Source organism: Dermacentor variabilis, chromosome 1 (genome assembly GCF_050947875.1).
Source record: "Dermacentor variabilis isolate Ectoservices chromosome 1, ASM5094787v1, whole genome shotgun sequence".
In the NCBI taxonomy this organism is placed as follows: domain Eukaryota; kingdom Metazoa; phylum Arthropoda; class Arachnida; order Ixodida; family Ixodidae; genus Dermacentor; species Dermacentor variabilis.
In genome coordinates, this window is record NC_134568.1 from 161401405 (window position 1) to 161689762 (window position 288358).

Consider the following 288358-nt stretch of genomic DNA (forward strand, 5'->3'; position numbering starts at 1 on the left):
CCGTGACATGTAGCCTCGATTTTCGACCAGCCACCGCAAGCTAAGTAAGGGAAGTGGACCAATCTCAGGAGCCGGCATCAGCCTTTTCATCCGGTTATCTATGTTCAGTGCGCTGGCTCGGCCCCATCAAAACCCTCCCCACTTGAGCGTGCTCCTCGCCTCCTGGCAGCCAATTACAAACAAAAAACCGCTCAATGTAGGCAATATTATTCGTTTTGAAATAAAAGAATAGTGACCTGTTATAAAATAAAAGAGTGTTTGATTGCGCTGTTGAGGCAACGCTGCGGGTCACCGCCAGACGCTTGCGTCGGCGGTTGTGCAAATTTGACGTCACGAGATTGGAATAAAAACATGGGCCTTATAAAGTAACACTATTTCAATGTGTTTTTATTCCAATCTCCTGAAGTCAAATGTGCGTAAACGCCGACGCAAGCATCGGGCGGTGACCCGCAAGGTTGTCTGAAAACACCAATGAAACGCTCTCCTCATTTATAGGAGGTAACTTTTGTTTGCTTTAAAAACGAATAGCATCGCCTACACAGAGCAGCTTGTATTATCTAATTGTCTGACAAGAGGCGAGGAGCACGCTAAAGTGGAGAGGGATTCGATGGGGCCGAGCCACTGCACTGAAAATCGATAACTGGATGAAGAGGGTGGTGCCGGCTTCGGCGATAGGTCCGCTTTCCCTTAGCTTGCGGTGGCTGGTCGAAAGTCGAGGCGGCGTGCAACGGAAGGTTAAAAATGCCGCTAAAACGCATCCTCAGCGAAGAAGAGTTGACAAAGCGAGGTTGTAAATGTGCCGAGAGTGCTCGAAAACGTTACACTACCACACAAAAAGTTTTATTGTACGCAAAGAAACCCAAGCTCTCCGGCAGGTGCGACCTGCCCGTGCCTGAGCGATCCGCGGCAGCCATCTTCGATTCCTTTCGGAACGGGGTAGCCTGCGGCTATTCAGAAAAGAAAATTAGTTTTGTTTGGCATATTAATGCATCTTTAACACGTACACATCAGTTTGACGCGGTGAGGTTTCGCCGTTTTGTGACGTCGCGTGACAGGCAGGTGAAGTGGGTGCAGCCTGAAAACTTTTGACCAATAGCCGAGGGCTAATGGCGAAAAGGTGTCGAATCAGAAATAACTATTTTTCTTTTGTTGAGTCCGATCATGCATAATCAGTGTGTACACGTCATATCAAATGGGGAGCTATCGCGGTTTTCGTGACATGACAGACAGGCGAAGTGGGGGTGGTCCAAAAAGTTTTTGACCAATCACGGAGGGCTGATTGCAGAATTGGAATAGCTTTACGTTATTGCGCGCCATATGGAAATAGTTTTACGTTCCCCTCATCGCGTTCCTGGTTAGTTTTCATTTTTCTTTTGTTATCGAAACAGAGATAACTAGAAAGGTGCTACAGACGGCACTGACATTTGCGAATGAAGAAATCCTTCAATGCGTGACTTTGGTCGGATCCACGGGAGTGTACGGATGTCCTGGCCAATGTTGCCTGCGGCACACAGTTTGCTTGACAATCATTTACGTGGGTTTTAAAACGGACTTTCTGATTTAGAGGAAACGTATCTATTAGTGCGTGACCGCGGCACAATTCCAAAGTAGCAAACATTTGACGTATACAGAAGCTTCCGGCGCTTCCATATAGCTTCAGCATAGGTTAATTGAACGGCTGAGGCATTCCGCGGCTGCAGACATGATCGCGGATTTGGCTAGGAAGATAATTACAGCAACTATATTGGGCAGAGAAAACAGGGCTTCACGAGACAAGGGCTGCTACGCACATTTGCTCCTGCGTCTGGCAGTGCCAGCAATCGTGACGGTGATGACCGAGTGAAAGTGATGTGGGGCCTATGGACGCTGTTGTAATTTCGATGTCAAAAAAGCGGAAATGCAGACGATGCCGAAAACAACGAAGTGGAAAATGAAACCACGTGACAGGGAGTTCATGTCCGTTTGTGACAATGAACTGCTTGCTTGAAAGCTGTCATGAAAGTCTAATTCTACGTCAGTACGAAGGCCTTAATCCTCATACTGACGTGCAATGCACGGATAGACAGCAAACAGGTGTTGCAGTTCTGGCAGCGATGGGTATAAGGTCCTTGTTTTCTTTATTAGAATACGTACCGTGGTAGTCTTGGCACAACGCGCAGCGGTGACGCAGTGGATTTTATGGTTATGGCTTTTTGCTATTGAATACGAGGTCACGGATTTGATCAGCTGCATTGCGGGACTACAAAAGAGGAACATCGAGGTCAAAGAACGTAGTTTCATTTCGATAAAGTTTATGGTTATTGCAGAGAGAAGTTATTTGGCACGATGAAAGCATGTCAAGAACAGAAGTGCGGTAAACATTCGCAAAAAATAATTAAGCCTGAACATAATGAGATAGCTCATTACACGCACCTAACTTTCAGTTTGTGACCTAGAAATATTAATTCGACTAAATTTTGGTTGAGGTGAGAAAAACACTTTCGATATCCACAACCAATCTCACCGGTATAGGCCCTCCCGAACTGTGTCTTCACTGGGGAACACGTATGCGCCGCCAGCTGTTTTTCTGGCACGCATACGCACTGTGGATATCGTCCAGCGAATGTGTGGTGTGTCATTTGCCACCAGTGCAAATATATTGTAAATGGCGTATGTTCGGCACTTTACCACTTCTAATCTTGTGGGGCTCGGTATATGATCGCGGGTAGGCGAACACGGCACAAATGCGACCTTTTTAATGAGAAAGCCTTATATGCCCCATGAAGTGAAAAATCCGGCCTCCGTCCGGTGTTATCTTATGAAGGTAGCAAAACCCGCGTGACCAAGTGATGACGTCACATTCCCAGCGCTTGGCCTGCTGCGGCTCGCACTGTGAAATCCCACGGTGAACAGTCACGGCGTGGACGGACACCGTCGCCCACACCCCTAAAAATTGACTTGACGCACGTTAAAAACCGACTAGACCCACTTCCGAAATTGACTTGGACCGCCCCCCCCCCCCCAACAAAAAATAATTTCCGTGGCCTACTCCTAAAACTGAATGCTTAATTTAGGTCAGAACATCGTCAAAAAGGGACTTTTTGGCAAACTCGGAAGTGATGTTCTGGAAAAATACTTAATTTGATTGTCTAACATTATTTTTAGCAGAGACTATAATTCGAGTGCATGACCAAGGGAAAAGTATCACGCGGAAGAGTCATACGGCTCTCGCATTCAATGCACGTAAGGAGACTTAAGTGCTCCGGTAACTATTGCAGTGGTAGATTGTGGCTAAGTTAAGCTCATGCTCTTTTACGCGGAGGCAGAATAATCCCACAGTAATTTCTTCCTTGCTGCTTCACACCAGAACGAAAACGGCGCTTGACCAGGCCCGCGGACAATCACAGCAGATTACAGCCTGCAAACTGGACATTTCTTGACATATGTCTCCTACACTATGGTTGGCGCGGAACTTCGATGATTCACTTTCTTGCATAATTCGGTAATCTGATCTGCAGTACTTACTAAAAATTGAATCAGCGCCGTACACAATATATGATCCGGTCCTGAAGACGACCTCGAATCAGTCATGGTTCACGTTCATCGCACAAATATATTATCGTAAAACGTAGTTGCAGAAAAATCAACATTAGAACAGCGTAATCGGGTATACTTTACTGCCCTTTACCACGCATAAAAAACATGTGCTCATATTTTGTGTATAAAGTCTTCATAAGCGAGGCAAGAATTAAATTGTGGCCCGCACGTGTTTTGCAGTGAAGACACAGTTCAGTAGTGCCTACTCGAATTATAACTTCTAGATCATAAGCTGAAAGGCTTGTACAAATAATGAGCTATCTCATGCATTTTTATCGAAAGGGCCTGAATGCTTAATTTAGGTCAGAACATCGTCAAAAAGGGACTTTTTGGCAAACTCGGAAGTAATGTTCTGGAAAAATACTTAATTTGATTGTCTAACATTATTTTTAGCAGGGACTATAACTATTGGAAAAAGCAGTAAAAAATCATTGTGGCTAAAACATTTACGATGTTCATGGAAAGATTTAATAGAAACGCACAATTTTTTGCTTTTGCGTCGAACCAATTAAACGCGGACAATTCATAAATGTGTTCACCTATGACGCCAAGCGACAGAACCACGCCTGTAGAATATGTTGAAATGTGATTTGTCATTGTACCCAGTGTCACACATGAGTTTAAAGAAATTACCTCCAACCAATATTTGGTTCTTCCGGAAAAATTTAAACAGGGCTCGCACCACCAATTTTTTTTTCGTGAGAAATACTTTGGCTGAAATCTCATTCACACATAGCCAATTGGCTCAATTTTTTGTAAGATAATCGGCGATGGCCACATTTAGGATCTTGGACGTTTCGCGTCGAATCAGCCAAAAAGCTCTTATATGCTTTGAAGCAAAAATTAACTAGAACGTCCATGTAGTTCGTCCCACACTTTGGGAAATGTCATCTCGAAACCGGTGTGATCTTGGAGATTTATTGGAGATTTATTTAGAGTGGATACATATTGCAGACTGACGGCTGCAATTCGCAAATTGTAATATGTGCCACAAAGTAATTAATTAGGAAACTAATTAATGACTGTTTCTTAATTAATTGAATAAATATTTCGATTTCTCGTGCTAGTAATGTCCGCCTCTTCGAATAATCCAGCTCAAGGACAAGAATTATGCCGTCTCCCACAGACAATCTTTAAAAATCTCGGAAAATTTACAAAACACATTCACGCAGAAACTCCTCTGGTAATTGTTAAGTATGCGTAAGCAGTGTACCACTTGCTCATCTCCAGGCAGCCCGGCCCGGTGTCATTATGAATGTTATGAAACTTGATCCGGCCAGTACAAACGACAGTGCTGCATCGACGCGAACTGGTGTGGAAGGCGGCACAAATTGAATCGATGACGCAAGCAAACTGCTACAGGTGGCAGCTACAGGTGCACAAATGACGTTCCGATCATTATAAGCCGTTATCGATCTTTATCGCCTGATCCATCCACGTTGAAACATTACGAACGGTGATCAAAGTACTCTGGCGGCGGCTGCGTATGCACGACCACGCGGACCGTATCTGGAAGGCGATCTGCGATGCAGACAGGCAGTGCCGGCTGCTGATAGCTCCGCGCTGTGTTTTCGCCGCTTCGCGTTGGAGGGAGACGCGCAGGCCCATATCTTGAAAGCGATCTGCGAAGGAGGCAAGGTGCGGCGTGTGCTGAGAGCTTCGTGAGCGCTGTGTTTGTTCTCGCCGCTTCGTTCGCGTTGAAGTGACAGGCAGCACGAAGGTAAAGTCGCTCGCTTCTGCAGGCTTTATCTTGAAAGTGATCGTCTTACGTGACGGACGGACGGAGGGATTTTCTTGTTGGGCAAGCATAGAAATGCTTACGCATTTAAAATTGAGGAGCCATTTCACTGTGTGAAGGTTGATCACCAGTGAAGCTGTAGCACGTCGCACAGGGTTACACAAGGGTACATGTATTAATTTTCATCATTTGGTAACAGTAGTGACGATAGCTTTGTGATTACTGTGATATACACTGATTGGTGCGGTTACAACCTTATACAGACTTTTGCCCACCTAAATACGACAGTGTTGAGTAGTTGAGTGACTTGAATTGGTGTGGACCGTAACGTGGGACTTCAGACCAATCTCTTCTAGCACAGACTAAGTGAACCATTCCTTGTCTGGTTATGAAATGTCCACAATGAAGCCTCCAACGGTGATCACAGGGGTACAGTCACCACGGTTAACCGATGCGAAGTGCGTATTCATGAACTTCTCGATATCACACTTGCATGTGCCTGGAGATATATACACAGGTATAGGGAATCGCTGGATCAACTTTTCGAATTGTACACGAGGTTCTATGTTATGAATTAGAAAATAGCAAATAGAGAGAAATAACAGCTACTAAAGCTGCATTAGTGCAGCCGTATATTTCGCTGAGGAGACCACAAGTTGCAGATTTTGATAGAGCGCTGCTGCGCCTCTTGAAGGCCACGGAATTGTGCGAACGCTTCTGGCAGTGTCGAGAACGCTTGCGTGTAGAGTAGTGCGTGCACCAAATCGCCTGTCAGTTCTTCCCCTTCTCTTACTCCAAGTTATTCAGCCATGAGAGAGTATTGTGATGGACTTCATCGCGTTTTCTTCCCTCATCCGCTTTCTCTTGATTCTTGATACGTTGCTCTCACTGTTTTTAATACAGAGACTAGCAAGGGGTTTCGAAAGAGGGGATCGCATGACAGGCTGACATGTGGTCCTCTCTTTCGAAATTGACGTGTTTGGGGATACTTGTATTTTCATAGCAAGAACTAATTTATTTTGTAATCACCTCATATATATTCGTGACTTCTAACCCGCGCAGCTAACATACGTCTCTACTGTTAAAATCAGCAGATAATAGAGAGGTTACATGCAACAACCTGCTGCAGAGATAATAGGCCGCAGAACATGTATGCTCTTGTGAGAAAAATTGTAACAATATTTGTAATGTTGCTAAGTCTTCAAATTAAGCTTTTAGTGACTAGGAACGCAAGTGGATGAGAGGGGGGGGGGAGAGCCCAACAACTTCGTTCCTCCAGGGGGAATCACATTTTTCGGTCGCTGGCATTCGTTCCCAGCTGCACAAGTTCAATTTGGTCGTCTCCATGCTATCCTCAGCCACCACATAGCCAAGGTTAACGACATCTTGTCCGCCCCGCTCTGCGCTTCGCCATATGACGACTTCAAAACTGCGCTGCTCCAGCACACCACTCCGTCGTGACGCAGTCGTCTACAGCAGCTGCTTTCTGTAGAAGAAATCGGAGGCTGTCAGCCTCAGCAATCTTTTCGGCGCTTGCGTTCGCTGCGGGGCCAACCACGGCTACCATAGACGACTCACTTCTGCGTGGTTTGTTGCTGCAGCGTGATAAGATCTCGACCGGGTGAGGTGGGTCTTCACCGCAAGAATCAGGAAACGGCGATGAAGCCGGGCATCGTGACGATGAAAAAAGTAGAAAAGATTGCATTTACTTCATTGGTTGTGACTCTTATCCGAGTCTTGAGTGGTTCTGATTTAATACGGGGGCCAGGACGGTTTTAAATAACCTCTCTTTCCCTCGTTGAGGGAATCGACTGGCCAGTCACAAACGCCGCATCGTTCACCATCTCTGTGGCCCCTCACTGGTCTCCACTGTGCTGCTCGTGGTGCGCGTGTCTTCTACGTGCTGCTCGTTGTGCTCCCGTCTTCTATGCGCTGCTCGTTGTGTTCCTGTCTTCTATGCGCTGCTCGTTGTGCTTCAACGGGGCGCACCTGTCCCCAGCGTGGCAGAAAAGGAGGCAACCGCCTGTCGTCGACACTTTCCCCCTGGAGTTCTCGACGAGGGCTCTTTCACCGATAAGTGGCTACTTCGTGACGGTCAGGAGGGCGACGGTCAGGAGGGCGACGTTGCTGTCTTGAAGCGAAGTGAATGATGAGGCGTTAACATCAACCGTGACAGATGCGGTTGCTGGTGGAGCATCACCCAGTCGCCAGATGTGGTAGTCGATTGCTTCTTGGAATACTTAGGTCGTTCAATACAAGCGCCTGCCAAAGAGCGTGCAGATTGTCCTTTCTGCTGCCGGTAACGTTATCGAACCTGCCAGACCTCCTTACTTTGACCGACAATGTGATGGAAATCACTACATCGTCAGTCTCGTCTCTGCCCTACTCCAATGACCCCATTACGGCGAGCTCCCAGTCGACGTCGGCCTGTCCCACCTCTCCATCACCGCTGGCCAACCTCTGTGACCACCTTGGGCCAATCATCTGTGTCGCAGAACGTTAGCGCCTTTCACCTTCTTAAGGCCAAACAACACGTACGTTTGCCGGCGCGCAACACCTCATGCCGGCACGCCTTGCGTTTGCCGCGCCTCGAGGGGAATGGTGGTTTTGCACCTACATGAGACGCGTGCCAGAGCGTGCCCGCTTGGCTTACTCATAGACGTTTTGACATACATTGTCTTTTTTTTCAAGTTTCAAGTTTCAAGTTTATTTTCTCCAAAGTTAGTACAAATTGCGTGCAAACACTGTATGGCCCCTTAGCCAGAGGCTAGTAGCGGGGCCATTTACAAATATATAATTGGTAGTAAGCTTGTCTGTGACACATAAATGCACAGTATAAATATTGCTACGGTACAGTGTTTACAATGACGACGAGGCGAGCAGTGAGAAGACGACGACGATTAGAGGCTAGCGCGGGCTGTTGCCTCTTGGCCAAGTGCGGCGTATTCCCTTGTAAATATACTTGTATATAGCTTTTTGTCTGCGTTCTCCTACGTAACATATCTGGTGGAGGTGGACGTTCCCTGCACCTCGTCACGGAGCTTCGCAGTGGACGGTACGTCGAGCCTTCCTTCATGGCTACCGGCGACGACAACTCGACTCCGCCGGCTCCGACACCTGCTGCCACTTCGACGACCTACATCACTCTCCCCGCTCCCCGTGATGCTGGCGTATTCTCCGGCAAAGATGGGGAAGACGTCGATGACTGGATCAGCCTGTACGAACACGTCAGCCGCAATAACCGGTGGGACCCTACTATCATGCTCGCCAGTGTAGTCTTTTACCTCGGTGGCACACCTCGAGTTTGGTTTCGGACGCGCAAAGGTGAGCTCACCAGTTGGGATTCGCTTAAGCAAAAGCTCCGAGACTTGTTCGGCAACCCATACGGTCACCAACTTGCCGCGCAGAAGGCATTATCCGGCCGCGTGCAGACGTCAATGGAGCCCTACGTCATGTACATTCAGGACGTCTTGGCTCTGTGCCGCAAAGTTGACGCACTCATGACTGAGGCCGACAAGGTCTCCCACATCCTCACAGGCATTGCCGATGACGCCTTCGACTTGCTCGTTTTTAACAACGTGGCGATGGTGGATGCAGGTATAAAAGAGTGCCGCCGCCTGGAACTCGCTAAAAGCCGACGTATTGACCAGCAGTTTGCCCGTCTGCCCAACATCCCAGCGACATCTTCCTGTGCCGACGCTCCTCGTCCCACCAACACTGGCGATGTTACCCGGATCGTCCGGCGTGAGATCGAGGCCGCCTATCCGGCTGCCTTCGACTCCAGCCCTTCCAACGCACCTGCAATCACGGTTTCCCTGATCCAGGCAGTTGCCCGCCAGGAATTCGCAAACATGGGTCTTCACACCAATTCTCGGCCCATCGCCCTGATAACCACCCGACTTCATCGATTCCGCCCCGTCCGGCATCTTATTACCCACCACGTTTCCGCAACCCATCTGAATGGAGCACTGCTGACGACAAGCCCATTTGTTTTCACTGTCGTCGAATCGGGCACATTTCTCGGCACTGTCGCAGTCGCTGGAGTTCCCCTACCCGGTCTGCTTATACTGACTACTCTCGCCCCTCAGGTGGCCCTTCTCGTCCCTATGTCGCACGCTCCGATAATGCCGCCACTGATTCTCCTGCGCCGAACCGCCACTATTCTCGTTCGCCTTCGCCCCAACGACGACAATCTCGCTCTCCCCTGCCCCGTCGCTCTTTTTCGCCGACTCCCTTTGGACGCCGCTTCCAGCCGGAAAACAAGACGATGCAGCGCCTCGAGGTGACGCTGCATTGCTCCCTACGCCGCCAAATCCTCTACTGACGTTGCCCACTCATCTGAACCTTCTTGACGTGCAAGTCTACGGTGTTTCTGTTTCTGCTCTCATAGACACTGGGGCGCATTTGTCGGTAATGAGCGCTGACCTTCGCAACCGCCTGAAGAAAATAATCACGCCTGCCACGACGCCTGTTCTCCGTGTCGCCGATGGCGGAACAGCCCCTGTAATTGGTATGTGCGCTGCCCGCGTCTCCTTCGCCGATCGCTCCACTATCGTGCTATTCACAGTCATTGCCCACTGTCCCCACGACATCATCCTCGGCTTAGACTTCCTCTCCGCACATTCTGCTCTCATCGATTGTTCCGCCAGTACTCTCCGCCTTGACCTGCCCGTCCTGGATCCCGCTGAACGACACCCCAGTCGCCTCAGTTCCGCCGACTTCGTTCGCTTGCCACCTTCGGCACTGATTTACGTTGACTTAGTGTCATCCCCACCAGTGCCCGATGGTCACTACATCGCGGCTCCTATGCAAGACGTCCTACTTACTTACGGGATCACAGTACCTCATACGGTTTTATCTATCACGGCGAATTGCGTCTGCCTGCTAGTGGTCAATTTTGGCTTGACGACACAAATGCTGCCACGCGGGATGTCTCTGGCCCAGCTTTGCTCATTCGAGGATCACTCAGCGGCATCTATAGCAGTAGACGACAATTCAGCTGATCCTCCTCTACCATCGCAGTCGGCAACTTGTAGCATCGCCGACTTACAGAAAATGATTGCGCCCGACATGCCGTCCGAGCACGCTCGTGAGATCTACCGTGTTCTGTTTTCCTACCACGATATTTTTTACTTTAACAATCGTCCTGTGGCCCTAACTAGAGCTGTTAAATATCGCATTAATGCCGGCGATGACCCTCCTATTCATCGCCGCCCGTATCGAGTGTCACCGGCTGAGCGTCAGGTTATTCACGCAGAAGTTCGGAAAATGCTTGCCAAGAACATTATTGAGCCGTCATGTAGTCCATGGGCGTTACCTGTTGTACTGGTAAAAAATAAGGATGGCTCATGGCGCTTTTGCGTGGATTATCGGCACCTTAACAGGGTTACCAAAAAGGATGTGTATCCCCTACCTCGGATTGATGACGCCTTTGACTGCCTCCACGGTGCTCGCTACTTCTCCTCTATTGACCTTGGCTCCGGCTACTGGCAGATCTCCGTGGACGATCTCGACCACGAGAAGACTGCTTTTGTAACACCAGACGGTCTTTATCAATTCAAAGTGATGCCGTTCGGTCTATGTAACGCTCCTGCCACTTTTGAATGCATGATGGACTCCCTTCTTCACGGTTTCAAATGGTTGACGTGCCTGTGATACTTGGACGATGTTATAGTATTCTCCCCAACGTTCGCTACGCACCTCGAGCACCTCTCAGCGGTCCTGGATGTTTTTCGTCGAGCCGGTCTGCAACTCAACGCATCGAAGTGCCAATTCGGCCGTCGCCAGATTACCGTCCTTGGGCATCTCGTTGACGCGAACGGAGTGCAACCGGACCCAGGCAAGATCCATGCTGTTACGCACTTCCCTGTTCTGAAGTGTGTCAAGGATGTGCGCAGCTTCATCGGCCTTTGTTCGTACTTCCGCCGTTTCGTGAACAATTTTGCGGCCATAGCACGACCACTAACCAAGCTTTTGAAAAAGGACGCCCCTTTCCAGTGGGGCGACAACGAGGCCTCTGCATTCTCGCATCTAATCGACCTTCTCACAACACCTCCCGTTCTGGCCCATTTCGATACTTCTGCACCTACCGAAGTCCGTACTGATGCCAGCGGTTACGGAATCGGCGCAGTACTGGCCCAACGCCAGCGTGGCAACGACCGTGTTATCGCTTACGCCAGCAGGCTCCTCTCACCCTCGGAGCGCAACTATTCCATCACTGAGCGTGAGTGTCTGGCCCTAGTTTGGGCGGTTGCGAAGTTCCGCCCATACTTATATGCCGATCCTTTTCCGTTGTCACAGACCATCACGCGCTTTGCTGGTTATGCTCACTGAAAGATCCTGCAGGAAGACTTGGTCGCTGGGCCTTACGCCTCCAAGAATAATCGTATACTGTCACCTACAAATCTGGCCGACTACACAAGGACGCTTTCTGCCTGTCTCGCTACCCCGTAGACGAGCCTGACGACGCCGATAGTAGTACCGCCAACGGCATTTTCTCTGTGTCTGCCTTCGCTAACATCGCCGATGAGCAGTACCGAGACCTATCGCTACGAGCACTCATCGAGCGTCTGCGCTCTACACCTACCGACGCATCCGTTCGCCGATATGTTCTTTAGGGCGGCATTCTGTACCGAAGGAACTTCCTCCCTGACGGATCTGATCTTCTTCTTGTCGTGCCAAAACATCTACGAGAGACTGTGCTCTTTGAGAAGCATGACGCACCCACTGCAGGACATCTTGGGGTAACCCGCACATACGACCGCGTCCGCCGCCACTTCTATTGGCCTGGTCTCGCTCTCTCCATCCGACGCTATGTTGCTGCCTGCGATCCCTGCCAGCGTCGGAAAACACCGCAGGTGCTACCTGCCGGTCATCTTCAGCCGATCACCATCCCTGTGGAACCGTTCTTTCGTGTTGGATTAGACCTCCTCGGTCCCTTTCCCACGTCATCCTCTGGGAACAAATGGGTAGCCGTCGCAACTGATTACGCCACCCGATATGCTATCACGCGGGCTCTCCCTACCAGTTGCGCCACTGACGTCGCGGACTTTCTCTTGCGTGACATTATCTTACTTCATGGCGCCCCGCGACAGCTGCTTACTGACCGTGGTCGTAACTTCCTCTCGAAAGTTATCGCCGACATTGTGCGTTCCTGCTCCACTCAACAAAAGCTACCTCATACATCTCAAACCAATGGCCTGACAGAGCAGTTAAACCGTACTCTTACAGATATGCTCTCCAACTACGTTACCAAGGAGCACCACGACTGGGACATTGCCCTTCCTTACCTTACATTTGCGTACAATTCATCCTGGCACGACACCACCGGATTTTTCCATTTTAACTACTCTACGGTTGCGAACCGACCTTGCCCCTTGACACGGCACTTCCTCCTGCTGCGATCTCAAGCGAGTATGCGCGCGACGCCATCGCCTTTGCCGACCATGCACGCCAGCTTGCCCGTGCTCGACTGACGGCCTCGCTAACCACTCCGCAGCGTCAGTACAACGCCCGCCATCGTGACGTACAGTTTTCGCCTGGTGCGCTCGTGCTCCTGTTGTTGCCTTCTCGTGACGTCGGACTTTCAGAAAAGCTCCTCTCGCGATACACAGGGCCCTACCACGTGCTGCGCCAGGTGACGCCTGTGACGTACGAAATTGCTCCTGTGAGCTCAACCTCGTCCTCTACTCTGGCCTCTAGTGATGTCGTGCACGTCAGTAGGCTCAAGGCCAACTACACTGCTTCCGAGTCCGACCTTTCGGACTCGGAAGCAGTGTCCGCCGTCCCGGAGCGTAAAGGTCGCCGTCACGGACCGTAAAGGTCGCCGTCCCGGATCGTAAAGGTCGCGCCATCCCGGAGCGACCTTTAGTCGCTCCGGGACGGCGCTTTTGCCGCCGGGGGTAGTGCTACGGAACAGTGTTTACAATGACGAAGAGGCGAGCAGTGAGAAGACGACGACGACAATAAGAGGCTAGCGCGGGCTGCTGCCTCTTGGCCAAGTGCGGCGTATTCCTTTGTAAATATACTTGTAGATAGCTTTTTGTCTGCGTCTTCCTACGTAACAATATAACGAACACATGGAGCATATAGAAAAACAGTATAAATTGAAAGGAACACTTGGTTAGTACGAAAAAAAACCTCGTTTGCTACTTAGCATAAAACATATTTGTAAACAAGTACATACTGTTGGTCGCGTTCATGGGATGAACATATTCAGACAGGTTCCGCGGACATTTACTGAAGATAGTATTTTTTAACCATTGTGATACATTTTTGTAGCACAAGTGTCTTTCTGGTACATATACCCGCGCTTTCGTAATTTGTTATTGACAGTGCTTCGAAATGCTGAAATATTGATAAACAAATTTGTGTTATTTTTATAGTCGTTAGAACGACGCAAGACCTAAAGAAAACGCACATTCTCGCATTGCATAAATCTGCCTCACTGAGTGTTGATTGTACCATGCCGTAGCTGCACAGCTATGCTCGTGGAAACGGGAGGCAGTCAAGCACAAGTATCTTTATGGAACGTATATCCGTACTTGCGCCGTGCTTGGACGCGTACTATCGCATGCGTAGGAGCACCCGCGTGAGCTTTCGCCCTCCGGCAAGCGTACTCATAGTTTGAATGGTACGCGCCTCGACGGCTCACCAGAATTTCTCGGCGCACACCTTCCTCCCGAGCACGCTCCCCGTCTGAACTCGGTTTGTGCTGGTACCATAGTCGCTTCGGAGAGACTGCGCGCTACTGTACGCTCCTCTGCTTGTACTAGGAAAACTGTCCGGCCTACTTCCAGAGGGACAAGTGGTCCGGCCCAAGGTCGTGCGACCGTGCCAAGGGTCAGCAGTTCCTCGTTTAATTGGGCGATGACGTAAGTATGGTCCCGACGGAACCCTCCGATCGTAAAAGGCCGCCAACCGTCAGCAAGTCAGTCGATATAAGGCCCGCGAATTCCTTCCTACACATCGCAATCGCTCACCCTGAATCTGGGCTTACGCCGAGCTTCCCGCTCGGTTTCCCTTGTTGCCGACGTCCGCCGTGCCATTATCGTTACTAAATTCCTGACAAATCATGGCCTGCTGGTCAATGTCAAGGGCGGACGGCTGCTCAACAGCACCACTCATATGCCCGTCGCAGTCTCAGCCCCTGCCAATGTGCTTCTGGTCGAGCGACTGACTACTGTTCCCAGCAGTCATTTCGCCGCTATGCTTTAAGAATTTCAGAGCCATACTCGATAACTTGATTGGACGCAACCTGTATGGTACGACGTCATCCACCATATCGTAAGAAGCGGTTGTCCTGCACACTTGCGTCCACGTCATCTGGTGCTAGAAAAACTCAAGATCGATCGAGAAGAGTTCGAGCGTATGCTCGAGATCGGCATTGTAGGACCATCTAAGCGACTGGGCATCTACACTGCGCATAGTTCGCAAGAAGACTGGGGACTGGCGACCTTGCGGCGTCTACCACAGATTTAACAGAATCACCACTTCCCGAAAGGTCTCCTCTCTGAAACATTCAAAATTTGACATTAGTCCTTCACGGTGCGACGATTTTCTCGAAGATCGACCTGTTCCGTGCCTACCACCAGCTGCCTGAAGCGGAAGATAACATTTCGATGACCACCTTAACTACCCCATTTGGTCTCTTCGAATTCGTTCGGATGACTTTCGGTATTCGCAATGCCGCCAGTTGTTCTAAATATTTATAGACTCGGTCATTCGAGGGCTACTTTTCGTATTTGCTTACGTGGACGACCTGCTCATTGCCAGCTCCTCTACTAACGAGAGCATAGAGCACCTCAGAATGCAGTTCTCTCGGCTTTCAAGCCATGGGGTCGTGATAAATGCGTTGAAAAGTCAGGTTGGAGAGCAGCTACTCGACCTCCTGAGTCATCTGGTCGATGCGTCTGGTATAAATCTGTTACCAGCTAAAGTTCGTGTTATCAAAAAACTTCCTCTCCCCATGTCCGTCACCAAGTTGCGTCAAATTCTAGGTTTCATAAATTTCTACCGCCATTTCATCCTAATATGCGCTCAAATAGTCGCTCCTCTTGACGCCATGCTCTTAAAAAAAGATGATTCGACATCGCAGTTGACTGAAGATGCCCCGAGGCCTTCACTCAAGTGAAGATCACGCTCGCCAAGGCCGCACTGCTTGTACACCTCAAGCTTGACGCGCCAAATCCTTCATGACTGACGCATCGAGAGTGCAGTACACTAATGGAGCATAGAATGGATGGAAACAACTTTATTTTAAATCCGGCAGTTTAACCACCCGGGCTCAGGACTGCCATGAGGGGACTTCGAGGCCTTGCCTCGTCGCCGCTTCTCGGGTCTGCTGGACTGCCCCCTCTTGTGTCTTGAGGTTGGAGCTGCACAGAGCGGCGGCCCACTTCGACGCAAGAGCCTCCGGAGCTATTGTCATTTTATTTGATTTAACAGGGCCCTACCACAACATCTGTGAGAGCGTCGCTGGAAGCCCCTCGCCCATTAATAGGAAAACAGACTGAAGCCGGCACAAACATGGTATTACGTCTTTTGGCAGGAGCTCCTTGCTAGCTACCTCGTTGTAAAGAAACTTCAACACTTCGTCGTGAGTCGGCACTTTGTGTTTCTGACTGACCCCAAACCACTCGTCTATGCGGACAACTGGTCAGCATCTAGCTACACTCCGATATAAATATGCCAGCTTTCTTTCATCGTGGAGTTTATAACCGATTTCTAGCACGTCAAGGTTACAGAAGACGTTCGTACTGGTGGTGGTGGTACCGGTGGACTGAGTCACGTGGACGCCATTGTCAGTCTCTGCAATGCCGCACTTCACTTGGAAGCAGAATGTTTAGCTCACCGGCAATGCGATGACTCGGAGATTGACCTCCTCCCTCAGTCGTGAACGTCACTGCGACAAGACCACCTTGTTTTTCCCAGCGATTTCACCACAATCTGTGACTTATCTACCGGCTCATTTTGACCACTTATGCCTCTTCACCTGCGTCCTCGGCTTTTCGAAGCTGTTCCCAAACAGTCTCATCACGGCAATTAGGCTGCGCAGAGACTTCTTTCTAGCCGCTTTGTCTGGCATCAACTTAATACTTAAGCACGGGACAGCAGGTGCGTTCATGTCTACCGTGCCAGTTATCTAAGGTCCGCCATCACTCGACCCTCCGTCAAAGACCTTCCTTTCATCTTCCACCTGACGCTGAATGCGACAAGGTTAATTAGGACATTGTCGGCCTACTTCTTCCCTGCAAAGGTCATCGCTACCTCCTTATATGCATCGACTACACGATGGTCAAAAGCTACGCCAATCCCGGACATTTCAGTGCCTACCAGCGCGGCCGCTTCCTTGTCCACTTGGGTTTCCCTCGTCGGCTGTCCATCTACCATAGTAATAGACCGAGGTGGCTGAGTTGAGGCCAGCCTCTCCATCGAACTGCTCCATCGTCTTAGCACCACGCGACTCCATACCGCCTACCGCCCACAGCCCAGCGGCTTCGTCGAGCGTTTCCACAGTCACTTGCCAGAAATGGAATCCAATACTGCAAGTTCAAAAGAACATTTTTTACAAAAGCCGACGCTTCAAACTTGGCAAGAAAATATGCCTATCAAGAAAAAGACCGCATCTGGAATCTGCCGCTTCACCAAGATAACTTCCTGCGTTACAGTGACCCAGAAATGAGACCGAAAATTCCACGACCACTTCCTCGACACTTAGAGACATTGTACCATCGTCTTCGACTGAACGTGGCATACACGAACAATTATCTGTACCGCATAGGGCTTACCACTAACCCATACTGTGATAACTGTCGCAACTTAGAGACAATGGAGCACATATTAGTAGAATGCTCCGCGTACCGCGACGAGAGGCAATTTTTTGAGCAACAAACGGACATGATTTGCCACGAACTGTTAACATTACCGAGCATCTTAGGTCCGATGCCCGGCCCTTCAAATTAGCGACGTGTTTTGGATTTATTGTTCAAATACTTGTCAGAAATTGGTCTAATAGGAAAGCTTTAAAGATTGCACACTTCATATACAAAAGCCTAAATTTGCCCGCCATGTCACCTGTACATATTAGTATCAGGTCCACTCGGTCATTTCATATTTATTTTTATCCTCTTTTTTTCGCACTCTCTTCTGGAATCATTTAATCCCCTTCCCCATCCCTATACAGAGTAGCATGCCAGCGGTTATATACGCGCCGGCAAAATTCTCTGTTTTTCTAATAAAGAGCCCTCTCTCTCAGCCCCTCCACAGTCATTTGAAAACTGCGCTCACGGCTCAAGAATCGCCTTCAAAGTGGTTTCACCACCTTCCCCTCATCCTTTTTGACCTGTGGATGCCGTTGAAGGCTGACTTGGGATGCTCGAGTGCCGAGCTTGTGCCGATGTGCGGGCTCGGGCTGCGTGCGTTTGCTCTGGGGTTCGCCGGCGCTCCTGGCACCTGTCGACGCAACCAGAACAAACCTGGTTTGCTAGGGCCCGACGTTTTATCTATACGCTTCGCTCCATCCAAGACCCCACGGAACCAGCACACAACCTGTAAAGTTTAAGAACTTTTCTGTGCCAAGAGGCGAAACAACGCATTGAAATCCGTGACGTTACACTGACGTATCGGCGCTGAGGTTTCGGTGCGCTAATCAAGGAAACATAATTGTCGCCTTAATTGCCTCCGTATACCCAGCAGTCCTGTCGCAGCACTTCTATAGAGCCTCGAAATAAACATGGGCAATTAATTACCAAAACTGACATAGTTTCTTACGCGCACCCGATTTACCCAGACACTCTTAACTTTGCTCACGCATCACCCTTGTCACCCACCAGATTGCCCCCAATTTACAGTATACTGCGACGTTTCGTTCCTCAAATAGGTGAGCGCTTGCAGTTACTCGTCCGTGTTACGCGTCTCTCATTTACGGGTTTACGTTTACGTTTATACGCATCTGCATACACGCTCACGTTTTCGAACGCTTCTAGCCGCAACAGCAACTCATCTGCAAAATATAAGAGGTTCGTGCACCTGTGCTCTCACAAACACCGAAAAATATAGATGACACTTAATACAAGAAAAGTCGATAGTACGTAAGTGGGCCGTTCAGCGGGCCACGGTCGTTGCCGAGGATCTTGAAAGATTTTCCTCGGGCGATGGACCCTTGGCAGCCTAGCCCCGGGCACCAACATCAACAACCGTTGGACAAATAAAGTTTATTCCTATCCTATCCTAAGAAAGCACATTCGAATCGACTTTCAGTAACAGGAACCTGTCCGGCATTTTGTGCTGATTCTTTCACCGCTGACTGATGCGCGCCTATTGTACTCTTCTACGACGGACTTACGGTGCCGTCGGTATAGATACCCTCCGAGATCCATGACTGAGTGCGCGCGCACGTGTGTTCGCAGGTGGACGCCAGGACGGGCGCGCAGTACACCTTCGGCGAGCTGCACGATGCTTCTCTGCGGGTGGCCGCCGGTCTGCGGCAGCTGGGCCTGCGCACAGGCGACGTCGTCTGCTTCCACGCCGCCAACGGGGCCGACCTCGTGATCGCCATGTGTGGAACGTTCTTCGCGGGCGGCACGGCCGCCATGGCAAAGACTAACCTGACCGAAAGTTCGTGGTCTCTCTCTCCTTTTCTGACTTGCCCCAATGTTCCGCGTGAGAGGCCCTGCGCGGCGCTTTTCGACTAAAGGGATCCTACAGGAAAAGATCAAGAATCAAGAAAAATCAGGACGGAATATTACACGCCGCAGCCTGCAATAGCAAAATAATAGGCAACTCTAACCGAGAGAAGAGATGTAGTACGCCGAATTAAGGTGAGGTAAAAGGGGTGGATGATTGAGGAATGCATTGTGACCTTCGGATTGCCAAAGCACTTCCTTATGGTGTAACAGATCATGGAAACAACTGGCCGAAGCTAGTTAATTGCTCATCGTGCAAAACACAAAAGAAATACTCTGCATTGGAAAAAACAAGACTCTCTAGAAGCGTTTATGAACGTTCCCTTTAGAAAAGGAAAAGCAACGGTCACTGTCGCGTTTAGGACGAATTCAAATGAGACAGTTCGATTCTTCTGGGGTCGTTATCTTCCTGCCAAAAATAAAAGAAAAAGCTGCAAGGATGTTACTATTTCGTCCGAATGTTGGTCAATTGCCCATAACAGGTACGCACCATCAGAAAAGAGAAACGAAGCCAGCGTTCAGACAGCGCGCTTATTTTAGATAAATTTTATTCATAGGAAAGACAGAGAGGATATTATACGCAGCGTTCGGCTCAGCATCGCTTAGAGGGTATTAGTTCAGCGAAGTGAGCCACAGCTTTACGGAAGAAAGGGAATCGGAAAACCGGAGTGTCGGCAGGACATGAGAGCTGCAAGTGTCGCCGTGGGTTCGTACCTACATCGTGAACTCGTAGATGACACCAATAAATCATCTATAGCGTCACGGCGTCCTTGCCCTCATTGCTTTCTGAATGGCTTCCAGGTCAATTCCCCTACGTGAATCCCCTCGTTTGTTAACTGCGGGATATCTAGCTAAGGAGAATGACAAACTTTAGGCACATGGCTGCGTTGTTGACAGTGGAGTCTGCATTAGAGAGAGCCTCAGAGATCACTCAAAGACTTGGTGCTAGCTGTAATCGGCTGATATCTATCTGCTCGTAGTAGCGACAGCCTGCTCGTGCATCGATCACGTCTCGCGCCGTGTTCCTCTGTTTAGTTTTTGAATTTTAAGCACAATCTTCGCTGCTGCCAGGCTGCTTTCTAATTTGCAAATTTACCATGAGGGGTTACTCAGCATTTCTGGCGCGCGTAGGTTAACTACTGTAACGGACTTATCTGAAAACGTTATGGACACACAGTGTGCTTGTGTGATAGAAACGGAGTACGCAGTTTCACGCTCGCACACGTGTGCGAATACGTACATAGTCGAACAATTAAATGCATACTTGCATTGCCTATACATGCATAGGTTACGCACGCACGCGCGCTCACCTGTTTTGATTGACTGGCGCATGTTCGCCGGCCACTGAAGACAGCTGTCGTGTCGGCATTCTGAAACACGTGCCAGAGACTTGCAGCTAACTTTAGTCGCTGCTCTATTGAGTAGAAGCCATGATCTTTGGTGTTAATTAAGGCGAAGTTAATTTGGCACTCGACCCCACGACCGAACCCGAAGAAATGAGCGAACCGGACGCTTATTTCCAATTGCTAGCAGGTACAGCGGGGCGTGGTACTTGCGGAGACGACGGATGTTTGCGCGCATGCGCGAGTAAGAGCGGGTGCGAGAGCAAATGTGGGGACTTTTGGTCCTTGAATATACGACTCTGCCTAGGAACTACGGAGGAGTTTCTTAGCGCGTGTCGTAGCGTTTGTCCCTAGGCGTGCCGACAGAAGTCGCGGGTCGCGGTAGTGCTGAACTTAGCATCGCAAGTTGGCGGTTGGGCGCAATTATATTTATTAAATCATGTTTTTTACTAATTAAAACAACGTGTAATTATTTCGCATAATTGGCGGCGTCTCCAGGACACCAAAGCGGCAACGGGGACATCAAAGCTAGCACCCGGACTGGTCCCTAGGTTGGGTCTCGCAGAGGCCTGCACGTGCCAGGGGAGTATAAGATCGTCTGTCCGCTATCGCGGACAGCCACTTTTTTACGTGACCACCCTTTGGCACGCTTCGGCCTCCTCGGCCCCAACCCACGGGCCGCCCTGCTTCCAGATTTCATCTTCCCGCTACCGCTTGGGTGCCCTGGAGATTCTGTGCCGCCTGCTTCACTATAACCTCAGGTACTCTCCTGATGCCTCCGTTGGCCGGTTACATCTGCCCTCCTGGAGCAGTGCTTGAATAAAATGCAATCTAGCATCGCGACTAAAAAAGCGACCCGCCACTTATACAACACCGATCAGAACCTTGCCCCTTCAGACACAGCGATTGCCAAATGGGGCGTCCGTGCCCACTCCCTCACCGCGCGGGCAGCCAGCGGCGGAGCGTAAACAAACTCGACCGCACTTCGCAATGCCAGCATGCCTAGGGGACAAACGCATACAACACGCGTTAAGAAACCTCCTCCGTTGTGCCTAGGCAGACTCACATATTCAAGGAGCAAAGCCCCCAGATTTTCTCTCTCGCACCCGCTCATACTCGCGCCTGCGCAGAAACGTCGAGCGCCGTGAAAAGTGCCACGCCCCGCTGTACCTACTAGCAATTGTAAAAAAGCGAACCGGCCTCTCCAAGTTGGATTCCAATTGACATCGTGAAGGTCGAGAGTCGAACGCAATATGTTGTGGTAATTAAGGTCAAGTGAATTAAGGCATGGTTAATTAAGATAATGTTAGTTAAGACACTTGAACCAACGATCTTTGGTGAGAGTCGAACGCGCTCGGAGATATGGGCGAACTGGCCAAATCTACAAGTTAGATTCCAATTGATATCGTGAAGGTAGAGAGTCGAACGCACGACCTTTTTTGTTAATTAAGGCTGTCGAACCCACGACCCAACATGTAGATATGGGAGAATCAATCTCTCCAAGCTGGTTTCTAATTGACGTTGTGAAGGTCGAGAGTCGAACCGACGACCTTTGATGGGGCACTTCAAATTCCACCATGGCAAGGAAAATCGCGATAGAGCACTGACCGGCAAGTTCCAAAGGTTTAACAAACATGGCCTACAGACCATTACCAATGCATATAGTGAACTGGCAAGTCAAGTACCCATAGTAGTGGCATGAGTCAACGTGCGATCTCTGCCAACACATCGACAAGACATACGCATGACATCAACCTTATGCAGGAACACATTCTGTACTTGACAGAACGGGGATGGGATCAGCAGGTCCCAGAAAGTTGTCTGGGTATCGCTACGTGTGTGGCGCACAGCGTCATGACAACAGTGCAGCAGGCGTAGCCATCTACGTTAACGACACAGTACATGCAAGGCTTGTGGATCTGAACGTTCAACTCTACAACGGTGAAATCTGGACAGTACGATTGTCGACGGGTTTAATTGTCGTCTGCACTTACTTGGCACCAAATTTGTCAGAAAAAGCAGCAGGCACCTTCACAACCCAAAACATGCCACCCGACGTTCTTCACCGCCCAATGATTATGGTCGGTAATTTCAACCAAGACGCTCAGACAAATGCACCATTTCTCAAGCGCATGGAAACGGTTCGAGGTCTGAACCATGCCACGCCAAAACAAGTCTCGTCAACGATTCGCGAAACGTCCATCGACTTGGTATTCCACAATGAACATTCCATAAAGAAAATGAAGTTTGTCGGATGGTACTTTACTGATCACAAGACCATTGTAATGTCCGTGTATCCAGAACTACCACCGCGGCGCCCAAGTGACGGAGTTTGGTTAGAAGATATATGTTTTCAGGTGAACCTGCATATCTGTCTTAATGGTCTTCATAGACTTGCCACCTTCGTTCTAACGTCCCAGAAATCACACAGAAGAAGTAATACTTTCTAGGCCACCGAGAAAGAGAACAAGTAAAGAGAAAGACTAGTAAAGAAAAAAGAAGTAATAGGAATTGACAATGCATTCAAATGAGAATGTCAAAGTAATTCAATGAACATCTCGGGAGCGCGCAGGCTTTGGCCTTCATACTCTCTCTCTCTCTCATATTATTTAGTGTATACTTAAGTGACTATTAACATTTTTTATTCCCTGCAAGACCATCGTACTGTCGGTTGGCTGTCTTGCAAATGCGTTCCTATTTTTGCCTTACTTTTCTTTTCAGGGGAGATTCGTTACCAGTTTCAGGACAGTCGTCCGAAGTTTGTCATCACTGACCTATGCGACGCAGGGAGGGCGGTGAAGGCTTACGAAAATATCACATCAGTAGAGGTAAAGTTCTGTACAAATGTATCAGTTCTTGCTTTTTTAAAATACTGTATAGTTCGGAATGGCATTACTACTTGTCCATTGTGCTCGTATCACTGAAAAAAAAAGTGTATAAGTGTGCTTCTAAGGTAGACTTACACCGACAGTGTTCCTCACCCTACTGAAAGCTTGTACGTCTATCCTGGGCACAAATCGTCATACGTTTCCTTAGACCATCAGCATTATCTGTACTCGCACCAGCGCTGCTAGACAGCCCTGGTAAAGAGAGAGATTATGGGTTCCATTCCTGTGGAGCGTCGGCCGCATTCCGATGGAAATGAAATGCAAGAGCCGTCATGTATTTGAATTTAGGTGCATATTAAGGAAAGACTGGTGATGCACATTATTCCGCATCCTTCCACTAAGGCATACTTCATATCCCTTATTTAATATTCGGGATGTCGGTTTACATCATTTGTTTAATGTGTTTCCAGGATTGTTTGCAAAATAAAGGGCCCCGGCTTCTCCACAGCTTTAAATTTATCAATGAATGAAAGGGTAACGTGAGATGAAATGAAATTTTACAGCAATTCAAAGCTTAGAGGACACACGCGAAATGGTCATTTGCGTAAAAAAAACGTCACAACAAAAGATAGCAATATAGCTGCGAGGAAAAGGCAAACAGAAACATAGCTTTCATCGCATGAAATTCAACGCGGTCTACCGGAACTAGTTTAATTTAAAATTCAGTCGACGGACTCGCAGATGTGGTCAGTGTGCTTAACGTTACCGAAGACTTGCCGTACGTTCTATGCAAGTGCTACCGTTACTCGTCAGAATGACAGTCTCTGAAAGCCACACTTGACTCGAGCTTGCAGCTTCCGGAGCTTCAGGTGGTGCTGCAGCTCTACATACCCCCCCCCCCCTTCCATTCTTTAAACACACACATATGTATACACACAATGAACGTTAAACTGTAGTGGTTATAATTAGACGTTTCCTACCCAGTGCCGGGGGAGGGGATTACTGCCTGATGTGTTTCCGTAGCCTTACAACCGAAACAGCTAGCCGAATGGTATAGCTTCTACGTGCGGAGAAAGCGGCATAAAAATGCAGCTAAATAGTACGTGCCTCAAAGCCTGTGTTGTTTGTACAGAAGTACTCATGACACATGCCAAAGCGGAGCACCTTAGGAAAGAACGATTTGGAAGTTTTGACTCTCGTAACAAAGCTCACAGAAATGTCCACGGCTTACGTAAACAGGCTGCTCGAGTAATGCGAGTTTTACGACCGTTTCACAGAAAGCTATAACCTGTTGTGATGGCTGCATGTGGGACTTAAGTATTTTCGAGGGCAATCAAGACCCTCAAGATGTCAACGTGCTTTTTGCTGGTTGCACTTCAATGACATCCAGTCTCTCCTATCTGATAAAGAAAAAGGTAACTTTGCTACCAATATTTGCATCCGCTAATGAGATGCCCTTGTTTTCAGGCTGTCATAGTTACCACGGGCTCTTACGAAGGGACGCTGAGCCTCTCGCAACTTGTTAAAACTTCTCTCGATAACACTGATTCTCCTGCGGATGTCGGTCCGGATTCCGTGTTGGCGATAATATATTCAAGCGGGTCTACCGGATTACCAAAGGGTGTACAACTCACACACCGCAACATCATTGCCCAGGTGCTATCATATGGGTAAGACATTCATATTTCTTTCTCTTTTGTTTTATTGTACGAATGACTCGGAGGTTTGTTATCTACTTCGTGTTCGCTGCTTTACGATGAAGTTCAATTTACGCCTTTTTGTGGTTAACGACAGCCCAATATTGGAAGGAGGGGGCGTAGCTGCGAATACAGCAGACTTCACATCTGCATTAGGAATTCATTATACGATATTGACCTATTTTTGACGGGTACTCAATAGTGCACATCGAAACACTCGTGTGCTCTATTAAGAGCGGTAGTACCCAATTACAACTGAATAGCAGACATGGAGCCCCATAATGTAAAACTATTACAATCTGTTTTTATTCCAATTTCCTGACGTCGAATTTACGTAACCACTGACGCAAGGATCGGGCGGTAACCCGCAGTGTTTGAAAAGCCAAATCAAACACGCTTCTCATTTGTAAGATGTGACTTTCTTTTGCTTTCAAAGCGAGAAGCTTTGCCTACATTGAGCAGTTTTTCTTATCTAATTGGTTGAGAAGAGGCGAAGAGCGCGCTCAAGAAAATAGAGTTTCGACGGGGTCGAACCAGCGCAGTGAAAGTAGATAGCCGGATGAGGAGGGTGGCGCCGGCATCTATGATTGGTCCGCTTACCCTTACTTAGCTTGCGGTGGGGGTAGAATATCGCGGCGGCGCGCAGCGGAAGGGTAAACATGCCGTTAAAACGGATCCTTGTCAAAGTAGAGTTGACAGAGCGATGTCGTACACGGGCCGAAAGGTCTCGATAACCTTATACTGCCCCGCAACATCTTTTATTATACGCAAAAACATTCATGATCCCCGGCAGCTCTGAGTAGCCAGTGCCACAGCGATCGGCGGGCAGCCATCTTCTATTCTTCTTGGAACGGGCCATCTCCGGCTATTCAGAAAAACTTTCAGTTTTGTTCGGCATATTGATGCGTCTTTAACGCGTACACGTCACTTAATTAAATTATGGGGTTTTACGTGCTAAAACAACTTTCTGATTATGAGGCACACCGTAGTGAAGGACTCCGGAAATTTCGACCCCCTGGGGTTCTTTAACGTGCACCTAAATCTAAGTACACGGGTGTTTTCGCATTTCGCCTCCATCGAAATGCGGCCGCTATGGCCGGGATTCGTTCCCGCGACCTCGTGCTCAGCAGCCCAACACCATAGCCACTGAGGAACCACGGCGGGTTACACGTCACTTGGAGCTGGGGATCTTTTGTGGTTTTGTGACGTCGCGTGAAAGACATGCAAAGTGGGCGTATCCCGAGAGCGTTTTACCAACAGGAATTGATCAAAGGACGCCTTTTTCGCTAATGGTGAAAAAGGGGTCGAATAAGAAATTATTATTTTACTTTCGTTTGGTCTAATCATGTATAATCGGTGTGCACATATCATATCAGATGGGGCGTTTTCGTGGTTTTCGTGACGTCGCGTGACAGACAGGAGCAGTGGGTGGTGGTTCGAAAATTTTTCAACAATCGTGGAGAGCTTATTGCAGAATTGGAATAGAAAGGTTTGGAATAGCTTTAAGTCATAGCGCCTATGTATATGTTTAATACCACCAGATGTCTTTCTAGTATACTTACATTTCTTAAAGACTACTTGCTTAAACATACATAATTAGTTAGGGACGTCTATGCAGTGCCTGCAGTTGCTTGATGCAGTCTAATATTCCTTATCGCCTAACAACTAGGCTGACAGAAGAAGTAGGGCTGATCTGAAGTGAAGGCGCGACAACGACAGTGGACGAAGGGGGAACACACACACATACACAAAACACATCAAAAAGTAAGGTTGGTTCCTAATTACTTGTACATCCAAGCAATATAAATAATTGAGAGCAAGTATTAAACTAAGGAGAGACAAGGATATTAGCCATATCGTACTTAAGGTAGGCCACTGTGCACTAGAGGAAGGGAATAATGAATATAAAAATAAAGAACAGAAAAGACACAAGATTAATCTCACATGTTGCTATCAAAATGTTTCGAGACTGGCTCTGTTATGAAGAAAGTAATTTGTTCATGCGCATTCAAACACTGTCACATTTGAAATAGTCCCCTTGCGCAACAATACAACGCTCCCAGCATTCCTGCCACTTTGAGAATATGTCCTGGTCATCTTCTTTCCGGAAGAAGCGGAGCACCCTTCTGCGATTCGAGCTTGATTAAGACACTCGTGCCAAAATTGCAGTTTTTGAGCTAGGTTTTTAATCTTTGGAAAACCAAATAAGCGGGAGCCAATTCAGACGAATAGGGTAGAACCCGTATTTCCGGCAAAACACTCGCGTGTGCGAGGTGAACAGGCTACACTGCCGTCGTCCAGTATCCGGCTCCTCGTGCGTCCTTGAACAGACCGTTTTAACGCGACAGCGTTAAGGAGCTCGTGTCGCAGAAAAGCCGGTGTCGGCGTCCGCGGCGTTGGCCGTGAGCGATAAATCCCGGCAGGCACTTCATGAATAAAAAACAACTTGCAAGATGGGCTGGGTGGGAATCGAACCAGGGTCTCCGGAGTGTGAGACGGAGACGCTACCACTCAGCCACGAATTCCATGCTTCAAAGCGGCACAAAAGCGCCTCTAGTGAATGCGGTGTTGCCTTAGAAACGAGCCGTAGAAAGTTATGCTGCGGTGTATATCGGTAATTATGGACATGTAACTTACAGAAGTCGCAGTTACACGAGTAGCGAAGTGCGTTTCCGCTACATTTCTTCTGCGCTTTCCGCACACACAGAGCCATCTTGCGGCAAACACAGAAGACCCCCTCCTCTGAATGTACGGCGCTGCCCCGACAGGTGGCGCGCCACGCATGCATTGGAGTTGTGCGGGGACTGGTGCGAGGCGCGTCGCCGCCCGGACTCCCTCTCCCCTGACGACGTTTCGCCTTGCTCCATCACGGGTTGCAGAATCAAGCGTCCTTCCTTTCTTTAGATCACTATCTGTCTATCTCTCTGCCCGTGCCGATCACGACGTTTGGCTGGCGTGCATCGTTTCCCCCTCCGAGACACCGAGTTCTTTTGTTTGTTCCGCTTGCTCAGGCGCACGTTTCGTTGCGCGCCGAACGCTGCGTTGCTCGACGCTCACAGCGTCCGATGCGGGGCGCCTCGTAAGTGATTGCTGCGCCGTAGCCCATTGTCTGACACCCCTTGGCGGGTCGATGAGAATGCTGTCGCGTTCCACTCTTGAAGGCGAAGCTTAAGCGTCCTCCAATTTTTTTTTCCAAACGGCCTCCCTCAGACGCCCTAAAACTTGGCAGTAAAACTTGCTGTTCATAGTCTGTCCATTCGGGATGAATTCCTGATGCACAATACAGTGAATACCGTGAATCCTGAAAAAAAAAACACAATGAACATGCACTTTGTTGTGCCACGAACATGCCTAGCCCTTTTTTGGCGGTGGAGACGTTGAGCTTTTCCGCTGCGACGACTGTTGCTTCGTCTGAGTCGTATTCGTACAACTAAGATTCGTCGCTGTAGGGACGATTCTTAGTTGTACGAATTCGACATCGAGGGTCATCCCTATAGTGATGACCCTCGATGTGAAAGACAGTGTAATTCGAAGGGATTTGCTGCCGCTTCATTACCTTCTCTTCCAAAAATTAAAAACCTACCTCGAAGATCGCCATTCTGACAAGATTTATTAAATCAAGCTCGAATCGCGGAGGGTGCCCGACACATTGCGAACGAGAGACTTCCAGGACGTATTTGCAAGTTGGCAGGAACACTGGCAGCGCTGTATTGCTGCGCAAGGGGACCATTTTAAAGGTGACAGTATTTGAATAATAATAATAATAATAATAATAATAATAATAATAATAATAATAATAATAATAATAATAATAATAATAATAATAATAATAATAATAATAATAATAATAATAACCAGCTTAATTTTATGGCCAATGCAAGACGAACGCCTCTCCCAGCGATCTCCAATTACCTGTGTCTTGCACTAGTTGATTCCGACTTGCGCCTGCAAATTTCCTAATTTCATCACGCCACGTAATGTTCTGCCGTCCTCGACTGCGCTTCCTTTCCCTTGGTACCCATTCTGTAACTCTTGGCTCGCCGATTCTCTACCCTACGCATTACATGGCATTCCGACCCCCATTTCTTTCTCTTAATGTCAACTAGAATCTGGGCTATTCCAGTTGGCTCCCTTATCCACACCACTCTCTTCCTGTCTCTTAAAGTTACGCCTAACATTTTTCCTTTCATCGTACTTTACTCTGTCTTTAATTTGTTGTCAAGTTCCTTTATCAGCCTCCAACTTTCTGCTCCATATGCTAGCACCGGTAGAATGCAATGATTGTACACATTACGCTTTAACAATAGTGGTAAGCTTCCATACAGGATCTGGGAATGCCTGCCCCTATTTCAGATAAACGTACTCATGTACAGACTCTGGAGGCCGACCGACAATCATGAATTCTTGTTTATTTGCCAGACTATTGAACAGTAGCTTTGTTTTCCGCATATTAATCTCCATCAATCTTGCCCTTTCTCGGTTAAGGTCCTCCATCATTTGTTGCAACTCGTCCCCAGTGTTGCTGAACAGGACAATGTCAGCTGCAAACCGAAGGTTGCTGAGATATTCGCCGTTGATCATCACTACTAAGCTTTCCCAGTTTAATAGCTTGAAAACTTCATCTAAGGATGCAGCGAGATGAATGCATTGGAGAGATTGTGTCTCCTTGCCTGTCAACTTTCTTGATAGGTAATTTTTTTACTTTTCATGTGGAGAACCAAGGTAGCTGTGGAATCTTTGTAGATATTTCCCATGATATTCGCGTATGCCTCCTGCATTCCCTGATTACGCAATACCTCCATGACTGCTGGTATCTCTACTTAATCAAATGCCTTTTCGTAATCTATGAAAGACATATATTTATGCTGATTGCTACGACCTGATATGATTGATATGATTGATACGATCTCTCCAATGCTATTCCCAGCGTATTTACAGGAGGTATTCAGAGACCTGGATTGGGAAGAATTGGGGATAAGAGTTAATGGAGAATACCTTAGTAACTTGCGATTTGCTGATGATATTGCCTTGCTTAGTAACTCAGGGGACCAGTTGCAATGCATGCTCACTGACCTGGAGAGGCAAAGCAGAAAGGTGGGTCTAAAAATTAATCTGCATTAAACTAAAGTAATGTTTAATAGTGTCGGGAAGAGAACAGCAGTTTACGATAAGTAGCGAGGCACTGGAAGTGGTAAGGGAATACATCTACTTAGGGCAGGTAGTGACCGCGGATCCGGATCATGAGACGGAAATAATCAGAAGAATAAGAATGGGCTGGAGTGCGTTTGGCAGGCATTGTAAGATCATGAACAGCAGGTAGCCATTATCCCTCAAGAGAAAACTGTATAACAGCTGTGTCTTACCAGTACTCACGTACGGGGCAGAAACCTGGAGGCTTACGAAAAGGGTTCTGCTGAAATTGAGGGCGACGCAACGAGCTATGGAAAGAAGAATGACAGGTGTGACGTTAAGGGATAAGAAAAGAGCAGATTGGGTGAGGGAACAAACGCGAGTTAATAACGTCTTAGTTGAAATCAAGAAAAAGAAATGGGGGGGACATGGGCAGGACATGTAATGAGAAGGGAAGATAACCGATCGTCATTAAGGGTTACGGACTGGATTTCAAGGGAAGGGAAGCGTAGCAGGGGGCGGCAGAAAGTTAGGTGGGTGGATGAGATTAAGAAGTTTGCAGGGACAACATGGCCACAATTAGTACATGACCGGGGTTGTTGAAGAAGTATGGGAGAAGCCTTTGCCCTGCAGTGGGCGTAACCAGGCTGCTGCTGCTGCTGTTGATGATGATGATGCTGATTGTACTCCGGAGATTTCTTAATTACCTGATTGATGACATGGATGTGATCCATTGTAGAATATTCCTTTCTGAAGCCAGCCTGTTCTGATGGTGGATTGAAGCCAACTGTTGTCCTGATTCTAGTGGAAGTTACCTTGGTGAATATTTTGTACAATACTGAAAGCAAGCTAATGGGCCTATAATTTTTCAGTCCCTTTTTATGGATTAGCATAATGTTGGCATTCTTCTAGCTGTCTAGTACACTTGAAGTCGTGACGCATTGCGTATAAAGGGCCGCAACCGTTTCAACTAAATATTTACTCCATCTTTGATTAAATCGACTGTTATTCTATCTTGTCCTGCCCCTTTTCCGTGCGATATGTCTTGCAAGGCTATTCTAACCACATCGCTAGCTATATAAGGAGCATCTTTATCTTGTTCATCAGTACTCGGAATGAAGGTAGCGTGGGTACTCTGGGTACTGTAAAGGTCAGTAAAAATTCATCTGCTGGTGATTTTACTACCTCATCGAAATTAGCGGTGACATTACCTTGCTTATCTTTCACTGCATCCATCTTGCTTTGTCCTATGCGAAGTTTTCTTCACACTGATTTCATGCTGCAACCATTTTTTATTGCTTCCTCAATCTTTCCCACGTTTTAATTTCGAATATCCCTTACTTTCTTATTGTGGTCAGTTTTGATAGTTCCCCGAATTCTATCTGATCTCTTGATTTAGACGTTTTCGTGCTTTGTCGTTTCTTTATTAGATCCCTTGTTGCTTGGAAGAGCTTACCTACTTGTTGCCTTTGTGGTTTACCTACCATTTCAATTGCTGCTTCTGAAGTCAGGCTAGTTACGGTTTCATTCATTACATCCATGTTATCTTCATCTTCCTGTCCTAAAGCAGCATATTTGTTTGCGAGCACCAACCGGAATTCCTCTGCTTTTCCCCTTGTTGCGTTTAGGTAGGCCTGTTTCTTCTTGACTAACTTGACTCTTTCTCTCTTCAAATTGAGAGAAATCCTAAACTTCACGAACCTATCGTCACTGCCATTTTCCTCACCTAACACTTCTACATCCTGCACTGGGGGGCATCGGTAGAGAGTATCAATTCTATTTCATTTTGTTTCTCCATAAGGGCTTTTTCAGGTCTACTTTCTGTTACTTCGCTTCTTGAGGAAGGTATTCATTATTTAGAGCCTATTCCTTTGCGCGAATTCTACCAACATCTCTCTTCTAGTGTTCCTAGAATCGATGCCGTAGTTGCCAATGGCTTCTATCCCAGCCTGCTTTTCCTCCACTTTCGCAATGAAGTCACCCATGACTACAGTATACTGAGTTTTCACCTTTCTCATTGCTGATTCCACAGCTTCATAAAAGTGATCTATTCCTTCATTGTCATGAGTGGAGGTTGGAGCGTAGGCTTGTGCTACCTTTAATCTATATATTCTATTTAGTTTTCTTATGACGACTGCTACCCTCTCTTTAATGCTGTAGAATTCATCAATGTTGCCGGCTATGTCCTTATGGATTAGATATCCTATCCTGTATTCTCTCTTGTCTGAAAGACCTCTGTAGCAGAGGACGTGGCCGTTAGTCAGCACTGTACAAGAATCACCAGTTTTTCGAACTTCACGAAGGCCAATAATATCTCAGGCAATACCTGACAATTCTTCAAAGAGCCCTGCTGAGCTAGCCTCAATCGAAAGGCTTCGCGTGTTAAACGTTGCAAGGATCCAGAGATTCTTAGCATCCTCTGCCACGACGCGGGTCTGACCGCCGCCTTGGTCAGGTGCTTTGTGGCCGCTGGGGACTGAGGGCCATGGGTTAATTGCCGGTGTCATGAGGGAGATAACGGCCGAATACTGCACCAAGCAGGCCACTCCCTGTTTTGGAGAGGGAGTGTCTTTTGTAGAAGCTTAGTGAGCCTTAGTATAGTATAGTATAGAGTTAGAATAGCCCCACTGGCTATCGGCATTTTTGCCGGTGTCAAGCCCCACTCCAGGCCTGGAGATTTAGTGTACTGGAGGTGAGTTGGAACTCACCACCTTCAGAGTAGAAGTCCGATGCTCTGGGGAAAAAAACCCCGAGGATTGCAACATCTGACTATAGCAACCGAGCAACCGAGATAGCTCACTCAGATAACCCTGTAGGCGGCGAGGCCACCTTATGGAGAAGACCAGCCCACAGGGTCCTACATGTACGAACGTTCTATGCCGCATAAAAATAGGGAGAAACGAGGGTTCAGTGATTATTTTCAGTGCTTATAACTGGACCAGGAACGTAAAAATATTGTCAGACATGGCACTTACCATTGTTAGGATCGGCCTGCAGGGGTGCTGCTCTGCAAAACTATCTCAGCCCGCGGCAGGTGCTTCGATCGACCCGCGGTGGTGGTGCCCTTCAGAGAACCGGCGAAGACGACAGCGCTAACCGACCATGAACTTCCTTCGGAAAACTGGAGACTACGGCAGCGTTAATCCACCATGCGCCTTCTTCGCAGAGTCGACGACGGCAGCAGGGCTGGCCCCGTTTGGCGGACCGTGAATTGTTGGTTGATTTGCCGTGGCCTTCATGGTCTCTTTGCAGCAAGAAGAGCGTCTCTAACAAAAGCTTTGTGGTACGTCTTTCCTCGGGTCCCAGGATTCGTCACAGTCTGCTGACACTCGTGGTGACTACCGGAAAAAGCTAGCTCTGGAATTAAGAGGCGCCGGCTGGGGCAAACGTGACCACTTGGCTACGAGGACCCGCTCAACTCGGGTTCTGGGAAACCAAAGTGCGTTTGTGAGTGTGTGAGCCCTCCCCCTCAAAGGCGGGTCGACTACGCCCCAACGACTGTGGACGGTCTGATTGGACTAAGGTTGGACAGCAGTTTTCCCTCCCCTAGGGATCTAGGGAGGACAGAGACTTTTTAGGCAGCAGTTTTTCGGCTGCTAGCGGGGTGTGCTCGTGTTCGAGAAGCAGTCTGCTTGGAGCTGTGTGCTCGTGTGCTGTAGTCTTCGTCTTGCGTGCTCCATTTGGGAGTCACGCTAGACTGTCGAAATGTATCTCATGTTTTAATGTAAATATGTAAATAAATCCTGTACACCTAGTTCCTAACGAAGAGCCTGGTCCTCCCTACAACCCCGAACACAACTCCTGACACCATCATAACCCCTCCCATTTCCACGAAATACAAATCTGTTGTAACCTACAGCTATGTCGGGACAATGGGAACCCTATCTGATAGCGGCCGTATCACACGTCCTAAAACTTGAATACCACATTTTATGTTTTTCAAAAGCTATGTTTGAACGAACTCATGTAACGGCGCACATAGATTTTTCATAGCGTTCCACCCACAATCTCGGTGGCATTTGCAGTTCTGCCAGGGCAACGGGCTAAATTCTGTCCCTTTCGTTACACATACTCATAACGCTCTAGAGCGTTATGACCTTCCGTTATGAACTTCCAACCTTCCGATTAGAAGCAGTGTGTTCTAGCTCTGCTCCACGCCACTTGTGCACATAAATAAATCACTTTCTTCGAAAGAAAGCCTGTCTCGAAAGGTTTTGATACCACCTCGTACGAGGAGGCGCGTTATAGCAGTAAAAAACTGTCACACTAGCCTAACGCACTCGAAAAGATCGCCACGTGCTTTGGCAAATAATACACGCACGAATTTATGCAGCGCAGAACACGCCTCCCTTGCGGCATGACGTCAGGTGGTGTTCTCCACTTGCTGTGTGCGAAACGGTCACCACCATTATTCAGCGAGCATATAGAGCGTATACAGATCTGTGGAGTTTCTCCTTGCTTTCTTCAGTTTTTCCGCAGTATCACCTTGGGCTGAGTTGCTCAGAATGGGGACAGCAGAGTTTTGTGCAGTTCATTATCACCGGTGATATTGACGACACGAGTTAAAGGCGCCCTGTAATACTCATTAAAAATCTTGCAACCTGCCTTGGGTATTGAAGGGCACATTCTCGTGAATTACTTTTCCCCTCAAACATATTTGCAAACTGCATGCTTTGTGACAGGACTTCAAAAATAGATATGGAAAAGAAAAGAAGGAGATAACAAGAGAAGGAAAATCAGCTGTACTGACATATAGTGCACATGATATGCTTATGTCTAAGGAATGAGACCAAGTGTTTGGTAGCAAGCTCAAAGTTTCGACTAATTTCTGCGCCTTATTTACACAGGTACCTGGACGTATCGATTTTTCAAAAGGAGGACATATTTCTTGGTTCAGCATCACTTATGCATGTCGGCGGCTTTTCGCTCACTATGTGTCATCTCGGCCATGGCTGTCAGGTCGTCATGGTCCACTCTCCGGATTTTAACATCATTCTGCCTGCGATAGAAAAGTACAAGGCAAGTAATCATTTTTCTAACATAATATCCGCGTGATCTGGAAATGCTGCAGATAAGATATTTGCGCAAACAAAACGAGCATCAAACTTACCTCTTCATTGTCTCGTCTACTCGCATATGCTATTTGACTTTCGAGGAAGAAAACAATAGGCAGGCTAGACGAGCAAACTATAATTAAGGCTCCGATATTAGAATCTGTGACAAAACAAATGCCCCATTAGAGAAAGTACGTTGGCCGCGACAGAAACAGGAAAGAAAAACATGAACTGAAGAGTGGACTAGGGCACATGTAGCAGATATGTACTCATAAGTTCAGCAGTGACATCAAATGATTTTAATGAAGATCAAAGAAAACTAAAATGAACGATAGATTAGAAGAGAGAGAGAAAATAATGCAGAGAAAGGCAGGGAGGTTAACCAGAGGTAGTTCCGGTTGGCTACCCTGCGCAGGGGGAAGGGTTAAGGGGGATAAAAAGAGAAACAGAGTGGAAGGGGGAGATAGAAAGAAAGGGAGAGAAACACGAACAAAGCGCGTACACTACTGAGCGGTAGGGGGCGGCATTCTTAGAGTCTTAATAGCGCGAGTAAGGCCTTCCACGCGGATGTTCTTTCGGAGCATTGGCCTAAAGCTTTTAGTTCTGAAAGTGGACGATCGTCCAACTGGTCCAGTACTCTGCACATCACTTGTCTCTCAGCACTGTATCGCGGGCAGACACAGATAATGTGTGCGAACGTCTCGTCGATGTTACATGTGTCGCATGTGGGGCTGTTGGCCATTCCTATGAGGAAAGCATATGAGTTTGTAAAGGAAACGCCTAGCCACAGACGGTAGAAACATGTTCTGTTCATGTCGTGGTAATTCAGCAGGGAGGTGCATCCGTATGTCCGGAGACAACGAACGCAACCGACACATGGTGAAAACATTCGAGTCCCACAAAAGGCAAAGTACACTCACGGGACACCAATCGCAGCTCAGCCGGAACGTCTGTTCGCGAAAGCGGAATGAAGATGCGTTGACCACTTTCATGTGCAGATCGGGCGGCTTCGTCGGCGTGGTCATTCCCGCTGATGTTACAATGTCCTGGAAGCCACATAAAGATTATGTTGTGTCCCTTGCCATGGCTTTGATGATATATGTGCCGAATTTCTGAGGCCAGTTGTTCATTGGGTCCGTGGCGCGTTGGGATTCGTATGCACTGAAGGGCTGCCTTGGAGTCACTAAAGACTGTCCATTGCTGCGGTGGCTTCTGCTTAATGAAATCAAGTGCAGCAGGGAGCGCCGCGGGTTCTGCGCCCGTCGATGCGGTCACACATGAAGTTCTTAATTTGATCTCCCCAGATTGTGCCGGCATGATGACTGCAGCAGCAGAGCAGTTGAGTTTTACTGAACCATCTGTTTATACATGTTGCCGGAATCTGTGCACGTTGTGAATGTGCTCCAAAGTTGCTTGTTTCAAAGCTTGCAATGGCGCTCCAGCTTTCTTTATGATTCCTGGAATTGTCAGTTGCACTTGTGGCTGGTGCAGACACCATAATGGATCTGACAATCGTGTAGCGGGCGTAAATTCTGATGGCAAGTAGGACTGATGTCTTACAATAGTTTTAGCAAAAGTTGAAAGTGGCCTTTTTGCTGGCAAGCAAGCAAGATGGCGTGAGGGAATCCGAGTCAGGTGTCGGATGTGCGCTCTCAGGACATCTGTATCAATGTAGACTGTCAAAGGAGCGTCTCTGGCTATGGCCACTGTCGCAATCGATGACGTAATTTTGGGAAGACCGAGACAAGTCCTGAGTGGTTGGGCTTGGACGCTCTGGAGTTTGCGAATACTCGTAGTGCAAGTATTTCCTAGTGCAGGTAAGCTGGTACCGCAGGAAGCCCAAAAACAATGCATTATATAGTTGCAACATTGACGGTACTGTTGCGCCCCCAGGACTTCCCGCCGAGAAACGCAAGATGGTCCACAATGGCGGCCAAACGCTTTGTCATGTACGAGATGTGAGGGCTCCAAGACAAGTCTCTATCAATGATGACGCAAAGAAATTGGTGCGTTCGTCTATATCATATAATTTGGTCATTAATCCGCAAAGCATACGGGGCCATCGCTTTGCTAGTAAAAGCAACGAGTGCACATTTCTCAGCGGAAAGCTCCAGGCCTTGTCTTCTTAGGTATGTTGACACAGCCGTTGAGGCTTTCTGAAGTCGTGCGCGGACTTGTACACGTGGCACGCTTGAAGCCCCATATGCAAATGTCGTCTGCATATACGGAGAGCTGAACGGTTTGCGGTAACGAATCAGGGAGACCAACGAGCACCAGGTTGAAAAGGGTAGGGCTGAGTACTCCACCTTGCGGTACACCACGAATGGTACAGCTAGATGGCGTTGGTCCGTCTTCAGTCAAAAAAAGAAAGATCTTCCATTCAAATAGTTGCATATCCAGCGAAAGGTGCGTCCACCAATCCCTAGAGCTTCTAAGGCGTCCAGAATTGCATCATGATCTACATTGCCGTACGCACCTTTAATATCAAGGAATAGGGCCGCAGTGATTCATTTCATATGTTTCTGGTGTTGTACGTATGTTACCAGGTCGATAACGCTATCTATTGACGAGCGGCCACGTCGAAAACCAGCCATTAATTCTGGATAGATGTAAAATTCCAATTACCATTCTAACCGTGTAAGGATCATTCTCTCCATTACCTTGCCGACACAGCTGGCCAGTGCTATTGGCCGGTAAGATGACAATTCCAACGGGGATTTGCCAGCATTGAGGAGTGGAACAAGTATTAGAAGGTGGTTGCGAGAACATGTGCAGTGTTCACGATAAAATGCAAATGAACTCATTTCGTTGCGGTGATATGTAGGAGAGTGCGAGCGTGTAAGGCGTAATAGTCCATCTCGTTCTTTTTCTGGCCTATTAGAAAGACTATGATGGTCCCCTTCCGTCCCTTTTCATTTCTTTCACGCTTTTATTTTTGTCACTCTCTTCTTTCCGTCTTTACTTGCGATTTGCCTTCCCCTAGTGCAAGGCAGCAAACCGGAGGTTTTAACTCTGGTTAACCTTCCTGCCTTTCTCTCATTTGCATCTCTCTCTCTCTTTCTCGTTCTTTTTGTGTCCGTGTTCTGTACGCCCGCCTTGCTCAGCTTTCTGTCGTTGTCAGGAAAATATATCTACGTACGCACACACACGCCCACATACGAACACGCCTGCGCGTTCACGATCCATGCCGCTATGAATCGATGCACAACTGTGCATGACAGCTGCAGACATCGCTCCGCGACATATTTCTCCATGCGCCCGTCGGATTGTATAAACTGCGGCGTAGAATTAACTGAAAGCTGCTCTTTATGTATACAAGTATGCCTTCGGTGTGTATGAGTGCACGGTGTATTTAACATGCACCACGAACAGCCCCCAGCAGACTTATCTACAGCGCGGAAAATGATGTGCTGCAGAGTGCGTTTGCGCTGTTTGTCGAATGTAGGTGATTCGAGACAACCAAGACTACGAGCCTCTCTCTAAGCTTTCCTTGAACGACAGGCCACCAGTAGCATCACTTTCCTTCTTGCAGCCAATATGCAAATGCTTTTAGCCATGTGGGCAAGAGATGGGATAAGCCACGTCATCGCTTTGCAGCTTTTGCCTGGCGTCTTTAGTTACGAAGCCGTTTCTCCTTCAGGAATCGTAATTGTTTTCTTTCTAGCCGCCGCCTTTCTCCGGATTCAACTTCCTTATTTTTAAAATAAATCTGCTTTGTCTCAGTTCGAATACGCGCCCACATTCGCCAGCTTTTTTCCTCTGGAGAAGCGCGGTTATTATACATGTTAAGGGCACACGAGAAAGTTAAGCTCAAGAAGCAAGATAAGAATGTTACTCGAACCTTGCTTCCTTTTCTTTATTTCTTACGCAGGCGACATCGATACTGCTGTACCCAACGTTCGCCCAAAGGCTAAGCGTGTATCCGCTTCTAAGCCAGTCGGACACTAGGAGCCTTAGAAAAGTGATGATTGCTGGAAACACTGTAACCAGCACGCTACTGCAAAGCATAACCAGGAAGCTCCGACTGAAAGGAGTCATACAAGGTACCCTGCAAAGATTTTTTTGTATTTAAAGTAGTAATGCTTAAACTAACACGATCATGCAAACAGCAAGAGTGCGTAGTTATAACAAGATTCGCGAAAAAAAAAATACAGCCGATGGAAAGTGCGACGTTTCTCACGTAATCTCCAGCACTCAGTACATAACCCGTGAAATGCGCTCACGGCTGAGAGAGAGGAAAAATAAGTAAATCGTGCGCGCCTTTACTTGATCTGGAACTCAAAGGGTTTACGCATAAACGGTATATAATAATAGCCGGCGTGGTAGCTCAGTGGCTATGGTGTTGCGTTTCTGACCACGAGTTCACGAGTTCGATCCCGGCAGCGGCGGTGGCATTCAGATGGAGGCGGAATGTAAAAAAAAACGCTGGTGTACCTTGCATTGGGTGCCCGTTTAGGAACTACAGGTGGACAAAATTAATCCAGAGCCGTGGGTAAAGTAGGCGTACTGCTTATTCCTGAAGCAAATAATAAACTAAGATGGGGCGGAATTCACTAAGCGAACTTACGAACAAATTTACGCATAAGAAAAGTCTTACGAAAAAAGCGTATTCACAAAGCTAAAACTGTTCGTAAGATCAGCAAGCTTGCGATGCCCGCAGCTGAAAAGACGATTGTTGTATTCGAAAAAAGGCGTGTAACGGTAGCACCGGTGCGAACTTCAGTACTGGCGCCAATACTAAAAGTAAGTCGATTCAGGAAGCTTAAACAGCCGTCGCAGCTACCGACGCGAAAAGGAATTTCTACGATAGGGGGTATACGGCAGCAGTCTTAAGAACATAATTATGCCATCTGCGCCGCTTGGGCTGACGCGGGTAAGCGTTGGAACGCGCGGCTGCGGTCGATTGGCCGTGAGGTCCCAACTGAGAGTCGAGGATGGCGCGTGCTTATATCTTTATGGTGCGCTCTCGTTTATCGTCTCAAAGTGCATTAATCAGTTTAGTGCATAATTGTATTGGTCGTGCGCTGCTGTAGAACGCAGTAACATTAATGCTGTGCTGCGAACTTGTGCCTTGTCTGATAGGCTGTGTTTCGCAATGCGCGCAATAGCCTGGCTTTTCATATTCGTCATGACACTCTATTCTGTAGCAGCAAATAGAAGTGTGGTGTCCGTTCCTGCCATCTGTCAAGTTTGTCGTTGATGTGTTTGGAGCACTTCTATGTTTTTTTTCTGTGTTGAGCTTTACCTCGCTCATAAGGCTGCGGATGATTATTTTTCCAGACGCTTTTGAGGACCTAATTTTCCATGCGAGGTGAAACGAGGAAAAAACGCCTAAACGACTATTGATAAAAACTTGTTGATGCTGGAGAAATCGATGTGGTCTTCCATGCGGTTAGCCTCAGCCTTCTATTATATTATTGCTCACAGTTTCAATTCAGCACAAAGTCGAAGCGACGTAGTGTTAGTGCCCACGGTGCTGCTCATCCTGTAGCATACGGTGTAAGCGAACGCATACGTACGACGGACGGAAATCCTGGCCATGAAATGAAGCGGGACGTCAATACGATGACATATAAAACATAAATGGCAAATAAAATCGCGGAGCACCATTGATGCGAAAATCATGTCGACTACTTAAACAAGCGTGATGCTGTGAAATAAAATACACCTCCTTAACGAAGCGAATGAGCGTCCCATGAGTCCTCTTGTAACCAATCTTGTTAACGAAAAGAGTACAAGGGCTCTTCTCTGTGGATAACAATTTTTGCGCGAACAAATTCTGTCAGAATGGTCTATACCTCTCGATTCTAATGGGTTGCAAAGTTACATGCCACCATGAAGCGTCGTGTATAATGTCAGCAGGGTGTGGTCGAAAGCGGCCTGCAATCCAATCAGTAGAATGTTACGTGACGCCAACCGTTCATTGCTCCAAACTGTTAACATGCGTTCGGTGCAAAAAAATTATACCCTATAGTGTACCACCTGATATCGCGGCACTTGCATGCACAAGACAATAACAGGCAACAGGCCCTGGGAAGATCTAACGACAAAAGCTACAGTTGACGACAGCCGACATCGTCTTATGATTGGCTGGTGATGCTTATTCTAAACCCCAAACTAGCACCAGTCCTGGGCGAAATGACGTCACTGACGTCTTTTAGTCGCTTGGTGCAACGTTCTTTCTATTTTTTCCTCCTCTCACATAAGAAAGAATTTATACGCGTTTGTGAATTCAGCGCAAGAATTTCCTTGCAGCCGGCGACGGTCTTACGGTGCTCCACGCCTGCTGCGCAGTAGTGAACTCAGCATGATGGCATGAAAAAGCTAGCCTGAGGAGCCTGGTATCGCGAAGTGAACAATGCGAAGCGCACACGACGCTGAGCCTGGTCACTAAAATGCGTCGCATCAGCAAGCTCACAATTTGCGCCGCTCGAATTATGTTGTCTTGTGCGCTCTCACGGCGGCGCACAGTTCGATCACTTAATTCAGTGCGTTTGGACGAAGCTACGAGATTTGTGCGTAATTAGCGGTGTAATTGCATAGAGTATGGATTGTGCTGAAGAACTGAGTGAACTTCTCACCAAGGGCCGTGGTGCTTGCAGCCATTCGGCTGACACTTCGAAAATTCTTTCGATTATGTGGAACTGCCATATTTACGTTCAGCTACTGTGCACCTATCTGCAACACATCAGACTCGCTTCGACTCTGCCTCAGTGATAGTTCAGGCTTCAGATGTTCTAATTAACTACAAGAAAACTGTAAATATACTTATCCGAAATGGCGTCATCCAGGAGACACAATCTCTGCAATTATGTTCATTGCATGCTTAGAAGTATGATGCTATTAGATTGGGAAGGATCAGGAGTGAGGATCAACGGACAATATCTGAACAAGCTTCAGCTTGCTGATGACATTGTCCTGTTCAGAAACGCTGGGTACACATTGCAAAAATTGAAGGAGGACCTTAACCAAGAAAGTGTAAGAGTAGATTGAAGAATAATATGCAGAAGATAAAGGTAATGTTGAACAACTTGTCAAACGAACATGAATTCACGATCTGAAGTAAATCTCTTGAATCTGCGCAGGCGTACGCTTATCTAGGTCAGTTAGTCACTGGAGACCCTGATCATGAGACGTAATTTACACAGGAATGAGAACGGGTCGGAACGCATATGGCCTGCATTATCAACTCATAACCGGGAGCTCACCGCTGTGGTTGAAAATAAAAAGGTTGCAATCATTGCATTCTGCCAGTACTAAGAGAGAGAGGGTAAGCACTGAGTGCACGTGGGATGATGCACAGGGATTGGGAGAACCTGGGAGGGGTCATCATCCTGCAGCGGACATAAATATACGCTGATGACATATTACAATATCCAAAATACGTCCAAAATTTTAGCGCACTGTTGCTCTAAAACCGCATTTCGCTTTGTACTGCGAGGCAGCATTTGCACGTTTACAGAATAGTGTCTGTTGCTAGAGGCGGGGTTAGCCTGGCAGGCTTGGCAGGCAACTGTTCCACCCGAGCGTTTCTTTCTGGGCCAAGTATGTCACCATGTGCCCATGAGTTCCTTTTCTCACAGAAATGTAAAAAGAATGCATGACACTTGCACTGACATTCTTCTGACGGCGGTGCGGTGAACGGGCGAGCGCGGTTGCGCTGGTCAGCGTTGTAGCAGATGCCCGAAAAAGGAACCTGTCGGAAAGGGCTGTGCAGTGATTTGCGGTGAGAATATAGCCTCAACTACAGATGCATGATGTGCGATCTTGCTGTCAGTTGACCGCGATTCTTTAATTCCTTGTCGTTGAATCCGAGCTTTGCTTCCTCCTTGCTCTCATACGGCGCCGTAAGTTAAATGCTCTTCTACTTCGATTGCACCTTTATCTTAGCTCAAGAACTTTTTGACTAAGAAATTGCGTAGGAACGGCACAGCTTAGTGAATTCTGCCCATGATTCTTAGCCACGCAAAGTCCTTGAAGAGTATTTCTTTTTCTTAAAATCACAGTTACCAGGTAAATTCTGAAGTCTGAATACACATCTCCCAGCACAGACCTCGGTGAAAGGCCGAGTTAAAAAGAGGCAGAAGAGCGCTCTAAGAAAAGTTTACACCCTTTGAGTCGTATCTTGCCACACAACAATAAACGTCATCGGTCTTGCCCGCATTTCCTTTCTTTAACGCTGTGAGCCCGGCACTTCCCAGTAACGAACGGCATGCGCGCTATCAGCATGACATAGCATTGTCGATGGGAAAGTAGCGGGCACGGCGTTTTCAAGATAGGAAACTCATGCAAGGCAGATGACGATTATCGTTGTGTGGCAGATGAAAACCCAAAGAGTGTAAACTTTTTTTAGAGTGAGGCTTTAAACAAACTAAAAGCCTGTCTACGCTGAGTTTGGAGGGAAAAAATAGAAATTGACTATGCTGAACCCCAGGCACGAGCTCCAGAAAGGCGATGTTCAATACCCACCATTTGGTTATCGACATCTCTTTAACCTTCTAGAAAAAAGATGCACTGTTTTAATTAAATGCTGCACAAACTCTCCAATTGTCTGTTTTCAAAGCGCCTGACCACTTGATGCCGAATGTGAACCGTACCTTCAGGACATAAATAAGCAGTTTGTCTGGTCCATAACAAGGACTATATATGAGACAACAAGTCCTTAAGCTAATTCGGCCAGTGTCCTTTTTTCCTGCAGCCTACGGTATGACTGAGTTGACGGGATGCTTTACGTTTTCCCTACCGCAACTCGATGACTTCAAGAGCGTCGGGAAACCTGCTCCATTCGTAGAAATGAAGGTGAGTGAATCATCTGATTCAGTGAAGTTCATGTATATCTGCGGCGTACCGCTATGTGTGCTGTTCCATTATTCTTTAAATTTTGTGGTGATATCTAGATGCACGATCGACGTTGTCATGCTCAATTGCAAGACGCACCCATAGAATCACTTGAGTGTTCGTTACGACGCTTCTCATGTTTTCTAGAATTATCGCGATAACCAGACAATTCTAGTGTGTCATGACATGTCTAAATCACGGCACAGTGCCCATAGAAGGTCGCAATTTCAACGTCCCGTTTGTGGGCGGACGTTTTCAATCCAAATCTTGTAGAGGCGGTAATGTGAAGCCAAGAAACGATGCTCATTGACTTGCCGGTATCTCTTTGATGGTTTACTAGGTTTCAGCCCGCTAACGTGACGTAAAAGCTCAGGGCTGTCGAGCCCTTGCTGGTTTGCAACATCCCAATTCCCCATTTATTGAGTTTCAGGGACTTCAGAAAACTCACCGTTCAGAGGGCCGCCTTTGTCTACCACCTCCGCTAATTATATGTCCGTTGTCATAATATGCCTGCGCCTATTCTTGTGTATGAACTGCACGGACGTACCGTGCACAAAAAATTACCGTTACAACGTGTGTAATTTAAAAAGAATATATTATTTTTTAAATTTCTGTGCTTGGTGTGTGCGTTATGTTGGATCGTTGTAGATAATCATTTCTTATGGCAAGTTAATTTTGATTCTTCTCTGCAAGGTATTCCTCCTCATCTGTGGCACCCTAATCAGCTAATTTCTCATTCTGAGGCGGGGGCGTGAAGACATGCCTCAGAATTACAAAACTCGTAGCGCATCGCACGAGTTCGAAACCGCAACGCAGCTGATAACAGCTGCGCTGTCGCTGCTGTCTGGCGAAAAGAAGTGATAACGGCGCGACGAATTGCATCGCGGCAACTTCGCTCGCACATCCCCGCCTCAGATTGCGAAAGAATACGTGCTAATTCATGGGAAAATCAAGCAAAATGAACTCACTCAAGACGACTGGCCTTAAGTGACCCATAAAACTTCATGCGCAAAATTTAAGAAAATAAATAATGAATTTAGTTCATTATACCCGTTGTAATAATAATTTACCGTTCCTAGCGTGTCCGAAAAGGAGCACAGGACACCTGTGGAAGCCGCAGTGACTAAATTATGGGTTTTACTGTCCCAAAAGTTCACGGTGGGTTATAAGGCACGCCGTATAGTGGAGGACTCCGGATTCATTTTGGCCACCTGGGATCTTGAACGTGCACCCAAAGCTAGGTACAACGCGATTGTTTTTGCATTCAGTCCCCATCTGAGTGACGCCTCCGCGGCCGGCAAACAAACCCACCACCTCGTGCTCAGCTGCGGAACACCATAGCCACTGAGCGCACCGCGGCCAGGTAAATACAGTGACTGAAATCGCAACACTCTGTTAGATTCGGCCTCACGGAAGTCCATATTCTAAGAACATTTACACGCCGGTGTAGCAGTTCAAGTCAGGTGCACAATGATTTTATTTTCGTTAAATATAGGCATGCGCACGTTCACATGAGCATAGGACCTCTCTAAGAGCAGCTTCTTATACGTGAAATGGCTGTTTCCACCAATAATATATGAAGAAAAATGTTTGCGAGATGCTTCATTTTGCATTACAGAAAAACAGCTTGACTCGAACTTCCACAGATGCCGAATCGTAATCTTCACGAAGCACGGCGTTATAACGAAATTCTTACTCAATAACTGTGTGACGTATAGAGTGTTTGCGGGCGGCATGTGGAGGTAGGATGGAGCTCGTTAAGGAGGGCTGAGAAAACGAACTCGCGGAACAGTAGTACTTCTTCACAGGTTTTTTTTTTCTGGTGCAGCTACCCGCTGTCTTTGCAAATTTGCGGAGCCACGTGACATCCGCATCACAAATAAACTGCAAATGTCAAAGTAAAGGTTATGTTATAATAAATTACCGAGACACGTTGGCGCAGAGACCGTAACCCCTGTTGTTTTAGATTATTTATTTAGATGGAGGGATTATTTGTAGATAGACGATTATTTAAAATTTAGAGAGATCACAAACAAAGAGCAGTTCCTCATTAAGCCTGATTCCACTGCACAAAGAAATCGTGAACTTACTTAAATACCTTATGTCTACGTAAAGTATGTCTTCGTAATAACGCTTGCCATCATGATTGTCCGTTGTGCAAGTGTGCCATATTATTAACTTTGACTTGTTTTCGTTTACTCCGCTGCACAGGTAGTAGACACGCATTCTCAAAAGAATCTTGGACCTCTTGAAAAAGGGGAAATATTTGTGAAGAGTCCTGGTTCTTTCAAGGGTTATCTTGGGCGACCGGAGGAAACGGCTCGCGTCTATGAAGACGGCTTCATTCGCACAGGTATGAGACACTTTTTTTAAAATCTGCGAGTGTGTGCTCCTACGTGCGTCTGCGTGGATAAATATCGAGGGAAAGAAAAAAAAATTCAGTCTAGAAACAGCTAGTGTGAGGCTATGGCGGCATCGAGTTGAGATACGCGTGAAAACTTATCACAAGGGCTACTTTTTCTAGCAATGGTGAATGTGTTGTGCATGTTGACCAGAACTAGAACGACGGCTATTGTAGTAAATTCCGGGGTGAGATTTGCAGTTTGTGCGTGGTAGTTCTTGCGCCCCGTGTTCCGCATAAGTGCACTTTTCGCTAGGTTTTTAATCCAGCGGAAATACAGCCCGTGGTCGACCACCTGTTTTTTTCTGCGAATTTATCTCGCTTTCTTGAGATCATGTTATTGCTAACAGAGACGGTTTCCCGTCTTGAACCCCGCTCTCCGCCTTTTTTCTTCTTCTTCTGTTGAGTTGCGCACTATTTCTAGGAGGGGTCACTCATTCTTTATCGGCGATGGAACTGGAGTCATTAGTGAAGCTAGACAAGCCGCGATAGCCACTCTCAGGACACTCGTAACGGGGAGTGTGAGTTAAACACAAGATGAAGTCGAGAGCGTCGCGGCGTTCTTCTCTTCCAGTAGGGGAACTGCGAATGCAACGCGGGCGCCCTCACTCCATTCGCTTCGCGCCTACTCTTTCCTTTATATGGTTGGTTCACTACAGCAGGTGACCACGACGCGAATCGCTTGAAGCACATCACACAAAGAAGCGAGGTGCCACTTGTATCAGTGACCAGCGCTGGATTGGGGGGGGGCGCCCGGCTAAGGGGGCTGCAGCCCAGGGCCCCATCTCGGACAGTAGGAGAAGGGGGCCCATTTATTCTAACCTGCTTAGTATATGGAACCATGGGCAACGGAACTACGAGCCACATGTATGAAGCGAGAAAACCAGAACGAGCAGACGGGGTCCCCCGCCTAATGTAACCGCATGCGTTTAGCCTGATCATTTGGGGAGAGCTTGTCGAGCTGCAAAAACAGGAATCCCTCGCCACCCCGGCGCGGTCCTCTTCCTTACGAAGCGAGGTGCATTTGCTTCTAAGAGTTTTCGTGGTTTCCTGTTAGTCCGTCTGTCCAGTGCTGTCTAGAGAGGAGGGGCAAGGGGGAAACACCTAAAACATGTAATGTGGGATGAGCACCTAAATCTCCCTTGCCCCTCGTCACCACCACGCCACCCTCCACCTCTAAAATAGTTCCGCCGCTGTCCTTCTCATAAAAAGGATGTGCTGCAGTACCCAACAGTGCCTCCCATTCGACTTTTCTTTACCGTGATGATAATTTGGGCGGAGGAGCATGAGTCCGATAACAGATGATGATGAGTCTGATGGCAGAGTATAGGCAGGAAAGGAAAGAAGAAGTCACACGTGCTTTTGTCCGCGTGCCGTGGGGCATGGAATGTTCACTGTTCGGGTTAGAGTTGTGGAAGAGTGAAGGGGGAAGTTGGAGAGCTGGACACAAACCAGCGTTGTCCTGTCTGTTTCTACTTCTTGTGCTCGCGTCCTTACTTGCTGGAAACCATTATATGGACACAAAGGTCTGTTTTCAGGGCCCATTCCTGCCTAGTGGCTGCGCACTCTCGCGCGCGCTCGACGGAAAAAGTAGGTCAGACTGGCCGCAGAACTTTACAGAAAGAAGTAGAAAAAGATGACTCAGAAGCGACGGAGGGCGCGTAAATTCGCCCGCGGTAGGAGTCGCCCTCTCCCCTTCGTTCTCGCGCTCGGCGTTGACGGGGCGAAAGAAAAATCGAGAACCTCCCAGAACAGACGATTGCTCCTAGCCAATAGGAAGACGAGACCGTAACGGGAGAAGGAGTGAGTTTGTACGGAGAAGGAGGGAATTTGTACAAGGAAGTCTATGCGTATGTGAACGCCTGCTTTGGCGCTAGTGACAGACAGACGCGGCGCGCGTCTATAAAAGGAAATTGATCGCGGGCTGCGATTCAGCTCCGAGCCGCCGGTTAAGCTTGCATAAGCCCACCCTCTGAGAAGCTCCCGCGGGACGCACCACTCTCGGCCAGCCACGGACCATCCAGGCTGCGTGCGCCAGTCATCGGGATGGCCGCCGTTGGACACCTGCCGACTGACGAAGTGCCCGGTGAACAATTAGCATCCATTCATGCGAAAATGCTCGGTCGGAAGCATCAAAGTGGTGCGTCTAAACGAAAGGCGAAGTTAGAAACAGAAGAGCGTGAAAAAAAAACCGACCAAAGATGACAAAGTACCTACTGAATGCAGCTTTCGCGGAGCACTATGATCGCTCTACCTAGAGTCCGTGTCAAACTCCCAATAGTACCAACTATGCTTCTGTGGAGGACTTGCCAACTCCATCACCACGGTTTCCTGGAAAGAAACAAGGTTTGACTCATCTTGGTTGTCTGGATCCTGTGAAAACGGGGCCAACCTCGTTCGTCCATATTTCTGAGCAACCGACGCTAACCGAGCCCTGTGCTGTTCCTGAGTCAGCAATGTCTATGCCCTTGCCACAGACCTACAGGTGTCCGGTCCGCCACGCCCGATTTCGACTACTGCTGATAAACACGTGCTAAACCTCCCCGATGAGCCTCCTTCTACTGACGAGCGCCAGGAAATAACACTCCAAGAAGTGACTCACTTGTTTCCTGTTCGCTTGGCTTCAAATAATCATGTTCCCACCCACAAAGTGTGCCTCGAGAGGACGAATGTCACGGCTTCTCGTTGCGGCAACAGAGAAGTACAGACATCCCCGCAGCGAGAGGCACGTTGCGAGATTCTCCGTAGTGACCCTGCTATGTGGCCGGACGTTATTACTGACAGCTTTTGGAGCGTATGCCTTGAGAAATGGCCATTGTATTTTCAAAATCGGGCAGAAAATTTTCCGTCTTCCGAAAGGCAATACAAAACTCAGAAACGCTATATGTCACCTCATCTTTTCGTGCGAAAGGCTGTAAATGGGGAGGCATACGAGTGACACTGCTTAATGTACTCGTAGTCCAAAGGTTCCGTTTACTGTTTCATGTGCAAACTATTTTAGATTTCAAGCAACCCCAGTGCTTTCACCACGTACGGCATTTCTGATTGGAAAAGAGCAGAAAAGGTTTGCGCACATGAAAATAGCGTCGAACACCGGAACTACGTGGCAGCATGGCTTGCCCACTCTAACTCGAGCAGCACAATTGACAAGGAGCTTGTTAAACATCTTGTCACTGAGACCGCTTACTGGACAGAGGTGTTGAAGCGGGTAGTCGTTGTAGTTAAGCTTTTAGCTGAGCGCAACCTAGCGCTTAGGGGCAGTGAGGAGATTTTTGGTTCATCGAGAAATGGCAATTATATGGGAGTGCATGAGGCAATTTCCAAGTTTGATCCCTTTCTAGAGGAGCGCATCAAACGCAACGGCAACGAAGGAAAAGGTCACCCATCGTATCTGTCAAAAACAATTTGTGATGAATTTATCGAGCATATGACAAAGGCTGTCAAGGAAAGTCTCGTTGAGGAAGTGAAACGCACAAAATCTCTTTAATTGTTGATTCGACTGCAGACCTTACTCACGTTGATCAGCTGTCAGTTGTTTTACGATAGTATTTAAATGGGAAAGCGTACGAACGCTTTCTTGGATTTGTTCCAATTGAATCGCATACTGGCTTGTATCTTTTCGATACCGTGATGTCCCTCTTGACGACCAATGGCATCTCAATCGATGACTATAGTGGCCATGCTTATGATAATGCGAGTAATATGTCAGGAAAATACAAAGGACTGCAAGCTCAAATAAAACACCTGAACGAATTGACAGTCTACGTCCCGTGTGCTGGTCATTCAATGAACTTAGTTGGCGCGTGTAGCGTTGACAGTTGCCTTGAGGCAGTCAAATTTTTCACCGTAATTCAGAGACTGTATGTGTTCTTTGCTGCCTCACCTAAGCGATGGAGGCATCTTTTGGACAGCATGGGCGGAACTGGGCAGCAGCTTGTTTTGAAAAGTCTCTCTGAGACCAGGTGGTCAAGACGCGCTGAATCATGTAAGGCCATTCTGAAAAATTTCAATGCAGTCTTGTGTTGCCTTGAAGCTATATCAAAGAACGAGGAAGAAAACGGTGACAGTAGGAACGAAGCGCACTCCCTCTTCAAGAAAATGACAAAACTAGAAAATGCATTCATGGCGATTTTCTGAAGTGAAATCTTGGAGCGCTTTCACAAAACGAGCGTAGCACTTTAGAGACCAGGCCTAGACATTTCAACTGCTGTAGACCTGCTGAGCTCTCTAGAAGGCTTCGTTGATTCTTTGCGACCCCTCTTTGATGCCTTCGAAGAGAGATGATGATGATGGTGAATATAGTGTTTTGTGGCGCAAGGGCCAAGTATGATCAAAGAGCGCCAAGCCAATACAAGAATAGAGAGCACGCACGCTAAGTACCAATAAACGTTATCAGGATGAGAGCAAACGCATCGTTTTGAGTAAGCACCCGGACGGAAAAAGCGATAGTGCGCTACAAGGTAGAAAAATGTTGATTGCAGAGACTTACAATGTTATACTTGACAGTCTAGGCTCTGCTTTGCGAGTGCGAAAGGCTGCCTACACTGAACTCTGCGAGAGGTTCGGATTCTTAAAATTGCTGACAGAAGTTGGGAGCGACGCCTCTCTGGCACAGCAGGCTGAGAAGTTGGTGAAAACCTACAAAAATTATTTGGAGCCAGCATTTTGCGCTGAAATCGTTCAGTTTTCGAACTTTCTGCACAACTCTGTGTGCCAGGACACGAGTCCTCTGGGAATAATGAAGTTGCTACACAAAAGAAAGCTTATTGATGTGTTTCCGAACCATTCTATTGCTTTGCGAATGTACTTAAGCATACACGTGACAAACTGTGAGACCGAACGATCATTTTCCAAGTTGTCGCTGTTAAAAAATCGCCTTCGTTCGAGCCTCCTTGACGGCCAGGTGAACTCGCTTGCTATCATGTCCATTGAAAGTGACCTCCTCCGCGTTCTATCCTTCGAACAGACTACATCTGATTTCGCCAAAGCGAAGGCGCGAAAGATGCCATTTTAAAAGAGGACTGTTTGCGCTATGCATGAATAGTTCCAATAAGTTCGTTTTGTCGCCTCCCAGCCTCCACGTGGCCAATGAAATGCTGAGCAGTGTAATTTAAGATATGCAAATCTTCGTTGTTCGTCTCTTGTTTGCTCTTGTTGTGATATTTAGCGTGCTTATGAAGAACTACATTTTTCTTGTTTTTGATAATGCAGTGTTTATTTGGTGTCGTCCTTGCTTGTCTTACGTCTAACGAAAATATTTTAAAATAATTTTTTTGTATTTACAGTTGGTCCTTTTCATCTGTATTCTAGTGCATTATTATGGTGCTTGTGTTGCCTAAAGCATTGTAATATCTATTGCATATTTACAGAGTAACGTGTGTAATGATTACTGCAGTATGATGCTTGAATTTAAATAAAGAATGTTTTGGATACAATCATGCGTCTCCTCACGGGATTAAACTTCGCTATGCAAACAAAGCCTAGCTTCAAAAGGATCGACATCTGAGCTGTGTTGTCTTTTATACGTTCTTGTTCATTTTGAGTGCATTAAACTTTTTCTTAAAGCCCAGCTTTTGGTGACAACAGAATGCAGATTGATCACAAAGTGAACATATGTGTTGGTGTTTACAACAGCACGCGTTTCAAGCAAATTTATTGTTTTCCTTATAATAATAAGAATAATAATAATCCCGTTGATCGCACTTCGTTCTTTTTAATTTGGTGGAATTAAAATGAAACATGGCATATTTCTAGCAGCGTAGCAGGCGACAGGGGAGGGGGGTTAGTATAGGGAAAGGGGGCCTGCATGCACATTAGCCCAGGGCCCCCATTTTTCTTAATCCGGCCTTGTCAGTGACCTGTACGTACTGCTATTCAAAGCTGAAATGACTTTTCTGACGATAGTTATCATACCCACGCGGTTTAATTAATAAGAGACTACCGTTGGGTGGGCGTATACCTACTCTATATACTTACAAATGTGTAGCCGTCACCCCCGTGAGTGTAGTTTGACTCTTATTATTGAGCTATGTTCATTGGCAGTGATTGCCTTGAGAGAACACAATCGGCTCATGAATCGGCTTTCTTCACATCGTCTGGATATGGTAGACGTGATCGCGTACATTTCTGGATGCATGTCTATTGGAGGTCACATTTTGTGCCTGCTACGAAATGACTACTACATTTACGGTGCTTTCACGACTTTAAGGTATGGATAACTATTTTGGGGATTACAAAAAAATAAAATAAAAAATAAAGCGGCCTCGGTAGCTCTGACGCAAGCAACTTAGTAATTTATTGTACGACGCGTACAGCAGCCCGCAGCATACGCTTACACAGACGGCCCGCACTAGATTTGTGTTCGCAGTACTCATACCGGTAAAGTCTGTCGATATCAACTTGAAGACGGTAGTAGCGGTGGTGGGGGGGGGGGGTTGTTTTAGTTGCCAGCGGGTTTAGCCTTGCGACCGAGGCTGGAAACTGATTCGCCTTTGCTTTACTTTCAATGTAACAGGGACAGGTGGTCAAACTTACAACAAACCAGTGTCCCTTAGGAATACAAGACGCATTATTGAAGCTTCCTTGCAGGCTAGCATGAACCATTCTGGACTCAGCACGGGCTGTACGCAAGCACGCGGAAGTTCTCAAAGTTCTAAGATTTTGTATTGGTGTCTTTTACAGCAAGACCGTTAGCCTCTAGTCGGTCGGGATTTTTCTGTCTGTTCTCACCAGAAATAATAAATAAATAAATAAATAAATAAATAAATAAATAAATAAATAAATAAATAAAAAATTATAAAAATAAGAAGTAAACGGCAGCTGGAAGTCCTTGTCTTTGAGTTTCCGCGTAATATAATTATGTTTTCTCGTATATTCAGATTACAGTCCGATGTTATGTCCGCAGATTGTGTGCAAATCGTATTTTACAAATTTCTGACGCATTTTGCTTTCAGAAATTGAATTAGCTCAATAACGCACTTGCGCTAGGCAAGAATGAGAATGTATGCTGTGCTAATGGTACCGCCACCTAGCGGCCGCGGCCGCTCAGACAGACCTCAAACGGCAGCTGGAAAAGGGCTTTGCCTTTCAGTTTACGCGTAACAGATTTATGTTTTCTCGTATATTCGAATAACAGTCGGAAGCTACCATGCCTGCAGCTTGTGTGTAAGTCGTACTTTACGCATTTTCTGACGCCACTTACTGTTAAACATTCATTTAGTTCAATAATGCACTTGCGCTTGACGGACGGCCTAGAAGGATGAAGATGTATGCTGCCCTTCCGCACACGTGCGTGCGCGCTTGACACATGTAGCTAGCGGTGGCGGTGCTTGTGTGACGTCAGCCACAGCTTCGCTGTAGATCGACTTTCACAGGGTGGAATGGACGGCGATTTTTTTAGCATGTTCGAGCATGACTGATGAAAGTTTTTGATGTCTCCGGCCTCGATGCATGAGAACATAACGAGTGAAAAGGCACGCCCTGTGTTAAATTGCCACGCTGGCATATATACAGACCTTGGTTTTATCCAATATATAGTAAGGCTTCCTCTCGGAGAAACTGCTCAGTCACGCAGGGGCACCAGGCCTCATCTAGCGAAATTCACAGCAACCGAAAGTGGGAACAGAAGTGGGAACTTAAAGTAGGGCAGCAGTATGACTTTGCACTGTGCCATGTGTGGATGTTCGGCTTTTCTAGACCAGACTGTTATAATCAGGAGCTATAGAGATCAGACTGCTCCAGAAGTTTTCCAGTTGTGTCAGTTCTGTGTCGCTCTAGAGGAAAGAGCGGAATTATCTGCAACAGTGATACAGTGCACCAGCTTCTCAAATGTGTCTCTTTCCTTTCTCCTGCCTCTTTCTTTCCTATTCGTAGAGTTCTTACACATGCGCTGCCTTCTTCGTGATTCGGTTTTTACACCACGTTTACCACCTGCTTTAACGTTTTATTCCCCGAGGAAGCGTTTATAGCGTTTCATGCCGCTGTTTTCCTTTTATAGAATTTTTGCATCGTTATTTTATCCTTTTGACGATCTCCCTTTTTTGAGCTATAATCTATTTTTGTGGCCGTGTTTTTGTTTTATATTGATGTCATGGCGTTGTTTTATATGTGGGCGTATTTTTTATCTGAGTGTGCGACTCGAGCTATGCCTTGATGGGCAATGGCGTTAGTCCACTATCTAGATAGGGAATGTTTTCTGCCGCATGCGCTGTGGCTATGAATGGTGAATGTTTATATAGGGGTTTTCGTGCGCAATAAATTCAGTTGGAAGTAGCGCTCTGTATGTACTCATTTTTTTCACTGTCCTTGTTTATTTGCGCTTTAGCTGCTTTAAAATGGGAATGGATGTCCGCCTTCGTCGCTTGATTATTCTTTGGGGCTGATTTTTTGGAGCTTGTTAGCAAGCTGCGTATGCAAGATCACCAGCTTCACCATTTCTCGCAATACTTACAAATGAGAGAGGCAATCCACGGAAACTTGAACGTGGAACCTTTGCTGTTGAGTTCATTCCCAAACGCGAGCAATTTTCGTAGGTACTTGTTGGATGCTAGGCCGCATCATGGTTATTGCAATGCAAGCTTCGGGTGCGTAAGAGGCACTTCGCGTTGGCCAGACAAAGCCTTTATTTTATCTGAAGCTGCAGTTATAGCCGCTCCCTCCACGACCATCGACGGGGCCAGACGAAGCAGCTTCAACGAGGTCTGCAGAACGTAGCAACGCAGCGTGCATGGCTCGGCACTCGAGAACGGGTGAGGTATATCCAGATAGAATGGAGTGGTTTGGGCGGAGCCGATGGCACACTGAACTTGTGGATGATACAGAATATTTGTCTATTCGACACTCCACCTCGAATCAATGGATGTGTTGACGAATTTTGTGAACATTCCTTTTGAAGTGCGGTCCTGTCTGATGCCACGAAGTTCCGTCTTTCAGCTTTCTGCTGCGTATGTTTTCAATCCTTATATCGTCCCTGGTTCGTTCAAAGGATCCATGGGATCATGAGGTATTTTGTGGCCCTAAAAAGCTATTATTTCACAAAGAGTGGACAGAGTTTCAACAAATACCATGATTACTTACCATGAAGGCGGGAAAATACTGATTAGAAAGGTGTCCGGTAAGGAGACACATTCTCTTTAATGCTATTAACTGCATGCTTGGACGAAACATTCAAGCTGTTAAACTACTGGGAAGGATTTAGTGTGACGATCAACAGAGAGCCGTTCAACAATCTGCGATTGGCAGATGACATTGTTCTGTGCCGCAACAATGAAGTAGTTTTACAGCAATATATTGAAGATCTTAACTGGAAAAGCCTAACGGTATGTTTCAGGGTAAACGTGAAGAATGTTAAGGAAATGTTCAATAGTCTGGAGAGAACAAGAATTCCTTGATTGACAGTCAGCCTGTGGAAGTTATGGAGGATTGCATTTATCTCGACCAAATAGTTGCAGGAGAATAGGATTACGAGAAGGAAATTTCCAGTTGAATAAGAATGGGTAGGATGGCAGGCACTCCAATGTCATGACTGCTTACCATTATTCTCGAGAAACAAAAATGTACAAGCATTGTGTGCTGTCATTACCAACCCTTGAGGCAGAAACGTGTAGGATAACAAAGCTTGGGAACAAGGTATGGGCCGCACAACGAGCAATGGGACGAAAAATGTAAGGCTATATGCTTGAAGAGGCAGAAGGTGGCGCAATGAATTAGAGAGCGAACAGTTGTAGCTGATATTCTAGTTGGCATTAAGACGAGGAACTGCAGTGGGGAACCTCATGTAATGCGTATAGCAGATAACCAGTGGTCTATTGGAGTTACAGAATGGGTGCCAAGGGAAGATAAACGCAATTGAGGGCGGCAAAGAATTAAGTGGTGCGACCAGATTAGGAAATTTTGAGGCTAGAACGGTCTCGGTTGCCACACGAAAGGAGTGATTGGAGGTCGTTTGCAGGGAGCCTCCGTTCTGCGGTGGACAAAAAGTGGGCTGCTGCTGCTGATGATTATGAAGAAAGTAATGTTCTTTTTATCATGCTTCAATCAATATGACCGAGATAAGCAAAGTTGGCAGTCCACTGCGCAACATCAGCGAGCAACGGCAAACTATTGTCACAAGATGCGACGACAAAGAAAATAGAATGCGTCGGTGCAGCCTTCTCTTATGTGGACTTGATGACGAGTATAGGGAAGACTGGGCAGCTTCAGAATCCAAAATAATTAGGTTTTGTTCAGATAAACTTGGCGTACAAACAACCAGCATACAATTTGAACGTGTGCACAGGTTGGGTAAGTTCGCCGAGGACAAACGCAGACTAATAATAGCAAAGCTAAGCTTCTTTAAAGATAAACAGGTCATCCTAGTATCTGCGCCCAAACTTAAGGGATCTGCATTCTCGATTCGAGAAGACTTTTCGCCATCGACGCGGCTTGCTAGGAGGAAGTTGGTTGAATTTGCCAAAACGCAAAACAAAGCATTCAAGCTATCAATAGAATAATACTTACATGTATGACCACGCAACTGACAAAGTCACTTCATCTCTAAGATAGCTACGAAACGGTACTTGTAGACACGTGCCGCAAATAACTCAATCAATTACATCAGTACAGTCGATATCCTTATCTTTCACTAAAATTCGAAGCCTACTCCCAAAGCGCGATCTGGTGTGTTCTTTTATCGAAGACAGTCATTCCGATATTATCGTTTTGACAGAGACTTGGCTACGACCCGATATAACCAAAACCGAAATTTTTATGATTGCCTTGTGTACAACGTATATAGGCATGACCGCACCGAAAAAAAGGGGAGGTGGTCTCTTCATAGCTGTTAATTGAAATATTTCATCGTGTATCATAGACACTAACTCCGCATTGGAAATTATCTGGGTTGCATGCTCATCCCCATCTGTCAAATTAATAATTGGTTCTTGCTATCGTCCTCCTGATTATTACCAATCATTTGTAGAAGAATTACGTTACAGTATTGACAATGCAACAAAACAATATTCTGCTGAGAATATCTACATACTCGGCGATTTACCTTTCCGAACATTGATTGGCCGCAGCTATCATCCCCTTGTCACAAGTAGGCAGAATTCATTAACTTAACCTTAGATTTCAACTTATTTCAAGTTGTCAGAGAGCCCACTAGAGGAACTAATGTTTTAGACCTGATATTAACTAACGCTCCTGAAACCGTCCGCCCAATTGCTTGTCTAGATGGTTTTAGTGACCGTAAACTGCTTCAGTTACAAATTAAGGTGCACTTAAAACTAACGGGAGTCACGGTTAAACAGATTCACGATTATAATAAGGCTAACTGCGCTAAAATGAATACTGACCTGGATGCGTTCTTTAGTGACACCTTCTTGACGTCCTTCCCAAGTCGTAACATTGATGATAACTGGGTACTATTTAAAAACGCCATTTCAGTTTTAATTGTCAAGTGCGTTCCTCTAGTCACAATCATCATCATCATCATCATCATCATCATCATCATCATCAGCCTAGTTACGCCCACTGCAGGGCAAAGGCCTCTCCCATACTTCTCCAACTACCCCGGTCATGTACTAATTGTGGCCATGTTGTCCCTGCAAACGTCTTAATGTCATCCGCCCACCTAACTTTCTGCCGCCCCCTGCTACGCATCCCTTCCCTTGGAATCCAGTCCGTAACCCTTAGTGACCATCGGTTATCTTCCCTCCTCATTACATGTCCGGCCCATGCCCATTTCTTTTTCTTGATTTCAACTAAGATGTCGTTTACCCGCGTTTGTTGCCTCACCCAATCTGCTCTTTTTTTATCCCTTAATGTCACACCCATCATTCTTCTTTCCATAGCTCGTTGCGTCGTCCTCAATTTCAGCAGAACCCTTTTCGTAAGTCTCCAGGTTTCTGCCCCATATGTGAGTACTGGTAACACACAGCTGTTATACACTTTCCTTTTGAGGGATAGTGGCATCCTGCTGTTCATGATTTGAGAATGCCTGCCAAACGCACCCCAGCCCATTCTTATTCTTCTGGTTATTTCAGTCTCATGATCCGGATCCGTGGTCACTACCTGCCCTAAGTAGATGTAGTCCCTTACCCCTTCCAGTGCTTCGCTACCTATCGTAAACTGCTGTTCTCTTCCGAGCCTGTTAAACATTACTTTAGTTTTCTGCAGATTAATTTTCAGACCCACCCTTCTGCTTTGCCTCTCCAGGTCAGTGAGCATGCATTGCAATTGGTCTCCTGAGTTACTAAGCAAGGCAATATCATCAGCGAATCGCAAGTTGCTAAGGTATTCTCCATCAACTTTTATCCCCAATTCTTCCCACTCCAGGCCTCTGAATACCTCCTGTAAACATGCTGTGAATAGCATTGGAGATATCGTATCTCCCTGTCTGACGCCTTTCTTTATAGGGATTTTGTTGCTTTCTTTGTGGAGGACTACGGTGGCTGTGGAGCTGCTATAGATATCTTCCAGTATCTTTACATATGGCTCATCTACACCCTGATTCCGTAATGCCTCCATTACTGCTGAGGTTTCGACTGAATCAAACGCTTTCTCGTAATCAATGAAAGCTATATATAACGGTTGGTTATATTCTGCACATTTCTCTATCACTTGATTGATAGTGTGAATATGGTCTATTGTTGAGTAGCCTTTACGGAATCCTGCCTGGTCCTTTGGTTGACAGAAGTCTAAGGTGTTCCTGATTCTATTTGCGATTACCTTAGTAAATACTTTGTAGGCAACGGACAGTAAGCTGATCGGTCTATAATTTTTCAAGTCTTTGGCGTCGCCTTTCTTATGGATTAGGATTATGTTAGCGTTCTTCCAAGATTCCGGTACGATCGAGGTTATGAGGCATTGCGTATACAGGGTGGCCAGTTTCTCTAGAACAATCTGACCACCATCCTTCAACAAATCTGCTGTTACCTGATCCTCCCCAGCTGCCTTCCCCCTTTGCATAGCTCCTAAGGCTTTCTTTACTTCTTCTGGCGTTACCTGTGGGGTTTCGAATTCCTCTAGGCTATTCTCTCTTCCACTATCGTCGTGGGTGCCACTGGTACTATATAAATCTCTATAGAACTCCTCAGCCACTTGAACTATCTCATCCATATTAGTAACGATATTGCCGGCTTTGTCTCTTAACGCACACATCTGATTCTTGCCTATTCCTAGTTTCTTCTTCACTGTTTTTAGGCTTCCTCCGTTCCTGAGAGCCTGTTCAATTCTATCCATATTATAGTTCCTGATGTCCGCTGTCTTACGCTTGTTGATTAACTTAGAAAGTTCTGCCAGTTCTATTCTAGCTGTAGGGTTAGAGGCTTTCATACATTGGCGTTTCTTGATCAGATCTTTCGTCTCCTGCGATAGCTTACTGGTTTCCTGTCTAACGGAGTTACCACCGACTTCTATTGCGCACTCCTTAATGGTTCCCATGAGATAGTCGTTCATTGCTTCAACACTAAGGTCCTCTTCCTGAGTTAAAGCCGAATACCTGTTCTGTAGCTTGATCCGGAATTCCTCTAGTTTCCCTCTTACCGCTAACTCATTGATTGGCTTCTTGTGTACCAGTTTCTTCCGTTCCCTCCTCAAGTCTAGGCTAATTCGAGTTCTTACCATCCTATGGTCACTGCAGCGTACCTTGCCGAGTACGTCTACATCTTGTATGATGCCAGGGTTCGCGCAGAGTATGAAGTCGATTTCATTTCTAGTCTCACCATTCGGGCTCCTCCACGTCCACTTTCGACTAACCCGCTTGCGGAAAAAGGTGTTCATTATCCGCATATTATTCTGTTCTGCAAACTCTACTAATAATTCTCCTCTGCTATTCCTAGAGCCTATGCCATATTCCCCCACTGACTTGTCTCCAGCCTGCTTCTTGCCTACCCTGGCATTGAAGTCGCCCATCAGTATAGTGTATTTTGTTTTGACTTTACCCATCGCCGATTCCACGTCTTCATAAAAGCTTTCGACTTCCTGGTCATCATGACTGCATGTAGGGGCATAGACTTGTACCACCTTCAATTTGTACCTCTTATTAAGTTTCACAACAAGACCTGCCACCCTCTCGTTAATGCTATAGAATTCCTGTATGTTCCCAGCTATTTCCTTATTAATCAGGAATCCGACTCCTAGTTCTCGTCTCTCCGCTAAGCCCCTGTAACACAGTACATGCCCGCTTTTTAGCACTGTATATGCTTCTTTTGTCCTCCTAACCTCACTGAGCCCTATTATATCCCATTTACTACCCTCTAATTCCTCCAATAACACTGCTAGACTCGCCTCACTAGATAGCGTTCTAACGTTAAACGTTGCCAGGTTCAGATTCCAATGGCGGCCTGTCCGGAGCCAGGTATTCTTAGCACCCTCTGCAGCGTTACAGATCTGACCGCCGCCGTGGTCAGTTGCTTCGCGGCTGCTGGGGACTGAGGGCCGGGGTTTGATTGTTGTATTCATATAGGAGGTTGTGGCCAAGTACTGCACCAGGGTGGCCAATCCTGCTCTGGTGAGAGAGTGCGTTACCGGTTCTGGTCACCGGGATCAGGCCGCACTCCAGGCCTGTTTGTGCAATTTTCTCAACACACGGTTTTTTTTTTTGTATTTCCCGGTGGAGAATTGCGCGGCACCGGGATTTGAATCACGGTCCTCTTGCACTGGAGACGGATACTCTACCGTCCCCGCAGGAGTTAAATTAAAAATTGAATTATGGTGTTTTGCGTGACAAAACCACTTTCTGATTATGCACGCCGTAGTGGAGGACTCCGAAAATTTCGACCACCTGGGGTTCTTTAACGTGCACCTAATTCTAAGTACACGGGTGTTTTCGCATTTCGCCCCCATCGAAATGCGGCCGCCGTGGCCGGGGTCCGATCCCGCGACCTCGTGCTCAGCAGTCTAACACCATGACCACTGAGCAACCACGGCGGGTCCCGCAGGAGTTGTACGCCTCATTTAACCTACAGTGGTGCCCTATTTGATCAGTCAAGGTGGACCAATCTGAGCTCGGTTATACCGCATGGATGGCACTCGGCTAGAGAACCTGGTATTTATGACCTGCACATGTGTGGCCACACATAATTGAGGATATATATATTTTTTTTAGGAGGGTTTCCGTACAGTGATAAAAGGAAGGAAAATACATTAAAAGAAAAAGAAAAAAAAAGGAAGAAAAAAGGAACATAACATGTGATTTGAACTCGTGATCCTTCAATGTTGCCCGGAAAGGTAGCTCAGTCGGTTGGTTCGTCAAGCCAACGGTTACTTTCAAGCGCCAAAGCTCCTGCTCCGAGCCTCATACTTATGTGGAAAGGGACTGATGTTGTCCGCGGCAGTCGATTTTTGCAAAAGCCAATATAGGCTGCTCGACACTATCTCGCGCGTTTTTATAGCGAAGTACATCAGAACCGACTCGTCGTTCCACAACAACCATTTCCTGAGTGATCGCCAGATATATGCCGAATAACTTCCTGTCATTCAATAAGAATGTCTCTCTTTCATGCAGCCTACCAATTCGCGCTGTTTCGGTTTAGACAAAACAATTTATCATTCGAGGCGCACTTGCCAAGTTTTCCTCCAGTTAAAACTGCCTGCGATGCCTATAGTGCAGCTCTTATCTCGCTCAACATACACAGTTCTATATATGTGCATCCGGTGCAATGCTTTCCGCTGTATCAGCAATTTCAATGTCATGGCCGATCATGTAAGCAAAAGTAGCTGTTTACTATTTACAATATCCAGAATTGATCAAACGTGAAGTTGTCACCGGCATTCTGAGTGGTTGGAAGGCATAATTTCTTTGAAAAATGGCCGCCAGAGGAGCAGCGTGAACTCGAGCGGCTTTATACACTAGGAAAACTGCCTTAAAATATTTAGACTTGAGAGGAAGCTTCGTTAACAAACTATAACACGGCAATCAGCACTCGTATACGACGAGAGAAATTATTGAGATGTGGGAAATTCCCTTGAAATAAATCTGGTTTGCGAGACAAATGCTTGTATGTATTGAATCTCTTAAAAGATGAGGGGGGAAATATGCGCTCACCGAGAGGGCATCTTCAGCACGAGACCACCGCGAGGCACCTTACTGAGATGTAGAGAGCTTCGCGGCCGGAACGAAATCTCCCCTCTCCGTCGGCCCAGGGTGGAAAACGCGCTTTCCGATCGCTCAAGGTTGCGCGGATATAACGAATGATAAATCTAAGCCTTCGTTTAATAAATATATTCGTACTCTACGTAATAGAAAAAAAACACTTATACAAACGTGCTAAGAAATCACGCAATTCTAATTTATGGACTGATTATAAAAAGTGTTTAAAGAAGTACTGCGCTGAAGTAACCTCGGCTAAGGACAAGTACTACTCCCGCGACCTACCTTCATTACTAGCTTCTGACCCTAGAAAATTTTGGCGAGCAATTTCTCCAGACAGCACTATCCATCACATATCGCTACAAAATGATGGCCAAATCGAGCTGTCAGATCAAGAGAGCGCACATGAATTCAATGGGTTCGAGCAGCTCTGGGCCGTCCAGCGAGCCCACGATGCGGCCAGGGAGTTACAACTCCCGGTCCCAACGTGGGAGTAGCCCGCTCGATGGGACCTTGCGCCCCGTAGCACGCAGGACTTTCATTAAAGTTATTCCATCCATCCATCCATCCATCCATCCATCCATCCACCCACCCACCCACCCACCCACCCACCCACCCACCCACCCACCCACCCACCCACCCACCCACCCACCCACCCATCCATCCATCCATCCATCCATCCATCCATCCATCCATCCATCCATCCATCCATCCATCCATCCATCCATCCATCCATCCATCCATCCATCCATCCATCCATCCATCCATCCATCCATCCATCCATCCATCATCCATCCATCCATCCATCCATCCATCCATCCATCCATCCATCCATCCATCCATCCATCCATCCATCCATCCATCCATCCATCCATCCATCCATCCATCCATCCATCCATCCATCCATCCATCCATCCATCCATCCATCCATCCATCCATCCATCCATCCATCCATCCATCCATCCATCCATCCATCCATCCATCCATCCATCCATCCATCCATCCATCCATCCATCCATCCATCCATCCATCCATCCATCCATCCATCCATCCATCCATCCATCCATCATCCATCCATCCATCCATCCATCCATCCATCCATCCATCCATCCATCCATCCATCCATCCATCCATCCATCCATCCATCCATCCATCCATCCATCCATCCATCCATCCATCCATCCATCCATCCATCCATCCATCCATCCATCCATCCATCCATCCATCCATCCATCCATCCATCCATCCATCCATCCATCCATCCATCCATCCATCCATCCATCCATCCATCCATCCATCCATCCATCCATCCATCCATCCATCCATCCATCCATCCATCCATCCATCCATCCATCCATCCATCCATCCATCCATCCATCCATCCATCCATCCATCCATCCATCCATCCATCCATCCATCCATCCATCCATCCATCCATCCATCCATCCATCCATCCATCCATCCATCCATCCATCCATCCATCCATCCATCCATCCATCCATCCATCCATCCATCCATCCATCCATCCATCCATCCATCCATCCATCCATCCATCCATCCATCCATCCATCCATCCATCCATCCATCCATCCATCCATCCATCCATCCATCCATCCATCCATCCATCCATCCATCCATCCATCCATCCATCCATCCATCCATCCATCCATCCATCCATCCATCCATCCATCCATCCATCCATCCATCCATCCATCCATCCATCCATCCATCCATCCATCCATCCATCCATCCATCCATCCATCCATCCATCCATCCATCCATCCATCCATCCATCCATCCATCCATCCATCCATCCATCCATCCATCCATCCATCCATCCATCCATCCATCCATCCATCCATCCATCCATCCATCCATCCATCCATCCATCCATCCATCCATCCATCCATCCATCCATCCATCCATCCATCCATCCATCCATCCATCCATCCATCCATCCATCCATCCATCCATCCATCCATCCATCCATCCATCCATCCATCCATCATCCATCCATCCATCCATCCATCCATCCATCCATCCATCCATCCATCCATCCATCCATCCATCCATCCATCCATCCATCCATCCATCCATCCATCCATCCATCCATCCATCCATCCATCCATCCATCCATCCATCCATCCATCCATCCATCCATCCATCCATCCATCCATCCATCCATCCATCCATCCATCCATCCATCCATCCATCCATCCATCCATCCATCCATCCATCCATCCATCCATCCATCCATCCATCCATCCATCCATCCATCCATCCATCCATCCATCCATCCATCCATCCATCCATCCATCCATCCATCCATCCATCCATCCATCCATCCATCCATCCATCCATCCATCCATCCATCCATCCATCCATCCATCCATCCATCCATCCATCCATCCATCCATCCATCCATCCATCCATCCATCCATCCATCCATCCATCCATCCATCCATCCATCCATCCATCCATCCATCCATCCATCCATCCATCCATCCATCCATCCATCCATCCATCCATCCATCCATCCATCCATCCATCCATCCATCCATCCATCCATCCATCCATCCATCCATCCATCCATCCATCCATCCATCCATCCATCCATCCATCCATCCATCCATCCATCCATCCATCCATCCATCCATCCATCCATCCATCCATCCATCCATCCATCCATCCATCCATCCATCCATCCATCCATCCATCCATCCATCCATCCATCCATCCATCCATCCATCCATCCATCCATCCATCCATCCATCCATCCATCCATCCATCCATCCATCCATCCATCCATCCATCCATCCATCCATCCATCCATCCATCCATCCATCCATCCATCCATCCATCCATCCATCCATCCATCCATCCATCCATCCATCCATCCATCCATCCATCCATCCATCCATCCATCCATCCATCCATCCATCCATCCATCCATCCATCCATCCATCCATCCATCCATCATCCATCCATCCATCCATCCATCCATCCATCCATCCATCCATCCATCCATCCATCCATCCATCCATCCATCCATCCATCCATCCATCCATCCATCCATCCATCCATCATCCATCCATCCATCCATCCATCCATCCATCATCCATCCATCCATCCATCCATCATCCATCCATCCATCCATCCATCCATCCATCCATCCATCCATCCATCCATCCATCCATCCATCCATCCATCCATCCATCCATCCATCCATCCATCCATCCATCCATCCATCCATCCATCCATCCATCCATCCATCCATCCATCCATCCATCCATCCATCCATCCATCCATCCATCCATCCATCCATCCATCCATCCATCCATCCATCCATCCATCCATCCATCCATCCATCCATCCATCCATCCATCCATCCATCATCCATCCATCCATCCATCCATCCATCCATCCATCCATCCATCCATCCATCCATCCATCCATCCATCCATCCATCCATCCATCCATCCATCCATCCATCCATCCATCCATCCATCCATCCATCCATCCATCCATCCATCCATCCATCCATCCATCCATCCATCCATCCATCCATCCATCCATCCATCCATCCATCCATCCATCCATCCATCCATCCATCCATCCATCCATCCATCCATCCATCCATCCATCCATCCATCCATCCATCCATCCATCCATCCATCCATCCATCCATCCATCCATCCATCCATCCATCCATCCATCCATCCATCCATCCATCCATCCATCCATCCATCCATCCCATCCCATCCCATCCCATCCCATCCCATCCCATCCATCCATCCATCCATCCATCCATCCATCCATCCATCCATCCATCCATCCATCCATCCATCCATCCTTCCATCCATCCATACATCCATCCATCCATCCATCCATCCATCCCATCCCATCCCATCCCATCCCATCCCATCCATCCATCCATCCATCCATCCATCCATCCATCCTTCCATCCATCCATCCATCCATCCATCCATCCATCCATCCATCTATTGCATCTGTGCTTACTGCTGAAGATCATTCCAAAGTGCCCATTATTTCTGATGATGAATTTTGATACATGAAGCCCATTGACATCACAATTCAAGGAATTACATGCCTCATTACAAACCTTAAAGTATCTTCCTGCTGGTCACGATAACATATGTTCTAAAATCTTGAAGAATACATTGTTTATCTCTAGTAAAATATTATAGCACATTTTCACATGTGCACATGTTTATCAACAGGACATCTTCCACTTGATAGGACAGTTGGAAAAGTAATTCCAGTGTTTAAAAGCGGTAACAGAAATATGGCGGATGACTACCGGCCTATCTCGCTCACTTGCATATGTTGCAAAATGCTTGAACATACTATTGCACCGAATATATATAACCACTTCGAGTTTAATAACTTCTTTTTTAATAATCAGCATGGATTCTAAAAATCTTTCTCGTGTGATACGCAGTTACTGGAATTCACCAGTGTCTTGCACTTTAACATGAATAATAACCTTCAAACTGATTGCATCTTCCTTGACTACTCAAAAGCATTTGATCGCGTTGCTCACTGCCGCCTCATTGCTAAGCTATCTTCTCTTAGACTGTACTCACTAACGCTATCTTGGCTTCGTAACTTTCTATCTTTTCGCAAGCAGTTCACAGTCGTCAATAATTTTGCTTCTCTTCCTGATGTCACATCCGGTGTTCCGCAGGGCAGCGTGCTAGGTCCTTTGCTTTCTTTAATGTATATTAATGACCTACCTTCTAATATTTCCTCTTGCATGCGACTATTTGCTGATGACTGCATTGTATACCGCACTATTGAAAGTCATGATGACCATTTGATCCCCCAAAAGGACCTTAACCTCGTTTATGCCTGGTGTGATAGCTAGCTTATGACGTTTAACTCGAATAAGTGCAAAACGATTTCCTTTACTCGCAAACAGTCACTTTCTAACTTCACGTATTCTATAAACAACGTTTCACTGCCCCGTGCGGTGTCATATAAGTACTTTAGCTTGCATCTTACATTCTCCCTTTCATGGAAATTTCATATCATCAACATATGTGCTAAAGCATCACAAACACTGGGTTACTTACGTCGAAATTTCCTTCAGTGCTCAGCTCATACACGCAAATTGGCATTTTTAACCTTCGTCCGCCCACAGCTTGAATTTGCTTCGTCCATCCGGTCGCCTCATCAAGAGTATTTAATTTCAATGCTGGAAGCCGTATACAAAATAGAGCCGCTCGATTCATTTCATGTAACTATAACCACCATTACAGTATAACAAAAATTAAGCTAGGATTTCCGCACCAGACGTTAAGTATTCGTCGTTCTGTTGCTCTTTTATACTTAATACACAAAAATATTCACATCGTAACGCCAGCCCCACTGCCACTTCAAGAACCATTATGTACATCCGGGCGCCTTCATAATCACCTCAGCATCAAACGCACATTTAGTAAAACGCTTTCAATTCTTCGGCTTTGCTACAAGCCATCGCACTTTGGAACGATCTTCTAGATGCCATTGTTTCAATCACTAACCGCGAACTTTGCCGCGAGCACTTGTATGCACATTTTACCAACTGAGTCTGTATAATGATGCATACTTTTGTGCTGCTTACTGTTACTTTTCTTTGTTCTTGTTCATCTCATACTTTGTTGTATAATCCCCCATCACTCAATGCTCCAACCGGAGCCTGGTATGTGCCTTTAACTAACTAACTAACTAACTAACTAACTAACTAACTAACTAACTAACTAACTAACTAACTAACTAACTAACTAACTAACTAACTAACTAACTAACTAACTAAATGCATTTTTCTAAGGGGAGGGCGATTGCTTAAAGTTTCGAATACGAATTGAATACTCCACTAGCTATTCATACTTGTATTCGAAAATGAATGAATTGGTATTTTCGAATATGAAAGCTAACGAAATATTTCGCAGTAACCGACTGCTGAAGTTCGGTTACTGTTCTCTGCCTGGCTAAAACAAAATACCGCCAGTTCATAAAGGAAACAAGTGGTAAAGTTTTTGGAGCCATATGCAAAAACAAAATGGGTAATCATAGTACCTTGCTGGTGAAGCAGCGCACAAACACGGACACAGTGGAGACAAGCAGGAATAGACGACACTCGCTGCTAGTGTCGTCTATTCCTGCTTGTCTCCACTGTGTCCGTGTTTGTGCGCTGCTTCACCAGCAAGGTACTATGATCACTCACCAACTAGCCCAACTTTCCACGTTACAAAATGGGTAATGCAAGCTTTGTTTTTGATTTCGCGGCAGGAGCCATCGTTACAACCTTTGATTTTGGCTAGTGGTTTGTAATTTTGTCTTTCTTGTAGTCTATTCATTTAGCAGCTTTATCCTTTACGCTACGACCAGTGATGTTTCCCTTGCAACGGACCCTTTACGTGTTTATAGGGCAGATAGGACCTTTAGCAGCTTTTCTTTTTCTCTTTCCACAATTGCATATATATATATATATATATATATATATATATATATATATATATATATATATATATATATATATATATATATATATTTGCAAGTTAAAGCTTTATTTTTCTTAACATAATCATGGTTACACAGATGTCTGGACCAATAGCCAGGGAAGGCTAGTTTGCGGTCCAGTGACAAATTATACAAGACAGGTCAGGCGCAGATTTTAATAGCACAGTATTCCGAAACAAGTCATGAGTTAAACAGACAAGAAACATTCTGAAAATACACGTACATAACGAATTCAAGTAAGTTAGATTCTGGTTATCAAGAAAAAAGAATTACCAACGCTGCTTGAAATTATGTGCGGTTTTAACTTCTAGGGGTAAAATATTCCAACATTTTGTGCCACTGAATTCAATTAACCTTTCGCCGCATACATTGTAACACTTTGGTAAGTTGAAGGTACCTTTTAAAGCATGTCTAGTACTGCGAGTTGGAAATGAAAAGACGTTTCGAGGAATAGGAAAGTTAGTGCATAAAATATTATTAACTGAAATTGAGATCTTGTGATTACACAATGCATTAAGGGATAACACATGTTGTGTTTGGAAAACATCATTAAATGTACCACTGGTATTATCTGAAGCGCTAATTATCTTCAGGGCCCTTTTCTGTAGTTTTTGTAAAGGTTGTAAGTATGCCATGTAAGTCACGGCCCATGATTCTAAACAATAACTAATATGGCTATGGCAAAACGCAAAGTAAAGGGATTTGAGGATTATTTCAATGACTATTTATTTGGCCGTTTTTTAAAAGCTGCTCTACGGCAGCCATATATTATTGGAAAGTTTGCTTGCAAATAGGCTATAAAGATGCTGAGATATGTTCGTGCAGTTCTTTAAATTAAAATTAGTGCTATTGCTTTTAAACGTATTCCTAATTGTTCGTGAGTAGTTGGCTATCTTTTCCTGACTAGTCAGTACACGCGTGGCACCTAACTATGCGAAAATAAATATTGATGCTTTAAATATATGCGTCTGCGTTTGTCTACTCGATATTCGATTTGATATTCGACTCGTATTCGAAAGAGTTGTTATTAGCCCACCTCTCGTTTTGCCTACTTTTACGGATCCTCCTCAGCCATCCTCTAGTCTCTTACAACATTCCTTGGCGACAAAATTCACCGCACAGGTATGGTTGAATGTGGACTCATTCAAGGCGGTACTGTTGAGATTTATTATACTGGATGTGCTATACTGTGTACCACAATACAGGGGAAATTGGAGATCGCTTGGAGAGGCCTCCGTCCTGCAGTGGACATAACGCTCGACTGAGGAAAGATGATGATACTGTGTTCTGAAGATAGGCGTACCTCACCGGTGCAGGCGACACGGGTTTCTACGCGCCAGACGGCCGTTTCTTCGTGTGTGGCCGGCTGAAGGAGCTCATCAAGTGCATGGACCAGCAGGTGGCACCCGCCGAAATCGAGGAGCTGCTGGCGGCGGACGCTAGCGTGCGACACGTGGTCGTGGCCGGCGTGCCGCACCCTGAGTACGGCGAGGCTCCGCGCGCCTTCGTCGTGCTCGACCGCCTCCCGGGGGACGGCAAGGAGGAGAGCGAGACCGCTGCCAGGCTACAGGCGCTCGTTGCCGGTGGGTGCCTTCTATCAATGCGCGTTGGCTGCGACGACGTGAAGCTGGTCGCCCCAATAGATGGGCGCGAATGAGCGCATTCACTGAGTTCATTCGCCTAAGAAACATTCTACCCAGAAAAGTTCCAACTATTTTCCGGAAGTCTCAATACTACTACTACTACTACTACTACTACTACTACTACTACTACTACTACTACTACTACTACTACTACTACTACTGCTACCACTACTACTAATAATAATAATAAAGAAAGGGCTGGGGAGTTCAGGTATGAATCGTGCGTTCGCTCCCTCTAAAGAAAATAAGAGAAAAATGAAATTATATGCTTTTGAGTATCACGAGGTGAAGCAGTTTTTTTCTAACACCTCCTTTTGTACCGCTACAGACAAATGTAATACTCTTAGTAATTGGATTAACCCAGCCTCTCCATGGAAGCTGCTAGCTGGCCTCTTAGCTTTGTCGCGAACGCTCTAGGAACTCTGTAACTGACATGAGTTTTCTCATTGTTCTGTAGAAGTATCGGAGGGGAGGGGGTGGGGGAGTTTTACCAAGAGGATTCTCTAAACGTATTAAGGAGGCGGAGGGTCACAATTATTGGTTGCGCAGCAATTGAGTTAAGGAACTAAAATAAACAGTGAAAAAAAACTAGTCGAAGTGATAAGAATGGTGATTACCTGTCATATAGTCTTGCCAGCGCTCTCTCGATTCACGGACCTTTCAGTGTACGCTCTCGGATTTTTCTCACCACGTCCTCGTTTCCGATGAAGTGCGTTCAGTGACCGTTCGTGTGGTATGACATATCGCTACACTTGCACAAGAGGAGCGTGCACGTGGAAATTGCTTATATCTTGGACCTGCCGCATCTACTCACCAAGCGCTTCTCGTCCCACTCTTTTCAGACCAGCTGTCTTTCCACAAGCACTTGCACGGTGGTGTGGAGTTCCTGGAGAGCATTCCGCACACGGATTCCGGCAAAGACTTACGCAGAGCGCTGCAGCAGTCATACATGGAGAAGCTCAAGCATATCCAGACGCGCTAAAATCGGAAAAGACGTCCTAGTGCCGTCCTATCGAATGCAGGGTGTCTGTGGAGGCAACCGATAGGGGCGGAAGCTTATTGTGGCTTGTCTCCAATGCTTTGTTCGTGTGGCGAGGTGGTATGGTAGTTGATTATTTAACGCAACATAAGTGCTATCTTTGGTGGCATTCACCCAATATTATTAAAATGTCAAAATTTAGTTACGAAGTTGCGAGGCACTACGTATGTCTTTTGTTTTCATTTTCTTTCAGAATCGGCCACCTTTTATTATGCCTGTACCCGTTTTGCATGGTCCTCTGTATCACTGATGCTAAGCAGGCGGTGTGACGTTTACAGGAGACACCGAAGCACCTCCCTGCACGCCTTGTTTTGTGTTTAAATGACATTCTGTAAACAAAAGATCAGAATCTAGTCTGAAGTTGACCCATCGTGTATACGGTGCGCAAAATCACTTTGGACTTTAATAAAATGCATTGTGCAAGATATTCTCGCATGTTCACCTTCTCGACGAGGTTGGCATGGCTCCTAGGATAATGGAGGACGGGCGTATAACATTGACACGAGAAACGAGGGCGACCTACCTGGTGAGGCCCTTCCCGCGGAACGTACATCCGCAGCATAACGAGGGTAGACGTAAAGCCCGTGCACGAGCCATATTGAAGAAAGTTAGAGATGACAGAGACTCCGCGGTCTTTGTCGATGCGGCGCAGTACGAGAACAGGAGAGTGTTCGCGTTGTCGGTTGTAGACGGACAGGGGATGCTTCGCTCCTCGGCCTCGGTCAGAGCGGCCACCGCGAGTATAGCAGAGCAAACTGCGGTTGCGCTGGCCTTGAGTGACGCAGAGCGTTCCTACATTTACACCGACTCGAGAGACGCAATCAGAGCTTTCGAGTCGGGTAACCTCGCACTAGAAGCGGCCTCTATTTTAGAGAAAAGGGCTTGCCCCGCTTTTCATTATATCACATGGTTCCCCGCACACGTGGGGACGAACGTTCTCGAGGGATTCCCAAACCTCAACGAGCTTGCCCACGACCGTGCGCGAGAACTCACGCGCCACGACGGTCTGGAGGCTCCGGAGGGGCAGGAAGGGACTCAGCAGAACGATCCACTCCTCTCATTTAATGAAATCACTAAACATTACCAACTTAGTCAGGGAATTTATCCTCTGCCTCACCCGAAGCTCAGTAGAGGTCAGTCAGCTACACTTAGAATGCTGCAGGCGGGATCTTTCCCGTCGCGGGGATTCCTCAGTAGGATGTACTCGGATGGGGACCCTAGTTGTCCCGACTGCACTGAAACCTCTTGCTCAATGGCTCACATGCTCTGGCGATGTCCCGCGTTGCCTAACGACTTCCTCTCCAGCGAAGCCGAATGGGAGGAGGCCACCAGAAGCACGGTACTCCGAAAGCAAGTCCAGGCTAACCAGAGCGCCCAGGAAAGAGCGGAGCGTCACGGCGTTCTGTCCTTTACGTGGGCGCGGCCAGCGGCTACAATGGCCTCCCGTTAGGAGGTCCTGAAAGTAGCTCCTCAGGATTAAATAAAGTTCGTTGTCTGTCTGTCTGACTGTCTGTTCACCTTGGGGTTGCAGATCATCCGTACGAAAGGACCGTGGGGTTTTTGAGTAATTGCAATATAATAATAATAATAATAATAATAATAATAATAATAATAATAATAATAATAATAATAATAATAATAATAATAATAATAATAATAATAATAATAATAATAATAATAATAATAATAATAATAATAATAATAATCAGCCTGGTTACGCCCACTGCAGGGCAATGGCCTCTCCCATACTACTCCAACTACCCCGGTCATGTACGAATTGTGGCCGTGTTGTCCCTGCAAACTTCTTAATCTCATCCGCCCACCTAACTTTCTGCCGCCCCCTGCTACGCTTCCCTTCCCTTGGAATCCAGTCCGTAACCCTTAATGACCATCGGTTGTCTTCCTTCCTCATTAAATGACCTGCTCATGCCCCCCATTTATTTTTCTTGATTTCAACTAACATGTCATTAACTCGCGCTTGTTCCCTCACCCAATCTGCTCTTTTCTTATCCCTTAACGTTACACCCATCATTCTTCTTTCCATAGCTCGTTGCGTCGTCCTCAATTTAAGTAGAACCCTTTTCGTAAGTCTCCAGGTTTCTGTCCCATATGTGAGTACTTGCAATATATACGTTCAATATATATACTATATATATAATATATATACTATAATATATTATTATAATATATATACTATACGTGCAATACTTGCAATATATCTGCGTGAGTAATTGTAATATATGAATTCGTAATTGCATTTTCTCAAGCCATAGCGCTTGTTAAAAGTTATTTCGTGCTAAACAGCAAAAGAAAAAAAAAGAATCGTGGGGTAAATTGTATCAGGACCCAGGACACGTGAAACGTCTTGTGCGTGCCACAGAGTGTGCATGTCCACTAGGCTACAGAAATGACGTTAGCAAATACAAGACTTATAATTATCCCAGCATTATAAAGCTTACATGCTTAACTTATTCTCCAGCTATAGTGGCTATCTCACGGTTTGATTTTTTTTTGTGCTCGCTTGTGGCCCGTTTGTTTTGCAGACGGAAGTCTGGGCACTATAGTCTACCTAAACAACGTCCCCTACTGGCGGTGAGCAAAACGAGAACAAAGGGGAAGCGCGAGCCAACGTTTCGACAAGCGGACTTGTCTTTTTCAACCCGCCGTGGTTGCTCAGTGGCTATGGTGTTGGGCTGCTGAGCACGAGGTCGCGGGATCGAATCCCGGCCACGGCGGCCGCATTTCGATGGGGGCGAAATGCGAAAACACCCGTGTGCTTAGATTTAGGTGCACGTTAAAGAACTCCAGGTGGTCAAAATTTCCGGAGTCCTCCACTACGGCGTGCCTCATAATCAGAAAGTGGTTTTGGCACGTAAAACCCCAAATATTATTATTATAGTCTTTTTCAAGGCGACATGCCCGTCTTCCCCCCCGTCTCCCCGACTGGCGGCACCCGAGGCAGCGCTACGCCGCTCGAGCCCGCCGAGCACGTGACGCCGTGCCAGGCATACACGTCGTACACATTTGCCGTTGCTCTATCGGTCGTGTTTATGAAATTCTTTCACCGTCGTTCTTATCGTTGGACTGAAACGTGGCCAGTCGCTCTGAGAATAACGGATCGCTTGTCTTGTCCTACCTTTCGGTGCGGACCTCCTACCGCAAGCTCGCCGAGGCAAGAAAGCGTCATTTCGACTGTGTTTAAGTATTATCCGGAGATAGGCTAAGAGCATTTATAATAACCCTAGTCTTCAAAACCATCACAAAGCTTTTTATGACACTTCGTCTGCTTCGAAGAACCGCAAACGAAATGCGCAAACAGACGCAGCCAGCCTCGACGCTCCCTATTCGTCCGCGGCTCCACTTTAATGTGCATTGCGATTTTTTTTTATTCCAGGCAGTTATACCTACTGTTAAGATCTTATACAGGGTGTCCCAGCTAACTTTAACCAAAGTTTAAAAATATGCGAATGCCACGTAGGTGGACCTAATCAAGGTAATGTTTGCCGTCGCTCGGAGATGCTCAAATTATTTTTTTCATTTCGCCTAATTAGATAATTAGTTTTAATGAATTCATCAACTTATGAAATATTATAATCAGATGAAAAGTGTCAATGAGAAAATTGTAGAGAGACACGCAAAACTCCCGATGCAGCTTTCTGTTCCTCAACACGTGCAACGTAAAAGTGTTTTTGCGAGCGTGAAAGAAGCCCGTGAATACACGCAAAGTGCCTCCTCGAGTGGTCAGTGGCACGGCAATTTCGCGTGTATTCGCGGTCTTCCACCCCCCATTAACTCCACCTCCACATCGCCCATTAACTTGTACTTACAGTCACCAAACATAACGAAGCTGCCTCCTTTAGTTCAGTGAGGATATCAGGTGAAACTAGTATACCACGCATGAAAAAGTAAGAAGAAAAAGGATGAGGGTTCAATAATTATTCGTAACACTTCTAAATACGCCATAAAGGTTAAAAATACGCGACACATTGCACTTAAGATGCTGCCTATTCCTTCAAAGTATAAAATATTTGAAACGCAGAGTTCTCTTGGGACTTTGGGAAACTTAGCTGATAGCAGTAGCGTGATGCTTTCGAACAATTGCTGACAAATATTTTAACGCTGTGTTTGATTAACACGCATTTACCATAGCACATAAGCTTGGCGTATTGTTCCCCTTATGGTCGTGAAATTTGACCTCAGTTGTAGTTGTAATTATGCCAGCGCAGCCGTCTAAGTCTTACACCGCTCGTAAAACAGACTAATAACGCTATGGACCACTTGAATATGTATTCTACTGGAAAATTAGCATTTGACCCACTATCTGGAACATTTCCTATACCTTACCCATGCCGTGCCCTGAATTTTCCCTAGATATAAACAAGATGCCTTGTTTAGCTCACCGAGGACACTGGGGAAACAAACTACGAATGTCATAATAGCCCCTTCAGTATAAGTATACAAGTTTTTGAACGTGACTTACTTTTGCCATTACTGTGCAATTTTTGGAAGGAATACACAACGAACAATAAGCTTCGAGTAAATTGGACATTTGGCTATTTTAAAGCGTACCCATTTCTGTCCCCAGTAAAATGTATCGCTTCAGACGACCGCTTTCATGAAGGTACTACCGTCTTTACTGGGACGCTTGAAGTGTGGCGTTTCGGTAGTAATCGTGAAAGATTATTGTCTCCCTTTTTGTTATACTCGTGCCCAATAAATAACCTGTTCATGTAGTTAGAGCGGGTGATTCAATATATTTAACGAAGAAACGTAGCATGATCGACTGTACAATAAATGAACATTTAATTACTATGTAATTATGATGGGTCATTATAAAATGCTCAGACTAATTCTCCCACCTTGACTTGTTTTCTATATGGTGTCTCCAGCACCTTGGGATAAAATCGTGTAAATTTCACGCATTTATAGACAGTCAATCGTAATTTGCGACTGAAGTTATTTCTCGAAAATACACGACAGAACGAGGGTTTAGTAATTATCTGCGACACTTGCATTTAAAGCAGGGAAGTGAAAGTTTCGCAACGCATGGCGCTTTAAAATTTCCTATATTCACGGAATGTCAAGTCCGTATTTCGTGCCGTTGTTTTCAGAGTCTCGGAAACATTTCGATTAGTGGAAGTATGGCACACTGGAATACTTCAATGAGTAACTTTCCACAAAGGCTGCAATGAATTTGCACAGAATAAGAATACATCGCTCGCCACTCAGAACAATAATGTTTCGTACTTTGAATAAGTATGAACACCATGCTCCACATTTTTTACCGAGGATTCCAGGGGCCAGCAACCAAATGACGTGAATAATGCATAAAAATTAGGATAAAGCTATGAGTCAGTTACTGTTTTTAGAGCACATAAACAACCTACACAGCGCAATTTTTGATACACATCTCCAAAACGTGGCCCTCATATTTTTTTAAATATATGTGCTGTGTTTGCTCCTGCCGGGAAACAAGTAATAGCCTAGATCTTATTTAGAAACAGCCTGAAAATGAAATCGTCAGTCAGAACCGACACATGTCTTCAGAAAAAATTCAACTCAGTGTTCTATTGGTATTGAAATGGCTCTGCGAGGACGACCAAGGTCATTTTCAAGAGCACACCTACAATATGTCGTGATTACACAATGCAATTCGACAGTTATACCTGTAAGAGGTTTGATTATATTTCTGAAGGTGATAACGTGATGTACTGCAACGCTGCAACGGGCAGAGATGAAATAGTTCCAGCATTTGATAGTCTAACGTTGTCAGACTCCAAGGTACTCCGGTCGTAGGGCGCGGATGATTACAATACTTCATCCGGACATCTCCTTCACTCGTAGATTAAATGTAACAAGCTGATTGTGTTTTAGGATACGAATATAGCGGTCCCAAAATATTCAATGCCCTTCCACTTTGTGAAGAAGGATGACAATTGAAGCTGTGTATATTGGCCCCTTAGTGGGGAACTGCATCTCCGCCACGGGTAGGCCTGGTATTGCACTATATTCGTGATCGGCCCACGTATGAGGAGTGCTTAACGCCTGCGTCACCTCCGCCGCGGGTCGGGCAGGCATTTCACTATGTTCGGGATCGGCCCAAGAATTGGGAGTGCGTAACGCATGCGTCACCTCCGCTGCGGGTCGGCTCGGTATTGCACTAGCTTCGGGATCGGTCCACGTACGGGGAGTACTTAACGCCATGCTTCACATGGGCCGCGAATCGGCCCGGCATTGCACTATTAATTAAATAATTAATTACGACGATGAACGCGGGAGCAGTGGCACAAGCGCGTTCGTGCGGTAGCGCCGAGGGGGCGCCAGCGAGCCAGATGTGTAAGAAGACGACGACGCTGGAGCTAATCCTGATGATGATAGTTTTGTGTCTACACACGGACACGATCCTGGGGGAACTAGCCCTTAACAGCTTCGCTGTAAATATCTATGGGCACTTTGCGGAGCTAAACTGCGATAGGCGAAAGCGTATCTATGACTGCCTCTGTTGCTGTTGTCTGAACTGTTCTGCGAACGAACGCCGCCGTGGCCGCGAGCATGGGATAAAATCACAGCGGCTGCAAGGTTTGTCGCCGATGTGTGCGCACCCCCCCGCGCATGTCCGCGCTCTCCCACGCGCCCACTCGCACAGCGCTACTGGCATAGCGCCTGCTCTCCTTGGTCCCCTCGCCGGTGATCACCGCTTTCCTGCGTCCACCACGGACTGCGCCCGGACATTCATGGGCCACTAAAGGCTTACGCCTCAAAAATGGGCATGTTGCATATTGCGCAACCTGACAGTTTGTTAGGGTGGGAACTGCCCAGCGCCAGGTATTGTTCGCAAAGCGGGCGTGTACGGCGAGTCCAGCGCGTCGTCCGCTACAGGACATCCTGACAAGACACAAAAGACAATCGTCGTTGTCCAAGCAGGGATATGCGTAGCAAAAAAAAGCATTGCCTATGTGGTCACTCTACTAAGAAAGTTTAGCTTCAGCTTTAGTTTTATTGCACTTTCTAGCGTGCAGCCGAAATTGCCAGTACCCACTTTCAAAAATGGGGGGGAGGGGGAGCAAATGATATACTTTGCCCGCTCCCACTTTTTACAATGGGGGAGGGCAAGGGCCCTCCTTACCCCCTTGCCCCGGGTAGATACGCCTATGGTGAGCTACTCGGCGCGTTCGGCGCGCCGGCAGCGTCCAAGCCAGTAACGTCTGGCGCACCGCGGATGGCTGTTCGACCGAGACGAGACTTGTAATGAGGTTCTGTCTATGACAGGAAACTATCGCGTGCATATGAATCAGTGCACAGTATGGCGTGGTGCGGTGCGGTGTGCCGTTGCGAACACGCGCTACACCCATTTTAAGATTGTGGGTATCATCTCCAACCAATCTGCTTTGCCGGTAGCGATTTCATGCTTACATCTACTCTCGATTGCGGGAGCCAGCATTTTTTTGTACCATTTGACAAGACACCGCGTTTCTGTGCGTTGTATGCGTGGTTCCAATGGATGTATGCACTGTACGCTCCACTTTAATGAGTGCTTGTAGCCTCTGCATTACGAGAGAGATGATTCATTGCATCTTTTTTGCTTGCTTAGGGGGTATGAGCCATTGCAAATGATGATTGTTTTTGTACCACTGGACCTGACGACTCGTTTTTTAGAGGCCACAGGATGTATGAGCCACTTAAGGCTTTCCCCTTAAAATGCCCGAGTAGAGCAAGACCGAGTACTGGGCTGCTACAGACACTTCCTTCGAGCAGGATCTTAAACTAGCAACAGAATGGCTGACGTCACCACATCATTTTTTTAGTTTTGTTTTAGGTGGCGAGAATGTTATATAAGCTTTTAGGATGAGGAATGATTGGTTTTGAGCATTCTCCAGATGAATAATCGAAGCTACGAGGCTACGGCAGGGTCCGTGCTCACCTATAGCGACATTAGCAAATGTCGATTGTCGCCAGAGGCTGTGTATGTAGACACTTGTACAATTTCCATTAAAATTTGCCGAGCAAGAAACGAGGTCACTTGATATGATATATGATATCGTAAGAAATGCGTCAAGTAGGACTTGAGGAGCACTAAGCCGAAGGAGCACACGAACAATACCAGAATAGACAGTTTATTCACACAAGCACATTCATCAAGGTTGATAAAAAAGACGCGAGGGGGAACAAGCAACATGAGAAACAAAAGAAAGGAAAAACATCACAGAAGTGTATAATGCCAGCCATGCCCAGGCAAAAAGAAATGCTTCGCATGAGCAGGAAAAATCAAATTCCGTATGCCTCAAAAGCTCAAAAGAGCCAAACAAGCATGGCGCATTGGATTCGCCTTGGTGTCGCATTCACCAAGCGTTATAGACACCTCATAGGTCGCAGTAACGCTAACCGGAATTGTGAACACTGTCAGTTGTCAGAAACACTTGATCATATATTCTGTGTTTGTCCCGCGTACGCGCAACAACGATAGAAAATGGTATTTTCTATCGCACACTACGGCAACAGGCCGCTTTCAGACGAGATTCTTTTGAGTCCTTGGCCTGATTCAAACAGCGCAGCCTTGATTACAGGTGGTGAAGCTATAGCATTTCTACAAGCCACTGGGTTAGACACACAGTTGTAGATATGCCACAATGTTGGGAACTTGTATAAACCGTTTGATTGAGGGAGCCGTCATATTGAGATCACAGCGCCGTCTATCGTCCAACGCCATGCTGGTATGTAGGATCGCGCCAACGTGTTTAAGTATATTGAAACACTTTGGGATCGCGCTAGAGTGCAGCACGAACGTGCTGTTGACGAGTGGCAAGTTTTCACGTTTTCGTGAAAGGTGTCAACAAGTTTCTGTTACTAAGCTTTTAGCTTAGAAATAGCCGCATCATCGAACGGCGACTGGCCTAGAGACGCTGCCACAGCTCTGCCCGCGATCGAAATAGGAGGCTAGCCAAGTCTGAACATTGTCAATACGTAACATACCTGCAACGTGTTATTATTCTATATGTAGCCTTGAACTCTAAGGTATCACTCATGGGACAACAATCAGAGGTGTCTCCGTGTACCATGTGGCGTGCCCCACCAGCATACTACATCCCAATACCGGTAACTAGCGTTCGCCCTCCTAAAATTTTCGTGGTAAAGTTTTGTACGCATTGTTTACCTGGCAACCTGGAGTGGCTTTGGAAATTAACCTGACCGGAAGGGCCGTCAACATAGATAAAGCAGCCTAATGATAGTGGCCGTGAATATGCCACAATCAACCAGACGCACGCGATGCGTTGAAAGAAAATACGCACTCTCCTGTGTCAAGTGGTGCCTGTGCAAGGGCAGCTCGCCGATTCGTGAGAGGTGAAAAACGAACAACTACTCTTTGCAACCGGAACTTTATTTTCTGAAGTAATACAGCGCACGATGCGCGGCATCGGCTAGACAACTTGCCAGCGAGAATCGGATTCACAGGAGAACTCATGTGAATTAAAGGTAGCCGGTACACGTTGGAGAACGAAAACGAACACACCTTTATTTGCTTAGTCGACACGTACTGTTCTCGTGATATGTACTAGGCCAACTTCCACCAGCACTTTAGTTACCAAGCATGATAATGTTAGAAGACATTCGAACAGAACAACTTTAATGTGCGTGCACGAAGAAAAAGCTGATTTGGGCAGTTCGCACTAGCTGACCGACTAGAATAAGCCAGACGAATACGACAGACGAAACGGGAGAAGCCCGTTTCCGTCTGCTCCTTGTGCCATCAAACTGTGCCATCCTTGTGCCATCAAACTGTGCACAAGACACACCCTTTCTTATATGTATGGCTAGCTTTCCATTTCTAGCCTGTCGCTAAAAGATGCGCTGAGGCTTTCTTAGTTGCACGTTTAGGCAGCTTCAAGAGTTGTACAACATACTCGTTTCTGAAAGAAACGGACATTGCGTACACTGCATAACTGTTGCTAGCAGTAATTTGTTTACAATGTCTTATTTTGCATTCGAGGTTACTTGGTTACTGGCAAGCCCGAGAAACAAAATCCATCTTCGAGTAATTTAAGCCTACGTGCCTTCGAAATCGGAGTTTTTCAGAGAAATCTGAATTCGGAAAAGTTTTATCGGCGAGTGTTTTTCGGAGTTTTTCTGATTTATCCGAAAACGCAGAACCCTACCAATTTCACACACAGTAAGAACAATAACAGTAAGACGGTATGGGACTTGTTTATTAAGAAGAATACCATACAAATATGCACTACATGACAACCAATGATGCTAACATAAAATTGTAAAATTTCTTTCGCGGCATCATCATTGTCCCTGAAGCTTACAGTATGTTTGATAGCAGCACGAGTATAAGCTGAAAAGGATTACGTTAAAATGAACCTTGAGTTGACTTTTAGCAGCTTGCTTTAAAAGATGCCTTCGAACCAGCTTCGTGTCGGAGTAGATGAGGCTGTACGTTCATCCATGAAGAAATCGTAAAACCTTTAGAAAGCTCCGTGGCAACTGCATGCGAGAAGGAAACATGATCCAATATTAATATGGCCCATGGGTGATCTGCATAAGCAACGTGCAGCAGCTGGCACTACGCTCGTCAAACTATCAAGCAGGTAGCATGAGTTCTCCCACCACTCAAAGATTAAGCACTGCGCTCTTTCAATATCCCTAAGTGCTGCAAAGAAATATAGGAGAAACTCCGTGAGTACTCATGGTCAGAAAAACTGCCTCCACAACCATGCTTGACACCACCGTGTAGAGAACTCTGCCATAAACTTAAAACTTTTTGCAGATGACTGCATTCTTTACAAGCCAATTAAAAGTGGGAAGGATCAAGAGTGTTTGCAGAACAACGTAAATTATCTCTATTGGTGCAACACCTGGTCAATTAAATCAAAAACTAGAATATCAGTCTTTATGCGAATCTTAAATAAAATTAGTCCATTTATGTATAGTCATACGTTAAATAATAATACCTTGATCGAAGTCGACAATCTTAAATACTTGGGAATCAAGATTACAAATCGACTATCACGGGGCAGCCACATTGACGACATTTGTTCATATGCTTCTAGAAAACGAGGATTTCTTAGACATAAACTAAAGAACACGCCATCCCAGATCAAACTTCTTGCATATAATACTTTATTCGACCCCGTATAGAGTACGTATGCGTGGCCTGGGACCCGCATTTTAAAAAGGATATTTAAAAACTAGAAACGGTTCCGAGGAGAGTAGTAAGATACATCTACAACGCCTATCACAAGCTTGATTCGCCTTCATCACTTATGGCAAGTAACGACATCCCAGTTCTGGCACAGCGCAGAGCTATCGCCAGGCTCAAGTTTATTTCCTTGCTCGACACTCGGCAGTTTAATATCAATCCTGGTGAATACCTTTCTCCCAGTTTTTGCCGGAAGACCAGACATAGTCGCAATCACGACCTGACACCATACTTTGTGTGTATTAACCCTTTCGAAGACTCGTTTTTCCCGCGAACCATCAGCGAAAGGAACAAACTGCCTCCAAATGTTTTTTCAGAAAGTGGCCTTCCTGGCTGCGAAAATCACATGTATAAATATGGGTAAACTTCATTGTTGACGAAGCCATACTTTCGTCTATATTTTAACAACTCATGAACTAACTTGATTTTTTTTGTTTGTGGGCATAAAAATGATTTTACAGAGCTGTGCAATGTTCGTCCCCTACGCATTTTTAATCCTGTTTGCTTGTCTCAGTGATAATGCGTGCTATATACTTTTTATAACTTGAGTTTCATTCACAATGTTGCTTTTTTCATCCCCCCCTTCTTGGTCATCGGACTACAGTATGTACTAAACAAAATAATATAAAATACCGGTGGTGTAAAACCCCGAACAGACTACAAAGACGATTTGTTCTACAAGAGCTTGAAGCCAGCTTGAGGGCCGTAATCAGCAAGTACTTCAGGGAAGATACAATGTACTGAAAGGGTAAGGATCTTGGTGTCAAAAACTGTCCAAACAAAGCGTGACACTACATGCTAATTTTTCTTTCTTTTTTAACTTTTGAATACTAATCGAATACTGCACGCTAACTATTCGCATTAGTATTCGAAAAGGTACTATTCGGATTCGAAACTATTATCGAAACTAATATTTCGTAACAACCGAATGTGAAAATCTGGTAATTGTTTTCAACCTGCTAAACAAAGTATAGAAAATTATCTGAAGTAACGATGGAAGTTTCCGAAGTAATGTGCGGAAACAATATGGGTAATGCAAGCTTTTTTTGTCGGTTTCAGGGCGGCAGTCCACAGACAACCCGTGATTTTGACCAATAGTTTGTCATTTAGTGTTCTCGGCAGTCAAGTCATGTAGCAGTGTTATCTTTCATGCTACAAACTGATATTTTCCTTGCAACGGGCCGTTTTACATGTGTCTACGGCACACAAGCCGTTCCCCAGCTTTGTTTTTATTTTTCTAGAACTGCTGATCTTTTTATTGGGATAACAATTATTGGACAGTCCAGGCGCATTTATACCGTCGGCGCCACCGTGAAGTTTCGTATCAAGTCCGTGGGCGCTAAAATTGTCGCCACGCGCCGTTATGCTCTACGCGTATGTTCGAGTGAAAGCGTGCGAGGATGAGCGGGCGATCGCGGCTCAATCTCGCCCACACAACGGCGGAAAGCGGAGAGGAAGCATGCCGGTTTCCGTCGCGCGCAAAACTTCAGGAGGAGGGGAGGTAGGGACAGAGCGTTCTACTCCAGGCAGCCCAGGCCACCATGCTTGTCCGGTCGGGCAGCTGTATCTTGAAAGGCATCTGTGACGGGCACAGAGTCCATGTTGCGCTGTTTTCAAGGCATAGTTCGCCTTGATGAGAGCGGCTACACGAAGGTCAATTCGCTCGCTGCTGCTGCAGCGAGTTTCCGCGGTCATCGTGTGATGTGTTCATGTTGGCTTGTACGGAGCGACACCATGCTTGTTAATTTAGTTACACTCGCGGACAACTTTCTGTGGCTATGAAGGGAAAGCTATGCAGGCAAAGCGCGCACAAGTAAGAGCGCTTCTGAAAAGAGTCCCGCGTCTTAATCCATGTTCGTTTAGGCTGGCGAAGACAAACAAACACCTTATTAGCAATAGTTAAATAAGACAGAACACACCACTGAGTGTAAAGGTTTACTTATTTTGAGGCTTTTCCCTTCCGTGTCTGGGGAAACGCGCAACCGTTGCACGTGGAAGCTGCGTCGATTCACCGACTGTTCCGAGCAACCAAAAGCACTGTCAAACGGTGCTGGACCACTTGGCCCAGTAAGACACGCAGTGAGTGTCGTCTTTTCTTGTGTGTCTCCACCGTGTACGTGTCACTGCGCTGCTTCACGAGCAAGGTATGGTGAAGAACACATATGCAGCAGCCACACTTCCGTAGCTTCCCCTTCATAGCAGCACAAAGTTGTCCGCGAGTATGGTATGCCTACGTTTACAAGTTTTTACGGCCGATTAAACTGCTGTCCTTACTTCGTATAGCTGTGCACTAATTTGATATCGCAATCGATGCTTCGCCTTTCGATGGGAATTGGTGGTGGTGGCAACAACTTTATTGAAAATCCGGCAAATTCGTGGCCTGGGCCTAGGCCGCCCCCGAGGAGGTCCGGAGATCCTGTTTCCTCGCCGCCTCACGGGCTTGCTGGATGGCCCATAGTTGATCTTGGAGGTTTGAGCTGCGCAACGCGGCCGTCCATCGCGCTGCAGCTTCATCTGGGGAAACTGCATTTTCTCTGCATATAACCTCACATTCCCAGAGAAGGTGTCTAAGAGATGCGTGAGCCCTGCCGCATAGTTTGCAGTTATCGTCTGAATAGATGTCTGGATATATTCTCCTGAGATCGACGGTGTTGGGGAAGGTCTTGGTTTGTAACTGCCTCCAGTCTACCGCTTAGGCCCTGTCGATTTCGTGGTTAGGGGTGTTACGTTTCGCCTACGACGCGCGGTATAGCCGGCGCGGATGCAACGGACGCCGGGGCTTCGTTAAAAGCGGCAGACATTTTGGCCCGTTCGGCGCCGCCGCTACGCCTCCCTGCCAAGCGCGTCCAGGCATGTTCCAATGCCACGTGTCTTCATGTGCGTGTGTGAGTGTATGTGCATATTGGTGCCCACGCTTGTCGAAGCGCGGCAGCCGGGGAAAGGAGCTCCCAACAACTGTGAAGCGAGGGGGTCCGAGCGGCGCCGACACGACGGCTGCTCCACCTTCTCTTCCCATTGTGCCCGAGTGGCGCCGACACGACGGCTGCGCCACCTTATCCCTTTGTGCCCGAGCGGCACAGTCACGTGCTCGTCTATAGAGGGGTTCCTTCTTGCCCTCAACTGCGAGAGTATAAAAGCAGCTGCCCCCGGACGCCAAGAAGGGGCTCCGATTTCTTCTGCTGAGTAAAGTGCACTCCCGTCTCTCTACTTCGGTCAACCTGACCGCCAACTCTTTGCGATGTTAGAATAAACAAGTTGTTTTGTTGTTACCAGTCGACTCATGCTTTGCCGGGACCTTCGGATGCTTCCAGTTGTACCCCAGGCCACCAGGCCAACGCTACCCTTGGGGCTTGCGACCCAGGTGCAACAACGGGCGTCAGCGCCGAGTTCCCAACAACTCGTGCCAGCGGCGCGATTACAACAACTGTCTGCCAGCGGTGAGATCGCGACAACGGAGGCCAGCAGCGAAGATATGCGGTTGACTGTATGCTGAGCAGCTCATTGACGATCCGGGAGCAGTGCAACGAGCCCTGTGTGATGACTGGTTGCCTGCAGCGGAACGACTGCGCTGAATTCTTGGCTACGAGGTTTGGTGAGTGCGGGACTTTCTTCTTCTGAGCTTTGCCAGGCTTTTGTTAGTGTCAGAAACAGAGCTGGTAATTGTGGTTGTCGTTGCTGCCGGGTTAGTTTGCGGCAAGACAATATTAGGCAGTAGAGAAAGCAGCATTCAGAGCAGCCATGGATTTGAAGTCGTTGCGCAAACCGAAATTGCTGGAGCTTGCAAGAGAGTTGGGTCTGGATGTCTCGGACAAACTCAGAAAACCAGAACTGCTAAAGGCTATTCTTGAGTTAGAGGCTGAGGATGACGAGCTGTCGGAATGCCTTGAGACTATTGAGGAGAGGTCAAAAAGACAGGAGCGCGAACTTAAAGAGCAGAAAGAGAAAGAAGAGCGTGAACGTAAAGAACAGAAAGAGCGAGAGCAACAAGAGCGCGACCGTCAACACGCTTTGGAAATGAAGAGTCTCGAGATAGAGATCGAACGCGCTCGTAATGGAAGTCAGGCACACGGTGCAGGAGAACGCGTATTGTTCAAAATGACTGACCTGATGCGGCCGTTTAAGCTTGGAGAGGACATTGGTTTGTTCCTGGTTAACTATGACCGAACGTGCGAGAAGCAGGGGTTCTCTCGGGAAACGTGGCCACAGCGCTTGCTCACTTTGTTACCCGGCGAGGCGGCCGACGTAGTCGCTCGCTTGGATAGAGAGGAGGCAGAGGATTTCGACAAAGTGAAATCGAGTCTGCTAAAAAAGTACAGGCTGTCAGCGGAGGCGTTCCGTCGGAAGTTTCGGGAAAGTGAGAAAGGCAAGAATGAGTCATATACAGAGTTTGCCTACAAGCTTATGTCAAACATGCAAGAGTGGCTCAAAGAAGAGAAAGCGTTCGGTGACCACGATAAAGTTCTGCAGTGTTTCGGGCTAGAACAGTTTTATAGTCGGTTACCTGAGAACGTGCGGTACTGGGTCTTGGATAGGCCAGATGTTTGTACGGTGGCTAAAGCCGCTGAGCTAGCCGAGGAGTTTGTGACGCGTCGGGCTCGCGGAGCTAAGGACGGTCAAAAGGGTGAATTTGGCTCGAAGTTTGAGAGGCCGAAGTTCACACCCATGAGAGCAAAGGGGAACACACGTAGTGCGGATGCGAGTGAAAGCAGTGCGACCGAACCTAAGGAGACGGCGGCAGCCGAAGCCGAACGCAGAAAGCGGTTCGAGACGAGGCAAGCGCGCGTTTGTTATACGTGCCAGAAGCCGGGTCACTTTTCGGCGCAGTGTCCGGAAACAACACCAAAAGTTGTGTTTTTGTCATTATGCAGCACTGACGAGAACATGAAGCTTCTCGAGCCTTACATGCGAGACCTCCTCGTGAACGGGAAAGAGTGCCGAGTGCTTCGCGATTCCGCAGCTACAATGGATGTAGTTCACCCCTCTTACGTAGAACCCCATATGTTCACGGGCGAGTGCGCATGGATCAAGCAAGCCGTGGAAGCTCATAGCGTGTGTCTGCCGGTAGCAAAAGTGCTTATTGAAGGACCTTTCGGAGCGCTTGAGACGGAGGCGGCAGTGTCATCTATGCTGCCCCCCCCCAGTACCCGTACCTATTTTCGAACAGGTCCGATCACCTCCTGCGCGAGAAGGGGCTTTTGTTTGGTGAGGCTAGCGTTCAGGCCTTAACCAGATCGAAGGTTCGGGAGCTCGCTGCAAAGGCGGTAGTTGCGGGGCCGACGTTATCGAACAATGAAAAAGGGTCAGAGGCGCAGCAAGCTGATATTCAGAGCACGCCCGAACTGAATAAAATTGAGTCTGTAACGTTAAAGGCACCAGATACTGGAGAGGAAAATCCCGATGCGGGAAAGTTAGAAGAGCTATCTGCAGATTTGCTCATCGCGCCTACGTCAGACGGACTTGATAGGTTGCTAAAAGTCAGCCGGTCGGCGTTGATAGCCGAGCAAAAGAAGGATGGCAGCCTAGAAAACATACGCTGCATTGTCAAGGAAGGTATCGCCAAGAAAAATGCTCGCTTTGTGGAAAGAGGTGGAGTCCTGTACCGGAAGTATCTAGACCGCAGAGGAGTGGAGTTCGATCAGCTGATCGTGCCTCAATGCTATCGTCAGGATCTGTTGCGCTTGTCGCACGGGGGTTCGTGGTCCGGACACCTAGGAGTTAAGAAAACTAAGGACCGTCTCTTGCAAGAGTACTATTGGCCAGGGTGTTTTCGGGACGCAGACCATTTCGTGAGGACATGTGACACCTGTCAGCGGGTGGGCAAACCAGGGGACAAATCGAGGGCGCCGTTGAGATTGGTACCTATCATTACGGAGCCTTTTAGACGGCTCGTTATTGATACAGTGGGACCTCTGCCAGTAACAGCCACAGGGTACAGACACATTTTGACTGTGATCTGCCCAGCGACAAAGTTCCCTGAAGCAGTGCCGCTTAAAGAACTCAGCTCAGTTGAGATAGTCAATGCACTACTGTCCATATTTGCGCGAGTTGGTTTTCCTGCGGAAATCCAATCAGATCAGGGCACAGTGTTTACTAGCGCTTTGATGACAACTTTTCTCGAAAGGTGTGGGGTAAAGCTGTTACACAGCTCAGTGTACCACCCACAGTCGAATTCCGTTGAAAAGCTCCACTCCGTCATGAAGTGCGTGTTGAGAGCCTTGTGTTTTGAACATCAAACTGACTGGGAGCTGTGTCTGCCTGGGGTGATGTTTGCATTACGGACCGCGCCGCATGCAGCTACGGGGTTTTCGCCAGCTGAGCTGGTGTACGGTCGCTCGCTTCGGTCTCCGCTTCGCATGCTTCGAGAATCGTGGGAAGGGAGGGGCGACGACCCAGTCGTGGTGGAGTACGTGCTTAAGCTCCTCGAACGCTTAAGAAGGGCACAGGAGTTGTCTGGTGAAGCAATGGCAAAGGCCCAGCAGAGGGCCAAGGTTTATTATGATCGGACCGCCAGGGCCCGTCGTTTTGAGGTGGGCGATGAGGTCATGATATTGCGCACATCGCTAAACAACAAACTAGACGTGCAGTGGGAGGGCCCAGCACGAATTGTTCAGAAACTGTCGGACGTTAACTACGTGGTGAGTCTGCCAGGAAAGCGGAAAGCACAGCAAGTTTACCACTGTAATCTGCTCAAACCTTATAGACAAAGGGAAGCAGTGGTGTGCATGATGGTAAACGTTCCTGAAGAGCTTCCGGTCGAGCTTCCGGGACTAGGCTCAGTGACGAACAGGGAAGACACCGGTCAAGTCATTAGTGACTTAGTCAGTGGAGCATCGCTGTCGCCTGAGCAGAAAACCGAACTACACCAGCTCTTACAAGAGTTTCAAGGTCTCTTCTCTGAGAGGCCTGGTAGGACTTCTGTACTTACTCATGATATAGAACTTACCTCCCCAGAGCCAGTACGATCCAAGGCGTATCGGGTGTCACCCCGCCAGAGCGATATTATGGAGGCTGAGGTAAAGAAAATGCTACAGCTCGGTGTTATTGAGGCAGGTGAGAGTGATTATACCTCCCCTTTGATTTTAGTTGAGGTACCGGGCAAGGAACCTCGTCCTTGCGTCGACTACCGCAGGCTTAATTCCATCACTAAGGATCAAATTTATCCGATCCCTAACATCGAGGAGCGCCTTGAGAAAGTTAGTAGCGCTCAGTTTATTTCCACCCTAGATCTTGTCAGGGGTTATTGGCAGGTTCCACTTACAGAAGAGGCTAGTAGGTATGCGGCGTTCATTTCACCAATGGGAACATTCCGTCCTAAAGTGTTGAGTTTTGGTTTGAAGAACGCGCCATACTGTTTTTCAAGCCTCATGGATAAAGTGTTGCGGGGACAGCAAGAATTCGCTTTACCGTATTTAGACGACGTAGCGATATTCTCCGCATCCTGGTCTGAGCATATGGCACACTTGCGGGCAGTGCTAACCCGCCTGCGCGAAGCGGGATTGACAGTCAAGGCTCCCAAGTGCCAGTTAGCACAGGCCGAGGTTGTCTACCTCGGTCACGTGATTGGTCAGGGTCGTCGCCGCCCCTCTGAAATAAAGGTGGCCGCTGTGCGAGACTTCCCGCAACCGCGCACGAAGACCGATATTCGGTCGTTCTTAGGTGTCGCCGGCTACTATCAGAGGTACATCCCCAGGTACTCTGATATCGTGGCCCCCCTGACGGATGCTCTAAGAAAGACAGAGCCGCAAACAGTCGTCTGGGACGAGACAAAGGAAAGAGCTTTTAGCGCCCTAAAGAGTGCCCTAACAAGCCAGCCTGTGCTACGATCGCCAGACTACACAAAAGGGTTCGTTGTTCAGTGCGATGCTAGTGAGCGAGGCATGGGCGTTGTACTGTGCCAACGGGAAAATGGAGAAGTAGAACACCCCGTCCTGTATGGTAGTCGTAAGCTGACCAGTCGTGAGCAGGCGTATAGCGCCACCGAGAAAGAGTGTGCGTGTCTCGTGTGGGCCGTTCAGAAATTGTCATGCTATCTAGCCGGCTCGAGGTTTTTCATTGAGACGGATCACTGCCCTCTCCAATGGCTGCAGACCATCTCTCCCAAAAATGGCCGCCTCCTGCGCTGGAGCCTCGCTTTGCAACAATATTCCTTTGAGGTGCGTTACAAAAAGGGGAGTCTCAACGGTAACGCCGATGGCTTAAGGCGAAGCCCCTAACGTAGGAATCAGCCTCAAAATTGTTTGTTACTGATGTTTTTCTTCCTGAGGCAGGATTTTTAACATATTGCTTTTGTTTAGTGTTTCAAAGTGATGACATGCTTTCTAGTGCGATTTTCCAATTTGTGGACGCGTTCTGAGTGCTGCTAGACTACTGTAAGGAACTAGGCAGTGGTAAAAAAAAGGGGAAAGAGCCTGGCAGGGCTTAGTGAGGGTTGTGCCGTGCTTGCTGACTGAGCGGTTGAGTTTCAGCGTAGTTCTAACGCTTGCCGGGAACGAGAACAAAAATGTGAACTCTCCCGAAGTCACTTTGCGGTGTCGTGTGCGAACCTGAACGAGTGAACGAGGCCTTCTCTGTGCGCTGCGCTCAAGAAACGTCGAGGGACGCCCGACTTCGGTTATGAGCATCATCGAGCGACATCCCTCCGGACAGCGGATGCAGTCCCCTGACCATCGGGATCTCCTTGCCCCGGCGGGGCGGTCTGTTACGTTTCGCCTACGACGCGCGGTATAGCCGGCGCGGATGCAACGGACGCCGGGGCTTCGTTCAAAGCGGCAGACATTTTGGCCCGTTCGGCACCGCCGCTACGCCTCCCTGCCAAGCGCGTCCAGGCATGTTCCAATGCCACGTGTCTTCATGTGCGTGTGTGAGTGTATGTGCATATTTGTGCCCACGCTTGTCGAAGCGCGGCAGCCGGGGAGAGGAGCTCCCAACAACTGTGAAGCGAGGGGGTCCGAGCGGCGCCGACACGACGGCTGCTCCACCTTCTCTTCCCATTGTGCCCGAGTGGCGCCGACACGACGGCTGCGCCACCTTATCCCTTTGTGCCCGAGCGGCACAGTCACGTGCTCGTCTATAGAGGGGTTCCTTCTTGCCCTCAACTGCGAGAGTATAAAAGCAGCTGCCCCCGGACGCCAAGAAGGGGCTCCGATTTCTTCTGTTGAGTAAAGTGCACTCCCGTCTCTCTACTTCGGTCAACCTGACCGCCAACTCTTTGCGATGTTAGAATAAACAAGTTGTTTTGTTGTTACCAGTCGACTCATGCTTTGCCGGGACCTTCGGATGCTTCCAGTTGTACCCCAGGCCGCCAGGCCAACGCTACCCTTGGGGCTTGCGACCCAGGTGCAACAACGGGCGTCAGCGCCGAGTTCCCAACAACTCGTGCCAGCGGCGCGATTACAACAGGGGCGGATAAACACGCCTGGAGTTTTGATAACATTTTGTAATATCACAGTACCTGGCCATTCTGTCCCTCTCTGTCCACGCCTCCGTTGGATTTCCAATCCCAAGAGAGGATCCTTCTACACGGGCGCGGAACGTGAGATCTCGCGCTACGCGGTGGGCCTTCTCGTTGAGGTTCAGTACGGGGGTGTCGGGGGACGTGTGAGCCGGGAACCATATGTGTCGTTCCTCGGAGGTGACATAGTTCGCGTTGGCTTTCAGTATAGCCTCATCCTTCGGCCAAATTCTGCCTTGTGCATAGTTTCTGCCTGCCATCTGCGAGTCACTGAGTACATATCAGCAACTGGGGTTAACGATGGCTAGGGCTATCGCCACCTCTTCCGCTACCTCGGGTATTTTTGCCGTGTGTACTACACGAACTAGCCAATTGTTTGTGGGTCTTGAAGACTGCCACTACGAAAGCACGTCGATCCTCGTATTCTGCAGCGTCTACGAACAGCGATTCCTTGTCCCTACCGAAGGCTTGCAGTAAAGCCTTCGCTCTACTCTCTCTTCGACCCTGATTGAATTCGAGGTTCATGTTCTTGGGTAGATTAGCCACCTGGAGCTTTTCCCTGATCGCGCTTGGAATGGATGTCTTGTCGTCGTACTGCTTGTGATAAGTTATCCTGAGTTTGTCCAGGATGCTTCTGCCCGTTCATGCCTTCGCTAGTCTCTCGAGTTGCGAGATTTGGTGTGCCTTTAACTCTTCGAGAGTGTTGTGAACGCCCAGCTGTAGCAGAAGTTCCGTGCTTGTGCTGCCTGGAAGGCCCAGTGCCGTCTTGTGTGTTCTTCTAATGAGGGTGTTCAGTTTGGCATATTCGACGACTTACCCGTTTTGGTAGGCGGCCACATAGGTGAAGTGGCTAATAACGAAGGAGTGTATGAGTCTGACGACGCTGGCCTCCCTCATACCCTGGTGTCTGTTGGTGATTATTCTGATGAGCCTCATCGTGTTCGTGTCCTTATTCTTCAAATGCCTTACCGCTTCTCCGTTGGCGCCGTTGGATTCTATGACGATTCCGAGCACCTTAATATGCTTCACCCTGGGCATTTCTTGGAGGGTCTTCCCCTAAGCGCCAGGCGGTAGAGGAGGAGTTCCAATTTTTGTGGCGAGCAGACGAGACCGGTTCCGACGAGGTACTCTTCCACCACCGAGACCGCGGTCTGTAACCGCTGTTCGATTTTTCCGTGGCTTCTCTCCCACACCCAGATCGTAATGTCGTCCGCGTATATTGTGTGATGCATTTCCTCAATGGCGTTGAGGCGCTCGAGGAGGCCGATCATAATGAGATTAAAGAGCATCAGCGAGATCACCTAGCCTTGCGAGTTGCCGACGCTGCCCCTGTTCCTATCTTCGGATGCGAGTTGGCCTTAAGCAGATTTTCCTGTTTGTGAGGAAATCCTGAACATAGCTGTAAGCTTTGTTTCCTAGATTGAGTGCGGCAATGCTGCGTATTATGGCTGCGTGAGCTGCGTTGTCGAAGGCTTTCTTGAGGCCTAATCCTAGAATGGCTCTGGTACCTCTTCGCTTGTTGTCGAGCATCTGGTATTTGATTTGCAACATTGCATCCTGCGTGGAGAGATGAGCTCGAAACCCGAGCATGGTGTCCACATACGCTTCGAAGTCGTCCAAGTATGCGTTGATCCGGGTGAGGAAGGCGTTCTGCATCAACTTGCGACGCACGACGTAAGAGATATTATATTGGTCGAAGGTTGGCTGAGATCTGGGGGTTACCCTGGTTTGGGGATGAGCTCTTTTTGTTCTTTTCCACTGGTCGGGGATGAATCCTCGGGTCCGGCAATCGTTAATGTACTTGGTCAGTTTGAAGATGGTTCCGTTGTCCAACTTACGAAGGGTCATTAGTTACGCCGTCCGGTCCCGGGGCCGACATGCTGTTGAGCTTTTGCAAAGCAGCCCAGATTTCCGCCTCACCAAAGTCTCTGTCCAGATGGAAGTCGGGCTTTTCCTTGTATTCCCCGTGTTGAATAGTCGGGTTCTGCGATGCGTATCTGTCGCAGAGTTCGGAAAGGATTTCTTCCTGGTCCTTGACGTATGTGTGTATTATCTCGCGCATCGTTACCCTATGTACTGCCTTGGTCTTGATCGGGTCTAGCAGATGTCGGAGCAGGTGCCATGTTATTAAAACTTCTTTCTGGGCGAGTTGGTGCATACTTGACATAAATATTGCAACAGCGACGAAATTGTAACTTTGACTGCCGGCACGTTCGTGCATCGATGCGCAATGTCATTTTCCCCGATTGTATCACTCCCTTCCCCTTTCACTTCTGCCTTTCCCCTTATATAAGGTATCCGTCTTCCGTCAATAAAATTTAATTGAATGTCAGCTCTTGTGTCTCGTCCTTGTTACTTTGTGGTTGCATGTGTTTGCGTTGTTACAATTTTTATGTCAAGGCGCCATATGTGACCGGTGCCTATCCGCCTGTCCATCACGTTGCAGATCTCATCCCACTGCTGTTTACTAAGAGTTCTGCAGTGCTCTTCTATTTGTTCTATTTCTTCTATTTGGAGCACACGTCCATGCGGTGCAGTGTCTGCCACATTGTTGGAACAGGTCGACTTGTTTTCTGTACAACGCGTACCTGATGCGTTTCCTCAACTTCCTATTGTGTCTGTTTCTGCCACCTGGCTTGAAGTCATCGTTTGGCCTCCCACATGTGCACCAGCCGGCGGTCGATCTTCTCGACGGGAAGTTTAGGCGTCACGGTCTTTGTTACTTCGTTGACGTCAGCCATTACTTTCCCGGCCTATTGTTGAATGTCTGACATGGGCGAGTGCGTCATTCCGGCTCGATTCTTACGCAACAGGCACCAGTCCGTCCATTTGAAGGTTTTATTGGCTTCGACCTTTAAATTCTCCAATAATTTCGTTTCAAGAATTCTGTGGTCACTACAAAGGTCTTCGAACGTGTTATTCCAAGTGGCTCCTCTCGTGTTCTTCACTAACGTTAAATTGGGCGTGGTGTCTCTTGTCAGCCCGGTTCCCATTCTGGTGGGGGAGCTGGGGTCTGTGCCGAATGTCAGGCCTGTCTCCTGTATGTCCTGCCATAAAGCCTTGCCTTTAGCTTTCGTATAGGCGTGGCCCCACGCTCAGTGCGGGACGTTAAAATCTCCCCCGATTAGCAGGGGATGGGAGCCCGGAAAGTCGGTGGTCCTTCTAAAAAAAGTTAGGAAGCGCTGTCGTGTGTACGGGGGGTTGCTGTATAGTTTGAGGATAAACGTGCTGGATTGGCTCTTGCCTTTGGTAATAATTTCTACGAATACTTGTTCAATCTTCGCTACCTCAATGTCGTGACGAACGACCACTAAGCCTTTCCTGACCAAGGTAATCACCAAGCGGTTCTCCCCGGATGGGGGAACCGCTTGGTGATTACGCTTGTTCTTTGAGTACATTTTGCATTTCCGTTAATTTCTGCCCAAGGTCTGCCAGTTGCGATCCAGTTTGGCTGCTAACGGCCGGAGCCCTTCTCTTAAGTGGTGGAGGGTTGTCGTCCTCCTCCATGCGATTATTAGGGGTTACTGCAGCAGCACCTGCACTAAAAGTACTCAGACGGAGGAATATCTCCACCCTTCGACTATTCTTAAGATCCTGAATTTCTCTCGTGAGGTGTGAGATTAATTCTCTCAGCTGTGCAGTTTCCCGTCTCATTTGTGCTATTTTCTTAGAAGCTGCAGTCTTCTCAGGTCCGCCGCGGCGTGACGAGCCTTTGACCGCGTCTGCCCAGCTCACCTTGTTGGTGGCCTCTTCTACCGCCGTGTCGCCTCCGCTGCGTCGGGACCGCGAACGCCTACGGCTCCTAGATCTGGTTCGGGCCGGTACGAGTGTGAGGCTCCATGATCTGGACTTTCTGGTTCTCGAGCGGGCCCTCGAGCGCGAACGGGGCCTGGTCTCCCGGGAAGGGCGTCCGACTGATTGCCTCGTAGCCTCCGATGCTAGGAATTCTTCCTGTTGTCGTTGTCTTTCCCAACGTCGTCTCTTGACTATGTATGGCGTCTTGAAGCGAGCCTTGCAATTCTTATCGGACGTTAAGTGCTCACCCCTGCAAAGTTGGCAAAGGGGGTTGCACTAGTGGTTGAGACCTGGGTTGGCCGTGCCGCAGCCTCTACAGATGCGGTCCTGCGGACTGGAGCACACGTCCATGCGGTGCAGAGTCTGCCACATTGGTGGAACAGGTCGACTTGTTTTCTGTACAACGCGTACCTGATGAGTGCGCCTCCGTAGCGGACGAAGGAGGGAACTTCCAGTTTGTAAAACAGCACGATAACCGTGGTGGTATTGCTGAGTCGTTTCGCAGCGATTTCCACAAGATTTTTGAGGGTAGCGACAGGGTCGGTGATGTCCCCGGGGTGAATCTTCGAGAGGTATACGCCTGATGACTCCTTTGGAAGTTAAGTCAGGTGCCGATTCATATGCGTTGGTATCATAGGCCTGGCCGTTGACTACGAGGCGCTCGACTCTTTGGTATCGGTCTGTGTTGGCTTCACTGGGGATACTCACTACAATAATGTTCTGCTTACGTTGAGGCACACGCTGTCCTCTTCCCTGTGCTCCCCGGGTATGCCAGCAGCTTGGTAGACCCACGAGGCTACTCGGGCCGCTCCTAATTCGCCAATCTTGAGCCCTCCCTTTCGGCGGATGATCTTGAAATCGCCCTTCGGTAGATACGGCATGCGGCTGGCGTTGATTAACTGCTGTTTCAGCTCCTGCTCGCGCGTCTGCTTCCTTCCGCCGGTGGCGAGGTGGGCGCCGAAACTGATGATGATGATGTGTGGTGTTTTGTGGCGCAAGGGCCAGGTATGGCCAAAGAGCGCCATGTCTGTGCTAATGGGTTTGCAGTGTACTTATGATTACTATGAAGTTGGTGTGACGTGGCTGTAAAGGGGCCTTAAAATATACGCTCTAAAGTGCGTAAAATCTGTATAATAAAATTATGGCGATGACGTATGACTTGTACTATGAACATTTAGATGCATTTAAAAGAATGATACGATAGGTAAAATAAAGCAGATTATAAGAAATACCAGAGCACTACTGCCTCCTTAGAGCCCTTGAAACACAAGGGCCTGGAGGCATGTGCTATGCAAAACAATTATTGCAGTGGCATCCTCTGGAGGGAGGAGGCGCTACGAATGCATGGGACTAATAACATGTAAGACCACATCTCTGAGGAGACCTAAGACTGTCTGTATTAAAAAGCGGTTCTGGACCAAGAAGCATTGCAGGATGTAGAGGAATGTGCTGTCGGTATGCTAATGAAAAATGTCTCTTGCTCTCAGATTCGGCTTCCCGACACTCCAGGAGGACGTGGAGTACGTTTAGCCTCTCCCCGCATCTACCACAGGTTGGAGGCTCACTTCCGGTGAGTAGAAAATTATGGGTGCCAAACGTGTGTCCTATTCTGAGACGACAGAATAGGACATCTGTACGGCGTGATTTTGTATTCGAGGGCCAGAATCCTAACTGTGGCTTTATCAGGTGGAGCTTATTATCCGTTTCCGCGTCCCACATGTGTTGCCAGTGATCTCGCAGCCTCCTTCGCAAGAAAGGCCTCAGATCTGTGACAGGCACCTGAGCAGTAGGGTTAATAGCTTGCGATGCGATTGACGTGGCCATTTCGTCCGCCAGAACGTTACCCTCAATGCTCCTATGGCCAGGAACCCGGCATATAATGATACGCTGGTTAGATCTGTACGCTATACACAAGACGGAATATAGTTCATTAAGTACTGGATTTTTGTTTGTATAGAGTGACATCAGGGCCTTCACGACACTTAGGGAGTCTGTATATATCGCTGACTTTTGGAGTTTTGATTTTCTTATATGCTTCACAGCAGACAGTAATGCGTAGGCCTCGGCCGTAAATATACTTGTTTCCGGATGTAGTACATCGGATTCTGAGAAGGATGGGCCGACGGCCGCGTACGACACCCCGGCATTAGACTTCGAAGCGTCTGTGTAGAACTCTGCGCAGGAGTGCTTGTGCTGGAGTTCTAGGAAATGAGTTCGTATTTCTATCTCTGGTGCGTGTTTTGTTACTTCTAAAAAGGATATGTCACATTCTATGACATGCCACTCCCAAGGCGGTAACAACTTGGTTGGATGCATTAGGCGAAGCTCGAGGAGTGGGACACGCATTTGATCACTAAGCTCCCTCACTCGAAGCGAGAAAGGCTTTCTTACAGAGGGGCGATTATGGAAAAGTGTAGTGCAGGTTATATCGTTAACAGTGTTAAAACATGGATGTTTATGGTTGGATTGTATTTTTAGGAAATATGTAAGGCTGATGTAAGTTCTCTGTAGATGAAGGGACCATTCATTTGATTCCGCGTATAAGCTTTCAATCGGGCTCGTTCTGAAAGCGCCAGTGGCTAACCGGATACCTAGATGGTGAACAGGATCTAGCATCTTTAGCGTGCTCGGGGCGGCAGAGTTATATACTACAGCACCATAATCCAATCGAGACCGAATTAGGCTCTTGTATAGGTTCATTAAACACTTCCTGTCACTACCCCATGTAGTCGGGATAGAAGTTTTATTAAGTTGATTGTTTTTCGAGATTTTTCTTTCAGATATCTAATGTGTGGGATGAAAGTGAGTCTGTAGTCAAGTAAAATACCCAGGAATTTCTCCTCTTTGTTGACAGGTATTTGGTGTCCACACAGTTCTAAGGAAGGATCCGGAAACAAGCCTCTCTTTCTTGTAAAAAGAACACAAGAGCTTTTGTGGGGGTTGATTTTAAATCCGTTTTTGTCTGCCCACTTGGAAATCTTGTTCAAGCCCTGCTGCACCTGTCTCTCGCATACTGAGGGGTTACAGGATTTGAAGCCGATTTGAATGTTGTCAACGTTGACAGAATAAAGAATGGCAGGTGGTAGGGAAGCACGAAGCGTGTTCATCTTCACGATGAAGAGCGTACAACTCAGCACGCATCCCTGTGGTACACCTGTTTCTTGTGTGAAAGGTCGCGACAATACGTTGCCGATTTTCACTCGGAAGATGCGATTCAACAAATAGCTTTCAATTATTTTCAGCATATTGCCACAGATGCCCATTTCCGACAAGTCTCGCAGGATGCCGTAGCGCCATGCTGTGTCATGTGCCCTCTCCATGTCAAGGAATATTGACATGAAAAACTGCTTATGTAGAAATGCGTCCCGAATATATCCTTCAATGCGTACAAGGTGATCTGTTGTCGACCGGCCTTCTCTGAAGCCACACTGATAGGGATCAAGTATATTGTTGAGTTCAAGGAAATGCGTGAGTCTGCAATTAATCATTTTTTTCAAAAACCTTACACAGGCAGCTTGTAAGAGCTATCGGGCGATATCTTGCCGCCATGGGTGAGTCTTCCCTCTGCTTCAAAACAGGGACCACAATTGCTTCTTTCCATGCAGTTGGAAAGTATCCCGCAGCCCAAATAGTGTTGAAAATTGTGAGTAGTGTAACTTGGGTGACATTGTGTAGGTTTTTGATCATTTCATACATGATTCTGTCAGAACCCGGTGCGGAGCTCTTGCATGATCTCAAGGCAGCTCTGAACTCGGCAATACCAAAAGGACAGTTGTATGGTTCATTCTTTTGACATTTTCTTATGAGTGGCTTACATTCCTCTATTTGTTTGTATTTGAGAAAGGATTCTGAATAATTTTTTGGACTTGACACGCTCTCAAAGTGCTCGCCAAGGGAGTCTGCCTGATCTTGCAGTGTGTCGCCCTGTGTATTTAACAGAGGGAGTGAGTACGTTGGTAGACCCCTAATTCTATTTACCCTGTTCCAGACTTCACCCGCCGTGGTGGCTCAGTGGCTATGGTGTTGGGCTGCTGAGCACGAGGTCGCGGGATCGAATCCCGGCCACGGCGGCCGCATTTCGATGGGGGCGAAATGCGAAAACACCCGTGTGCTTAGATTTAGGTGCACGTTAAAGAACCCCAGGTGGTCAAAATTTCCGGAGTCCTCCACTACGGCGTGCCTCATAATCAGAAAGTGGTTTTGGCACGTAAAACCCCAAATATTATTATTATTACTGTTCCAGACTTTGGTCTCATCTGTAAACGAGTTAATACTCGATAAAAAGTTCTGCCAACTTTCTCTTCTGGCCTGCCTGCGGGTTCTCCTGCCTTGAGATTTTACTTTCTTAAAGTTGATAAGATTCTCTGCAGTGGGGGAAGCGCGTAGCAGCCCCCACGCTTTGTTCTGTTTCTTACGAGAAATCCTACATTCGTCGTTCCACCACGGGACACACCGTCTGCATGCCAAGCCACTTCCTTCAGATATGCATTTAGATGCGGTATCTATTATGAACGCTTTAAAATACTCCACAGCCGCATCAATTTCTAAACAAGACATATCAGCCCATGAGATGGTAGTGAGAGTTCGAAATTTCTCCCAGTAGGCTGTATCTATCTTCCACCTAGGAGCTTGTGGAGGAAATTCATTTTCTTTAGATGTTCTTAGCAATAAGGGGAAGTGATCGCTCCCGTAAGGATTGCTCGTAACTTCCCATTCGAGTTCGGGCAGTATAGAGGCGGAAACTATACTAAGATCTATTGACGAAAAGGTTCTGTTCGCAAGAGAGTAATATGTGGGTTCTTTCTTATTTAGAAGGCACGCTCCAGAAGAGAAAGGAACTGTTCAACGAGACGACCTAGCGCATCGATACGAGAGTCTCCCCACAAGGTGCTGTGTGCATTGAAATCGCCAAGAACAACATAAGGTTCTGGCAATTCATCTATGAAGGACTGAAATTCATGTTTGCTTAGTTTGTAGTGTGGGGGTATATAAATCGAGCAAATAGTGATAAGTTTGTTTAGCAAAACAATTCGAACCGCCACTGCTTCAAGGGCCGTTCGTAGCTGTAAATGTTGACATGTTATGCTCTTTTGGATTACAATTGCAACACCTCTCGATGATGCGATTGCGTCATCGCGATCTTTGCGAAAAGTAACATGCTGTCGGAGAAAGTTTGTGTGTTGCAATTTTAGGTGTGTTTCCTGTAGACACAGCACTTTTGGATTGTGTTTGTGTGTAATCTCTTGCAGGTCATCAAAGTTCCTAAGAAAACCTCTGACATTCCATGGAATGATTTGTGTATCCATGTTGAAAGTAAATAAGTGCTGTGTGTACGGAAAGGGAGGTGATGCCTTAGGTTACAGAGCTCTTTCGAGGCCCTGTAACGGGGGTTCTGCCCTTTCTGGAGCGTTCGAGGGAGCCTCGCCGGTCCTTAGGCGTTTGGTGCGCCCTGAGGACAGATGTAGTGTCCATTGCCTCTTATGAGGCGCCGGACACGTGCTCTTGGGAGCGAGAAGTTACAAGAGAGAGTCCTGCCTTGGAGGGCAAGATCCCTGCGCCCACCAGCCCGGAGGTCGATGGGGCACCCTGCGGGATTTGGCTGCGCCAGCTGTTGCCAGCGCTGGAGGGGGCCGGGGATGTTGGGACAGCCTCAGCAGCACCTACCTTCGGGGTCGATGGTCCCCTCTGCTGTGTTGACGGAGCAGCGCTAGCTGCAACCGCCGCGGGGGCAGATGGCGTAACTGCCGACTCACTGCCTGTGGGTCTGACAGCCGCCGGAGGCCGTTGTGACGCTGCCCCCTTACGCGCCACATCGGCAAAGCTGCTCTTAGACAGGTATGACACCCGCCTACGTGCCTCTTTGAAAGATATGTTTTCTTTGACTTTGATTGTCACAATCTCTTTTTCTCTTTTCCAGGACGGGCAGGACCGCGAGTATGCGGCATGCTCGCCCTCACAGTTGACACAATGTGGAGTGTTCTGGCACGTTTCGGAAGAATGTTCTTTGTCACTGCACTTGGCACATGTCAGCCGGCCTCGACAGTTCTGTGAACTGTGGCCGAACCTTTGGCACTTAAAGCATCTAAGAGGATTGGGCACGTATGGCCTGACACGAAGTTTGATATAACCGGCCTCGGTGGACTCGGGGAGGACACTTGAACCGAAAGTGAGTGTCAGGTGTTTAGTCTTGATCTCTTTACGATCTCGCCTCATCTTAATTCGCTTAACATTTATGACATTCTGTTCACTGAAGCCCTCCAAGAGTTCAGCTTCAGTGAGCTCTAGCATGTCATCGTCCGAGACAACGCCGCGGGTGGTGTTCATGGTACGGTGCGGAGTTACTGTTATTTGGGTCTTCCCAAATTAGACAAGTTTCGGCAGTTTCTCGTACTGCTTCTTATCGTGGAGCTCCAAGAGAAGATCACCACTTGTCATTCTCGACGCCGTATATCCTGTTCCAAAAACTTCAGTTACAGACTTTGAAACAAGGAACGGTGAAATGTTATGCACTAGTTTGTCTGGGTTTTCTGAGTGAATCACATGATATCTAGGAAACTACTATTACTACTACTATTACTTGGGTCTACTATTAGGAAACTACTATTACTTGGGTCTTCCCAAATGATGCTAGTTTCGGCAGTTTGTCATATTTCTTCTGATCGCGGAGCTCCAAGAGGAGCTCACCGCTTGCCATCCGCGAAGCCTTATATCCTGGACCAAAAAATTCACTCAAAGACTTTGAAACAAGGAATGGTGAAATGGTTCGCACTGGTTTGTCTGAGTGAATTACGTGAAAACAAGGGAAGTTGTGGACTTGTCGTCCGAAAAACTGAAAGATCTTCGGTGCGCCCTCGTTTGTGAGGGCGATCAGGGAGTTTAGGAAAAGCGTTTTCCATAAGTACAGTAGGGTTTTCGGCCGCTATGCCGACCACCCACCATGGAGCCCAACAGGGGGACGCGACAGGAGTTCCTGCTAGAGAAACCCTGCCAACGCCAGCCGTACATCGCTGATATAACCAAATACAGCATAACCAAGGCTGGCTAGCTACACAAGGTTAACCCTTGCCGCCGGGAAACTAGGAAGTGAGGTGAAGTGATGAGAGGACAGGAAACATGAAAAAGGCGAGAGAGAAAGATGAAGATTAGAGAGGAGGACAGGAAAAGGCCACTGCCGATGTCCCCCGGGTGGGTCAGTCCGGGGGTGCCGTCTACATGAAGCAGAGGCCAAAGAGGTGTGTTGCCTCCGCCGGGGGGCCTTAAAGGTCCGAACACCCGGCATCGGCTCAACCTCCAGGATCCCCCTTTCCCCGGACACGGCTAAGCCGCGCACGGCTACACGCAGGAGGGTCCAACCCTCGTGTGCTCGGGTACGTGGTGTCGCCACACACCAAACGCCTGCTGACGCAGACGCCCCTGCGGGGGGGCGCCGAAACTGCTCGTATCGGATCTCTTCATGGTCTGCTTTTTCGATCCGACGGTAATCCAGCCCGTGCCGGCCTCGAATTATTCTTGGGAAATATTGTCCCCTTGCACGAGTACCTACATTTCTTCGGTCTACGAGCGAGCGTGCGCGCGCCACATGTACTCTTTTTTTGCAGGTGCGCCTATAGGCCTAGGCTCGCGGTAGCCACCGCCGCGGTTGCCGGTGTGGCACAGAAGAAAATTTGGCGTAGAAATTAGAAAAATGGGATTCCCACTTTGAAGTTGGTATAAGCAGAATACTGGTAACTTGCTGCGTAAGATGTCAGCAAAAATCGGTGATTTTTGGTGATTTCCCTGCAAAATCCTTGAACGAAGACGGAGCCGACGGGATCTCCATCTGCTTTCTTCGGCCACCTCTTCCGGGCGAAATTACGACTTTTTTTTTTAACAACCCGTTATTTGGAGTTCTTGCATAGCTACTTTGGAAAGTTTAGCTTGAAAGCCTCTTTGCAACCAAGCTCTAAAGATGTTGGGATGCTATTCGTGCAGTTTTTAATGATAGTTAGTTATGCTGTTTATAAATTATGATTTGTCCACGATAGCTGTCTTTTCTGCACTAGCCGGTACAGACATGGTATCTATAGTTACACCGAAGTAAATAGTCCTGCTGTAAATATATGCATCTGCGTTTGACTATTCGATAGTGGATACTTATTATTCGAATTCGATTCAGATTCGAGAATCTAACCCGAATCTAACCAAAACTAAACCAGTTTGCACAGCTCTGATCGTACGTTAATACCAACCAACTTTGCTAGAGCTTTACCGATAGCGATGAGTTTACCCGAATCAATCCCTCATGTGACGTCATGGTGACAGCATCGCCTCCCTGCACGAGCTATACTGCCGCTAAAACTATCTGAAGTTAATTTTTAACGTCTTAACAAATGAAAACAAAAATTACAAGGATAAATTAATACTTACAAAAACACATGCAGAAAACTGTTCAGTTAAATTGCGCTGACTTTGTGGTTCTTGTTGGAATCCCTCAGTACTCTCCGAAGATTCTTTCCAGTATCAGATTTCGGAATGCTCGTCACAAACTCGATGCCTCCGTGAAGGTGTTTGTGAAAAGCCGTTTGGTCTGGAAGGCAGAAAAAAAATTAAGGCTATTTTTCTGAACCGAACCAGGTGACCGCAGACACTGAGGCTATTGAGTGCTACAGGAGCTATAAAAGCAATAACAAAGAGGTGTGCAAGACGCACTTGGTCAACGATGTCCCCAGTGTGCGCAACTAGCACGGAGATGTCTTTCCTAGCTTCTTCTGGCGGTGCAACCTAACTTGGCCGTTGAGCACATTGCCGCCTATACAGCATTTTCGCACGCCGGATTCACGTCGGGTTGTCGTGAAACACCGGTAAACCAAATGCCACCCTGTGACTTTGAAATGGGAATTTTAAACGGAAACCTTAAGGTGCCCGTGTTGCCAGCAGCTGAGAGTGCGCTAAAGGTCACAAAGGTTTCTGAATAAGTTTTGACGAGTTCGTGAATTTGTGCGTGTCTGAATATTTCAACCATTTCCAGGCAGACGCGGGCTGCCACAAGTGAAAGAGAGCGTATGCTGGCTTACGCTGCCTGAAGCCATGCCAGTCCATGCTACTAACATTGAGAACTAATCTCAAGAAGGCTGCAGAGATGACGTGTGCTGCCGAAGTGAGGTGAAGGGAAGCTAAGGTGTACAACACAATTCGCTTCCCCTGAAGGAGGCAGCTAGCGGGGCAGAAATCCCTTTCCGCTCAGCCTACAGTCGACTAGTTGGGCCCCGCCTGGTTGGGTTATAACGTTGTTTCTGTTTCATCCTTATACGGGAAGTACGTGCTAGACCATGTGATAAAGCGCATATGCGATTAAAAAATAAAAGGCACAAAATTGCACATTTTTGGTCATATGTTACCTCAGATACCTTGAAAGTAGCAGGTCCGTCATCTTTAGTTTATAAAGCGACGCTCTCTTTGCGATTTCTGCGCTCTGCGACTCTCAGCGCCAGCAGCTCGCTTCTAGCGCCTCTACCTGCCCGAGACATAAAATACTACTCCGGTTCGCTCTTCGATGAAAGGGAGCACGTCAAGGCATCCTATTGAAATGACGACTTCAGCGCCAAATCTTGAAGCTGCCGCAGCTCCTCTTCGGTCACAGTGGAGCGACAGGCATTAACAGAAGGCGCTATTATCTTTGTGAAGCCTTTCATGCCTTTCAACGCACTTAATTTGGGTTCGCGCTGACATATCAGGCTGAGTTGGCAGAGCGAGTTTACTTCATCCTGGAAGTGTTTCCTAGGTTATATCTCCGGTCCAGGACGAATTTTGCCTCACATACGAAGCTTAAATTTAGCACAGCCGAATTAGCTTCCTTGGCAACATCTGGTTGCCCACAAATTAACTTAATTTATTACATCCTCAAAATAAGCTCTTTTCAATGAACTTCATTAGTGACAATCATTCAACGATATTTATGGAGATTAATGGCAAGAAAATCTCACGCTACACAAACAGAAAAAGCGAGTGCGACGTTGCCATACTGCAGTATTTGTTTCTGGATAGGCGAAGAGCCACTGAGCCTACCAGCAACCAGCTTTGCGAGCTCATTCTTGAGCGTTTCGGTAGCCGCGTCGTCCTGGAAGAGCACGACGAATGCTCGTGCGGCTTCTCCATAGTCGCGGTGAGGAACACCGGTCACGGCCGCCTCCTTGACGGCCTCATGCTGCAGGAGTAAGTCCTCAAGTTCCGCTGGTGCCACCTGCTGGTCCATGCACTTGATCAGCTCCTTTATGCGGTCCACGACGAATAGTTTGCCGCCCTCGGTGTAGTAGCCAATATCACCTGCACGCAGGGTGAGCATTTACCACATGCTAAATATTTGGCACGCCGGAACATGCTTTTCGAACGAGACAATTCTCCACCGCATGAAGTGTTTTATTCATAAGAAAAACTCTGGGAACTGACGTCATTTCCGCCCTCACGCCTGCTTTAGCATCGAACGTATTTGCGCCTATGTGGCTGAACAGTACAAATGACATGACACGAACAAATACGCGTATGCTTGCGCCTCCTTGTCATATCAGGTAGTGGAAAGAGCGACAAGCAACAAATGAGATTTTGTCCGCTGTCGAACAGATTTTTGTCGGTCGCTGCGTCTCATTTTTGTCATTAGTGTGGTGTCATCACGTATTTTGAGAACGCTCTTGTTGCCAGCATCCTCAAATATACCATGGGAACATCAGCTCTGGCAGCGAGTATTTTGAAAAAGAAGAAAAGGAAAGGAAAAAAAGGAAGGTGAAAAATAAGAATCCGGCAGAGTTCGCGGGAAGCCGCATGTAAAATTGGCCTCCAAGAATTCCGATATTCGGCTCCGACGCGCCGCTGAACGGTTCAGTAGCTTCTTTGAGACTTCCGTTGCAGAGCGTAACAATCGAGCTTTTCTACGACTGCGACCGTCGATTTGAGACTAAGTCGTCTCAAATCCTCTGCGACTATAGCCGGTGTGAAGAATGTGCCTGCAGGTTTACTATGGTGTGCGGATGATTATTTGATGCTACTGGGGCAAGGGCCAGGTGTAGCCAAAGAGCACCAAGGCAATGCTAATTATCTGTCAATGGTGCACGAACTGTAAATTTTGAAGCGTAGATGTAACACTGCTGCATAGAGTCCTCAAAGATGGGAATTGCGTAGAATATATGTGCATTGAACTATGAGAACTAGATGCGAGGTATGAGACGTGCTATGGTCATAAAAGGTATTCAATAAGGGGATGATAATCAAAAGATGTGGTTGTCAGCAGCACTAATGCCTCAGTAGGACACTTGAACGCTAGGGCATAGAAGCACGGGCTCTACAAAAGCGTATTATCTTAGCAGCAGCCTCCAGTGAGAGGATGGGCCATGAAATTAGTGGGTGTACAACATGCTGTACACCAACATCGTTTACAAAAGCTAAGACTGATTTACAGTCAAAGAGTGGGTCATTACCTGAGAACATTGGTGCATGTCGTGGGACTTGTTGACGGCATGATAAGCGACAGTGCTTTTTTTTCTGTGAACCTCAAATGCACGACATTCCAGCAACACGTGAAGGACAGTTAATGTCATTCCGTATTTATCACGGATAGGTGGCTAGTAACCAGTCAACACGCATGTGTCTGTGCCATACGTGTGGCCTATTCTAAGGGTGTGTTCCAATTCTGGCCATCATCGGAGACAGTCTACGTGGACAGCTAAGGAGAATGCTGAGAGCACTTCGGAGGTCATGTAATGGAACGCGTTTCTAGCCGTCTCGAAGGCGTACGGGAGGGATGTGTACGAAACGAATTACGCTTCGCGAGTATGAGAGACGCTTCTGCGACGTGACGCCACCTCGCGGCAATAAGAAAAAGTTGAGAAAAGTATATAAAATTTCTGTATTTTAAGTCTTTGTGCATGTAAACCTATGAAAACCACTGGTAGCTTACATTAAGAGCATAGGATAGCGTGTCTACCTTTTCTTGTGCGCAGACAACCTTACTGTCGTCTTTACAAGCGTTCTGTTCAGCCGCCATCTTGTTTGGACAGGAAAGTAGCCTGCATCGTTTTTGACTGATGCCGCCATCGCGAAGCTGTCTACTTCGACGTCTTCGTGAGAAGTTAGTTAGTTAGGTAAATGGGGGTTTTGTGGCGCAAAAGCGGCTAAGGCTATGCTGCGCCAAACACGAGGTGTTCTAACATACAGTTTATAAAGGAAAAGACTATGTTAATAATCTAAATTTTATGTGAAAATCCAGTGTCGTCTAGAAATTTACGGACGTCACATAATGGGACTAGCGGATCATCACCTAAAATTAGAGCAGGGTGTAACGGTATGTGTAATTGATATAATTTGTGCAAAAGTGTTCGTCTGTGTGTTTCAATCGGCGTACATGTGAGTAATATGTGTATAACTGTTAGTGGCTGTTGACATTTCTCGCATGTCGGTGTGTCTTCTTTCGTAAGTAAGTAATTGTGTGTGAGGTGTGTGCCCAATGCGTAGTCGGCATAAAACTACTTCGATGAACCGCTCCTGATGATAGCAAGACTTCCACTCCCCAACTATGGGTTTCGTGAGATGTAACTTGTTGTCGGCACAACGGTCCCATTCGCGTTGCCATTTTACCGTTAAGGCTTTTCTAATTGCGCGGATGCTATCTTTATATAGGAGTATTGTGTTTGTAATGTCTTTGTGTGCTGGGCCATCAATGCATATCTATCAGCTGCTTCGTTACCCGGTATCCCAACATGGCTTGGGACCCAGCAGAAACGAATTGACCTCCCGTATTCGTTAAAAGCCACCATGTTTAAAATGTCTCCAATCAGGGGTTCACACTCAGATTTCAGATGTAGTGCCTTCAGTGTGCTTAAAGAATCTGTGTATATGACTGCATTTGTGTGTTTATCAGCGATAATTTTTTGAACAACCCATATAGCGAAAACTTCGGCCGTGAAAACGGAGGCGTGTTGTGGCGATCGAATACTTTTTTCCCAATTTTCCGTTATGACCCCCATACCCACGTGTTCTTTCGTTTTGGAGCCATCAGTGTAATATTGCACGCTATTTTGATATTTGTCTTGAAGTTCACGGAATTCTTCTGTAATGTGTTCGCGTGGGGTGTCTTTCTTCTTTAAATGTGTCAATGTCCAGTCACCTAACGGTTCAAAATCGTATCACGGGGGCAAACGCTGTGGCTTTCTGGCAACCTCGAGGACTTCGCAAGGAATGTCATAATCGTGGACGTATTCCTCATATCGTAGGACAAGCGGTTTGATCATGTTCGGTTTATTTGTATAGTGTGGGCGTGAGTTGCATTGTCTGAGGATGTTGTAGCATATGTGTTGTGGTGATGACTGAATTCTTAGTACGTAGGAAAAAGTGAGTAATACTCTGCGCTGCTGTAAGGAGGGTTCACTACACTCAACATATAAACTTTGAATAGGTGAAGTTTTGTAGGCACCACTTGCCAGTCGCAGTCCAAGTTTACGTACTCGATCAAGTCGTTGGATGTAGGACTGTCTGGCTGAGCCGTAAACAATAGAGCCGTAGTCTAAACGGCTGCGAACAAGAGAGCGGTAAATACGTAAAAGACGTTCGGTCGGGACCCCAGTGCTTATGAGATAAAAATTTCAGGATATTCAATGCTGTATTTGCCTTAATCCTTAGTGTTTTATTAAATTGTGGGGTTTTACGTGTCAAAACATCTTTCTGATTAAGAGGCACGCCATAGTGGAGGACTCCGGAAATTTCGACCACCTGGGGTTCTTTAACGTGCACCGAAATCTAAGCACATGGGTGTTTTCGCATTTCGCCCCCATCAAAATGCGGCCGCCGTGGCCGGGATTCGATCCCGCGACCTCGTGCTCAGCAGCCCAATACCATAGCCATTGAGCAACCACGGCGGGTAATCTTTAGTGTTTTAATGTGGGGTAGGAAGCTAAGTTTTTTGTCAAAGATTACTCCCAAGAATTTATGTTCTTGTTTTACCGGCAGCGCGACATCATTCAATTTTATATCAGGGTCTAAGTACAACCCTCGTTCTTGCGAAAAAAAAAGCACTGTAACAGTTTTCTGAGTAAAGAAGCGGAAGCCATTTTTCTCAGCCCACTCCATTAGTTTGTTTATTGTTTTATGGACCTGTCTTTCACATGTTCGTAAGCTTGAGGCGCGGCATGCTATTTGCAGATCATCGACATATATGGAGTGCATAACGGAGGTGGGGATAACTTTGTTGACAGAGTTAATTTTTACTATAAAGAGTGCTGTGCTAAGTACGCAACCTTGTGGCACGCCATTTTTCTTGATAAATGTGCGCGAGAGCACAGTGCCTAGACGGATTTGGAATGTTCTGTTGGACATAAAATCAGCGAGACAGTTTAGCATTTTGCCACGGATTCCTAACGCGGCGAGGTCACGTAAGATTCCAAATCTCCACGTGGTGTCGTACGCTTTTTCTAGGTCGAAGAACACTGCCAAGCAGTGCTGTTTTTGTAAAAATGCTTCACGTATTTTGTGTTCAAGTCGGACGAGGTGGTATGTCGTTGAACACCCTTTTTTATAGCCGCACTGGTGAAAATTGATGGAGTTCCGTGTATCAAGCGTGAAAGTTTATCTCGCATTTACGAGACTTTCGTACGATTTCGCCAAACAGCTTGTGAGGGCAATGGGTCGAAAGCTGCTTGGGGATGTGGGAGATTTACCTGTTTTTAAAAAACGCACAACTATTGCGTTTTTCCAACTTTTTGGCATGCTTCCAGATTCAAATACCTTGTTAAAAAATTTAAGGAGAGCATCTACGGATGCTGGGGACAGGTGTGCAAGCATGGAATAATGGATCCGGTCAGGACCTACTGCAGTTTTCTTGCCAGCACAGAGAACCCGGTTAAGCTCTTGCAACGTAAATGGAGCGTTGTATTCGTCCCTTGACATACACGCAGTTGGTAGCTTCTCTTTTTCTACCGACAGTTTGTATATTAAGAACCTGTTTGAATAATTAGCCGAGCTAGAGATGTTATAGAAATGCTCCCCAAGTATATTCGCTTGTTCTTGTGTTGTCTGAGTGCCTGAAGGTTTAAGTATGGGTATCGTGTATGGTGAGTAGTCCCCCTTAAACTTCCTGACCTGGTCCCACACCCTTTTGGATGTAACGGTGCTATTAATTGTAGATACATATTTTTGCCAGGAACATTTTTCTGCCTGTCTCCGGATATATCGAGCTTTCGCTTTGGCTTGTTTAAAATTTAGAAGGTTGTTATGTGTTGGGTACCTGCGTAAGGTTCACCAGGCCTTATTTTGCTGCTTTTTTGCTACGGTGCATTCATGTGTCCACCAAGGATTAAGCTTTTTCCGAACAACGCCAGAAGATTGCGGAATGGCCTTTTCGGCTGCAGAAATAATACAGTTAGTAAATTTTTCATTTATTTCGTCAATGCTTAAGTCTGTTAAAGTAAGCTCCTCCAGCCTGGCAGTTTCTGTGAAAACAGACCAGTCTGCCATTTGTAGTTTCCAATGGCGCGGTTTGTGCGATATAATGGGTAGCGTTGATTTGAGGTTGACTATAGCAGGTAGATGATCACTGCCATATGATGTCTTCAGTACGTCCCATTTAAAATCCGTAAAAATGTAGGGAGAGCAAAATGCTAAATCAATGCAGCTAGAAGTACGTGAACTCGGTGAAAAATGAGTTGGCGCACCTGAATTTAAAAGACAGATGTTATTAGTCAAAATAAAATCTTCGATAAGTTGTCCTCTTTGGTCATTCTTATCGCTGCCCCAAAGAGTGCAGTGAGCATTAAAATCACCAACTAAAACAAAAGGCTCCGGCAGCTGGTCAATTAAATCTTCCAAATCTCGAGTTGTGAAATGGCTATGGGGAGGAATGTATAATGAACAAATGGTTACAGTCTTAAATGACAAAACGGTGAGAGCTACTGCCTCGTACGGAGTATTTAATAAAACGTTCCGTGTGGGAATGCCGCTTTAAACGACAATAGCGACACCTCCTGATAGACGACTGGAGTGCTCGCGGTCTTTTCTTACGACAGTAAAACCTTTAAGAAAATATGTATGTTTGGGTCCTAGATTCGTTTCTTGGAGGCAGAATGCCACTGGTGATAACTTATTTATAATATATTTGATGTCACCTAGATTATGGATTAGGCCTCTGCAATTCCAATGAATGATAAAAGCCATCTTATTGGAATTGAGGAAAAAATTACTTATGTGTGTGAGCTTACAAATTGTAGGTGACATGTATTTAAAATCTGATTACTTTATGAAGGGCTGTAACCGTTCAGGTTACCTTTCCCTTTCTCACCGGAGTTATAATATGTTTGTCCTTCTGTGAGCGCTCCAAGGAGCGCCGGTCTTTTGGCGTCAATGACGCCGGGCTTTTAGGATCGGCCTCCATTGCCTTTTCCGAGGCACTGGACGATCGAGAGCCAGGCGCCGAGATGCGCGTCTCGGAGCCGTGGGGTACGGTTCAACTTCGGGCCCTGCGGCAGTGTGGTCTGCTGGCCCGTCTTCGTTTCTGATGGAGCAGCACTGGCTGCAGCCACCATGGGGTCGGTTGGGGTTTCTACAGGGGTACCGGACGTGGACCCTGTAGATTCCTGAAACCGGTGTGGCGCTGCCCCCTGCCGCGTCACACTGGCATAGCTTACTTGAGGTAAGTGCGCTAGCCTTTTCCTCGCTTCATAAAATGAAATCTTTTCCTTTACAGTTATTGCAATTATTTCTTTCTCTCTTTTCCAGCAAGGGTAGCTCCGCGAGTAAGCTGGATGATCGCCCTTGCAATTGACACATTGTGCGGGAGCATTGCAGTTGTCAGATGGATGGTCGTTGGCACTACACTTCGCGCATGTTTCCTCTGCATGATTGTGATGCATGTCCGAACTTCTGGCACTTGAAGCACCGCCTTGGGTTCGGTATGTATGGTCGGACATTGATTTTCAGGTAGCCCTTGTCGAGTGAGCTTGGCACAGTACTGGAACCAAATGTGAGTACTACGTATTTTGTGGGGATCTGTTGGTCGTTTCGTCGGAGTGTTATCCTTTGTACCTTGATTACATTTTGTTCCTGGAATCCCTCAAGGAGCTCTTCGTCACTGAGGTTCAAAAAATCTTCTGGTATTACTCCTCTGCTGGTATTGAGCGAGCGATGGGGGGAAATTGTGACATTAATGTCACCGATACTTGTGAGTTCACTGGTTTTTTCGATTTGTTCTTTCTTTGTTACTTCGAGGAGGAGGTCTCCGCTTGCCATTTTTGATGCTTTGTAGCCTGATACAATTGTGTTTGATAGGCATTTCGATACTAAGGAAGGTGATAGTCTTCTCATAGTTGTGTTGCCTTCACTATGAAGGACATGGAATTTTGGGAAGGTGTCATGATTTGGTTTCAATGCGAACTGAAATGTTGCTTCGGTGCGCCCTCGTTTTTGAGGGCGATCTTCGAGGGAGGGGAAAGCGTTTGCCATTAAACATTGGAAAATTCGGCGGCAATGGTAGCCACCCACCACCGAGCACAACTAGGGGACGCTATTAGGTTGGGAATGATACCTGCAGACGCCAGCCATGCATCGCCGCTATAACCTAATATATATATTACCCAAGACTGGATATATTACACGCGGTTAACCCTTGCCGCCAGGAAATACGGAAGTAATAAGAAGTGAAGAGAAGACAGGAAAGATGGAAAAGTGGGAGAGAAAGACGAAGATTGGAGAGGAGGACAGGAAAAGGCGACTGCCGATTTCCTCCAGGTGTGTCAGTCTGGAGGTGCCGTCTATATGAAGCCGAGGCCGAAGAGGCGTGTTGCCTCCGCCGGGGGGCTTTAAAGGTCCGAACACCCAGCATCGGCTCAACCCCCAGGATCCCCCTTTCCCCAGACACGGCTAAGCCGCGCACGGCTACACGCGGGAGGGGCCAACCCTCGTGTGCTCGGGTACGTGGTGTCGCAACACACCAAACGCCTGCTGACGCAGACGCCCCTGCGGGGTCTTCGTGAGAAGTGGAACGAGACTTAATATGGCCGCCGTTTGCTTAGCAGTCTACTTTGACATCTACGGCGAGTATTGCAACATAGCCATTGTCTACAGATGATGACCTTAGTTCGCCGTATTTTGGATATGGGCGGCCCGTTTCCGAACTGTGGGTCGATAACATGCATGCAACTTATTAGATATTTCACTGTCCTATGAGCGTTGCCAATAGTTCCTAAGGTTTTTCGTAGTAATGTTTTAAGTCTTTGGCAGAGACAGCTATAGAGGAGTTACTATTGTGGTGGTTTCATCAGCGAGCATATTGCTCTTGGTGCCTCTGTATCCATGGACACAGCTCAATGCAACATGTTGATTGGACAAGTATGTTGAACGCAGGAGTGAGTAAAGGTCATTTAGTGCCAGATTTTAATTTTCTTTGAAATGAACTTAAGCATCTTACCACACGTAAAGTGTGAGTTTATATAATGACTTTTTGTATCTTTGTTTTCCTAATAGGTTAAACAGCCGCCCATATTGCGTATGCCTCAGCCGTAAAGATGCTCGTTTCAAGGTGCAGAACATCGAATTAGGAGAAAGATGGTCCGAGTGTTGCATAAGACACACCAGCTTGTAATCTTGATGCGTTAGTACAGTACTCCGGGCATGAGTACTTCAGCTGAAGTTTTAGAAAGTGCATCTTAATATGTGTTTCTGGGGCGTGCTTAGTTACCTCAATAAACGATGTGTCACATTGTATGAGCTGCCACTGCCACGGTGGTAACAACTTCGCTGGAGGCATGCGACGTTGTTCAAGGAGTGGGACACCCACGACTTTGCTGACGCTCCGCACACGTAACGAGAAAGGCTCTCTCGCTGCAGATACATTCTGAAAGAGCGTGGCACTGGTCATGTGGTGCATGGGTGAATAGGACGTATGTTCAGAGTTGGCATTTACTCTTAGAAAATATGTGAAGCTGGAGTCCTTTGTAGATGGAGTGACCGCTCGTTTGCTTCTACGTAGAGGCTTGCCACAGGACTTGCCAGATTGATGCCAGGTTGCACGACCTAAATCCCACCTGTACGTCGCCTACGTATACCGAATAATACATAGTGCGCGGCATAGATGAATGCAAGGAATTCATCTTTACAATGAAAAACGTACAACTAAGTACTCCACCTGCGGTACCCCGGTTTCCTGGATAAACGGTCTGGGTAGAGGAACACCAATTCTAACTCGGAAAGTACCAATTAGAGACGTACCTTTCTATAACACTAAACATGCTTCTCCCAATACCCATGTTTGACAGGTCCCGCAATAGTCCGAAGCCCCACGTCGTGTCGTATGCCTTTCCTATGTCGAGAAATACGGACACGAAAAACTGCTTATGGACAAAAGCGTTACGAATATTTTCCTCAATGCGTATTACATGGTCGTTTGTTGACTGGCCTTCTCTATAGGATAGAGCAGTTTGTTTGATTCGAGAGAATGCAAGCGCCGGCAGTTCATTATTTTTTTTTCAAATAGATTATGCAGGCAACTTGTGAGCGCTATTTGGCGATAACTTGTCACTAAAGAAGGGTCCTGCCCCTGCCTCAGAACCGCAACGGTGATAGCTCTTTCCATGCAGGTGGAATGGACCCAGCAGCCCATATTCTATTAAAAAGCGTGAACAGAGTTCTTTGGGCGTCTGCGTGAAAGTTTTTGACCATATTATACGTTAGTATGTTAGGTCCCGGATCAGAGGTCTGACATTTAAGGAGGCTCTCATCTCGGCAATGGTAAAAGAGCGATTTTAGGGCACGACCTGTCTGCACTTACGATCTAAGGAGATGAGTTCTATTTGTTCTTTGTGTTTAAGGAACGACTGACTAATTCATAGAGCTAGAGACGTGCGCGAAGTGCTCCCGGAGAGCGTTAGCCTCGTCTTCCAAGCTACTTCCTTCGTCATTTACCAGGGTCAAAGAGTGGGTTGATTATCCGTTTGACCTTCTGAGTCCATTCCACACTTCTGTTTTATGTGTATAGTAATAAATTCTTGAGAGAAACTTCTCTCAGCTGGCCTCTTCACTTGTCGTCAAGTCCTTCCCCCCTGGGAATTATTCCGTTGTGAATCTGATGAAATTTTCCGGGTTAGGGTATCGATGCAGTCGGAACCATGCCTTATTTTGTCTCTTTCGCGCACCTCCGCAGTCTTCATTCCAGCAAGGAACAACTGACTTACATGAATGGCTCTTTGTGTGTAGAATGAATATTTCTGCAGCATCAGTTATAAAAGCGGTAAAATATGGCCAGTCGTCATCTATGTTAAATCGCGTATAAAATCCCGTGATAAACATGAAAACTCCTTAAAGTTATCCCAATCGACAGAGGCCAGCTTCCATCGAATAGAATGTGGAGGAGAGTCATGCTGCCTTTATCAGGTTCAGTATTATAGGAAAATGATCGCTCCGAGAAGGATTGCGATAACATTCCATACTATGTACGAAAAACTTGAAGATACAAGCGATAAATTGATATATGAGTATGTATTATTATAGAGATTGTAATAGGTTGGTTCTTTCTTATTAAAAAGACATGAGCCGGTGCTAGTAAGAAAGTTTTCAATGAGGCGACCTCTCGCGTCACAACAGGAGTCTCCCCAAAGAAGGTGCAGAGCTTTGAAATCTCCGACTAGTACGTAGGGCTCTGGAAGCTAGTAAATGAGGCCATAGAAACCTGCTCTGCTGAGTTTGCATTTAGGACTAATATATAAAGAGCAGACTGACCAGTCTATCAAAAAGAATTGCCCACACTAATACTACCTGCAGAGACGTCTGTAGGGTTAAATGATGGCAAGCTGCAGACTTGTCCATAATTATTGCTACCTCGCTGGATGAGGTAGGATCAGCCTCGTCACGGTCTTTGCGAAATATGGCATGTTGCCGGAGAAAGTTTTGGTGTACAGGCTTTAAATGTGTTTCTTGAACACACAACACTTTGGAATATATTTGTGTAACAGTTCTTTAAGGTCATCACGATTGCGGATAAGACCTCTCACATTCCCCTGTAGAAATTGTGTGTCAATTTTGTGAAAGCTTTATGCTGTGGGTTCAAGAAATGAGAACGAAACTTATCTCCCGAGCCCTTTCCGGGCTCTGATGCGGGGTATCTGTCTTTGGCGCCGTACTGAGACTCACGCCTTTCCTTCGGCGCTATCTGCGCCGTCTGGATAGGAGTGGTATCCATCGCCTCTGGTGGAATGCTGGACACCCGCTCATTAGAGCGGTGTGTTTGTCTTGAAGGCCTCGTCTCAAGAGACGAAAACCTGGATGCCACCAGCTCAGAGGTTGATAGCTCCTTTTTCTGGGGTGGCGGAGCAGCGCTGGCTGCAGCTACCGAGGGGGTGGATTGCGTCACCAAAGGCTTACATGCGCATGGGCCTCAAAGCCGCCGGGCGCCCTTCTAGCGCTGCCTCCTGACGCGCCACTTCGGCAAAGTTGCTCTTTAGTAGGTAGGAAACCCGCCTTAGTGCTTCCTTAAAGCAACTGTTTTCTTTCCGTTTGATCGTTACGATCTCTTCTTTCTTCCCGGATGGGCAGGACCGCGAGTATGCGGCATGTTTGCCATACCAATTGACACAGTGTGGAGCGTTTTCAGATGTTTTGGATGAATATTCTCGGGAGCTACATTTAGCACATGTATGTTGGCCTCTGCAGTTCTGTGAACTGTGGCAGAATCGCTGGCACTGGAAGCACCACAAAGGATTTGGGAAATATGACCTAACCCGGATCTTGACGTACTTGCCTCAATATTTTCGGACAGTACACTTGAACCAAAAGTAAGGAGCAGATGCTTGGTTTTGATCTCATTCCCCCACGCCTAATCTTAATTCTTTTAACATTGACGAAATTCCGTCAGCTCCAGCCTTCTAATAATTCAGTTTCAGTCAGTTCCGTCAAGTCCTCATCGGAGACAACCGCACGGGCGGTGTAAAAAAATTATGGAGTTTTACGTGCCAAAATAGCTTTCTAATTATGAGGCACGCCGCAGTGGAGGACTCCAGAAATTTCGACCACCTGGGGTTCTTTAATGTGCACCTAAATCTAAGTACACGGGTGTTTTCGCATTTCGCCCCTATTGAAATGCGGCCGCCGTGGCCGGGATTCGATCCCGCGACCTCCTGATCAGCAGCCCAACACCATAGCCACTGAGCAAACACGGCGGGTTACCACGGGTGGTGTTCATGGTACGGTGCGGTGATACTGTCACTGGGAGGTCCCCGAATGACACCAGGTTAGGGAGCTTGTCATGTTTCCTATCTCGGAGTTCCAAAAGGAGATCAGCGCTTATCTTCGTTACCTTATAGCCTGCACCAATAGCTTCAATCAGACATTTTGAAACTAGGAATGGTGAGAACATCCTCAATCTTTCCTGGTTGATCGGAATAGATAACGTGAAACAGCGGAAAGTTTCACATTTGGTTGCTGAAAACAGAAAAACTTCTTCGGTGCGCCCTCGTTTCTCAAGGCGATCAGAACTGTCCATAAGTGTAATTACAAATTTGGCAGTACCGCCAGCCATCTACAGTGGAGCCCAAAAAGTGGACGCCGCAGAACTTCTAGTAAGCAGACCCTGCGAACACCAACTGTACTTTGCTGCTACAAAAAATAATGTACAACCAAGGTTAACCCTTGCTGCCTGGAAAAACTTAAAAGAAGCAGAAGAGAAGTAAGGAAAGATTCAAAATAAGAGAAAGAAGAAGATTGCAGAGGACGAGAGGAAAAGGCAACTACCGATTTCCCCCGGGTGGGTCAGTCCGGCGGTCTACGTGAAGCGGAGGCCAAAGAAGTGTGTTGCCTTCGCCGGGGGGGGGGGGCGCAAAGGCCCAAACTCTCCTCATCGGCTCAGCACCCAGGACCCTTTTCTTCCGAGACACAGCTAAGCCGCGCACGGTTAAGTGCGGGAGGCTCCCAGCCTCGTGTGCTCGGATCTATGTGCCGCAAGACACTAAGCGCTTCCTGATGCAGACGCGCCTGCGGGGGACTACGATGTAATTCGCATGTCATTTCTAATGCGTTCTTGAGTCATTTTCGGAGGTGCGCCGCCAGCTATAAGGAACAGCAGACGCTCTACTCACACGTTCTGTGCGTCTTTACGCCTCCAGAACGCCTTCATGTTCTGGCTCTCCGTGAGCAGAAGTGGATGCCGCAATAACAATATTTTTTTATCGGCATTGTTCAATTGACTATCATGGTTACAGCGATATCTCAGGAACCTCCACCTTTTTTGTCCCCCTTACCAGTGCGGAGTAGCCGACCAGGATCAGCAGGGTTAACCTCCCTGCTTTTCCCTTATCTCTCCCGCGCTTTCTGTCTCATGGCACCAAGTAGCCTGGAAACATTGCTGAATATAATACCACTGCGTGGTCAATTGGTTTGCAAGTCTGCGCTAAAATAAAATCGAGCAAGTCGGTTGATATTTTTCGAGCGCATTCACCCACCAGTACCAAAGCCCTCTTGGACTGACCTGCAAGCTTTTGCACATATGCAGCTCAGCAAAATAGACAGAACTCTTAGACAGAATCACAAAACAATATTTTGCTCGAAGCTCACTCAGGCAGAGGTTCACCAAAATTATACTACTTATTATTGGACTCAGTTTAGTTTTACTTCCTACATGTAATTCTACTGAACAATAACAACTCGCGCGTAACCACGACGACCGGAATTCGAGTCCACAAACTGACGCTTACGCTCTTTTCGGGTTTATGTAAAGCCGCTAATCATAATGTCACAGTAAATTGCACCAAACCTGGAGAAATTCATGCGTTCAAAAAATAAAAAATAAAAAGATACATGAAACAGAACCTGTTTGAATGAAGCCGTCATCGTCGTACAGGTTCCTTGTCGCCTCTGGCTTGTTGAGGTAACCGAGACAACAATATGGGCCCTTCACGCAGATTTCGCCGTGCTCGCGAGGTCCAAGCTTATCGCGAGTTTCCACGTCTACGACCTAAGATCGAATGACCAGTATGAGATGAATTGGCCAGCGGGTGACGCTATAACAAACAAACAAACAAACAAACAAACAAACAAACAAACAAACAAACAAACAAACAAACAAACAAACAAACAAACACCGACAACAAAAAAGCACAGATTCACGGAAGTTAAAGCTTAAAAAAATTACATTATGGGGTTTTACGTGCCAAAACCACGATCTGATTATGAGGTACGCCGTAGTGGGGTACTCCGGAAATTTGTACCACCTGGGGCTCATTAACGAGCACCTAAATCTAAGTACACGTGTGTTTCCGCCCCCACCGAAATGCGGCCGCCGTAGCCTTGATGCGTATTTACAATTGCTATTAGGTACAGCGGAGCGTGGTACTTGCGGAGAAGCCGGACGTTTGCGTGCATGCGCGAGTAAAAGCGGGTGCGAGAGAGGAAATGTGGTTACTTTTGCTCCTTGAATATATGACTCTGCCCAGGCACTACGGAGGAGTTTCTTAGCGCGTGTTGGTATGCGTCTGTCCCTATAGGCGTGCCGGCAGAAGTCGCGGGGAGTGGTAGTGCTGAACATAGCGGCGCAAGTTGGCGGCTGGAAGTAACTATATTTATTCAATCGTGTTTTTTACGAATTGAAAGAACATGTCATTATTTCGCATTATTGGCTGCGCCTCCTGGACACCAAAGCGGCAACGGGAACACCAAAGCTAGAACCCGGACTGTTCCGTGGGTTGGGACTCGCCGAGGCCTGCGCGTGCCATGGGTGTATACGATCGGCTGTCCGCTATACCTTGCCCCTTCAGACACAGCGATCGCCCACTGCCTCACCGCGCGGGCAGCCTGCGGCGAAGCCACCACACTCCGCAATGCCGGCATGTCTAGTGGACAAACGCATACAACACGCGCTAGGAAACCTCCTCCGTAGTGCCTAGGCCGAGTCACATATTCACGGTGCGAAGGCCGCCAGATTTTCTCTCGCACCCGCTCTTCCTCCCGCCTGCGCAGAAACGTCGAGCACTGCGAGAAACGCCACGCCCCGGGATTCGATCCCGCGACCACTTGCTTAGCAGCCCAACACCATAGCCACTAAGCAACGACGTGAGCCAGACGTGAGCGTTGAATAGAAAGCAGCCAGTGCGTGCGTGCGTGTGCACACGCAGGCTCTTTTAATTTCGACCACCCGGGGCTCTTGAACATGCACCCAAAGTCTGCACTCGCACTACCTGCACTAGAATGCAGCAGCTGCAACCTCATATATAACAGGAACTGTTTATAATTATTGATTTTGCAACTCAAGGTTAGCTTTCCGGCACCGTAAAATGTACTCCTTGCCACTGACCGAGGTCCCGACCTGTTACACAGCACTGTTAGCACTCTCGAGTACAGCAGCGACAAAGAAAAAACTGTAGTGTGGCCAACGACCTCAGGACGACCGCGCAATGTGCGATAGTCAAGGCCTTCGCGGGTAGCGTTCACGCAAACTTACACGTCCAGCTCGCTAGATGCTGACAAGAAAGATGCGCAGATCGTCAGTGCAATTCTGCAGAGGCGAGAACCAAGGCTGAAATAATTTCTAACTTACCTTTATGTGCGCCATTGGAAAGGGCTCTCCAACGCTCTCGTAGTCATCTATGCCGGCTGGGGTAACCGTGACGCCACCACACGTTTCACTCATGCCGAAAACTTTACAGAGAAAAAAAATAACAGACAAATTATCTTACCAATGAGGAACCACTATGCTCCACTCACATTAAACTTGAAGGGGACGGAACATTAGTTGTGATTAAAAAGAAAGGCTTAGGAGACAGACAGCTCCGTTGGAAAGTCTTATGAAAAAATCGATAACGTAGTCTCAATAAAGATGAGTTCCCAATGGTTTTACGATATTGTACACATTCTTTTACACAGAAATTAACTGATATTAAATGTGCGATGCTAAGGTAACAAACGCGGCATGTGTTTCACAGAAACTACTACGTAAACTTCGACTTGCCTACTTTGTACATTTCATTCATCCACAGGATAGTTGACTGTGGATCCGTTGTAGACTGCATATTTCTCCGATGTTTTGGAATTATTACACAATGTACCACATGATCTCTTACTGTTTAAATTGTGACATATATTTGTCTTGTTGAAAAAGTTCCCATTAAATGCATGGAGTTTGTTAGAATTAGCTAAGGAAACAATAATGAAAAAAAAAGTCAAATCTCAATACGCACAACACACGCACAAGGCACAAGCACACAAATAGTGCCACTATACAGCGGTTCGTATCGACAGCCTGATCCAGTACTGTTTGCAGCTCGTCACGCCATTTCCCTAGCGCTGTCAGGAGCTCCTGAAGCTATGTTCTCAGCCCACGTGCTACTTTACAGCGAAGCTGTACACCTGTACCCCCAAGTGCATTTGTCGTGTCCGCGGGCAACAACTCAACCAATAAAACCGGGAGGCGCGCGCCGCGTCCGCCACTGGGTTTCTTGAAGCACCACCAGATGGCGCTTGCCTTGGCGCACAGGCCGAGAGCCGATTGGTGGAATAAAAGTAGGGAAACGACAAAAAATGGAGACGTGCAAAAGCACAGTTCGCAATAGGGGATCAGAAAATTTGGTTGTGGAAGTTCATAGTGTTTTTTTTATTGTTTAACATAGGTAGGACATTAGACAGTATAATAGCAAGAGCTTGGTGGCGCAACCCACCGCCACGTTCCAAAGGGGACGCTCATAACCATCCATCCACCCATCCATCCATCCATCCATCCTCGGCAGCGGCGGCGTTGGTCATGCCGGTGACCGAAAAAAAAAGAACCAGGAGGCTCGCCTTCCCGCACAGCGTTTGCCGCACACATTTCCCGGTAAAGTCTACGACTGCACAAGCTTCCCAGCAAGCGCAGTATAAGCAGCAGAGAGCGACGTGACTACACTTTCATATGTAAAAGAACAACCTGCCTAGCAACTTGTTTCATTTGTGTTCTGAATTGTTATGGAAAACCCACGCACAGTTACGATTCTCGAAGACCTGAGTGAACACGATGAGCGGCGACGGGGACAGCAACGCCCGCATGCACAAGGGTGTCAAACTCAAGCTAGCTAGGACGCAGCGGTTCTTGGCCAAAGAAAGCCACACACAAGAAAGCCACACACACATTCGGCTCCAGCCGAATATCACCTACGGATTCTGTACCTCACTTATGCCTGCTTTATAAAAATTTATATCATGACGTACTCCGCGACTTGCTTCTTTCTAGCGAATGATTAAAACCGTAGGTCGGTATTCCCAAAAATATTTTTACGCAAGAACTGTGAGTAAGAACATATGACAGCCAATAGCCATGTTGAACGTCGGGACAATGGTTTTATGTATAGAACAATTTCTTACGGCACAAATCCATTCGGTCCTTCTTTTTTTCCACTTACACTTAACCCGTGAAACGGCCTTACCAAGTCATTGGTTTACATTATTGATAACAAGTTGTTTATATCACGTTTAACTTCCAACTTTAGCGGCGGAGGATAATCTAGCCTTCATACTTGCGCTTTCGTGCCGTGAACGTTGCTATTTTTCCCTTATTTTTTTTCTCTTGCCATCTTACAAAAATTTCTCACACGTTATTGACCATATTATATTCTATCGTTCATGTGTTCATTTCCTGCTTGTGATTAATGTTGGTACCACTGCCATTTGTATCACTCGCTGTGGGTCCTGAGGGTAAAGCAAGTAAATCAACGAGCCGGATATCGTTCACGCGGCCATTAATCATTTGCATCAGGTGGTCTTTTTTGTGTGTTTATGGATATTTTATTGCGCATACTGATCCAGTTCTAAGAAAAATAAGCCAGTTGTGGGAGAATTTTCATTCAACACTGTGCACCTCAAGTCCAGATGCTGTCGAGCTTGGTGTGACTTTTAGAACTGCGTTTGTCCTATGCTCCAGCGAACGTCCGACTTTGACATCGAGTTTCGCTGTCGTTCTCGGAAGCCAATGTAAGGTAGTTCTTGAGTGAAGTTAATGATTGCAACAGGTGAGCAAAAGCTACAGCTTCGTGCGATGTTAAGGTAAGGTATCACCAGAGAAGCAAAGATTATTTGTTTTGAATTACTTAACTAGTTCGCTAATCGCTTGGAGATGGCTTTGACACTAATGCCTACCACTTTTTATTGAAGAACGTCTCTGTGTATTACGTAATAGTTCTGCGGAAGCTCGCAAGGTGTAGAGAATTAAGGAAAAATGAAAACCGTATGGGTTTCCTTTGTAGCAATTGCTACGATTGGGTGGATGTCTCATTTCCCCGTAATTAGCTTCTCTGTGTAAAATGGCAACATTTCATGCTTTTTAAGGAAAGGAAACACTACTGCATTTTTTACGAGCCAGAAGGAGAACAATAATATTACCCGTGGAAACGTACCACGAGTCGAGCTGCAAATCAGTGTCGAAAGAAATCTTGTTTATGTAAGTAGTTTCGCTCATTTTCAGGACATTGCATGTCTATAGCAAGCAAATGAATAGAAGAAAATATTGCGACGAAGGTGTGCATTCTGTTTTTGACATAAAAGTATTTTAGGGCTGAAAAAAAGAAGATTTTCATTTATCTTGGAAACTGAAGCCAACCCAAACTGAACTACGGTGATACGTTAAACCAACTTGATTTTCAAGAGTACCGGCCATTGATAAGAGGAAACAAGCTGCACAAGAGTACCGGCCATTGAGAAATAAGGAAACAAGCTGCATACAAAGGCCGCCATTCCTGGAACGAACTATTAATAAGTGCGCGCTGTTTAAAGCCTTTTACAGCAATGCAAACTGCTTTTAACATGGACACAACTCACTTCAGAAACGATGTTGGCAGTTAGGCAGTATAACAGTGAACTAGCAACAGAGCGGCGAGTGCCCTAATTGAACCTACCATGGCGGAAAGCTTTCAACTTGAACTTATCAATAATGCCTTGCGCCACTATGGCCGGAGTGGTCGAGCCGCCGATTAGCAACTTGCTCATGCTGCTCACGTCGTAGTTGTCGATGCACTTGCACTGCACTAACTTCTGCGCAAATGTCGGGAACTGCAGCATCACTGTAGCCTGTAAGTGAACAAAAAAAAAAGAAAAAGAAAGAAAGGCTCTTAAATACACAGCTGAAGAATCCCCATGGCACCATTTCGGAAAGGCTACTTGACTCCAATGGATTCGGAATAAAACCGCGGGACACAGGATGAGCGAATAAAGGGCACAAGACAGAGCGCTGTCTTGTGCTCTGTTTCTGTTTTATTCCAATAATGAACCAACCAGCCCTTTTGAACACACTGCTAACTTCCAATGGATTCGTTGACGGACATGCATGATCAACTGTCTCTGCGCAGCCTTCCTCTGTTGCTCCCCCACCCCTTCCCTCGTGTAGAGGAGCAGGCTAGAGGCGCTTCACTCAGGCTGACCTCTCCACCTTTCTATCATTAAAGTTCTCGATACGTGGCTCGATTCGGGTTCTATCCGTACTTTTTCGATGTGAGTTAAATATCATATACCGGGGCCGCTTGGTTTATCGTTCACAAACGCCTATATCTACCCCATCGGAATTACTAAGTGCTGTGTCAAAGCGACGCTTTCTTTAAATACTCTCCCGGGTCTGGTGTGGCTGCTGCTGAATTGTTCGGTGTCTCGGCCGATATATTTGTGGATATTTATACGAAGGTTATAACTGCGCCGATTACAAGTACCCGCATACGGGCATATATAGATATTTAGACTATGCAGAATTAACAAAATCGCCTTTGGCAGATAACACAATTCTAATCCATGAACTGGATTACTTCAAGAGGTGGACATTATTTCCACCCAAAAAAAAAACCTAATGTGAAGCAGACTAATTAACAAATGTATTCCTAATTATGTTATCTACTTATTAGATTGCCACAAATATGGAAATTTCAGAATTACATCCAGTAAGTTTGCAAGACATATGCACTTGGAACGAATTCTGAGAATGGCACCGGTTTCGAGATCTCTGCAGTCAATGTTGCAATAAAAAAGTGCTGTGGTACCACTTACCTTTTTTTTAAAGGAAGCGCCTTCTTGTGCATCGAAGTAGAAAACTTAATGGAGCGCCAACGTATTTCGTCGTAATCTTTGGGGATTAATATTAAACACCCTGATAATGCGTTCCTAGTGGATACGCCTTGCGAACTCTCCTGCTACAATTGGTGAAGTGTAACATGCGCCATAAAATCATTAGTTAAAGTTATTTAGCACAATTTTCATTAGTCGATTACGCATTTTGATTTCTCATGCAATTGATGTCCGCCTCTGCGAGTAATCCCGTTCAAGGATTAGAAGTCTGCTGTCTGACACAGGCAATTTTTAGGAATTATGTATGGTCTACAAATTATGAAGAAACAACTATGTTTGCTATACACGAATGCGTTTAGCATGTCTTGGGAGGTGTTTATTTGTGGCACTGTGTTGCACTATCTGTTATGGGCGGCTTTTCCTTTACTATCATGCCTTATCCGTACGCGGAAGTTACCCGGTACTACGGGCGCCACTTCCTCAAGAACCAGCAAGTTCGGAACCCCGTGCAGCGTCTGCGACCTCCTCTTGTCGCAGACGCTGCGACCAGAGGTGCTGCGTCTATAGCTGTCACAAGGAAAGAACGCGAGAACGCTTCCCTTACCACGGGTACCACCATGCGGTTTTTATCGCTGTTAGACTGCGCTATCCCTGGAAAGAGCCCTAGAAACAATTAGACATAAGAAAATCGCGGTTATTTCACAAAGAAAGCTGAACGCGTTAAAACACCCTGCAGAACGCCTGTATGCTGTTCGACAAAGCAGTGCCAATAAGCGCCAAATCTGTTCTGCGTAATAATAATGATAAAAAACCTGCATAAAATCTGAACATATAATGTCCGCTCATTGGCCGACATTAGATTTTCCTTCCTAAGTGCTGCTTCCCATTGGCTCGCCGCCTTCGTTAATGATATGTCCGACATCACGGTTGGCTGACATCCGCTCTTGCAGCTTTACCGCACGAGCTTTCTTTCTGTGAATACGGGCCCGTATTCATTGATTTACTCGATTTTATTTAGAGTAGTCATTTGGCATGTACCACTGGGTGCGCGTCCATTCTTGGTTAGTCCTCCAGAATGAGTTTGTGCCACTTTGACACGAAACGCATAGAATTCTTAAATGCACCTATATGTGACACTTGCGAGACGGAAGAGCTAACCACAATACACCATCCGATATGGACATGTTCTGGCTTATCCTCACTGCAAAGGATCTGCTTTGTTGGGCTACAGAGTTCAGTCATAACACCGAACGACTGAATCCTTCCAAGAGGGGGCCCTGAACACTGCAAAGATTTGTACGACAGTTTGCTCTTCTGCCAATAAGAAGAGAAACAATTAACCTAATCTACGTACCTTGCCGGAAAAACCACTCGGGTCGCCTTTTAATATCTGCACATTTTTTCAATTAATAAACGTATTTACTTATTTACACTAGAAGCATAGCCCGGGAAGGACGATCTACAAAGAATAGACAGGACAAGCGCTAACTTTCAACAGCGTTTATTGCGGAAGAGGAGCATATATACGCAACTGATTCTGCTAAGGGAAAGAAGGATATAAAAGCTTAACAAGAACGCCACATGCCGTCATGCCATGAATTCAAGCTCTGTAGTTGATAGTGCCACAGACGGCCTGCTTACGCATAGATCACCTGCCCGTGCTACCTCAGATGCTTCCTTGATTTCTCTTGTCAGGTCTTTGCGGTGCCGGTACAAAATGACCGTCTTATCGAGCAAGGGATGGCAAGGTGGTTGTGCAACACACTTTTTACAATGGGCCGCCAGATGACCGTCTGAAAATATTGCCCAGTTCATTACTGTGCTCTTGGAGGCGCACATTAAAACATTTGCCCGTTTGGCCAATGTAGTTCCTTCCACGCCAGAGTGGAAGGTCTTTATGTTTCTCTCCCTTGATATGTGTCGTGCTTCTCTGCGCATATGTACCTTATCGCCATTCTTCCTTCGACAAGCACCATACATCGCCTTCGTCCTCGTGACATTGCTGCGTATACGCCTCCCGCTGTACGTGCGCTAGGTTCGGTGTTTGCGTTTAGGCAAGCTTTTTAACGGTGTAGTGCATAGAACTTTGCACGAGCTTGCGCACGTCATCGTTCGAATCACCGTTAGTTGTGTAGGATTTAATACATACCGCTTCACATTGATTCTAGCATACGCGTTGGATTAGCATAATCTTTTTATTAGTGTACCACTTTAGCCACCAACCTTGTGCTTTTCGATGGCCTTTAGGACAGACTCAGGGTCAGAGGGCCCCATGACGATTACAGTGGCGCCAACCTCGAAACAACTGCCGTAGAGCCAGAGGCCGGATACGTGAGTGAAAGGGGCAGTGCCAAGCATCCTGTCATTGGCAGCGATAAGGCGCACTCCTTCGTCTCTGAAAAAGAAATTGAAACACCATATGGCACCATGCCCTTTCGTATTGCATTACTGTGTTGTATTGGCCGTCTGCACTACAGTTTCTTTCGATGGCGCTGTTGATGACAGTGGCAGCGCGCACATTCTCCGCTGTGCACAGACTGCAAATATGTGGGCGACGCGGAGCACTTCGTTCGTCCCTGCATGTCGGTGCATCAGCAACCCGAGTAGCTGAGGACTGCCACGTACATGTGTATAACATCTAGTGTCCGCGTAAGTATCAAGGATAATAAGAAAACAGGCTTCGCGCCTTCTGCTTGCATTTATGCGCTACTCTCAGTAGATTAGCTCGTCGCGGCACATGTTGTTACACGAAATGAGGCTCTCCGCCAGAGAAATCACTGGCACCAAATACATGACGAACACTGCCTGAATCAATAAAATTACCACCGTGATCATTATTTCGTCATAATTTGGACAGAAATAACTTTAGCTTCTAACTGCTAAACTTATGTGAGCAGTGCACACAAGGACGGCGCTGCTAGTTGAGCACGCGCCAAGCTTCTCGGAGAAAAATTCTGGTTTCCTTTTGTCGGAGGGATGGTTCAGGTATTGTGTATCCTTTTGCGTAGCAGTCTCCGCGTGCCATCTGGACCAACCCGCCGTAGCAGGATACACCTACGCGCACTTACGCCTAGCGCGATCTTCACATGCCGCGTTTACGTGACACGCGTGATCGTATAGCACTGTATTCGTACCGACGTTGTCTATCCGAAATACTGATTGGGTGAAATTAAGCGGACGGGATCGTTAGTGTAGACTGCGTGCAATATACGAAGGGACATAGCCCTCTTAATTGCCAACTGTATCCTCTTCGCTCAAGGAAGGACCGTCCTAATCACCTCCGGGCTCACACGTTCAGCTACGAAATGACATGTACCATGGACTAGTCCGACCTGTGGGACCGGCACTTCGAAAGACCTTTTAACTTTTCTGCGGGGAGTTGTTCTCAACGAGATACTTTAATTTTGCATGTTTTGTAATGCATGTGCACAGCCGGTCTGAAGCACGTGACCAGACGCCAGACGTGCGCTCCAGACCAGCCGTGGTGTGCGTGTGCGCGCGTGTGCGTGCGCATGTGTGGTCATATGTCCGTTGTATCATTTCATTTACTATCGCATTCACCCGGAGTTGAAGAGTAGCATGTTAAGTGAACCACCAGGCAAATTGCTATAGTTTTAATTAAAAATGCTCCTCTCTTTCTCTCTGTTGGTCATCTCCCTAATAGGCCGGTAGTTTTTTCCCTAATTCCGTTCCTAATATCGAGCCAACAAGCCCAAACTTCTGTTCTAGTTTTCTCCCATTTTCCCCCAAATACTAGAGCTTGGACTGGTTGCTTGACAAAGCTGAAAAAACGAAAAAGAAACCGTCATGATAATAAAACTTACAAATGACATGCAAACTATGTAAGTCATTACTCATGCATAATTACGAAATAACAACGGCGTGTAAAGTTTTTTGTCGTTAAGAAACAATATGTGTAAGTCAAAAGTTTCAGTGGCTTATAACGCACGCTTCAGAACACTCGGCAAGGATTTAAACTACGGTCACTTGAATTCCAAGGACGTGCTCGTTCCACGTTCAAGAAATTTGCCCCATTCCCAATTTTCCCCAGTTTTTACAGATTGTATATCCCTGTATGTTTACAGCGTCTGTACAGTGTCTCGCACATGCCATAAAGTGTTTTCACTGTTTATAATGCAGCATTACATTAAATAACAGGCACTTTTGGAAAGCGGTAATATTTCTCTTGCTTTCACACGCACACACGGGAAGAAAGAGAAGAGAGAGGTACATCCAGCCAGAAATAAAATGATTCTTGTTGAGGCAGCGGTTGCATCCTGTGCTCCAACTGATATTCCAAACAACAGGACACAAGGAGCACCTAGATTTCCCCTTGTGCCTTTTAATTCTCTTCTAGATCATAGCACAGTGGAGGTCGCCATCCCGGCAGTTTTGAGGCCATCAGGTGGCACACGAGGGTTTATTGGCCAGTTACCGACTATTGAGATCACGTACTACGTGACGCCCACGGTTAACCGAATGTTGACAGTTCAACGGGTTCGATCACGTAGTTGACGGGGGATGCGCATTCGACGTTCTATTTATCGGTGCTTTTTGCTTTGGCAATAGAATGTGCAATCTCATGCAGTATTCATGTACTCATGTGACCCTGTCGTGTGTTCAAGCGTATTTCTTTCTTATTTTATTATTTGTTTCTACACAATGATTTGTTGTTATGCTTCTTTTACTAGTATTTATGACAATAGCAGCTGATTTAAGACCGTAAATGCACACATACCTGACTTCTGTAAACTGTTCGGTTTATTTATGTTGGCGTGCTGTATTTGTTATGCGCCTTGCCTGCCAGTATTCGGGGGTGCAGACCTCGTCAAACCTGATGAATGGTTTTTTGTCTGTACCCACCAAGTGTCTTTGATACTGAAATAAAATGATTGATTGATTGATTGATTGATTGATGATACGGTAGGGCCCTTGATATTTGGGCAGTAGTTTTGAAGAGAGACCAGGGGCAGCGGAAGGAACCTAGAGCCACACAAGCGCTCCAGGAAGGAAGGTGGGCGCAGAACTGGTGCCACCGCGAGTGCTCTTCTGACGCTTTTAGTCATTGGAGATCGCGGCATTCTTGAGTATGTCTGGCTGTGGCAGAAATGGACGCACATTCAGATGCATCCGGCCGGTATGGTGGAATTGTGTCGATGGTGTGCGACGGGTGCCGGCCATACAGTAAGAAAAAAGGTGAAAAGCTGGCGGTGTTCTGAGTAGCGGTGTTATACGAGCAGGTTACGAAGGGCAGAATGACGCCCCAATTTGTGTGGTCGGAGCTGACGTACATTGCAAGCATGTCGCCGAGCGTACGGCAGGGGCGTTTGGTAAGGGCACTGGTTTGAGGATGGTACGCCACAGTTGTGCGATGAACAACGTGGCACCCTTCAAGAATGGATTCAACTACTTCGGACACGAAGACACGTTCACGATCACTCAGAAGTTCCTGAGGTGGCCCATGATGCAGACTGAATCGACAAAGCAGGAAGGAGGCAACATTGCGCGCTGTAGCTGCCGGAAGGGCGGCAGTTTCGGCATATCGTGTGAGGTGGTCAACTGCCTCAATGACCCAGCGGTTTCCAGATGATCTCAGGGGAAGGGGCCCATACAAATCTATGAAGATGCGCCCAAACGGTCAAGTAGGGCAAGGTAAAGGTTGCAGAACGGCTGGAGAGAGGCGGGATGAATACTTCTTGTGCTGACAATCGGGGCAAGAGTGAACGAACTTCTGAACGCAGCTGTACATTCCTCGCTAGTAGTACCGCTGTAGAAGGCGCTGGTAAGTTGTGAAAACTCCCGAGTGTGCACATTGTGGATCGGCGTGGAAAGCTGCGCATATTTTGGAACGCAGACTGCCAGGTACTACTAACAACCCCTGGCGCCTGTCAGGGTTAAAATTGCGTCGGGTATTTTGATCCGACCGCTGGTACGATCTGTTGGGAACTCGGCGCTGACGCCCGTGGTTGTACCTGGGTCGCAAGCCCCAAGGGTAGCGTTGGCCTGGCGGCCTGGGGTACAACTGCAAGCATCCGAAGGTCCCGGCAAAGCATGAGTCGACTGGTAACAACGAAACAACTTGTTTATTTTAACATCGCAAAGAGTTGGCGGTCAGGTTTGACCGAAGTAGAGAGACGGGAGAGCACTTCACTCAACGGAAGAAATCGGAGCCCTCCTCTGGCGTCCGGGGGCAGCTGTTTTTATACTCTCGCAGTTGAGGGCAAGAAGGAACCCCTCAAAAGACGAGCACGTGAATGTACAATGGGCTAATGGTGACGCACACTGTCGTAGCGATGCCGTAGCACCATGTCGTGGCGCTGCGCACGATCTCGTAGCACCTGGTCGTGGCGCTGCGCAGCACACTGTCGTGGCGCTGCGCAGCATACTGTCGTGGCGCTGCGCAGCACACTGTCGTGGCGCTGCCGGTCGGACACAATGACTGTAACGAGAAGATGGTCCCTGCTTTGGCATCGCCTGTTTCGGGCACAATGACTGGAACGAGATCCCTGCTTTGGCATCGCCTGTTTCGGGCCCAATAACTGGAAGGAGATCCCTGCTTTGGCCTCGCCTGTTTCGGGCACAATGACTGGAACGAAATCCCTAGGCGGTCGCATCGCCGCAGACGCGCCTGGAAACACCTGGCGATGAGTGTTGCGGTGACGACGATCGGGCCAAAATGTCCGCCGCCCCGCCGCCGTCGCGCCGGCAAAACCACGTGTCGCAGGCGAAACGCAACAGACCGCCCCGCCGGGGAAAGGAGATCCCGATGGACAGGGGACTGCATCCGCTGTCCGGAGGGATGTCGCTCGATGATGCTCATAACCGAAGTCGGGCGTCCCTTGACGTTTCTTGAGCGCAGCGCACAGAGAAGGCCTCGTTCTCTCGTTCAGGTTCGCACGGGACACTGCAAAGTGACTTCGGGAGAGTTCACATTTTTGTTCTCGTTCCCGGCAAGCGTTAGAACTACGCTGAAAACTCAACCGCTCAGTCAGCAAGCACGGCACAACCCTCACTAAGCCCTGCCAGGCTCTTTCCCCTTTTTATACCACTGCCTAGTTCCTTACAGTAGTCTAGCATCACTCAGAACGCGTCCACAAATTGAAAAATTGCACTAGAAAGCATATCATCACTTTGAAACACTAAACAAAAGCAATATGTTAAAAAAAATCCTGCCTCAGGAAGAAAAACATCAGTAACAAACAATTTTGAGGCTGATTCCTACGTTAGGGGCTTCGACTTAAGCCATCGGCGTTACCGTTGAGACTCCCCTTTTTGTAACGCACCTCAAAGGAATATTGTTGTAAAGCGAGGCTCCAGCGCAGGAGGCGGCCATTTTTGGGAGAGATGGTCTGCAGCCATTGGAGAGGGCAGTGATCTGTCTCAATGATAAACCTCGAGCCGGCTAGATAGCATGACAATTTCTGAACGGCCCACACGAGACATGCACACTCTTTCTCGGTGGCGCTATACGCCTGCTCACGACTGGTCAGCTTACGACTAGCATACAGGACGGGGTGTTCTACTTCTCCATTTTCCCGTTGGCACAGTACAACGCCCATGCCTCGCTCACTAGCATCGCACTGAACAATGAACCCTTTTGTATAGTCTGGCGATCGTAGCACAGGCTGGCTTGTTAGGGCACTCTTTAGGGCGCTAAAAGCTCTTTCCTTTGTCTCGTCCCAGACGACTGTTTGAGGCTCTGTCTTTCTTAGAGCATCCGTCAGGGGAGCCGCGATATCAGAGTACCTAGGGATGTACCTCTGATAGTAGCCGGCGACACCTAAGAACGACCGAATATCGGTCTTTGTGCGCGGTTGCGGAAAGTCTCGCACAGCGGCCACTTTTATTTCAGAGGGGCGGCGACGACCCTGACCAATCACGTGACCGAGGTAGACAACCTCGGCCTGTGCTAATTGGCACTTAGGAGCCTTTACTGTCAAGCCTGCTTCGCGCAGGCGGGTTAGCACTGCCCGCAAGTGTGTCATATGCTCAGACCAGGATGCGGAGAATATCGCTACGTCGTCTAGATACGGTAAAGCGAATTCTTGCTGTCCCCGCAACACTTTATCCATGAGACTTGAAAAACAGTATGGCGCGTTCTTCAAACCAAAACTCAACACTTTAGGACGGAATGTTCCCATTGGTGAAATGAACGCCGCATACCTACTAGCCTCTTCTGTAAGTGGAACCTGCCAATAACCCCTGACAAGATCTAGGGTGGAAATAAACTGAGCGCTACTAACTTTCTCAAGGCGCTCCTCGATGTTAGGGATCGGATAAATTTGATCCTTAGTGATGGAATTAAGCCTGCGGTAGTCGACGCAAGGACGAGGTTCCTTGCCCGGTACCTCAACTAAAATCAAAGGGGAGGTATAATCACTCTCACCTGCCTCAATAACACCGAGCTGTAGCATTTTCTTTACCTCAGCCTCCATAATATCGCTCTGGCGGGGTGACACCCGATACGCCTTGGATCGTACTGGCTCTGTGGAGGTAAGTTCTATATCATGAGTAAGTACAGAAGTCCTACCAGGCCTCTCAGAGAACAGACCTTGAAACTCTTGTAATAGCTGGTGTAGTTCGGTTTTCTGCTCAGGCGACAGCGGTGCTTTACTGATAAGGTCACTAATGACTTGACCGGTGTCTTCCCTGTTCGTCACTGAGCCTAGTCCCGGAAGCTCGACCGGAAGCTCTTCAGGAACGTTTACCATCATGCACACCACTGCTTCCCTTTGTCTATAAGGTTTGAGCAGATTACAGTGGTAAACTTGCTGTGCTTTCCGCTTTCCTGGCAGACTTACCACGTAGTTAACGTCCGACAGTTTCTGAACAATTCGCGCTGGGCCCTCCCACTGCACGTCTAGTTTGTTGTTTAGCGATGTGCGCAATATCATGACCTCATCGCCAACCTCAAAACGACGGGCCCTGGCTGTCCGATCATAATAAACCTTGGCCCTCTGCTGGGCCTTTGTCATTGCTTCACCTGACAACTCCTGTGCCCTTCTTAAGCGTTCGAGGAGCTTAAGCACGTACTCCACCACGACTGGGTCGTCGCCCCTACCTTCCCATGATTCTCGAAGCATGCGAAGCGGAGATCGAAGCGAGCGACCGTACACCAGTTCAGCTGGCGAAAACCCCGTAGCCGCATGCGGCGCGGTCCTTAAAGCAAACATCACCCCAGGCAGACACAGCTCCCAGTCAGTTTGATGTTCCAAACACAAGGCTCTCAACACGCGCTTCATGACGGAGTGGAGCTTCTCAACGGAATTCGACTGTGGGTGGTACACTGAGCTGTGTAGCAGCTTTACCCCACACCTTTCGAGAAAAGTTGTCGTCAAAGCGCTAGTAAACACTGTGCCCTGATCTGATTGAATTTCTGCAGGAAAACCAACTCGCGCAAATATGGACAGTAGTGCATTAACTATCTCAACTGAGCTGAGTTCTTTAAGCGGCACTGCTTCAGGGAACTTTGTCGCTGGGCAGATCACAGTCAAAATGTGTCTGTACCCCGTGGCTGTTACCGGCAGAGGTCCCACTGTATCAATAACGAGCCGTCTAAAAGGCTCCGTAATGATAGGTACCAATTTCAACGGCGCCCTCGATTTGTCCCCTGGTTTGCCCACCCGCTGACAAGTGTCACATGTCCTCACGAAATGGTCTGCGTCCCGAAAACACCCTGGCCAATAGTACTCTTGCAAGAGACGGTCCTTAGTTTTCTTAACTCCTAGGTGTCCGGACCACGAACCCCCATGTGACAAGCGCAACAGATCCTGACGATAGCATTGAGGCACGACCAGCTGATCGAACTCCACTCCTCGGCGGTCTAGATACTTCCGGTACAGGACTCCACCTCTTTCCACAAAACGCGCAGTTTTCCTGGCGATACCTTCTTTGACATTGCAGCGCACGTTTTCCAGGCTGCCATCCTTTTTTTGCTCGGCTATCAAAGCCGTCCGGCTGACTTTTAGCAACCTATCAAGTCCGTCTGACGTAGGCGCGATGAGCAAATCAGTAGATAGCTCTTCTAACTTTCCCGCGTCGGGATTTTCCTCTCCAGTATCTGGCGCCTTCAACGCTACAGACTCAATTCTATTCTGTTCGGGCGTGCTCTGAATATCAGCTTGCTGCGCCTCTGACCCTTTTTCGTTGTTTGATAACGTCGGCCCCGCAACTACCGCCTTTGCAGCGAGCTCCCGAACCTTCGATCTGGTTAAGGCCTGAACACTAGCTTCACCAAACAAAAGCCCCTTCTCGCGCAGGAGGTGATCGGACCTGTTTGAAAATAGGTACGGGTACTGGGGTGGCAGCATAGATGACACTGCCGCCTCCGTCTCAAGCGCTCCGAAAGGTCCTTCAATAAGCACTTTTGCTACCGGCAGACACACGCTATGAGCTTCCACGGCTTGCTTGATCCACGCGCACTCGCCCGTGAACATATGGGGTTCTACGTAAGACGGGTGAACTACATCCATCGTAGCTGCGGAATCGCGAAGCACTCGGCACTCTTTCCCGTTTACGAGGAGGTCTCGCATGTAAGGCTCGAGAAGCTTCATGTTCTCGTCCGTGCTGCCTATTGAAAAAAACACAACTTTTGGTGTTGTTTCCGGACACTGCGCCGAAAAGTGACCCGGCTTCTGGCACGTATAACAAACGCCCGCTCGCCTCATCTCGAACCGCTTTCTGCGTTCGGCTTCGGCTGCCGTCTCTTTACGTTTGGTCGGATTGCTTTCACTCGCATCCTCACTACGCGTGTCCCCCTTAAATCTCATGGGCGTGAACCTTGGCCTCTCAGACTTGGAGCCAAATTCACCCTTTTGACCGTCCTTAGCTCCGCGAGCTCGACGCGTCACAAACTCCTCGGCTAGCTCAGCGGCTCTAGCCACCGTACTCACGTCTGGCCTATCCAAGACCCAGTATCGCACGTTCTCCGGTAACCGACTATAAAACTGTTCTAGCCCGAAACACTGCAGAACTTTATCGTGGTCACCAAACGCTTTCTCTTCTTTGAGCCACTCCTGCATGTTCGACATAAGCCTATACGCAAACTCTGTATATGACTCACTTTTGCCTTTCTCATTTTCCCGAAACTTCCGACGGAACGCTTCCGCAGACAGCCGGTACTTTTTTAGCAGACTCGATTTTACTTTGTCGAAATCCTCTGCTTCCTCTCTATCCAAGCGAGCGACTACGTCGGCCGCCTCGCCGGGTAACAAAGTGAGCAAGCGCTGTGGCCACGTTTCCCGAGAGAACCCCTGCTTCTCGCACGTTCGCTCAAAGTTAACCAGGAACAAACCAATGTCCTCTCCAAGCTTACACGGCCGCATCAGGTCAGTCATTTTGAACAATACGCGTTCTCCTGCACCGTGTGCCTGACTTCCATTACGAGCGCGTTCCATCTCTACCTCGAGACGCTTCATTTCCAAAGCGTGTTCGCGCTCTTCTTTTTCTTTCTGCTCTTTAAGTTCGCGCTCCTGTCTTTTTGACCTCTCCTCAATAGTCTCAAGGCATTCCGACAGCTCGTCATCCTCAGCCTCTAACTCAAGAATAGCCTTTAGCAGTTCAGGTTTTCTGAGTTTGTCCGAGACATCCAGACCCAACTCTCTTGCAAGCTCCAACAATTTCGGTTTGCGCAACGACTTCAAATCCATGGCTGCTCTGAATGCTGCTTTCTCTACTGCTTACTATTGTCTTGCCGCAAACTAACCCGGCAGCAACGACAACCACAATTACCAGCTCTGTTTCTAACACTAACAAAAGCCTGGCAAAGCTCAGAAGAAGAAAGTCCCGCACTCACCAAACCTCGCAGGCAGGAATTCCGCGCAGTCGTTCCGCTGCAGGCAACCAGTCGTCACACAGGGCTCGTTGCACTGCTCCCGGATCGTCGTTGAGCTGCTCAGCATACTGTCAACTGCATCTCTTTGCTGCTGGCCTCCGTTGTCGTGATCTCGCCGCTGGCAGACAGTTGTTTGAAGTCGTAGGCGATCTCACCGCTGGCAACCAGATATTTTGATCCGACTGCTGGTACGATCTGTTGGGAACTCGGCGCTGACGCCCGTGGTTGTACCTGGGTCGCAAGCCCCAAGGGTAGCGTTGGCCTGGCGGCCTGGGGTACAACTGCAAGCATCCGAAGGTCCCGGCAAAGCATGAGTCGACTGGTAACAACGAAACAACTTGTTTATTTTAACATCGCAAAGAGTTGGCGGTCAGGTTTGACCGAAGTAGAGAGACGGGAGAGCACTTCACTCAACGGAAGAAATCGGAGCCCTCCTCTGGCGTCCGGGGGCAGCTGTTTTTATACTCTCGCAGTTGAGGGCAAGAAGGAACCCCTCAAAAGACGAGCACGTGAATGTACAATGGGCTAATGGTGACGCACACTGTCGTAGCGATGCCGTAGCACCATGTCGTGGCGCTGCGCACGATCTCGTAGCACCTGGTCGTGGCGCTGCGCAGCACACTGTCGTGGCGCTGCCGGTCGGACACAATGACTGTAACGAGAAGATGGTCCCTGCTTTGGCATCGCCTGTTTCGGGCACAATGACTGGAACGAGATCCCTGCTTTGGCATCGCCTGTTTCGGGCCCAATAACTGGAAGGAGATCCCTGCTTTGGCCTCGCCTGTTTCGGGCACAATGACTGGAACGAAATCCCTAGGCGGTCGCATCGCCGCAGACGCGCCTGGAAACACCTGGCGATGAGTGTTGCGGTGACGACGATCGGGCCAAAATGTCCGCCGCCCCGCCGCCGTCGCGCCGGCAAAACCACGTGTCGCAGGCGAAACGCAACACGGGGAAGCCGTTCGTCGCGAATGGCGAAATGGTGAGCTCGACGACGCAACGTGCGAGTGGTTGGTTGTGCTGATGAACCAGAAAGCAAGCGTAATATATAAGGGAGGCAATCCAATGGCCCTTGCGCTACCCAGACGTGACGGCGGTAAGATCGAACGAAAAAACGGCAAAATGGCATAGTGAGCAGCAGGCATTGTAGTTAGGCAAGGGAGAGCGCCAGAAGGCTTTGGCGTCATAATGCTGGCGTCAGCTGCGGTAGAGCAAGCGGATATCGTAGTCCTGCAGGTGAAGTGCCCATCGGGCAAGACGGCATAAGGGATCTTTCAAGGACGACAGCCAGCATAGGGCATGGTGGTCCATGACATCGAATGGACGGTCATTCAAATAAGGCCGGAACTTAGTAAGAGCCTAGATGACAGCCAGGCATACTTTTTTTGTCTAATCAGTCTCCGCTTTCGTAAACGTATGACTTGTATAAACCACGACATATTAATGAAACCCTTGTTTTCGCTGGGCAAGAACGTACAGGGCCGATGCCAGCACCGCCGGCATCTGTGCACACCTCGACAGGGGCTGTAAGGTCATAATGGAGCAAAATTGGCGGACACGTTATCAAATGACAGAGTTTTGTGAAGGCCTGGTCGCATTCGGACGACTACGAAATGAGGGGCCCGTTGCTTCTAAATAGCTTCATCAGGGGCGATATGATGGCGGCGAAATTGTGAATGAAGCACCTGAAGGGGACCACAGACCGATGAAAGTGCGCACTTCTTTGAAGGACGTTGGCTTAAGGAATTCGATGACGGACCGAAGTTTGGCTCGATCGAGGAGAATTCCATCCTTGGATACGACGTAACCTGGAATTATCAGCTGCCGAGCCGCAAATTCACAATTCTTTAAGTTTAGTTGTGGACCAGCGGTTGTTAAACACGTCAGTGGAGCAGTTGAACACTGGAAAACACTGGAGCAGTTGAAGATGGTGGTGAAATCACAAGCAAAAAAAATAATGGGGTTTAACGTGCCAAAACCACTTTGATTATGAGGCACGCAGTAGTGGAGGACTCCGGAAATTTGACCACCATGGGTTCCTTAACGTGCACCTAAATCTAAGTACACGGGTATTTTCGCATTTCGCCCCCACCGAAATGCTGCCGCCGTGGCCGGGATTCGATCCCGCGACCTCGTGCTCAGCAGCCCAACACCAAAATCAGAAGCAAAAACAAGAACGTCGTGAAGATACCACAAGCATGTGTACTACTTCAAACCGCGCAGAAATGTGTCCATCATGCGCTCAAGAGTTGCGGGCGCATTACAAATTTCAAAAGCCAGTACGTTAAATTCGTATAAGCCGTCGGATGGGACAAAAGCTGTCTTCGGCCGGCCGTCGTCTGCCATGGGTACTTGGCACTACTCTGACGTAATAGTTCTGTGGAAACCCACAAGGAGGAGGCAAGTAATTAATAAAGGGAAAATGAGACATCCACCCAATCGTAGCAGTTGCTACAAAGGAAACCCATAGGGGTTCCTCGATAGAAAAGCTTCGCAGTTGAAGAAAATTTCGTCCTGGTCAGGGACTCGAACCCGGGACCACCGCTTTCCAAGGGCAGCCGCTCTACCATCTCAGCTAACCATGCGGCTAGCAGACGGTAGGGCGAAGTCGAACTCGTCAACAACTCTGAAGCAAGGGCAAGAATTTGACGTCGTCGACTTTGTTGATAACACGACGTTCGAGGAACCCGTATGGGTTTCATTTGTAACAACTGTTACGATTTGGTGGATGTCTCATTTTTCCTTTATTAATTGGTAATACCCTGAGCGCAAATCTAGGGATGAAAAGAGTTCTGCGCCTTGTAGACTGTCAAACGCGTCGTCTATGCACGGGAGAGGGCAGACGTCCCAGCGAGTGATCTTGAGGCACGGGTGGTCGACAAAGAACCGAACAGAACCATCTTTTTTCGTAACAAAGACAGGGGATGCCCATGGACTGTTTGAAGGTCGTATCACTTCGCTGCGAAGCATGTCGTCGACTTGTTGGTTAATTACACAACGTTCTGCAGAAGATACACGATACGGACGTTGCCGCAATGGCGGTGGCGAGCCAGTGTCGACTTTAAGGGTAACAGTTGATGTCCGGCTCAGGGAACATTGCCCTACATTGAAAGATGGGAATTGTTCGCAGAGGCACAAAAGCTGAGACTGGTGGACTGGTGTAAGGTCATCGGCAATAGGAAAACCGAACACATCAATGGGCAACAAGTCACACGTAGAAACAGCACTGCGTGCACTGGAACTAGCACAGTAATTGTCATCGGACATGCACATAACTTGCAAGTCTTCGATCGCTTCTACATGTCCAAGACATTCCCCTGGGAGCAGTATCACAGGGTATGGGAACGGGTTGCAATCAAAACTGGTGCGGGAGCCCTGTGTGATGTCCACTGTCGCAAAAGGTAGCAGCAGACTTTTGCAAGTGAGAAAGCGGTCAGATGGAGACAGTAGTCCAACAAAGTCGGAGATTCCGCTGCAGTAGATGGGCACAACCGCTGACGCGTTCGGAGGAAGCGGGTGTCGGCTTGGAGTAGTAGTTTCCTGGAAAGCGAAGAATCGTCAGTGAGCGGCAAATATAATATTGGCGAGATTTGTGTTTCGGCTTGAGCGTAATGGATAACGGCATTATGGCGAGAGAGAAAATCCCAGCTGAGGATAACGTCATGCGAGCACGAGCAAAGGATGATGAATTCTATGGCATATAGAACGTCGTCAATGTCGACGCGAGCCTCGCAAGCCGCTAAGGGGTGAATACGCTGAGCACTGGCTGTGCGGAGGGACAGCCCAGAAAGGGGCGTCGTGACTTTCCGAAGTCAGTTGCAAAGCTTAGCGTCCATAACACCTACGGCGTCTCCTGTGCCCACGAGTGCATATGCGTGAACACTACCAACAAACACTACGATTACGTTCGAGGGACTGCGTTGAGGACTTTCACATTTTGACGGAGTAGCAGCCTTTGCCTCTTGGACTGCGACGATTAGTTTTCTTCCTCTCTAGGTACGGGGCAAGGTCGCATTGGCTACAGTGAGCGACGGCGTGGAGACCATGAACGGCGGGTAGCGGGCGCAATATCGGTGACATAGCCGAAGGGGAGTCGTAACATGGACCGTTGCACTGGCTTGTCACAGGTGGTGCGGCGCTAGGCGGCTGCACACGATTACAATAACGTGCGACGTGACCGGCACATCCACATGTAAAGCTTATGGGCCGGTTGTCGGGAGTACGCCACCGGTTTGCTTTTTACAAGTGACCTAGCTTCAATTTACTGACAACATGCACGAGTTTGGAGTCACACCCATGTCACAGGAGGCGTTGTACGGGGCGGCTGCTGATATGCGTGCATGGCGGGCTACAATCGGAGCCTTGCCACGACGTCGGCATAACGGAGAGGCATACTTGGAGAAAGTGGTCGGGTCCTCGCGACGAGTTCAGCGTAGCTGAGTGGTGCAGCCGCAGCGATCTTTCGGGGTGGCGCAGCGACTTCAGCGGGATGGAGTAGAAGGCGTTTGCTGGGATGCGTCTTCAGGCATGGTTGAGTGCAGTGTACGGGATCATATTTCCAGGATTGACGTTGTGGGCCGAAGCACTCTCCGCCCCTTGTAAAGGTGCTTATTAGTCACCAGCGTTTGGGCGGGCCGTCACAGCAGGGCACGGTTTCTCAGCGCGAGCGGGGTTGGAGAGACCCACTAGAAAGCGCTGGAGAGCATGGCGCACTATAGCGTACCTCTTCTTCGCTGCAAGGGTTTTGAGTTCAAGGACTTTACTTTAACGCAATAAAATCAACAGTTGAAAATGCCACGTTCGCACTCATTTAAAACGCTGCGCAAGTACTCCTTCATTAGGGACTACAGTCGAACGTCTCTTCGACAAACGCCTCTACAGCGAAATGACCTGTGTAACGAAGGATTAGTTAGGTCCTGGTCGAATTATTGTGAGCAATGAGCCCCGGGTAGCTTTGCCGCCACTGTCCTCCACAGGCATCACCGAGGTGCGCTCTGCGCAAGCGCTAACAGCAGCACTAGCGAGGCACTTGACGAAAGTGCCGATGTCAGAAGTGTATTATTTCTGCACTGCTCCGGAAATCACTCAACTCGTACGATGCCTATTGTAACGCATTAGCGGATGCGATGCCTGATGAATACGTCACTGTTAATGACGGCATGATGTAATCGCAACTCACGAGCGACGACATCTTGAAAGTCATCCAGGGTGGAAAGGACGCGAATGTCAACGACGGCTACAGTGATGAAGATCCTGTACACAACGAAAGAATGTTTACGGCAATGGGAGGCGATAGCGACAACCGATGATTTCAGCTTTTTAGTTTGCGTAGCTCCTGAGTATCACCGCGGAGTATCATGCTGTGAACCTTGGTGCCATAAAGTTAGCTGGAGTTGCACATTCTGTCAGAAGTGCGCTCAAAGAAAATTTGCGGCTTGCCTCACTTAGCCTTTACTGAATTCATCTTAAGCAAATGTTTTCTGTTGTTGAAGGCGCCTATAGACTGCTCTATTTTGAGCAGTACAGCACGCGAAGGTGGGAACTGTATACGACGACGTGACCTGTATAACGCACTTCGTTATCAAGCTGTTTGACTGTATTCACAAATCGCGACCTCATCCAGACGTTTGAAAAATGGTAATATATGTTGCGAAGAACTTTTTATAGGTGACCTAGCTTCAATTTACTGACAACATTCACGAGTTTGAAGTTGGTTGAGCTTTTTTCGTATGTTGGCCTCACGTTAAATACTTCTTTAAGAGCCATCCATTACTTGTTTAATCTTTTTTACTTTTCCTTCGATAGGCCTACATTCTTTTTTACCGCACAATTTCAATCAGTAAATAGCGCCTCATTGCATTTAGACATGCTGTGCAGCAGCAGGAAGCAAGTATTTATTGATAGCTTTCCTCTTGACTCCCGAACTGATCCTCCTACACCTGGGCCATGAAGGATGCCGTATAGTGAATGGATCTACGTAAACTCTAACCATGATGTTTTTTAAAGCTTACACTAAAATAAAAAAATAGTTTTTTTCAGCCCAATTGGTATGCGAACGCTACGGCTGGTTCCAGTGCCACAACCGTACGATCAACAGCACACTGTTTTGAACTCTACAGACCACTGCGGCTGGTAAAGTTGTGATTGTGTGTTAGTGATAGTTCAATTCGGCTTTTGTGGCATACCTTAGTTTCTGTGGAGCCAGGTTAGCATCCGCCGTTTTAGAGCGCAGCTCTTAGGCGCCCGTTCCTGCGCTGAGCATCGGCGTCGTCGTAACCGAGCGAACGAACACAGCGAAGGATGGAAGAGCGAACGCAGAGCGCAGCAGGGGGGGAAAGATGTGAGGAGGAAATCAGAGGAGGAGTGTGCAGCGGAACCATGAGGCGGAAGTAGAGGAGCAGGGTATGGCGAAAGCGTGAGAAGAAAAGCGTAGCGCGGTGACGATGGCTACGAGATGGCGCCAGAGTAGCGCGCGTCGTCTGGGAGGTCTGGGCACGGCGGCTGCTGTGAACCGCACCACGCGTCACCCGCGCGCTGCCTCCAGCGACCTCCTGGTTAGCGAGGCCGTCACGACACACATCGCTCCGTTTGCAACGTACCGCACGAGAGAGATTGTCCGCGCAAACCAATATAAAGCGAAATGAAAACACGTATAGAGCCGGGCTCAAGTTTATCATTAGGGAGTATCTTAATCGTCGGCGATGTTTTTAGGCAGAAAAGATATTTATTTTATTTATTTCAGAATACTGCAGGCCTTTGTTTGGCCCAAGCAGGAACTATATACAGAAACTATAGCAGGAACATTCTCCGCACCAACCGGGAATTTACTTAAGTATAGCTGTATGTGCTTGTCACCTAAATTACTGCTATTTAGCACGGGGTACATAAGATGAGTCCATCCTAAGGAAATTGTTATTACCGCAGAAATATTGCTATGTGCTAGTCTCCAGTACAACTTACACACGGAACGCTTATTTGTTAAGTTAAATATTCCTAAATTAAATGAGAAATACAAAACCAGACTTTTCTGTTAATTCCACTTTGAGAATAAACAGGCGCGTAACTGCACACCAGGAGATAGCTTACTTAAAAGATGTGTCCGCGATCTCCGAGCAGTGGAACGTATCATTATCGAGAACAAACTATGGATTTCAAATCCGTCATTTCACTCTGACAAGGCTTCTTAAGGGGGTTGCGGGATTGAAAATTAACTTTCGAGCCGTTGCACGGATATATGTGTAAATATTTATAGGTTTATGTATCTTGTCTTAAGTAAATATTCTAAATTTCTTCGACACAGATCAAATAGAAAAGAATTTCTGGCTGTCATAAGGACCAATAAGGCATGTCACTTAAGGAAAACTCATTTCATAAATAATGAAGACACACTGCTTTTGTTAGAAATCTACTGGGTTCTAGTGCAGGATAAGGCCAGTCGCGTGTTTTTCGTTACTTTTCCGTAACAATATCATTTTGAGGATACGTTAAATTTTTTTTCGTAGCCAATATATGTCAGATGTGTTATAATTTTTTGTGTTAATAAAAGTTAGAAATATAAAAAGTACCTAGTCTTCTTCCTGACAAACTTTTAGCCCAGAAACTACTTTGAAAGCAGGTCTTATTAATCCAAAAAGTGCAAACTGAGAAAAATCAGGTCAAAGATATCACACCCCGCTATCCTATCCAAATATCAAAAATTTAAATTGAAGTGCCCTGCTGATAGATTTGATCCTCCTCTTCAATTCAAACTTGCTCTGCGGCAATAATCATACTCTCATCTTCGCTTTTTTTTCGCATTTAGAGCCGTTTAGCGCGCTTGTCTGCAATCGTACACAACAGCGCCGCAGCCAGAATAATGCCTTCCCTTTTTTTAGTTTTTACTTTGCGGTATGCTGTACTCTCGATAGGTCTGCTATGATTAGAATACGCGAAAAGCAAATTTTATAACGTGGGTATCTATTCTGTGTTTGGTTTCTTGCCCACTCTGCGGCCGCATCTTCAATACAGCGTTCATGGGCCTGTCATCGTCACGAAAAGATTTCATTTTCTTTCTTTCCACGGCGCAGATTGCAACCGAAATTAAGCAAGCCTCATCACATCCGCAAGCGGAAAGGATCGCTTACCCAGACGCAAGGAGCTGAGCGATGAAATTTCGGTGCGACACCATGACACCTTTTGGCAGCCCCGTCGTGCCGCTCGAATACATGATGGCCAGCACACCTCTTGGGTCAATGCCAGCAGCTGAATAGCCACTAGGTGATCCCTTGAGCTCCGAGAAGCGGATCATGCCTTCGCACTGACCTAACGTTACCAGCGTCTGCACAATGGTTAAGACACAAAGGCAAAGTGTCGGGAAATTGTTGAAGGGAAGTGTTAATTCACCAGCAAATTTCTGTAAGAGCAAGCACGCAAGGCCATGAAGCTTAATTAGTCGAATTAGTTGATAAATCCGCGTATGGTTGATTCTGGCGCTGAACAAAAATGTAGGTTAACAAGTGACTACAACATTTTTGCAAAGAACCTTTCCCGTTTATGACAGCTACTTCGTTTTACACTGAGAACTTCAGTAAGACATCCACCCCTTCAAATTTCCTATGATTTACTATACTAGAATACCGGAGCAAATTGCTATAACAAATTTTCATAGTGAGTTGGGCTTCATATACACAAAATTGACACCAAGAGCTTTCTTTCTTTTTAAATTTCGGAATGAAGCGTTATGTTTTAAAGGATGTGCTCTTGAGACTAAAATGGTTTCGACCTATTTACAGTTTATTACGTCGCTTGTTCAGCTCACAAACCTGTGCAGCGCTGAAGCAAAACCAACGAACATACTGCGGCGAGCAGATTACAGAAAATGTAGACTAAACAGTTTTGACTACGCGTAAAGCGTGCCTTTCATCTTAACAAAAGGAAGAAAAAAGAAAAACCTTGACTGTAGGCACATCTTCACAAGCAGCCTTTGTCTTTTCCGCATTTGCGTCATCACAAAATACGAGTCTGGGGCCCGAGTCCGCGAACTGGTACTGCACTTCGCCTGTATAGAGAAGAAAAAAATACCAAAAGAAAATGTATTGGTAAAATTGTGCCGCACAGTACCGTGCCGACGTATTCAAATATTATCAATACTACTACAAGGCAACATGTAGACGGTCACAGTTTTTTCTGCATCCTTTGAGCTTGCTTCTGTTCTTTATTTGCCGATTTTTCAGCCTCTAAATGGTAATTGGCTATTTTTCATTTCCTTTTCTTTTTTCCCTTTTTTCGTGTGCGCGGGTGTCTCGCGTATGTTTGGTTTTGCAGGATAGTCAGAGCGCCCTTTCGCGCCACGTGCAACCGTGTGGGGCGCTTAGTCTTTATAACCTTTAAATAGAGGTTGGGAAGTGTCAAGACTATTAGATATTAGTGGTTTTAGTGTGTGCGCGTGCGTGTGCGCGTATTGGTATGGAATGTTGCTTTGGTAGGACAGTGAGAGCGTGGCCGCGTGTTTGAACACGTACGAACACATGTCATATTTCAAGTACGTGCGACATTTATTGCTTCTAAAACATTGGTGATAATTAATTTGCGGGATTTTAAGGATTTAGATTTTATGCGTATCGGCCTTTCCTAGAAGGCACGTGCTTGAAAGCTGCGGTGCTTGCCTTAGAGAAAGCTAAGTGCAACACATGGCAAGAAAGACGATAAAGCGTGCAGTGTACGGGGGGTCCCTCAAGGTTGACGAGGTGACGAATGAGAATGGAGACGAAATTGAGACAATCGGCAGAGACCGATGCCGATACTATGCTACAGAAAATGGAGGACTTCCAGGATGAGCTTGTGAAAGAGGTCGAAGAGTTAAAAAATGAGCTAAATATGGTGCGTAATGCACGGAATACGGAGGTAAAAGACTTCAAGCAACCGAGGAAAAGATGAACAGGGCCGCTATCGTGAACGAATATGGTCGTGACAATGGAACGCAGGCTTACGACCTTAGGCAGGGAGTGTCAGTAAAGCATGTGGAAAGCGTGCAACGTGGGAAGTAGGTAGTTGGAAAAAGCTGCACCTTTCTTGAGGTGGCCACGAAGGAAAAGCACGAATGCAAGGGTCAATGCCCCTTGTAATGTCCGAATAATGCGGAAAAAGATAAAGGGAAGCAGGAAGAGGCTTCGCAGTAGGAGAAAGTGAAAGGGTGATTATCGGTGCGCGACTCAAACAGGGATAGGTACTCAGAAGCAATTGTGGGGAGGGTGAAAGGTGACAAAACACTGGCGGTAGTGACGTTTTCAGGACGTACATTAGGCGCTGTCATGGAGAGAGCAAAAACAAAGCTCGCGGAAAATGCCCACGTACGCAGCCTTGTCGTAGTAGCAGGTGGGCTAAATGACGTCCTAAACAGAAACGGGACCGGACTAGCCCACCGCTTGGCGAAGGGGGTCGGTGACTTGTCGAGCTGTCCCCTCAGGTGTAGATCATGGCGTGCGCGGTGCCGGAGGTGCTTGTACGTGACAGTAACGACAAAGGGCCGTAGTGGCTGCTAATGAAGCTACATGGACAATGAGCCGAGAGAAACTCAAAAGGGTGCTTAACTGAGCTAGTTGGTTCATTCTTCGAGGATTGTAGCAGCATAACTTATGGAACACGGACACATAAAGAAAGGTTTAGAGGTTGTAGAAGTAAACAGGGAAGTGGGAAGGTGTGGTGGTTTACAACGAGGCGGCATCCACTTCAATCGCACACTTGGAGGAGAAGTGGGCTAGTGACTTGCTGGTCGCGCGGTCACTTTTGTAGGAGGCCCACGGGTGGTCAGGAAGCCAATGTAGGTAGGTAAGAATGAAGAAAGTCCCTTAAAGGAACCTCAGAATAGCATCGCCGTCAATAACAGAAAAATGAGGAAAACAAGAAAGAGCTCGCCGTGCAATAGGCTGCATAAACATGCAGGGCGGCAGAAGAAAGGAAAGGTGGGCAGAGTTTGAGGAGCAGTTAAATAGGCGTATATGCGGTCACAGAAACACACCTTAGAGACTCGGAAGAGCTGCCAGTGTTTGAAAATTATGTTTGGGAAGGGTGCAACAGAAATAAATTCAAAAGAAAGCGAGGGGAAGTCGGGATGCTGATCCATCAGGGAGCTAAATGAAAAAGAATAAATTTAAAGTGTCATGAGCATCTTTGGTTATCCAGTACATTGAGTGGAAGGAAAACTTGTCTGGGCGTAATGTATTTGTAGACTGGAAATAATTGCAGAGAGAACAATCAAGACTTAGTGAAATGCTTAAATGCTGATATAAAGGGTTTCAGGAATGATGCAGAAATTATCCTATTAGGTGACATTAACGCCCACATACAGGATCTAGATGTCTATAACGACAACAACGGAAAGTAAATGCTAGATATTTGTGAGCATCATAATTTCGCTATCGTGAATACAGAGCCTAATACAAGACCACGCGGGAAGTGGGAAATCAGCAATCGACCATTCACTACTGTCTGATAACAGAAGAAATTCATGATAAGCTGAGCGCAATGGTCATTGACGAGGAAGGGCATAGCAGCATAGGTAGTGACCATAAACGCATCATTTTGAAAATGGGATATGTAGTTGGGAAAGAGAGCAAGGAGCACAAAATGGTCAGCCGAAATTTGAACGCTGAGCAAATAACAAATATAGCCACTAGAATCGAGGAAGAACTTGGCAAATGGCCAAATAAAGAGTGGGCATATAGTGAGCTTCTAAGTGTCATAACGACAGAAATACGGAAAGAGAAACAACATGTTCGTTGGAAAGGAAAAAAAGAAACCGAAAAGCTGGTGGAACAGGGACATACGCGGTCGCCGAACGACAGAAAGCATCCCAAAAGCAAAGGCAGGCAAAGCAGGCGCGGTTGCCGCAGGATGAAGTAGCCAGTAAATGGGAAATATACCGGGAGAAAAAGCCTAAGGTTCAAATACTGGTGCAAGCAAAATTAAAAGGTGAAAGTGAACGTTGATTGTCAGAAATACGTGAGAAAAAGAAGGCCGCACCTAGAATATTTTGGAACCACAAACTAATTAGGCAGGATGCCTGGCACAATACAACATATCCTAGACGAAGACGGAAACAAACTGGAAGGGGACGCGGCATTAACAACCGAATCTTTCCAAGGCAATGACAAGTTGTATTTGAGGAAAAAAAAAGAGCATGATAGAGAACCAGCTGGTGCTGACACATTTCAACTGGAAGAAAGCCGAAGAGAAAATTCCTAAGTGCATAGCCACAGGGCTGGACGAGGTTCCCGTTAGGCTGTTTAATGAAATAGGACCAACAAGTAAGGAAGCTCTGTTGAAAACAGTAGAAAAACTTTAAAAGATAGATGAATACCAGACAGTTGGCGACAAAGTAGAATTAATTTAATTTATAAAGGTAAAGGAGAGAAAGAAAGAATTCACTCGAACAGACCGTTGACCATTACATCGGTAATATGCAGGTTAGCAATGCAGGCAATTAAATTAAAGCTGCAAGCATGGGCAGAGAATAATGGAATTTCGGGAGAACTTTAGAACGGCTTCAGAATAGTTAGGCGTCTGGAGGATAACTTATTCGTCCTTACCCATTGTATTGAAATATCCAGAGTAGAAAGGAAACCGTTGTATCTGGCCTTTTTAGACATTACAAGCGCGTATGACAACGTAGACCGCGACATTTTGTGGGATATTCTAGAAGGGGAAGGCTTGGGCGACGATTGTATAGAGCTTTTGAGAGAAATTTTCCTAGAAAATGCAGTTGGCGTTGAATGGGAAGGGATGAAGAGCGAGGAGAAAGTCAATATCAACAAGGGACTGAGCCAGGGATGCCCTTTATCCCCATTGCTGTTTATGATGTACATGGTTAGGATGGAAAGGGTGCTAGAGGGAAGTAATGTGTTTATTTCATACAAACAGGTGGGTACAGCAGTAGAGCAGCAGCTTCCAGGTTTGTTTTTGCGAACCGCATTGTGTTGCTGGCTAACAAAGTGACATGCAACGTCTGGCTAATATCAATGGACAGGAAGACGAGCATTTAGGTCTGAAATTAAGCGTTAAAAAATCACATATTATGATATTTAATAAAAACAGTGAACAGACAGTGGCTATACAGTGCCAGGAAATACCTCGGGTAACAGAATATCAATACCTTGGTATATGGATAAACGAAGGCAACACATATATGGAAACACAGGAAAAAACAATAACAGTGAAGGGAAAGAGAAATGGCAGCCATAATGAAGCACAGTGCCCTATGGGGATACAATAAGTACGAGGTCCTCCGAGGTATGTGGAAAGGTGCAATGGTTCCAGGACTTACTTTTGGAAATGCGGTTGTTTGCTTTCAATCAGGGGTACAATCAGGACTCGATGGGAACCAAAGGTCAGTGGGACGCCTCGCATTGGGCGCTCACGGGAATACTACAAATGAAGCTGTGCAGGGTGATATGGCCTGGACTTGTTTTGAAGTGAGGGAAGCTCGTAGTAAAATTGAGTATGAAGAATGACTGAGGAATATGGAAGCAAGTAAATGGGCTGGGAGAGCGTTGAGGTATCTGCACACGAATAACATTGATTCACAGTGGAGGAAAAGAACTAGGAAGCTTACCAGCAAGTATGCGGCTTGTAGGGTGGGCAACACAGCAAGAAGGAACGTCAAGCGGAAAGTCAGACAGGCTGAGATAATCTCATAGCTGGCGGCAATGTGAAAGACACCTACTGTGCGTAACTACTTAAGAGGAAAAACGAAATCAGGAAGGAAACAATTGATGATAACTCAAAAGGAAGCTCTTTACTTCTCGAAGCGAGATCAGGATGCCTTAGGACACGCACTTATAAAGCGAGATACAACAAGGAAAAAGCATGTACTTGCTGCGGCAAAGTTCGGGAAACGATGGAGCATGTTTTATTAGAATGTGAAGATATCTGCCCAGTGGTAGATTTAGGCACTTCTGGCCTTCCTGAAGCCCTTGGGTTCCGCGAGAGCAGGGGGAAAGCAAACATGTCCGCAATAGGGATTAGTAAGAGGCGATTGGAAAATTGGTGGAAGAAAAGTAGGGAAACGATAAACAATGGAGGCGTACAAAAATTGTTCACAATAGGGGTTTAGAAAGTTTGGATATGGGAATTCATCGAGGTTTTTTTTTCTTTTGTAACATACGTAGGACATTAGGCAATATAACAAGAGCTTGGTGGCGCCACCCACCACCCCGTTCCAAAGGGGACGCTTATAGCATCTATCCAACCATGCTTGGCGGAGCAGCTCAGTCGAACACCCGGCAAACGCGGCGCGGTCGGTGTGCTCCCGCCGTGCTCATGCGAATGCCGACGCGTTAGCGGTGGCGCAGGCGTTCGCCGAGCGTCGCGTTTTCGCGAGCGAAGAACGCGCCATGCAGTTATGTTACAGCTTAAAGGGCTCCTCACCAGCCCCTATAGCAAAGTTTGGTTATACGCTGGAAATTTTTTCAAATCGGCTCAATGATAGCCGAGATAGAAATATTTCAGTGCCGCGAACCCATGATTTCCAGAGGCGAGCTCCACTACCAAGCGAGACTCTCCACTTCTAGACTCCATGTCTAGACTATACAAGCTAAATTCATTCCCTGCGTTCTCCCATACCGGACCTCGAGGATCGCGTGACGCATACGGCTCAGGCCCTGCATTCATTTTTATTTTACAGCGAAAGCTTCATATGACTAACCTTCCGTAGTTTTTTCGGCGTGCGGCCACAGAAACGGACTTAGCGATTTCTAACAAACCCATACAGAATGGGTTTCATTGCTTGCTTTGTGTGTGATCACGCACGGGTGCCGTGCGGCTGCGCAGATGTCAAAATGCGGAACAGATTAGAACGCTCGCCGTGAAAAATAGCGTAACGTCAAGGTTAACGCAGTATATAAGCAGGAAAGGTATCGGCGCTGAAAACAGCTGCGTTATCGATGGGGCGGACGCGTATAGTTCGCACACCCCAACAAGAACATGGGTACGAGGAGCGCCAGAGGGAACAACAATGAGAATGTAAACGACGCCGGCGCGAAACGACCACCGACGAAGAACGTTCCCGCGATACTGAACGAAAACTACAATCGCGAGCCCGGACAACCATTCCACTCTGTGAAGATGGAATGGCAGCGAGAGCACTTTGCTTTTCCTTTGAGAGCTTTGACTGTCGTCAGCTTTCCCTGCCATTCCATCTTCACAGAGTGGAATGGCGGCTCGGCGCTCTTTCGCTGGCGGCTTCACGCGCGAACTGTTGCGATTGTCTCGTTTTTCACGCAGCACACGATCTTGCGCGCAGTGCACGAGGATACCTGACTAGCGGTACAAATCAGTGCTACCCAAATATTGAGGCAGACACAAGCGGATCACAGAGCATGATCCCGCGCTGGAACACGGTAGAAAATGACAGTTTTGGTGTCTCCGCGCGCTACTGCACGACGTGGGAACAAGCAGACGAAACGGTAGTGCATCTCTTTCTGCGGTGCGAGGTAAAACAAAAATATGCAGACATTCGGTTTGTGTATTTTATTATTTCTGTAAGCTTTGATTTGTCTTTCAAGCAACATATTACACAAATAACATGTGTTGCCTTGAATAATTCTCGAAATCTTGTGTCACCACGAGCGAAGTCAAAGTGCAAACACGTGTACGTAGGTGGCTAGCACGTCTACGTCATCCTCCGGCTTGGAGCGTGGCGGCCGCGAGGAGAAGAGAACACGGCGTTCGGTTTCAAATTTCAGGTCTTTCCGCAGCTCGTGGCGATGTAATACTTTGCAGACGCGATCGTTATCGTGCAACATATGCTCTGCGCGTGTCAGCTCAAAATGGCCAGACCTGGTGAGGGGCCCTTTAAAGCTGTTGGAACGTGCGCACCAACACAGAGCGGCGAGCGGTGAAAAATGATCATTGTAAAAGCAAGTGGTGAAGCGTTTTACTGCAGTATCTACAAGTAGGGTACGAAGAGCTCGGCGAACGTACGTCCTTGCCAATTCAAGGGATCTGGCAGCTGAATGCACCCGATGTGAAACATCAGATGAAGGGACTTATGCCTTCTGTACTGCAACACGCACGCCACCCGTCTCAGCACCGCAGCGTCCAAGATACAGAGTGTATACGGTATTAATAGGCAAGGAATTTAGAGTACTCGTTTCGAGAACGCGTGTTTAACGAGTACATTTATATTTGGCGCTCTTGAAAGATTACACTGGACTACACAGTCGTCAGTTGCGATTTCTGTTGAAGGCCATATACAATAAATGATCTACGTCTGCTACTCTCAGCCAGTGTGATTTGTTCAAGATAAAGCACTCGTGAAGTCCACTGAGTTACATACTGAGATTACTGGAGGGAACTTTGTCGGCTAGTGAAAGCGTTCGCCGTGAGCACGGCCATTCATCGAGCGTGGGATATATGGACTCTATAATAACGTTCTGGAATGGAACTTTGTCATGACCTGCTCGTTATATATCAATGGTATATCTATTGCAGCAACGCTTAACCTTTTTCGAAACGTACAGAGAAATACGTTAGAATATCGCGTGTTTACACTCGGCGTAGGTTTCCGTTGACATAAGTACACTTAGAATTATCGATGCACTCGACCCAAAGTACCATAATTTATTCATGCGCCGAACATTCTGTGCTCACTTTTGTGAACGTCAACGTTTACCTGCTCGGGCCCTAACAAACCAAGAAGGTCGATGCATTCTGAACAATGTAATACCAAAGTATATAGGAAAACCCACGCAGCTGTATTCGTTATTCCCAAGGCGGCTGAATAATCACCACGCCAGATTTATTTAGTCAACTCTGTATGGTCAAGACACACGAAGTTAGGCACGGGCGTCGATTATGATCATTGAACCCATTATTTACCAGCCTTTAATTGCTTGAGTCGAAAACCAAACATTCATTTTTACGGAGTTCAGTCTTACTTGCTATCACCTCTCGAAAAAAGTGGTGGAAGTGTCATTTTCACAACAGTGGCGTAACTGTCTAGCCAGATTTTCAGCCTAGCGTTTTAAATGGTTACATTCCTGGATATCACGGTCAGCGAAGAGAATGATTGTTGTATTCGATATGCTACTGCAATAAAAGGCGCGTATATGGGAAACGGAAACTACACTGACAAGTACGCTCTGAACGTGAACTAACATTATAGTTAGAACGAAACTGATTTTTCTGTTGAAATACTCATAAAACGTAGAAAAGCCTAATTCAGCGTGAAGATGTTCTATTTAAGAATGTAGCCCAATTATACGTAAAAAAGATATGAATTATGTATCAAAGAAAAAAAAGGAAATAAGAACAAATATTAGTTCTTTATTTGTCCAAGCACCAAGCACCGCTTGGAGTGTTTGCTGATCAGAGTGAGAAGATAATTTCAACAATTAAAAAGAGTTAAGAGCGCGCTGTAAAAGCAGACTCCCCCACCCCTTCTTGTCGCAGAAATACAGTTCTGGCTATGTGACAAAGGCGGATAATGCCTTAGTTATATCGTTTGCACACAGGTGGAAAAAAAAGAAAGAAGACCGCACTAACGCTTTGTCAAGTTGCCCTTGGCGAAGACCACACGGCCACCAGCGAGAACAGTGCCGTAAAAGGCGGCGATCACGTCGGCGTTGACGCCACTGTGGATTCCCGCCAATTCTCCCGCCTGGAAGCCCAGCTTTCGCAGACCAGCCGCAACGCGCCGACACGTGTCCTCCAGCTGCCGGTACGACTGCGTCTCTCCCGTGGCGTCGTCCACCTGCGCATGTTTAGAAGGCTGGACCCTGGTTCCGGTGGAACAACGACGTCCTCCTCTGTGCTGCAAGGTGGCTATGATGGACGGCCTCCTTTCGCCATCATTAGTGTGCTTTTACTAAAATCAATCAATCCGCAATATTAATTTCGCCGCTTGGTAAAATCCAGCCCATTAGCTTCTCATTGTTTGGCGAGAGCATTCGTCAGATAATGACGCAATAAAAGCTCGAACAGAAAAAAAACATGCTAAAGCATGAAAGAAGTCCTATGTATGGGAAAATTGTGGAACCTTGGCAAGACTTCGCAGCAGACGTGATTCTCCAAGGCCCGACAGCCTCGCGACGGTTGCCCGTAACGAAAGGTCCGGCAGCTCTCTTGCGAGCGCAGTTTGCGCACTCGATTCACTTCGCACCGCATTCGTTATGTCCATGTCGAGCAACAGGTTTAAGAACTACATGACTTCGTGGGAGATTTTATTATTTCACGCGTAAGCCTGTGAACGTAGCATACGCTACATACAGGAATACTAGCGAACACTAGTGTTCCTGTATATGCTCCCGCAGGGAGCAGAGTTGCGAATAACTTTTCCAGCCCCACACGCACCGCTATTGGCCGAGCGCTACCACGTGGTGCAAAATGACGTCAAATGTTCAACTGCGCCGCTGGAAAGGCAACATTACGGGCGCGTCGCCGACTCGTTTCCGTCCGTTTCATCAACACTGCAATCAGCGGACCGTCGAGCGTGCGTTGCACAAATCGGCTTCGGGTTGCAGGTGCGGTATTCGACGACATTAACTGGAGGAATTTGGTGAAATTATACGAAACACATCATATTGAGGCTTGTATCCCAGTATGACGGGGTGCAGCGCACCAAACTGCACGAACCGCACGGAAGGTGGCAAAGCTTTTTACGCGGTGGCATGCGGACGGACAGACGTGCGCCGGAGACGATGGCTACTGCAGGTGGGCCGACGCTGGCCGGCTCCAAAAGCGACCAGGATGACATTATATCCCCCACTGTTTTCACAAGTTGTACAGCACCCCGTACCAGGCGGACCCATCCGTTGAACTTTGTTGCCCTTAAACCATCCCTGGATTGTTTTAGATTTTCCTTCATCCCCCACACCATCGAATCTTGGAATAACCTTGAAGCGCCCTCCCGTGAATTGCCTCTTGTTCGACTTGTTCTTCAACTACCCAATTATGTATGTTAATCTTTCTTTGTTTTCAACAATTATGTACCTATTCTTGCTACGTCTTGCGTACGCAAGATAGCAGTATATGTAAATAAATAAATAAATAAATAAATAAATAAATAAATAAATAAATAAATAAATGCGAGGTGCATTGGCCTTGTTTACAGAGGTGAGTTCGGCTTGTTTACACTAATCCCCGCATTCATAAATGCATCTTAACTTGAAACCCATGCTTGACTTGATTTAAATGACGCCTGTCGTGAACGCCCGAAAGGAAACGCAATGAGCGTCTTGGGCACGTGCACGCGAGGCGTCAGTTATATTAAGTCAAGCACGGGCTTCAAGTTAAGATACATTTCTGAATACGGGGGTAAATCCGCATTTATCTCGAGTAACACCCCTGGTAATGATGAAATGGGTACGCCTGGCATGAAAAGTTGTTAACTTGTACGATTTTTGGTGTATGTATATGTGCAGCGCGACACAGACGCTGAACAAAGAATGTACGACACGTCTTCGTCGCGCTGCACATATACGCCAAGAATGTTAACTTACCAACTCAGCCAATTTGCTGCGTTGCTTGTACGATTGTTCTGACTATGCGAGTCTACAACAGTGTGCTCAAAGCAGAGCAAATACTATAGCACATACAATTCGCCGGCTGCACCCGGGTTTTTCTCTCCTTTGTTTCTTTTTTAATTTCTTGTCGGCGTTCCGATTTCTTATGTAACATTGATTGATGTGCTAGTGTTCATTGTTTTGTAGTGTTTGTAGTGTTTGTAGTGTAGTGCTAGTGTTTGTGTTTTGTAAGCGAAAACATCGTGCGCTCTCGCTTATGAGACAGGTTTCATGGCTTCAGCATTTACCGCCCCCAATATCTTGCTTGTTCGATTGGCCTTAGTGGACGTGAGAGTTGTAAAATTATTTTTGTAGGTTTAATAAGCGCTGTGTGATAGTAAATTAACCTGAGTAGTATGAAGAGATAAAGAAAAATGTGTTGGCATATTACAGTCTGCAATGTGTTAATAATTACTTTGCAAGTTCGCCATCTTACGTGATTAGTAAAATAAAAATAATTTGTTACTCTCAATAGCTTGCCTTTCCAGTGGCGCCCCAAAGCTCCAAGAACCAGCACTCTTCCCTGCTACCACCAGCCATTGCGGATCCATTCCCTTGTACGAAATAAGTTTGATTAGAAGCTCGTGCATTTTGAATCTTTTTCCACTTGCAGATTTAGTGCTACGAAGCTGTTTGGTTTGCCGTATGACTGAATCGTAAAAATAAGCTTTGCATAAAATGTGTGCATGTGAAAATTTGAAATGCGTTTAAATCTACGTGTCTGCACCGCATATACCGAAAACGTGCAGCTGCAGTGAACGACGGTTAGGGATGAATGGCGGTCACGGTTAACCGTCACTGCCATAACTGCACGCACGGTAGTTCGCTTGGCGACGATCATTAATCGGCACGTTTCGGCAGCCAAAATGCGCTCACATAATTATCCACCTTGGGCGTGTGAAGCTTTCTTTAAACACACTTTAAAACATTTCTTGCCTTCCGGCCTCGGTGAGAAAACTTCATGTGCAGGCTGGAAAACATTGCAGCGCTTTTTGTTGCAAGGTAATGCGCGTTTGTCGCGAACTTTTGAGCTTTTCAAGCCATGGGTGTAGACAGGATTTCATTTCGGGGATCGAGGGAGGTCCTACCCTATATATGTGCATATATATGTGCATACAGACTAATCATTTCGGGAGGTTGGTACCCTACCCCACTTCGGCTACGCCAATGGTTCGAGTGTAGCCTGCATTAAAAAGTATCATCTTGTTCAGCGCTTGCGAACAACTGCCGCATGTAGCTCGCGACCAGCAGACAAAAAAGCAAACGGAACACCGTGCGGCATTTGCCTCCTCCGCGTGCTAGGTGTGGCTACACTGCAGAGCTGGAACATAACGCGCACCTATGCGCAACTCCGCTCCCTGCAGAGCGAGCCCATGACGCGCGCGACACCTCTAGCCATCTCGAACAAACTGCAACAGCGCTGAAGGTGTCACCTCCACTCAGATGGCGCCACATAACCCACGTTCAACGTTTCCTCAGATTGTTGAAGATGGCGTTATCGACTCCGCGCGCATAGTGTTACTGTATATATGACATATAGCAAATAGAGAAACTCTGCGCGCGCATATAGGCACCTTTAAGCGCTCGCCGGCGACTTATTTCGGGCAGAGCGATTACGTAAAGAGGTCTGCTCCGAAAGGAGATGGTTATCGATGTGAAAATAAACCGATATCGACGACTAAACCGTGTATGAGGATTTCTTGCCATTTATTTTTACGTGAGGGTCGCAACTTCGTCATAAACACAATGTCGACTTGCCATTTTTTTTTTTTTGCATTGTCCAAGTACCACAATACGGCTGTGTGTTTGGTTAAACGGGAACGCGTATAGCTTGTATATGTTTAAACATAGCGATGGCACGCGATAAATTAAATAAACGAACGTATTCAGAAGAGCCATATTGGTTATATGCTTTTGGTTGATCAACAAATTACGGAAGATCAATACACTAAGTCACATCAAATGACCGCGTATTAAATGACGCTCTCGAAGATTGTGAAGCATACCCAAAACTTGCGGAGAAAAAATATTTACATCCAACGTACATGTTGAAAATTTTGTGAAGTGAAGCTTCGGTGGAGCGGTGAATTTAATGTTATACAGATAAATGTGGTGCGTACAAATAATAATAATAATAATAATAATAATAATAATAATAATAATAATAATAATAATAATAATAATAATAATAATAATAATAATAATTTATTTTCACATACTGCAGCCCCTACTGGGGCCATAGCAGGAGTGGATAATACAATACAAAAAAGAAATACAACAGGCAACAAAGAAGGAAAGCTAAGCGCAATGTTGAGGGAGAACAGACAAGAATTCGTTTACTGGGAGAGAACGGTTGGTTCCTGGTAGCGAATTCAAAGTTTAAATTGTTTGAGGGAAAAAGCTATAATTACAAGTATTAGTGCGCGCAAAAAAGGGTATATTGTTAAGCGCGTGATGTAGTCCACTAGAAGAGATTTTTGCAAAGGTGATATATTCATTACTGGAGAGGCGACAAGACGAATGAATAATGCCGCGAAATTTTTTTAAAGAATTAACGTGTCGCTGTTCTGCGAGAGTCGTTAGGTTGGGTGAGGGCATGACCGACGATGGTGAGAACTGGTGGTCATAATGTCGGTAGCTAAATCTAATGACTTTCCTTTGGACGGCCTCAACTCTGTCTATTTCGTACTGCTTGTAGGGATTCCAAACGATACTACCATACTCAAGTATATGGCAAACAATCGTTTTATATAACAGTAATTTAGTGCCGCGCAGAGAATTAGACAGCATGAGAAGTAAATAATCGAGTTTTTATAGAGCTTTAGTCGTAATGGAATCAATGTGCTTTGACCAGGACATGTTAGTGGTGAAAATGAGACCAAGATATTTATATTCAGAAACGCGTTCAATTAAATTATCAATAAATTCGTAGCTGAGAAAGAACGGGCTAGCTTTATTTGAGAAGGACACAACGATAGTCTTACGAAAGTTAATATTTATTTGCCATGTTTCACACCATTTGGAAAATCTGACGAATGATTCAGTGAGGCGAACATGATCAGAGGGAGATGAAATGATGTCATATAATACGCAGTCGTCTGCATACATCCGGATTTTAGATGATATCTAACGTGGTAAACCATTAATATATTTTAAGAAAAGAAGAGGACCGAGGACCTATCCTTGAGGGACGCCTGATGACACATCCACCACTGAGAAATTGATCGAGTTAAAGCTTACGAATTGAGAGCAGTGAGAAAAAAAAAACATCCAGTTCACTAATTGAGGGTTGTTAAGAATGGCATTTAGTTTGGACAGTAGTTTTAAGTGAAGTACGGTATCGAAAGCTTTGGAAAAATGTGAATATGGCGTCAATTTCAAATCCCTTATCCAGGTTAGAAGCTATGTCATGCGTGAACTCGACAAGTTGTGTTATTGTGCTAAATTCAAGAAATTCCATAATGTGTTTGCATATTATATGCTGTAGTATTTTGCATGAATATGGTGTTAAATATATTAGCCGATAGTTAGAAAGTAGTTGCTTACTACCCGACTTATGTAACGGAAGCACCTTAGCCATCTTCCTTGATGAAGGTACTATTTCGGAAGTTAGCGATTTATTGAAGATAAGAGTAAGGTAGCGTGACGTCCATAAGGCATATCGAAGGACAAACAAATTCTGGATTCCACCAGCCCCTTCACTTGAACCGAAGGTGATTATTAGATGCTTGGTTTGGATTTCTTTGCCATCCCGCCTCATCTTAATTCTTTTGACATTGATAACATTCTGTTCCCTGAAGCCCTCCAAGAGTTCAGCCTCGGTGAGCTCCAGTAAGTCATTGTCCGAGACAACGCCGCGATGTGTTCATCGTACGGTGCGGCGTTACTATTACTTGGGTCTTCCCAAATGATGCTAATTTCGGCAGTTTGTCATATTTCTTCTGATCGCGGAGCTCCAAGAGGAGCTCCCCGCTTGCCATCCGCGAAGCCTTATATCCTGGACCAAAAAATTCACTCAAAGACTTTGAAACAAGGAATGGTGAAATGGTTCGCACTGGTTTGTCTGAGTGAATTACGTGAAAACAAGGGAAGTTGTGGACTAGGAGTCCGAAAAACTGAAAGACATCTTCGGTGCGCCCTCGTTTCTGAGGGAGATCAGGGAGTTTAGAAACAGCGTTTTCCATAAGTATAAATGTGGTTTTCGCCCGCAATGCCGACCACCCACCAAGGAGCCGAACAGGGGATCTGACAGAAGTTCCTGCAAGAGAAACTCTGCCAACGCCAGCCGTACATCACTGCTATAACCAAATACAGCATAACCAAAGCTGGCTAGCCACACAAGGTTAGCCCTTGCCGCCGCGAAGTTCGGAAGTGAAGAGCAGTGAAGAAACGATAGGAAAGATGAAAAAAGGCGAGAGAGAAAGACGAAGATCGGCGAGGAGGACAGGAAAAGGCGTCTGCCGATTTCCCCAAGGTGGGTCAGTCTGGAGGTGCCGCCTATGTGACGCGGAGGCCAAAGAGGTGTGTTGCCTCCGCTGGGGAGCCTTAAAGGTCCGAACACCCGGCATCGGCTCAACCCCCAGGATCCCCTTTCCCCAGACACGGCTAAGCCGTGCACGGCTACACGTGGAGGTTCCGACCCTCATGTGCTCGGGTACGTGGTGTCGCCACACACTAAACGCCTGCTGACACAGATGCCCCTGCGGGGACAAATTACCTATGACTCGACATTATGTATACAAGTCTTATTCCTAATTCCGTGCTTGATTACGCAGAACGTAGGTGAACTCACTGGCACTGTTTTGCGGGTCAAAATTCTATGTGATGTAAGCTGCAGCAACAGTAACACATATCCAATTGATTAAAAAGGTGGTAGCTGAAATATGAAAAATTTAGGAAAAACCAAAGGAGCCGTTAAATAACTTCCGCTATTCCATTAAGAGGTCTGGGTGCTTTAGAAGCACCAGTTAGCCAGCATTATGCGCGCAAGTTTCATGTCGTGACTTGATGTTTTATTAGGTAGAACAGAAGCGGACTCACTGACACCACTTTGCCAGTAAATATTCCGTGCTATGTACACAACATCTTCGGAAAGACACATCAACGAAGAAAACAAGGCAGCAAAGAAAGATACGCTGAAGAAAAACGTACGGGGTCGCGCGCTATTCTCACGACAATGCCATCGGATTTAAAGCAAAAAATTATGCAGATTCCACACACTAAGAATCTACGTTCCGCGAAGCACTTTGCAGAAAGCTGGCTATTCAGCATCGTTTGGGTCTCTACAAAGCGCTACCAGTTGAACCTACGTGTTTCTCTAGTGCTAGAAATTGTGTGCGTGTGCGTGCGTGCGTGCGTGCGCGTGACACACACGCCCCCCCCCCCCCCCCCACACACACACACCAACACGCACACATAGGGACGCACGCGGTTTTTACGCTGGTTGTTGTTGATGTTGAGTTTAATGGCGCACAAGCAACTAAGGCCATCATGCGCCAATCGCAAGGTATAATGCAGGAAAAAGCTGGGTAACCTCAAAAGGCCCTTTTCTGATAGAGGACCCCGAGGAATCCAACAAATTAAATAAACACCTCAGCATTCTTCTCAGACATGATAAGGCGGATGAGGTGTGTCAGTGGATGTGAAAGAGAACAAGGTCAGGCTTTACAATTTTTCAGGAAAACCGGTTTTGTTTAAAAGGCTAAATACATGAATTGTCCCAACCAGTGCATCTTCACTTAAAATCAATGAAGGATGAAAAGGAATGCGTTCGCTGTAAAATGGCGTAAAACATTTTTTCTCAATGTCTCAAGTTGTCTGCAGGAGAGTAAAATGTGGTTTACTGTAAGTTCGTCTCCGCATTTGTCACAAACAAGCTTGTCTCTTTATGCCAGGAAGTAATTATGGGTAAGGTGTGTGTGTCCAATGCGGAGGCGACATAAGACAACTTCAATAAAACGTTCTTGGTGTGAACATGACTTCCACTCTTCTATGATGGGTTTTACAAGGCGTAGCTTATTGTTCGTTTGATTGTTCCATGTGGACTGCCATTTTTCTTTCAGTTTATGACACCAATTTCATGCAATCTCTGTAAGGAATTCTTATGTTTTTGATTTCCTTATTTCGAGCTTTCGCTGCGCTCTAGTCTGCTTTCTCATTTACACAGATTCCTACGTGGCTCGGCACCCAACAAAATTTGATTTTTTGTCCCCGCCTCGTGGCTCTTGTTTTGTTGTGTAGAATGTCGCCGATTATTGGCAGAACTGCATTCCTAGGCTGAAGTGCTTTAAGAATGCTTAGTGAGTCTGTATAAATGATGCTATTTTCAATGTTTTCATTTATTATTCTTTCCACAGCCATGGAAATTGCATGACTCTCTGCAGTGAGAATCGATGCACATTGCGGCAGCCGTACTATTTTTTCCGAGCTATTCTGTATCACAGCACATCCCACGTAGTTTGCAGCTTTGGAACCATCGGTATAAAATGCTGTATATTCCACATTTTTATTTTAGTGCTAAATATTCTTGTAATATATGTTCCTGCGGCGTTAGTTTTTTCTGAAATCGTGTTAATGAGAAGTCACAAATAGAGGGCAGGTAGTACCATGGTGGCAGTGGATCGGGTTTCTGGGCAATATTAGGCAATATGTCCGTTACATCTAACTCTTGTAATTTCTCTTCAAAACGGAGAAGGAGTGGTCTGATAGCCTGGGGTTTGTTTGTGAATAATATTCTAGATGGGCGTTTGTTAACTATTGGGTAACATATATGTTTTGGCAAGGAACGGATATTTAGAACATACGAGCATGTCAGCATGCTTCTGTCGGCAAGTGGAGGTTCGTTAGTTTCTACATACAAACTGGTTATGGGCGACGTCCTGTAGGCACCAGTTGACAAGCGTAAACCTAAATTGTGTACTGGGTCCAATCGTTTCAAATATGATGATCTGGCAGAGCCATACACTATACACCCATAGTCCAAGGAGGGCCGTATGACGGAGCGGTATATTTGTAGAAGGCATGCCCTATCAGAGCTCCAGCGTTTCCGTGAAAGGACTTTAAGTATGTTGAGTGCTCTGGAGGCCTTGTTTTTCAAAGCGTTTATGTGAGGTAGGAAAGTGAGCTCTTTGTCAAAAGTAATGCCAAGGAATTTGTGCTCGTTTTTTACTGGGAGTTCGGTTTCATTAAGGTGTAGGGTGGGATCAGGCTGTAAATCTCGTTTCGGCGAGAACATAACAGCAAATGTTTTCTGTGGGGAAAACTGGAATCCATCTTTTTCTGCCCATGTTGATAGTTTGTTTATTATTAACTGTACTTGCCTCTCGCATGTTGCTACGTTTGATGATGTGCAAGCAATCTGGAGATCATCAACTTAAACTGAATACATAATGGATTTCGGAATTATTTGTGCTAGAGAGTTCATTTTTACAATAAAGAGGGTAGTGCTTAAGATACACCCTTGTGGTACCCCATTTTCCTGACTGAACTTCCTTGAGAGGGTTGAACCGAGGCGCACATGGAAGGAACGGTTGGACAAAAAGTCATGCAGGCAGTTTAACATCCTGCCGCGAATGTCCAGATCTACTAGGTCGCGGAAAATGCCATACCTCCAGGTAGTATCATAAGCCTTGTCTAGATAAAAAAACGGCAAGGCAGTGTTGTCTATGGATGAATGCCTCTCGGATTGTGTTTTCAAGTCGAATGAGGTGATCAGCTGTCGAGCACGTTTTCTTTAAAACCATACTGATGGATGTCGAGTAGTTCACGGGAGTCTAGAATAAACATCAATCTAATATTCAGAATGCTTTCGAAAGATTTCGCCAGACAGCTGGTAAGTGCTATTGGCCTATAACTAACGGGAGATGTCGGTGGCTTTCCGGTTTTCAAAAAGGGTACAATAATAGCTTTTTCCAGGCCTCCGGTATTTTCCCTTGTAACAGTATCTTCTTAAAAAAATGCAGAAGTACATTTATAGCGGATTCGGAAAGATGTGCCAGCATTTCATAGTGAATTTCGTCGGGCCCTGGTGCAGTTTGTTTCCCAGCAGACAGTACTCTAGTGATTTCTTGATGAGTGATTAAACTATTATACGGCTCATTTATGCTGCCACTAATCGGAAGCCTTTGCTTTTCAGCCACGTTTTTATATTTTAAAAATGACTCAGTGTAGTGTGAAGAACTAGAGACTGCAGCGAAATGTTCTAATATGTTGGCCTGTTCCTCTATACTTGTTTGGATGCCAGGAGTTGTCAGGAGAGGAATTGTAAATGGGGAGTAGCTACCATGGAGCTTACGTACCAGCTCCCACATTTTTTTTGTTGTGACTGTGCTATTTATTGGTGAAACGTATGCTTGCCATGACGTCTTTTCGGCATTACGGCGGACGTATCGTGCTTTAGCTCGTGCCTTTTTAAAGATTAGGAGGTTGTCCTGAGTGGGATATCGGCGAAAGACACCCCAGGCTTTATTTTGTTTTCGCTTTGCTTCTTTGCATTCCCGAGTCCACCACACATTGTGATTTTGTCTCACCACTCCTGAAGTCTGGGGGATAGCTAAACGGGCAGCGGCTAAAATAGAGGTTGTGAATTGTTTATTTAGATCATCGACGCTAAGGTCTTGAGAAAAGACTTCATCTAGATTGGCTTTTTCTCTAAACAGTGTCCAGTCAGCTGCTTGGAGCTTCCATCGTCGTGGCTTGTTTGGGATGATTGCAGGTGAGGATGGAAGAGTGATTATGACTGGTAGATGATCACTTCCATATAGGTTATCTATGACGTCCCATTTAAAATCGTTAAAAATAGGAGGTGAACTAAAAGATAAATCAATACAGCTCATCTTTCCTGAGCTTGGTGAGCAGTATGTTGATTTGCCAGAATTCAACAAACAAACATTATTTCTCAAAATAAAATCTTCTGTAATTTGTCCTCTTACGCCTGTTTTCTCGCTTCCCCAAAAAACCGGAATGCGCATTAAAATCCCCAACTACCAGATAGGGTTCTGGTAATTGTTGGAACAGGTCCTCTAACTCATGAAGGGTTATTTTTAGGTGTGGTTCTAAATACACAGAGCACACCGTAATCGTTTTGTAAGAGAGCAAAGTGGCTGCCACAGCTTCAAATTTAGTTTTTATTTTGACTTTACGAGCGGCAATGCCCCTTTGTACAATGATGGCTACAGCTCCTGAGAGCCTGTTTGCCAGCTCTCGGTCACGGCGAGAGACTTTGTATTTCTTTAGTACACTTGTATGCTGAGGACCTAAGTTCGTTTCCTGTAGGCACATTGCTACAGGAGAGAAAGAATTTATGATCTCTTTTATATCACTAAAATAATTTAGGAGTCCTCTGCAATTCCAGTGTATTAGTAATGCCATACGGATTTATGTGTGTGGGGTCGGGATACGTTTAATTGGTTTTCGCCCCGTGATTCGGGGGTTTTCTTTATTAGCAGTATCCAAGGAGTTCCGCCGTCCCTGTGACGTTGACGGCACGAAACCACCCTGGCTCGTCTCCATTACCTCATCAGGGGCGCTGGAGGGTCGCGCAGACTGCCCGTCGGCACTTTTTTCAGACCTCCCCTCGTGGGCAGAGGCCTTGAGGCTTGCCACCTCGAGGGATGGCATAGCCTGCTTTGTGGCTGGTGGAGCAGCGTGAGCTGCTACCACCGGGGGCGAAGATGGCTCCGTCCCAGCCTCACTATGTGTGGTCTGGGCAGGTGCCGGAGGCCGGTGTGGTGGATCGCCCTGCCGCACCACATCGGCGAAGTTCATGTTCGGTTTGAGTGAAAACTTGTTTTTAACTAGGATGCGGTTTCTGGCCTCTTTGAATGAAATGTTCTCAATTGTTTTCAATGTAATGATTTCTTTTTCTCTCTTCCATGAGGGACATGATCTGGAGTATGCAGCATGCTCTCCTTCACAGTTCGCACAGCGAGGTGCTGCTTCGCATATTTCAGAAGTATGGTCTTTGAATGCGCATTTCGCGCAGGTTTGGCGACCACGGCAACTCTGGGAGCCATGGCCAAATCTCTGACAGTTGAAGCAACGTCGAGGGTTCGGAATGTATGGGCGAACTGCAACTTTTGTATACCCAACTTCAATTGTCTCTGGAAGTGTGCAGCAAGTGAAAGTCAAAATTAGATGCTTGGTAGTTAACTCTTTGTTGCCTTTTCTTATTTTAATTCTCTGAACATTGCTGACATTTTGTTCGGAAAGCCCATTTAGCATTTCTTCTTCGGAGAGATCCAAAAAGTCGATTTCAGAAATCACCCCACGCACTGTGTTCAGCGATCTGTGGGTTGAAATTAAGACGGGGATGTCTTCAAACGACACGATATTAGGAAGTTTGCACACTTGAGCTTTGCTTTGGATTTCTAGCAGTAGGTCACCGCTAGCAAGCTTTGTTACTTTGTAGCTGGTGCCTATGGCTTCTTTCAGACATCTTGCTACTGTGAACAGATATTTTTCTAGCCGGTTTTTCTGGCTTTTCACTGTGTATCACGTGATACTTAGGGAAGATTTCTTTGGTTTCTTGAAAAAAAAATCAGCTGTGACATCGGTCCGCCCTCTTCTGTGAGGGCGATCTGGTTTGGAGAGAGGAGGTGCCATGGGAAAATTGTATAGTTCGGCCGCGGTGCCAGCCACCCACCATGGAGTCCTACAAGGGGGCGGGAGAGGAACTTGTAAGAAAGTCCTACCCATACCAGCTGTACAGCGCAACTATAATGAAATATGGCTGAACTCAGGACAGCTCGCCACACAAGATTAACCCTAGCCACCCAGAAAAAAAAGGAAAAACCCAGAAGAGAGGAGGAGACAGGTGAGTTGTGAGAAAGGAGATAGGAAAGTGAAAGATGGAGGGGAGGACAGGAAAAGGCGACTGCCGATTTCCCCCGGTCGGGTCAGGCCGGAGGTGCCGTCTACGTGAAGCAGAGGCCAAAGGAGTGTGTTGCCGCCGCCGAGGGGCCGTAAAGGTCCAAGCACCTGGCATTGGCTCAACCCCCAGGATCCCCTTTTCCCCGGACACGGCTAAGCCGCGCACTGCTACACGCGGGAGGGTCCAACCCTCGTGTGCTCGGGTACGTGGTGTCGCAACACACCAAACGCCTGCTAACGCAGACGCCCCTGCGGGGGCTTTTTACGCTGGAACTGTTCCTAAGAGCAGATTGCAGTAAATCGTCATGTTGTAATCCGCCATGGTTGCTTAGTGGCTATGGTGTTGGGCTGCCAAACACTAGGTCGCGGGATCGAATCCCGGCCACGGCGGCCGCATTTCGATTGGGGCGAAATGTAAAAACACCCGTGTACTTAGATTTAGGTGCAGGTTAAAGAACCCCAAGTAGTCCAAATTTCCGGAGTCCCCCACTACGGTGTGCCTCATAATCAGATTGTGGTTTCGGCCCGTAAAACCACATAATTTTTGTTGTACATTTTATTAGCGAAGGCGGCTCGGCAAGGTCAATGGCAAAGAGCATTTAATAGCGATGACGTTTCGGAACGTCGCCCTTGATCAGGAGCGGCTACTGCCGCATCAATCTTTGTGTTGAAGCATATCGGCACATGGGAAAGATAACCAGAACTTAAGGGTGTATGAACGATACAGCAGATGCTCAATGCCGCGTCAGGTTCTCAAGATAACTGACTTTACGGACATAACGACAGTGAAACGTTTTCCCGTCGTTTATGGAGTCACATAAGCCTATTTTCCCGTCTCCACATTTGCTGTTAAATAAGCACTGCAGAGACTATTTTGCCATGTAAGCACCCGCCGTTTCTTTTACTCTCACTTTGTGTCCCTTCCGACCGCGTGGAGCATCCTAGCTATAGCGGAGCTGCGGCTTCTCGCGAGCTAATGAGGAATGGCTAAAAAGAGGAAAAAAAAAAGATCCTTACAAAATGCGGCTTCTGTTGTAAAGCAACCAACAGCAACGCACCGCTGTCTTAAGGCCAGAACGGTGCCTGCCATAAGGGCTACATGGCACGTATCAAAAGTCAGGCGTGGTGCTCTTCTATTATTGTGCTGTAAAGTTTAAAAATGAAAATGGCAAATAACTGCTGAAAAGAAACATATGTTATTGTGTTGTAGTAATAAGGGCAAATGTTATAACGTGAACGTAGACAGCTTGTTCGACGTTCTTATTGGCCTGGATTGAGAAATGTCGCACCAACTTTAAGAATAAAAAGCGAGAGAAAACGCTCAGCTACGCCGGGGCAGCCCATTTCGGAAGCTCATTTTTACCATACAGCATTTTATCCTCTTTTCCGTTTTCTCCCTCGAGCATTTCTAACTTCCCTGAGAAAGCATTCCGAAACGAGCACTTTCGCTTTTCATTTGCATACGAGCTTGCCGAAGTTGCACAATCAATATCGACCGTCGACTAAAAAGATGCCGCGCACATTAGCGGAAGGAACACGCAACCGATTCTAAGAGCTTTCGATTTGTAGCCTGCTTGTATTATTACTTCGTTGTCACAAGTCAAGAATAAAGAAAGAAGGAAAGAAATGAGGCAATAAATATATTGTCGCGTGCTTTCCATCCCGGATCACTTGAATTCATGCCTTTTTATCTCTGAACTGGGCGACTCTAGTGAAAATAGAGGCAATGGCCTGAACATTTCGATAGTACGTGTAGAGTCCCAACATGTCGTCCTCGGATTCTCACTGTGAATGGTCAAATTAAGCTTCAGTTAAGATAGAGAAAAAGAGAGAGTGAGACAGAGTGCATTAATAAAAGGCAGGGAGGTTAACAAGGACTGAGCCCGCTTGCCTACCCTGCACTAGGGTAAGGAAAAAGGTTAAAAGAGGGAGAGAAAACCAAGTTTTGATGTTACAGACGTATTGAGAATTCTGAGCGCTCTATCACAGGGTGTCATTCGGTCCGGTGGATTTCAACAATCGCAGTAGCGCTTTTGTTGCTTTTTGAGGCTGTGACATGCGCGACCATGGTTCAAAGATCTTGCCAAAAGAGAGAGTCTTGTCTAGCTGGTTTAGCGCGGTGCAGAGGGCAACCCTTTTATTTTGAAAGGATGGGCAATATCCCTGAAGCTGTACCGCATGTCTCTTCGCGACCAAAAGAAATGCATTCGGCGATATTAATAATTCCGATCAAGAATGAGTATACATTGGTGAATACAATGCTGAGATGTAAGCGACAAAGTACTATTTCTTCACTTTGGAAAAAAAAACACGCAACAGGTGCAGTTGCACGATATGGTCAAGTGAGTGCAACCGATGGGGAGTTAAGTGAGGTGTGCAACTTCTGTAGCCTCAAATAATGTGGTAACTTGCTTAGGTGCTCGGCTGTGTCAGTTCTGCATAAAGGCACAAAAAACAATTTATTCCTTTTCTACCTTTTAGAACAACTTCGTCAGCAAGGCCGTTACCTGAGATACCGCGATGACCCACCAATCACTGAAACACTGTGTGTCCTTTTGTGATCACGTGATAGTGCCTTTCTTGCGCCTCCGACTCGAGTTGTTCGGATGAGCCACGGCAAGCCACACTGTAGCGCTGCCTTTGAGTCCCACTGATTGGCCGGTCGTTGGTAAATATAATCAACGGCGCTTGAGAGGGATGAAAGCTCCGAAGACGTCGATGCCATGACGGCGTAATCCTGTATTTGATGCTGATTGACACTGCGCTGGTGGAGTTGGTCTCAGTGGAAGAACCATTAGTGTATATGTGTACTCGGTCGCAGTAGAAACCATGTAAAGAATTGAGAGTTGCCTAATTCAAGGCAAAGGTAGGCATGCCAGCCTTCATTTACCCCGGACGGGAAGAAGCACTTAAGGCTGTCGTAGACCCCGGGAAGCTGATGGCGAACGTAATACAACGTTCGCAATGTATTTTATTGCCCATCCGCTAAGAGGCCAGTGTTCCCATCTTTTCCGAAGTATGTCGCTCATGAAATAAAGAAAATCGCTAAATTTCGGCTAAACCTTGCTTCAAAGTTGCTAAAATTGTCGCTAAACCCATCGAATGAATTTTAAATAACCTAGGTGTTTTGGAACGTTATAATAGGAGCTAAAATGGCGTGAATAATTTACCTAAACGTTTCATCCTTGTTCAGTGCAGGTGCATGAGAAATAAACTAAATTTAAAGCAGGGTGTAGAGGGCTTTTACTTTGTTAATATATTTACGAACGAACGATTGACGCGACTCAGTTTTGCGATGATGTTCAGATTGCAATCTTGCAAAACTAGTAGAATTATAAAAATACGAGAAATTAGATAACACAACGAAAAAGTACTCCATTCACGTTATCTCTCCAAATCTTGTAGTTCTCGGCGAAATGAGAACCAAATTTTGCGGCACGCGCTCAGTCACATGTTAATACGGCAGTGAAACCACATGATATTTATACAGGTGAAATGGTACCCCTCAGCCCTTTGATCTACCCGAAAGCTCTCACGGATTTCGGATAAATCCGTGAGAAAGAGAAGCGGTGCGTTCGAATTCGCACGAATGAGCCGAGTCGCTCCGGTATGTATACGCCTTTCTTCAGTTGGTCTGACCTATCATTCAGCTCCTGCGTTCTTGATTTTACCGCGAAATTTGTTCGGATAACATTTGGTAACCTCATTCAATTTCTTGTATTGCTAGACGTCGAACGTAATTCGATGTATTTAGGGAAGCTGTACGACCGGCAGCGCTAGGACGAATTCAAATAGTTTTCAATCATTAAAGAAACGTGCATATTGAGCAGAACCTTGTGAAGAACACCCACGTGACGGCAATTGTTGCATCATCATGGTCAGAGACCCATGCGCCGTGCAGCCAATTTCGGTCATTTATTTATAGCTCTCGAATGATGAGGTACGTTCTGGAAGGAACTTTCCGAAGTGCCTTTCAAGCTTAAATTAGCTAAAAAGTCGCTGGTCGCTAAATAGAAAAAGGTGTCGCTAAACAGGTAAGAAAGTAATTAAACCAAGCTGAAATATCAACCCTGTTGAGGGCTCATAATCCTCATATTTCATGGATGCAATTGAACCATCGTGCATGTCTGCCAGAACGACGACCACCAAGTGTCTTTATCCACCATTGTCAAACTGTCTCCCTGCCATCGGACTTCGCAGTCTTTCAATCAAAATTCCTGATAACGCCACAGCGAAGTCATCGTGATATCACAATAACACGCGCCTCTTTCATGACGAACTTTACATCGCTACTCGCGCCTCCAAATTATTACATTTAATTTTTTATGGGGTTCTACGTGCCAAAACAACGATATGATTATGAGGCACGCCGTAGGGGGGGACTCCGGACATTTGGACCCCCTGGGGTGCAGCTGAATGTAAGCACACAGGTGTTTTCGCATTTCGCCCCCATCGAAATGCGGCCGCCGTGGCCGGGATTCGATCCCGCGACCATAGCCACTAAGCAACCACGCCGAGTGTCTCAAAATTATTCAGATCTTCAATGTCAATTTTGCCACATATTCACGGCGGATGCTTCACAAGTGAGTCGGAGGCTTGGCAGTTGTGGCTTATATTCTGGTAAAGTAGAAAAAAAATTAATTAGAATAGCCATAAGTAAAAAATCTATAGAACGCCAGACGCCTGCATGCTACTGTGTCAAAGCACACTGCTCCTACGCCGAGCAGTAAAAGTAAAATGGACAAGTCTCGGCGTTATGACTACGGTAAAGAAAGAATGGTAGTAAAAACGAGGAATACAAAATTTGGCAGACACACTTAAGGCTGCTTACGTGTGGGAATGCGAAATCATAGTCCCTTTGGTGAATCGTTCTTTTCGAGCGTTCCCTGTCCGCGCAAGCTCTCGCTTGCGTTGCGTCTACGTCTCGGTAAGGCCAAATCGCGTCTCAACGTGCTCGCTTGCCCACGTGATGTATGCACTGGCGCACGCACTAGGCACGCCTTTAGTGAACCACAACTGTGGAGCCGCCGCGGCGTCGGGGAAGCGGGCTTGTCTGACACCCCGGAGGTCTGGGTTGAATTCCTACCCAGATCGAAATTTTCTTTGCAAAGATATTAACTTACTTTATTTACAGGAACCTCCCTGAGAAGTGGGACGTCAATCCGAGCATTTTAACGCGAAAGCGTTAAGGGCGCCGTGTTGCAGAAAATTGGGCGTCGGCGTCCCGCGTCGACCATATTGTGAGCGAAAAATCATAGCGAACCACGCAGGCCCTCCATGTAGCACAAAGACGTTACTGAACTTCACGATCTTTCCTTTGCCCATCTTTCATCCCCCTCCCCCTCCCCCCCCCCGTCCCGCTCCCATGTGTAAGGTAGAAAACCGGTTAAGCTAAACTGGTTAACCTCCCTGCCTTTCCTTCACTTTTTCCTTCCTTCAAAGTAAAATGCGCAAGAAAAATCGTGAAGTACAACTTACACACAATTTGAATGTACGAGAAAAGATAATTTTGTTACGCGGAAACTCAAACACGAACCTATTTTCCAGCATTTCTACCATTCATAGAGCCGCCCACCAGGTTCCTTGCAATACCATCCAGATGGAGCTCGCCTCCGCGCAGCTGCGGCACACGCAAGATGCCGTGTTTCTACCAGAAAGCTCGCCTTCATGCATAGCGTTCGCCGCCAGCGTTTCCCAGTAAACATTATGGTTACATAGGCTAAGAAGGAAGGAAGGAAAAAGTGGAGAAGGAAAGGCAGGGAGGTTAACCAGTTTAGATTAACCGGTTTGCTACCCTACACGTGGGAGATGGATGGGGGAGATGAAAGATGGGGAAGGAGGAGAGGGAGAGAGAGCACATAGGCTGAGAAGCATAAGAAGCAGTCAGGGATCTTTGAATGCTATCGTGTTAAAGATGAAGCGTAAGAGTGCTCCAAATTTTTGAGACGAGTTCTTACTCTTTGCGGCGTCGGCCATTTTCGGTACAATCGTTCGGTCACGCCGACGGATTTTCGAGTAACGGGCACATAATGTACATGTTCATGTAAGTTCATGTATATGTGCGTTCATGTACATGTAAGTACATGTCCCTCCTTTAGTCCGCGTCTTCGTAGCGTTCATATCTTCAAATATATAATGCTTTCGCATTAAAGAAAGAACGCACAGTACTCCGTAGTGGGTCTGCTGCGGTCACGGTTCGTGCTTTGCTACGTTGGTTTTTTAGTGAACCGAAGAGGTGAAGACGGCGGCTGTTGCCATGAATTGGTTGGGCAACTTCTCGACGAGCCATTACAAGTTTGAATCTTATGTGGTTATTTTTGTGACATACAAGTTGTTTGCACATCTGGCGAAGCATGTCTAGCTTTGGATACGACTGCTGTTGCATGTCAATGTGGCTGGCATGGAAGAGGTGAAAAACGCTGTAGAGGTGCCTTGTTTTCCCGCCTGATGTTGTACAAGCAAGTTCCATTCAGGCAGACTGCGAAAGTCAAGCCGAATTATGGTCTCAAACCAATTGCCAGCGATATCAACTTCTTTGGTGCAACTAGAATCACCGGGAAAGTTTTCCTGAGCACCGCATTCTTTTTCCGCCTGTCAAACCCCCTATAGACGGGCTGCGCATTGGGCAGCGCGAGCCACGTGGCGCTTTCTACGAGAACTTCCAAGGGCAACGCGACCCGGTTAAGGCGTATTTTGCTTTGTTCGACCGCGCTCGGGCTCGATACCATTTTAAGCACAAAGTATAGAACTTCTTATTCATCACATATACAAATATAGGCGACCAAAAGGATGTTCCACGTGGTTCAATGGAATCACACCAATACGTATTTGCTTTACCAAAAGGTATCTAAATAAATGTTTCACGAAATACATTATTGAGCCGCGCTATCTGATAAACACTGTTGATAGTCGTAATGAGTTAATCATGTGTTTGTTATGCCTTGCGGTGCTTGTAGCATGAAAAGACTGACTCAACCAGCGCAAATGAAAGTTTATGGCGTTCATAGCATTATCACGTTTGTTGTTATGAACGCAATAAACTAACACGTTTATTAGACCAGTACAGTCGTCACACCACAAGTCAGTCAAGGCACTCTTGAATTTTTTGCGTTCGAGTGGCCTATTAGAGAGACTAATTCTCACGGACGTTCCCATCCTCCTCTCTTTACTTCTCGTATCTTTGCTTTTTCTCTCCACCCTAATCTTTCCGTCTTTCATTTCCCCTTACCCTCCCCCAGTACAGGGTAGCAAACCAGAATATTCTCCGGTTAACCTCCCTGCCTTAATTCCTACCCCGTTTATATATACATATACATATTTTATACATATACATATATACATGTACATACATATACATATATACATATACATATATATAGGGTGTCCATGTAACTTTAGCCAGAGTTTAAAAATGTGCGAATGCCACGTAGCAGGACAGAACCAAGATGATGTTCCTTGGCGTCGCTTGGAGATACATTTCTCTTCAATCCACCTAATTAGATAATTTATCTTAATTTATCAACTCAAATATTATAGTTCGATGAAAAGTGTCAATGAGAATTGTAGAGCCACATGAAAATCTCCCAATACAGCTTTCTGTTGCTCAATACGTGCTACATAAAACTGTTTTCCCGAGCGTGAAAGGAGCCCGCAAACGTACGCAAAATTGCCGCGCGACTGTCCGCTCGAGGCACTTTGCGTGTATTCGCATGTTTCTTTCATGCTCGGAAAAATACTTATGTAGCACTTATTGAGCAACAGAAAGCTGTATCGGGAGTTTGATGTTGCTCTACAATTTTCTCATGGACAATCTTAAATTATATTTGAGAAGTCGAATAATAAATTCGGACTAATTACTTGATTAGGTAAAATGAAAAAAAAATATCTGAGTGTCTGCAAGCATCGGCAAACAACATTACCTTGCTTCTGTCCAGCTACGTGGCCTTTGAATATTTTAAAGCTGTGGCTGAAGTTAGCTGGGACACCCTGTATCTCTCTCTGTCACGTTTATTGCATGCCTATGTAACAACAGGCCTTGCGGCAATTCCGAAACTTTGTGGGTAAAAAGTTCTCATAAACTTTTGATCCGAAAGGTGCAGTGCCATTTCCATAGTCGTGCTTTAGATTTTCAATTCCGGAACTTTATGGGTTTAATGTTGTTATAAACATTGGACGCTAAAGGTGCATTGACTTGTCTAAAGTCGTATACCGGACAATACAACGAGAAAAGCCAAATCAACACACTATCAGAAGAGTTGACAAAGCACAGCGAGGTCTGAGGAGACGAAGCGTTGTAGTGGTTCATTTGTGCAGTCATGTCACAGAAAAGAATATCAACATGTTTTTTTACCGGCACCAAAGCATCCACGTCAAGACACTAAAGCCAGCAAAGGTAACTACGTTCTTATTTGTTTCTCTACTTTGACTTTTATTCGCGCCCCCACATTCAGCCTCTTCAATTTTCTTATTCTCGCTACCCGCGGGCTACCGGAACCAGCCAGAGTGCATGCGTTTTTCTCGTGTTGCCCCGACCACCACGCGGCGCACTTCGGTGCGCATTCGTTTTTCTTTGGCCGAGTGAATTTTCGCCTGGCAGAGTTTTGGACGCCTTCCGGCTAGCAGACGAGAAAAAGAAACAATGATCGCTCGCCGGTATCACTGTGGGGACTCGACGTACTGCAACGCGTTCGCTTGAGCGCAACCTCTCCGGAAAGTCTTGTCTCGCCAGTGTATAGGATACCGAGCAGTATGCGTATGGTTGTCTGTGGACCAAGCGTCTCACGTTTCCTTCGATATTCCTTCGGTAGCCACCTTATAGGTGCGCAAAGTAGGCGTTTGATTTTGGCCAACATGCTTCCCTTTGCCATTTTCTTTCCTTTCGGTGCCCCTGCCCCACACACACAAAAGACATTGTTGCGGCTGCAGTTTGGCCACCGTAAGATTTAGGTTGGCCGCGTTGTTTTAGAACTTCTGAAGTGTCGATATTATAGTCGAGACCGCCAGCGTGAGGTTGCCGATGGCTTCTGCTTGTTCTTTGACTACATTTTGCATTTCCGTTAATTTCTACCCTAGGTCTAGTTGTGATCCCGTTTGGCTGCTAATGGCCTGAGCCTTTCTCTTAGGTGGCGGAGGGTTGTCGTCCTCCTCCATGCGATTATCAGGGGTTACCGCAGCTGCACCGGCACTCCAAATATTCAGACGGGGGAGGGGGGATATCTGCACCCTTCGACTATTATTAAGATCCTGAATTTCTCTCGTGAGGTGTGAGATTAATTCTCTCAATTGTGCATTTTCCCGTCTCATTTCTGCTATTTCCCTAGAAGCTGCAGTCTCAGATGCGCCGTGGCGCGAGGAGCCTGTGACCGCGTCTGGCCAGCTCACCTTGTTGGTGGCCGCCCTAACAGGGGTCGCATATAATCAATTCCACGACGTCGCTGCAAACACCACAGCAGCTTCTGGGGTCGTTCAGACCGCCACCCCACGACCAGACCAATATAGGCAAACACGGCAAAATAGGCGCGCTGACGATATGACAGTGGAATTGCAGCAGTTACACCGCAAAAAAAAAGCAGTCGTGCAAAAACACCTGAAATGCAAATCGAAACTCGATGTAGTAATGCTACAAGAGACACATGAATTAGCAAAACTACTCGGTTACCAAGTCATCCGTTCCCCATCCGGGGAGAACCGCACGGTAACTTCTTTGGTCAGGAAAGGCTTACTGGTCGTTCCCTTTGCCAATCTGCGCTACCTTTGCCAAGGTAGCGCAGATTGAACAAGTATTCATAGAAATGATACCCAAAAGCAAGAGCCAATCCAGCACGTTTTTTCCTCAATCTGTACAGCAACCCCATGTACATATGACAGCGCTTCCTAACCCTTTTTATGAGGGCCACGGACTTTGCGGGATCCAATCCCCTACTAATCGGGGGAGATTTTAACGCACCGCACGGAGCGTGGGGCTACGCCTATGCCAGAGCCAAAGGCAAGGCTTTATGGCAGGACATAATGCAGACAGGCCTGACCGTCATCACCGACCCCAGCTCCCCAACCAGAATGGGAACCGGGCTGACAAGAGACACCACGCCCGATCTAACATTAGTGAAGAACACGAGGGGAGCCAGTTGGAATAACACGTTGGATGTCCTTGGTAGTGACCACAGAATTTTGGAAACGATATTATTGGAGAATTTAAAGATCGAACCCAACAAAATCTTCAAATGGATGGAGTGGGACCAGTTCCGTAAGAATCGAGCCGGAATGGCGCACGCGCCCATGTCGGACATTCAACAATAGGCCAGAAAAGTGATGGCTGACGTCAATGAAGTAACAAAGACCATGACGCCAGAACTTCCCGTCGAGAAGATCGACAGCCGCGTGATGCACATGTGGCAGCCCAACCGATCGCTTCAAGCCAGGTGGCAGAAACAAAGACAATATGAAATTGGGGAAACGCATAGCGTTACTGAACAAACAAATAGAAGAACTATGCAGAACTCTTAGTAAACAGGAATGGGATGAGACCTGCAATGCGATGGACCGACGGATTGGCACCAGTCACACATGGCGCCTGCTCCGACACCTGCTAGACTCGAGCAAGAGCAAGGCAACACATAGGAAAACCATGCTCAAGCTAATACACACACACACACATCAAGGACGAGGAAGAAATCCTTTCCGAACTCTGCGACAGATACGCCTCGCAGAACCCGACTACTCAACACGGGGAATACAAGGAAAAGCCCGACTTCCATCTGGACAGAGACTTTGGTGAGGCGGAAATCTGGGCTGCGTTGCAAAAGCTCAACAGCATGTCGGCCCCGGGACCGGACGGCGTAACTAATAAGACCCTTCGTAAGTTGGACAACGAAACCATCTTCGAACTGACCAAGTACATTAACGATTGCCGGACCCGTGGATTCATCCCCAACCAGTGGAAAAGAGCAAAAAGAGCTCATCCCCAAACTAGGGTAACCCCCAGATCTCAGCCAACCTTCGACCAATATAATATCTCTTACGTCGTGCGTCGGCAAGTTGATGCAGAACGCCTTCCTCACCCGAATCAACGCATACTTGGAAGACTTCGAAGCGTATGTGGACACCATGCTCGGGTTTCGAGCTCATCTCTCCACGCAGGGTGCAATATTGCAAATTAAACACCAGATACTCGTCAACAAGACAAGAGGTACCAGGGCCATTCCAGGATTAGACCTCAAGAAAGCCTTCGATAACGCAGCTCACGCAGCCATACTACGTAGCATTGCCACACTCAATCTAGGAAACCGAGCGTACAGCTATGTTCAGGATTTCCTCACAAACAGGAAAGTCTCGAGCAGAACGTTTTGTTGGGCTAGTTGGTGCATGTTACTGAAGTACTAAAGCGCCAAACAGACGACACAAGTCGTCTGTGTCTTTTCTTGTGTAGTCTGTTTGGCGCTTTAGTACTTCAGTAACAGGAAAGTCTCCTTTACGCTGGGCAAACTCGCATCCGAAGACAGGAACATGGGCAGTGTCGGAACCCTGCAAGGATCGGTCATCTCGTCGATGCTCTGTATTCTCATTATGATCAGCCTCCTCGAGCGCCTCAACGCTATCGAGGAAGTGCATCACACAATATACGCGGATGACATTACGATCTGGGTGTGTGAGGGAAGCGACGGAGAAATTGAAAAGCGGTTACAGACCGCGGTCTCGGTGGTGGCAGAGTACCTCGTCGGAACCGGTCTCGTCTGCTCGCCAGTGAAATCGGATCTCCTCCTCTACCACCCGGCGCTTAAGGGAAGACCCCTCAAGACCCTCCAAGAAATGCCCAGGGTGAAGCATATTAAGGTGCTCGGAATCGTCATAGAATCCAACGGCACCAACGGAGAAACGGTCAGGCATTTGGAGAATAAGCTGACGAACACTATGAGGCTCATCAGAAGAATCACCAACAGACACCAGGGTATGAGGGAGGCCAGCGTCGTCAGACTCACACTCCTTTGTTATTAGCCACTTTACCTATGTGGCCGCCTACCACAACTGGTAAGTGGTCGAATATGCCAAACTGAACACCCTCATTAGAAGAACACACAAGATGGCACTGGGCCTTCCAGACAGCACAAGCACGGAACTTCTACTACAGCTGGGCGTTCACAACACGCTCGAAGGGTTAATTGAGGCACACCAAATCTTGCAACTCGAGAGCCTAGCGAAGGCATGAACGGGCAGGAGCATCCTGGACAAACTCAGGATAAGTTATCACAAGCAGTACGGTGACAAGACATTCATTCCAAGCGCGATCAAGGAAAAGCTCCACGTGGCTAATCTACCCAAGAACATGAACCTCGAGTTCAACCAGGGTCGAAGAGGGAGTAGAGCCAAGGCTTTACTACAAGCCTTCGGCAGGGACAAGGAAGCGCTGTTCGTAGACGCCGCATAATACGAGGATCGACGTGCTTTCGCAGTGGCAGTCCTCAATACCGATAAAGAATTGGTCAGTTCTTGTAGTGTACGTGGCAAAAACCCCGAGGTAGCGCAAGAGGTGGCAACAGCCATTGCCATCGTTAACCCCAGTTGCCGATACGTACTGAGTGACGCGCAGACGGTGGTCAGAAACTGCACAAGGCAGAATTTCGCCGAAGGCTGAGGCTACACTCAAAGCCAATGCGAACTATGTCACCTCCGTGGAGACGGAGGAACGACACTTTATATGGTTCCCGGCTCACACGTCCCCAGACACCCCCGTACCCATCCTCAGCGAGGAGGTCCACTGCGTAGCGCGAGGTCTCACATTCCGCGCCCGCATAGGAGGATCCTCTCTTGGGGTTGGAAATCTAATGGTGGCATGGACAGAGAGGGACAGAATGACCAGGTACTATGATATTACAAAATTTTATCAAAACTCTTGGCGTGTTTATTCACCCCAAACTCGACAGGGCCCAAGCGGTAGATTGGAGGCAGTTACAAACCAAGACCCTCCGTAACCCGGTCCATCTCGAGAGGATATACCCAGACATCTATTCAGACGATAACTGCAAGCTATGAGGCAGGGCTCACGTATCTCTTAGACACATTCTCTGGGAATGTCAGGGCTCAGCAATCTGAAATAGTTTTCCACAAATCTTTTGTAGTACGCGCATAAACCGAAGAAACATCGCACAGTCTTTTTGTCTGCGGGTGTAGAGAACCTTGCAACCGCTGCTGTCTTTTCGGGATCTGGCCGAACGCCTTCAGCACTGATGACGTGTACGTGAAACCTAAGTTCATCTAAGCCGAACTGACAATATGCAGAGAAAATGCAGTTTCCCCAGATGAATCTGTGGTGCGATGGACGGCTCAAACCTCCAAAATCAACTATGGGCCATCCAGCAAGCCCGTGAGGCGGCTAGGAGACAGGTTCTGCGGACCTCCTCGGGGGCGGCCTAGGCCAAGGCCACGAATTTGCCGAATTGTCAATAAAGTTGTTACCACCACCACTTTTTTGACCTTTATCAAGCTGTACCTTCGCATTTGTATATTACAGTGTATCTTCGCATTTCTAATGCACGAGAGCGAGCAAAATGAAGTTGAGTCAACCCATCCCGTGCAATAATTGTTCGGTTCATTATCTGTTAGGCATACGCGTAGCACACAGGCACCTCTCATTTAGAATAGTGACATGCAGATGTGAAGACAAATGTTCTTTAATGCTATCATACACTGGATTGAAGATGGTTGCCTGACATAATAGACACTCTAAAAGTGGAACAGCGTAGTGTCATGAGTTTTCTGACAGCTGAAGGTGTTTCCCAAAAAGAAATAAGTCGCCGTATGGCTGCCGTGTACATTGAACATCGCATTTCACTGGCCACTGTGAAGCATTCGAGCAAACTGTTCAAAGAAGGACGTGAACATTGCAAGGACAATCCAAGACCGGGCCAAAGCCGTCGTGCAATCACCCCCAACAGAATTACAAAGGTTCGTGAGCTGTTAGACAAGAACGGGGGATAAGCATCGATGAACTGGCATAGATAGCGTGTGAACATCAGTCACGGTTCGGTTCACACCGTAATTCATAAATATCTTCGCTATCGGAACTCAAAAAAATTAAATTATGGGGTTTTACGTGCAAAACCACTTTCTAATTATGAGGCACGCCGTAGTGGAGGACTCCGGAAATTTTGACCACCTGGTGTTCTGTAACGTGCACCTAAATCTATGTACACGGGCATTTTCGCATTTCGCCCTCATCGAAATGGTGCCGCCGTGGCCGGGATTCAATCCCACAACCTCGTGCTCAGCAGCCCAACATCATAGCCACTGAGGAACCACGGTGGGTTGGCCATCGGCTCTTGTGTCCGCAATGGATACCCAAGATTTTGGGCCATCGCGAGAAGACGGAGAAGTTCGGCGCTGCCTTGACTCACCTGATCCGGCACCACAATGAGGGTGACGACTTCGTCTGCAATGGTGACCAGCGACCAAATCATGATGCCACTACTACGAGCCTGAAACACGATGGCAAGGCTTACCGTGGAAATGTTCGAATTCATCACATCCAAAGAAAGCAAAGGCCGTCATTCCCGCCGGAAAGGTTTTGTTGACTTTTTTTTTCGTTCGTCACGGGCCATTACTGATCGAATTTACTAACCTCGAGAGACTATCAATCATTTCCGATATTGTGAAACGCCGGATAAAGAACAAGCGTCATGGGAAATTGACGAATGGGGTCATCTTGCTCAATGACAATGCTTGTCCCCACGTCGCCGATATGGTTAAGACAAAACTGGCAAAGTTCAAGTGGGAAACGCTGCAACATCTGCCATACATCCCCAACCTGTCGCCTTGCGACTTCCACATTTTTGGGCAACTGAAAAAACAGCTCAAGGGAACCAGATTCGTGTCGGACGCTGACATGAAAGAGTCAGTTACAGCCTTTTTGAAGATGCAACCCAAGCATTTCTATGAAACCAGAATCGCGCGTCTCGTTATTCAGTGGGAATGTCTAAATGCTCATGGAGACTACTTTTAAATAAAATACTCCTTTTGTCCTATATTCGTATTTGCTCACTTTCATTTGTCTCGCCCTCGTATATTTTGGAGAACTACTTTGTATATGTGATATCTGTAACGACTATAATTTTGGTGCAATTACTCACAATACACGACCGGTGACAGCTGCTCTTGGGCAATATATTGGAACAAAGGACAACGTCATTGAGATTTTTCCCTGGCCGTTGCATATGCGCAAAAATGTAAACAAAGTTCTTGAATGACACAGTTTCATGAAAATGTTTGTCCTCAACTTGTTAACTTCACGGCATTTTGCATTTTAATATAAACGGCATGCACTGCTTTGGTGGTTTCTAACTGATATAGTTGTAACGTTCGTGTGATATTTTCTTTACTTATTAAATATACAAAAACATGGAAGCATTGATATCAGTTATTTCGGGCACAATTTTTTGGACATGCGAGTATATTATTGTATGAAAAAATATATATTTTACTTCTCGTGACAGTGCATATCATTTAAGAATTAGTTTGCAGCATCTTTGGCAATGACAATGTAGTTATCCATGTATTTGATACCTCGGCAAATTTCTGGCTACGCCACTGATGAGGGACATTCGTAAGGATGTTTTATTATTGATTTTTGGGCATACGTCCGTGCCCTAATAGCTAGAGCATCGAGCTTCTGTTCTGGTTCGAAAGCAACCATCGGGCATGTAAACTACATAAAAATATATTATAAAGATAATATTAAGAGTACACATCTTGCGCCACGATTTCCATTAGATGCGTTAGCACGGAGTTTTGACCTCAATGGGCACCTGCGCAGTCGATAGAGATTAACTAGACAGCCCCAAACCACAGGAACAGGCGAAAAATCTTCGCGTAAAAAAATTGCCTGTAGCTTAGCGTAGGCAACACAGTATGTCAAATAATTTTACATTAGCCCGAGCTTGCTGGTTGATGTTCTTTTTTCATACTGTATTCCAGATAAATCCTCGATGAATATTAAAAAAAAAGCGACTAACATTTACTCTCCAACACTTGTTTGCTGGCATTTGGAGTTTTTGCACTGTGACCATGAATATTTCCATTTATATTTTAAACCATATTCTGATGCTTGTTCTGCGCAATATAAAAAAGCACACGTGCTATTTGTATACGTACTTCATAGGAGGTTTAGCAGGATGTAACACATTCAAACACACTTTCTTTTTCTACAACGAAGAAAGCTGAAGCTCAGAGCCACCCGAACTGGGCAATGTCTTCTGACATTTTACTCATATTTGCCTGGAACGCGCAACTTCCTCAGTCATGAAAACTGGTTTGAGCTCAGGAGCGTGCAGAGCTCGACGCCATACTTTTGGCGAGGAGAGGCGAAGCTTCCTCAAAATAGCTTTGGCGGCTAGCAGACGTGCCGCGAAAGCAGTTGCATCGTTTCAAAACACTGCGCTCATTCGCTTTAAACGATGACGAAAGCGTTAAGAAATCGTCTGAAAGTCGTTCCCTGGAGCTATCTTTTCGAAAAAAAAAATTCGATTGCCCCACTTCTAAGCGTTACTAAACACGTTGTTGAAAATTGAAGCCTTTCCCGTTCATCGACACAGGAGTTTAAGGTGACTGAAAAAAAATCCTGGAGGGCACGGAAGCCGTGTTTATTTTCCCAAATAATGTTTCACTTGGTTCAAAAACTACTTTAACGCTGGCTATCTTTGAAAAATTCTGTTCATAACGCTCAGAACTGACAACTGTCTGTAACTGGACGCTTCAGACCAGTCGCCACCTTTCAACCAGTGATTGAATAAGTGCATAAAATGAGGACCTAGGAGATTTATGTTATCTTTAATTATTTTCACTGCACATATATCCAAACCAGCCGCTTTTGCAGTTGTGAAGTTTTTAACCTTTTGTATAACTTCTCTAATTTCAATTTCAAACAGTGGGAAACTGTTTCGAGGTGGTTTCAGTGTGTATCAGGATTGATGTGCTTGAGAGATCTGTGCCGTCAGCAGATTCCCTATGTCTTTGAAGTGGTTATTAAAAGTATGCACCCTATATACATCTGCTGCGTTGGGCAACATAAGATCATCCGGATTAAGATCCTCCTTTCCCTCCGAGAGGCGTTTTACCAATACCCCATATTTTTTAGTATTTCCTTAATTTTGTTGAATGACTAAATCATAATATTCCTTTTTGTTTTTCCTCATCAAAGCGTCAGATTTGTTCATTGGCGCTCGAATTGACTGAAATATTACTCTGTTTTCTTATGCGTCTACTTCTGATGCCAGCTATATTGCTCTTTCACAATATCTAAGACGGTTTGATTGTGATATTTACTAGTTTTTTTTTGCTTCGGAGCTTATATTCGCAATGTTTTTAAGCTGGTGTGTAAATTTCTTTTACTCTCTGTTAACGGCCTCATCGTAAGTACCGTTGTTTCTCTTATGTTCCTACGTAGTGGAACATAATTTATCCGCGTAATTGCCCCGCTTTGGATAAGATTAGTTTAGATAGTTACATGTAGAATAAAAATAAGAAGAGGCGAGTGGTTTCCTACCGGGTCAGAATATACACCAGCACAAACATTAACGTTTATGCGTGGTCAATCATGGCACTCGTTCCGTGAGCGATTCGCTTGCGGTGATTTATCGTGTTGCGAATACCAAACGGTTTCAGAAGAAATGCATAATGATTTCATATGACAATTATTGGAGGTTTTCTTGCGAAAGCCAGGAAAGGCCAAAGAGCGCCAAAAGATGGTATTTAGTGGATGTTGTAGTCAATGTCAAAGGATTATATATATATATATATATATATGACGTGGCTGTATAGTGGCCTAAACATTGGCTGGAAAGTGCGCAAAATATATATTTAAGAAAAATTACGACAGTGATATATAGAGTGTACAATGATAGGTTGGAAGAAAATAAAGTATGCTACGACGAGGTTGATATATTCATACATGTCACTGTCAGCAGCACTACGGCCTCATCAGGGCCCTTCGAAAGTAAGGGCCTGGAGGTGTGCGCTAAACAAAATGCTACCATCGCAACAGCAACTTCTCAATAGAGGTCGCGCTATGAATTCTTGGGGCTGAGAACACGTAGCAGGAGCATTTAATCGAAAAAATATTTAAATATGGTTTCGTGTTGAATAACAGTTCCTTAACGAGAAACATTGCTGGATGAAGAGGGAAATGTTTGCAAGCTAGAGGAAAGTTTATTTTTCCTTTCAGCGCCTGCTTCCCGGCGCACCAGCAAGACGTGCATGACGGTCAACCTCTCACTACATTTACGGCAGATCGGAGGGTTATCACCCGTCAACAAATAGTCTGTGCCGTACGTGTGTCCTATTCTCAACAGAGTTAAGAGGTCATCGGCTTCCCATGATTTCATTGTTTGCGGTCAGATGCCTAAATGCGGCTTAATAAGGTGAAGTTATTAAACGGTTCAGCATCGCAAAAGCGTTGCCAATAGCTTTTTAGTTTTCTTCGCAGGAAATGTTTCAAATCTACATCTGTGACAGCCATGGGAGCGTTGCGAGTGTTCGTTGCTATGGGCGTGGCGACTTCATCGGCAAGCATATTACCCTCGATGCCTCTGTGGGCAGGAATTCGGTATATTACTATACGTTGTTCAGCTGTATAAGTGTGCACAGAATCGAATATAGTTCAATAACTACAAGATTTTTATGCTTTGCTAACATTAAAGCCTTAATTACGCTTATTAAGTCTGTAAATATAATTGCAGTCTCTAAATTTATTTGCATTATATGCTTTAAAGCGGACAATAATGCCTTTACGGCCTCAGCTGTAAAGATGGTTGTTAGTGGGTGCCGAACGTTGGATTTCGAAAACGATTGTCCAACGGCGGCCTAGGACACGCCGGCATGCGGATTTGATGCGCGCGCGCGAAATTCCCTGCACGAGTATTTCGCTTGCAGTTCTAAAAAGTGGATTAGAATGTGTGCTTGTAGAGCGTGCTTCGAGTCTTCTACAAAGGACGAGTCACATTCTACGATCTCCCAGTGCCATGGCGGTAACGGCCTTGGTTGGTTCTTTAGACAGTGTTATAGAAGCGAGACACCCATTTCTTCATTTAGCCGCCTAACACACAGCGAAAAGGGCTCTCTCAATGTTGGGCGATTATGAAATAGTGTAGCACACGTCATGTCATTTCCAGTTGCGTAAGATGAATGTTCAGGGTTCGAATGCACTTTCAGGGAATACGTAAAACTTTAGTATAACCTTTGCAGGTTAAGGGACCAGTTGAGTTGAGTCGTTGTAGGATACTGGTGGGATTAGCCTTGCAGTTGCTGCCGGCAATTGCTCCACCGTATCGACACTTAAAATACATAATATAAATCAGACACAGACGTCACAACTACACATAGTCACTCCTAAGGTCACCATGTGGAGGCCAAATTCGTGTCCTGCAGGTAATTTAAAAGAAGGCGAGAAACCTCCTTCCTATCTAACTGGTTCCAGCGCGGGAAAACAATGTCCTGAACAGAACTGTGAGAAATTCCTGTTTTCTTGAGGGACCCGAATAACACATTCCTTTCCGCGTTATACAGAGTACAGCACATAAGGTAATGTTCCATGTCGCCGCACACACCACACGTTGAACATAATGGAGACAACGCCAGGCCAGTCTTATACATCCACGCAGGGGTACGAGCAGAGCGCGTGCTAATGCGGAGCAGTAAAGGGGCTTGGTTTCTTTTGAGACCCTTGGTCACACATGGCTTGTGAGGTGAGCTCCACAAAGAACTGAAGTGGCACAACACCGCTTCTCTGAAGAGTCTCTTGTCCTCTTGAGGCACTTTTCTCAATGGTTTCCGAGACAGCGCTCTATGGGTGAGGCTGTCCGCCATATCGTTGCCTATGGCACCTATGTGCGAAGGCACCCATTGGAAACGTATGACGAAGCCTTTGATAAGAGATTGTGCATCGAGCGTAGGGAGCTTAGACATAAGGCATCAGTAAGGAACCCATGCTCTAACCTTTGAAGGGCGGATTTCGAATCTGTAAGAATGACAACAGGTTGCGGCGAACAAAACCGTAGCTTCTTTAGAGCTGCCTTAATGGCAACGCTTTCGGCCATTCTGGAGGACACGACTGCAGTGAAGCGAACCGACCAATCATACTTCAAAGAGGGAATGTGAAAAGCAGAGTCACTAGATCCTCTGACCTTGTCCACAGAGCCACCAGTAAAAATTTGAAGATGACGTGCATATTCAGTCTCAAGATGTTCCAGTACGAGCGAACGCATTGCCTCCAAAGGAGAACTCCGCTTAGCACGAACGTGAGGAATTGTCAACGAACAATCGAGGCTCGCGAAAGACCAAGGTAGTTTCAACCTCTTAGTTCGACCTCTAGCGTCAAGACTCAGGTAACCAAGAGTATTAAGGGCCACGTATGCTCGGGACTCAGATCTCTTTCGAAGGCTCTGTAGAAGGGCTCGCCCGGCTATCGTCTGTTTGAGGCGGCCAATTTGCATCAATAACTTTTATGAAGCGACCAGGCTAAGAGGTGTCGATAGAGACTCATAAAGTACTGCATTGTTAGTAGCAGTCTGCGGAACGCCAAGAGCCCTCCATAGGCCCTTTCTGTGCAAAACCTCAAGCCGTTCCAGCTGTGATAGTGAGGGGGAAGTTAAAGGAAGCTGGTACATTACTCGACTCGTCACTAGTGCATCGTGCAGCCTGATCATTGAAGAAGGGTGATTTCCCTATTGCTTACTTGCAACTCTACGGATCACATTGAGACGCGGAGATAGTGATGTCACAATAGAGACCACAGCTCGTCGCCACTGTAGACGGTAGTCAATAATGACGCCCAAAAAGCGCTTTTGCTCCGATTGACGAAGGCAAGATTGATCAAGGTTCAACTTCAGCCGCGCAGACCGTCTTCCTCCACCTGGAAACATGATGAAGCCATATTTCTCCACCGAGAGTCAACATAACACCTTGAAGGTAATTTTGAACTGAAAGTAATGCCTGTCGAGCTATCAGAGCTGAACGCTTGTGTTGATATCCGCTTAACCAAATAGAAATATCGTCCGCATTTATCGACATATGGATATGCCTAAAATATGTTTGAACTTCAGTGGGAAGACCAGCCATTACAACATTAAACAGCGTCGGGGAAAGAACACTTCCCTGAGGTACACCTCGCGATACCACCCTTTCGGTGCTTATGGTACTTCCTAACCGCACTTGAATTTTACGATCACTGATAAGTGAGTGAATGAATCGCAGGAGATAGCCCTGTATGCCTATGGCCTGCAAGCTATTTAGTATTGAGCTCTGAAGGACGCTATCATAAGTCTTTGATACGTCTAGGAAAATAGCTAGTTGATGTTCAATGTGGCTTATCAAGTCCAAGACGCTATCTTTCGCCCTTAAACCTGTGCGGAATCCAGTCATGCATGTTGGCAGAGCCCTTCTATCTTCGAGCCACCATGATAAACGCTTACTTGCCAGCTTCTCCATGAGCTTAGCCACACACGACGTCAGTGATACAGGACGATACGATGCCAAGTCTCATTTCTTTGCCGGGCTTCAGCACTGGGGCAACACAAGCCACCTTCCATGAAGGAGGAACGTCGCCAGTTTCCCATACTCGATTGAGATAGCTTAGGAGCATCTTACGGTGTTCTAGAGGTAGGTTCTGCATCATCTGGTTGGAAATGCCGTCAGGACCTGGTGCACATCGACGCCATAGGCTGCTGAGTGCTGTCTGTAGCTCTCGAAGTGTGAACGGGGCGTTCATAACACTCAGTCATTCGATTCCACGTAGAGACTTTGTACCGGACTTGTCCTGAAGGCGCCTGTGGGCAGGCGGACGCCTAAATGATGAATGGCATCCAGAATCGTTAACGCGCTCGGTGTGGCAGAGTGATAGACCACGGTGCCATCTTCCAAACGGGATGGAATGAGGCCCTTATACATGGTTATTAGACACTTCCTATCACTACCCTCTATTGTGTGCCAGAGAACTTTAAGAATAGTCATTGTATTTAAGTATTCATTCTTAATTTGATGTGGGGTATGAAGGATACTACGGAGTCAAATATGGCACCCAAAAATTTGTGCTCTATGTGCAGAGGTATGGGTTGTCCATCGATTTTAATATCAGCATCTGGGACCAGGCCTCTCCTTGTAGAAAGGATGCAGGCGCTTTTCTGGGGATTTATCTTAAACCCGTTTTCATTAGCCCATTTTGACCCTTCTGTCAGGCCAAGCTGAACCTGTCGCTCGCAAATTGCAAGACTAGACGATTTGAAGCCTATTTTCACATCGTCAACGTAACTGAACAAAATATGATGCGGGGAATTGATGAGCGTAAAAAATTCATTTTTACAACAAGACTACAAATTATTACGCCACCCTGTGCACTACACTTCTCTGTAGAAATGGAGTGGAGAGCATTTATCATTCTGGCTCGGAATATGCAGTTTGACAATTAGCTTTCAATAACGTTAAGCATGTTTCCACGAATACCCATCTTCAACAAATCTCGTAATATCCCGTAGCGCAACATCACGTGGTACGATGAAGTACTGCCTGTGAATGAAAGCGTCACGAATGTATGACTATGCGTAAGAGATGGTCGGTTGAAGAACATCCTGTTTGAAGCCACACTGATAAGGGTCAAGCATTTTGTTAGATTTGAGGAAATGTAATACGCGATTATTTATCATATTCTCGAATAGCTTGCAAACTTGTAAGCACTATCGGACGGTCACTATTAACTGAAGATGGATCTTTACCTTGTTTGAATATTGGAACTACAATAGCCTCTCTCATATTGAGGGCAGGTATCCGGATGCCCAAATGGTGTTAAAAAGTGCAGGTAGTGTTATTTGTGTGTCATTATTACACCAACTAGCCCAGCTTTCTGCCTTGATCGCCTTGATATTTGTGTGTCCTTGTGCAAGCTCTTGATCATGTTTATACGATCCTGTCAGTTCCGGGTGCAGATCTCTGGCAGGCGTTTAATGAATCTGAGATCTCAGCTCGGCAACGCGAAGAAAGGACGGCTATAGGGTTCATCCGGTCTGCATTTCCGATCCAGTGTATTACGTTCTGCTATTTCTTTATATTTCAGGAACAACTTAGAATAATAAATTGAGCTAGAGACACGGCTCAATGTGGTCCCCAAGGGTGTCTGCCTGTTTTTTCAAGGTATTCTCTTGATCACTGACCAGAGGTATTGGCTGGGTTTGCTGCCCGATAAGTCTTCTAAGGCCGTTTCAACCTTTCGCCGCCTGCGTTTAGGAATTTATGTTTGAGAGAAATCTCGCCCACCTCCTTCTCCTTGCCTGTCGTCTCGTCCGTCTTCCTTGCGATTTGATATGTTTATGTTCTACGCGATTTTCTGCAGTTGGCGATCAAGGCAGTATGTCCATGCTTTATTTTGCTTCTTTCGTGCCTGTGTGCCTCCTCATTCCACCATGGAATGCGTCGTTTACATGGACGACCACTTATTTGAGGAATGCACTTATCTGCTTCGTCGATAATAATAGCCGTAAAATACCATACCGCGTCTTCTATACTAAAATCATAGGCGAAATCTCGTGTTAAATAAGTTGATTCGTTAAACTGCCTCCAGTAAGCCGTTCCTAGCTTCCGTCGAGGCATATGTCGTGAACAGTCCTGTTGCTCTTCTAGTTTAAGTATTATGCGGAAATCGTCAGTTCTTAGTGGATTTTTGATTAATCCCATCCCAGGTCACGAATTAGTGAGGCAGAGCCAATGGCTAGATTAATTGATAAGTACGAGTTATGCGTGAAGTTAACATATGTAAGTTCTTTATGAAAAACGCATTCACCGGAGCTTAAAAGGAAATTTTGAACTAGTTGCCCTCTAGTGTCACACCGAGCATCTCCCCAGAGACTTGTGGGCATTGAAGTCACGTACGATCAAGTAGGGCTCAGGAGGCTGATCCAACAGGCAATAGAAATAGTTTTTTTAAGCTGTTGATTAGGTAGTAAGTACAATGGGCTGATGGTAACTAACGTGTTGAATAAGATTGCTTGTACTGCGACTGCCTCAAGAGGTGTCTGAAGTTCAAAGGAGCGACATGCTATATACTTGATAACTATGGTGGCTACACCACCAGACGAGGCGTTAGCATCGTCACAAGCTTTTCGAAAAATTTTGTATTGTCGGAGAAAGTTTGTATGTGTAGGCTTCAAATGCGTGTCCTGAACACACAGCACCTTTCGATTGTATTTATGGAGGAGTTCTCTTATATCGTCTAGGTTATGGAGAAGTCCCCCAACATTCCATTGTAGTATTTGTGTTAGCATAGTGACAAGTGTTAATGCTGTGTGTTAAAGAAATGAAAATTAGCTTACGGGACCCTTTCCAGGCGCTATGACATGAACTGCGGCAGTTTTGCAGCGGTCGACAGAATCGCGCCACTCCTAAGGCGCGGGCTGCGGCGCCTGACTGGGTGTAATGTCCATCGCCTCTTGCGTGGCGCTGGACACGCGCTATTGCGCGCAGTGTGTTTGACGAGAAGGCCTCGTCTCGGACGACGAGACCCTTGAGGCCACCAGCCCGGGAGTCGATGATTCCTTCTGGGAAGGCGGAGAAGCGCTGTCTGCATCCGCCAAGGGGGCGGATGGCGTCACTACCGGCTCACTGTGTGTGGGCCAGGCAGCCGCTAGGGGCCGTTGTGGCGCTGCATCCTGACGCGCCACTTCGGAAAAGCTGTTATTTGGCAAGGTATAGTAACCGCCTGCGCGCCTGCTTGAGCGATCTCTCTTTCGCGGTTTCTTGAAGGGAACTGACTGGGGCGTGTTTACGTCGCTTATGGAAGACGCATTTCGGGGAGATTTCGCCGGCAACGTAGAAGATACCCTCGCAGAAGCAATGAAAACTACCAAGTGTTCATTATTGCCGAACAGATTTCCACACTGAACATGAGACTTCGTACGATTCGACGGGGCGCAGAAAGACGACACAGACGCACTAAGTCAATTTATGATCTCAGAGACGCACGACGCATTGAGAAGGAAGTTCAGCGCTGCATAGACCAACTAGAGTGTGAGTGATGGGAGACATTCTGTGAATCGGTGTACCCCTGAAAGCCGCTGTTACTTATCTGGAAGTGAGTGTGTGGTCTTCGTTCATCCCAACAACGACAGCAATTTGCAGCTTTGGCCCTCCATCTTGACTCCACTGAGCTTGATGTGGTGAAGGAATTCTGTGCGAGAGTCACTGGCGAGCCTGTCCACACCAACGGTGATGTAACTGTCACCCCCCCCCCCCCCCCCCCCGCCCTGTGGCTCGGGTACCAGAAATGGACGTGCCTTTTACCTTGGAAGTACTCGAAGTTGCCCGGCTGTTTCTAAACGATAATCCTCTTCAGGCCCTGATGGCGTTACTTATGCTGCCCTGGGACACCTATGACAAGATGCAAGAAGAGCGCTTCTAAATAGTTTTAATAACTCGCGGCATAGAGGTACAGTTCCACTGCAGTGGAAGTTAAGTCAGTTGGCACGGCAAGCTAAAACTGGGGAAATATCCGTTGAACTTGGCGGCATATCGCCCTATCACTCTGACCAGCTGCATCGGAATGGTGATGGGAAAGATGGTCCTCGCACGTCTGGAATGGTATCTCAAGTATTACAATGTCTACCCAACTTCCACGGCAGTCTTCGTCGGGGCCGTTCCTCAATGATAGCGTCATTGACCTGAAAACGTTTGTGCAAAAGGAGGAAAGACATGACCCCGTATTATTTATGCCTTTCCTCGACTTGGAAGACGCGTATAACAACGTTGCACATGACGACAACATCACCTCCCTGGAGACTATTGGAATCGGCGGCCGCATGCTTCATTGCGACACTCATTGGACTACCTAAAGATTTACCTAAAACAATCTACCTCTCGATATAAGCAGGCCACATTTGCCTTTGGACTGCTGTGGTTACTCGCCTTTAGGTCGCGCGAAATTTCAGTGGGCAGAACCTTGACATTTCCTGGAGCCCTCATTGCGCATACCTGAAGAAAAAAACTCGTCGATTGTCTATGTACGGAGGTTCATATGCGGAAAAAGATGGGGCATATCTATACGCTCCACCATTCAACTGCACAGAGCTCTAATTCAAGGATTTATACGCTACGCTACAGCCTTCCAGTGTTGTCCAGTACGTGCAAGTCACATATTCGGTCATTTGAGACCTTACTGAAGCTTGGCCCAGTAAGCCTCGCCGTAGGCATCAGTGGCCCAGTAAGCCAGTGAGGCCTCGCTGCGCGTCAACATCTGCAACAATCGTGCTTGCCAAAGACCTTCCCAGCCAAACAAATGTTGCTCTGGATTGTTTCAGGGAACACATTCATAATCTTTCCCACGTCCCCGATCACCACTTGGCGTTCTTGCCCTCGCAGAGACCTTTTGCCACGTTTTCTGAAACTATCACCACCCGTCAAGAGTGTCTTCCATCAGGAAACACACCAGCAACAAGGCCCTCATTTCCCTTGTGGTGTCTCCGACAGCCTCAGGTGTGCCTAAATATTCCAGGTGTAAGGAAGAAGGCCAATCATCCCAACATAGCCCTGAAACAGATGGCACTGGTATTAATGAATGACGCGTACTGACACCGAATACGCATCTATATGGATGGTTCGGTCTCATCTACCAGCTCTTAAGATGCTGTTGTCATTCCGGCTACGAAAACTACAATCAAATTCGAACTGTCCCTCATGACAATATCAATGACAGCAGAACTTGCTGCCCTGCATGCTGCTATAAAATACCTCCTGCAAGACACACCTCGCAAATGGGTCATCTTTTGCAACTCTAAGGCAGCACTTCTGCATTTATGCATGCAAATGAGTGCATTTTGCTTTATAACAGGACTCATAAGCGTCTGGTATATGAGATAAGAGAGCACCACCATCAAGCTATCGCTAAAGTGCATGAAATTTCAGTGGCTACCTGGACATACCAGCACGGCTGCTAATGACTTCGCCGACGAAGCCACCCGGTTTGCCCATGTACAAGCCCAACTATTACTAATGCCCTTATCCAGAACCGACGCTGTAAGAAAGTTCCATTTCGTGGCTAAAGCTATGACACAAATAGTGGTCTTCTCCCAACCTTCTAAAGTGTCATATTCATAGACTTCATCCATCCCTAAAGATACAAGTTCGATAACATATCTGCATATAGTAACGTATCTGCATTCCTTGACTCAAACGCTTTCTTTACAGCTTCCTAGCACGGATTCCGAAAAGGTTATTCCAGCAACACACAATTAATAGAGTTTCAAATGTTTTTATCCAAAGCCATTGATAACAATAGTCATGTAGACGCGGTTTTTATTGATTTTCAAAAAGATTTTGATATTGCGTCCCATAAGCTCTTAGATGTAAAGCTTGCTGAATGAAATGTACACGAAAACGTTCAAAATTGGATACAAAACTACCTAAACGGAAGAACACGGTCTGCCGTCCTAAACAACGCCACAGCTTCACCAATAACTGTTTCTTCGGGCGTTCCTCAGGGAAGTGTACTGGGCCCCTTGTTATTTTTAATCTACATGTCGACTAGTGATGGCGACACCGGACAGTACAATATTTATCGAGGTGTACCACAAGAGGGAGTTGTCAGTCCAACTTTTTTCAATTTTGCATTGATTGGCCTTGCATCTGAACTTCCTAACACGGTGAAGATTAGCACATATGCGGACGACATATGCGTATGGGCATCTGGAGCCACCCGTCCCCAAATGCCTGCTAGGCTTCAACGTGCAGTGACAATCACAGCTAAGTATCTGCGGCATCAAGGCCTCCTGCTCTTAACAGAAAAATGTTTTGCGATTGCATTCACGCGAAAACGAATGACCAGGTATCCGATAATCGTTAACTGAGTAGCGATACCTATGGTTACACACAACGGATTCCTTGGCTTAGTCATAGACCGGGGATTATCTTGGTCAAGACACGTCGCCGCACTAAAGTGAAAGCTGAAGAGCTTTTTCACGTCCTTCGCGTCGATGCAGGAACAAGATGGGGCCCCTTGGAGTCGTCTTTGCTCCAATTGTACCAAGCACAATTCGTAGGGTATATAAGGTACAGCATGTCGGTGCTCAAGCATGGCACTTAGCTGTGTGCACGCACTGGAGAGCATTCAAGCTCAAGCATTGAGCACATGTTTGGGCCTCCCACGATGCACGTCAACCAATGGAACAATAGCAGAAGCTCGTGCTTGTCCTATTGGGGTATATTTGCTTTGCGAGGCTCTTCGCATGTACCTTCGCGTGTTGACCCGACACAGGTACCATCCTCTGTCATCGCTCCCTGCCACCCACCCAAGTTCCAGCTTTTCAAGCACTATATCGCATCATCAGTGTTCTAACGTCAATATTTTCTCCATCCTGTATTCTTAGAATACCCCCGTGGGTTCTGCCTAAACATTTCGTTACACTGCAGATCCCTGGTATTACTAAAAGGTCATCTGTTACATCTATTGGCCAGAAGCAACTTACCCTGTTGCACATTTCTGCAGACTACGGAGATACTGCACACGTGTATATCGATGGCTCTGTCACACCATATGCCTCCACTGCAGCCTTCGTCATTCCACATATGTTCATCGCTCGGCGGTTTAAGCTGGATCATGGATCAACATCAGCGGCCGCAGAAGTTGTTGCTATCGGGGAGGCACTTCGATTTCTTTCTGAGGAGCCTCCTCACGCATGGGCGATATTTTGCGATTGCAAGCCAGCTCTTCAAACGATTGACTGTGTCCTCAGACGGGGCCCATATTATTTCATGGCTATAGAAATTACAGAGCATCTCGACCACACAACTAGAAATGGCCACAATGTCACCTTTCAGTGGGTACCTTCACACTTTGGCGTGATAGGAAACGAACAGGCCGACGCTGAATTGAAAATGGCTTTAGATAATGCTGCTGAAGTACGTATCCCGTTCTCACGAATAGACACAAACGTCCTACTTCGTCGCGTAATACGCAACCGTACGTCGGAACACTGGACCCAACCTGATCACCGACACCAGCGAGTACACAAATGGGACCAAGAAATGAAATTTCGCATGCGTCACAAGCTAAAAAGAAGCCAAGCAAGCATAGTGCGCCGGATTCGCCTTGGTGTCGTATTCACGAACCGTTATAGACATATGATAGGTGCCAGTGACGCTAGCCTAAACTGAATACTACGAGGTGCCAGAAACACTATCATATATTTTGCATGTGTCCCACGTACGCGCAAGAACGACAGCAACTGGTCTCTTCCATTGCAAAGATCCATAAGAGGCCGCTATCAGACGAGTTTTCTTAGGTCTTTGGCTTAATGCAAACAGGGCAGCCCTGATAACAAGTGCCACTATAGCTTTTCTCCAAGCCACTGGGCTGGAAGCACGGCTTTAGAGCTGCTACAACTCTGAATTTGTATATACGCATCTCTTCCTTATACCATCATGATCATCATTCATCAGCCCTTTCCCTCCCCGTCCCTTTTCCCCAATGTAGAGTAGCAGGCCAGAGCAAGTTATAGCTTAGGCCGACCTCTCTGCCTTTCTGTAAATAAATTTCTCCTTCTCTTTAATCTACATAAACGACATTGTCGAATAATTGCATCCCCCATAAAACTATTTTCTGATGACTGTGATTTACAGAGAAATTACTAATGAATATGACAGATACTTTGCAAACAGATTTATTTAAGGTAGCGAATTGGTGTAAAAAATGGAACGTGAATTTAAATATTCAAAAGTGCAGTAGCGTAAGTTTTTCCAGAAAATTATCCAAATCTCAGCATCGATATAACATCAATGGCACGCTTATCGACTTACAGTCGGAATTCAAGTATCTAGGAGTCTATTTCACGGAATCACTCACTTGGCATAAACATATTGACACTGTCATAGCAAAAGCTAGTAGGATGCTACATTTTATTCGCAGAAATTTCAAAGAGGCAACAAGCGAATTTCAAGAAACTTTATAATTCTTACATGTCAGAACAATACTTGATTATGCCTGTGTAATATGGGATAACTATCAATATTACCTCATTAATAGACTGGAAAAATTACACGAACAAGCAGTAAGGTTTGTTTGTAATAAAACAGCCCGTACTCTGGCATTTGAGAAATGAAGGTTACTTTAGGATGGAATCTGCTACATTTACGTAGGCAGAAGCGAAGGCTCGAACTATTGCACCAAATATATAACTGTCAGACAGGTATCGATCGCTTTAACTATCTTCTGGAACCAGATTACATATCGACTCGCTGTGATAACAACAAAGATCTCAACCTATAATTGCAGAGGAAGCAATTTTAACTACTCTTTTTCCACCAAATCAATTAGACAATGCAACAGTTTACCAAATGATATAGCAAATGTGTCAAATAACGAACTATTCTATTCTAAGCTTTGATGGCGCTCTTGTAAAACAACTGCATGTGTTACATATATAGCCTGAAAACCTGTTTGTTTCACCTTACTTGTATGTCTTTCTCTAAATGCTATTGTAGTGCTTCTCTTTGTGAGCATATCTGTGCAAAAGATTGTGTTTTACTGGTTATGTTTTGCTCCCCCTTACGTAATGCCTATATGGCGATACAGGTACTGTATCAATAAATAAATAAAGAAAAGTTTCCGTCTCGAAGGCAACACTATTGTGCCACCTTTGGCCTGGGGTGGCATTTACAAAGGCCTACTCGTTCCACCTTTGAATGGAGGATACGCCCATCTGCCACTCTTGTGGAACTACAGAAACGGTTGAAGACATCTTATGTCTGTCGCCAGTATAACGTCGAGCGTGGAGCTCTCCAGACTGGACGGAACGGCTGGATTCTAGACTATTTTCAGAAGAGGATCCTTGCGCAATGGCCGTACGCATCGATGGCACAGAAAGCCAGGAAAGCGCTATTGCAGTACCTCAAGTCGACAGGTATTGGCGCTAAGCATGGACAGCTGGGCTAGTTTACTTGTTTGTGAATAGCATAATGAAACATCGTTCGAGCACAGAAATAAAAACGAACGAGCAGAGAGGGACAACAAGAACGTGAACGTTTGTAGGCTCTCCTTTCTCTCTTCATCCCACTACCCCCTTCCCCAAGTGCAGGGTAGCAAACCGGACGTGCGTCTGGTTAACCTCCCGGCCTTTCCTTTCTTCCATATCTCTCTGCCGATCTCTTTTTTTATTCACTTTGATTGTCACATTTAAAAAAAAATTTTTTCCATGATGTGCAGGAACGCGAGTATGCGGCATGCTCCCCATCACGGTTCACACAGCGGAGAGCGTTATCACAACTTTCAGAGGAGTGTTCGTCAGCACAGCATTTTGTACAAGTTTGGCGGCCTCGGCAGTTCTGTGAACTGGCCGAATCGCTTGCACTTAAAGCATCGCAGAATATTTGGGACGTATGGTGCGACCTGGATCTTGGCATACCCGGCCTCTATTGTCTCGGGCAGCACACTTGAGCCGAAGGTGAGAATAAGGTGCTTTGTCTGCATTTATTTCCAGTCGCGCGTCATCTTAATTCGTTTCATATTGATTACATTTTGCTGTTTCCAACCTTCCAAAAGTTCGGCCTCGGTAAACTCCATCTGATCGCTATCGGAAATAACACCGCGGATGGTATTCATAGTACTTTGTGGGGTTAGGGTAAATGAATATCCCCCGAAAAAGACAAGTTTCTGTAGCTTTTCATACTGATTATCATGCAGTTCTAAGAGAAGGTCACCACTAGCTAGCTTCGTAGCCTTCTAACCTGGGCCTCTGGCATCACCTGGACATTTCGCAACAAGAAGGTTGAGATGACTGTCACGCTCTTTTCTGGTTTTTCAGGATGTATTCCATGACACCTAGGAATGCTTTCTCGTTGGTGGCCAAAAAAACTAAAATGCCTTGCTGCGCCCCATTTCTGAGGACGATCAGGGAGTTTCCAAAAAGAACTATCCATCAGGAATCTTCAGTTTTCGGCAGCAACGCCCCTCCCCCCCCCTCCCCCCAACATGGAGCCCAACAAGGGGACGCCGTAGAATGTGTAAAACAGGTCCCGCAAACGCCAGCTGTACGTTACTGCTATAACCAAATATGGTATGCCCAAGGCTGGCTATCCACACATGATTAGCCTTCGCTGCCTGGAAAATCAGAAATAAAAGGAAGAGAGGAGAATACAGGAAAGATTTGAAGTGAGAGAGAAAGATGAAGATTTCAGATTATAGAAATGGGCAACTACACATTTTCCCCGGGTGGGTCAGAGCGGGGGTGCCGTCGATGCGAAGGCGACGCCAAAGGGGTGTGATGCCTCCGCCGAGGGGCCATAACGGTTCAAGCACTCAGCAGTGGCTCAAACCCCAGGATTCCCTTTTCCCCGGACACGGCTAAGCCACGCGCAGCTACACGCGGAAGGGTCCAGCCCCCATGTGCTGGGTTCCGTGGTGCCGCAACACACCAAACGCGTGCTTACGCATACGTCCCTGCGTGGTAATCACTTTATGGTGTATTACCTTACAAATCTATATTAAAGTCACCAAGTGCAATGCGTCCGCGGTGCGCATGTTGTATGTTATGTTCATCAGCATCAGTTGAAATTTTTGAAAGAAAATATGATATATGCCATTGAGTTAGGCAGGTGGTGCACGACCTCCACAGTTGGTCTGTAATTTTCACAAAAAGAGCTTCCACTACATCATCACATAAGCATGCCTGCAACAAAATCTGAAATTTGATGCCATTTTTTCCCCGAAATGACCAACGCCACCATCTCGCGTGGGTGATTTCCATGGCCGCGAACCCAAGTTGCAGTAGTGAACAAAAAAATTATATTTTGCATTTTGGTCCTGCGAACTCAAATGCTCTGAAGGTTAGTGCTGCGCTATGCCAGACCGCTAACCTAGGACAATAGTCTCTTGAACACACACTGACATCTTACTTCATTCGTACCGCATAGCCCACCCACCGCGTTCATAATTTGCGTGTTCTATAACTGTATCATAAGGAAATCGTAATATCGGCAAGTACAGAAAGTACGTGTGCGCTGGTGAGAGAAATTTTAATGATGGTTGGACGGCTCAGCCGAGCAAAAGGTTTAAATTTACATGCTACTACAGGTTTAATATATAACAATAGATAAAAGGACGAGAGAAAGAACACAGACCCATCTACTCGCGTAAAAAATCGGAGGCGGGCAGCAGTGAGCACCATAAAATGAGCAACGTGGAATTTATGGCACCGTCAATAAACAAAATGTTATCCACCTCTGTGGTGCAGCCAAAAGGAGAGAGACTGATAACGTTCTGGTTATTGACGGTAATATACAGCTCGACTTTCTTCATTTCCGTGTGCTGACTACTGCCCGTCTCCGAGTATTTGTGTGAGTACATGGGTCTGCTTTCTTTCTTGTCTCTCCTTCTTTGATGGCTTTTTATATAATAAACCTGTAGTAGCATGCCAAGCCTTTTGCTCAACTAAGCTTCCGACCCATCAATAAAATTTCTCTCATGAACTTGCACGTATTTTCATTACTGGGTGATATTACGGTTTCCTTGCGATACATTCTTGGAATACGCTAATTATGCACGCGGTTGGTGGGCTATGCGGTGCGAATAAAGTACGACGTCAGTGCGTGTTCAAGAGACTATTGCCTTAGGCTGGCGGTCTGGCATAACGCAGATCCAACATTCTGAACAGTTCAGCACATAGCACCCACATAAAAAATCTTATCTTTTTACAGGGAAAGCTGCATATGACTAACCTTCCGTAGTTTTTTCGGCGTCCGGTAACAGAAATGGACTTAGCGATTTCTAACAAATCTATACACAATGGGTTTCATTGTTTGCTTAATGTGTGATTCCGTGCGGGTGCAGTGCGGGGGCGCTGATGCCAAAATACGGAACAGCTTAGAACGCTCGTCGTGAAAAATAGCGTGATGGCAAGGTTATAACAGTATATAAGCAGGGGATGTATCGGCGCTAAAAACAGCTGCGTTATCGATGGGGCGGACACGTACAGTTCATACACCTGAAGAACAACATGCGTACGAGGAGCGCCGGAGGGAACAGCAACGAGGATGTAAACGGCGCCGGCGCGAAACGACCACCGACGAAGAACGTTCCCACGATGCTGAACCAAAACGACAATCGCGAGCCTGAGCACCTCCGAACGAGCAACGACGCCAGACTCGCTACGCAATGCGGCGCCATAGGTACCGCATGGACAGAGTGAACTACTTCAAAGGTGCGCATGCCAAGTTCCGAAGAGACTTTCTGGATAAAAAATGACAATCATTCCACTCTGTAAAGATGGAATGGCAGCGAAAGCACTTTGCTTTTCGCTTGAGAGCTTTGGCTGTCGTCAGCTTTTGCTGCCATTCCATCTTCACAGAGAAGAATGGTCATTTTTATTCGCTGCTGTAAATCGCAATACAAGCGAAGCTAGCGCATGAGACGGGGAGAAGATACAAAGACGCACACGGCGCCGACTTCAACATTAGCTCAAGCCTCTATCTACCTTTGTAAACCTAAATCCTTGAATATGAACTGTGATTTTTTCCTAACCAAGTCTTTGTAACGGTCACTATATCAAAATAATATTTATTGTCCCGTAAGCAAACAAACTTTAGAGATCTAGAATCTTGCGAACACTTCTTACGAATACTTCTTTGTCTACTTCCTGAAGAATAAAAACAAAGACGTGCGCATAAGCTACGCCGATGCCGAACAGGATTGGCGGGAACAGAATGCTGGCCCCCTCTGCGATTGTTAGAGCGAAACCGCACGTGCTATATGACAGCTATGGGCGAAACACGGTGAACACCTTGATTCGCCGTCAAACTGACAGGCGGTTACGTTCTGGCCAACTACTTTCGGTTATACATATTGTGACGCATGTATAAGCACCCCAACGTACCCACGATCTCCCGAACAAAATGGTTCATGAAGCTGATAAATTCGTTCCGTTTTATTTGCACCGCACATCAGTAGGCTAACCATAAAAATGGAACAGTACCGCTGGCAAGCGGGAAGTTAAGTGCATTTACGGGGAGTACACTTCGGGACCTTGAATGGCCCTTCAGGCTACGCAGTGCTAAATGGGAAAACAGAGTGCGCTTGCAGTTAAAAAAATGCCGACAGACTAAGAGCGCATTTTTTGAAAATGTAGACTAAAAATTATTCTATAAAGTGAATTTTTTAAGCTGTATTATAAATGCAAAGAAACCTAATCTATTTTTGTCAACAAAAAACGAAAAAGATTCTTTTTTTAAGAGTGTTGCAAGTCAGTGCCTGCCAAGACGAATGCCCAGCCAATCCAAAAATAAACATGGCGGCGTGCGACGAGGCGGCATTCGATCCTGCTAGAACAGAATATGAGTGAGTTCTGTGCTGGTTATTTTGTTAAAAGCTGTTCAACAACCAAAATTAACTTCTGTGTCCTTTTTTTTATGCATTACATTTTGTACCATTGAAACCGCTGTCAGCGAGGCCACGCACTCGGGCAGCAAAGTGCGTTCCGTGAACGCACTCCAACCGAAGTGCACTATTCTGCGAGTACACTGTGCTTGCGACGTTTAGATTTCGGAAAGTGCACTTAAAACTGAGTGTACTCTCCATAAGTGCACTTAACTTGTCCGCTTGACAAGGGTATAACACATACAATAGGATTTCTTGATTCTAAATACGGTGACCTTCGACATGAAGAAAAAAATGTTAAGGAAGTTATACTGCGCCTCACACGGGGCTGATCGCGTCCAGCAAGTTTTGACAGCTGCGAACGCGAACGTTTCATTTGCAAAAGTACTGTGAAATTCAGGCCGCAAAGACTGACAAAGAATCGAAATACGGTTAAAACACGTTGGCGGGCTAGTTATGGTAGAGTGTATAAGCGTGACTGAACGAGGACGTAGAAAGAAACAGACACAGAGCTTCACTGTCAACTATAGAATTTATTTTCGCATGCATCGATAAATATATACGGTACGAGTGGAAACAAACGTGACAGTGAAACAAGAACATTGAGCGGTGCATTTCGATGAACCGCACACGTGGGCAAGGCACGGTGAAAACATGTACTGCAATGGTCACAAAGATAAACCGATGAATCGTATCTCCTTTTCAGATAGCGACACCGAAGGCTTGCTTACGCACTTTCCCTCTAATTTTGCAATCTCGTAGGCCTCAACAATCTCGCTCGTCATCCTGCTATGAGCCCTGTACAGAATGGAAGTACTTTCACTAGAAGAAAGTACTTCCATTCTGTACAGGGCTCATAGCAGGATGACGAGGGAGATTGTTGAGGCCTACGAGATTGCAAAATTAGAGGGAAAGTGCGTAAGCAAGCCTTCGGTGTCGCTATCTGAAAAGGAGATACGATTCATCGGTTTATCTTCGTGACCATTGCAGTACATGTTTTCGCCATACCTTGTACACGTGTACGGTTCATCGAAATGCACCGCTCAATGTTCTTGTTTCACTGTCACGTTTGTTTCCACTCGTACCGTATATATTTATCGATGCATGCGAAAATAAATTCTATAGTTGACAGTGAAGCTCTGTGTCTGTTTCTTTCTACGTCCTCGTTCAGTCGCGCCTATACACTACCACGAAATACGGTACAATAGCTTCCCGTAAGTCTTTCCAGAAAAGGTCCCCACACACACCGCCGTGCAAAATGGACTCATGAGCCTGCATTAGAATGCACCAGGGGCAACAAAAACCTTCTGCAAGTGATCGCAACGCACCGAAGGACACGTGTTCTACAAGCTGCGTATGACAGAAATGTGCCACTCTCACACGCTAGATGAACCAAATGCCTCCGAATAGGGCGCTCGCAACCCTTGATGCCGGCCCTTCGATACACCGCCACCGACCCTCGGCAGACAAGCAGCGTGGACGGCGGAAGAGACATAGCGAGTTTTCGTTCTCGTCTTGTCTTTTCATGCAGTTAATTGGATCTGCCGGCACCTGGAACAGACGCTTAGTTAACAAGGCCAGGTTTGTCCAAGAATCCAGTGTGCTTATACATACAAGAAACGAGAATAGGGTCCCACCGCCCCGCTTAGATTCAGCGCACGTGCGTGAAACCTTAGAAATTGAATGGCGGACACATTTGCGGGTCGATCGCAGCCTGTCGGGCCGCCCGATTGTGCCGCGCGCGCATTAGCAATTTCCCCCCGGCGCGCCATGCACCCCGCGAAACGGTGATAAATGCGCGGGCCGAGCCCAGCTCGCGAAGAATCGTGGCGCAGCGTGGAAGAGAGCGTTTTGCTTCCGGCCTGGCGCACCTTTCGCGTTGTGTCTTGTGTAAGGGCGACTTCATTACACGAGCGCTCGCAGACGAAGCAGCACTGCTTGCTGGAGCGCGCAACGAGGAAGACGATCGCACTTCCGCAACAAGAAAACGAATCGCGGCGGCGCCACTTCTCAGCCTGATGAAATACATAAAATAAAAAGTAAGTCGCGCAGGTTTGCCTTCTGGAATTTAGTTGTGTATATACTTGCACACGCATGGAACCTTCGAAACGCGCCTTTCGTTAGAGCCATTTGGCTTCCATTGAAGCAGCTGGTTTGTGCGAGTGAAATTTAACGCACGCCCGCGAGTAAGAATACAAATGTATTCAATTAATGAACTTGTCATGGCAGCAACAGAAAAGAACGCAATGCGAAGGAAGGAGCACTTATATCGAAACACGCGCTCTACTGTGACGCAGGAATCAATTAAGAGAAATCCTGCACCTCATGACAGTGCACAATGGCAGACAGCGGTACTTGGGCAGTTTTCGGTTTCTCGCGATGTCAGTGTGGCAGCTAGAAATCAAAGTGCGCGCTGGGCCAGAAGAAAAGTATCTGACATAGCGTTGGCGCTTACTATGCTGCCAGCGCTGACAGGTGCTGGCTGCTGCTAGAGCTTAATTACTGCACGCCGCGCACAAACAGGCAGAACTTGGCTGAAGCAATGACGCTCGCTGCAGTATCCTAATTCTGGGCTTCATTAGCAGACCGTAAGTAATATCAGCATTTTCGCTGTGCATGTGCTCCGAAAAGTTCTATGAAATATCCAGGCGGAACAAAAGCAAGAAAAAAAATCTACCAAATATTGTTCTTCCCGCATTCGTCACTCGCTGCTGTGTCACCGGTGCGGTTCATCCACCGGCGCTTGAATTCTAGAAAATAGCTGCATTTAGAGTCCGCTTACGCCACAATCACATATGGAATTTCGAGGCAGGTACGCGGAATAGCTTGACGTTTCATTTCGGCGAGGCAGTAGCCAACCCCTATACAACCCCAAGCGCGTACTTTTCGCTCGCGAACGGTCGTACTTCAGACCGCAGTGGCGCCCTTCACGAGTGACAAAGCTCGGAGCAGCCCCATTTTCTAAAGGAATATGGTGAGTCAGGCGAGTGGATTGGCGTTCAGTATGGAAACTCAGCGCAGAACAGACGTTACAAAGGGTTGGAGAATTACTCTGGACCCGTCTTGCCCATTCTTCCGGCTCTGTGCTACGGCATATAGTTCTGAAAACGCGCACCCTTATGTTGCTCTAATGGACACGTGCATTCGGGCATCATACTTAAAGGGACACTAAAGTGAAAAATGATTTCTTCTGCATCAGTAAAGTACCGTTCTACAACACCAAAAACACCACTCTTACAACGATAAGACGTTTGGTAAGCCAGGAAAAGCGCAAGAACGAAATACGGGTGGCGACGCCTACTTTAGTTCCCGCACCTGGAGGCTCTGACGTCTTGGATTTTGATAGCATCCTCTAGGGCTTACTAATTATATATAGCGGTACAAATTGACTACTATGGGTTCTAAAGGAACTAAATACTAAACATGACAAGTTTGGGGAACCTTTATTTAGCCAACGCGGCCCAAATGCGAAAACATACTTTGGAATCTCTGACGTCACGCTGACGTACCGGCCCTGGGGTATCGGCGCGAAATTCAAATACTGATACTTGGACCTTCATTTCCTCATCTAATAATCAAACGATTTTTTTTAAATGACTGCCTGCAGGGTTCTCAAACAATGCTTCATTAGTCTAAACTGATTTATTGTTTCGCTTTAGTGTCCCACTAAGCACACATTACTTACGTTCGATTTTCACATACCATGGCAATGCGATCCTTGTACTTCCTGCAGCATCCTCTGAAGAAAGTGCCGAGGTCTACGTCTGGAATGTACATGTCCTGAACAGACGACCTGACAACGCCGTCTTCGATGACTGCTGCCATTGTGCTTGCAGTGGTGGTAGCACCTTCTTGCTCGGAGGACCTGACTTGCGTCTCCGCGTGGGACAGGCACGTCTCGGGCTTTCGTTCCTGCGAGTGACGCAGAATCATGAATGAGGAAACCTGGTTTAGGGCGGAAGCAGCGGCCACAGCGCCTCGATTAAGCTGCCACGGTCGGCAGCTAAGTGAGCTCCGTCACGCAAGAACCATTGTGTAAGCAGGCGGCAGAACACAAATACAGGAGTGCGCATGCGAGCAGTCAAGGACTGACCATATCTTGCGGCGCGAAAGCAAAGAAAAACTAAAGCATACGCTACAACTATGAGAAAGCAGGGCTCTGATATCACAGATATATTATTATCTTTATGACTTACAGCTTTCCTGACGACTTTAATGCGTCTCACCGAGGACGTCGGCTAATGCAAGCAACCAAAGAAAAAGGAAAATTGAAGGGCGTGTGTGTGGCGGGGGGGTGAGATACTTGTCAAGTCTTCGTGTCATCTATGTCGAATTCATTCTGCGATGCATATAATATTCCATGCTTAGTGAATATCGCACCTTCTGTCCCTGCATGGCACCCAGGACTATTTGCGTACAGATTGATTGCTTCGACCCTCGAAGCGTCTGCCGTTGTGGTATGTTTCCTCTTTTTTTTGCGTCATTACGAAAATGTGGAGGCGCCTACATGCCACATACACGCATATACAAAGGAGACTCAAGCACTGCGCTGTCCCTTGCAAGCGCTCATTCCACCCACCGTAGCAAGGTTTCACCAGCTGAAACAAGTTTCTGTGGATTCTCTTTTGTGCAATAGTCTTGTGTCCTAACCAAGCGATTATTGTATTGCGACTGGGAAAAGCAACAACGCAGCGAAAAAAGGAACGAAAAAATAGAGAACACGTACATGTAATTTTTTTCCTAGTCATTATCCTCAAGCCGACGGATTTGTTCCCACGTACTTAGTACGGTCGCAATAATGCTGTGCTAGCTCCCCTTATCTTCGTATAAGCAGAGACAAAGACTGTTGTTCATTAGCCTTATCTCTAGTGGCAAATTGAGGCTTTTGTTTAATTCTTTTAATACGAAATGAGAGCGATTCCCTCGCAGAAATAAGGGTGAGAGCAGAGATGACAGAATTAATATGTTATCATGTGATGAAAAATACATCGCATTCTGTTCTGTCTGGAGAGCTGCGGACCACAATTACGCTACTGTCAGCGGTCGTCGAAAGTGCCTTCAATTGACTTCGTATGTTTCGTGGTTGACGCCATACCTGCAAAATCGCGAACGGCATCACTGCACCTATTGTCACCGCACTATTCTTCAACCAAATAGGTGTGCTTGTTCACTGATAGGGACTGCATAATGTCATGCATAGGGCGGCCTTAGGAGGACAACCGCGGTTAAATAAAATTAAATTTAATTATTGGCTTTTACGAGCCAAAGCCACTTTCTGATTATGAGGCAGGGCAGAGTGGAGGACCCTGGAAAGTTCGACCACCTGGGGTACTTTTAACGTGCACCTAAATCTAAGTACATGGGTGATCTCGCCCCCATTGAAATAAGGCCGCCGTGGCCGGGATTCGATCCCGCGACCTCGCGGTCAGCAGCCCAACACCATAGCCACTGAGCAACCACGGCGGGTAATCGCGATTGTCGCTGCTGTAGTTAGGCACTGCGTGGTGTTACACCCAATGATCCGTTACACCCAAGTTGCAGCGAATAAGAGACGCTGATTACATCGTTTTGATGTAAGAAGCTGGAACACGCTTTCGACGAAGGGGGTCACCTTCGCCATCTATCGCGTGTATACAAAGCAGCCAGTGCAACAGATTCGAGAAGCTAAATCCTCAACAAAGTGCTTATAAAGAAATAAGGGTGGGACTGAAGCAGTATTTGCTACTTGATGCGTTTAGGATGGTGGTAATGATGATAATTAGGACCACAACGGATGATAGTAACTCCGTGGCGTGCGACGCGTGGTTGCAGCGCAGAAATGTCGCAGTGGCTCGAGGTAAGGTTTGGCCATGGTGGTAGTCTGGTTAGATCCGGGAGATTCAGGCTACTTGGAGCGGCACTCATGTGAGCATGCGCGCTTTCCCTTAAATTGCTCTGTGTGTCCTCGTGATCTGGCGTGATTCAGGCGATTTCTACAAGTGAGTTTAGGTCGCGTTGTTTTCTTGTGCGATGACGTGTGGAAATTATGTATAGAAAAGGTACCGGCAAATGGCGGTAAAGTCGTTGAATAAAATTGGGACAGATGGAATGGTGTCCGAGGGAGCATGGGTGATGCGCCCTGAAATTACGTCGAATTCAGCAGCGAACTACAAACAACAAATAAATTCGCCTTTAGGAGCTCCAACTGCGGTAATAATTAAAGGGGGACTAATCAAAGGAATATGTTATACAATACTGAAAGCAAGCTAATGAACATATAATTATTCAATTCTTTAACTTCTACCTTCTTATGTATTAAGATAATGTTGGCAATCTTCCAGCTGTCTGGTAGACTTGAGGTCGTGAAGCATTGCGTATAAAGCAAAAGGGCTGCAAGCTTTTCAAGCATGATATTTCCTCCATCTCTGACTAAATGGACTGTTATACCATCTGCTCCTGCTGATTTTCTCCAGGACATGCATTGTCGTTCTAATATAATCGATAGTTATAGAAAGAGCTTCTGTATCTTGCTCATCACTGCTTCGGCTTGCAGATGACGACGTCTGGTTCAGGGAAAAGACGGGGAATGCGGGAGATGGAAATTCAAAACGATGAGCAAAACGTGAACAAGGTGAATGCAGGAGCCAACGTTTCGACAAGTGGACTTGTCTTCTTCAAGGCAACGTACGCTTTCCTCGCCACAGTATATATAGGTGGGGTTCTAAAGGGGAGAGGGTGTGAGGCGTGAGGGTGCGGAAACGAGGGAAGGTGTGTTAGCGTGTCGTATTGAGAGTAAAGGAACGCTGTGCACAAGGTCAAAGCTAGGGCCACTCCTCACCCCCCACCCGGTCTGTCACCCACGCGTGTTAGCTGGCGTGTCAAGGGCGTCTGACACGCCGGCTGAAAAAAAGAAGAGAAAAAAGAAAAAAAAGGAGAGGAATGGAAAGGAAGAAAAAAAGAGGGGGGGGATACGCCAAGAAATCGAACTAAGTGTTGTTGCCTATAGCTTGAAGTTTAGCATAGCGAATAGATTCTAAAGCTCCCTTTGAAACGTTTAGGCCTATTGGTTGCAGTGTTTTGAACTTATGGATAAGGTATGATTCTCTGTATTTTCTTTCTCGTTCAGAACGGAAATTTGACTGTAAAATGTAGAGTTTAAGCTCATCAAAGTTATGACCTGGTTGGTTGAAATGCTCGGCGACGGCTTTGGGAAGCTTTTTAGCTGTGTCTGCGCGGTGTACGTTTAACCTGACGTTCATTGATTGTCCTGTTTCACCGATATATTGTTTCTTACAGAAGGAACGTTCAAGCATATAAATGACATCCGATCTTGTACAAGTGAAGCTAGATTTGACTTCATGTGTATAACTATTTGCGGTGCTTTTAATTTTAATGTCACTTTCAAGGTGCCTGCAGGTTTTGCACCTAGGGCGACAACATGCTTTTATTACGGGGGAATGTTGTTGGCTGACTTTTGCGTGCACAAACATGTCTTTAATGTTCCTGTTTCGGCTATAGGTAACCCTAGGTACATTCGGGAACGCTTTTCGCAGACGCTCGTTACTTGATAATATAGGGTGGTATTTTCTTAGGATGTTGTTTTTGTTTGGGAGTGCATTAGAATATTTTGTTATAAAGGCCGGCGGTCTGTCAGATTCTAGTGTGGGCTGTCTCTTCGCCAGTTCCGACTGTCTCTCCAATCTTGACGCGGCATCATAAGTTCTATCGAGAGCAACTTGGGGATAGTTCCTTTCTGCTAGCGTTGTTTTAAGGTCATTTAGGGGGCGGATATAATCGTGGTCTTCGCTACAGATTCTTCTCATACGTCTCGCTTGTCCGACAAAAATTACTTGCTTGCAATGTCGCGGGTGACGACTGTTGTAGTCTAAATATTGCTGGCTATCTGTAGGCTTCCGGTAAAGTGTCGTTCTCAGTCTTCCGTTTTCTATGTAGGCCGTCGTGTCCAGGAAGCTGATCTGAGTAGGAGAGTGGTGAGCTGTTAATTTAATACTCGGGTGAAAGCGATTGAACTGGCTAATTAAGTCGGTTAAGGCGCTTGTGCCGTGTTAACATATTATAAATATGTCGTCAATGTAACGAAGATAGGTGTGGGGTTTTAGAGGGTAGGATTTCAGCAGGCCTGCTTCAAGCTGTCCCATGAAAATGTTCGCATACGTGGGAGCGAATGGCGTACCCATGCTAGTGCCGAAAATTTGCAGGTAGTGTATAGAATCGAATTCGAAATAGTTGAGCGTGAGAACTAGCCTAAGGAGCGATAAGTAAACTTCAGGAGCGTGCGCTTGGGGATTGATTACGAGGGATCTAGAAACGGCATCAATTCCTTCACTCATGGGAATGTTGGTGTAAAGGGCAGAAACATCCAAAGTGACTAGAATAGCGCAGTCGGAAAGGATTTGTTTGGCGTTGAGGCCGTCGATAATTCGAAGGAAGTGCGGCGTGTCTTGAATGAAAGATGGGAGGGTGGTGGGTATGTTTGACGAATGGTGATTTAAGAATTTAGATAGGGACTCAGTAGGTGTGTTGTTATTAGAGACAATAGGCCGACCTGGGATTTCTGCTGTAAATATTTCTTCGACTGGAACTTTATGTATTTTAGGAAGAAGATAAAAGCGGCCTGCTGTTTTGTTCTTGGGCATCATGAAGCGATATTCAGATTGCGTGATTAGTTCCCTGGACAGGAGCTCCGCTATTGTGTTTATCACAATATTGCTGTAATCTGAAGTTGGGTTAGATTCAAGCTTTCTGTAATGGGTGTGGTTGCTCAGTTGTTTAGAGGCCTCATTCTTGTACTTTTCTATAGGCTAGATTACGATACTGTCGCCTTTTTCTGCTGGTTTTATTGCAATATCATTCCTTTTCGCAAGTTCTTTAAGGATTTGGTGTTGAGCGGGGGTCAAATTTTCGCGTTTCCGGCAATGCCGCGTTGACTCTAGAATTTCCTTTGATATCAGTTTTATGTATAAATCGAGGTCTGGGCACTGTTCAGTTTCCGGTGTCCACGTGCTAGGTGGTCTAAGAGATTCTCTATCTTCTTTTCCTACATCTGGTCTATCGAAAAAGAACTCCTTGATGCGCATGCGTCGTGAAAACTCTGTTATATCTTTGTGGAGTTCGTACTCGTTTACTGCGTTGTTCGTCGGACAAAACGTTAGACCACGTTTCAGGACATCAACTTCTTCGGGGCTTAGACTCTGGGATATGTCTACTACATTGCTGCAGTTCTCTGGATGCTCGCCTGTAGGAATGTCCGTGGAGCTACGTACTGCAGGGGTTACATTAGTTACTTTGGGCGGATCTGCAGCTCTAATATCTTTGCGCTGGTATTTGTCTAGTAATTTTTCCTCCTTAGTTTAGACGAATTGTTTAAGTTCTCTTCTTTCCGGTTCAGATAACTTTATGCTGTCGAGTTGATCAGAAAGTATCATAAGTTGTTCCTTGCAGTGTTCTTCGAGAATGTCAAAAAGGGAGAGCGATGCATTTTCTAGGACAGCATTCCACTTTAATAATAGCTTGGAGGGTAAAGAACCGAGGGCGCATCTTACCTTAATTCTGAGACCTTTTTCGGATTTTCCTCAGTTTAATGCAGCTAGTGTAAGTGTTTAGGTGAAATATGTAATTTGTTTGTTTGGCGACGAGTTTGCGGGATTGGAGGAAAGGGCGAGATTTGTTGTTGCTTGTGCTATCCCTAGTGCGTGGTAGTCATTTCTGCTTGGTTCGGGCAGACCTCCGGGGCAAAAAATCTTCAGGTGGTGTGTTTTTACGCTTAATTTTCTTGTCGAGGCCTGCACCGATGTCTGTATGTTTTTCTGTCTGCGTATCGGTTTGATTATTAGTGTATGTAGCTGTTTGCGTGACGGCTTCGCGGTTGGTTGTGGGCTTCCGTATGCGCCGATGTTGTAAAGGTGGTGTTGGTTCCGCGTCCACCGTCTGTGTAAATGCTTCTTGGGTTCTAGCTTCGGTGGAACGTGAGTGCGAACTGGTGTTGAAAATTTCAGGTGTGTGTTTCTCTGTTGAAGCTAACTGGGACGCAGGATTTATTGGTGTTGTAGGTTGCGTCCATTTAAAAGTGTTCCTGAGCATGTTCTTGATGTTGTTAGCCATTACCTTGACGCCAAAAAAATTGGGGTGTAGTCCGTCCCGAGCGAGCAGAATGTCGGGGTCCTGGTGTATTTCAGCGTGGTGGATCGACGCTTTCGTGTTGGTTTGCAATGTCAAGAAAAAAATTATTCAGCTTACGTGTCCCTAGTGCGTGAGCTAGGAGTGTCGCTGATTGTTGAATAAGTGGCCTGTGTTTGTTTGCGATCCTGGGAAGTACTGTTGTCAGGGTGATTTCTGCGTTTGGTCTATTGGTTTGCAAATCGTTTATGAGCGTTTTCATGGCCTCAACTGTGTTGTCACCGATGTCGTGGTTAAGGTCATTAGTCCCGCAGTGAATGACGAAATGTGTGATGTGCTGTGGTGCTGCAGCAATGAGGTTTCGGATGGTGTGTGTTGTGGCGCCGCTCTTAAAGCTAATGTGTGGTGAGCGTTGGCATGGCCTGACCCGAGTGCTGGCCCGAACCAAGCAGAAATGACCCCCACGCACTAGGTACAGCACACGCAACAACAAATCTCGCCCTTTCCTCCAATCCCGCAAACTCGTCGCCAAACAAACAAATTACAGATTTCCCCTAAAAACTTACACTAGCTGCATTAAACAGAGGAAAATCCCAAAAGGTCTCAGAATTAAGGTAAGAAGCGCCCTCGGTTCTTTACTCTCCAGGCTATTATTAAAGTCGAATGCTGTCCTAGAAAATGCATCGCTCTCCCTTATTGACATTCTCGAAGAACACTGCAAGGAACAACTTATGATAATTTCTGATCAACTCGACAGCATAAAGAGTCCTGAACCGGAAAGAAGACAGACATACAGACAAAGAACTTTACTAATGGTCCTGAGGAACAGCGTTAGGGTACCTCCCTTTTCAGGGAGTCCCCGTAGCCGTCGCGGGCCGCACCCACGTCGGGGTAGGAAGATTGTGGTCCTCCGCCCTGTCGCAGGCCCTCTGGACAGCTCGTAGTTGCTCTGAGAGGTCGCCGCATTTAAGGGCTGCCTCCCAGTCGGTTAGAGTGGTTAGCGATGAGCTGCGTAACGCAGGGCATTGCCAGGGCATATGGGATAAGGAGTAGTACGCCTCCCCACAGTCTGGACAGTGGGGTTCTACATTAGGCGCAATATGACTGAATCGGCCCCTGGAGGGGAAGGACCCCGTTTGTAGCATGCGAAATACCGACGATTGTGGTCTATTAAGTTTTGGGTGTGGTAGAGGAAAGGCCCGTCGAGCGAGTTGGTAATGTGCCAAGATTTCATGGAAGGTGAGAAGTGAATCCCTGTACAGTCCTAAGTCGCCGCCCGTGAGTCCACCTGAACTGCCGCGGTGTGTAAGACCTCGCGCACAGTGATGGGCCAACTCATTAGCGTTAACAGCCTCAGAGGGCACATTGATTCCCATATGTCCGGGAACCATTTTATGCTGTGAAAACCAGCAGCCCCCTCTCTGCCGAGGATGGCCGCCGCCTCCTTTGAGATCGAGCCGGAGGCGAAAGCTCGGGCTGCAGACCTGGAGTCTGTAAATATATTTGGACGTAGAGGGTCCTTCAGCGCTATAGCTATAGCAACCTGCTCGGCTACTGTTGCAGAAACCTTCCGCACGGATGCTGAGTTAATGAGAGTGCCGTTGGGTCAACCGAAACTACGGCATAGTGATCAGAGCGCTCGTACTGGGCGGCGTCAACAAAACATGCCAGATTTGGAGTGGCCGCAGCCGCTTTTAACAGGGAACGAGCCCTGGCTACCCGGCGCCCTACATTGTATTGAGGGTGGACGTTACGTGGCATGGGATCTACCTTCAACGAATCTCGGACCACGGGTGATAGGGTCACATTGCGCCCTGTGATTTCTTGGTGACCGCATCCAATTGACTCGAGGATACGTCTCCCCGCTCGCGATGATCAGAGTCGTATTATTTGGGCCACTCGTTGAGCCTCGATCACCTCTGATAGGGTATTGTGCATGCCTAGTTGCATGAGACGCGCTGTGCTGGTACAGAGTGGTAAACCCAGCACGCGCTTGAAGCTTTTGCGCATGAGGGCGTCGATTTTGGCCTCATCCCGTTCGGACCAGCGCAACGCGGAGGCTACATGGTTAACGTCGCTCATCATAAACGCGTGGCAAAGTCTGAGGATAAGCGAGAGCAATCTCCTCAGACTTAACCGGAAAGAAGAGAACTTAAGCAATAAGTCCAAACTAAGGAGGAAAAATTACTAGACAAATACCAGCGCAAAGGTAAAAGAGCTGCAGATCCACCCAAAGAAACTAATGTAACCCGTGCAGTACGTAGCTCCACCGACAGTCCTACAGGCGAGCATCCAGAGCACTGCAGCAATGTAGTAGACATATCCCAGAGTCTAAGCCCCGAAGAAGTTGATCTCCTGAAACGTGGTCTAACGTTTTGTCCGACGAACAACGCAGTGAACGAATACGAACTCCACAAAGATATAACAGAGTTTTCACGACGCATGCGCATCAAGGAGTTTTTTTTCGATAGACCAGATGTAGGAAAAGAAGATAGAGACTCTCTTAGACCACCTAGCACGTGGACACCGGAAACCGAACAGTGCCCAGACCTCGATTTATACATAAAACTGATATCAAAGGAAATTCTAGAGTCAACGCGGCATTGCCGGAAACGCGAAAATTTGACCCCCGTTCAACACCAAATCCTTAAAGTACTTGCGAAAAGGAATGATATTGCAATAAAACCAGCAGAAAAAGGCGCCAGTATCGTAATCTAGCCTATAGAAAAGTACAAGAACGAGGCCTCTAAACAACTGAGCAACCACACCCATTACAGAAAGCTTGAATCTAACCCAACTTCAGATTACAGCTATATTGTGATAAACACAATAGCGGAGCTCCTGTCCAGGGAACTAATCACGCAATCTGAATATCGCTTCATGATGCCCAAGAACAAAACAGCAGGCCGCTTTTATCTTCTTCCTAAAATACATAAAGTTCCAGTCGAAGAAATATTTACAGCAGAAATCCCAGGTCGGCCTATTGTCTCTAATAACAACACACCTACTGAGTCCCTATCTAAATTCTTAAATCACCATTCGTCAAACATACCCACCACCCTCCCATCTTTCATTCAAGACACGCCGCACTTCCTTCGAATTATCGACGGCCTCAACGCCAAACAAATCCTTTCCGACTGCGCTATTCTAGTCACTTTGGATGTTTCTGCCCTTTACACCAACATTCCCATGAGTGAAGGAATTGAAGCCGTTTCTAGATCCCTCGTAATCAATCCCCAAGCGCACGCTCCTGAAGTTTACTTATCGCTCCTTAGGCTAGTTCTCACGCTCAACTATTTCGAATTCGATTCTATACACTACCTGCAAATTTTCGGCACTAGCATGGGTACGCCATTCGCTCCCACGTATGCGAACATTTTCATGGGACAGCTTGAAGCCGACCTGCTGAAATCCTACCCTTTAAAACCCCACACCTATCTTCGTTACATTGACGACATATTTATAATATGTTAACACGGCACAAGCGCCTTAACCGACTTAATTAGCCAGTTCAATCGCTTTCACCCGAGTACTAAATTAACTGCTCACCACTCTCCTAGTCAGATCAGCTTCTTGGACACGACGGTCTACATAGAAAACGGAAGACTGAGAACGACACTTTACCGGAAGCCTACAGATAGCCAGCAATATTTAGACTACAACAGTCATCACCCGCGACATTGCAAGCAAGGAATTTTTGTCGGACAAGCGAAACGTATGAGAAGAATCTGTAGCGAAGACCACGATTATATCCGCCACCTAAATGACCTTAAAACAACGCTAGCAGAAAGGAACTATCCCCAAGTTGCTCTCGATAGAACTTATGATGCCGCGTCAAGATTGGAGAGACAGTCGGAACTGGCGAAGAGACAGCCCACACTAGAATCTGACAGACCGCCGGCCTTTATAACAAAATATTCTAATGCACTCCCAAACAAAAACAACATCCTAAGAAAATACCACCCTATATTATCAAGTAACGAGCGTCTGCGAAAAGCGTTCCCGAATGTACCTAGGGTTACCTATAGCCGAAACAGGAACTTTAAGGACATGTTTGTGCACCAAAAGTCAGCCAACAGCATTCCCCCGTAATAAAAGCATGTTGTCACCCTAGGTGCAAAACCTGCAGGCACCTTGAAAGTGACATTAAAATTAAAAGCACCGCAAATAGTTATACACATGAAGTCAAATCTAGCTTCACTTGTACAAGATCGGATGTTATTTATATGCTTGAATGTTCCTTCTGTAAGAAACAATATATCGCTGAAACAGGACAATCAATGAACGTCAGGTTAAACGCACACCGCGCAGACACAGCTAAAATGCTTCCCAAAGCCGTCGCCGAGCATTTCAACCAACCAGGTCATAACTTTGATGAGCTTAAACTCTACATCTTACAGTCAAATTTCCGTTCTGAACGAGAAAGAAAATACAGAGAGTCATACCTTATCCATGAGTTCAAGACACTGCAACCAATAGGCCTAAACGTTTCAAAGGGAGCTTTAGAATCTATTCGCTATGCTAAACTTCAAGCTATAGGCAACAACATTTAGTTGGATTTCTTGGCGTAAACAGCCCCCCCCCCCTTTTTTTTTCTTCCGTTGCATTTCTCTCCTTTTTTCTTTTTTTCAGCCAGCGTGTCAGACGCCCTTGACACGCCGGCTAACACGCGTGGGTTGACAGACCGGGTGGGGGATGAGGGGTGGCCCTGGCTTTGACCTTGTGCACAGCGTTCCTTTACTCTCAATTCCACACGCTAACACATTTTCCCGCGTTTCCGCAAGCTCACGCCTCACACCCTCTCCCCTTTAGAAGAACCCCACCTATATATACTGTGGCGAGGAAAGAGTACGTTGCCTTGAAGAAGACAAGTCCACTTGTCGAAACGTTGGCTCCTGCATTCACCTTGTTCACGTTTTGCTCAACGTCTGGTTCAGAAACACTGGGGTTTAATTACAACAAGTGATTGTGGACCTTAACCAAGAAAATGTAAGAGTAGGGTTGAAGATTAATATGCAGAAGGCAAAGGTAATATTCTATATCCTGGCAAGGGAACAAGAATTCATGATCACGCCATTCAATGCATAGGGCAGATAACCGGTGGGTCATTGGAGTTGCAGAATGGGTGTCAAGGGAAGGGATGTGCTGTTGAGGACGGCAGAAAACTAGGTGGCGTGATGAAATTAGGAAATTTGTAGGCGCAAGGCTGAAGGCCTCTTCCATGGGGGAGGCATTCTTCCCGAAGTGCAGATAAAAAATAGGCTAATGATGATAATGATCATGATGATTCAGAGCAAGCAAAAGCGAAATATCTGACAAAAGCAAATAATAAAAATGCTAATAAAGTGGTTCAGTTGAAAAAGTTCTGTGGTATTGCGTGCCAAAACCGCGATCTGATTAGTAGGCACGCCGTAGTGGGGGATTGCGGATTAATTTTGGCCCGTGAGGTTTTTTAACGCCCAGCTAACTCTAACGACAAGAGCTTTTGCAATTCGCCCCCATCGAAAGGAAGCTGTCGTGGCTGTGGTCGAGCGCGTCATGTCAACGAAACGCAAAACGTAGTGCAATGAAGAAGGGAGTAATAAAGCACATCAGTGATTCGGCGGATGTTTTACGCCGCAATACAATAAGAAAATAGAGTAAAAGGAAACATCCTAAAGCCAAACAAAGAACGAATGTTAGCTATAGTTAGTAAAAAAGCAGGCTGTTACAATTCTCCACATTTTTTTAGCATCATCTTGAACAATACTTTGTTCCGGGAGCTCGTTATAGGCTTCGATGATGTCGGGGAGGAATAACTTGTTAGCTGGGTTACTTTCTCACTTACGATGCCAGCACCACGTATTGCTAAAAAAAAGTATCGAAAAGGGGAAATAAATGAATGAAAATAAGTAAACCCTATAAGGTGTATATCGATGACAGTTAAATTGCTGAATTCATTTTTGATCACTAGGCATCTCGGTTCGATCCGTAAAGACGGAGTAATACCCGACTTTCTGCCATCAATACACAGATAGACTTAACTACTCAATCTGCCGTTACCTCAGTGCGTGGTCAGACGACCATGCGCCCCGATGTGTTGCGCTTGTAGATAAATGGGTTTTGCACTCCTCCTAACCAAACGAGCAACTAGTGAGACTCTGTGTTTCCAAATATGGAATTGTATGGCAAAAGGAATAATAAAAGAGATATATATGTTCATGGTCGTTGCCGAACAAATGATGCTGTATCAGATGCACCGGGTGTCCCAGTTGGACCAACATTTTGAAAAAGCCCCTCTAGAGAAAGCAAACCAACTGCATAATAGCGGCAGTCCTGTGTACTTACAGCCAGTATTCTGTTCATCGCGAACGATTAATTTATTTTATTTTATTAAGCGAAGTTTTTAAGTTATCGCAGGAATCACAAATATAGCAATAACAAAGTTGTAGGGCTCCTAAAATAACTTCTGAATCAAGCATTTATTTCTTGCTGAAGTGTGCATGGTTGTTCTTTCCAAGGAAAAAAAAACAAAAGCCTGCGAGATACGGGAAGTATGAAATAGATGCGCGCTCGTGCGCCGTTGCTCAAGCGCCTCCAAGCAACCATTGAAAGATATACGGCTGCATTCGTTTACCACCGCATCGTTCAAGGCTTCGTCATGTAGGATGACTCGAGAGGTTTCGCGACCTAACTACACTCTTCACTCTTAAAACGGTTGCACCCTTTGGGGTGTATATTTGTCCCCCAACAATAATCGTCATCTGGCTTGCTCACGTTTCCTTTCCTGAAGACTCGGCGCTCATTACTTTCCTGTCAAGAATGACGCGTCACGCTGATAACGCGCATGCTGTTCGTGACTGGGAAGTACCGGGCTCGAAGCGTTAAAGGAAGGAAACGCGGGCAAGACAGATGACGATTATTGTTGTGGGACAAGATAAACCACAAAGGGTGTAAATTTTTCTGAGAGTGTAGAAAACGTTTACACCCTTTGGAGCGTATATTTGCCACACAACGATAATGGTCATCCTTTCTTTAACGAGGGGAGCCCGGTACTTTCCAACAACGAACGGCATGCGCGTTATCAGCATAACATAGCATTCCCGACAGGAAAGTAACGAGCGCAGCGTTTTCAAGAAAGGAAGCGCGGGCAAGACAGATGACGATTATTGTTGTGTGGCAAATATACACTCCAAAGGGTGTAAACATTTCTTAGAGTGCACTTTTAGGCAAGTTACACCCTTTGGGGTCTATCTCTGCCACACAGCGATAATCGTCATCTGCCTTGCTTGCGTTTCCTTTCTTGAAAACGCCGCGCCCGCTGCTTTACTGTCGGGAATGCTATGTCATGCTGATAACAAGCATGCCATTCGTTACTGGAAAGTACCGGGCTCACTGCGTTAAAGAAAGGAAATTCGGATAAAACAGATGACGACTGTCCTTGTGGCAAAAGGGTGTAATTTTGCTTAACAGTGTAGAGTGTACACTCTTAAGCAAAATTACACCCTTTTGCCACAACAATAATCGTCATCTGTCTTGTCGGCATTTCCTTTCTTTGACGCGGCGAGCCCGGTACTTCCCAGTAACGAATGGCATGCGCGTTATCAGCATGGCATAGAATTCCCGACAAGAAAGTGGCGGGCGCGGCGTTTTCAAGGAAGGAAACGCAAGCAAGGCAGATGACGATTATCGTTCACTCTTAAAACGGTTGCACCGTTTGGTGTGTATATTTGTCCCACAACGATAATCGTCATCTGCCTTGCTTGCGTTTACTTTCTTGCGAACTCGGCGCTCGCTACTTTCCTGTCGAGAATGCTCTGTCATGCTGATAACGCGCATGCCGTTCGTGACTTGGAAGTACCGGGATCGCAGCGTTAAAGAAAAGAAATGCGGGCAAGACAGATGAGGATTATTATTGTGTGGCAAATATACACCCCAAAGGGTGCAACTGTTGTCGAGAGTACACTCTAAAGGAAGTTTAAGCTCTTTTGGGTTGTATTTTGGCCCCAAACGATAATCGTCATCTGTCTTGCCCGCATTTCCTTTAACGCTGCGAGGCCGGTACATCTTAATCACGAACGGCTTGCGCGTTATCAGTTTGACACAGCATTCTCGACAGGAAGGTATATCATATGCCGAGTTGGCTCAGTTTTGCCTCACCGGAAACTTGCGGCGTAGGCGAGTGTGAAGACGGAGTCAACTTGGTATCGGGCGCTCGTATATATATATATATATATATATATATATATATATATATATATATATGTGCGCTACAAAGATCCCCCCCCCCCATGCTAAGCAAACACCAACACACCCAAGAAGTTACCTCGGATTATCTCTTTAAGTAACTGAAAATGGCCAATAAATGTAATTACAATAGGCAAGAAGTTGTAGTTAGGCAAATGCAGCCGGGGAAGGCTCAGAGTGAAACTATAGCAGAAATCCGGAGACTTACCATTTCTTACACGCTCAAAGGGACGTCCAAAGGAAATGCCTTCAATTTTATTATTTTCTCAGAAAATTTCCTTTGCACTCTGCGCGACGAAGCAATGTGGAATGTGCACACTCCGTGTCTTACGGGAGTTTTAGGCGACGAGTGTCTCTGAACTGTGTAGCCTCGGGATTATTTATAAGTCGACGCACCTTAAGGATACTGTCGGGCCTCTTTCCGGAAATTGAAACATGTGTCTTGAAATATTTAATTACTATCTTAGGGAGTAAAGTCGAATTATTTAGAAAGTTTATTAGTGAATATCGCACAGTTTTCAAGTTCCGCTTGTAGAAGTGATGCAGAAAATTACTCTGTAGAGATAACCACTGCGTTGTCTGTGCGAAGCCTTCGCTGACAATAGGTATGCTGTAGAGGCACCTTCCAGAGCTTCCCAAGCAAACCTATTGTGGAAACTTGTCGACAAAGAAAATGTCTTTGTTTTTGTCGTTGTTATCAGCTTAGCGCCACACTCAAAATGATTTTGATAATTTGGAATCACTGCGCAATTTCTTCCACACTCACAACTCTTACATGGCCGCGTTCTGACACGTCGAGTACACAGCCGGCGGTGCTTTAGGAGTCTCGACAGTTCCGTGTTTTTTTCTCAAGGCTACCAGGTTGCAAAACAAATGTAAATGAACTTGAAACAATAAGCAAGTGGCACGTGTTTCCTATTTGCACGTTATCTAGCAGGGTGGCAAAATGTATTCTGCGTGGAACAGCGCATGCGCGTACGAATTCTTAGAGCACGTGGCGACAACGTAAAGCCATCTTTTGCTCCGTCACGGTTATGACTGCGTTGCTTTGACCACGAGAGAATAATTTGTTGGCTGGCGCATTCATTACCGTGCCACGTTGCCGCGAAGCAGTTCCTCACACGTCACGGATGCTGCGTGCGCACTCTGTCATTAATCATTTGTCGTGTCGTGTGACATTGGAATTGTTCGAGCCTCAGGTGGAAGTCATTCTCTTGAGCATTATGCGAAGGTCATTATGCCGATGTCAGTAATTGGCGCCTGAGGAAGTCGGCGATTTGGCAAGCATAGACAGTCAATAAAAATAACGAACAAGTGAATAAACATTTCCTTGATATCAGAAGCACGCGAGCCCGCGTATTATCATAAGCACGCGTAAGTGAACGCGAGAAGATGCGAGGGGAGATTGTATCAAGCGGTTTCTCTTCGGGTAAATGTGTAAATCGGCAAATGACTGCGCGAAAGCGACACAAGTTTGCCGCGCTATTCACTATCGAGTGACACAGGCGTGGTGTTCGCGCGCCATTTTTTAACCTTTGTCACAACTTATTGGGTGATAATTTACTTGCTTTAGTGTGAATTTCGCGTCTTGGGGTAACTTTAATTCAAACGTGTGATTTAACGCCCGGAAACAGCACATTGGCTCATGAGGTACGCCGATATAGATCAAGGCTTCGGGTTAATTTGGACCATCTGGAGTTCTTTAACGTGCACGTAACTTTATTCCATAGGTAAAACGATTTATGCAAACAGTCCCATGGCGCTTTATTTGGCTTATGAACTTTAACTGCAGTTCTGCAATAGCGGGACCGGTGTGTATCAAATACTTTTTTGTCACAAGCATCTACATAATAGATATGTGGCCATTGCTAGCTTCATTATTCTCCTCCTCCCCTCAGCCCTCTTACTGCGGATTGTGTTTTGTTTTCTTCTTCAACTTCCCCCCGCCCTTGCTTCCATCACTCCTCGAATGGTATATACAATGATAAAGAGGCTTATTTGACGGTGCCTACATACCAGACAGTGTTTAAATGTGGCTGCTGGTTTGCTGTTTTCACAACAGCCAATGACCCTCTGTAATGTGAGCCTGAGTTCGACAATCCTTTTCTCACTAGCACCAAGCCTCCAGCCTCTATTGAATCGCTGTCTTTTTTTATCGAATTCCTTTTCATCCTCTCACGTTACTTATCTTCACCCTCTTCGTTTCTTTTCTCTTCTGCCAGGTGGATCATTGCTTTAACTGCTAAAGACGTGTCGGCTGGTAAATAGGTTGGATTACCAGTAGCAGTAAAGAGCAAGGTGCATTACAGAGCTGTTTTTTTTAAGTTAAATATGTCGCTAGGAGATCCCAGGGATGCTGTACAGTAGCGGTTATGATGCGTTGCCATCGCTTACTTACTTTATTCACCTGGCATTTGTGCATAACTTCACATATATTTTCGTATTTTACCCGCCGTGGTTGCTCAGTGGCTATGGTGTTAGGCTGCTAAGCACGAGATCGCGGGATAGACTCCCGGTCATAGCGTCCGCATATAGATGGGGGCGAAATGCGGAAACACCCGTGGTACTTAGATTTAGGTGCACGTTAAAGAACTACAGGTGGTCCGAATTTCCGGAGTCCACTACGGCGTGCGTTATAATCAGATCGTGGTTTTGGCACGTAAAATTCCTTAATTTAATTGTTTTTAATTTTTGTATCTTTCATGAGCGACTATGCCAAGCGTTTCGTCAGTTTCTTGTAGGTCCATCAAGAACCATCCGGACCCCTTGAGTGAGGACCTTTCTCGTAAAGGTCCAAAAATTTTAGAACCAGTGTGGGAGGCACTGAATTCTTACCTGTCTGTGTCTTATATAGGTTCAGTTCCTTCCCAAAGTTCGGGGGTACCTATTGTTTTGTGTTTCAAAACGAGTATGACCCTCAATCTAGACATTGCGTCGGCATCTCTCATAGAAGGTCCTGATTGGTGATCCACTTCAAAGTCGAACTGTTGAAGCTCGCAGGCCCACCGAGTACAACTTGATGCAAAACTCTGTGTAGAACTTGAATTTTGTATCGTCCTGGTAGGAACTAAAGTACTTAATAGCCTTTAGAACGGCTAGAGTTTTCTTCTCTGTCATCGTGCAGCTCACCTCCTCTGTGTTAATCGTGTAGATATGGTAGCGAATTACGTGGAGTTGGTGATTATTTGACTTGCTGGCGTATCGCTGGTACAAATATTAGCGAGACGTTCACTCCCGCTCCGTAGTGTGAGGCATCAGTGTTCAGCTCAAATGGTGGAGCGAGGTCCCGAAGTCTGAGGACTGTATCAGACGAGATATTTCGTACCAGTTCTTCGTAGGCCACATCGCAGTGATCCGTCCAACATAATAGTACGTCTTTCTGCATTAGTCCAGATAAACACCTAGTTTTGAGAGCATAGCGTTGGATAAATTCTCTAAAATGGCCTGCCAACGCCAACACACCTAGTGAGTAGACGTCAAAAGGTTTCACGAAGTTTGCAATGCGTGCCATTGATTCTTTTTTTGTGTGTGTGTTCATCGTAGTGGCATCCAGTAGTCTGTTCAAGAAAGCTACGTTGTACTTGAAGAATTTACTCTTCTTAAAATTGACCTCTACATTAAATTCTAACAAAGCTGCGAGGATATGTGTCAGGCGTTGTTCATGAAGACTCTCCCCTTTTGGAATACACTATAATATTCTCTACGTAGACAGCGCTGTAGCAGACAATGAAAGCATCCAGAACCATAGTAATTATTTTCTGAAACCAGGTGGGGGCGAGTTCTTTAATCCGAAGAGGGCGTGGTTGTATTCGTATATGTAAAATAGAGTTACAAAAGCAGTGTACTGCTTTGTATCCTCTTGAAGTGGCACTTGCCAAAAGTCTTTACAAAGGTATATCCTAGAAAACCAAGTAGATTCGCCTGTGCTGTCAATAATTCCGTCTATTCTAGGCATAGAAAATGTAATTAGCTGTGTCAGGTTGTTAAATGTTGTGTTGTGTTCATAGGAGGTTGTGGCCAAGTACTGCACCAGGGTGGCCAATCCTGCTCTGGCGAGGGAGTGCGTTACCGGTTCTGGTCACCGGGATCAGGCCACACTCCAGGCCTGTTTGTGCAATTTTTTCAACACGCGGATTGTTTTTTTTTTTTTAATCCTGTGGAAAATTGCCGGCACCGGGATTCGAACCACGGACCTCTTGCACGCGAGGCGGGTGTTCTACCTCTACGCCACCGCTGCACCGCTGTTAAATGATTTGTAGCACGTGCAGAGTCGGTTGATTTCATCTTCCTTGCACGCTATGGTTATTGGCGATGCGTATGGTGATATGCATGGACAGATAATACCTGCATCCAATATCTTTGCAAACTCTTCTTTCAGCCAAGCTTTCTTTTCTCTGGTGAGGCTGTAAAGTTTCTTCCGTACTGCAGCTGTACCATGTAGCTCAAAAGGAACTTCAAAGTTCGTAGTATCTGCAGGATAACCTCCACGGCAGTATAATTCAATATATATTATGAGAATATCATCTTCTTTCTTCATTAAGCGAATTTTTTCCCTCTTTTACAGAGGTTGCTGCTCATGCAAATCTGGGCTCATGTCGCAGGCGGCGCTAAATTATGTAACAAGCCAGCGCAAAATAAAGAGACAGAGTACTCTTTATGCCACCATTGTTGTCATTTATATCATCTTCTTTATTCTCTTGTAGCCCCCTGACCCCTTACTGCGGTTTCTGTCTTCTTCAAATGACTCAGCCCGCTTCAATATTATGTGTATACAGGGTGTTTCAGCGAACACTTCCCAAACTTTTTAAAGGTTTCCTGTGGTAGATAGCTCAGTTCTAGTTTATGAGCCAGTCTACTCGAAGCGGCGGCCACTACTTGCACAAAAAATTTAAATGCATAATCGACTAATTCACAAGAATTCATTAAATAACCTTTAGCTAATTATCTTATGACCCATATTCAATTTACAAATTCTAGCAGTGGACTTCGCAAGGCGGATCCACTTGAAACGAATTCTCAGGACACCAGTTTCGAGATAGGAAATCTCGAACTTTGCGGAGAAATGCATTGGCGTTCCATTTACTTGTGCGTTTCAGTGCATGAAACGACGTTTTGTTAAGAGAGTAACTGCAACGCCAATGCATTTCTCTGCAAAGTTCGGGACTTTATATCTCGAAATTGGTGTCATCTTGAAAATTCGTTCCAAGTGGATCCGCCTTGCTAACTCCACGGCTATAATTTGTAAGTTGCAATATGAGTCATACTGTAATTAGGTAAAAACGTAATTAGTGAATTTTTATTATTTAGTTGATTTTGCATCTCAGTTTTTTGTGCATGTATTGTCCACCGCTTCGTGTAACCAGCTTATGAACTAAAATTGTGATATCTGCCACAGGCAACTTTTAAAAATTTTTGAATGTTTTCGCTGAAACACCCTGTCTAATCAATTCACGTCGTCGTCCACCATTAGTTGACCTCCAAATGAGTGTAACAGTTTGTCCTACGTGTTCGTGTGGTTGTTATGGAACGGTACCTAAGCTCCAGAGCTGGGTAGTATTTGCGACGTTGTGAGCTATATCATATTGCACTAGCAATTTGCTTTTGGTATGACGAAAACACCCGCCTCAGCATTGTGCAACGAAGTTTCTGAAAACTCTCAGCAGATTGAAAGGTATACTAGAGGAGCGGCGGCTATACGTATGGTATTATAGACGGAGTGTAATGTCTGTGCGGTGTTGCGATTATTGTTTGGGCAAAATAAACAGAAGTCGCTAATGTTTATTCATAAAATGTACAAGGTGTCCCTGCTGACACAGATAAAGTTAAAAAGAAAGCGAAGTTTTCTTTTCAGACGAAACCACCTATATTTTAGCAACCTTCTAGTATAGTTTGGGTTCTTGTTAAGTAATACGTGGCAGACCGTGTCGGTTCTCAATGTTCCTTGGTTTTCTTTTAAAACTAAAACAACAAGAACAACAACCATAACACATAGCTACGCAAAAGTAGTGCGTTACAAACAACTGAAAATGATGGTTTCAAGTTTGCTTTATCAACTTTGTGTTGATGTTGTGGATATGAAGTGAAAATTAAATATTTAATTCATCCCTACAAATGGCCTAATATTAGGAATAAAGAAATTTTGGGGGCTTCTTCGAGAGGTTGCTAACAAATTTCAGTTGGTTTCATCCGCAAAGAAGGCTTGAGATTTCATTTAAAATATTGATCCATGTTTAGTGGGCATGCAGTATATTTCCCCTAGGGCTCGCTTAGACTATGACTCGCCTAAGTCAGACTTATCCGTGTTCACTTGGGATCAGACTGGCCAAGGTATGACTCAATCTGGTTCACTTGGCCTCACGTTCACGAGAAATCAGATCCCGCTCAACAAACTCGAACTCAGCTTCACGTGGGTTCACTCAGGTTCACAGAATCACCGACTCACTCAGACACAGAATCATGTGCTCAGATTCAATGTCCTTCATATAATCGCAGATTAACGCAGATTCACGGAATCAGGTGATGAGACTCCCTCAAATTTCCGTGCTTAAACTCCCTGAGCTCATGTTCGCTGACTTATTTCTCATTTGGACTAAGAATTGCTGGCTCACGACATGCACCATTCAGGTCAGTATGTAACTTCGTCAAAATCGGTGCGTTGCGTTGGCCGATTGCAGTTGCAGCATACGTTGGTGTCTTCGAAAGAGGGTGATAGGGTTTAAGGCCCGAAAGTAAGACCCCGTATAGTGGAAAGTTCAAAATTAGTTTTGCCACCTGGAGTTTCTTTAACGGGAACTCAAATACCGATATACAAGCGGTACTACATTCCGGTTTCATCGGAATGCGACCACCACGGCTGGATATGAAACCCTCCAATCTGTGTTAAGCTGCATAACGGGATGTATTCACTGCGTCACACTGGTGGGTGAGCGTGTACGCATGCTGGGTCGAGCAGTAGTGCATGATTAGAGGGCCCTGCCATGGGAAGCTCTTGAGCAATCTGCGACCTCGGGTGATCTTTGCGGGATGTTACGCAAGCATCCCATATGCGCTATCTGACACGAAACTGCCTGCACGGAAGGGAGGTACTCCGGTGACACACTGTTACTTGGCGTGTTGAAAGCAGAAGCGATAAGCACTTTCCGCTAACAGCGGCAGGTTGCTTTTCTTTGTCATTCGTTTCGTTGCAGAGGCTACTTCCACATTCTTTCACGCGCCCGCACATCTCTTTATGGAGTTAGAGATCAGAAATTTGGAGCAAGAACAAGAACGAGGAGTAGAGCAAACAGGACGACACTAACAACAAGCAGCGGCATTCATGACCGCGACCGCCCATCTTCGCGCATGCACGTGCAGGGCTGAGGCCAGCATGTTTACGTGTTAATGTGTCGCCCGGAACTGAGTGGGCCGACGCTGTGCGGGTCCTTTCGAGACTAAGTGGATGCAATGAGCCTGCTGTTTCATTCGCGCACCGCATGTATGCACGCTCGTCCCACATCTACGTGTCGCGGGAGGTGAACCGGGGCGGACGCAAGGCACCACGAGGAAGCCAGCATCGGTCGGGCGGGTCTGTGCCCCGTAACGCCGCATAAACAAAATCGCCGATGGGGCCCTTCGAGAAAGCCAGGCGGAACAATTACCCGCCCTCTGCTTTTCTTCTGCGAGTCCCGCAGCCGCCACTGAGGCGAGCCCGCTCGCCCTGCACGCATGGGGCGACCTGACATAACATGCGATGCAAGCTGGCAGTAGTTTTCCTTGTTTCACGACCGTATCTTTCATAAACTTGTTGGGATCATTGGGGCCTATCCCAGGTGAAAGCACAATGGAAGAAGCCTCGCAGCGAAACACTTGATTGATAATTTCTCATCCTGAGGCCGCGGAAGGATGCCAGGTTGCAAGAAATGTTTCAGTCCTTAAGTTTCTTCCCCCTGCACAGGGCATACTTTAAACGTTACCTTTGTTGCCTTTCCACGCATGTGTTCTCTCACTCTTCTCCCCTTATCGATTTTCTTAAAATTCTCCTGTCTCTATAGAAAGCCGTTAAAAAGTATGCAGTTAACGTCCATTACCTGGGCAAAGAAAAAAGAAATATATGGAACGCGCAGGTTCACTCTCTTGTCCTGCCTTATCATAAGAGTTTGTTTTTTGACTGCAATATCTAACGATGTCAGAAGCATCGTTATTGCGATGCTTCTCATTTCATTCAAGCGATATGTTTAAGGATTATCACTAGTGATGTCCAGTGCTCAGCGATTGAAACGCGTTACTAGGAGCGCATGGCTTCCGGCACTTTTTTCGCCACCGGTGGTAGCTGGGGTCACCGAGCTGACGCATTTCATGTGTCACATGAAAGCGAGAGCCTTTGTGAGGCATTGTGACCACATTCTGTCCCTGAGCGATCACCTAGTGATCGCCGGTGGCGCAAAAAACCGGTCACCACGCGGTCGGAGTATTGCGTTTCAGACGCGGAGCGCTGTCCCTCTATAGCAAGCAAACGCTTTTCGAGCTGCTCTTCCAAAACTTCCAGTAGCCCAATATTACACCATTCTATCTCTTAGTTAGTTTATCCCCGCACTTTAAGACGCTCGGACAAAGCCATTTCCCGCATGTTCTTGCAAGGCCAGGTGAGTTAGCATCATCGTAATTCTCCTCCATTCTATCGCTTCTTTTTCCATCACTCGCTGCTGCATCATTGACGGCTCGTGCTTACGAAGGGTACGTCCTGTAGGTCGCCTTTATTCAATGTCTGTCTAGTTAGTACAACCGTACTCTTTGTGGGACGCGACGAACCATAAATATTGAATAGCAGTGCACTGCACCGAATTAATTGAACGCGATACTCCACGCGCGTGAACCCCTACGTTGCATTGCATCTCGCAGTAAAGGCTAACGTCCTTTCATATTCGGAAAAGCGTGCACTAGGACATTTCCCAAGTCAAGACTGGCGAACTTTATGAGGCCAGCACGTATCTCAAGTTGCAGGGGAAAGGCAGAATGATCTCTTCAGAGCGCAGCTTTTAGGCACCCGTTCCGGGATTGAGCGTCGGCATTCCTCGACGTAACCGCGCGAACGCGATTGTGGTATTGCTCGCGCATTCGTCGTTGTCTTCTTCCGCAGTTGGCTCCGATGCCGCTCATCATGCCAGCGTTCCCATACTGCCCCTCCCTCTATGAAGGCGCTGACGGCACTGGCCTACTGCCAGTCGCCTTGGTGATATCGGTCTCAAATACTTTGCCTCAGTATATTGCGAAACGAACGACAACTAGGAAGGAAAAGTCTATGCGCTGTTGACAATGCAATCAAATTTGCAACCTCCCAGTGCCGTCTAGCTGTGAGATTATGGTGCCGCACGAGGGGTGCACGCGATTAAATTAGGTGAGCTCAGGGCACAGCAATAAAACAGGCAAAATAACTTCTGCAGAAAGGTAGCGTCGTGCTCTACTTCCATTTCACGGAAAGGTGCACTTTTGTCCTGCCATGAGAAATATCACTGGCAAAAAAAGAAAAAAAGTTGGAATGCGATGCAACCTCTAGCTGAAGTCAATAAAAGATAATTTTTTTCCTGAGAGGCTGGGAATGAGTATGGGGCGTAGTCACTGCGCACAGCCCTCTATCGCGTTACCACTCGTGTGAGGGAAGTAGAAGGAGCGTCGGACTGCTGAAGTTTTTTTTTTACTTCGCTATCTTCGGAATCGGTACAGATTTTTGGACTACACAGCCTTAGGGATCAACCCCACACTTTTAGACTTCACTAACTCCGGGATCGGCCCACACACACAAAAAAGGGTACAAGCCAATATACCCATTACTGAAAATTGAGGGTGAATTGCTAATAAAGAATGCCTTTAAGATGCCAATATCATTACAAGTGCGTAGTGACAACTTCAAAAGAAACGTGCAGTTGCGCCCTCCTCGGTGATGACACAAGCCACGATCAGTCCACACGTCACGGCGTAGGAAAAGTTCACGAGTTGCTTGTTTAGTAGCTCCTATGCACACACTCGTTGCGTCTTTCAGTCAACTCTTTCAGCTGGAAGCCCCCTACCAGCAAGGCTTTTTCGTTTGGGGACGAGCGGTCCCGGCGATGCGATGCCCTCTCCCCTCACGAAATCTCCGGCGCGCCAGCGGCACTGTCCCCATTCTCCCACTCTGCTCCGTGAAGGCGCGCACGGGACGGGGCGTCGCAGCAAATGGGAATTTATGCGCCGTTTCTCTGCTACAGACGCCGGCTTTTTCGCTCAGTGGGCCATTTGATGCTTTCGCATCAAAGTTCCAGCACTATTCCAGTGCTGAGAGAAAACGGCGACATTCCGTTTATCAAGCCACACGCATGCACGTGTCGCAAGAGGGAGAAAGAAAAGACGAGCACAAGGGTGGATAGCATGCAGTGCCTGTGGCAACACTTGTGAGGACTCGTACAACGTGCATGAGGACTCGTACATTGGCAGTTTTTCGGCCGCCTGCCTTCACAATCCTGGGGTGCTATCGGAGATGGTTGCTCGGCGCGTTCGTTCGGTTACCGGCGCGCGCGATTGGCCTACTCCGCGCCGACGTCACCAGCCGCGGGGCACGGCCACCTTTTTGGTGACGTCAAAATGACGACACGCTCCTGTCAATCATCCTCCCACCGAGCATTTCGTCTGCTAGGCGCCGAACCCGACGGGAGCTGGGAAGTTTTGAGTGAGAATACGGCTTCGCATGGCGCGTCTGGTGGATTGGATTGGATCCACAAGCGGCTGCGGCATGGCACGTTTGAATCCAATCCATAGTTTAATTCGAGAAAATGACGCTTCCGTTGGGAACTTAGGTTGTTGCGCTGGCGTTTCTAGAGGAAGGAGGAGAGGGGGTGGCGGTGCGAAACGCGTTTGAAGAAATGGCAGAAAGTGAATTCCGGCGTCGTTTTTGTTTCTCGAAACAAATAATTCGTTGGTTGTACAGAGAAATCGACCCCATCATTGGTGCCAGCGAGCCACTGGAATGTTGTCGCTGCCTCTTGAAAAGTGCGCCACTCTTCCCGTCGTTTTTTTTTTCTTTTTTCTTCTCGCTGTGCGCGACACCACTTAGTGATGACGCAAATAAACTATTAATTATAAATAGCAGTAGTCACACGTACTACTATTTGAAAACGTGTTTGGGCTTGAGAAGAAAAAATAAATTTTTTAGATAAAGATTTCATTCATTTGGAAGAAGAGAAACATTTCGTTTTGTAGTATACTGTCTGCAAGCAGACGACAAACGACGGGAAGTAAACTTCCGGGGAGGTCACCGCTTCCTGATTGGCTGCTCTCTCCGCCCCGCTGTCACAAATTTTGCATACTGCAACTTTGTGACGTTCCAGCAACTGAACAGAACGCGTATCGAACAAAATATCTCCGATCGCGCCCCTGGGCACCACTCTAGCAATAGCTGAATTTTTGCCGTACATCAGCCTACTCCCCAAATTTAAAGAACTTCGACTTAAAGTTTGTTTTCCATTTGTTTCGCCTCCTTACAGAACACTCTTTTGTATCAGTCTAGGTCGTAGCACATAATATCGGCAAAACCACCGGGTAACAAAAAGGTGCTAAGCCTTGAGCATCGGATCATAGAAGCCGACTGGCCATTTCGGTATATGTTTCTATACCGCGAGCGTCTTTCTTCAAGTGTCAGAATGAAAGTGAATTGTGGCGTAATCACAGCGCACTGGGCAAAATTTTTTATGCCGCATAACTTATACACTGTGTCCATCGTCTGCCCCACGGCTCGACCATCCTGCCATTCTAAAGCGTGAAATTCACCAGTATTGAACCTGTGGCCTTTAATGCCTTTTTCTTTTTTCACCACTGCCAGCAAACATGTTTCGTGCAATAAAGATGTTACTTTTTACCTTGTCAATTATTTAACACATTATTGTAAGTCAGCAGCGTTTCTATTGATGCAAACGTCCCTTGTCAGTATCTTTGAATAAGGTGCTTATTCATTCTTTCATTGCAGCTAGTATACAATGTGTACAGACAAAAAGCTTTCGGTGTACTTTCCCTCTTGCGTATATGTTACACCCCAAAAATTTAACATTACTACCTAGAATGAGCAATGAGCTAAGACATTTTGGTAGTACATGGTTTCGGTTTATTGCTACACACATTACTTATCGTTCCAAATGGATACCAGAATATCGTTTGCCAATAAGAGTTATTGGTATACAGGGTGATCTTCTAAGTTGTCCGGAATTTTTAAAATATCGCCTGTTGCCGATAACATAATTCTTGTCCTTGAACTGTAAATATTCGAAGAGGCGGGTATTACTAGCACGAGAAATCGAAAGACATATTCAACTAATTGACGCAAAATCACTGATTAACTTCTTAATTATTACTTTACGGCACCTATTGTAACTTTCGAATTGCATCCGCAAAGCTCGCCAGACGTGTCCACTTGAAACGAATTTTCAGGATGACACCAGTTTTGAGATATTATTTCCCGAATTGGGGCGAAATACATGGGCGTTCAAGTTACTTTTGATCTTAAATGCATAAAAGAGCGTTTTCTTAAAAAAAGTAAGTGCAACAACGGTACATTTTTACGGAGACTTTGATGTAGCCTATCTCGAAACTGGCGTCCTTCTGGAAATTTATTCTAAGCAGGTTCGCCTTGTAAGCTTACCGGCTACAATTCACAAGTTACAATATGTGCCATAAAGTAAATAATTCGGAAGATACTTAGCGAATTTCTGTTAATTAGTTGAGTATATGTTTCGATTTCTCGAGCAGCTAATGTCCGCTTCTCTGAATAATCCAGCTCAAGGACTAGATTTATGTTATCTGCAGCACGCAATTTAAATATTTCCCTGAAACTTAAAAATGATCACCCTGTATGTTAGTGCACTTAACCTAACACCACACAATTACACTCGTTCGTTAACCTTTTTCTATCAATTTGCCTTCTTTATTTGCTTAGGCTGCTTCTCATATTGTTTCTTGAGATACCGGAACTACTAATATATTTCAAATAAGGGCTAACATACTTTTACGCTGGCATCAGCTGTTGCTTTAGTTTTATTGCGAGTCACCTCTTTCAGAGTGTTTTATTTTGAATTTGTCTTGTTATATATGCAATGTATAATTATAGCAAACTATAATATAACTTGTGCTTGGCAAAGCAGGAAGAGTCTTCAGCTAGGGTAATAAAGGGCACTTTTCCAGTAAACGGTATATTCAAATGATGATGAATAATAAATGTAGCAGATTAGTTTTCTTTAAAAGCGCAGTTCTATAATTAATAGAAGAAGAGTTAAAATTGTTGTACATATGATGGCACGTCATTGTGCTACCGTGCAATGAAAGAGAAGCCAGTATTTTTTTTTATAGGGAATTGCTCTAAATATGACGGCTTTTTATAGGATTGCCATGGAATGAAATTAGAGATGTCTGTATTTTTGACGAGAAATTCCTGTAAATGTGACGGGGTGTTCTTGCGGCGCCATGGAATGAAATACATACGTCTGTAGTTTTAACACGGAAAATTGGTCTAAATATGACGACGCGTTAATACAGTGCTGTGGAATGAAATTACGGACGCCTGTACATTTTACAGGAAGTACGTCGGGGACAGCTGATGCGGCCGGGAAAAGTCCAGCAAAGGCAACAGCGCATTTTTTACAGGGCACAATCTTGGCATTTCTGGCAATGAACTCACTGCGAGGAAAACTTCTGGAGGGGAGAATGACAGAGCTTATAAAATAGGTACCAGCATGTTGCAAATTTGATTGCGTCAACACAGTGCGTAGACGGCGCACAACAGTGCATAGACTATTCCTACCCAGTGGCCTCTCGCGATGCGCGCATCAATGCGGTGCGCAAGTTCCGCAGTACGCTCCCTCATTGATCAAGTTACTACTCTGCGTTTGGCTGACAAAATTGTTCCTGCATCCTCTATACTCTGTTTCTAATTAACTGCACGCAGGACGTGCACTCAAAGACTCGATATCAAGAGCAAGCGCTCCAAAGCACGTGGCAATGCCCCACCGCTCGGTCGCTGCCACGCCCATGCACAGTTTTCTCAGTTACCGTCCAAGAACGCGCCGAATGTTCTCGCCTTCTTGTGTTTTGTCAGTCCTCGTTTTCCGAACCATTGTGAAGCGTTTTGGTGTCGTAGAACAAAGGAGCATGCAACCACGAGCACGGGCGGACACCGCATGTCACAGCGGCGATACCTTTTGTTTGGTCACCCCCCCCCCCCCCTCTCGTTTCTCGCTTTGTATTTCCAAAACGAAAGAAATGATGTAACATGTTTTTTCAATGACTTTAAGTCATTAGTCTTAATTCAGGAAGTTTTAAAGAAAACAACGAATGGTTTTCGTTTTCTAAAAAAGAAAAATTTTTAAGTACTGCTAATTTACTAACATGAACGGGGCCTAAAGTTGAGCACTTCTCGTGAATTTTTAGTGCCGACTAGAGTAAGGATATGCGCCTCAAATTTCAACGACGTTCCTGACAATAGGTTAAAAATTGTGCTCTTCGCAGATGCCCAGAAAAAAGAATCTGGACGTTGTCTAATATTGTGCAATATACCGTTTTCCCTTTTTTCTTTCTCAGCATCATAGCAGTAATACTCCATGACAATACATTAGAATCAATGCTATTGCCCTGCAGTCAACCAAAAAATATTTTTAGAGCCATAGCCACAATACTTTCATTTTCTTTTTTTTTTGGGGGGGGGGGGGGGCTAACCAAAATTCGGATTTGGCAAAATTCGCTGAAAGCGCTTGTGACGGACCGGGTGTTTACATATTGTTTCCGTGAGGAAATTTTTTTTTCTGAGCAAATGAACATTGATGTCGTTGTTCTTGACACTCAAGCAAAATAAAAAATATGTGTAACTTATTGATCAAAATTAAAAATGGTCACCGCACATGCCCGGCCGAGCTCATCGGAACACACCCTGCACTATCCTATGCAGTCTTGTAGAGCAGATCTTCACGACCAGTGCGTTCTACAAAAGCTTATGGACAACCTTAGTATTTTGTGACTTTACGTTCCCGTTCTCGTCCTATTTAAAACATCATGATGTTGTTCCGTCAAGTTTCAGTCTTCCAAGCCTGCTAGTGTCTTTTCTAAGCACTGGATACCTGACAATGAAATTTTATTCTCGGATGAAATTATTACGCATGCAGAATCTCAGGCATGGTATAGGTCGAATTTTTCCACTTCTGGTCGTCCCTGTAGGCCTCTGGCATTTCCTCCTCGCCGTCAGGTATAGCTTACGCTAAATGTTACGTAGTAGACCCGAAATAAGGCTCTGCGTCCTTGGGGAGCATAATCAAAGACGCGGGCGGAAGAAAGTATCAAGGGAAGTGTTCTGACCCTCCCACGAGGAAAAAAAAAAGGAGAAAAAGAAAAGACGAAGAAGAAGAGGAACCTTGTTGATCACCAACCTGTGCAAATAATAGCGATGTGTTTCCCATGACGGTTCTCGGAGGCTAGTTGACGTGCCTAGCTGTAGTGAACGCTCCATCTACGGTTCTGAACCGGAACTCTCTTTGGCTTGCGGTTCAGACAATTTGGTTTGATTCGTTTCAGCTATGCGGAACGAAAACGAACGCCGTTCAAACGATGTAAAGTGGTTCATTATGATTCATAATGGTTCAGTAAATGCTGTTATGTTAAAGTATGCTAAATAAATGTTAGATGCGGCAAAAAACAGAACATTTTGTCCCAGATTATATTTCACAGTAGCTTCGCATAAAGCTTACACCTCTTTTTACTTCTAACATATCTTTAGCTGCCTGTCTCAAACACACCGAGTGTACATATTCTATTTGTTCAGACAATGCGGAGCGTAAAAATTTCACAGAAGATTACAGCTTTCCACCTCCGTGATGAAATTTCATCAATCATCATTTCAGTTACCGTGGGCAATAAATGTGACTTCAAGAAAGTCGTTCTTCAATGCTACTGGGTTTTGTAAAGCATTATGGAACTCGAGCTCGCTCCACTATAGATGGTGGCGCTGTCGTCGGGGTGACGGTATCTGTAGAATCATGTGACAATTCCTCGCGGCATCCGGCCCAAAGAAAGGAGGCTGCAAAGTGGACTGTACCAGACTATGGTCGAGTGGGCCGAACGGCGCTCTCTCGCCGAGGCACTGCGTGTGGAAAGGTTTTGCGAGGGCTCTGCGAGCGAACTGGACTGGGGTGGAGTCGCGCTTCGCGGCATATTCATCGTAACTTCGCTGCGGGGCCCTGAGACAGATGGCGCGCGTACGGTCTCATAATAGTGCTTTATTTCCACTGGAAATTTTTATTAACACCTTTTTGCTACGTATATATATTCCAGGCATGTGTTATGCAACACGACGTCTTCAATTTTGCTGTCGTCGTCTGCTAGCGAGCGCGCGTTCGTTGCGCGGACGCTGGCGGACGCACAGCTTCTCTTGCAAAAAGTCGGCGCAGTAATTTTTTTTTTATGATTTTACTTGCATTACTGCGCCCGCGACTCTTGTCGGTCGGTACAAACTGTAGTTTTGGCTAGGTGAACTGCTGTTTTTAAGAGGAAGCTTTAGCTGGAGTGCTCCTATCTAAATACATGTAAAAGGAGAATTCGTTTTTCTCGGCAACCACTGCACCAAATTTGACGAGGTTTGTTGCATTTAAAAGACAAACTTAAGATCTAGTGACTGTTGGTTTCGAATTTTTGAGTTAGATTGTCAAGCTTTTATTAAAAATTGGCAAAAATCGGAAATTTTCAAAAAACGAAACTATCAAGTTTACAACTCTGTAACTTAACCACTAAAAACGATAATACAATTCTGTGAATTGCATCTAATAGTACATCTAAAGCGGACAAAATTGATATGTTACACATGAATATAAAAAAAAATTAATCATAGGGAAATACAACTTTTGCAAAACCGTTGTAACCAACGTAACAAATTCACGTAAGATGTAAAATGACATATTGAATTTGTCCGCTTTGAATGATCTAATGAATGTCGTTTACAGAACCGCGATATCAGTTCTTGATGCAAAGCTATGAATTTGTAAACTTCGTGATTCTATTTTTTTCTAACGGTCAAATATTTGAAAATCGTTTTAAGAAAATTCAAGCCCTAAATCGAAATTCCGCTTCCAACAGTCACTAGAATTTAACTTTCTCTTTCAAATGCGACAAATTTCATCAAAATCGCTCCAGGTGTTATCTCATAAAAACGTTTTTGCGTTTTACATGTATTTGAATAGGCCGCGTCGGAGTTGGGCCCGAGCTAAAGCTTCCTCTTAACATTGTTTGCTAAGTGTAACACGAAAATTTTGCCAGAGAGGCCGCCTATTTGCAAGATGAAGTTACGTAAGAAAATGTTATTGATAGTGTGTCATTTGACGCACGTTTCTTGTTGGTGGAATATTGATCAGGGATAGGGATCAAAGAAAACAATATTATAGTTAAATAAACCAGATTCATTAACTGCATGACGCGAGGAGATGCAGATGACCAATTACTTCTAGGTAAATCTAAGGGTACATAGACGTATATCTCCACGACATATGTGTAAGAGAAAAATTATAAAATATTCTAAATGCACTGATTGAAAAAGTGAGAACTCCCGTCTGGAATAGGTGTGTACGTCTCTTATAAAAGCTGCAACAGGCCCAGGTGAACCAGTAGACTTTCTGAGAAAAGGAATCAAGGCAATTATTGGACACAATTTGAACAACAGCGTTAGGGAAAACGTATTGCCTTTGTAATCAGGCTCAATCGGGGAGACCGGGAAGTCTTTACCAAAGTAATCTCCGTGGCTTTTCTGGCGATCTCCTTCAACGTGCTAGCAGGTGAAATGAAGTAGAAACATGTCATCTAATCGAATGATATTTGCTATTCAGATCGTATTCGACTTCAGAAATCACTATTAAAATTATTGAATAGCCGTTTGCGTTCGACTGTAAGGAGTAACAGCAGTTGTGAAGCCTCGAAGGTGAGGGGCCGGTGCAAGTGAGGACTCTTATTGCGAATGATTTTGCTGCTGGGGAGTCGTGGCTGTTGCGCAGAGGCACACCAGTTCCTGGGAGAATTATCGCACGGGTGCTAATCGGTTCTGGTGAACAAGTTCCTAGCTTTTATTCAATATAAATGCCCCGTTTTGGGACAGCCTGTAAATCTGCTAACTTGATTCAGGCAAGGAAAACATTTTTTTTTGACAGTCTCATCATGACTGTAAGACTGTGACCCATTAAAGCTAGGTGCCCAATGTAGTACCAGACTTATCTTCTTCAACGAATACGGCAGATCTACAAATATTTCTACGTGTATGTGAGGCATGCGGTTTCTTTAAGTGCTTTATTATTGTTCTTATGATAGTACCACCGATAACTGAAAGCAGCCGTTTCTATTGCAGAAGCTGCTTAGTTGAGCCAACGTACAGTCGGGAACGGCATTGAAAGCATGAAATATAAGATAAGCGTAACATGGTTTTTCTCAGAAATCAGACTCGAGAATAATTTCTTTCGTTTACAGCCCTAGAAAAATGCCAAAGAACGCAGCTATCTTCTCTTTTTCTTTAATTGAACAAATTCTAGCGTTTTACATCTGTTGATGTGTTTATGAGGCACCCTGTTCAGTTCTCACTACCTGAGGTTCTTTAACGTGCACGTAAACAGAATTACACAAGTGTTTTTCCATTTCGTTCCCATCGAATTCCGCGACCTGGTTTGGACCCGTGAGCTCGAGTTTAGCAGTGCAACGCCACATCCACTTATCAGCGAAGGTGTTAAGGGCTACTTTCCAGACGATCGCGTACGCATGAAGAAAAAATCCCGAAGATAGTGCAATGCCAGGCCGACCCGTGGCGGAGGTGACGCAGGCGATAAGCACTCCCCATACGTGGGCCGACCCGTGGCAGAGGTGCAGTTCGCCATTAAGGGGCCCACATACACAGCTTCGCCGGTCATCCTTCTTCACAGAGTGGAAGGGCACTGAGTTTGTTGTTGTTGCTAAGCATGGTCTGGGGGACAACAAATTTCACACGGCTTACGGGTCAAAGATTAGCATATATAATCGCTTCCTAAAGCTGTTTTCGGCGCCCGAGTGCCGTCCGCTATAAAAAAACCAGTGCCAATTATTCCGCGTTCTGTTAGGCGAGGAAGACGGAAACATGAATGTCATGTTACACTACAGCTTTTTTTTTTTTCTATCGGAGTACTTCCCGTAAATCTGAGTACAGGGCGCCGTATGGGGTCGATATGTTTTATTTGTTTGAAGTGGCAAGCAGAACGTTTACATATGTTTTTTCCGTCTGCGCTTCGCAAGACCTACTGATGAAAAACTATATGCGCAAAAATACACACCAGGGATACACACTGCTTGAAGAACAACAAAACTATTTGTTCTCCAAAGGGAACTGTACAATAATATCGTAGAATGAAAGCCGACACTGCGGCCACAATGCACGCGCAGTCACCGAGCGGCATTCAAAATGAATAAAATGAAATAAAGAAGAAAAAGAAAGGCATCTATTCCTAAGGCATAAATAGATGTCATATCCAATTACAAAGACCATTTGGGCGGTCTGATCGCCCACAGTAGCGCGCGAAGCAGTACGAATGGCCCCGCCGAGCTGAATCGCCAGCAGTTTCCAGCAGCGCGACCTTGGTACGGGCCAATCCAGTTCGATCGCAGCGCCGCCACAGTATATTTCATCGTCGCACGCCTAAGCCACCCCAGCCGCTCGTCCCGCTCAACCGTATTCTAGTACACTCTACTGCAAGGAAAAATCTACCGCAAAACTGCAATGTCCACTTACTGCTTGACGTCATTAATTGCCGCTAAATCGATTGTTTGTGCATGTATCTAATCATTAACCCAGGAAGTCCTCTACGACTCCTTCAGCATTATATTACTTTCGGATGCTACGGTGTCGATCGTAAAGATTACATACGCACCCAGACCAGCGTAAGGTTTTCCGCTCAAAAAAAGAAAAGACATCATTGGCTATTTCAGCAAGTAGAAAACATAGACAAAACCAAATGCAGACGCTTTGCTACCATTCGAGCAGCTTAGTTTTTCCACGAGGATCAATCATGCGATTGAACTAATGTCGAAGATGTACAGTCGGCGTCACCCTTGTGTAGAGCGCGGGAACGGCGGCTGCCAGGGCGCTCTGGCGACAGCCAGCGACGTCTAACGGTAGTTTTTAAACCCGAACTTGCCCAGCTGCTACCGTTGGACGTTTGACCCAGCAGTTAGCGTTAGACGCCGCTGGCATCCTCTGGAGCCCCCTGGAGGCCCTCGTTCCCGCGCTCTACACAAGCGTGACGCCGACTGTATGTGCAACAGACGACGTAAAGTGTAATACATGTGCCCATGTCACTTCGACCGTGTGTATTAAGGAGCTGCGTGCGCCATTCACTGAGCTATCGTCCAACAGCACAGGACAGTTGCTGTAAGGTTTTCTGTTCCACACAAACTGAAAACGGTAGCGCCTGTGCACGTATTTCGGAGGCCAAAACAAACAATATATACTGTACCGAACGAGGAGGACAATCTGTGTATCGCATAGAAATTGTTCTTGACAAGATGGTGGTTTCATGGCATATAATTCTTCGTTCTCATGCTTGTGAATACAGCCTAGACGGTACAAAGAGGCGTATGTGGCAATGATGACCATGGCATATACATGGCACATACTCAGAATAGAGCATGAACACAGAACCAGGTGATGGGTATAAAACAACAAAAGAAGCTTTAGACGACATCACTGCCAACAGCAATGTTGCAGCGATTACGTCACATAGCTCGCAGGATTGACAACCACCAAGCGCCCGATATAGCGGCACGGCAAATATACAGAAAAAAAGAGATATACCTACGCTCAAATCTCCTAGGCGGTACTGCGTCATTTCACCCTGAATGTCACTACCCAGGAACGTTTGGCCTCAGACTTGAATAATTTCCAGTCGGAGCCTTTAATATGTCTCATCGACACTCGAAAACAAGAAGCATTTAATACAGAAACTGCATCATGACTTTCGCTTTAAAGATTCATTTACAGAAATACTGAATTTCAAAAATGGTGTAATTTCAAATTTAGAGGTCTCCACGGATGCCACACTGTAGAAACGTTGGGCTGTTAGACGCTTGGACGTTGTCCTCCTGCATGATAGAACAGAAAAGATGTGTTTAGAGAACTTCTCGAAACTCATTACGCTGACCACAACGCAACTTCACCATAATAACACTCAAAAGAACCAGCAGAAAGATGATGTAAGAAAACTGCCTCAATAAAATATATTGAAACAGTAAAATGTTAAACCGCTTTGAACAAAGAGAGAGAGAGTGAGAGAGAAAGAGAGAGCAAGGATAGGAAAGGCAGGGAGGTCAACCAGGCGAGCACCGGTTTGCTGCCATACAAGGGGAGAAGGGGAATAGAAAGACGAAAGGAAGGAGAGACGGAGCACTGAGTGCGTGTGGGAGGATACACAGAGACACTATAAACGGTCTCTGAAGCCGGTGCACTTCAAGTAGTGTATTAGTGCACGAATCGCTTTTCGTGCCAGTGACGGGTGTGGCCATGGTTCGAGTATCTTTGACTCGCAGAACAGTCTGGAGTACAATCCGTTTAAAGTTGTCCTCAGAGAGAGGCGTTGTATGTCGTAGCGAGGGCAGGTACACTATAGGTGCTCGATGGTTTCCTCGCACCTACAGGAGTCGCACATCGGTCTCTCGGCCAATCCTATACGATAGGAGTAGGCGTTCGTGAGCGCCACTCACAGCCGCAAGCGCCATAGCAAAGTTGTTTCGCCGCGGGAAAGGCTAGATGGCAGTTGTAGCCGTAGCATGGGGTCTAGCTTATGCAATCGGCAATTGAAGGCACCTAAACTCCAGAAATCTTGCGACTTTTTGAGTGCAAGCAGGCGAAGTTCCCTGGCAGCATCCGACCTCGCCAAAGGTATTGGACGTGTCTGGGTGTATTCGTGGGCAGACCTGGCAGCCCTGTCAGCAAATTTCTTGCCGACGATACCACAGTGAGCAGGAATCAATTGACAATAATATTGTGTCCTGTTTCCGAAAAAAAGATTACCATAAGCCTTCGGCTAAACAGCTGCGATTTACTAACGAGTTACAACTAACAAAATTTTGCCTTAAACATGAGAAATCTGAATATCCATCTCTCTGTGTTCATGTACGCATTTCGAACTCCACAACATGAAAAGCCTGCTGCTATGCTATGCTATGTGCAGCCTGCTATGTCATAAAGAAAGCAAATAGCCCACACCACAAAGAAGATAAAGTCACAACTTATTCATCTAATGCATACTTTTCTTTATGTAATATCGCAGGATTTATATTTATGCGTTAAATAATAAACATTATGTAAACTTCTATTGCGATAGCAATTATATGGAAACTACAGCCGCATTTATGTCGTCGCCATCGCCGTCGCCGTGATGTCCCGTATAAAGTGCAAATGCGATAACGTCGTCGCCGCACTTCGTATGCTGTATTGTTAGTGAAAGCTTGAGAGGGTGAGCCGACCATGGCAGCTTAATCTCGCGCGCGCAAGGGCGGAAAGCGGGGAGGAAGAACGCGGTCTTCCGTCATGCGCAAGGCTCCGGGGGGCATTCTACTCCGGCGGCTGCTGCTTATTGCGCGGCCGCGTGGGCCCTATCTTGAAAGCGATCTGCGATGAGGACAGAGTGCGCCGAGTGCTGATAGTTAGTGTGCGCTGTGATTTCGCCGCTTAGTTCGCGTTGAAAAGAGAAGCCGCACGAATATAGATTTACTCGCTGCTGCTGCCACGGTTCCTCTCTCCAGCGTCTTGACAGCGAGTTTGCGCGGTCATTGAGTGAGAGATGTTCATATCTGCTTGAGCGTTCGTGACACCATACTTAATTTAGTTAGTAAGCGGATGTTTACAGGTTTAGAGAGAGAGAGAGAGAGAGAGAATAATGCAGAGAAAGGCAGGGAGGTTAACAAGAGGTAGTTCCGGTTGGCTACCCTGCGCAGGGGGAAGGGTTAAGGGGGATAAAAAGAGAAACAGAGTGGAAGCGGAGATAGAAAGAAAGGGAGACAAGCACGAACAAAGCGCGTACACTACAGAGCGGTAGGGGGCGGCATTATTAGAGTCTGTCGTGAAGCCCCGTAGGCCGCAAGAACCTTTATAGCGCGAGTAAGGCCTTCAACCCGGGTGTTCTTTCAGAGCATCGGCCTAGAGCTTTTAGTTCTGAAAGTGGACGATTGTCCAACTGAAGCGTCTCGTCGATGTTACGTGTGTCGCACGTGGGGCTGTTGGCCATTCCTATGAGGAAAGTATATGAGTTTGTAAAGGCAACGCCTAGCCACAGACGGTACAGCATGGTCTGTTCACGTCGTGGTAACCCAGGCGGGAGGTGCATCCGTATGTCCGGAGACAACGAACGCAACCGACACATGGTGAAACATTTGAGTCCCACAGGGGCAAAGTACACTCACGGGACATCAATCGCAGCTCAGCCGCAACGTCTGTTCGCGGAAGCGGAATGAAGATTCGTTGGCCACTTTCATGTGCAGATCGGGCGGCTTCGTCGGCGTGGTCAATCCCGCTGATGTTACAATGTCCTGTAAGCCACTGAAAGATTATGTTGGGTCCCTTGTCATGGCTTTTATGATATATGTGCCGAATTTCAAAGGCCAGTTGTTCATTGGGTCCTTGGCGCATTGGGCTTCGTATGCACTGAAGGGCTGCCTTGGAGTCACTAAAGACTGTCCTTTGTTGTGGTGGCTTCTGCTTAATAAAATCAAGTGCAGCATGGAGCGCTGTGAGTTCTGCACCCGTCGATATGGTCACACATGCAGTTCTTCATTTGATTTCCTCAGATTGTGCCGGGATGATGACTGCAGCAGCAGAGCTGTTGAGTTTTACTGAACCATCTGTGTATACATGTTGCCGGAATCTGTGCACGTTGTGAATGTTGCTCCAAAGTTGCTTGTTTCAAAGCTTGCAATGGCGCTCCAGTTTCTTTCTGATTCCTGGAATTGTCAGTGGCACTTGCGGCCAGTGCAGACACCACAATGGATCGGACAATCGTGTAGCGGGCGTAAATTCTGATGGCAAGTAGGACTGATGTCTTACAACACTTTTGGCAAAAGTTGAAAGTGGCCTTTTTGCTGGCAAGCAAGCAAGATGGTGTAAGGGAATCCGAGTCAGATGTCGGATGTGTGCTCTCAGGTCATCTGTATTAATCTAGCCTGTCAAAGGAGCGTCCCTGGCTATGGCCAATGTCGCAATCGATGACGTAGCTTTGGGATGACCGAGACAAGTCCTGACTGCTTGGGCTTGCACGCTCTGGAGTTTGCGAATATTCGTAGTGCAAGTATTTCCTAGTACAGGTAAGCTGGGTACCGCAGGAAGCCCAAAAACAGTGCTTTATATAGTTGTAACATTAACGGTACTGTTGCGCCCCAGGACTTCCGGCCGAGAAACGCAAGAAGGTCCACAATGGCGGCCAAACGCTTTGTCATGTACGAGATGTGAGGGCTCCAAGACAAGTCTCTATCAATGATGACGCCAAGAAATCGGTGCGTTCGTCTATATCGTATAATTTGGTCATTAATCCGCAAAGCATACGGGGCCATCGCTTTGCGAGTAAAAGCAACGAGTGCACATTTCTCAGCGGAAAGCTCCAGGTCTTCTCTTCTTAGGTATGTTGACACAGCGGTTGAGGCTTTCTGAAGTCGTGCGCGGACTTGTACACGTTTCCCGCCTGACGCCCATATGCAAATGTCGTCTGCATATACGGAGAGCTGAACGGTTTGCGGTAACGAATCAGCGAGACCAACGAGCACCAGGTTGAAAAGGGTAGGGCTGAGTACTCTGCCTTGCGGTACACCACGACTGGTATAGCTAGATGGCGTTGGTCCGTCTTCAGTCAAAATAAAGAAAGATCTTCCATTCAATTAGTTGCATATCCAGCGAAAGGTGCGTCCACCAATCTCTACAGCTTCTAAAGCATCCAGAATTGCATGATGATCTACATTGTCGTACGCACCTTTAACATCAAGGAATAGGGCCGCAGTGATTCGGTTCAGATGTTTCTGGTGTTGTACGTATGTTACCAGGTCGATAACGCTATCTATTGACGAGCGGCCGCATCGAAAACCAGCCCTTACCTCTGGATAGACGTTGTAAAATTACAAGTGCCATTCTAACCGTGTAAGGATAATTCTCTCCATTACCTTGCCGACAAAGCTGGCCAGTGCTATTGGACGGTAAGATGACAATTCCAACGGGGATTTGCCAGCCTTGAAGAGTGGAACAAGCAGACTGGATTTCCACGTTGTAGGGACTAGGCCGTCACGCCATGATGCGTTGTATAGGCCAAGAAGGGCATCTCTGGCCCCTTGACCAAGGTTTGCAAGCGCAGAGTATGTGACGCCATCGTGTCCTGGTGACGAATATCGCCTGCACCCAGCAAGTGCGGCCTCCTGTTCTTCGATGGAGAAAGCAGCGTCCATACGAGGATCTCGGGAGCAAGGGGGCACAATGGGAATAGGTGCGCAAGGTGAATACGTGAGCGCCGGACCCGCGATCCTTGCGCAGTAATCTTCGGCTACCTCGACTTCTCGGCGTACTTGATGTAGAGCTACAGACTTAAATGGATGACGCTGCTGTTGAGGAGCTGTTCGAAGTCCACGGATTGTTCTCCAGACGACCGACAGGGGTTTACGCGGGTCAAGAGACTCACAAAACCATTTCCAGCGTTGATTTTGCAGTACAATAAGGCGACGCTGAACTTTCTTTTGAATGTGTCTGGCTTCTCTAAGGTCGTAGAATGATTTAGTCCGTCTGTACCGTCGCTCCGCTCGCCAGCGGATTGCACGGAGGCTCTGTATTTCCGAATCAAAATCTGTGTATTTCTCTAATGGCTGAAATGAGCGCATAGCATCCTGCATAGCCTTGGCGATCTCAAATTCTAGTGTGGACGAAATGCCTTCGTGGCGTGCGTCTTCCATAAGTGATTTAAACACGGGCCAATCTATTCTTTGTTTAAAATTTGATGGAACGGATTTGGTGAGGCCTTTTATCTTCAGGTAGGTAGGAATGTGGTCGCTTCCGTGGGTTTCTATATCTGCGAACCAATGGACGCAGCGAGTGAAGCATCGCGAAACAAATGCTAAGCCTAAACAACTACTGTACGTCCGGCCACGCAGAAACGTGGGACTGACATCATTTAGACAACAAAGTTCATGGTCGCAAGCAAAGGGCACGAGGTTTCTTCCTTTGCAATTTATCTTGTTGCTTCCCCAAAGTTAATGATGCGCGTTGAAGTCCCCAACAACAATCCATGGACCAGGTGTCGCATCTATAATGTCACTCAGTCTCTGCCTATCGAAACGACTTCATGGAGAAAGATAAGCGCCCACTAAAGTAAACGCAAGTTTTTGTTTTTTCACGGTCAAACACACATACTGATTAGTGTCATGTGGCCGCACTGGATGAACAACGTAAGTCAGTTCACACCGTATGTACATGATCACTTTGCTAATGTCAGTACAAGTCGATGACACATGAGGTTCATAGCCTGGGATCCGGACGGGTTTCTGTAGCTTCGGTTCACAGACGACAACAATGGGGAATCGATTGGTGAAAAGGTAATGGCGAAAATCACTGCGGGATTTCAGGCCACGGGCATTGCATTGCATAATAGATGCTTCCTTGACTTGTCTGAAGAGCGGCTGACGTGATAGAGCCATTGTGCTTGCTACTCGAGGCTCGCAAGAACCGGATCCAGGCCATCCAGCACTTGTAGTGCACTTCGAGCAGATGGCGTCTGCATGTCATTTATCAACACGCGAATGACTTTCATTAGATATTTTATTATGGCGATTACTTGCTTCTCTTGGGGGGGGGGGGTGGACCTCGCACGTGATTTGTGCCCTCATTGGTTCGTCGGTAGTCCACCGTCGACCTTTGTTGGGCTGAAGTACCTAATGTCGGAAGTGCAGGCCAGTTATTTGCAGTAGAGGTATTCACTGCCTCATCAGACACCGTGTTGTTAGTGTGGGTGAGCGCCTTGGGAGCACCAGCCTCAGGAAGTAGCGTCTGTCTTGCGACGGTATCAGTATTTCTAGTGGGACGAGGATCGTCTACGGTGACGGCGGACACTACGCCGTCGCACTTTGGCGGCGGCCTCTCTGTGAGTGGAGTTGTTTCTCACCATTTGTTTTAGGACTTTCCGCTCTGTCTTGTGTCTCGGGCAGTCTTTCGACGATGCTTCATGGGGACCGGAGCAATTGGCACACTTGAAGTGAGTCGCACGGCAAGTATCAGTGCTGTGCTGCTCAGAACATCTTGCGCACACGGTCGAATTTGTGCATATGCCGCTGACATGCCCGATCTTCAAACAATTACGGCACTGAAGTGGTCTTGGAACGAACGGTCGCACTGGATGACGAAAAAATCCAACTTTCACGTGGGACGGCAAGCTACCTCCCTTGAAAGTTATCCTGACACAGCGTGAATCTCTTAGGCGACGGATTTCAATAATAGTTACATTTGCTGTGGCGGGTTTGATCAAAATAGGCAGATCGTTGTCGTCGATTGACTCATCGACATCATAAATCACACCTGATATAGTATTGGTGTCCTGTGGTATTATGGTGCGAACATTTATCTTGCCCAGCATTTTCACTGTACTCAAGATATCCAATGCTGCTCTGTTCTTGACATCAACCGCGAGAATGTTCTTACGGGTGTTAATTCTCATATCCGTGATCTGATTTGGAACAAGAGCCTCTAGTGTTACAGATATGGCTTTCCTGTTTAGCCGATTCAGGTTGTCGGTCGGCGTCTCGGGCAAGAAGAGGATGGTATGAGCCGTGTCATTGGCCTTTGCTGCCGCCGTCGTCCTTGTTGAAGACGGGGAAGCAGTGACGATTCTCCTCTTTCCTTTTTGCCTCAGAACTGTCAAGTAGTCGCCGTCATCTGACAGATCTTCTTCTGGAGCAGAGTAGTACAGCAAGGTGTCCTCGCTGCCTGTGTCACTCATCAGGTGATTGCGCTTCCTCGGAGCGCTCGACGCTGTGACGTCGGTCTCCTCCGGACGTCTAGCTGACTCCGCTTCCATCACCGAAGGTCTCGGAAGCGGCGCCTCCCGAAAACACGCAAAAATACTCGCAAAATGAGGGCCGTAGAAAACGGGGTTCCACACAAGAGCCACTTCTATCCTTACTTGCTACTTACTATCCTTACTTCTATCCTTACTTACTACTTACTATCCTTACTTCGTGTAACTGTCTAGTAATTTGCTCACGCAATCGGTGCTTCGCCTTCCGGACGAAACTGCGACTTTTTCACATCCTTACTTTAAATTATTACATTTTCATACGACAGCATTGCTCTCCCCAACCAACCTACCAATAACCGTTGGCCTCTTGTCCATTACATGGTACGATGTCCGATCCGGTTTGGGGCAGTTGCATGCTTTCGTTTCGCTTTAGGTTCAACTCCAAAATTACAACACAAACTTCGGTTCGGGTTCACTTCTGGCACCCGCAGTTGGAACTCACTGGTTATGGCACTGCGCGGTTGAGCTCGAGCTCACGGGTTCGACAGCAGTCGCGGCAGCCGCATTCCGATTGGGGCGAAATGCGAAAACGCTCATGCAGGGTGCATTGGTGCACGTTAAGGAATTCCAGGAGGTCAAAGTTAATCCAGAGCTCCTCCACTACAGTGTGCCTCACGATGAGATTGCAGTTTTGGAACGTAAAACCCCAAAATTCAATTCAGTCTTTGTACTTCAGGTTCAGCGAGAGTAGGAGGTAAAGTTACGGTCACGTTTGGGTGTAGGTTATGGCTTAAGACGCTAGCTACATCCCGTGGCATTATTGGAATTAGTACACACCAATGTTCTAATCCGCAATCAACGCGGACGGTAGACGCAGATCCGGTCAAGATTGTTTATGTGGTGGAGCGTTGGCCGCACTTGCAATCCGCACCAAGAGAGTGACTTTTGCGAAAAATGACGATGGTTTTCTCGTGACAATGCTCAGATAAGAACTAACGTCCCCATTGACTGAGTGACCCATTTTGGCGATAAGGGAAGTGTGCGTAACTGCTGTCGCTCTGTCAGCCACATGCGCAAAGAGAAGTTTGTCCACCCACAGCGTGGCTGGTATTCACACACGCCGGTATGAGATGTCGTAACCTGTTAGTGAACTGATGGCAAGATAATTTCACTAAAGTATATTAGCTCGTCCTACAAAGTAAAGCTTGGGTTGGAAGCTTTACTAGTACATCGTGCACTTCAAGAAATTATGAGAGGCGTCTTTGATCTGCCACAGCGGTTTTCTTGTCTCCGTTCTGGGTCGCCACACATGAGATAAGCGTATACTAAATGTACCATTGTGTGCGTGGTTCGCAGACATGGCAATGCAGGACGCCGAATACTACATGATGGCGAAAGACAGATGATGTAAAATGGCCGGCCCCTATATGTTCTAAAAGTAAAAAAAAAAAACTCAATCATAGTGCATGAACCGCAGCCATGTGCCATCAACAAAAATTGCAAGCCTTCGAAAAGCACAAAATAGGTTTGGTCTTCTAGCGGCTGTACCCCCTTGTCCGTTTCGTTTCCTTTAAAACCATGCACGCTGAACGCAATTGACGTTTGTAATAGAATGAACGAAAGCCACGGGAAACATTTCTTATTGACAGGGACGACTTGTTCCTTCGCGAGTTGCGAGTCATCAAGAAGTGCGCTAGAGCGGCCCTCCAAAGCGGTGCAATGGAGACATGAGCTGTTCGGCTGCCCACCCAGCCCGCCTGATGTTCCGTCAAAGGCCGACACGGCCACAGTCGGCGGAAGGTGGACGAGGCGCACTTTCCGCGCACGCCGCCCTCGTTCGCGCGTTGGTCCTAAAATTAGGCCTTTACCCTTAACCATAGGCCACCGCCATAGGCGGCAGAAAATGAAAACGCCAGCACAGCGGCGGCGGCGGCGGCGCGACTTATATTTATCCGGCGTCATAAACACGTCCGTCCCGTAAAGCAGGCGACGGCCGAGATGACTTCCGCGTCCGCTCTCTATAAGCCTAATCTCGCACTCGTCTTCCTCGGGTGTGTGTTTGGAGACGCCAAGAAAGGACGGCTCCGCACAAAGCCGTGACTGACAGCGAAGCATAAACCGAATAAAGAAAAGGCAGCCCTGTTCGCCAGGACTGCAACGTTGCAGCTGTAGCGGCGGACGCTCTGAAATCCTCGTGAAACTCTTACCACTCTTCGAACAATACGCGTTATACGATCATGCGCGCAGTCGCAGCGCGGCTGCTTGCTGGCGTGGCCCACTCTTACTCGTTCCATGCGCCCCTGTCATCTTCGGCCGGGCGCGTGCAAGAACAGCGGCGCCATTCTCGTTCGCAGAGCGTCTCAGCCACACACTATAGTGTTATTTTCAGTTTTTTTTGTAGTAGTTGTGTTGTTCTTGCAGTTATATATTCTTTTGCTATTGGCATTCTGTAATCGCCTTCCTCTTGGTGTGGCTCGCGCTTTGTTGCCGAGATCGTTTGCGCTTGCTGTTTTTCCCGTCCTTTCTCCGGGTGGAAGGCTGTTCTGCCTTTCGCAGGGCGTTGTCTCTCCGTCCCGTTGTTTACCAACTAGGTCAATGGCTGCATCTAACGAAGTCACGCTGACGGCTACCTCCCTCGCCCTTTGTATTTTCGTTTGCTTTCGGTATACCTTCTTTTACGCTTCCTGTGTTGCGGTTTCACTGCTCCATCTGCTTCTTTCGAGTCTGATAGAAGTGCCCGCCAAAGCGTGCTTTCTTTTATGGTTTCGACCCTTTTGTGTTTTGACTCTGCAGCGGTAACCGACTCTGCACGGGACGACGTAACCGTTCTCCATTCGCCACTGCGATGACCTAACCCTCTCGGATAATCGTGCTAGAAAGGACAGAAATACAAACGACCCATGGCACGTGCCAGGAATTCCGCTTCCTTATTCGCCGCCTCTCTTTATGCAGAGCGCGCCAGCGATTTCGACAGACGCGTAGCAAACAACGTTCACTGCAAACGGTGAACTGCTCTTTAGCATCAATAACGGTGACGTGAAGCAAGATAGTACGTGATTATTTTTTTACTAGCACGTTTCATAATGCGGAAGAGTGCAGTGAAGAAATTCCTGGCGTGTCGGCTCCCGGCCGTACAAGGCAGCCAATTCATACGCTATATGTAACCGGCAGCCCCATCAACTGGCAGCCGAAAATTGACGGGCTGTTTAAAAGCTGCTGACGGGTACAGATGATTTTCACATTAGTACTTCAAATTGCCTTTCGAGACGGTTGACCTAATTTGGCACAGCCAAAAAAAGTTAGAATGGTCGTCGTTAGGCACATTATTTTTTGCCTGAAACCTACAGACGAAAGTTGCCGCAGGTATTACACCTGGAGAGAGATATAGGTAGGAAAATAAAAAGGAAGGTGGCGACGTAAAGCCCATTAGCATACAGTTTGCGACTTCACACCACGGGAAAGTGATATCAGGAGAAAAAAGGGATAGGGAGGAATAAAAAAATGGCAGTTTCGCCCAAAAGGCGAAATATCAATTGCAAGAGCAAATTAGTGGACAGCTATACGAAGTAAGGATAGTAGATTTATCGGCCGTATAAACTTTTAAACATAGGCGCACTAACTAAATTACCACGTATGGTGTCACGCGCACAAGCAAATATGGACACATCTCACTCGATAACCGCGGGAATTCGCTGTCAAGACGCTGGAATGAAGAAGCGCGCCAACCCGCTGTGGTTGCTCAGTGGCTATGGTGTTAGGCTGCTGAGCACATAATCGCGGGATCGAATCCCGGCCACGGCGGCTGCATTTCGATGGGAGCGAAATGCGAAAACACCAGTGTACGTCGATTTAGGTGCATGTTAAAGAACCTCAGGTGTTTCGAAATTTCCGGAGTCCCCCACTACGTCGTGCCTCATAATCATAAAGTGGTTTTCGCACGTAAAACTCCAAAATTAAAAAAGAAGCGCGGCAGCAGCAGCGAGCGAATTGGCCTTCGTGCCGACTCTCGCATTAGCGTGAACTAAGCCATGAAAACAGAGCGTACGGCGGGCTCTTTCCCCGTCACACATGGCTTTCAAGATACTGCGGCTCGGGCGGGCGAGCGCAGTCGCCCGGGCCCCCCTCCCTCCCCTCCCGCCGCAGTCTTGCGCGCTATGGTAGACGGCGCGCTTCCTCCCCGTTTTCCTCCGTTGCGTGCTCGAGATTGAGCCGCGATCGCCGGCTCACCTTTGCACGCTTTCACTCGCACATACAGTATATGGCGCGGCGAGGATTTCATCGCCTTCGACTTCATACGGCATCTCACGGCGACTGCGACCGCAGGAATGGACCTGGAGTGCCCATGCAATTGCTTTCGCCATAAAATAAATAAAGAAATAAAGTAGAGAAGGCGCATGTGCTCCGAGTAAACCGCATATCACTGACGGAGGGCGCTGATGCAGACCTTCACACAGGCAGTTCCCTTGCTCGAGAAGCGCGAGTTATCGGCTCAAGGGCTGCACAGCTAGCCATACACTTCACGCGGACGTACTCTATATACTAGACAGTTTTAGTTTCACGTACGCAGAAGTTTTGCGAACGTAGACGTGAGAGTTCTACGTGCGCTACGCGCCGCATCCGTGGGGCGCTATAGTTTCGCGTACGCAAGGGTCTGCTGGTGTAGGCCTGGCAAACGTTTAGATCGTTGCTTCCACGCGTGGTGTACTGGCACCTCCTGCCGGCATACGGGAACGCTGCTCCTGCCAAGTACGTTCAAGATTAGCCGCAATCGGAGCCACACGTGTTTCTCGCACTTCGCGAAGAGCGCGGCCGTGCTAGCTTGTGCTGCGTTCTCTGCATGGTAGCTCGCAAAGCCCGTCACGTATACAGATTGGACACAGATTGCACGTGTGTACGTGAGACGCGACGGGCCTCCCTGCGTTCAGCGCATGCGCATTTATATCCCGCAAGATTTTCCCGATATTCAGAGCTTCTACGTACGGGAAATTAAAACTACTATTTCGGAAAGCTGGGCTAGCTAGTTGGTTACTGTCATTATGAAACCTGGTGACAGCACTGAGACAAACACGAAAACGTGCACAGTACAATAGCGTCCTTCCTGGGCATTTCGTTTTTATGTGTTCGTCCTCTTAGTGCTGCAACAATGTCTCTCAAAGCACTGTTCATATGTTCAGCGGGACACGGAGACATAGGTGGTCTGAATTCCTGAGTCGTCAATCTCCGTAGGCGATCCGTTGGCGAATGCTCAAGCGTGCAACTGTAATGTGATATCGTCGGCTCGAATTTTTGAGTCGAATACGTTCGCTACAAAGCGTTGCTCTATATCCTGCATATTTCATAGAAAGCTTGCTGCGACATGGATGCAATGGATAAAAGCCTATTTAATGTGACTTATGATTGGTTAGATTTTTGCCCCAATACGACATCATGGGATGAGAAAGGCCGGAGAATGCTCCGGATTTATTTTGGCCATCTAGAGGCTCGGCCTTCCGCTTCCCACGTGGGAGCGGCCCGCTTCGTGAAGACTCACGATCTGCAGGACTTTATTATAGTTTTACCATACCATACCATACCATCTAGAAATCCTTAAAGCTCACCGAAATGTTAGACAACGGACGTTTCTTAATTCTGTCTCCCATCGCAGTGATTTCTGCATCAAATGGAGGTCGTCCCGACAGTTACAGGATTCCTTACCTGCATCGGGTAAGTGCTATCACGTACAAAGAAAGCGCGGTCAAGTTAGGATGAAAGAGAATGCGTTCTTTCGTGTCCGCTTTCGACACATGGTGTGTTGCCGGTGTGTCTTCAGTTGGTAAGCTTATTTTTAGGCCTCAGTACCTTAGGCTGCTTAGGAAACCGGAGCGAGATTGCGCTCTCAAGTTATTACTGGTAAGGAGGGTTCTACTTTACCTTTACCTATTCCATTTGACTGCGATGTGACGTCCAATAATGTAGAGCTCATCACACTAGCTACAACAGTCGAGACTTGATCGGATAAACAGAACATGTGTCTCGCAGAAGTGAAAAATGAAATAATAATGACGTGTATAATAATAATAATAATAATAATAATAATAATAATAATAATAATAATAATAATAATAATAATAATAATAATAATAATAATAATAATAATAATAATAATAATAATCAGCCTGGTTACCCCTGTGCAGGGCAAAGGCCTCTCCCATACTTCACCAACTACCCCGGTCATGTACTAATTGTGGCCATGTTGTCCGGGCAAACTTCTTGATTCCATCCGGCCACCTAACTTTCTGCCGCCGCCTGCTACGCTTCTTCCCTTGGAATCCCGTCTGTAACCCTTAATGACCATCGGTTATCTTCCCTCCTCATTACATGTCCTGCCCATGCCCCCCCCCCATTTCTTTTTCTTAATTTCAACTAAGATGTCATTAACTCGCGTTTGTTCCCTCACCCAATGTGCTCTTTTCTTATCCCTTAACGTTACACCCATCATTCTTCTTTCCATAGCTCTTTGTGTCGTCCTCAATTTAAGTAGAACCCTTTTCGTAAGCCTCCAGGTTTCTGCCCCGTACGTGAGTACTGGTAAGGCACAGCTGTTATACACTTTTCGCTTGAGGGCTAATGGCAACCTGCTGTTCATGATCTGAGAATGCCTGCCGAGCGCACCGCAACCCCATTCTTATTCTTATTCTTCTGATTATTTCACTCTCATGATCCGGATCCGCGGTCACTACCTGCCCTAAGTAGATGTATTCCCTTACCACTTCCAGTGCCTCGCTACCTATTGTAAATTGCTGTTCTCTTCCGGGACTGTTAAACATTACTTTAGTTTTCTGCAGATTAATTTTTAGACCCGCCCTTCTGCTTTGTCTCTCCAGGTCAGTGAGCATGCGTTGCAATTGGCCCTCTGAGTTACTAAGCAAGGCAATATCATCAACGAATCGCAAGTTACTAAGCCATTCTCCATTAACTTTTATCCCCAATTCTTCCCAATCCAGGTCTCTGAATACCTCCTGTAAACATGCTGTGAATAGCATTGGAGAGATCGTATCTCCCTGCCTGACGCCTTTCTTGTTGGGTTTTGTTGCTTTCTTTATGGAGGACTACGGTAGCTGTGGAGCGGCTATAGATATCTTTCAGTATTTTTAGATACGGCTCGTCTACACCCTGATTCGGTAATGCCTCCATGACTGATGAGGTTTCGACTGAATCAAACACTTTCGCGTAATCAATGAAAACTATATATAAGGGTTGGTTATATTCCACACATTTCTCTATCACCTCATTGATAGTGTGAATATGGTCTATAGTTGAGTAGCCTTTACGGAATCCTGCCTGGTCCTTTGTTTGACAGAAGTCTAAGGTGTTCCTGATTCTATTTGCGACTAACTTAGCAAATACTTCGTAGGCAACGGACAGTAAGCTGATCGGTCTATAATTTTTAAGGTCTTTGGCGTCCCCTTTCTTATGGATTAGGATTATGTTAGCGTTCTTCCAAGATTCCGGTACGCTCAAGGTCATGAGGCGTTGAGTATACTGGGTGGCCAGTTTTTCTAGAATAATGTGCTCACCACCCTTCAACAAATCTGCTGTTACCTGATCCTCCCCACCTGCCTTCCCCCTTTGCATAACTCCCAAGGCTTTCTTTACTTCTTCCGGCGTTACTTGTGGGATTTCAAATTCCTCTAGGTTATTCTCTCTTCTATTGTCGTCGTGGGTGCCATTGGTACTGTATAAATCTCTATACAACTCCTCAGCCACTTGAACTATCTCATCCATATTAGTCATGATATTGCCGGCTTTTGTTGTCTCTTAACGCATGCATCTGATTCTTGCCTATTCCTAGTTTCTGCTTCACCGCTTTTAGGCTTACTCCGTTGCTGAGAGCATGTTCAATTCTATCCATATTATACTTCCTTGTGTCAGCTGTCTTACGCTTGTTGATTAACTTGGAAAGTTCGGCCAGTTCTATTCTAGCTGTAGGGTTAGAGGCTTTCATACATTGGCGTTTCTTGATCAGATCTTTCGTCTCCTGCGATAGCTTACTGGTATCCTGTCCAACGGAGTTACCACCGACTTCTATTGCACACTCCGTAATGATGTCCATACGATTGTCGTTCATTGCTTCAACGCGAAGGTCCTCTTCCTGAGTTGAAGCCGAATACCTGTTCTGTAGCTTGATCTGGAATTCCTCTATTTTCCCTCTTACCGCTAACTCATTGATCGGCTTCTTATGTACAAGTTTCTTCCGTTCCCTCCCCAAGTCTAGGCGAATTCGCGTTCTTACAATCCTATGGTCACTGCCGCGCACATTGCCGAGCACGTGCACATCTTGTATGATGTCAGTGTTAGCGCAGAGTATAAAGTCTATTTCATTTCAAGTCCCGCCGTTCGGGCTCCTCCACGTCCACGTTCGCCTATCCCGCTTGCGGATGAAGGTATGCATTATCCGCATATTATTCTGTTCTGTAAACTCTACTAATAACTCTCCCCTACTATTCCTAGAGCATATGCCACATTCCCCCACTGACTTGTCTCCAGCCTGCTTCTTGCCTACCTTGGCATTAAAGTCGCCCATCAGTATAGTGTATTTTGTTTTGACTTTACCCATAGCCGATTCCACGTCTTCATAGAAACTTTCGACTTCCTGGTCATCATGACTGGATGTAGGGGCGTAGACCTGTACGACTTTCAATTGGTACCTCTTATTAAGGTTCACAACAAGACCTGCCATCGTCTCGTTAATGCTATAGAATTCCTGTAGGTTACCAGCTATATCCTTATTAATCAGGAATCCGACTCCTAGTTCTCGTCTCTCCGCTAAGCCATGTAGCAGAGGACGTGCCCGCTTTTTAGCACTGTTTATGCTTCTTTTGTCCTCCTAACTTCACTGAACCCTATTATATCCAATTTACTGCCCTCTAGTTCCTCCTATAGCACTGCTAGGTTCACCTCACTAGATAACGTTCTAGCGTTAAACGTTGCCAGGTTCAGATTCCAATGGCGGCCTGTCCATGTATAAGCCGTGTATTTGACGTGTATAAGCCAACAACAAAAAATCTCGCAAGTACAGAACATGTGGCAATGCCCCGTGTTCTTTGAGTTATAACCAAGTGCAAAGTTAGGAGCTGAATTGGCACGCATAACCGGTTAGCTGCCTGCACACTCGCTCGTGCTATATGTTCCCTCGTTTATCGAATATTTTTTAGCTCCAGCACAAGTCCATCAAGAAGTGTTTTCACGTGCGTGGCAGGATAGTAAAACCTGTTCGCGTGAACAACTCGCAGCAAATTAGCCTCCGGCGGCAGGGCGCCAGTGTAAGGGCGATAGGAGTTTTTCATGTCGCTCTATAATTTTCTCATTGACACTTTTCATCTTATGATAATATTTGAGAAGTTGATTAATTAATTAAGACTAACTGTGTAATTAGGCAACATGCGAAAAATTATCTGAGCATCTCCAAGCGACAGCAGCCAATATTACTTTGGTTCTGTCCAGCTACGTGGCACTTGCATATTTTAAAATCTTGTTGCATGATAGTTGCGACATTCTGAATACAGTTCTGGCACAAAAGCCTAGGCTGCCTGTGGCATAAATAAATTTAAATAGCCAAACGAACGAGTCAGGCGCATTAGCAGTATACTAAAATGGTTGTCTCTCATTTTTATTCTCGTGATTCGAGGGTAATCTGTTACTGCAAACGCTACTTGCGCCGCGGAGAGAGGGGGCTTAAAGAGAGGCGACTTGAACATATTATTGCTAACCAGCTTAGTTGAGGTCGCTTAGCTTTCACCAGTGCGAGAGATTAGTATGGGCGGATCAGACACGTCCTAGTTTGCACATATGCCACCTTCGGCGGTACTACAGGGAAGAAAAGGCAAATTCTTTGCTTGAAAAGGCGCATTTTCTTGCCTTCTAAACATAGTAACAAAACTAACAGCAACAGATAACAACACAGGACAATTACTACATGAGAGTGTCGTACTTCAGTGTAGCCTAGGGAAAGTAAAGTTATAGGCTGGAATGTCGCTTTCGTTGAGCCGTTGGAGAGCTTTAGTACAGCGCTACAGGCACTCTGTCCCCGAGATTCGCGGACCCGAGAGGGATGCGCGCGCTTCTTCCAGGGCATCCAAATGATCCTGTACAGGAAGTTTCTTGTTAATATTGCGACAGAGGGAAACCATGGGAGTAATCGTTAGCTGGTAATCATTTTGCATATTTGGAATCAATATCTTCAGGAAGACTAACGGATGTTTAAAAAATTGTTCTTTGCACTTCAGCAGGAATCTCTGGTTTGCACCACAGATCAGCATTGGACTTTACGGAACTCAACAAGTAATAAATGTACATACGACATGCATGTTTCACACGTAATGAGCCGCAGGCCAAACTTTCGAATAAAGAAATCATAGTGGGCGCTAACCCCACTATGTTTCTTCAAAGTAGTTACCTGAATAGCTGAATGTTATATATATATATATATATATATATATATATATATATATATATATATATATATATATATATATATATATATATATATATATATATATTTATATATATATATATATATATGCGTGTTAAGAACAAAACCATTTTGCGGCGTCATTCTCTTCCCTTAAATAAATCGCAACGCCTTTGAGGATGCATGTCCCTAAATATAATGTTGATTAATATTTAATGGTAAGGATTCTTCACATCATAAACAATTATTTATGCTTGTAGACACTTAGAGAACGCACAGAAAGATATATATATATATATATATATATATATATATATATATATATATATATATATATATATATATATATATATATATATATATATATATATATATATATATATATATATAAAGAAGGAAAGGCAAGCAGGTTAACCATTGTGGCACCCGGTTGGCTACCCTACACGTAGGAAAAGGCATTAAAAGAAAGGTAAAAAAAGGAGAGCCAGAGTGTTAGCCCATGCAGTTAGTTGCCTTCAAGAGGCACATTAGTGCTTTGTTGAGTTTGCTCATACTAGTGTCCTTCAGCCAAGGTCCCGCGATCTTTCACTTCTGAAAGTGGTCTGCCGTGTAAGCGGCTAACACTGATAGGCAGAGCATATCGCTGACAGCCGGAATGGAGAACAACACAGAAGGTGCTCTTATAGTTTAGCTGCGTCCGCTAGAATGGTGTGAGTCATTGACGACCATTCGTTCGTAAATGCAACGTCAAACAACATGCGACACACTAGAGTTGTTTCACGACGGGAGAATCCGGGTGGCTGCCGAAGTACGTCGCGAATCAAGATTTAGTGAATATCATTGAGAGTTGGCGAAATCTGATGAAATACATCGTCGAAGTGCGATGCAACGTAATGGACGACACCCTGAAGAGGCGCAAGATGAAGGTAAGGAGATCAATCGGAAAAGCGACTGACTGACTACCCTTCATAAGAGAAGGTGTAGTAGAGAATGTAGAGGTTTGAAATAGAACGCTCTTCGAACGTATGCACGATCAAAAAAAAATGTCAAGTGGCCAGCGGCGATCACACTGGTCAGTCTAACGCAAGAGTGCCTTCGGGGCCTATAGGCCAGTGACCGACGACGTTCGTGTTTCTGAATTTGAGCGACTCGTCTCTAAACAACGTTTTCAAAAACATCCAAGACTAGCGTAAAGACGAGAAATAAGACTAATTACTGCAGTGCATCTATTTCACAAACATGAGTTTCAGACAGGTTGATATATATGTAGCGTGTCCCATGTAACTTCAGCCAAACCTTAAAAATATGTAAAGGCCATATAGCTGGACAGAATGAAGGCGATGTTGTTTGCCATCACTTGGAGATACTCAAATTATTTTCTGCATTCCGCCCAATTACATAGTTAGCTTTATTTAATTAATCAACTTCTAAAATATTTTAATTAGATGAAAAGTGTTAACGAGAAAATTGAAGAGCAACATGAAAGACTCCCTATACAACTTTCTAGTGCTCAATATGTGCTACATAAAAGTGTTTTTTCTAAGCATGAGAAAAGCTGGTGAATACACGCAGTATTGCCGCGCGGCTGGCCACTCGAGGCACTTTGCATCTATTCGCGGACTTCTTTCACGCTTGGAAAAAATCTTTTATGTGTTTGAGCATCAGAAAGCAGTATCGGGAGTTTTTCACGTTGCGCTATAGTTTTCTGGTGGTGGTGGTGGTGGTGATGTTGAAGCAGGCGGGGTTAACCTGGCATACATAGCCAGCAATTGTTCCACCTGATCCTCCTTCGAGTTGAGATCAGGGGTGTGTCACCAGGTGTCGATGAGCCCCGTGTCTCGCAGGAAGGCTACCAGCAGTCGTCGCGCTCTCTTCCTGAATGCCGCGGGCCCTCCGGCGAAAACGACGTCTTCTATGGTCCTGTGCGTGAGACCGCTTCTTTGTAGGTTGTCGACCATCGCTTTTCTTTCTGTGTCAAACTGCGGGCATAGCCAAATGAAATGTTCGATGTCGCCAATGTCACCACAGAAAGCACAGAGTGGGGAAGCGCGAAGCCCAGTCTTGAATAACCAAGCTGGGGTGTACGTGGAGTCGGTCCTGATGCGGTATAAAAGCGTCGCTTGTTCGCGTGTAAATCCATGAGTCACACAGGATTCGTGTGGATTCTTGTGCATCTCTCTAAAGTGAAGGCGGATTGCACCCTTAGGGTTTTTAAAAGCTTTTGGAGCTTTCACTTTTGGGACACATGTCAGCGCTAGGCGTGCAAGGGTGTCAGCTTCCTCGTTTCCATCTATTCCTACGTGTGATGGAATCCACTGAAATCTTATGTTAAATCCTTTGCTCGTTAGGTAGTCAATCAGTGCCAGCGACTGCCTTGTAAATTTCTCTGGAGGTAGGCCCCGATGTAATCTCTGTAATGCTGACTTGGAATCCGTCAGCACCACGACATCTCGTGCAGAAAAGGCCCGTAGTTTCCGCAAAGCCGCGGTGATTGCGGCGCTTTCTACTGTTATAGAGGAAACTACGCGATCCAGTCGGCCAGACCATGACACATCAAGGGATGGTATGCAGAATGCCGCTGCACAGCTATCTGTTTATGCGCACACCGTACCGTCTGTGTACACTTGTAGATGGCTTTGAAACACAGTGCTCAAGTGGTCCAGCACAATAAACTTGGCTTCGGCAGTTGAAATGGTGCGTTTCGTCGGTAGGTGGGGTACATTGAGGTTGCAGGTAACGTCCGGAAAAGACCATGGCGGGTCAAGGCGACTTCGTTTAGGCCATTCCAATCCTAAATATCGGATTGTGTTCAGCGCCGCATGGAAAAGTGAGCGAGTTCTTGCTCTTAGCCGCCGGAGAAGCGCCGTGCCTGCGCGTGACTCACCCAGCCTTAATAGCGGCGTCAGCAAGGCCTGAGATGCCAAGAGGCGGAGTGGAAGAAACTCGGCCTCATTAGTGACTTTCTTGTTTGAAGCCGCCGTTGGAACTCCCATCGCCAAGTGAAGTCCCTTTCTGTGCACTGCCTCCACGCGCTCGAATTGACTCGATGATGGTGACATCAGAGGGAGCTGATAGAGAATGCGGCTTGTTATCAGTGCAGCGTTCAGTTTAAGCATAGATATAGGTTTCCCCAACTTACACCTGCCAATCGACGAAGTGCGTTGATTCTTTGTACTGATGCAGCCACAACACTTTCGACCGCACCACGCCATAGTAGCTTGTTGTCGATCGTGACGCCCAGGAATCGAACATGAGTTGCACGAAGAATTGAATGCCCTCTGATATTCAGCGTCAGACGTGTTGACTTGCGTCTCACTCCCGGGAAAAGCATGAAGGCAGATTTTTCTGCTGTGAAAGATAGGTCAAGCGTCGATAAGTGGCGATCGATAGTGGAGATTGCGGCCTGGGCTATCCGGGCCAAACGTTTGTGTTGGCACCCCGAGATCCAAGTGCAGATGTCATCTGCGTAGATGGACATTTTAACTGCCGTCCGACCTACTTTCAGGGCATCTGGAAGGCTGGCCATGGCAACGTTAAAAAGCAAGGGAGATAGGACACTTCCTTGTGGGACGCCGAGGGAAATTCGTCGCTTGTCACTCATTATACTTCCGAGCTTAACTTGGACACATCGATCACTGAGAAATTCATGGACGAATCGAAGAGCATTTCCCGAGACGCCCATGGCTCGGAGCCGGTGATGATGCCTGTATGAAGCACACAGTCGTATGCCTTGGCAAAGTCCACAAAGATGGCGACTGTGGAAAGGCCGTCTACGCGATGGTGCTCGATATGGCTTAGTAGATCCAAGGACACTGTCCTGGGCACTCGACCGTGGACGAAATCCGGTCATACATGATGGCAGTCTATTTCCTTGCTCAAGATACCATGTTAACCTCATGCATATTAGTCTTTCCGTCAACTTTGATACGCATGATGTTAGCGATACTGACCGATATGAGGTGAGGTTTGCAGGATCCTTTCCGGACTTGAGCACTGGCACCACCCATGCTGTCTTCCACGCTTCTGGGATCTCTCCTGTGCTCCAGACGTGATTAAATATGTCCAGAAGGGCTCGTTTTCGTTCATATGGCAGATTTGTCAGCATCTGATTGCTGATCGAATCGGGACCCACAGCACAGCGTCTTCTTAATTTGCTAAGCGCCAAATCCAACTCACGAAAGGTGAACGGCGTATCCATGGTATGGAATGCTTCAGACAACAGAGGGTTCGATACTCCTGCTGATCTGCCAGATGTGTATACGTCTGCAAAATCTTCTGCAAGGGTTCGCAAATCTTTTCCTTGCTTTAAAGCAAGTGCTTCGAATGGCCTGTGTAGGCGAATCTTTCCGGATTGCCTATTCATTACTCCCCATATCCTTGTCATGGGAGTAAACGCCGATAAACTCTAACAAAAAGCAGCCCATTGATCTCGTCTTAACCTTTTTGTGTGACGACGGATGACAGCGTTTATCCTGTTGTATCCAGTTTTCGCACATGGATTTCCCGTTTTTCTCATTAGTTTTTGCTCCGCTCTCCTACGCGCTGCGCAGAGGTTCTTTAGTTTCAAATCAGGAGTAGGGAAATGATCTGGCAGTTTCAACATTGAGGTAGCCACTCTTTTGCTCCGCAGCATGTCTGCGAACAGCTCACCAGGGGATTCATCCAACGCTTCTCTGTATGCGTCCCAGCGGGTCACAACACAGAATTGTCGCCCAGCAGCGTGGAATCCGGTGATGTTGGTGAAGATCGGAAAGTGGTCACTGCCCATCCTGTCTGGGGCCGTTATTGACGATACGACAAGGTCTGTAGAATAGATCACGAGGTCTATGGCACTCCATGAATCTGGTGGTCTGAAGAAAGTCGGTTTGCCATCGTTCGCGATGCATAAGTCAGCAGCATCCGCGGCTGCGACAAGTTCCTTGCCTCGGGAATCTGCAGTCTTATCTCCCCAAAGCGAATGATGTGCGTTAAAGTCGCCACAGATTATTATAGGAGAGGGGCAACGAATGCAAAGGTCCTTTATGAACGCCTCCATGGAGACCTTCCTGCGCGGACTTATATACACCGACACCACACTGAGTTTTCGTTTTCCTGGGCACACTTGCACAGCGGCGACTTCCAAGAAGGTAGAACAAAGGTCTTGTACTGGTAAGGTGACGTGAGGTATCTCTTGCCTGATGTATATCATCGCACTTCCATTTGCAAATGATGGTATACTCGGATTTCCATGTCTGATGTACCCTGGTATCGTCCTTCCAATTGGGAGACCGGCCTCCGAGAGGGCTAGAATTGGTATAGGTATGTCTCGAAGGAAAAGGCTGAGTTCAGAAAGACGCGGTAGAATACCGGCGCAGTTCCATTGCATTATTAAGGACACTTTTGGACGACGGATGGACCAAGTGGGCGAGAAATTGCCATTATGCTACTGAGGGTATGTGGAAATAGAGCAGAGTATTACTGACTCAAGAGCCAGCACTGCTTCCAGCATATCCTTCGTTGAACTAGCAGGCACCTTCGCGACGTGGGAACGTAGTGCCGTGAACAAAGCGCGTATCACAAGCTGGCAGTTTTCCTGCTGACTGTTGCCAAGTGGTACTTGAGGTCGGCTTACTGCGGCCGCATGGGTGCGTTTTTCGGACTCTTTTCGAACAGGTTTCTCAGCCGCTGTGACCGTTTGCGTTGGCTCAATAACTTCGTTTATCGTTGTGAGACACGCGAAATGAGTTGCGTACTCTGTTTCCAAGCCAGTTAGTTGTGGCGCTCTGGACGTCTTCTTCGTGTTCGATCGTGCGCTTGCACTCTTTGGACCCAGAACAAACAACTTATTTCTCCGCTGAGCAGCTGTCCGCGCAGGACATCGACCGTAGCTAGCAGGATGGTCACCGCCGCAATATGCACACACAAAGTTGTATTTACTTGCACACGTCTTAAAGTCATGAGGTCCCCCACAGCGCTTGCACCTCTGTTCCCCACGGCAGTACTTAGCGATATGTCCGAAGCGCTGACACTTAAAACAGTGTGGTGGTGTCTCCACGTAGTCGACAAGCTCGTGTCTGGTGAAACCAAGGTTGATCTTCTCCGGGCGTTCAGAATTTGGAGCAAATGTAAGAACCACCGAGTTAGTGCGCCTTGACTCCCATTCAGATGACGAGGTTTGGACCCGACGGATGATTCTTCTTGCATGGAATACTCCCTGAGGTCTCAGGTAGGTGAGCAGCTCTTCATCCGAGTACCCTTTAGGGACTCCTCTAACAATGCACGTGTTTTTCATATAACTGTGTGGGACACGGGCAGATATGACTATGCCGCCGATATTCTTGGTCTCTAGAAGGACGTTGGCTTGTCCTTCTGTCTCCACATCTAAGAGCAATGCTCCCTGTGCTGTGACGTGGCTCTTCACTGGTGCTCCACCGAGAATCGTTTCAAGCTCAGAATATAGGACAATAGGGTTTACTTGCCTTAAATCATCTCTTTTGGATGTTGCAGTGATTAACAATGGAATGCCCTCCGCCCTGTCTTCACGATGGCGCACAATTCGAAAACCACCTTCATCCATGTCTAGGTCTGAAAGGTTCGCCACGTTGTCGTCCTCGATGATAGTTGACTCGTCTTCAGATTCACCAGTGTCTTGTCGCTTGCAGTCAGGGTGGCTTGTACAAACCAGCTGGCGTTTCTGACCCGGTGTCAGCCCTTGGGAGGTCATGGCGGGGTGCTCGTCGGTGCCAGCTTGGTTCCTTCTAGCACCTTGTGAGGCGGCGGGTGGCGCAGCACCCGTCGGTCTCCGATACGGAAGGTACCTTTTCGAGTCGACAGAAGTCTTGAACCGTTCTGACCAGTAATATTACCAGAAAATAACTAAAATAACGATAAATGTAGGCAGAGCTACTCAGACAGGCTAGCAGCAGGTTCGTCGTCTCATTGACACTTTTAATCTAATTACAATGTTTGACATGCTGATTAAACAATAATACTATTTATATAACTATGCGCAATCCAAAAACAAATGTTAGTATGTCCAAGTTATCGCAAACAACATTAACTTAATTCTGCCCAGCTACGTGACGTTTGAATATTTTTGACGTTTGGCTCAATTTACGTGGGACACCCGGTATAAGCACACATAAGGTAGTTGGAAGTCACCAGGACAAACGTTAGTTCAATCCCTAAACTGCAGTAATCCCCATGCTTAATGGCTGCTGTATTGGCAGCACACGCGGACAATAGCTACTGATTTTCCTCTAGCGTTCTTCGCACGAAACACTACTACGATGCAGGGTAGCACTATAGCAGATCGCGTTACCCTGCATCTTATGCTTAAACGCTTTCTTCTGTTCCTAGAATGGCAAGTACTAGCGATTGCCACGGACCTCGCATTCGTGTTTAGTGGTCATATGTTAAGGTTTACGCGAGGTGAAGAATGGGAAAGTTTATTGTGCTATCCTTTTGTTGTAGGTGTATTGCACGGAACAGAATCCCGCGCAGGTACTAAACTGAAATTAGGCACTGCCGTCATTCAGCCACTGTTGAAATCGTTAATGATACAGCATTTGCTTTTTCTCACTTTTTTACTATTTGCCAGGAATTATGGAGAAAGCACATTGCAATTGTTTTATAGTTCTCTCAGGCTTCTATGTGTTGTGTGTGATTAGGAGCTTCGCAACATTTTCCAGGCACAGTGAAGTGTTTTTGCCCAGCACGTAGCTGAGTCACATTCTCGCATGATTACTGCTGAACCCGCCGCGGTGGTTCAGTAGGCGTTGCCCTGCTGAGTACAGCCGTCAGCACGCTTTAACACGAACGCTAGCGTGGCCTGGACCAGCTTGGACTAACGCCAGCGCCGCCAAGTGTTGTGCTCTGTTATCTCGGTATGTTTGCAGCGGCTTACGATAGCTGGGGCGCAGATCGATTTGACTGCTCGTCTTGTCTTTTGCTCGTGCGTGATCGGCGGTGAGAGTGCGCTCACTTGAGATGTCCGTTCCGCCACGTTTCACTCGTGGCTGCGGTCTCACGGGCGCCCAGAAAACACGTTGCGGTTTGCTTACCTCGGCAAAGCGAAATGGCGGGCGACAGCTCGCGCGCCTTCCGGGTTTGGCCTCAAAGCTGGCGCCTTAAGGAAATGATAAATAGGAAAAGGAGAGCAAATGCAGGTTTGTGGGGTTTGTAAAGGTTGGACAATGAATCTGCAAATCCGGTGGCATAGTTGTTCATGTGCTTCATTTCTTATATTCTCTAACAGCGCGCATCTGAGTGCTCTCGCAGGTTAGTGTCTGGCTTCCTGTTTGGTCCACGATGCACTGAAGATCCACGGTCGGGGAGTAAGAGCTGCGCGTGTCCTGAGCAAGCAAGACGCGTGGATGCGATTCAAACTAAACTTTTAATGTCTAGTTATTGGCGAAATGCGCTAAGTGGCATCTTGTGGGATAAGAAACTGGCTTTTTAGGTAACTAGAAAGACTCTGGCCATAGATACAATGTATCGAAAGGCAGCGTCTTATAGCTTAAAGAGAGAGAGCAAATGATAAAGGAAAGATAGGGAGGTTAACCAGGACTGAGCCCGGTTGGAAAGTGCACATAAGGTAACTCGACGCACCCGTCGCATCTCGGCGACTTGCACAGTGGGTTCCCGATCTTATTCACAGTGTCACGCTTGACATTTTGCAATGCGCGTTTCCTTTTTCGCTAGTTTTCAAAAAGGGAAAGTGCAGTTAATATTTTAAATGGCTGTGTGTACCAATGGAAAAAGATTCGGCAGAGACACTCATGACTGCTTACATATGGGAACGCGAAAACATGTCATTTAGGGAAGACATAGAGGTTTGGTTGCGGTTTGCGAATTCAGTTTATTAAATGCGATACATTTCTTCGCGAACATTCGCCACTTTGACATCTAACCGCCTACGTCTTGGTGCTCTCATGGTCGTTTCGTTAACTTGGTAGGCTCCCCGCGCACTGCTTCGCATAACATCGATTCCCACAGGGCATGGGATCTGCCTGCTTTTTCAGGCGGTCAGTCTTTACTTTTTTGACTTTTAATCACTACGCACACACACAGACAAGCATGTATGACATCACCTGGAACGTTGTGCGACGAACGGTTGCGTCACAATTTTGGTGCGAATGGCACCTGCGAGAGCACTCCGCGAGAGCGCTCCGATGCGCGCTGTCAGAGAATATAAGAAATGAAGAACATGAACAACTGTGCCACCAGATTTCTACATTTATTTATTGTCCTACCTTTACAAACGCCATAAACCTGCATTTTGCTCTCCTTTTCCTATTTATCATTTCCTTAAAGCGCCAGCTTTGAGGCTAAACCCGAAAGGTGCGTGAGCTGTCGCCCGCCATTCCGCTTTGCTGAGATGAGCAAACCGCAAAGTGTTTTCTGGGCGCGTAAGACCGCAGCCAGGAGCAAAACGCGGCGTAACGAACACGTGAAGTGAGCGCACTCTCGCCGCCTGTCAGGCACAAGCGAAAGACAAGGCCAGCAGTCAAATTGAGCTGCGCTCCTGCTATTGTCAGCCGCTGCAAACATACCGAGATAACAGAGCACAACACTTCGCGGCACTGGTGTCAGTACAAGCCGGTCTAGGCCACGCTGCGGAGCGTTCGTGTTAAGCGTGCTGACGGCTGCACATTTCTTATAGTCTACTGGGGGCTCCACAGGAGACTACCAGGGAACACAGACCCTTTCACGTTCTTGCCTCTTTCAGTAGACCCTCTCGTCTCCTCCACAGAATACAAAGTCTGTGCAGCAGTAGTTTTCTCCATGTTTATATATTTCGAAACGAGTTGTCTTCTTTCTGTTCCGAGCTTCGCACTTTCTCTTGAGTCTTCTTTCTAGCTGCGCTCCTCTCCTGACTTCGCATAGTTTCCCTCCTCCTTTTGTACATGTTCTCCGTCTTTCAATTATGTGTTATTGCTGTATTGTTGTTACCTAAGTAGCTGTTTATCCCGTTCTGTTTAACAGCACTCAGTTCTGTTTTGTTTCTGTTTCTAAATCTCATTTTTTTCTCGTCTTTTAGTCGCAGTTTTAAATTTTTTGGCTTTTTTGATTTCGTTTCGTTTTTCTGCGCAGCAGCACCCAGACCTCAGTGTTGTTCTTGGGTACACTAAATAAATTATTGTTTATTGATGCATTGACTATTTTTAGCGGAGATAGGATGGGCGAGGCGCGGAAGGGAAATACGTATATCGAAGGGAATGCTTGGGAGGGCGATCAGCTCTCGCGACCACGGTGGCCACCCACCACGGTTTTTTAGTCCTGCGCCATTGATAACTGAATCGCCCGCCTTCTCGGTTCGTTTCCTACCACATCGCACTTTCTTTCGGAGGTGGCGCACCACATCTTGGCGCTGCAGCGCAAGATACAAACCCCTGATCTGGTCGCTCTTTCTCCACCGCAGTCGCGCAACGTTAGCTACCGACGCAAAGCGAAGGTGCGCTTTCCGAGCTCCATGCCTTCCAAGATAACCATGAATTGCGGGTAAGGACAGGCAATGCTGCGGCAACCTTCACGCTTGGCCAAAGCGCGTGAAATGGTTCGTTGCGAAACGGCAACTCCGCGATGCCGTCAAGGCGTGGAACCATTTCGAAGGATGTACGCCTTAGAGCACTGCACAGGTCGCTTTTCAGGCCCGGGCCCGGCCGAGCCCTGAAGTGCTATCTGGCGGCCCGCCCAAGCCCGACTGGGTAGTTTCAAGCCTGATCCGTATCCGGCTCGGGCCCGAAAGATTTGGGCCCGGCCCGACCCGGCTCAGCCCGTTAGCCCTTGATCGTAAGCGAAGCATTGTCCGATTCTAGGTAACTGTGAAGAACCATCCGCCACACAGGACATTTTCTAGGGATAGTGTTGACTGTGTCAGGACTTGGTCTGGCGTTGTTGCTGACAAATGAACAGCTAAAATAGAAAGAAAGATTACATATTCAACCGATTACACTCGTGCGTTAACGTGCGATGTGAAATGCTGTGCTACATTTGTCAAATAGTTGCGCCGTCATCTAGCGTGCCCGATGTGGGAGGTCACGTGATCAAAAGATAGCTGGAGTGGGAGTGGGGGAGGGGAAGGCAAAATGAGCGCGCGCTAGGGGGGGGGGGAGGGCAAAGAAGAGGCAAGCGCGCCTCTCCTTCTTGGTCGTAGCACAAGCTGTGCATCGCTGTTCACGCGGGTGAGCCCACTCTGTAGATGCTGTGGGAAACTAGCAACACTGAATCACATATTATGGGAATGCGAGGACGACAAGCCTCCTCCTAACCTGATGGCCTCTCCCTCCCCTGAATCATGGGAGGTGGTGCTGCACAGCTCTAGCCTGGACACCCAACTCCAAGCCATAGAACGAGCTGAAGAGGTCGCCATCAAGCATCGACACATCGACATGAAGCATCGAATCATCTTCCACGCCCGAAGAAACCACGCCTAATAACCCCACCTAACGCTGACGAAATAGTTTCGCCTAGCTATAGTAGGCAGTTTTAAAAAGTCACCATTAGCATACCCGTTCTATTACGGACCTGATGCAGACTCTGGCTTATTCCGGGCCTGACCGAGGCCCGGGGCTCGACCCTAGCCTGAAGCTCCTTCGCCCAAGCACGGCCCGGGCTCGCAATAGAGGCAGATTACCAGACCCGAGCCCGAGCACGAGTGGGGAAGCCGAGCGCTAGCCGACGAGGGCGGTACGCCACGGATGCGACTTGAGAGATCAGTGGCTGATTCAAAGAAAGCAGCAAGGGAGAAGGTGACGCGGGGATTACGTCATATCCTCTCAGTTCTGGCGCCGGCGGTTCAAGTTGAGGAGCGGCAGATGGAATTTCAGTAGAATTTTGTACGCAACAATTTCGTTTACTGGGGCGCAGAATGCGATGACAGAGTTCAAGACAAATAAGCTATCGATCGAACTAAACTTCATATTTACCTTTAGTGGCCCTCTAAAGCAAATGAGCAGTTTCGAGCAGGGTGTTGAACCGAACCAGAAATGAATCGAAAAGCGGCGCTGAACCGTTCCGAACCCATTAGACAAACGAATACCTTGCTAATATTAAAATTACTTCAAAAAAACCTCAACTGAGTTCTTACAATAATAATAATAATAATAATAATAATAATAATAATAATAATAATAATAATAATAATAATAATAATAATAATAATAATAATAATAATAATAATAATAATAATCAGCCTATTTTATTTCCACTGCAGGACGAAGGCCTCTCCCTGCGATCTCCAATTACCCCTGTCCTGCACCAACCAATTCCAACTAGCGCCCACGAATTTCCTAATTTCATCGCCCCATCTAGTCTTCTGCCGTCCTCGACTGCGTTTCCCTTCTCTTGGTAGCCATACTGTAACCATAATGGTCCAGCGGTTATTTAACCTACGCATTACATGACCTCCCCAGCTCCATTTTTTTTTCTCCTAATGTCAGTTAGAATATCGGCTATACCCGTTTTCTCTCTGATCCAAACCGCTCTCTTTCTGTCTGTTAACGTTATGCCTAGCATTCTTCGTTCCATCGCTCTTTGCGCGGTCCTTAACTTGTCCTCAAGCTTCTTTGTCGGTCTCCAAGTCTCTGCCCCATATGTCAGCAACGGTAAAATTCACTGACTGTACACCTTCCTTTTCAATGATAATGCTAAGCTTCCAGTCGGGAGCTGACGATATCTGCCGCATGCGCTCCAATCCATTTTTATTCTTCTGTGGATTTCCTTCTCATGATCAAGGTCCCCTGTGAACTATTGCCCTAGGTAAACGTACTCCTTCACAGACTCTAGAGGCTGACTGGCAATCCTGAACTCTTGTTCCCTTGCCCGGCTATTGATCATTATCTTTGTATTCTGCATATTAATCTTTAACCCCACTCCTCACTCTCTCTGTCAAGGTCCTCAATAATTTTTGGTAACTGGTCTGCAGTGTTTCTGAATAGAACATTGTAATCTGCAAACTAAAGGTTGCTGAGATATTCGCCGTCGATCCTTACTCCTAAGCTCTCCCAGTTTAATAGCTTGAATACTTCTTCCAAACACGCAGTGAATAGCATTGGAGAGATTGTGTCTCCCTGTCTGACCCTTTTCTTTATAGGTATCTTCCTACTTTTCTTGTGTAGAGTTAAGGTAGCTGGGAAATCTCTGTAGATATTTTCAAAGATATTTACGTGAGCGGTCTGTACTCCTTGATTACGTAATGCGCCTATGACAGCTGGCATTTCTACTGAATCAAATGCCTTTTCGTGATCTACGAAAGCCATATAGAGAGGCTGATTGTACTCTGTGGATTTCTCGATTACCTGATTAATGACATGGATGTCATCCATTGTAGAGTATCCCTTCCTGAAACCGGTCTGTTCCTTTGGTTGAGTAAAGTCCAGTGTTGCCCTTATTCTATTGCAAATTATCTTGGTAAATATTTTATATAACATTCGGAGTAAGCTAATGGGCCTATTTTTTCAATTGTTTAACCTTTCACGCTTCACGCTTTTAGTCCTCTTGCGGATTAGTATATTGCTTGCATTATTCTAGTTTTATGGAACCCTTGAAGTCGATAGACACTTCCTATAGAGACCCGCCAGTTTTTCAAGCATTATGTCACCTCCATCTTTAATTAAATCGACTTTTATTCCATGTTCTCCTGCCGCTTTTTCTCGTTTCATATTTTGTAAGGCCCTTCTGACTTCATTGCTAGTTATGGGTGCAGTCTCTGCAACCTGTTCGTTACTGCTTCGAATGGAGGTACCGTGGCTCCTATGGGTACTGTACAGGTCAGTATAAAATTCTTCCGCTGCTTTTAGTATAGCTTCCAGATTGCTGATGATATTACCCCATTATCTTTCAGTGCATAAATCTTAGCTTGTCCTATGCCAAGTTTCCTTCTCACTGAATTTAGAATGCGTCCATTTTTTACGGCTTCATCAGTCCTTCACCAGCCAGCCGTGAATGGCGGATGAAATTCGTGGCACACAATTGAGCGAAAGACACTTGCTTTAACCACCTACAACCAATAAATAAATAGGTAATTAAAGCAACGTAAATAATTACGTACCTAAGACACAAAATACGTCCTGTATAAAGGCTGCCAACCTGTAAACACGAATGGCAAATATAGCGTCAATGCGATTCGCACTGCTATAACTAAAATAACTTGGGGCCATAAAAAAATTAAAAACAAAGAACTCTTTTATTATATCAAGCCAAAACTGAAGTCAAGGAAAGTATCTTGCAGGGGAACTCATTCAATTTTGATTACCTGAAAATATAAAATTTGTGATAATTTGATAATCTGCAATAAAGGAAAAGGGAAGTAAAAGTAGAAGAAGAGGCATGAGTGCCACCGGTGGAAGTCGAAGCTACAGACGTCACGTACTAGGTAACACCTGCGCTTACGGGCGTCCCATGTCAACCGCAATGACCACGGGTGGCGTTGAGCACCGCTCCTAGGGTGTTGTGCCATGCCACGTGCCTATCATCGAGGCGACGGGAGCTCCCACTTCTCCGCGACGAATCAAGAATTCTACGAGGGGGACTTAAGAAGCACCCAGCCATCTCCGAGACGAATCAAGGATATGATGCGAGTGACGTCAGAACTGGCCTCGACTGGTTCCTGCCGACGAGGAGTCGCCAAAGGAGACCTAAGGGAGAAGCGACTCATTGTGAAGAAAGAGAGTCGCCTCATGCCGCCCAAGCGGTCTGATGCGCTCTTATAGCTACATGTACAGTCACCCGCAAAGGTCTACGAGACGCGGGATTTGTGAAAGAGCCAAATTTCCATGAAACCTGTGCACGTAGCCTCTAATTAAAAGCTTTGATCAGTAGCAGTTCTCGCGAACTACGCTGTGATCCATTAAATTAGAAGCGCAAAAATCCGCATTTGTGGGGAAAGCCGTGCCCCGTAAACTTTTTTGGGTGACTGTACGCTTGATCCCCATTCTGAAACCTGGAAAGTCTCCGCTTGAGCTCTCATCATATCGTCCGATTGCGCTTTCGAGCTGCGTCGGTAAAGTGATGGAAAGAATGATTCTTGCTCGCTTGGAATGGTACCTAGAGCGATTCAACATCTATCCGGACGCCATGACGGGCTTCCGTTGAGGTCGCTCGTCCATTGACAACGTCATTGACATCGTAACCTGGGTCCAAAATCAAAAAAAGCCTCAAGCGCCTATCAGTGGCACTTTTTCTAGATATAAAAGGAGCATACGACAACGTCGCCCATGAGGCCATACTGAACTCACTTGAGGCTGTTGGAGTTGGTGGTCGGATGTATCAATGGATTCGGGACTATTTGACTGAGAGGTGTTTTTTCTTACAGACTGAAGACGGCCCAACTTCGGTACATTACATCTGCCGTGGTGTGCCGCAGGATGGAGTGTTGAGCCCCATTCTGTTCAACCTCGTCTTGGTAGGACTAGCGGAGTACCTACCGAGGTCAGTTCACGTCTCTATATACGCCGACGACATATGCATCTGGGCTTCTGCGGTGACTCGCCCTCAAGTACGAGCCAGGCTTCAGCGGGCGGCAACCATGACGGCGTCTTATCTCCGAGAATAAGGCCTCAGCGTGTCTACTGAAAAGTGCGCATTGGTCGGCTTTACGCGCAAACACATGTCATCGAATCCTGTTTCAATCAATGGTCAAGCTGTATCCTATGCTAAGACACATCGCCTTCTGGGTGTAATCATTGACCGCAACCTCTCGTGGAGCCCTCATTGCGTCTATCTAAAGAATAAATTAGTTGCCATTGCTCAGGCCTTCAAATTTCTCTGCGGGAAAAACTGGCGTGCACCAGTCTGTTCTATGACGCAGCTCTACAGGGTACTGTTTCTCGGACTACTACGTTACAGTCTACCAGTGTTGTCAAATGCATGCAAGACGAACTTTCGCGCTTTGGAGAGCATACAAGGTCAAGCCCTACGCACCTGTTTAGGGCTGCCTCGGTGCACGTCAACAGCTGCAACAATTGCCATCGCTGGTGACCATATGATCCAGACAAATGTAGCTGTCGAGTCTCTCAGAGCGCACATTCGCCATCTGTCAAGGATCCCCGACCATCATTAGGCCTCCCTACCAGCCGAGAGACCGAGAGAGCCGAGAGTGATTAACTCTCATAAAGAGTGCATACCGTCATATTTTACACCGGCGACGAAGCCTTCATCTCCCCTGTGGTGCCTACGACAGCCTCAAGTGAATTTTGCTATTCCTGGAATTGCAAAAAAGTCCGATCATCCATCGCCGGCTCTGAAGCAACTTACGCTCCTATTACTGCACCAGACGTATCATGATCACATATATATATATACCGATGGTTCGACCTCCCGTACCAGCTCAACTGCCGCATTCGTCGTTCCAGCTAAGAAGGTTACAGTTAAATTCAAATTGTCGCATACGACTACATCTACATCGGCAGAGCTTGCAGCTCTCCATGCCGCTATGATGTACGTCAGAGAAGAGCCAACAGAGAAATGGGTCGTATTTTGTGACTCTAAGGCAGCCCTTCACAGCATCAAGTCTGCATTACGTCACAGAACTTACGAGCAGATGACATCTGACATCAGGGAAGTGCACCACCATGCCCTGGAAAGAGGGCACACCATCATATTTCAATGGATTCCTGCTCACTGTGGCATCGTCGGCAACAATCTAGCTGACAAGGCTTCCTGGTCTGCCCACGAAGATACCCAGACGCGTTCAATACCTTGGCGAGGTCAGACGCTGCCAGGGAACTTCGCCTACATGCACTCAAAAAGTCAGAAGATCTCTGGAGTTCAAGTGCCTTCAAATGCCGATTATATAAACTGGACCCCATGCTACGGCTACAACTGCCATCTAGCCTTTCTCGCGGCGAAGCAACCTTGCTGTACCGCTTGTGACTGGGAGTAGAGTTCACGAACTCATAGTCCTATCGTTTGGGAATGGCCGAGAGCCCGATGTGCGATTCCTGTGGGTGCGAGGAGACCATCGAGCACCTATTGTGTACCTGCCCCCGCTACGATGTACAACGCCTCTCTCTGCGGGAAATTTTACACCGACTGGACTTAAGACCGTTCACCGAGTCAAAGATACTCGGACCGTGGCCACACCCGTCACTGGCACGAAAAGCGAATCGTGCATTAGTGCAATACCTTAAGTGCACCTGCTTAAGAGACCGTTTATAGTGTCCCGCCCACACGCACTCAGTGCTCACTTTCTCCCCTTTTCCTCTTTCTATTCCCCTTTCCCCCACACCCAGTGTAGGGTAGCAAACCAGATGCTCTTCTGATTGACCTCCCTGCCTTTCCTAACCTTGCCTTCTCTCACTCTCTCTCTCTCTCTACGCTGTCATCCACTATACGTAAATATTTTATAAAGTTTTTCGTTTATTCTTTGTCTGCGGAAAAAGTCCGTCTCTCGTCCTCCACCCCGAAGTCACAACCTAGGGATACGTTAAAGGCACATGTGTAGCGGTATCGCAGTGAGTGGATGAGGGGACAGTCGTCGGCGTACCTTAGTTTCTAGAGCCAAGAGAGTACCGCACGATTCATGCGGACGCCATTGGTTCCGCTCCTGCAAACCGCACTATATATGAAACTACACAGGGTGTTCCAGCTAATTTCAGCCAGAGTTGGAAAATATGCGAAAGCTGGACAGAACCAAGGTAATGTTGTTTGCCTCCGCCTGGACATACTCAGATTATCTTTTTTTTCATTCTACCTAAATACATAATTGGTCCTAATTAATTAATCAACTTCTCAAATATTTTAATTGGATGAAAGGTGTCATTGAGAAAATCGTAGAACAACACAAGAAACTCCCGATACAGCTTTTTGTTGTTCAATACGTGCTACATAAAAGTCTTTTACCGAGCGTGAAGGAAGCCCACCAATGCGCTCAAAATTCCCGCGCGACTGACCACTCGCGGCCCCTTGCGTGTATTCGCGGGCTTCTTTCACGCTTGGAAAAAACACTTTTATGTAGCCCGTATTGAGCAACACAAAGCTGCATCGGGAGCTTTTTTATGTTGCTCTACGATTTTATCAATGACACCTTTCATCCAATTATAATACTTGAGAAGTTGATGAAATAATTACGACTAACTTATCTAATTAGGGAGAATGAAAAAATATTTTGTATCTGCAAGCGACGGCAAACAACATTATCTTGGCTCTGCCCAACTACGTGGCATTCGCATATTTTTAAACTCTGGTTATTTCGCAGGGAAACCCTGCATACTTCATATATATATATATATATATATATATACATATATATGAGTTTGACCAGTAATCACCATTAGAAAGTGAGTCAATCTAATTCTTTTATGTTAAATTCTGTACATAATAATAATAATAATAATAATAATAATAATAATAATAATAATAATAATAATAATAATAATAATAATAATAATAATTTTTATCATGCCCAGGTAAAATGAGGTCTGAGTACTGGCCCAGGCAAAATTAAATCAAGAAAAAAGAGATTAGAGGAATATGTAAAAAACAATGAATAAAACGAATAATTTTGAAAAGCAGGGTGTACATACAGCGAGGCGCAAGGTGAATATAAAAGAAAATGGGGGAGAAGGGCAGCTGGACATTATGTGAAGCTATGATACAACAACGCAAAGCTCGGAAAAGCACAATGACAGTGAGTTATGAAAAATAACAAGATCGTGAAAAGAAGCGTCATAAAGACTGTATTCTGTGGACGGTTGAGCGTTGGTGATGGCAGGAGGAGCATGGAAAGATCTATTTTCGCTGGTGATCTTGTAAGGTTGTATTAAAAGAGTGCATCGTGATCATTGATCTCACAGACCTTGCACAGTGGTACTGAAACTGCAGCATAAGAAATAGAAATGCTTGCTGTTTGCGCGTGAAGGTCATGACTTTGGCCTCAGCAGCATTCAAGGTTAAGTTATATTTGCACCATTTAGAAAAAGAAAACAGGTCAGATTGCAGAATGCGACACTCCCCAACACTATAAATTTCCTTTAAAATCTTGATGTCATCGGCATGTAGAATGAATGAATTTCAAATAGCGGAAAGAACGTTATTAATGAATATTAAAAACAGAAGTGGTCCTAACACTGATCCTTGAGGGACGCCACTAGTTGCCATGGAAAAAGATGTTTGACCATTAACGTTAACATAACATGATCTATCAAGATAACTGCGGAAGTGATTGACAATTGACGTGTCAACACTAAAGTTCGTAAGCTTAATCAGAGGCAATGAATGGCGGACTACATTAAAAGATTTTCTCAGGACACAGTAAATATTGCCAACTTGCCCCCCTGAAGTACCCGCTCAGACACCTGCGTCGTGAAACTGCCGAGATTTGTGATAATGGAGGGGCGGTTTAGTAATCTATGCTGATTCGCAAACAGCTAGTTCTTCACAGTAAAAGACAATATGTTGTGAAGAGCTCGCTCAAAAATCTTGGACGTGGCTCAAAGAAGAGAAATGGGGCGATAATTCGAGACATTGGTTTTACAGTCAGACTTAAATGCAGGATACACATGAGTAATTTTTCACGTGCGAGAGAAAGTGGACCTGTACAAAAGGTTATTAAATATAGATGTCAAAATTGGGGCCAATATACTGCCGTAAGCTTTTATAATTGCGGCGGGTATGCCGTCAGGGCCGCACGATAGAGAAGGCTTCAAGACCTTAAGGCATTCGCTGATGAGCTTTTCATCAAACACAGCACTACAGGTAGGAACCATTGTGTGCTGCTGACACCAGCGTTGAAACCTGAAGCTTTATATAAGAATGAGAAATGGGCTGCAAAACAATCCGCCGATTCTTGGACTTCTACCCCTCTGCTGTCAAGCAGGCGAAGACACTCTCCACGTTTACTAGAGCGCTTGCCGATATACTTCCAAAATTCCGCCGACCGGTCGGGGGCACTCTTTTCTAAAGAATGCAAAATATAAGCCATGATTAGGCTTATAGAGGTGTTTGCAGAGAGTTCGAAAAAAGCGGAATTCTTCTCTACATTCATTAGGCACAGCACTTCTGCATGCACGATGCACGCGATTTTTATACATTAGGGCAGTTATAAGTTCAGACGAGAACCAGTGGGGATATTTAGAACGTCTGGGACTGTACTGGTGAATGTATGTGCGCATACTGCTGAGGAAGCAGTGCGCGCGTTGGCATCGCTATGCCTGATAGCTGGAATGTCGACGTTCTAGCACAGGTTGCGCGTGAAAGTACTCTTACTGGACTTCAGAAGCTCGAGGTACTCATCTGGCCACGCAATAAACTTCAAGTGCGCACGTTTTATTGCCATAGCAATTATATGGACACGCCAGGCGCATTTCTGCCGTCGCCGTGGTGTTCCTTATAAGGTGCAAGGGTGATAACATGGAAAGCGCGCGGCGTGTGCTGTATGTGTGAGTGAAAGCGTGTAAGGGTAAGCCGACGATGGCGGCTCAACCTCGCGTGCGCATGGGAGGAAAGCGGGGAGGAAACGCGCCGTCTTCCGTCGTGCGCAAGGCACCGGGCGGAGGGTGGAAGGGGGAGGAGGCGCTCCACTCTGGCGGCGGCTGCGCGTGGCGCGCCCGCGCGGGCCCTATCTTGAAAGCGATGTGCGATCGCAACAGAGGGTGCGCCGAGTGCTGATAGCGTCGTATGCGCTGTGTTTTCGCCGCATAGTTCGCGTTGAAGCGAGAGGCAGCACGAAGGTCAATTAGCTCGCTGCTGCTGCCGCGCTTCCTCTCTCTCAAGCGTTTTGACAGCGAGTTTCGGCGGTCATCGAATGAGATGTGGTCGTGTTTTCTTGTGCGGGGGTGACACCATGCTTGTTAATTTAGTTGGTAAGGAAATGTTTACAAGATTATACGGCTGATAAGAATACTATGCTTACATCATATATAGGTCTGAAAATTTGCTATGGTAAGCGATGCTTCGCCTTTAGGGTGAAAGGCGACTTTTTTCGCAAGAAATACAGCGATGAAATCGCTGTTTGCCGTAAAAAGACTGGGAGCACCGAATACAAAGGTCCGTAATAGCCACCGCCTTTCAAAGAAAGAAAGAAAGAAAGAAAGAAAGAAAGAAAGAAAATAATAATAATAATAATAGTTCATGCTGCATACCCGCCGTAGCGCCGAGGTTTTTATGGGAACAAAATGCAACTAACACATATATAGATAGCTTTAGGTGTAAGGTAATTAAAGGGTGGTTGGCTGTTCGTGAATTAGTTTATTCAGGTCGAGTACAAGTTGCGTGCTCTCACAGAACCATTACGGTGATTCCGGCACTGGCCTTGCCTATACCTCTCCCGCTAAAGGAGGGAATGCAGTGAACTTGTGCATGGAGCCTGCATAAAGCGAAACGCATTGCGACGTGCAAACGACGTTATGTGGTACTGGTGATAGAAATAGCGTGGTGCAGCATTTCCTGATGTAGACCAGGAGGTGCAGGTGAATGTAACAGACCTATGGTCTACAACGCAACAGACGTATGGTCTACAATACGACTATGGAACTTAAAACCGCGTGAATATTTATTGATGCGAAAGCGTGAAATGGCCCATTAAGAAGAAGCTTTAGCACGGGCCCAACTACGACGCGGCCTATTCAAATACATGTAAAATCTAAAAACGTTTTTCTGACATAACTCCTGGACCAATTTTAATGAAATTTGTTGCATTTGAGAGAAAAAGTTAAATTCTAGTGACTGTTTCAAGCGGAATTTCGATTTACGGCTTCAATCTTGTAAAAAGATTTTCAAAAATTCGAAAGTTCCAAAACAATGGAAGCACAAATTTTATAAGCTAATCGCTCTGCATCAAGAAAGGATATCGCGGTTCTGTAAACGGCATCCACTAGATCATTGAAAGCGGTCAAATTTGATTTGTCATTTTATATCTTACATGAATTTCTTACATTGTGTACAAGGGTTCCGCAAAAGCTGTATTTAAATATTACTAAACTTCTTGAATTCATGTGTAACATATCGATTTTGTCCGCTTTAGATGTACTATTAGATGCAATTCACATATTTGTTACATATTTCTTTGCTGAGTTACAGCGTTGCAAACGTGATAGTCTCGTTTTCTGAAAATTTTCGATTTTTGCCACATTTTAATAAAAAATTGACGACCTAAATCAAAAATTGGAAAGCAACAGTCACTAGATTTTAAATCTCTTTTTAAATGCAACAAAATGCGCCAAATTTGGTGCAGTGGTTGCCGAGAAAAACCAATTCTCATTTTACATGTATTTAGATAGGAGCACCCAAGCTAAAGCTTCCTCTTGAGCGAAAAAGCGGGCGTCTGTAGCAGCGAAACGGCCCCTAATTTCCCACTGGCCGCGACGCCACGTCACGTGCGCACCTCGACGGAGCAGAGTGGGTGAAAGGGGTCACCTGCTGGCCATGCTGGCGCACCAGGTGTTGCGTGAGGGGAGAGGGCATCGCCACGACACCACGTTACCCGTGCTCTTGGAAGCCTGTGTTATCCGCACGTTCCTGGTCAGCGCAAGCTCTCGCCTGCGTTCTAACTTCGCCTCGCTAATCGCGAGAGAGAAATGAATGTATAAAATAACAGAGCAAATTCCAAAGGAAAAACGTAGGCAGTAGTGAATTTCGAGCCTACGACCCCACGCTCAGAAGCCGAGTGTCTTACCCACTAGAATAAACCAGGACCTCCTAAATAGTAGGCCTGCGCACTCTGTTTTGTGATGTCATGCTGCTTGGACGGAAATTTCCATTGCCAAGCCCGGATTGACGAAAGAGGTGTGGTCAAAATCACCGCACCTTACTTGGGAGCGTTCGCATCAGATTTTATGATAGTTGGGCAAGGTAGCATGACGTCACGGATTGAAGCGCACAGGCCATGTGCTATCTCGGAGGCGTTGAGCAACCGTCTCAACGAGTTCGCTTGCCCGCGAGTAGTTCATGACTCGAAGGACTGCTCAGTGGCGTTCAATTGGAGATTAATGCTTTCGCATTAACAACTCATAAGAAGTGCTCAGGTGTCCTCGGATTTTTTAAAATGTTAGTGTAGAGCGAGAACAGCGGCGAAATCGTGCTGAAGAGAGCAGTACGAGCGCGGTTGCTTTCACTGACGCTATCGGTTTTGGCTGATCTTTTTGTGAACTGCTGCATGAGGTACGCTTGAAAGCGCAACGTCTGTAAATTGGGGTTTAGATTCGGTACATAAAGCGATCGGAAGGCGTTGTTACGTTACGTTTTCTCGGCGGTTGTATTCCCTTTTTCTCAGCTCTCTTTAAGTCGGCTATCTGTATAAGTTGGCTCTTCTAGCATCAGTAAACTAGACATAAAAGAGTGGAATCAGACAAGATATTAATTCCCTCATGGCCTCGTGTTTGAACAAATACTGATTTCCCTCCGATGCTCGAAGTACGCGTCCGCCCTACTCTTGCAGAGCTTACAAGCCGCGTGAGGCCTCTAACAATGTATTTTTCTTTATTTTCTTTTGCTTCTGCTCCATCCACAGGACATACTCTGCCGGGAGGCGCACGCTTGCGTGCACGGGAAAAGTACATCGTCGTTGCGGTGGTTCGGTGTTGCGCTGCTTTGCGCACCGCGGCTCGATGCTGCCGGAAAGCGCCACTTAGCCGGGCGGGATCAATTGCGCGTTCCGCTATATCATACGGCGCTCGCATGAAAACATAAACGACATTAGGCGCCTTCTGGCCAACCGATACCAATTGTAGGGTCCGAACGGTGCGTCCAATTTTAGAACTCCTTTGCAGAACGCCCTATAGACGCACACAACAATGTTAGAGCATTGTATACACAAAACGGCGATCAATCACCTCTGACAGCGCGACCAGGAAACTTCCACACAGTGGCGAGGAGCCGGTTCATTCTACCACCCGAGGCGATGCTGGACGATTGGTTTCAAAGTCGTAGCTGAGCGGGAAGGACCGGTCATGAAAGCCAAAACGTTCAACAAGTTGGCAGAAGCACGCTCGTCAATTATTAAGCGCAGCTATCGATACGAATTCGATGCTTCTATTTAGGAGCTTTTTGCCCCGAGGTTTGTAAGGGAGGCCCCGTTCCGAATAGATAATGTTCCATATGGAATTTTCCCAGCGTTCACCGCACCCTCACCACTTCCTATGATCTTGGAACGCTTCCTTTGTCGTACCAACATGCTTGCACACTATACACATGCAGCACTTGGCGCCACTGTATATATTTGCTGCTAGCATCGTCATCGTAGTACTTAAACTTTACAGTTTAAGCAGTTTAATTATTTCGCAATATATAAACTGCGTTTCAAAGTTCAGCTCGTACCTCTTGTGAACGGCGTACTGCAAAATACGTTTTGAACCTTTTGGTTTTCAGCCAGCAGGTAACAAACATAAAAAAAGAAAGGGTATCCTTGCTACCGCCTAAATATCCTTCCATTGCGATAAAGATGAAGAAAGCTGCTTCTTGATGACAATGTCTTCGTTGGCAAGTTACTGCCGCCTTACCATATCGGGTATGTTTGTTTTTAACACGTTTCTAGTTTATTTCGTGGGCTGATCCCGAAGATAGTACAGTTTGAGTATAAACGTCACTGTGGTCACTAGGTATGCGATGACAATGGGTGTGAGCCACTGGGGCCACTGGGTATGTGATGGGCAAAATGCCTATTTTTCCTTCCCTTCTTATCGTGCCTATTTAACATAAAAGTGCGAATTATTGGTCCAGAAGCATTTGTTCTACCTATAAAAGCCTACTTTGATGTTATGTCTGTACGTAATTTTAACAGCCTACTTCTATCGTGTTTCGTCAGAGACTTGTTTTACTTGTAATGTTGTTACCCACCGGGGAACTTGGTTGAAGGCAGCCGATGATTACTATAACCACTCTGTCGGTGTAAAGGTCGTTATTACCTGTTTTGCAGCAAACGAGAGCGTCGCTACGAGAATGACTTGAAGGTGACTTATCGTTCTTATGCACTAACTTCTCCATTTTAGCTGGCATTATCGAGAGACTTGAATGCTCGGGCGCAACTCTGACGCGGAATGTGAGCCTCATTTTGAAGGTTCAGGAAAGGTACCATCTTTAATGGACTGATTGCTGATAGAGTTAGTTAGAGACTGCAGTCTGCCTCGGACAATAATTCAAAGTATTTGGTTGTAAAAGAACTGTCAATGGTTCATAGCGGTGGACATTCTGCAGCGCAAGATGACCTTGTATCATTGAACACTCTGAAGTACATAAATGTGCCGCTAATTTCAGTGGATGTTGAAGGTCGCTTTTCTGCATACAAAACAATACTCAATGAAAAAAGGCGCACTGTATACCCGAAAATCTTGAGATGGTGCATATTTGTTTGACACTGCGTTTGACACTCCTGGACGCCATTGAAAGATTATGTTTGTCGCTTGTCATGGCTGCGATGATACATCTGTCGAATTTCTGAGGCCAGTTGTTCATTGGGTCCGTGGCGCATTGGGTTCATTGGGTCCTGTCCATTGTTGTAGTGGTTTCTGATTAATGAAATCAAGTGCAGCACGGAGTGCCGCAAGTTCAGCATCCGTCGATGTGGTCACACATGAAGTTTTTAATTTGATTTTTTCAGATTTCGCTGGGATGATGACTGCAGCTGCTGAGCTGTTGAGTTTTACCGAACCCTCCGTGTTCGGCAACATTTCTCGTGGGGTCTATTTACACTACATTTCACATAAATCTGATAATTTACCGACGCAACTTACCCGATTACATTTTCTCGACAAAATAAAATGAATTTTACGAAATAGGAATTTAGTGGGCTGTGTTGTTAATACAATCGTAATTTATCCTCAGATGTACAGTGCAAGTTCTTATTACTTGAAGCTTTACATTCCCAAATGACGGTACATGGCGCCTATATATGCCTTGTCCTTTTAACGATAGCGGTAAGCTCCCAGTCAGGATTTGGTAATGCCTGCCGTATGCACTACAACCCATTTTTATTTTTATGTAAATTCCCTTCTCTTGATTGGGGCCCCCGGTAAGTAACTCACCTAGATGAACGTACTCCTCTACAGATTCTACAGGCTGACTGGCGATCATGAATTTTTGTTCCCTTGCCAGGCTATTGAACATACCTTTGTCCTTCTGCCTATTAATCTTCAACCCAACTCTTCCATTTCCTCGATTAACATCATCAATCATTTTTTGCAATTCATTCCAAATATTGCTGTCGTCTCCAAGCCGAAAGGTTCTGAGATATTCGCCGTTGATCCTCACTTCTAAGCCTTCCCAGTCTGATAGCTTTAATATTTCTTCTAAGGTTGCAGTGAATAGCATTGGAGAGATTGCGTCTTCTTGTCTAACTCATTTCTTGATAGGTAATTTTCTACTTTTTTTTGTGGAGAACCAAGGTAGCGGTGGAATTGTAGATATTTCCTAAGATATTCACGTATGCCTCTTGTACTCTTCGATTACACAATGCCTCTATGACTGCTCATATATCTGCTGAATGAAATGCCTTTTCATAAGCTATGAACGTGATATACGTTGATTGTACTTCACAGATTTCTCAGTTACCTGATTGACACGGATGTGATTCATTGTAGAATATTCCTTTCTGGAGCGAGCCTGTTCTCTTGGTTGACTGAAGTCAAGTGTTGCCCTGATTCTGTTGGAAATTATCTTCGTGAATATTTTTTACAAAGCTTAAAGCAGGCTAATGGGCCTATAATTCTTCAATTATTTAACATCTCCATTCTTACGGATTAGCATAACGTTGGCATTCTTCCAGCTCGCTAGTACAAGTCGTGATGCATTGCGCACAAGGGGCTGCAAGCTTTTCAAGCATAATATCTCTTCCATCTACGAATAAACCGACAGTTATTTCATGTTCTTCTGCCGCTTTTCTCCAGGACATTTCATGCAAGGCCGTTCTAACTTCATCGCTCGTTATAGAAGCAGCCTCTGTATCCTGTTCATCACTACTTAAAATGCAGGTAACGTGCCCGCTCTGGGTACTGTCTGCTAGGGTAATCAGCTAGCGCAAGACAGGGGTAATTCGAAACCGCTGGGACAGGCCTTCACCCAGCAGTGGTCATTAAAGAATACGCTTCGGCTGATGATGAAATCAACCTTAAATGATTGCTTGAGTAATGTTATAGGCGCCCAGAACAGCATATTTAGTGCCTGAAGATCAGGTCTCTGGTTTTGACTATGAAGACTATGATGCTGACGATGGCGATGATGATGATGATTGTGAAGGGTACGGCGACGGCGACAATGAAGATGATGATAACTGATGACAAAAAAATGGAAGGCGATTCAGCCTCCAATTGACGTCGATCAAACGCTGTCACTCCAGCGCGGCTCTCACAATAAATGTTACGGTTCATCTTCCAACTCGCGCAGGATGACGTTGTCCTTCATTGACTTCCAGGCTATGGTGTTGGGCTGCTGAGCACGAGGTCGCGGGATCGAATCCCGGCCACGGTGGCCGCATTTTCGATGGGGGCGAAATGCGAAAACACCCGTGTGCTTAGATTTAGGTGCACGTGGTCGAAACTTCCGGAGTCCTCCACTACGGCGTGCCTCATAATCAGAAAGTGGTTTTGGCACGTAACACTCCATAATTTGTCCTTCATTGACTTCCTATAGGCGTTTAATGGACTTCCAACTTTTTTAGCGCTCTATTAGTGTCATGCATTAGGGTTCGGAAGCTCTATTTTAAATTCACTGTCCAAGTTAGCTCCTTTGCGCGTTATACGCCTCAAGTATCTGGCGGTTTAACATTATTGCTGTTTCGTTCAACGGATTCTTTCAACTAGGTCGCTTGCCCTAAGGAAATTCAATAGCGTCTTTGTTACCCTGTTGTGGGAAGAACGTATAAGCTGACACTCCAAGATCTTCTGGGCAAAAAGTGGCTGGTCGTCGAAGCGTGCCAACGCTGTCGCATGCGACTGTCCCTGGAAGCTGCAGCGAATCAGGCCAAGACCAGGGACATAGGTGATGGTTTCCTCGCTGCCGCAATCATCA

General features: G+C 46.5%; 3 protein-coding genes across 4 annotated transcripts in view; 2 read left to right on the top strand and 1 right to left on the bottom strand.

Annotated features, from left to right (window-relative positions):
- Nucleotides 1–36370, top strand: part of LOC142588897 (uncharacterized) — a 59003-nt gene extending 22633 nt beyond the window's left edge. The window contains exons 2-6 of the mRNA XM_075700738.1: nt 18724–18931; nt 23064–23170; nt 24638–24840; nt 34845–35016; nt 36356–36370. Coding sequence (XP_075556853.1) covers nt 18724–18931; nt 23064–23170; nt 24638–24840; nt 34845–35016; nt 36356–36370 — 705 coding nt within the window. The remainder of the gene's footprint in view (nt 1–18723; nt 18932–23063; nt 23171–24637; nt 24841–34844; nt 35017–36355) is intronic.
- Nucleotides 36371–43756: 7386 nt separating this feature from the next.
- LOC142572328 (luciferin 4-monooxygenase-like) lies at nt 43757–71987 on the top strand. Its single transcript, XM_075681350.1, has 4 exons — nt 43757–43850; nt 46101–46242; nt 70204–70470; nt 71373–71987. Exons 1-4 carry the CDS (start codon nt 43758–43760, stop codon nt 71510–71512), a joined length of 642 nt encoding a protein of 213 aa, XP_075537465.1. The 5' UTR covers nt 43757; the 3' UTR covers nt 71513–71987.
- A 9766-nt stretch (nt 71988–81753) lies between these two features.
- Nucleotides 81754–207599, bottom strand: LOC142587664 (putative 4-coumarate--CoA ligase 1). 2 transcript variants are annotated; one of them, XM_075698830.1, is made up of 11 exons: nt 207341–207599; nt 155372–155579; nt 146782–146888; nt 145975–146168; nt 128242–128413; nt 124866–125037; nt 121544–121644; nt 119821–119965; nt 106060–106317; nt 104422–104581; nt 81754–82054 (listed from the first exon to the last, which is right to left on the bottom strand). In XM_075698830.1, the coding sequence occupies exons 1-10, from the start codon at nt 207569–207571 to the stop codon at nt 104448–104450; spliced, it is 1722 nt and encodes a 573-aa protein (XP_075554945.1). In that variant the 5' UTR covers nt 207572–207599; the 3' UTR covers nt 81754–82054; nt 104422–104447. The 2 variants fall into 2 exon arrangements, with proteins under 2 accessions (XP_075554945.1, XP_075554952.1); XM_075698837.1 differs by lacking the exon at nt 81754–82054 and adding an exon at nt 83023–83102.
- Nucleotides 207600–288358: the final 80759 nt, after the last annotated feature.

Coding starts and splice junctions, on each gene's coding strand:
- LOC142572328 (XM_075681350.1), top strand. CDS start 43,758: ATGACTGAGTTGACGGGATGCTTTACGTTTTCCCTACCGCAACTCGAT. Junction 43,851..46,100: donor CTCCATTCGTAGAAATGAAG/GTGAGTGAATCA, acceptor TCCGCTGCACAG/GTAGTAGACACGCATTCTCA. Junction 70,471..71,372: donor GCTACAGGCGCTCGTTGCCG/GTGGGTGCCTTC, acceptor CACTCTTTTCAG/ACCAGCTGTCTTTCCACAAG.
- LOC142587664 (XM_075698830.1), bottom strand. CDS start 207,571: ATGATTCTGCGTCACTCGCAGGAACGAAAGCCCGAGACGTGCCTGTCC. Junction 146,889..155,371: donor CAAGGGCAACTTGACAAAGC/GTTAGTGCGGTC, acceptor TTCTCTATACAG/GCGAAGTGCAGTACCAGTTC. Junction 119,966..121,543: donor TTCCAATGGCGCACATAAAG/GTAAGTTAGAAA, acceptor ATTCGATCTTAG/GTCGTAGACGTGGAAACTCG.